The sequence below is a fragment of the Python bivittatus genome, unplaced genomic scaffold (genome assembly GCF_059951505.1).
Source record: "Python bivittatus isolate LINGU-HERP-01145 unplaced genomic scaffold, Pbiv_v1 ctg000020_np1212, whole genome shotgun sequence".
NCBI classification, from domain to species: Eukaryota; Metazoa; Chordata; class Lepidosauria; order Squamata; family Pythonidae; genus Python; species Python bivittatus.
In genome coordinates this window covers 6,793,061-7,076,071 of record NW_028277030.1, presented here as the reverse complement: position 1 = coordinate 7,076,071, position 283,011 = coordinate 6,793,061, and the positions used below count along the sequence as shown (strand labels likewise).

The 283,011-nt window shown below is 38.8% G+C and overlaps 5 protein-coding genes and 1 pseudogene across 5 annotated transcripts; 2 read left to right on the top strand and 4 right to left on the bottom strand.

Moving 5' to 3' along the window:
• Positions 1 to 30,962: 30,962 nt before the first annotated feature.
• On the bottom strand, positions 30,963 to 58,440 carry B3GNT2 (UDP-GlcNAc:betaGal beta-1,3-N-acetylglucosaminyltransferase 2). Its single transcript, XM_007437709.4, has 2 exons — positions 57,375 to 58,440; positions 30,963 to 34,554 (listed from the first exon to the last, which is right to left on the bottom strand). Exon 2 carries the CDS (start codon positions 34,543 to 34,545, stop codon positions 33,352 to 33,354), a length of 1,194 nt encoding a protein of 397 aa, XP_007437771.1. The 5' UTR covers positions 34,546 to 34,554; positions 57,375 to 58,440; the 3' UTR covers positions 30,963 to 33,351.
• A 29,966-nt stretch (positions 58,441 to 88,406) lies between these two features.
• Positions 88,407 to 176,100, bottom strand: COMMD1 (copper metabolism domain containing 1). The gene is made up of 3 exons (XM_088133962.1): positions 175,793 to 176,100; positions 137,565 to 137,846; positions 88,407 to 90,483 (listed from the first exon to the last, which is right to left on the bottom strand). Exons 1-3 carry the CDS (start codon positions 175,982 to 175,984, stop codon positions 90,376 to 90,378), a joined length of 582 nt encoding a protein of 193 aa, XP_087990088.1. The 5' UTR covers positions 175,985 to 176,100; the 3' UTR covers positions 88,407 to 90,375.
• A 3,404-nt stretch (positions 176,101 to 179,504) lies between these two features.
• On the top strand, positions 179,505 to 193,780 carry CCT4 (chaperonin containing TCP1 subunit 4). Its single transcript, XM_007436936.3, has 14 exons — positions 179,505 to 179,785; positions 181,123 to 181,175; positions 182,132 to 182,221; positions 182,471 to 182,579; positions 183,284 to 183,426; positions 186,634 to 186,755; positions 186,833 to 186,965; positions 187,608 to 187,747; positions 188,211 to 188,307; positions 189,461 to 189,571; positions 190,077 to 190,207; positions 190,298 to 190,532; positions 193,227 to 193,340; positions 193,610 to 193,780. The coding sequence occupies exons 1-14, from the start codon at positions 179,647 to 179,649 to the stop codon at positions 193,622 to 193,624; spliced, it is 1,632 nt and encodes a 543-aa protein (XP_007436998.1). The 5' UTR covers positions 179,505 to 179,646; the 3' UTR covers positions 193,625 to 193,780.
• A 2,990-nt stretch (positions 193,781 to 196,770) lies between these two features.
• FAM161A (FAM161 centrosomal protein A) lies at positions 196,771 to 207,680 on the top strand. The gene is made up of 7 exons (XM_088133951.1): positions 196,771 to 196,976; positions 198,770 to 199,005; positions 200,504 to 201,673; positions 203,148 to 203,315; positions 203,479 to 203,578; positions 204,257 to 204,417; positions 205,100 to 207,680. The coding sequence occupies exons 1-7, from the start codon at positions 196,842 to 196,844 to the stop codon at positions 205,308 to 205,310; spliced, it is 2,181 nt and encodes a 726-aa protein (XP_087990077.1). The 5' UTR covers positions 196,771 to 196,841; the 3' UTR covers positions 205,311 to 207,680.
• Positions 207,681 to 225,254: 17,574 nt separating this feature from the next.
• Positions 225,255 to 236,303, bottom strand: LOC103050487 (cysteine-rich venom protein latisemin-like). Its single transcript, XM_025172348.2, has 8 exons — positions 236,261 to 236,303; positions 234,664 to 234,728; positions 232,639 to 232,752; positions 230,818 to 230,905; positions 229,636 to 229,784; positions 228,483 to 228,577; positions 225,955 to 226,043; positions 225,255 to 225,382 (listed from the first exon to the last, which is right to left on the bottom strand). Exons 2-8 carry the CDS (start codon positions 234,721 to 234,723, stop codon positions 225,255 to 225,257), a joined length of 723 nt encoding a protein of 240 aa, XP_025028116.1. The 5' UTR covers positions 234,724 to 234,728; positions 236,261 to 236,303.
• A 14,215-nt stretch (positions 236,304 to 250,518) lies between these two features.
• On the bottom strand, positions 250,519 to 255,492 carry LOC148216975 (uncharacterized; annotated as a pseudogene).
• Between the last annotated feature and the right edge of the window lie 27,519 nt (positions 255,493 to 283,011).

Here is a 283,011-nt window from a genome sequence, read left to right as displayed (position 1 = left end):
GGTTACAGGGAAGCCATAAAGCACATAACTATCTTTAAAAATTGCATAGACATGTCATTTGCACAAAAACAAGCAAGGGATACATCACTCTTTACCAGAATGTCATTGGGAAGTAATATATCACCCTTGACAAGAACACTGAGTACTGTTTCTATCACAGATGCGCACATTCTCATATGCCAGCCCCCCACACATGTCTTCATATGCAGGTTCAACTTCCACATACTCAGGTCCACTATCAAATTCAGTCCCCATATCCATTCCCATCAACTTCTTGCGAGCTAGAATGGGGAAATGACTGCATCTCAGGATTTTCGTAACCGGGAGCTTTTCCTAAAGGAGGGAGGAGGAAAGAGAGACGAGTTTCAGGAAGTTTCAGAAACTCAATGGCAGGGTTCCTCAACCTCAGCAACTTTAAGATGGGTGGACTTCAATTCCCAGAATTCCCCAGCCAGCCATGGGAGTTGGGAGTTGAAGTCCACCCATCTTAAAGTTGCTGAGGTTGAGGAACCCTGCTCTATGGGGTGGATGGATTGTTTCAGGACTGGGGGACAGAAGAATTCTCAAAAAATGGGGGACACAGCTTACTCCAAGCTCTTCAGATCTGACGTGCTGATTTTTGGTAGCTCTGGTTATACTGCAGCTGGCCCAGAAGTAAATTGGCTCCAATTCTGAGTACAGCCAACCATGTGAGATCTCCCGTGAGCCTGAACAAAAATGCTCTGGGTAGCATCATTCTTCTTGGCTTTCAAAAGAAAAGGCTGCTGGGGCAATTTTTAACTGATAAATAGCCTTACCCCCCAGTTCTGGGCTGCCCAAATCTGCAGATCTAGGGGAGAAGGCAGTAGTATTTTCTTTTCAAAGAAAATGATATAGACTTTGTGGAATTTTACTTTAGCAACACAGTTGTTAGGGAAAAATAGAGGATGACAGATGATTTCAAAAGCTGGATTCACACATCTCGCTAAGCCAGAGTGTGATTTGTTGAGTTTTGTGAAATGACCTACTGTGGTTTGTAAGCCATGGATTAGGAATTCACATCATGGGAAAATCACACCATTTGTGGTTTAGACATTAACCCAGCTTGGCTTAGTGAAATGCATGATCCAGCCAATATGACGGACTATGAGAAGGAAATGAAGAAAAATTATTCTCTTTTTTATAAAAAGACTAAGAAAAGGACAATTCAATGAAAGTGACACTGAGGTTCAGGACAAGCCAAAGGAAGAACTACTTAAAAATTTTTTTTAATATGTTATATTAAGCATTGTAATATTTCTTTTGCTCTATAGGTTATATAGAAAATCCGGGATGTGGTTCATACCATTATTACTATTTCTGCAGATGCCAGTACTGTATGTTCTTAACTCTGGGATAGAAGTTAGAGTGAATTTTGTAGAGTTTAGCTCCAGAGTGAATATATCCTCTTTATTTTTAGAGAGCACTTGTAACAGTGAACCTTCAAAGGAGAAATATAAGGCTGCACAGGAATGCCCCCATCATTTCATAACCTGAATTTGAAAGGAAAACTAAAACTCAACCCTTGGCCTTTTTTGGATTGAAACAATATTCCTTACCAAGTCACAAGATTTTTAGCATGTTGTGTGAATGCCCCCAATGTGATTGTTCTACTCTGGCTAGAATTTAGTCCTGACAATGTGATGCAGACTGGGTTACTGATATCTGGTTTATATCATCATCTGCCCAATATGTGGTCAAAACCAGATTCTAAACACTGTTGAACTGGGAGACTAGTCATACTGGTTTGTTCCAGGTGTACAGGACTCTATAGTTACCCAAGAGTAGTTGTAGTTGGAATTAGTAGTTATAATGGCCACGAGGAGGTAGCAGGTGAAGGGCTTTGAGGGAGCCTGATGAGTCCCAATAAGGATGAAACTCATCACATCCTGCATTTTGGTGGTCAGTGTAAGTGAAAATATCACACAGGATACACCGTATAAAAATGAGTTCCACCCCACTCTCTGTTCCAAGAAGGGAAATGGAAGCCATGTAAAACCTTGTACACAGGCTCATGACATAATGTACCCTCTGTATTTCTCTCTCTTTCGGAGCTTAAAGGAAGGTGGACTATATATACCATTCTGATAGCTCCTGCCTAAGCCAGTTGTTGGTGATACATGCCATGGAGGCCATGAAAGCCAGGTTTAGCACCATTTCCAGGTGTGATTCTGATTTTTTGTGAGGAAAAATAAGTCCTTTCTAGAGTAGCTGAATACCATAACCTTTTGAGGTGAACCACTGACTCACAACATCTTTTTCTCAAGTTTATCAGCTCCCATTCAGTGCATTACAAATCAGATGTCCAATATTTCCCACAGATTCATCTCATCTGGAGAAGTTGCTCGTCATTCTAAAATTTTTGATTTGGTATCTCAGGCCTATCACCAAGAAGACAGTGCTGCATAGAGAAATTGAAAAGGAATGCTGGGAGCTGAAAATCTAGAAAACGGTCAGGAATGTTCATGAAGTCATCAGGAGCTCAGCTCAAAGGAGAGTTGCCTTGACAATGTTACAGTTCTGCTCTGCTTTGACCCCAAACCTGCATATATGAAATCTGAAAGAACAAAGGAAGTTAATTTGAAACTCTCTTAATCCTAATATGGGATTGACCAATCAACTGAGAAGGAAAAGAAGTCCCCCCTGAGAAGAGATTCCCCATCACCAATTAGCTCCCTGCTGAAATGGCAGGTTAGAAACTGTTCTTCAGTTTCTAAGATCGTTACTAAAAATGATAATTTCTCAAGAGATGGTTTAATTAATTGCAGACCCTGTGTACTTTGCCCAAGGTTAGAATCAGGAGGTCATCCTGTTTTTTTCTTTGTCCCAGAATGATAGGTAAAATCTATACTTGTAATGCTGCTGGTGAGTAATGCCTTAAGTCTATAACCTGCATCTTGAGACCTAAGGGCAAACAAAAACATTAGTCCTAATCTTCGAAGTCTTCTGCTTCTTCCTCCCCTTTCCCTCCCCTTCATGCGTTCTGGAGAATTCAAAAGCTCACATGTTGAGTCATCTTGGTTGGTCCTATTACAAAACTATTACTCAAGTATGGATTTGGTTTCTTTGCTTTCCTTGTTGATCAAGAGTGGTCTCTCTTTCTTGATACTTCTTGTGCTGCTGATGACATGGTTTTTATTGTTGGAAAAGGTCTTTTGCAACTCAGGGATCATTTTAATCTCATTGTGAGCTATCTCTACTATTGTCAGGCAGGATAAACATTTTCTTAATGCATGCATGCTCCTTCCAGTGACTGCATTGATAATAATGCTGAATAAATGCTCCAATAGTTTTCAATAACATACATGCAGCTAGAATGTACTGCAGAATTCATTCCTTCTTAGATTAAATCTCTGTCCTTGTCTCTGTGTATTCAAACATCTAAGTTCAAAGTGACTGAAATGAAGAAATTCTTTACTGAGTCAAAATGACTGAGGAGCTGAGGAGGAATTTTTCTTCTTCTTAGAACAGTGGCTTTTTCCTAAAAAAGCTCACTCTGTTAAAAAGGAAAAAATGTGACATTAATGCAGGGCTAGTTCAATGAATTTAAGAGGTACATTACAACATGGCAAACTGGCCTTCAAAACAGCATCCCCTTGTTGTGATTCAGTTTCTTAACCTAAGAGGCATGTTTGCAGCCCTGATTCCTTTCAGTATTCTTGGCAAAGTTTGAAATGTGCAGGGAAAAAGACCCAGGATCACTTGGCAGTGTGTATAATGTACATGATCATGTTCTTATTTTACAGAAGAGAATATATATACAGCTCAGGGTTGAACTGTGGAGTTGTTGGTGCTCTCTGAGTTGGTTGCTGGCAGATGTTTCATTAACTAGTATCCTCCTCCTCCTCCTGATGATATTACCTAGTTGGGTAATGAAACATCTGGAAGCAAACAACCAAGCTCAGAGAGCACCAAGGACTTAACTTTACTTATTCCTTAATCACCATGATGACCAATTAATCAAAAATCAGCATTCTAGAATAAGCAACCAATTCTGTTGCTGCTGCATCCTCCTCCTCCTTCTTCCTCGCTAATGAGGAACTGTCTCTTTTGAGTTGGACCACATGGCAAATCAAGGAAATAATTCAGTTCATTTGACTTCCAAATCACAGTTGAAACTAATTTCCCCTAAATCAAATAGCCCTTAAAGTTGCAGTTTAAATACATCTTCCCAGTTTCTGCCAATTGCATAAATTTCCCAAATGGTTTCTGGTTGTTTAAAAAACAGAGAGTTGCTGTTTCTACTTGAACTGGATGATAGAAGTTATGTGTATTTTTTTTTCTTTGTCATGTGTGAAGGCTGCAGCTAGAATGAATAGTTGAGCCTAACTGACTTCAAATTTCTCAGTGAGTTTCAATCTGTTCAGGATACTGCAGTTTCTTGGGGATGTGACTGAAATTTACCTTACTATGATCTGGAATTCAAATTTGATCAGCTCATGTTTTTCTACTACAATATACTGTGTTTGTTTGGTACCCTTAACAGGCCTGGTCAAATAGTTTGCGAACAGCTGAATTTATCAGTTGAATTTCTATAATTGCCTCTCACTGAGATACACAGATCCCTGGGAATCCAGTCCTTTGCAGCAGTGTAACAAGATCATTGCAGCAGGAACACTGGCACTCCGTGATTTGTTCTAATTATATTATCTCCCATCCAATGATTTACCTATGTTGAATCACCTTGGGAAATGTTTGTGCATGCATTTAGGACTGGTAAACAAACCTTCAGTTTCTAGATTTTGACCTCCAGAGAACTGGTTTCCTGATATCTTCAGTTCAAAATGACTTTTGACATTTAGATATGGGCTGGTGGTGCAAAGTGCTTTGGAATTTCCATTAGGACTAAAAGGTTTAATATTTCTTTAAACAATAATCTTATAGTAAATATTTATGAATAGTTGTTAGACTATACTAAATTAGATGTCCAAGAATACAGTGAGGCATGGAATAAGAAAGAAGTATACAGAAAACTGTTCAATAGAAAACTGTTTTGGCATATATGTGTTATATTAGATTTAAAATTAATATTAATTTTTCAATTCATGGTTATTCTTTTTTCCCCCCTCTCATCAAGATAAACATTGCTGCGTATTTTAATGGCGTGTGCGGCAGGTTCTAGGATCTTGGATCTCTTCCTGTTCTAAATATTCAGTCACCAGTTCACCTTTTACTGGGTGATGACATGCATCAGCTTACAAAAGTCTCTGTGAACCATTTCTAATGGCTTCTCTCTTTTTATTTTCTTTCCACATGTATCAGCTTAGTCTCTTTGGCCTTTGACACGCCTGGACCAATTCACCCATGGCTGCAGGTTTAATCCTTTGGCTGTGCTGTCTGATTTACAAACAGCATTTAGATCTCTGTTCCCAATTTTCTGGTGCCATTTATGATTGCAATTCTTTGCTGCCCTTGCTTTATCTTCTGCACAGTTTAATTAAAATAGTCCATTTTCCTGGAAGGTGTCATTCATAAGCAATTCTCCATTCATGACTGTTTTAAAGACGTTGCACCCTTTCTCTGTGGTATATTTTTCTGTGAGCTAACTTGACTCCAGATCTCAGTCCCAGAGTACCTCTCCTTTTGCCTAATGGCACAATGCAATCTTACAAAACCTTTCCCTGCTGAGGTTATCTCTTCTGCATTTGCAAAGTAAATGGTAGATTTATACTCATTTGATTCAATACATTCTTCACTCTTTCTTTAGTGAAATTAGAAGTTGCAGCAGAATCAAGACAAGCACCATTTGGTGTCCCCTTTGCTCTGATGTTATATTACTCTATCTTTTTCTGGCTTTTTCTGACACTGGGGTGAAGTTAGTTATTACCTTTGGAATACAGTCTAACTGGTTTGTCTAGTCTCCTAAGCCTAGTTACAAATGATCCCCAAACTACTGCATGCAAAACATTAATTTTCTTTCTGTCTAAGCTTAAAAGCAGATTTTTGACTGAGACCTGCTTCTTGGTCTTGAGAGTTACACATACAGTATTACAGTCTTGAAAGCCATTTATCACAAAATTATTATCTGCTTCCTCTTTCATTTCTCTTGCTTGTACCAGGCAAAGAATTTAAAATAAAGGCAACAATATTTCTTCCTGTATAGCAGTGTTTCTTAAACTTTTTTCTCTTAGGACTCCTTCTCACTTTTAAAAATTATGGAGGACCCCAAAAGACTTTTGTTTGTATAAGTTATATTTATCAATATTTACTGTATTAAAAATTGATGCATTTGTAGAATATTTATTGAATCATGTAAAAATAACAATATTAAACCATTAGCTATTAACATAAATAAAATATTTTTCATGAAAAGAACCTATTTATTTTAATAAAAAAAATAATGAAAAAAGTGACATTATTTTAGATGTTTGCAAATATCTTCAATATCTGTCTTAATAGAAGACAGTTGGATCTCATATCTGGTTCTGCATTTAATCTATTGCAATGCGTTGTTTTGGTTGAAGTATATGATTTGGCTTCACACAGATATGTACTTGGAGAAAGGGAGAAATAGTTTGACAGCCTTCTCAGATAATTGTTGATATTCTTCTTTGATACTACACCAAAACTTGGTAAGTGGTAGTTTCTCAAACATTAGGTGCAATGTGGAATCTGATATATCGATGAACTTTTTGTATTCGGTTACATTTAAACCTAGTGGATGATCTAGTACTTCAAATGGATCTTTTATCCATGCATAATTTTGTAATGTTAGGGTTTATCTGGAGAACACTGATTCACTGAGTTCTGTAGATCTTCCAAATGTTGACATGTTTCATTTTGTTGGCCCCACTCCAACCAAACAGTCCAAACCCCACAACATCCTCACTGGTTCAGGTCTTCCCTTCAGGCCACCAGCCACCACGATCAAATCAAAACAGTTCATCTAAGTCCTGAGTCCCACAAACAGGGAAGAAGCAGCTCCCAATATGGCTACTGGACCATGTGGTCAATTAGTTGGTAGCCATAGGATCCAGGTTGGTTCTCCTACAGCACCACTGTCTGCTCCTGCACTGCCGCCATCCACTTGGTCAGCCAGAATTCCTACTCCCAGGGCTGTAGCCACAGGCACCCTGACACAGCTGGCCCAGCGAACTGCCATCCTATTCCCAGAGTGGGCTGCAAAATGGAGGATGGAAAACAGGCTATGGAGAACAAAACTTCTGTTTCACCACGCTGCTGCACCTTCAGGGGCCGGCCAAACTCCACAGTCAGCTGCACCAAAAACAGACGATCCACAGCCCTGCCAGGCTCCACCCCGCCATTCCAACACCATTCCCTGTTCCTGATGCTGAGATGCCGCCGTCTGCAGCCAGCTTGCCAATCTGCTGCTGCCACCACTTAGATAGATCCAGGCAGGGCTCTGCTGTTCCTCCACTGCTGTCCCTAATGCTTCTCATGTTTGATGGGATTTTAATATTGTATTATTTTTCAACGTAAGCTGGCAAATAATTTTTATTTTGCACACCCCTGAGAGGGTCTTGGGAGACCCTCGGACCATTTTTTGAGGAACCCTGCTGGGTAGGCATGTGTAGCTTTTTAAGATGACTTGCAATATCTTTTATTTGGTTTATATAGACATGTGGATCCCCTCCCTTCTCCAGCTGCTTATTGCATAGCTTTCTGAAACCTAACCCTAACCTTTGGAAGCCGTGGATCATTTCTCATGAAAGTCTGAAAGGGTTTTTCAAAGTGTCTTTGACTTAATATAAATCCCTTAAATGCACAATAATGGAATCACTCCCTATCAGACACATTGCCCCAACTGCTCTGTGGTTTGCAGCATCTCAGGCTCTTTGCCCCTGCCCAGCTTCTCTGCTCTCTCTTGCTGAGCATAAAGGCAAAATCCCTTGAGACTTCAGGACTATTTTCATCTTGAGTGACCAGAGGGAGAATTCTGACCCTTCCAGCTTTTGCGTCTGCTGAAACTTTCCTAACTCCATTTCTGAGAAGCTTCTGGCTATCTTTGTAACCTTTTCCTTAGCTGTGCAGGGAATGATCTTTCTCTCTCCTCTGTGGAATGAATCTCTTTGCCCCTTTATTTCAAGTAAAGTGGAGCCCACAATCCTGTTGGAAATTGAAACATTCTTTGTGTGTCTGTGAGCATTCTGAGAGCAAACCTGAACAAAGTTAGTGACACGGGTTTTATAACTATAGCAGAAAGGAGATTTATTTACAGGAAATACATTATAGAGATTGAAAGACCTAACACCTAACTCCCTACATCCTACCAGGAGGAGAGTCTAAGCACGTGCTCAGTGTGTGCCCCTGGGAAGGAGGTGACCTTGGATTAGCAATTTCATAGACAAGGAACAGGTAGAGAGAGAGACAACTAAGGGCACTTAACTCTTCATCTACACACTCTTGTGGTCAGTAGGGCATGAAAGGCTGAAGAGACAGTGCCATTAGATTTAGACCTCCAACACATCTCTCTCAAAAACAGATAACATCTTTGGGCCGTGGTAAGCAGGCTGTGAAGATGAGCCCTGTATATTACTATACTTAAACAAGCATTTTACTTGAATTAGAATTTGGCTATTCTAGCAGGGCCTTGTGAATAAAGAAACTAAACGACTTACGTTGTTGATAGTGTGCTATTTGCTATAGTTGGAGACGGAGAAAGCAAGAATGCAGAAATTCTTTGGAGTCTGGGTCATAACACTAAGCTACCCATGTGCTAGAAAATGCCCTCATCATTCCCCCCCCCAACCCCCATGTGGTGCTTACAAGGAAGCCAGCTGCATGTGACTCTGCTGGAATTTGCCTTTCACAAAATGATGCATAAATCTTTTTGATGAACCACACCGGAAACTGACTCACAGATAAAACATGTGTTTAGAAAAAGGCTGGAGCAAATGTTTCCCACCAATTACAGTAAGTGCATTTGTATTTAATGGCACAAGTTATTCCTTTTTAGCAACAATCTTAAGTCCCTTGCTCTTATTCCTTGTGTTAATTAGAGCAGCTAACATCTGCTCCAAATGGTGTAAGGTGCAATATAGGACCCAGACCAGGACATTCATAGTCCATCCATTTTATCATTTTTAAATTTGTTTTCTTCCTAGCTGTTGTGGTTCTGGGTTGAGATCCTTTGTCTCACTGAAATTCACATTAAAGCTTGCAAAACTGATGGGTCACCTGCGCAAACAGTATTTCACTACATATGACAGATCCAGAAATGGGGTCCTTATTGCCTCCCCCTTTGAACGTTTCCTAATTATCCCACAACACGTACCCTACCTGGTTCCAATGGTTATTTGACAATAATAACGTCTACAATTTTCAGAATTTTCTCTATGTCAGGATAGTAAGAATCAAAATACTGGTCCATATGGAGAAGAAAGGATGTGCAGTACTAACCCAGCTGTTTTTCTCGAATGTCTCTGCCCATCCCATGTGCATGTGATCTCTCATCAGTAAAATGCTAGTTTATGCTATTGGGTATTCATTTCTGGCATGGAATTGTTGCACTTGGAGGGACTGTTAACACTGAGCATTTCCAGAACTTAGGATCTTAGTCAAAACTTAGCCAAAGTGAAGGGAAAAGTAAAAAGACTTTTACTTGTTTAATCAAGAATTTCTTTACTGAAAATAATTAAAGAGTTACTAATAACAAAGTTAAAACGAACGCACACAAGCTAATAATTCCAACAAAGAATTCCAATAATTCCAGCTGGTAAGGCTCACATATTTAACAACTGTGCGGTTTAGCTGAAAAGCATGTGAATGCAGGGGGAGAGCGAGCTCCTGGCAGGAGTGAGCAGGAAGAGGGAACTGAGTGGCAAGTCAAAGGCACTGGAAGACCTCTTCTACATTGTAAAGCTCTTAAGTGGAAGAAAAGGAATGCCTCTTGAGGAACAGCAAAGGAAAGGGAGGTAGCAGTTCAACAAAATCTCTTTATGGGAAGAAAATTAGGCTTCTTTGGGTCCTGGAACTCTAGCTATTGGGATGATTTTTTTTTTTTTGGATGCCTTCAAGTCAGTCTCGGCAAGTGCCTGGATTAGTCCCTCCAGTTTTCTTGGCAGCATTTTTTGGAAGTGACTTGGTGTGGCCTTTTTTCTAGGGCTGAGAGTGACTGGTCCAAGGTCACCCAGCTGGCTTTGTGTCTAAAGCGGGACTAGAACTCCCGGTCTTCCAGTTTCTAGCCTGGTGCCTTCATCACTACACCAAACTAGCTCTCTTTTGGGATGATTGGTTTCTGCTTGTTTTCTCCAAAATGTGAGATTAAACATTAAAACACAATGATAAACATTCTTATAACCTGTTAATAAATACTAACAGGCAGTTGATAATTTTTTTCCTAGTGTTTTTTTCTGATTGCCTCTAAAGGAATGATCAAGTTACTGAATCTGGACATAGTAGAGATAGATGATGATGACGACGTGTCACAGAGTTTTGTCCCTGAGAGCTTAGAAATTTATGAATTGTTCTGAGTATTCAGAAATTTGCCATCTAAAATGGGCCAGAAAGAGACTCCTCTTCCCAAGTTGGAATGGCGTATCTTCTTCTAGGCTTAGGTCTTAAAATAGTAGAGTGTAAGGGTGCGTGATAATATTTGAGCTAACTATTCTATATTTAGAAATAAATATGTCTCTATTACAGAAATTCAACCTACAAATTTGTACTGTGAGCACCACATCTTTGAGAAGGCCCCCTTTTTCCTCTGTTTGTTCCTGTGTACCTATAACTTGCATAGATGTGGGGCTGTAAGATGCACAGTCACAGTGTCTGGGACCTATAAGTATCCAGCATTAAGTTGTAAGTGGTCTCTCCAGCTTCTGACTTATGCACTTACAGCTTCTATTCAAAATCTCTTAAAGGTATAAATAAGAAAATTTAGCAAATTAGAATTATTTGACCTGTTCCATCAACATAAAGGAGATAGTAATCCATGAAATATAGATTTTCACTATGTTGGTACCTAATAACTTTGGTGCCTTTTTGATGATTCCTCCATTAAAAAAAACCAGTGTATACTATACACTGGGTGGAGTATGTGAAACTTCACAGAACAATATATCTCCTTATTATAATGAGTAAAAATTATTGACTGTAAAGAAGCACAGTCTAATGAAGAATCTTCTACATATTTTAATAACTTCAGGGTAAGTAATGATTTCACTCTCCAATGCATTTGGTACTATGCTTGTTCTCTCTCTCTGTGTGTGTGTGTGTGTGTGTGTGTGTACATTCTGATACAAATGGGATAGCACCTACAGAAGTTTAGGATGACGGCAGAAGCACCTAGGTCTAAAGTTTATGGTTTTCTTTTCTGTAGCTGTGGAGCTGCCTTGGGGTGTAATATGTAATTTAGTGCTGTTACAATCATATGATATTCCTTTTGGCATATCCTATGGAAAAGTTCAGCATAAGCACATATAACTACAGCCAATCCACAGCTGAGATGGTTGAGTCATGCAATGCTTGATTCACCACACTGCTGTCAAATGAACTTCGATATGGCCTAGCTAAATCGTATTACTGCATTTGCAAAGAGACAAGGCAGCTGAAGAATGATCAGAGAAATTAATTTTTACCTAAAGACTCATTTTGAGAATAGGGTAAGCAATTTGGTACATTCCAGACATTTTGGACTTCAATCCCTGCCAGCTCCTTAATCAATACTGAGGGATTATATGAGCTGTAATTCAAAACAACTGGAAGGCGCTGCCAAGTTGCTTGTCCCTGTTCCCTATCTGTATACAAATCTTTATTATGATCAAAGACCAGCATAAGGAGGGTGGGGTACAGTCAATTAGAAAGCATAGAAAATACATCAGATAATAATAACAACAACAACAACAACAACAATAATAGTAATAATAATAATAATAATATCCCCCAGTGAGGCACTACCTTGACGTAGTTGTGGGGCTTGCATGCTCCAAGGAGTATGAGCGCTATGCCAGAGGTTCAACCATACTGGACAGGTTTCATCAGAGGAGTCAAAGAGTCTCTCTCCCATAAACAATATGGTGAAACATAATTTACAGAAACCTATACTGGATTGGTCATCACCCGGGTCAACAAGGACCACACTAGGTTTTCTAGTTCCTGGACATCTGGTGACAAGTGGGCTACAGGACTTAGGACTGTTGGCTGAGCAACCAGGGCCAGCAGCTACAGGACTACTGGAAGAAAAGTTGTTTACCCATTGCAAATATATGAAGAATGAAAACAAAGAAATAATGATCTGCTATTACAAATTAAGTCCAATGAAAAATCTGAAAAGGATGTACCAGTTCTGGAAAGAACAACATCCAGAATCAGAAACAACAGAACAGAGGGTAGCAGATCAACGTCAATTTATAATACAAAATAAAGTATTCACAGAAGTAGAATTGGAAGAACTACAAAGGTCTACCCAGGCCAAAGAAACCGAAGCCTTGCCAGAAGTAGTTCAGACGGTAGAGGCAAACCAGGGGGAGTCGGCAGTAGAAGAAGCCAGCATAGCTATTGAATCGTTTTCATTCCCAAACCAGGCACCCTCTCCTCTGCCTTCTCCTCAGAAAGAACAAAGCCCTCTAACTAAAAAACAAGAGGAATTGAAACAGAGAATAACTGAGCATCTAGAACAGCACAAAAAGAACAGAATAAGATTGCCTGCATTGAAGCTTGCTACAAAGAAACAGCTAGCACAAGTGTTAAAAGATGCCAATACTGTGATATCAAATATAAGCACCAGCTCACTGCAAGGGACAAACCAACTAATGTACAGCACAGCTGCAGTTAAAACTGAATGCCTTGGATGCAAAATCAACAAGCAAGAAAAAAAAAAGCCAAACAGTGCACCACCAAAATGGAAGATCAGGTTGGAAAATAAGATCAGCATGCTTCGATCAGATGCAAGCAGGCTAGAACAGATGAAAAAAAAGAAGCTGAAGAAATCTCCAAGAAAGACCAAATGAAGAATAGAAAAGAGACATAACAAGGCAAAGTATTACATGGCCAATACACACAAAAAAACTAGCAGGCAAAGCAGATAACAACAAGACCTGGCAATGGCTAAGAGCAGGAAAGTTGAAGAAAGAGACAGAGGGGCTAATTCTGGCTGCACAAGACCAAGCTTTAAGAACAAATGCATACAAAGCCAGAATCAAGAAGACAGCAACAGACAGCAAATGCCGCCTCTGCAGAGAAGCTGATGAAACAGTGGAACACCTAGTTAGCTGCTGCAAGATCACACAGGCTGACTACAAACAATGGCATGATAAAGTAGCAACAATGGTGCATTGAAATACCATTTGCCTGCAAGCAAGAACTGGTGGGATCCCAAAATGGACAAAGTAATAGAAAATGAAGAAGCTAAAGTGCTCTGGGACCTTAGAATAAAACAGACAAGCACCTGCCACATAACACCCCAGACTTAACAACTGTTGATAAGAAAGACAAAAAAGTCTGGATAGTGGACATTGCAATACCTGGAGACAGCAGAAGAGAAGAGAAAGAACTGGACAAAGTTCAAGAGCTGCAAATAGAAATAGAACGACTGTGGCAAAAAAAGGAAAGATAATATCAATAGTAATAGGCTCCTTAGATGCAATCCCAAAACATCTGGAGCACCACTTGAACAATATCAGCATTGACAAAATCACCACCAGTCAATTGCAAAAGGCAGCTTTACTTGGAACAGCTTATATCCTGTGACGATACCTTTAACACCATCAAACAACATCTGCCTATCCCAGGTTCTTGGGAAGGACTGGATAAGTGGATAAAAATGCCAAATCCAGTCTAAACATCTGCCTGTGCAACCAACAACAATAAAAAAAGCTAAGATATAAAGCAGAAAGTATATATCTAAAAGGAATCTAGGAGGAGGGGTGGGAGCATTAAATGTGTGTAAGGGAGCATAAGAGTACGTGGCAAACTATATCAAATTAGAGAGCACTCTAGTATGACGAACTAGATGCTCATTAAGATTAGTTTATGGTACAGGTCATCATCTGATGAATTTTAATTGCTGCTGCGCAGAACCTGGCAACATTATATGTTGTAGCAGGGTTGGTATCTGAAAGCAGCAGAGAGGTGTAGAATGGTCCTGTGCGCCCTGGGTATTTATGCAGTAATGGTGAGATGAGGCTAGTATGAAGGTCTCCATAATACAGGCACTGGAGAAGCACATGCTCTGTTGTTTCGGTGTGTCCAGAGTCACGGGGGCATTGTCTCTCTGGGTATGGGATCTTCCCGTATTGGCCTTCAAGGACAGCTGAGGGGATGGTGTGACATCATGCCAGAGTAAAGGCCCTCCAGTGGTTAGATACTTGGAGTTTAGTTACATATGCCACAGGGGAGGCAGAGTACCTGTTGGATTCACTGGCAATAAAGGTTCGGAACCTGGCTAGACCCAGCTGGCGCTCTGTGCCTGCTACACGCTGTTTAATGAGCGCTTTGGTCTGATCATATCCCATGGTGAGTAGAACCTTGTCTGCATAGTTTTCAGCCTTGGGGGAAGCTATAAAATTTAAGCTTTGCTTTGGTGCTGTGGCTTTCTGCTGATGTCAACAACTGCTTCACTATTACTGAACACAGTGGAATGCTGCAAATGAGAAACAATAGGCAAAAGAACTTAGGCCAACAATTGTTACCTATCCAATATCCCTTCCAGCAACAGAATACCGTAATGCTAATTTAAACATGACACTTTGAAATAGGGGGAGGATCACACCCAAATTTGCAGATATTCAACTCATTATATACTACTGCACATTGAACTCAGGCCCATGTTCTTTTCTTAATGAAGATGGACTTTATATTTAAACTGTGTACAACCAGTTAAAGAGAAACTTAACACTATATTAAAACTCAGCAGAAAAACTAAGTTAATAATAAAAGGAAAATCAAGTTAATCATAAAAGAAAAAGCGGTTAAAGCTAACTGAACAATTGTTTACTACTTTCTTTCTACCTTGGACTATCTTAGCCCACTGCCAATTCTACATTTTTCCAGCTAAGCAGTTAGGTGGAAGGAACTTCAGTGATTTTAATTTTACTTCAATTTATTTTTAACTTTAATTTACCATATTGCTGTATTGTATTATGAACTGCCAAGAGTCACTAGATACAGCAATATATAAAATAAATAAATGACAAATAAAACCTTCTTAATCTTATTTTAGACAAGAATATGAACTCCAAATATTTAGTAAAAATATTATGACTTTTCAAATATAAAGCTAATCAAAAGCATCAGGCTTTTTGGGTGCAGGCAGGCAGAAAGGATTTCAGATCATCCCAAATAAAATATACTCTGTGTTTAGCAAAGATTCTTAACTGGACATCTTCATTAAAATGGTGACAATATTCCTTATGTTTCCAAATGTTTCTAATTAATTACATAGTAGATTCATTGTGGGGGGAAAGGCATGCAGTTAGCATATCTTTCCTTTGAGTAATTTTTGTCATTGCAGAGGTTATTTTCCCCTTCCCCAGTTCTGAAGCTCTCAAACCACACTACCCCATACTTGGGGAAAATGAGCCTCCCTTCGCAGTTACTATGTTCTTTGCTCTCATCATTACGTGGAATGTGGTTGCATAGAATTACAGCTTTCTATTGGATGATATTGTATGATTAATTATGAGAGATAAAATCAGGGCACCTTATTTTGAGAGGAAATCATCTTCCTCTCATCCTTCTGAATGCTTCAGAGACTCTTCTCTTGTGTGTTTACACTGAAGCAGTGCAGAAAAATATCTATTGCCCTAGATAGAGCTGTTCCTATACTGTACTTGCACAAGCCTCAGCTGACTTAGTCCTGGAGAAGAAGTCACTCATGTCCTTGTCACTCCCAGGTCAATTACTGTAGGCAGGACCGCCCTTGAAGACTGCTCAGAAATGGCAAGTAGTGCAAAATGCAGTGGTGCACACGTTAAGCAGATCTCACCACGGCCATGCAACATCTATATTGCGGAAGCTACATTGGTTGCCGGTTTGTTTCTTGGAGCAATTCAAGGTGCTGTCTGGAGGTTGAGTCATGGTAATTGGACTTCTTTTCTTTTCGAAGTTTTTGAAGTTGGTGCGGAAATTTGAAAATTTCAAGGTGCTGGTGATCACCTTTAAAGTCATAAATGACTTGGCTATCCCCAAGACTGCTTCCTCCAAATAGCATGTATCTATCTAAGACGTACCTATTGAGAGAGCATGTTGAAAGTTCCTGCTCTTCACAAGATCAACGACGAGGCACTCAGAAGTGATATTCTCTCCTGTGGATCACACTCACGCCAGATCTAAGAACTTCATCCTCACCTTTAATATTCAGGAAGCTTTTTAAAAAATGTTTCCATATGCCTTTCGGGACTGAGGTGAGAAAGGATTGAGGTACCCGAATATGGGAGGGATCTTTGCTGTTTGTTGACATACAGCATTGTGGTTTTATGAATATAGTTGCTGACTGTATTTATTTTTTTATGATGTTTGCTAATTAGCATATTGTTATATTCAGTGGTACCTCGGGATACAAATGCCTCTACTAACGAACTTTTCGGGTTACGACCAGCTCCGGCCGCAAAAATTTACCTTGATGTGCGAACTCCGCCTCGGGGTATGGTCATTTTTCCGCCCTGACACGTGGTCTGCGGCCATTTTTCCGCCCCTGACACATGGTCCGCGGCCGTTCTCCTGCCGCGCTGCGCCGCGGCCGGCCGTTCTCCCACGGCACCCGGCCGTTCTCCCGCTGCACTGCGCCCGTTCTCCCGCCGCGCCCGGCCGTTCTCCCGCTGCGCCGCGCCTGGCCGTTCTCGCACCGCGCCCGGCCTTTTTCCTGCCACGCCGTGCCTGGCCGTTCTCCCGCCCCAACGCGTGGTCCGCGGATGCCAGAACGGATTAACGGTAATTACATTGAACCTTATGGGAAAATTTGCTTCGGGGTGTGACCAAATTCGGAGGGCGGAACGGATTAACCGGATTTACACTGAACCCTATGGGAAAATTTGCGTCGGGTTACGACCAACTCGGGATACGCCCAGAGTCGCGGAACGCATTAAGTTCGTATCCCGAGGTACCACTGTATCTGTAAGTTACTGCCTGTCAGCTTCTTAGAGTCAGGTGACTGAAGTGACATAAAAGCATTTGTAACAAGCAAATAAATAAAAACACTGACATCCCATCAGCTCCTTGAAAAGGCCTGCAGGGAGATCTGAAAAGGGATTGTAAACATATTTGGGTGAACACATCTATAGCTTTTTCTGGGATGATAGTAGAATTAGAAAGGGTGTTTTGGGGATGTGACTAAACCCTGAAATAAGGGTCACCATTCCATAGAGGTGAAATAGTGCAATGAGCTCTGATGAGCAAAATTATAATTATTTCTCAGTAAAAGATTCTGCTCGAAGTGGATTTAGGACAGACAAGCAACTTTCTGGGGGGCTGAGTGAACATGGGGAGTCATGAATGACTTGCCTATGCACAAAACAGCCACCATAGTGGGTGTGATTAATCAAAAGACACGCAAACATTAGAAGACTAACCAGCCCCGCAACCTGCTATCTACTTTCCCAGTGGAACCTCTTTGGACCCAAAGGCGTTTCTGAAAATAACTATGATATTAGAGGTTAGTGCTTGGCAGCATGCCAACTTCTTCTCAGATGGAACTGAAAGCATGGAAGACATCAAGGAGGTTATCTGTGGGCACCCCTTTGCCTACCTCTGGTTTACTAATACAGTGATTGCTCATCCTTTTTCAGCATATATGTTAGAATATGCATGTAATGGATTATAAGAGAGAAAACAGGGTTAAAAGATGGGCTTTTCATTTCCAGCCTAAGGCATCTATTACCAGGGATGATGTTCAAATGGAATATCAGAATATTGTCACCTTTCCTTTCAACTGACACTTAAAATATTTCATTGCGTGACTCAGTTAACCATAAGAAGAGATTGCTTCACTCTGTGTGTGCATGTAGAAGTATGTTTTTAAAACAATTTGAAGTATTGTTCAACCCCGTCTGTCTCCAACAGTAAAAGCAATTTTTTTCCATAATATGATGAGGTTACAAATAAAAACCCTGAAATTTCCAGAGCAATAGCCTTATTAACTTATTAAACCGGAGCAACAAGAATCTCCTGATCCCTTTGGTGTACTGTGAAAGTCAATCAGTATTGTAGCTATTTCAAGTAGTTTCCATGTAAAACAAATTAGCCAGTGGCTCTTCTTTCCCTCCTCATTTTTTGCAGATATTTATTTTCTTAAATATGTTCCTCTTCCCTTATTGTCATATCTTCTGTCATCTGACTGTAATCATCTAAATTTAGCTCTTTCGTGCTCACATGTTATTAAATATTGCCTAAATCCGCAAACAAAGGCAAGATTTAGCATCCTCAAATTATGCAATATTAAAGTGTGAGTTTGCTTCTAAATTTAGATAGAGGATGTATTAGTTTAAAATGCATTGCAGCAATCTGAAAGTTAATAATCCCTCATAAAATCCACTTGTGGGCATTTAAAATTTTAGATAGCATTCAAATATTTATATTTATGATGAATACATGACAGAATATTTGGGAACAATTGTGTCAGGAGGATTATTTTAAGTGTAGTACAGGTTAATTCCTCCTAAAATGTTGGACTACTACTTTCATTAAACTATTCTACAAGAAGTGGTTTGGGTAGTATAATATATAACAAACAATCATGCTGGGACTTTTAAGCTGCTGTTCAGAACCAACAGCTTTCAGATCAACCAAGAAATGAGTAGGCAACAGCCAAGGCTTTGAAAACGGCAGATATAATGAACAGAAGGAAGGAAAGGTACCAAGCTGCACTGGAAAGACAGAGCAGTGGGTAATGGGGATGGAGTCACAGAAGGTTTCAGACAAACTGCAAACCTGAAAAGGGTTCGATGCCTACACAAAATCGCTATGGGTGACCACACTCAGCTCCAAAGGTAATTCTAATAGGAGGTCGATGCTCAGAAATCTTGAAATGACAAATAAAAGCAAGGAGGTAACCAAAGAGAAATGTGGTAGTAATGAGTGATTTGAGTTATCCATTATCCTCACATGGATTGAATCAATCTTCCAAGCAAAGGTTTAGAGCAAATGTGTGTATATATGTGTTAATAAACCAGCCAGAAGGAAGGTATATCTGAATATAAACCTGACGCTTAAGATCTGGAGCAAGAAGAATGTGTTGTTGAAATGACTGGAGGTAGTTTGATTGCTATCAAAACTCATTTTTCTGTAAGTGAATAAGAAAAGTCTAAAACAGTCATATCTGATTTCAGAGAAATGAGACTTACGAGAAATGAGGAGACCAATAAACAGGAAGTTGAAAGACAAAATCAAGAGTGTTGGATCTCTCCAGAATACTTGAAAGTTACTCAAAATCACAATAGCAGAGCTCAGAATGTATTCTGCAAGCCAAGAAAATCTTACATAATTGGGCCAGAATCTTACGAAATAAGATTCTGGCCCAAATAAGAACATAGGAATATGCATTTGCAAAAAAGAATTACAAGCAAACAACAAGTGCTGTAAAAAAAAAAACAAGGATGTTGAGGAAGCTATAATAAATGTAAAGTAGGATCTATATGTATCTATCTACACACACCTATACATACATGTATGGGTGTATAGAGTCAGGTCTAGAAATATTGGGACATCGACACAATTCTAACATCTTTGGCTCTATACACCACCACAATGGATTTGGAATGAAACAAACACAATGTGCTTTAACTGCAGACTGTCAGCTTTAATTTGAGGGTATGTACATCCAACTCAGGTGAACGGTGTAGGAATTACAACAGTTTGCATATGTGCCTCCTACTTGTTAAGGGACCAAAAGTAATGGGACAGAATAATAATCATAAATCAAACTTTCCCTTTTTAATACTTGGTTGCAAATCTGTTGCAGTCAATCACAGCCTGAAGCCTGGAATGCATAGACATCACCAGACGCTGGGTTTCATCCCTGGTGATGCTCTGCCAGGCCTCTACTGCAACTGTCTTCAGTTCCTGCTTGTTCTTGGGGCATTTTCCCTTCAGTTTTGTCTTCAGCAAGTGAAATGCATGCTCAATGGGATTCAGGTCAGGTGATTGACTTGGCCATTGCATAACATTCCACTTCTGTCCCTTCAAGAACTCTTTGGTTGCTTTTGCAGTATGCTTTGGGTCACTGTCCATCTGTACTGTGAAGCACCGTCCAATGAGTTCTGCAGCATTTGGCTGAATGTGAGCAGATAATATTGCCCGAAACACTGCAGAAGTCATCCTGCTGCTTTTGTCAGCAGTCACCTCATCAATAAATACAAGAGAACCAGTTCCATTGGCAGCCATACTTGCCCACGCCATGACACTACCACCACCATGCTTCACTGAGGAGGTGGTATGCTTAGGATCATGAGCAGTTCCTTTCCTTCTCCATACTCTTCTCTTCCCATCACTCTGGTACAAGTTGATCTTGGTCTCATCTGTCCATAGGATGTTGTTCCAGAACTGTGAAGGCTTTTTTAGATGTCGTTTGGCAAACTCTAATCTGGCCTTCCTGTTTTTGAGGCTCACCAATGGTTTACATCTTGTGGTGAACCCTCTGTATTCACTCTGGTGAAGTCTTGATTGTTGACTTTGACACACATACACCTACCTCCTGGAGAGTGTTCTTGATCTGGCCAACTGTTGTGAAGGGTGTTTTCTTCACCAGGGAAAGGATTCTTCGGTCATCCACCACAGTTGTTTTCTGTTGTCTCCCGGGTCTTTGGGTGTTGCTGAGCTCACCGGTGCATTCCTTCTTTTTGAGAATGTTCCAAACAGTTGTTTTGGCCACGCCTAATGTTCTTGCTATCTCTCTGATGGGTTTGTTTTGTTTCTTCAGCCTAATGATGGCTTGCTTCACTGATAGTGACAGCTCTTTGGCTCTCATCTTGAGAGTTGACAGCAACAGATTCCAAATGCAAATAGCACACTTGAAATGAACTCTGGGCCTTTTATCTGCACATTGTAATTGGGGTACTGAGGGGATATCACACACCTGGCCATGGAACAGCTGAGAAGCCAATTGTCCCATTACTTTTGGTCCCTTAACAAGTGGGAGGCACATATGCAAACTGTTGTAATTCCTACACCGTTCACCTGAGTTGGATGTACATACCCTCAAATTAAAGCTGACAGTCTGCAGTTAAGGCACATTGTGTTTGTTTCATTCTAAATCCATTGTGGTGGTGTATAGAGCCAAAGATGTTAGAACTGTGTTGATGTCCCAATATTTCTGGACCTGACTGTATATGTGTGTATTTGTGCATGCATCAAAAACTGGGATGACAATACAGTTAAAGGAATTTTAATGGAAGAAAAGGAGAAGTTCAATTAATTCTTTGTTCTGTCCTCATTGCTGAAAATATTATGCCCAACCTGATACTTTCAGGGTGAAAGTCTGAGGGAGTGAAGCTAATAATGAAAATAGAAACTGATAACATGCAAATCACTGCAGTGTGACAACATACCAATGTGAAGTTGCTGAAATTTGTATACGTTTGCTAAAAATTAAACATCCTGATCAGCTCTCAGAAATCTCAAAATTATATTTTTTAAGTTCATAGCCCTCATAATTTCCTAATTCAAAAAACATAAAACACAAAGAACAAAGGAAATGTTTGGATTGGGGAACTTTAAGCCAGTTTAGCTGCATTCTGTGGAGTTTTGTCCAAAGGATCACTACAAATACAGGTTTACCCTGCCATATTAGGTCAATAATCCTATCTAATCTAATTTAATATAAACCTCCCCCTCCCCACTGAAGTTTATATAATACAGTTGGGAAAGAAATTTGGGGTGATATAGAATGGAGAGAAGAGGAGCAATTATTTGGATCAGAAACCCAAGGTCTTTTACACAGCTTTGTGGAACAGGATTGCTATTTTGATTATAGAAAAAGTATAGTGTAGTATAACATTTGGAAATAATGTAAGGAGTCCCCAACCTATAAAGTTACCATCTCAACAAAATGCAAAAATATGGCAATCAGATAAAACCCGAAAGCTAGTATTGGCATTTGATCTGATTTGCCTACCCTATATTTAATTAGTTTTAGAAATCTAGTTATTTTTCTCTGACAAATAAATTGGTGACTGACACTAAGTTTGTTTAAGGAAATCATGTTTCAGAAAGGAAGAGTAGATAATAAGCATTGCTTTTATAGAGGTTATACTCTTGAAGAGTGAAAGATTTAGAATTTGTGAAGATGGTTAGTTCACTAGTTTTATTTAAATTGATAAGTCCACAAGAGTTATTTATTAGTAGGTTGTATTTTCTTGGCAACACTTGTCAATATTCTTCATCTATATACTACTAAAACTCTTGTGTCTGTAACCTTCAACTGGGTGGAACAGTGAGTCATAGGGCAACAATTTTTGAACCAAGGTACCTCAAATGGGCTAACATACAGAATGCATCCAAAATCTAGCACCTATTACTCCTGTGGGATTGAAATTTGGAAAATTTGTGGCCACTTCAGCACTGCTGTGCTGCTATGGTCAGCCCAGGTCACATGATCATCATGGGCATATCCCCGACCTCTTTCCTGCCTCCCTCTGGCCCCTGTGCCCAATTGGCTGGTGGCAAGTCCAAACAGGCAAGCGGCAATTGGCTGATTTGGAACTGAGGCTAACATTTTAAATCTCTTAACAGCGGTGGGCACTGAGGGAAGGATGAAGGAGCAACTTGGATGCCTGCTGGTGAGGCAGGGCTGGTTGGAGGGCACTGGTGGTTGATGGGTGAGTCCTCTTCCTCCCTTGAGAAAGGGAGCCCTTGGGGACATGCTGGAATGGGGAGCAGGGATGCAGTTTTCCTTGTGATCTATGGCTCCTGTTGTTCTACCTCCCCCCAGCAAAGTGGCAGGCAGTTCTGCAGGTCAGCCAAAAAGGAGGAGGAAGCTTCACCAGGGAGGGAGGAAGGAAGGAAGATTTCTGATGCTCCCTGCCACCTTCCCACAAGCAAAGTGAAGCCGGTAGCAAGTCGTAAGTCGCTCACACTCAAGCTGCTTTTTTGCCCTTGATCATTCTGTTTCTCTGTTTAGGCAAGGAAATATATCTGAAACAATGACCCAGTGGGTGACAGATTATCTAGTTAGAATTAAACCTAAGTATTTCAAGCCTTAAACATTAATCAAATCAAATCAAATCTTTATTATGGTCAAAGACCAGCATAAGGAAGGTGGGGTACAGTCAATTAAAAAGCATAGAAAATACATCAGAGTGTCAGAATCCTTGCAAGATTTAATAGTAGATTTTAGTGTTGGCTAGTTGGTATTTGCTTTTTACATGCTGCGGTTCTGCCATTGTAAAAGGTGGGGGGGGAATGGCGGGAAAATGGATGAAACACGGTTAGAGGCAGATGGCTCCTTATCACAGGCGCTGGAATGCTCAAGGCTGTACCAGTGGGAGAATCAGGAGACTAAAGAGGCAAGGGGGGCGAAGGAGGGAAAAAGTAGAAAAACAACTTTTGGCCCGCACAGGCTTAGTCTTCGCAATGCTTTGGAACTGTACACTTGTTCTCAATAAATGAACTTTCTTTTGAATCAATATTGGTTGCAAGAGAAGTTACTGGACTTGGGAGTAGCGGGTGGCAGATCATTACACAGAGTCTAAATAATAAAAAGCTAAAAGATAGAAAGTATATATCTAACAGGAATCTAAAAGGAGGGGTAGGAGAATTAGATGGGTGTAGGGGAGCACAAAGGTTAGTATATGGTAGACTATCAAATTACAGAGCACTCTAGTATGACGAACTAGATTCTCATTAAGACTAGTTTATGGCCCAGGTTAGCATCTGATGAATTTTAATCGCTGCTGTGCAGAACCTGGCAACATTATATGTAAACATTAATGATTAAATGAATGCTCACCGTGTGTTGAATATGAATTAAAATGTTTAATGTATACTGGACTTAACATAGTTAAACTTCAAACCAAAGGCTTCTGAAAGCAGGAACAATCAAACAATAGGACCCAAGAAGGGTCAATGTAAAAACAAAAAACAAAACTTGGAGCATACCCTTATACCTTGGAAGAAAAATAATAGCCATTTAATGGGATCCAATGATTTTTAGTGAAACTTAGTGATCCAGAAACCCAAGAAAACCTGAATATAGACTTGAGAGATAGGCAACACTGTTCAGGTTTCTTCTGGGTAGAGTCTACTACTGACATTCCCCTCTGCATCTAATATTGACTGTCAATATTGGGCAACACATTTGACAAAGCCAATATCCTCCCTGCACAGAGCAACAAAACTATCCATGCACTGAGGTGAGAAATATGGAGGATCCTTCGTTTCTGTCAGTCATATGTCAAGCTGTGGAATATGCTTAGAAAAATGGGAATCCCAAAACATGTCATTGGCCTCATGCGAAACCAGTGCACAGATCAGGAAGCCATAGTACAGACACAGTGTGGCAAAACAGACTGGCTTGAGGTTGGCAAGGGAACAAGACAGGGAGGTATACTCTCCCCTTATTTATACAACTTGTATGAGGAAAGCTGGATTGGAGAAAGGTGAGTGTAGTTTTAAAACTGGGAGAAGGAACATCAGTAACTGGAGCTATGCTGATGATACTAGTCTGATAGCTGAAAATGCAAATTATTGTATCTGCAAGCTCTAGTAATTAAAATCAAGGAGCAGAGAGAAATGGGACTAAGATTAAATATAAAGACCAAAATAATGACAATAGGTAACCAGATTTAAAATTAGTAATGAAGATACTGAAGTGGTGTAGTTTCAGTCTTTTGGGATAAACTATCATTAGTAAAGGAACTAGCAGTTGAGAAATACACCACAGACTAGCACTTGGTAGAGTAGCCATGAAGACCTTCGAAAAGATACGTATCTTGTGATGTGTCTATACTACAAAAATAAGAATCATGTAGACAGTAGAAGCAAAATTTGGACTTTGAAAAAGCAGGAGAGGAAGAGTATTGATGCTTTTGAACTTTGGTGTTGGAGAAGACTCCTGAGAATACCCTGGACAGCCAAGGGAAAAACAAACAACAACAAATGGATCGTTGAATGAATCAATCCAGAGATCTCACTTGAGGCACAAAGTACCAGGCTCTCCTCCTGGAGACAGATCATGATGGAGGAAATCTATGTGGTTGCTAAGAGTCAATGCTGACTTGATGATACATAATCAATCAATCAGTCAGTCAGTCAATCAGTCAATCATCTCCCACATGAGGTGAGGACGAGGAAGAAAATGATAAGAATAATAATATTAAAAAATGAGCGGGGAGATTTATGATCTCCATAGTATGATTGAGAATGGCTAGTGATGAGATGGTAAGCTAAAGGGTGAACAAGATTAAATGGCCTCAGAGTTAGAAAAAATAATTGAAGGGCTGCAATATCACTTAAGGTTAGCTAATTAAAATGTTTTTCAAAACAGCAGCTGCCCTGCCTGGAGATGTCTGTTCCATGTAGTGCTTCTGGAACTGTGCATTTTCCTGCTTTGGATTGCGTTCTTTACCCTTGAAAATGTACATCACATTTATACCATAAATATGTTAGAATGCTTCCGGGCAAGGTTTGAACGTCCAGTCACCTTGTTCATTCACAGAATGTTACAAGGGGATCCAGGGATCTTGTCTTCTGTTTGTGACCCCTTCCATCTTCTTTCATATCCCAAGAAACCCATTGCCAGAAAAACAAGAACAGCACAATATTAGTTATTAGCAGCAGTTATGATGAGTTATCTCATTAGCAGCATTAGAAGCCAGGTTTCCGTCAGCTTTTATATCACTATGTGATCTTCAGGGAAGGATTGCACCACCACCAAGCAAACTTAGTTACTTTAACTTAAGTATGACAATTGGAAGGGAGAATATATGTGCTTCTTTTTGCTAATAAGGGAATTGTTCCTACCCAGCCACCCCTTCTAAAGGTGAAATTGATTTTTGGAGACCCCATCTTTCCTTACCTGTGATTCTCTTTGAATAAACCTCTTTCTTAACTGAAGCAGACAGCAACATTATGACTGCTACCAGCAAAGCTTCTCTTTCCTCTGGGTGAAAGGAAGAAAAGTAATTTAGCTGAAAAATAAGACTGTTCCCTTTGGTCTTATGTAAGCAAACAGTGATCATTTGGGACCAATCAAAGCCTGATAAAGAACAATGTTATTCTCAAAATAAGTCATTTTGTTGTTCTGCCTCAACTCCTGATATATGGTTACTAAATCTCTATCCATAGTGATGTTCTGGGCACATCCTAAACAGACAGTGGTTTCATTTGTTCTTTTAATTATGCTTACTAACTTGCAGCTTCCTTAATAATACTCTTCATCTGCCTATTAAAATACTGTGTATTTGGGAGAACCTTTCAATGCAAGTAATTAATCAAGAGCTTTAGGTGGTGCTAACATGTTTAGACCAAATTGTGAAATTAGAAGTTTACTATAATCCATTCTGCAATTTTAAATATTCCAAATTCCTCTTGTAGTAATTCAAAGTATTTAAAAAACAATAAACTGATTTAGATGATTACTACCCCTATTAGCTGATGAACACATTTGAGTAAATAACCCCCAATTTTCAAATTATTACAGTGTGTACATTTATAATGGCAATGCAGATCAAAATTATGTTTTTATTCCAACATATTCTAAATATGCTTTGCAGCCTTTCATGCTGGAAATATAATTCTTTTTTTACTAAAAAAGGGACCAAGGTCCTGCCCAGGTGTCACAGGGATAATATAATAGCTTTCTAATGGTACCCATTGCAGTTTTTTAATTTGATCACACTGAAATACATTTTGGATGGGACCCTGCCATGTCCTGGGCCCAAAATAATTCCTACCACCATTAAAATAGCCCTGTCCTCAAGTCATTTACTGCAGTACACCTGCTATATTGCAAATTGCTCAGAAAGCCCTGTGTCTACAATCACGTTTTTATATAATTAGCAGCCACTGGATAACCTACGCAATCTTGACAAAAAATTGGTTACCCGAAGGCATTAACTACCAGGGGGAGCACCCATTGGTCTAACTGTTGTAACATCCTTGAAATGGAAACAGATGTTTCAGAAGGACAATTTGCTGATCACATCTTTCCTACAGCTCCTATTTCCATTACCAAAAGATACACATGTTAATCACATTAATGCCATTAGTGTGATATTGAGCTTCATCACAAGAACATGTTGAATGCAGTTCTGTCTCTCCTTTTTAGCCCAGGATTGGAACAACAATGTTTGGCAGCCCCATCCCCCCCTACCTGCTTCCTTTAGGTAGGAATCAAGATTTTCAACAATGAAAAATGGGACATATAGCTTAAAACACAGAAGGAGACTGATCGTCCTTTGCTTTCTCAGTTATATCTTTACTATTAAAGGACACAACAGTATTTACTCAAAAGGAAGACTAGGATTTCCCCCAATAGTCTTAGAGTGGCAAAGCAGTCAAAAACATTTTTTTTCCAGACTATCTTTCTGGCAGTAGGGTGGGTAAATATGCTATTTTCCCTTTCCAAACCAACACAGAAGTTTCTGATATTTCTCTTTCTGTATTTGTTCTGAGTCACTTTTAATTATATTTCTCTTTAGAGTCTACAATAAAAATTACTGCATTCAGATAAGTTGATGTGCACTTATCCTGTGAGAATGCCATTATTAACATTATATACCTTTTAAAATATACATCAGAGCTAAACCTTAAATATTTGTTAGTATATCTTATATATAGGCACATGTAAGATCAACACAAGCACATAAGGTAAGTGCTAGATATTATCATTGTCTAATTGATCTCAGGGGAACTTTTCAGATGAGGTATGTTTTTAAATTCTGTCTGAGCAACCAAAACAAAATCCTTCCTCATAACAAGATGAGAGGAGAGAGAAATATTTTCTCCAAGCCTACTATGCCAATTCAGTTCTAAGACACTCTAGTTAAAAAGCTGCTTCCTTTTTTCCCACCCATCAGCTTCTGCTACTCATGTAAGCTACTGCTATCTGGTTCAATAATGGTTTTTCTGAAAGTGAAAAATGTTTGGAGTAATCTGTCCATGAATCACATTGGCAGGTACAAGCAGAGAGAAATGGCACAGTGAATAATAACATGTTTGAGGAAGCTAATTATGGATCTTCAAGACAAGCAGCACTGAAGATGTTCTTACTGTTACACGATTACATAATAGTAATGCTATTTGATCACATTATATACAAAAATAAACACAGCTGCAGAAGTATCTGGAGAATAATTTATATGGATCTCCCCCATCTTCATTGCTTTGGCCTACTTCTAGTGCTACTCTAATTGCGTGCCTGGCTTTGAGGAAGATAGGTTTTTGCCCAACTAGTTTCCCATAAGAAATTATGGCTTTAGCATGGCTAAAATAAACCAGAAGCTAGTATCAATGATCACAGGGACTGCATTCTAACATCACCGTGCCAGGATATTTTAAACTATGGTTGTTGGATAATCCATAGTGGCTTGGTTTGCACATTGTATTAAGCTGTAATGCGCATATCTACTCATCATACTAAATCAAAAACGAAGTGCAGGCAGTCCTTGATCTACCACCATTCGTTCAGCGAAGTTACAGTGGTGCTGAACAAATGGAGTTTATGACCAATCCTTGGAATTCCAGCCATCCCAGCACCCCTTCAGCCATGCGATCGCGATCTAGGCACTTGGCAACTGGTTCAAAATTATGACTGGTTGTAGTGCCCCACAAGCACATGATCAACATCTGCAACCTTCCCTGCTGGCTTCCCCAGAAAATCAATGGGGAATCTGCCAGGGAAGGTTGCAAGTCACTGGGGTAAGTCTCCCCCACCCACATACCCTCCTCCAGTCCCTCTGCGCTTGTGCTCCCTGGCACTTGTGCACCCCTGCACACCCTCCCTGACCTGTGCCACACTCCCATGCAACCTCCCTGCCACCTCATGTACCCCCTTACACCCTTGTGCATCCTGACACTTGCTGTGCCTCTTGTGCACCCCCTCGCATCCTGTTTGACCTGCAGTGTGCCTCTTGTGCACCCCCTCATACCCTCCCTGACCCTCACTGCACCTCTTGTGCCCCCCCGGGCATCCTCCCTGTGCCTCCCCCATGCAGCCCCTTGCTTCTTCCCCCACCTGGCAGCAGCCACTTACCTGCCTGCTGGCCTGGGACTTGCAACTTCTTGTCACCCCACCTTGGTTGTGGGAAGCTGGCAAGAAGTTGCCTCATCTAATGACTGTTGGATTTGGTTAACAGCAACAGGGACTGCAAGTTTGTCATTGTAAGTCAAGGATTACCTGTACTACATTGTGGTTTACACTATACAAAAAACAGGACTCAGAAGCCAAAGCATACCTACTCAATGCCATCTATCCCATTACATACGATAATGCACATATTTTCATTGTGCCAGAATCTTGACTTTACTTCAAGCCCTGCAGAATGCTCTAAGTCTTCAGACGAATCTTATTCACATTTGAGGTTAATCTGTAACCCATATATAATGGAAAACTATGTGATTGTCAGCAATTAAGTGAATGGGATTGTGAAACATTCTTGATGAATTCTTCCCCCCAAGCACTGGGCTAAGATGGGGGTTGATGTTTGGTCTGGCACCTGGGGGGAAGGGTACTTTTGTTTTTAACCATGTTTTTATGGATTATTGTGAGCCACCTAGATTCATTATATGAGATAGGTGGCCACGTAAGTCATGTAAGTGAGTAAGTAAGTAATAATATTTTATCTTTTATAATTAAGTTTAAACAATCAAATTCCCTGCTTAATTTGAAGCATACCAGTTGAAAACAATCTAGAGCAACAACTGTTTAAGGAAAACTAAATTGCATTGTGTAATTCTACTTTTGCAATGCTTATTTTTCAATCCTCCCAAATTAATATTGAGACACAGAAATTTGAGGGTTCCATTCACAAAAGGTAGATACTCATAAGTTGATTTCAGTGATCATGTTTGCTAAACTTCCAACTCTTCAAGACAGCAGAACATATCACAAAATTTAGAGGTTTCACTGGAGATCAGCTATTAAATTGACATGTATTCAGACAGTTCTGCTCACCAACTACTAATGCAACTTCTCATTGCCAGTATTTGGAGCTTTCTGGAAGCAATTTTAAGTCTTACTCTGGCTGCAACAGACTAACACAGCTATCCTTCTAGCTAACTATAGTTGCAAGAACAATTTTATACAAAAATGTACGTCAAGGATCATTGGACAACAAATTCAATTGAGTTCCATGTTTTTCAGCACTGTGCTACTTATGGCCTGCACCAATATTGATATCTGAAATTCCAGGAGACAGGAAAAGGACATATAGGGAATTGCAACACACCCCAGAGCACTTTTGATCAAACTGATCCCCTCTTGTAACTTTCTTTTTTTAGACAGAGACTGCCAATATTTTATTGCAGTTGTGTATAAAATATTCAGCCCAGATGCCATATATTAGATAAAAATATACACTGCTATTAGCAATGCTGGGTCCATTACACTCAGCTTTGGGAAACAGGAACGACTGCTCTGTTTATCAAAAAAGCTACAGCATTAAACAATAAGAATGTCCAGTATAAAGCATGTGTTGTATCTGTGACTGGGGCTAAAGTCCTCTACACACTCAGTTGGGAGAATGCACTGTGGAACAATAGGATCTCGGCATAATAAATATAAATGGACACTATGTTTCAAAATTTGATTATGTAGCATTTTTCATGGATTTACTTTTTAAAAGTATAGCATAGTTCAAAATGTTCCCCGGTATAAAACATCTGCTTTCTATTAGGGATAATTGCCTTAGGCAACAAATTAAAATGCTCCTTAATGTTGTCACTTAGCAGTAAGTTCTTAATAAATCAATGTTTTATTTATACTTCTTAAGGAACTCTCAGCAGCATAGAAGATAATTCCATTGCACTCCATTTAATTACTATATATAACTCCAAATATTTATAACTTAAATTATAACGTACATCAATAACTTCAATTAATATTTTAATTATATTAATCCTTACAGGCAAGGTTATGATATAGGACAATTATTTGCTCATCAATGTAACTTTGGGTCTCAATGGAAAATTCAGACTAGATCTACAAAATCTATAGCGTTTGACATACAATCTCTTACATAAAAGCCAATTCCACAGTACGGTACGTAAAACTCCAAGAATGCCCCCTTTCTAGGAACCCCCCAGATTTGTGACATAGAGAAAGATCATGTGCCAAATACTGTCTAATCAATTCATTGCTCAATTCAATTCTGTGTTCTTAATCAATAGTCTGTACCCATTACTTATGTCATGATAGAATAAGCAATCACATGATAATAAAAAAGTCATAAGCACATTTTAGAAAAGATTTAAAGCATCACATGAGTTTCCAAATTCAAGGGTATTTTATTAGTTACAAAAATATGTTGATTCTATAGGTTTGATCAGCTGACACAAAGAACAAAAGCAAGATACTATAGCTACTTTCATGAATTAAAATATACTTGCAGTGCAATCTTATTTTTGCTTATGCAGAAATAAGTTCACTGAGATGTATATTCATGTTCAATGTTCAAAAATATTCAATGGATAGCAGCCTTTAAATGAGTATAGGGTTGCTACCTGAGGATATCTCATTTTTTGGTTAATTAACACGAAGAACATACTAGGAAGCAATTAATAATAATGAACTTTGTTCTATATATACTTTGGTAAAGATGGACAACATGGAGAAGTTCTAGTTTTCTTTGATGGTTCACCCTAAATCTGTACCTAAATGTGGAATATACTTGCTAGTATTTTAATTCAGTAACATCAGAATAATAGATGTCATTATTTTATGCCTGCAAGACCTTAAACACTACAGCTATAGCCAGTATTTGCAGAACTCTGCTTTCTCCTGAATTAGAACAACAGAAACAATTTTGGCAGCACTGTTGTACCAATAGAAGGACATTTCCAGTGCAAAGTGTCATTCAATGCTACCTTTTAAACATAGTTTGCTTCTGCAAGCTATATTCATTTTATTTCTATTCTGTTTTTCATTCAGGGGTTCAAGGGGCGTACACACTACTCGGTCCTCCCATTTTTCCCCACGACAGCAGTCCTGTGAAGATGGCAAAGACATGAGAATTATTCAGTCAATTTTTGTCATTTTTTTTTCTTCATGTAACAGAGCAAGCCATGGCAGAGCTCTAATAAGTGGAGGTTTCAATTCTTCAACTGCTGTGTTAGTCAATGATTGTCAAGCAGTGAAGTATTTACAACTGTCTGGGCATATTACACAAACACCGCAATGCACACAAATCACTTTTTTTTCAAATTCAAAAACAATTTTATTTAACATTTTGCATTTCAACACATTTAAAATAGCAATGACAGCACTTTACAAATGTTTCTTAAATATTTTTAAGAAAATATTTTGGTCTTCAATTTAAACAATAAATACAGGCACTTCTACATATACAAAGACCGCAGTCGCTGTTTGAGTTGTCAGATATAACACATATGAAGATATGGCAACTAAGAATTTGAGACTTTTAGAACCTATTCCTTTTGAAATAGACTCAATAATGTTAGGGATTTAAAAAAAAATTGGGATCTCAATCACCACCATTTTCATTAGATTGTAAACCAAATCTATAGAAATCTATATGAAATTTCATCAGTCAAGTGGCCTACTACTATTAATATTAAAAATAGCAACTAAGCAAAATCAAATCTAAATCAAATCATACAATGTTGTAGTTTTGATGACAATTAAAAGTTGTCCATTAGCTATGTCTGAAACAAAAAATATTTAGCCTCTCAAATTGCAATTTAAACTAAGTTGTGTAACTTCTCATAGGCATATCATTTGATCTTTTAAATGCACTGTCCCATATTAGAGATGCTTCTACCATCTTTAACTGAAATATTATTTAGTGGAGGGATAAAGAGATTGGAGTTGAAGGTGGGGAACTAAGTTGCAAAAAAACCCCTTTTTAATTATGACATTATTTAACTTATTTATGAAAGTTAAGTTGGGAAATAAGAGTCTGAATTAACAGCACAATCTCTACAATTTCTCATCCTAGGAAAGATGGTGGAATCTATTACCATAATGAAATTACAGTATCAGAACAAGAACAATTTATTAAATATAACTGGACTAATCAGTCTTAATCACAACTTCTGAAAGCTTTAATTTTTCAATATTTTAGGCCAGTAGTATAATAAGGATATTTTCATGCCATATCTTCTGATGTGCGCTCTTATGGTTGTAGTCTCACTTTTAGAAGTACTAGACAATCTGTTAATAGCTAATTTTGGTTTACAAAACAAGCCACCAAATGAAGACATTATACTTACCATATAGCCAAAACATTTAAACTGAAATTTGGGAAGAATTTTTGGACACATACATATTTAACAACTTAACTGTGGATCTTGCAGGTTCGTCCAGATTTTAATCATTTCTTGAGGTTTCCGGCTGTGGACTAACATTAGGTTTGTATAGGAGCAAATATTGTCCCTCTGTTTCTCTTCAATGTCAAATGTTTTGAAGCCTTTGTGCTTTTCTGGAGCAAGCCCAAGTTTCTGAAGGCACATTCCAATATACACATCATCAATAGGATAAAGAAGGACTTGGTCAGATATGTTAGTTAATCTTAATGCCAGATCACCAGAATAAAGAAATCCACCACCTCCTGCATATGGAGGATAAGAGCCTTCATAAATACTTTCTGGGATATAGTATTTCAGATTCTTATCACGGTGAGGTCCAGCATCATGAATGACATCACCTATGAACAAGTCTTTGGCTTTTTCTTTAGTTAAACTCTTCAAGTAATCCAGGATCTGATGGGTATTCACAAAAACATCATCATCTCCCTTGAAAATAAACTGGGCATCTGGGCAGGTATTACTGACCCATTTTAGAAATAGTACCTCTTTCAGAGTCAAATTGAAGAAGGTATCTCTGAAGTTCCACAGAAGTATGTCTTGGTGGGTTTCACTCTCAAATTTCAACATCTCTGAGAGGTTGGGATAGTTATCTTCAGGAGGAGTTTGACCTAACAGGAAAACCCTCACAATAGTTATGTCTCCCAATTTAATTTCTCTTCCCCAAGATTCCCGGATTGCCTGCCTTCTATCAAAATGTGGTATGAGTGATTTAATAGCCAGAAGCAAAAAAGGTTTATGTTTGCACTTGTGTGGCTGATCCACTAATAATGAATAATTTCTACATCTTAAATAATGAAAAAAGTCTTTAAACCTATCTGGTAACTTTTCAAAGTCTTTAAGTTCTGAAGATACAAATGGATCAGGATCACAGGAGTTCAAAAAGCTATTATTAGAAGATAACCTTTCTTCCACAGTCATATTGAAAAGTAATGCAAAAATAGGATTGTATAAGCGTTCCAACTTCTGCTGCTGTTTATTCCAATATGCCTTGTGAGGAGTATACTTTCTCCAAAATCTGCTGCTTGGGAGTACAACTTGTCTTTTTGAATTTTTCTCTTGGCCACTATTTTTTGAGACTTCCACAATGACATATATAAAGAAGTTTACCATCATTAGAATTCCCAGCAACTTTAATCTTCTGCGTCCAACAATCATGTCTCATATCTGGAAAACATTTAAATCAGAAAACATGTATTAATATAGCAAGATTTGCATAAATAGTAATATGGTAGAATGAAAAACTTAGCAAATTGAGATCTTATTTTCAACAGAATATGCAATCCAGATACTCCTCGTTTAGCAACTGCCTCATTTAGTGACAGTGTGCAGTTATGACAGTGATGAAAAAGTAACTTTACAACCAATCCCTCCCTGCATTTATGACCTTCACAGGCCTATAAAGCGCAAAAAAAAAAAAAAAAAAAAAGAAGCTGAAATAATATTATAAGCACAGTGGCGATTTCACTTAGCAACTGCTTCACTTAATGACTGAGTTGCTGGTCCAAATTGTGGTTGCTAAACAAAGACTATCTGTACTACACAAACTGCCTGCAATGACCCAAAAAAAGATGCAAAATAAACAAAAAGTCAGTGGAAGTCTTTGAACAGGAGGAGAATTAACATCACTCAAGACCCTTCACTGCAGAAAACATGCTCACATCTGAAGAAGAGAAAAGCTAGCTACTGAACAATTTTAAGCAGTCTTAAAATATATTTGACCCATCATTTTTCTCTAACTAATAAGGCTTATTATATGCTAAAAACTCTTGGTTATGGAGCAAAAATCAGTTTACATAAAATAATTGCACAGAAATGGTAAACAACACAAATGGACCATCTTTCAGTGCTGAAAGGCTTCACTTGCTTTTTTTCCCCCCTGATTGGAAGCCACAATGAACAGGACAATATCATCAATACTGTGGGTATATATGTAAACCTCAAAAGTATCCAGAAAAACCCTCTCCAAAGAACCCAAATTTTGATCACATGATTGCAGAGGCACTGAAATGGCTGTAACTTCAGGGACTGGTCATAAGTCCCTTTGGCTGGTGTGGTCTTCCGGGCTGTGTGGCCGTGTCCTGGAAGTTTTGTTTCCTAATGTTTCGCCAGCACCTGTGACCGGCGTCTTCAGATGCCGGTCACAGGTGCCGGCGAAACGTTAGGAAACAAAACTTCCAGGACATGGCCACACAGCCCAGAAGACCCACACCAGCCATCGTATGCCAGCTGTGAAAGCCTTCGACAATACATAAGTCCCTTTGTTCAGTCCCGCCATAACTCTGAACGGTCACTGAACGAATGGTCATTAAGCAAGGACTACTTGTAGCAGCATGGCTAAAATACTAGTGTGTGATTATTGGTAGAGCCTTATGTAACATCTGACTAGTTCCCTGAAAATAGAAAAAAACTGAACCAAAGGAAACATGGAAGGGAATTTTGAAAAACAAGCCTGAGGGTTATTTTTGTTTTGTGAGTCCTTATTTATATGCTAGCAGTATCTCTTGAATTATGCTAATTATCTGTTCTATTTTTAAAAAATATTTATAATCTGCCTTCTAGCTAAATAGACTATTAAAGAAACTCAGTCTCAACATACATAGAATGACCAACTGCAAAAGTGTAATCTTTCTCTAATATAAACACAGATATGTAATTATGTAACAGGTTAAAAAAGACCCTCACAAAACCAACTACCAATCTACAGAAAGAAAATGGAGGCTGGAGTGAAGGAACAGATCTCTCTTGCTCTCAAAAGGAATCTTCTGAAGCACAAAACGAACCTTTTAATGTAGTGCATTCACTTTTATACACTTTTCTCCTTACATAAAACTAAAATGTGAATGAGAAAAGCTAGTAGGAATTTGCCAATGCTGTTTGATAATTGGTTGATCCTAAGTACGAGGGAGATGTAAACACAAAGTTAAGGAACATCCTATCTTGTACAAGTAGTTATTGGGGCTAAGCTTTATGGTCGACACTTCAGTGGTTTGAGCCCAAGCTCTGTGCGATGGGGTGAGCTCCCGTCTTGCGCCCTTAGCTCCTACCCACCTAGCAGCTCAAAAGCATAAGTGAGTAGATAAATAGGTACTCTCACCCTGGTGGGAGGAAAAATGCTGGCGGCGCCTTGCACGGGAAAACGGGAATTGGTTGCTGGACGCAATGCAATGGAAGAGACTCAATTTCCTGCAACCGCCAGCTGGGCTCCGCCCTAGGAAGGAGGCAATGGCAAACCACTTCCAAAAAAACCTTGCCAGGAAAACTGCAGGGACTCGTCCAGGCAGTCTCCGTAGAATCGGTCACGATTGAAAGCAGATTAAAAAAAAAAGTTGTTTTATTACTCTCTTCATGTAATACGTCCAATGTTTTTTATCAGAAGACAAATGGTCTAGAATGCTTTATTTCTTTCTCTTTCTTCTGTATATTTAATTAAATATTTATCAGGGAAGGAGGAGACAAGTAAACTAAGTTAATATCTCCTCTTTGAGGAAAGTAGAAACTAAGACACATACAGCAATAACAGAACTGGAATACAGTAGATTACAAATGTGTCTCTGATAAACACAAGACCAAAAAAAAAAGGTAGCTAGAAATAGTATCAATGGATAGAGGTAAAAAAAGGCAAGACGCAGGATGCAGTGTGGCAATGAAAGTCCTGTCCCTTTTGTACACACACCAGTGTCATACAGATGCACAAGAGGGGCAAGACTGATTGTGATGCCATGTCCGCCATCTTGTCTTTTCTAACACCCCCTCCCCTTGTGAATGGCACTGGACAGTACACCAAATACTTGGCCTAAAAACATGTTAAGACCAACATCATGATAAAAGAATTGAAGAGAGACTGAAAGTTACTTTGAGATATATCTGTATTATGTGAGATATTGGATAATATGGCAGTTGCTGAACAAGAATAAAGAAGCATATGGAACATTACAAACACAGGGATTCTGAGCAATATCGCTGACAATGAAATTGTTATTCAAATATTTCAGAGTTGTATCCTGATTTTGCAAGTTGCTATCAATGAAGCTGCTCTGAGGTGGCTTCCCTCATCATAACCCTACATTCCACATCTAAGATCCTTCCTAAGAAATTTGGGACTCCTCTGAGAATGGCTTCTGGGGTTGTACAAAGTATAAAGAATTCCCTTTATGTTTCTATGTCAAACTCTTGAAGAAACCTTACAACAGCCTATGCCAATCACTATGACTTACAGCAACCAAGAAGGTACCTACCTTGTATAAAAATATATTTGCCTGGTCCCAATTCTTATTTACTATAAACAATTACTATTTACAAAACTTTCTTAGTGTGCCTAAGAATCTGTATTTCTGACAATAAAGGGTACTTTGTTTCAAATACTTCATAGTAGCATAAATTGCTCAATAAATATTTATAAAATATTCGAACACACCTAAAATATTCTAACATACCTAAAGATCAAAACCCCTTCTAAATGCCCATTCATATGATTTACATAATAGAATTGTGGAAGAAAAGCACTATAGATATACCATGATCAAGACCTTGTCACAATTTACTTAAGGGTTAGAGGTATAGAATAACTTAAACTAATTGTTCCCTGCCCCTCCTCCCAAAAAAGGCAGGTAAGCCTACTAGAGATAAGTGCGAGGCTCGACATCAACTTTAAACTAGAAATTATGCAGAAGGAATTTTGATCACATTAACAGATTCTTTCCATTTCTATAAAAAAATAGCTTATAGAGCTTATAGGCTTCAATTAAACTGTAATATCTGAGTTGTAAAACTCAGAGTTTCTGAATATTAATTAAAATTATTTAAATCCCACTCACTATCCAGAGGATCTTACTGATAAATTATAAATGGATTTTAAACAGACTGACACTGAAAGAGAGGCACTTAATGAACAAAAGGCATCATCAGGCTGCAGATGCTACACATCCTGGAAGAAGAGTTAAAATAATGCTAAAGGTATGCATAATACAGATATTCTATTCTGAAGGAGATTCAAATTAAATTAGGGTAATGGAAAAATTGGAATTTGCTCAATTTTTTTTTCAGATTTTTAAAACTGTTTTGCTTGCCAACTTTTTTTTTTTTAAAGCTGACAATATTTAAGTTATCCTACAGACATTTTTCAGTGTGCTAGGATGACACATTATTTCCCGATTTTCCTGGGGGAGGAGCTGAAAAGGACAAAAAGGAGGTAGAGGAAAGAAAATAAACCAAGAGCCAGAATAATTGTCCCCAGCTTCTGTGGTGATTATTACCGTGGTTCAAAGAAATATGACAAAACAGTAAAGTATTGCTACAATAAATTATTGTAGATATAAAGTGCTTCACATACCCTTAGTAAACTCAAAGCTACAGTATTACAAGAATCTGATAAGTTTTGAAACATCAAAACAAAAAGGCAGCTTTCCCATGTTTTATAATCTATGCTTTCATTCTCTGCAATTCTGAAAGCTAAGATACCCTAAGAAGTAACAATGTATGAAAACAATTTCCTCCTATTAAAAAAAAAAGTGGGAATTAACTGTCACTAACTTCTATTAACTGTTGCTTCAATGCCAATCAAAAATTATTTCTTTATTAGAAATGAATTAAAGTTTTGCTCTAAAAACAAGAAAACAGATCCACAGCACATTTTTCAAAACTTTTAGAAAATTTTAAACCATGGAAGGATTAATTTGTAAGAAATGTATCTTACACTGAATAGAACACAATTACATAACAAATCAGCTACCTAAAATATTAACAAGGTTATCAACTTTAATTAGTATCCACAAATTTCAGCTCAAATCTCTTATTCAGTCATTTCTGCTGGCTCAGCAAATGCTAAATCCTCTGGCACAGGCAAGGCATTTTTGAAAAGGAAAAGGAATTGCTTTTCCCTAGGCAGTGGAAAAAGACAGCCAAAGGGGATTTGTGCTGCCTTTCCCTTTCTATAAAGCCTCAGGATGATTTTAGCAAGAAACAAACAAACAAACAAAAAATCTGCATTCCAAGAAGAAAGTAGTGGCAGATTTCTCCTGCTGCTTCTCATTCCGCAACATTTTTTTTTGTAACAAATTGAATTTTACAAGAATACTCTGTGCATGCCTACATAAGGGTGTACCCTACCCACAAATCCAACTCAAATGCTTTGTTTGCACTGAACGCTTCGAGGGACAGAGAAGAAAAAATCACTGGGGATCCCTGTTGAGGGTGAGATACACTGGAAACTTATTCATTTGTATTTGTGGGATCTTACATACTTTCCTTGCAGGATACTTTTCACTATCCACTATAAATGTTAAGGTGCAATGATATTCAAATAATTTTCCTCACCACACGATACCGATAATTGTTTTTGTTTCTTGGTGTGAACTCAAAAATTATGTATGATAAGCTTTGCCTTCACTAATACCCAATCATTACCTCATCTCAAACTACTTTTAAGAGCCACTGGCTCATCATGTAAGCATAATCAACCAGTTTATTGTTGATTATGCATGTTGGAATTCCATAATGCAGAAATAAATTAAATGTGACACACTGACTATTGGGATAACATTCGTATTTATAAGGCGAGTTCAGTGGGACTTATGGTTGGAAATCTTTATTTGAAAGTAAATGCAGGGCCCATAAACCTCAGAACTCAACAGAGTTGCTGAACAAAGTTTCCAGGAGTCAGAAAATGAAGTTTCATTGTCTTTATCCATTTTGCATGATGTGATTAAATGATGTCAGGTTAGTAATAAAATTCTGCCCTCTTGAATAGAATTTCACTATAGATTTAATGAATATTAAATACAATACTATATATTGTAATGAAAAGTGTGAAATTTCTGCACTGCAGTGCTGATTTTAAAAGCTTCTGGACCTGTTACATATTTGTAAAATACATCTTTAACAGGAAATAAAAATATCAAATCCAATATTTGAATTGCCAAATCAAACTAGTTTCTTAAAGTTAGGAACTTCCAGGTTGAAGGTGTCTAAGTAAGCTAATTCTGATTCTGTGCCCACATAATAATAGAACTGCGACTTATTTTTCTCTCTAAATCAGTGTTTCTCAATCTTGGCAACTTTAAAACATGTGGACTTCAACTCCCAGAATTCTCCATCCAGCATAGTAGCTGGGGAATTCTGGGAGTTGAAGTCCACATGTCTTGAAGTTGCCAAAGTTGAGAAACACTGCTCTAAATATTATTTTTGGTATTAAAAGTATTCAAGAGATAAGGCATCCTTATTTCAACTGGATAACTAATTATTTGGCTGTCTTTTCTGAATTTTCTTTAATCTTCTGCCCAACTAAAAAAAACAGCATGTTAAATGATCTTGGGTTCTACTGTGCTGGTGCACCCTGCTAAATTAACCAACTTGGCTCTGGCTGCTTGCAGGAACAGTTGAAGAAGAAATCTCAGAAGCTACTTTTGAGATTTGGGATTCTGATTTTTTCCCTCCTTCTAATATGCCATGATTTGTTCTTTTGCAGTTTGTTTGGCTTTTCTCTCTGGTAGGAGGAGCCATAAATTGTTTAAGAGAAGCTTTATTCTGGGAGTTAAGTCATACGCTGTCTAGCCTGGAATAAAGCCTAGCTCAAGATGCTTTCATGAATAAATTATTGGCTGAGGAAGCATTCATCAAGTGCAGTAACATTTTATTCATGTCTGCCTAAAATTTACATTATAACTGACTACTGATGAAATCATTTCATCAAATTTCATTCCTCTTTCAAAAAAAAAAAAAAAAAAATCCAACCAGCCCAACTACCACATTGGGATTCTCAGTTGAACACTAATTGCTTCTCAAGAGGTTTCCATTCTACTTTTTCCTTACCTGAATATACTATAAAGCTATGTTTCATTATTCAACCATCTTACTGCATTCAAACACTTTAAAGGATAATCTATTATTAACAACAGCAGCACTACAAGTTTAGCAGCAGTGTGTTTTTTATTACTGTATACGCAATTCGTAAGTAATAAAAGAGCCTCATTTTAAGGTCAAGGTAAATGGGTTCATTCAACGTGTTAAACAAGAATGTAATTTGTTTCTGTTTGGTTTAGGGCTTGTGTTAATCCAGTCACTGTGGTCTGTAAATCATGATTTTGGGCTGAGGTGTTCAATCAGGTGACTCAAAAACTTGGGTGTGGTCCCGAGCTCTTTGAAAACTTGCTACTAAATTATTTATTCAGTAAGTCATGCTTAATAAAAGTGAAGACTGATTACTTTGACAATATAAGGCCCAGAACTACTTTCAAGGCACTGGCACACAAGAGGGAGGGTTGGTATTTTTTTACTTGACTCCTTTTTTTCATTTGTTAAGCTTATTTTCCACTTTACACTATTTTTGTTTACCACTGAGAATAGGCATGAAAACACATCTTCATTTATTCATAACTTGATGCTGAACTTCAGTGATGTAATTTCTGGTTCAGAACTTGCATACCATATTTAGACTCACTAATTACTTATAGTCCATTACTCACAAAGTTAGCCTTACTACATTTTAAAGTTCCATTTATGTGGGTTCTTCTTGTTCTGTAATCACTAAATGATTTATAAAAAAAGGGGGGGGATGTACTAACCAGTTTGTGAAACACATAATATTTCCTGAATAGCCAGTTGCTAAACTGTCCCCCGACTGTATTTTATCTAGAAAGGAAACTTAAAAAGAATGCAATTTTTGGAAGCTAATGATTATGGACTAAGGGGGTCAGAATATGTCAGGGTAATTGTGGCTCTCAAGTTCATTGGTGCCCCTACCATAATCCCTGTCTTGCATACAGTGGGGCAAAAAAGTATTTAGTCAGCCACCAATTGTGCAAGTTCTCCCACTTAAAAAGATGAGAGAGGCCTGTAATTTTCATCATAGGTATACCTCAACTATGAGAGACAAAATGGGGGGAAAAATCCAGAAAATCACATTGTCTGATTTTTAAAGAATTTATTTGCAAATCATGGTGGAAAATAAGTATTTGGTCACCTACAAACAAGCAAGATGTCTGGCTCTCACAGACCTGTAACTACTTCTTTAAGAGGCTCCTCTGTCCTCCACTCCTTACCTGTAGTAATGGCACCTGTTTGACCTTGTTATCAGTATAAAAGACCCCTGTCCATAACCTCAAACAGTCACACTCCAAACTCCACTATGGCCAAGACCAAAGAGCTGTTGAAGGACACCAGAAACAAAATTGTAGACCTGCACCAGGCTGGGAAGACTGAATCTGCAATAGGCAAGCAGCTTGGTGTGAAGAAATCAATTGTGGGAGCAATAATTAGAAAATGGAAGACATACAAGACCACTGATAATCTCCCTTGATCTGGGGCTCCATGCAAGATATCACCCTGTGGGGTCAAAATGATGACAAGAACAGTGAGCAAAAATCCCAGAACCACATGGGGGGACCTAGTGAATGACCTGCAGAGAGCTGGGACCAAAGTAACAAAGGCTACCGTTAGTAACACACTACGCTGCCAGGGACTCAAATCCTGCAGTGCCAGACGTGTCCCCCTGCTTAAGCCAGTACATGTCTGGGCCCATCTGAAGTTTGCTAGAGAGCATTTGGATGATCCAGAAGAGGATTGTGAGAATGTCATATGGTCAGATGAAACCAAAGTAGAACGTTTTGGTCTAAACTCAACTTGTCGTGTTTGGAGGAGAGAATGCTGAGTTGCATCCAAAGAACACCATACCTCCTGTGAAGCATGGGGGTGGAAACATCATGCTTTGGGGCTGTTTTTCTGCAAAGGGACCAGGACGACTGATCCGTGTAAAGGAAAGAATGAATGGGGCCATGTATCGTGAGATTTTGAGTGAACACCTCCTTCCATCAGCAAGGGCATTGAAGATGAAACGTGGCTGGGTCTTTCAGCATGACAATGATCCCAAACACACTGCCTGGGCAACAAAGGAGTGGCTTCGTAAGAAGCATTTCAAGGTCCTGGAGTGGCCTAGCCAGTCTCCAGATCTCAACCCCATGGAAAACCTTTGGAGGGAGTTGAAAGTCCGTGTTGCCCAGCAACAGCCCCAAAACATCACTGCTCTAGAGGAGATCTGCATGGAGGAATGGGCCAAAATACCAGCGACAGTGTGTGAAAACCTTGTGAAGACTTACAGAAAACGTTTGACCTCTGTCATTGCCAAGAAAGGATATATAACAAAGTATTGAGATGAACTTTTGATATTGACCAAATACTTATTTTCCACCATGATTTGCAAATAAATTCTTTAAAAATCAGACAATGTGATTTTCTGGATCCCCCCCCCCCCATTTTGTCTCTCATAGTTGAGGTATACCTATGATGAAAATTACAGGCCTCTCTCATCTTTTTAAGTGGGAGAACTTGCACAATTGGTGGCTGACTAAATACTTTTTTGCCCCGCTGTATATGCACAAGGAAGGGGGAAATTTTCTTACAGAGATATGCATTATTTAGAAAGATTGCTGATGAACCCTCAACTGATTTTTGTCACTTCTGTACCCTGATCATTCATATGTGGTAGAAAAAAAAGTAATATTTCTCAACAGTTAAAAGAGAAATTCTATTGGTTAAATGCAGAAGGTAACTGAGTGGACTTTTCAATATCCATCAGCATGAGAAAAAATAAAATAACATATCCAAGCTTAATTTCACCTTGTGCATTAGGATGAACAACTTTTTAAAAAGTCTGTTTATAATTCCTAACCATTTCTTATTTGTTCTACTGTTTTATGTTTCACAGAGGCACAGATTATAGAGAATATGGAATATTTTCCAGTCCTTCACTGTAACAACCTTCAAATTGGTGTCTGCCAATTGGAAAGAATGATTTATTATAAGAGGGGGGCAAGAAATACAAGTACTAAAGTATCAGTATTGTGAACAAATTATATGAGAATTCAACAGCCTCTTAGATGTAATCATTACAGGGATGCTCTAATTTGAATTCCTGCATTCACAGAATATTGAAAATTATAATTTTTCACTTTATGATTTGTCAGGGGAAAAACCACGTTAAACACGGGAGGCAGACACACCATAAAACAAGTCACTTCAAAGTTCTAAAAGCTTTATTAAATGTTAGTTCAACAAGCAAGTAAAATTCAACCAATAGCATACAAGGTACCTACTTAGATTCACATTGCAATGTCGTGACCATTTTAATCGAGCCGTCAGGTAAACAGCTTGACCAAAATGGTACCGACCCCCTCAGATGCAATCCTTTTTATCCTTTAAAACCACAAACCTCAGACATGACTCCTAGGTTTAGCAACTGATTCGTAATGTCCTTGGTGCTAATTTTACCATACCTTCCTGTTCTATTCCCACCAACAAGTTGCTTAGTCTTGCATTTGACATTTCCTGTCATTGCCCTACAGGTCACAAGAAGCTAACCTGGCTTTATCAAATGCAATCAAAACTAATATTAAAACATATAGAAGGCTACTAAAATTTTCCTCTCACAGATTCCACATATTGCAATATGATGAACATATTGCAATATGATGAACTGACCTATGAAAATAGTCTGCAGATTATTTCATCTCAGTACCACCCATAGTAGAATTTTATTTTTGTTCTTATATCCCAGGGCATTTTTATTTTTGCATGCATGCATGCATGGTGGAAGGACCTTGACAGCTCCTTTTCTGATCTTAAGATTTCCCTCCTGCCTTTTCCTGGATGAGCTGTCAGGATACTTTCTCATAATTCCTACTTTATGATACTGGAAGCTAGGTGATTTTTTTTTTTAACCACAGGTTGGTGAAATCATACGTGAGGCTCAAGCTTATGATGAGATATGCTTGAGACTTCAAACTCCATGCAGTTCTCTCCTCCTGTACTAAATTCAAACTGGTTATAAGGAATTCATCATATATCATTTCCCTGAACTACTATAACTATCTTGGGAGAGGAATTTATCATTTCAATCTCCTTTTCCTACAATTCTCTTCCCCATCATGCATGCACCTGCATATGTTTCAAAAGTTTTTGGAAAGACAGAGAAGCAGGGAAACAGCTGCAAAGAGGAAATTGCTGAAAGTAGTGTGTGAGTGGCCAGATGTAGAAACTGAAATACTGTAAATAAATAACCTGATAACCCAGGGGGAGAGAACTCTGCTTCCACTGCCTGCTCCCTTCATTTTTTGCCTAGTTTTCCTTAGCACATAGAGCTGACCATTGAACTAGTGAGGAGGAAGAGAATTCCCCATATAATATAGCTAACTCCACCTCCTTCACAACCCGAGGATGGAGGTAAGATGAAGAGAAAATGGAAGGAAAATGAACTCCTGTAGAAGTTTCCTAGAAGAGTCAGTCCTCAGGCTGAAAAGTGTTCCTTGCTGCTGTTTTAGTTCCAAAGAAAATCCAGATTCTGCCTTAAATGTAAAAGCATGTACATTCCCTGAAATTCAACAATATTTTTTTTTTCAAGAATATAAAGTCAGCTTGTATTGTAGGACTGAGATTTTCTCTTAACATACTGGTTATATTTAAAGCTGGAAATTTCAAGTCATGCTGTTTTTCTGCATCAGAAAAAAATTGACTAGAATATGACCAGGTAGAATTTGTATTATTTGATCCAACTCAGAGCCAAAACACTTTTTGTCAGCTGGGGTAACTCCACTCTATAGATACTACCAGTTACATAGGATGGTCTGATGTGGTCCTGAGGCATGAGGATGAGAAAGACCTATCACATCCAAAGTCTTAAGACATTCTTGCTTGTTGTTCTAAGAAACCATGGAGTTTATTAGAAAATCTTTAGGGAAAAATTAGGGTTCTACTTTGTAAAGTAAGCTGTGCTCTAGGAGTAATGGGGACCTAGCAAAACTTAAGTAGGCTCTTCAATTGTTGTTTGTTAATTTGATTCATATCCAGCTTCTTTCAGAAGCTGAGGCAGTGTACAACAGTGTTCCTTCTCCTGTTTTTTTTCCACCCAACAACATTGGGTGGAAAGGTAGGTTGGGCTGAGAGAGTGGGACTCACCAAATATCACCCAGTGAGTTTCTGATGCTGAAGGGGAAGCTAGAACCTGGTCTCCCTGCTTCTAGTCCAACAAATTCTCCACTATTCCACACAATTTTTAACATAGCTGCAGCATTCATACTACATCCCCCTAAGGCAGCATTCCTGGGGGTTGTTTAAAATGTTCAAATTTTATCTCACAACTGCAGGTTATTCACCACTGATTCTCAAAGAAGCCCAGCTCAATTTGAATACCATCCATTTTAACAGCCTGCATAGAATACATGTAGCAATCCTCTTGTAACAATTAACCAACTTACCAGCATCATTATCAGGAGAGAGAAATCCAAAGGAAAAACGATCAAGAAAAAAAAAAAAACTTTAACCATGAAGGGGAATAAACTGCAGGTGAAAAGAAGAGCCAGCTATACACGCCTCATTCCAGCTTTGGGTGGGTGGGTGGGTGGGTGGACTCTGGTGGAAGGAAGCCGATCTTCTATTACAGGGATTCAGGAACCCCTGGATCTTACGCAGGGCTTCCAGCTTGCTCTTTTTCCCTTTTAAGGGGAACAGGGGAAACCGTAACGAGCAGGTTTATCAAACGAAAAGCTAAGAGGTAGGATAAGGATCTGGGAAAAGGGGAAACGAAGGAAGAGAAGCAGCCCAGGAGTACACCATATAAAGTGGGACTGGATGGAGCTCAGTATGGAGTTAGATAAAGGCGACCATTCTGTGCCTCACAGACCTGTTTGTGATTTCTCAGTCCTGAGGCACTGGATGGGCTTCAGCCTCTGGCAGTGGTGAAAAAACGCTGCTGCCTAAGGGCAGAAGCCAGAAACTTCTCTATTTCCCCTGGCTGGCCCCTCTGGCCCCCCTCCTCTTTAAAGTGGCCCACCCATTTTCTTCTGTGTCATCACAGAGTCCCACCAAACCCTACTCAGGCCAGGACTTTGACTTTCCCTACGGCAAGTCCCAAGGGCCATAAAGCCTTCCCTTCCACACAGCCTACAGGGGGCGAAGCTGCACAGGCAGGCAGAAGGTTTGAGTTCCTCTGTAGGATGCTTGCAGGCATCTCCTTGGTACCTGCCCACTCTACTTGTAATTTAAAAGAACAAATTAAGCGAACAAAAGAGGAATATAGCAGTCTCCACAATCATCTTTATTTCCAAGAATACTATGAACTCCAAATAAGTGTTCTGACTGGGGGACAAATGTGAGGCTGAAGCACAAAGCTTTGCCCACTTGCCCCCTTACCCCCAATCAAGACAAATAACCTAAGGACTGATAACAAGTCACCTGGGATGCAAGGAAAGATGACAGGGAGCGGTTTGCTTTTTGGTCAATTGGTCTTTTGAGACTGCACACACTTATTTGACAGCCATTTTGTGAGCGGGCAACCCCCTTTCCTCCAAGAGAGGTGGAGCATCGATTGCTTGCTGTCAAAATGAACTCACTACCCCCCAAATGTTTGGAAACCAGCATTAAATATAAGCCCTGCAGTTCTGTCATAGGGCTGCTGGATCATTCTATGGCAAATCAACAAATGAAGCTTGCATTTTAGTTATGAATTTCCTGAAAATATTGGGCAGAAAGTGTACCTGCATAAATATATCTTCAGTTAATTTATTTTAAATTTTAGCATTCTTTTCAACACTATGGCATTACATGAACAACGACGTCCAGCAATTGACTATCATTTCAGAGAAAAAACATCTTTTTAAGGAATTCCATCATCTTATTATTTCTGAAGTATGAGTAGATCTGAATTCATATACCTGTGACCATTTCAACAAATGAATTCCAGATTTCTGACGCATGGATGGTATTTTGCCTTCAATTCAGAAAAATGCAAAAAAGGTATCATTAAAACACTGAAATAAGAGTTTATTTTTCCAAAAAGAACAAGCATATGGTCCATGAAAAATTACCTTGTACATATGGGAGTGCACTGCTCATCTGCACAGAGTTATGAAAAGTGAGCTACAGATTTATTTCAACATATATAATGTGGCAAAAAAATATTGTCAAGAAAATCTGTAACTGTAACACCCCATAGTTGATTGAACCTAAGAAGTTTAGTGTGGCTGGATTGGGCCACAGACCCATTTCATCCACCATTCCATAGCATACAGTGGCATCTGGATACATGTAAGAAGTGAGTAAGCTTGATCTGGAGACAGATCATCACTATCATCACCACCAGCGTTTCCAAAGTTGCTTCCCAGCAAGCATTCCTGAAGAATCTTGCCTATGATTCAGAAGGCAGTGTACAGTTGCCAATATCAGTAGTCATTGATAGCTTGATCTTCCATGAACCTGTCCAATCCCCCTTTTGTTGTTGTTCAGTCATTAAGTCGTGTCCGACTCTTCGTGACCCCATGAACCATATTGCGCCAGGCCTTCCTGTCCTTCACTGGCTCCCTGAGTTTGCTCAGTTTCATGCTCATTGCTTCAGTGATGCTATCTAACCATCTCATCCTCTGCCGTCCCCTTTTCCTTTTGCCTTCAATCTTTCCCAGCATCAGGGTCTTTTCCAAAGAGTCCTCTCTTCGCATTAGGTGACCAAAGTATCTGAGCTTGAGCTTCATTATCAATCCTTCCAATGAGCAGTCAGGGTTGATTTCCTTTAGGATTGACTGGTTTGACCTCCTAGCAGTCCAGGGGACTCTTAAGAGTCTTCTCCAGCACCACAGTTCAAAGGCATCAATTCTTTGGCGCTCAGCCTTCTTTATGGTCCAGCTCTCACAGCCATACATTACTACTGGGAAAACCATAGCTTTGATTATGCGGATCTTTGTTGGCAAGGTGATGTCTCTGCTTTTTAATACGCTGTCTAGGTTTGCCATAGCTTTCCTCCCAAGGAGCAAGCGTCTTTTAATTTCATGGCTGCAGTCTCTGTCTGCGGTGATCTTGGAGCCCAAATAAATGAAGTCTGTTACTGCTTCCATTTCTACCCCCTCTATTTGCCAGGAACTGATGGGTCCGGATGCCATGATCTTAGTTTTTTTAATGTTGAGTTTCAAGCCAGCTTTTGCACTCTCCTCTTTCACCCTCATCAAGAGGCTCTTGAGTTCTTCTTCACTTTCTGCCATTAGGGTGGTATCGTCTGCATATCTGAGGTTGTTGATGTTTCTCCCTGCAATCTTAATTCCAGCTTGTGATTCTTCCAGCCTGGCATTTCTCATGATGTACTCTGCATATAAGTTAAATAAGCAGGGTGACAGTATACAGCCTTGTCGTACTCCTTTCCCTATTTTGAACCAAGCGGTTGTTCCATGACTGGTTCTAACTGTTGCTTCTTGGCCCGCATACAGATTTCTCAGGAGACAGGTAAGGTGGTCTACCCCCATCTCTTTAAGAATTTGCCACAGTTTGTTGTGATCCACACAGTCAAAGGCTTTTGCATAGTCAATGAAGCAGAAGTAGATGTTTTTCTGGAACTCTCATGCTTTCTCCATGATCCAGCGAATGTTGGCCCCCTTTAAAACAATCCAAATTGTCAGCCTGCTGACTATAATTTCTAACTATGCATTGTGTGAAAAAGTATTTTCTTCCATTGGTCCAGAATCTCCCCATATTCAAGTTTCAGTGGAATAAAATGGATTCTAACATTGTGACAGAGGGAGAAAATGTCACCATTCTCCTTGCCATCCCTTGTTACCTATGCCATATATGATTTAATACCCCTCTACCATATATGTCCTTTTCCTCTTTTGTTACAAATTAAAGAGGCCCAATTGCTGTAGTCTTTCTTGATAGTAAAGTTGCTTGAGACTCCTAATCATTCTGATCACTTCTTTTCAATTATTTTCTAGCTGAAACCTATTTAAGTAGTTATGAGAAGTGTATCTTGTTTTAGCTTGTTTTGTATAACAGCATTATTTTATCAGCAGTTCTATTTTAAACTGCCTACCTAATGATAGTAAGCATGACATTTGCCTTTCTCTTTTTTTTACAGCAACTACACGCTGGGTTGACATTGTTCCTGAGCTGGCCATGATAACTCTAAGATTTCTTTTCAGGAATTTCCTGTGTAATTTTGCTTAGTGCCCTTGCTTGCATAGTAAGAAAGCTAGGTAGGGAAAGAAATTCTATTTGGCTTTCTGTCCCCCCAAAAGATACAGGCTACAAATTCGAATGTTTTGACCTACAGGTAGTCCTCACTCACTGACCACTCATTCAACGATCGCTTGAAGTTACAATGACACTGAATAATGAGTGATCAATCCTCGAAGTTGCAGTTGCACAGCATCCCCGCCGTCATGTGACTGCGATTTAGGCACTAGGCAACTGGCGCACATTTAGGATGACTGCAACATCCCACAGTCCCATGATTGCCATTTGTGACCTTCACAGCTGGCTTCTGACAAGCAAAGTCAGTGGGGAAGCTGGCAGGAAGGTGCAGGTTGTGGTCATGTAACATTGCGCTTATTGACCCAGTGATTCACTTAATGATGGCAGCCAGAACTGACAAACTGCTGTCTTAAGTCAGGCACGGTCATGTGATTTTTCACTTTACAACCATGTCACTTAGCGATGGAGTTGCTGGTCCTAATTGTAGTTGGTAAGTTAGAACTACTTGTATTGTCCTGAGTAAGAGTCCCCAGAGCTGCAAATGTGGTCAATTGTGTATTAGATCTATGTCCTTCCTGGTTGGTTAAGGCCTCCTGGAAGACATGTGGTTGAGTCCAAGCAGTGGTGAATTCATCCTTGAGTGAGGGGGTAGACCCACTACACCTAAGGAGGCAGTAGTCCATCCCCTACTTAAGAAACCACCACAGGACCCATTAGTCCTTGACCATTTTCATCCTGTCTCCAATCTTCTCTTTTTTTGGAGAAGGCTGTTGAGAAGATGGTCTGACTGCAGTTTCAGAGGGCCCTGGTGGAAGCAGCTTATCTGGATCCCTTTTAGTCAAGACCTTTGCACAGTTCCATCTTGTGTGCCAACTGTACCTGTGTCTAGACCAGAAGACCTACAGTGGAGCAAAAAAGTATTTAGTCAGCCACCAATTGTGCAAGTTCTCCCACTTAAAAAGATGAGAGAGGCCTGTAATTTTCATCATAGGTATACCTCAACTATGAGAGACAAAATGAGAAAAAAAAATCCAGAAAATCACATTGTCTGATTTTTAAAGAATGTATTTGCAAATCATGGTGGAAAATAAGTATTTGGTCACCTACAAACAAGCAAGATGTCTGGCTCTCACAGACCTGTAACTACTTCTTTAAGAGGCTCCTCTGCCCTCCACTCGTTACCTGTAGTAATGGCACCTGTTTGACCTTGTTATTAGTATAAAAGACCCCTGTCCACAACCTCAAACAGTCACACTCCAAACTCCACTATGGCCAAGACCAAAGAGCTGTTGAAGGACACCAGAAACAAAATTGTAGACCTGCACCAGGCTGGGAAGACTGAATCTGCAATAGGCAAGCAGCTTGGTGTGAAGAAATCAACTGTGGGAGCAATAATTAGAAAATGGAAGACATACAAGACCACTGATAATCTCCCTCGATCTGGGGCTCCACGCAAGATCTCACCCCGTGGGGTCAAAATGATCACAAGAACGGTGAGCAAAAATCCCAGAACCACACAGGGGGACCTAGTGAATGACCTGCAGAGAGCTGGGACCAAAGTAACAAAGGCTACCATCAGTAACACACTACGCCGCCAGGGACTCAAATCCTGCAGTGCCAGACGTGTCCCCCTGCTTAAGCCAGTACATGTCCGGGCCCGTCTGAAGTTTGCTAGAGAGCATTTGGATGATCCAGAAGAGGATTGGGAGAATGTCATATGGTCAGATGAAACCAAAGTAGAACATTTTGGTCTAAACTCAACTCCTCGCGTTTGGAGGAGAGAGAATGCTGAGTTGCATCCAAAGAACACCATACCTACTGTGAAGCATGGGGGTAGAAACATCATGCTTTGGGGCTGTTTTTCTGCAAAGGGACCAGGACGACTGATCCGTGTAGAGGAAAGAATGAATGGGGCCATGTATCGTGAGATTTTGAGTGAACACCTCCTTCCATCAGCAAGGGCATTGAAGATGAAACGTGGCTGGGTCTTTCAGCATGACAATGATCCCAAACACACCGCCCGGGCAATGAAGGACTGGCTTCGTAAGAAGCATTTCAAGATCCTGGAGTGGCCTAGCCAGTCTCCAGATCTCAACCCCATGGAAAACCTTTGGAGGGAGTTGAAAGTCCGTGTTGCCCAGCGACAGCCCCAAAACATCACTGCTCTAGAGGAGATCTGCATGGAGGAATGGGCCAAAATACCAGCAACGGTGTGTGAAAACCTTGTGAAGACTTACAGAAAACGTTTGACCTCTGTCATTGCCAACAAAGGATATATAACAAAGTATTGAGATGAACTTTTGATATTGACCAAATACTTATTTTCCACCATGATTTGCAAATAAATTCTTTAAAAATCAGACAATGTGATTTTCTGGATTTTTTCCCCCATTTTGTCTCTCATAGTTGAGGTATACCTAGGATGAAAATTACAGGCCTCTCTCATCTTTTTAAGTGGGAGAACTTGCACAATTGGTGGCTGACTAAATACTTTTTTGCCCCACTGTAGGTCACTCATGTTTTGGTGTGATGGAGTGCTTAACAGACCTTGTGAATGCAGGAGGCGGCAAGACCATTAAGGGAAGAAACAGGTCCATTACCCAAGAGATTCTTGAGTGCAAGGGAGGGGAGAAATGTGTTAAACAGATGAGTAAGTCTCTTGCATACCAGATATAAGTTGTGTGGGAGAATTACTTCGGTAGTCTTTTGAGATTGTTACATTACCCTCCTAGCAATAAAGTTCTTTCCAGAAATCCAAGAGAATCTTGTTTCCAGGGCTTGACAATTACTGTGAAAGCCTACCCAAGTAATGTGCCCACACAATGTATACCTAGTGTAATTAAAGTGGTCTTAGTCTGAGTCTCTTTCTCACACTTCCCCCCTCCCTGGATTCAATAATGTACAGATAGTCCTCCGTTAATGAAGGCAATTGGGACTGGAATTTCCACTGCTAAGTGACATGGTCATAAAGTGCGATGTCATGTGACTGCACTGCTTAACAATGGCGGTTCTAGCACTTCCAGCTGATGTTAAGCAAATTCCATGATGTCATTAAGCCCAATGTCACATAGTTGTCATTTGTGACCTCCTGCTGGCTTCCCCACTGACTTTGCTTGTCAGAAGCCAGCAGTGATGGTCACAAATGGCAATCGTGTGACCACGAGGTGCTACGACAGCTTGAACTTTCAGTACCAGTTGTAAGTATCAGTCATTCAGCACCATCATAAGTTTGAATGGTTGTTGAAATAGTGGTAGTTAAGTGAGGACCACCTGTTATCTGTAATAGCCCTGTTTCTACTCTTAATTGTCTTGCTACCTTCTCTATATTCCCAAGATCTGTTAAGGATTCCATCAGATTTGGTCACCTTCTGTCTAAATCATTACAATGTGCTCTACATGGGGTTCCCCCTGAAGCTACAGCTGGTCCAGAATGCAGCAGTGCAGGTAGTTATGGGTAGTTATAGGCATACCTCAGTATACCCATGTAACACTTCTGCTATGTTGACTTCCAATTGGCTTCCAGGTGCAAGATGTGGTTTATCACCTATGAAGCCCTTCATGGCACAGGGCTGGCTTATCTGCAGGACCTCCTGTCTCCAATTATTCTGCCTATCCTACAAGATCTGACAGGGTGGGCATGCTTTAGGTCTCTTCTATTGAACAGTGTTATCTGATGGGACCCAGGAAGTGTGGCTTCTCTGTTGCAGCACTTGCTCTATAGAACACCACCCCAATATTCAGATGGCCCTGACTCTGTTGGCCTTTTGTAAGGTGCTGAAGACCTGGTTCTTCTCTTGGGCCAAGATACTGGGTGAGTCTGTGTTCAGGGATGAGATTGTGCAGCTTATGAGTCACTCCAAGCATGATGTGTTGTGATTGTTGTTATTCAGTTAGTTTGTGGTTCTTTCTAACTGGTTTTTAGCTGCTCAGGATCTCATGTGAGTGGGCATCATTTAAACTGAGTAATAAATCAAGGTCATCCTTCCATCCCCATTGTATTGAAAGTCATGTCTCAGTGGCCCTATTTATGCATTTGATAGCACACCTGAGTGTTCAGAACATCTAGAAAGATAGAGCTGCATGTGCTGATCTGTCCCCTAAATTCCCTATGTATTCCAGTCTGTATATTTTCAATCTCAGACCACCCTGCATTGACCAGAGGAACCTGAACAATCCCCAGCTGTGGAAGTAATTAGAAATGTCATATATTAAGATACTCTCATATTTTATTACAATTTATTCTTTATAGTTTTGAGTTTAACTTATGTGCTCACTATGCAAGTTTAAAATATTCAGATTCCTGATTAAATGCAAAAATGTGAGGGTTCCCCCCCCCAAGAAATAGTTTAAAAAGTGGAGTGGAATCAATGTTAAGTTTATTATGTTAAATATAGTCACACACATCTATCTTCAATTTCATTTTTAGTCCATGCCATAACTGTTAACAATGTATCACTTCAACTGTTAAATTGGTACCAATGTGTACCAATTTTGTCAGGATTCATTTAAAAAAATGATGGGTTTTCTAAACATTTCAAAAATGATAATCTACCTTTAACTCCTATTGTGTACAAAAAGTCTTCTTTCCTGCAATCTAATATGTAAATATTTCAAGCTACCTGTATGTACATTTGGATTATCATTCAGATTATTTGGAACATTCTAGAATCTACAATTCATTGTCATTTTACCATACCAAACTTTTTACAATTTTACAGTTACCAAGCTTAAATGCATTATGGAAATATTTACCTTTATTCTAAACCTCACTAGTCTGTATCAGCTCCAAACAACCTGTAACACTTTCTGATATCAATATCTACTTCAGTCTTCACCTCTTCTTTGTTCCCCAAGATCATAAACAACCAGCTGATTCCTTCCTACATGCAGTGTGACATCTAATGTGATTACGTGACCATTTTCCCAGCATGTGACAAAGAGTGGGATAAGAAAAGAGGTAGGCCTATTATTGTCATAGTGTATTGGCACACCTAGCAGTTTTAGAAAACACCTTTCTATCTTTCTACTTGCACTCTCATGTCACTTTTTCCACCCTTCAATTTATGTAAAATATAATTTACTCAAAGCAAAGGCTTAATTACAACCAAAAATCTTTATGCTCAGGTAATGTCATGTATTTCCTAAATATGGGATACATTCCCAAAGCTAGCATTACTTTGTCAACATACAAATTTTAGGTTAGAGTCTGCCTCTCCAAATTATGATCAGCTGTGCCATCAAGGTACCCCAAGCAGCTTTTACTCCAATTCGCGATGAAAAGAATTTTTAATTAAGCTCTGGTGCCAGAGCTAACATGTTCCCTCCTTTCTATTTGCCATTTCTTTTTCCTTGGATTATGGTTGTTTCAGATTGTGTTAGCTACTTTGGGGGCTTTTTGGAGGGAGGGATTCAGAGAAAAGTAACTATGCATCATCATGATCACTTCAGCACATATTTTTTTACAATCTTTGTCAAGGATTTTTCTTATCTGGTAAATTGTTCTTAACAATGTATTCTTGCTGAGTGGATTCTGTTTTACACTGCTGAATCCTTGAGTTAATAATCTGTATTATGTAGTCTAATGATTATATGGAGGTCAAAGAGAATATTAAGTAGGTTTCACTATTTGGAATAAGAGTGATTTGGGGGGTGTAGACTAGACATAGTTATCAGTGTGTAAAGTTTTATATGCACAAAATTATCCTTAAAGGAGAACACTATCTGAAGTTTTACAGAACTGGCATGATCTTGTGAGTACTCACTGTAGCTTAATCTTATCTTTGTGAAAATCACAGAATAAAACTAATACATAAACTTGGAGGAAGGTTCATTGGTCTTTAGAACTCCAAAATAAACAGAAGATCTCATGTTCTATGATTAATTAGCTAAACACACACATACACGCACATATAGTAAAGAAAATACCATCATTTTCCAGCCTATCTTGAGAGCATCCAAATAGTCTGTAAATCTTGCTCTGACACCATTAAAAGGAAACATTTAAATCTTAGCAAAAACTAAAACTGAAGATGGCCTGTTATTCCCTCCAATTTGCTCGATTTCTTCACACAAATAATCAAATAATTTATTTCCCCATATTCAGAGTAAGATATCAAATGTCAGTTGACTGGACTGATGTCAGTGTTAAGGATATAGTATTTCTAGCACTTCTATCTTCTGAAACAGACTTTCCATGCTACGTCATTTCTCTGTCATTTACAAGCCGGGCACAATCCTCAAAGAAACTCAGAAAAATCAGAATAATCTCTATAGTTCCTGCACTAATGCAAGGTAGAAAATAAACTGAAAGCCAACAGCTTTTTCACTTCTACAACAGTATCTTAACAGTTCTATGTCAACTTGTTCTTTGATGAAATCATCCAGATTTGACCGAAACTCTGTCAAATTCTCTCTCTAGCTGTTTAGTTCCCATATAAATTCTACATTCCAGAATACATTTAGAATATAATCCGATCAATCAAATTCAACCAGATATGAACTTACAATGGAAAAAGAACGTGAGAATAAAAGGTCTGAAATGGAAGAAGAGAGGCCAGTAGAACAAGGCAGGGTCATGTCACCGACCCCTCTTAAAAGTAAAAAACACTGTTGGTCTTTTACACTCGGCCGTCGAGAAACCCCAGAGGCAGCAAGTCCCCCTTGATTCTTTCAGATTTCGACGCCGCACGGACGAGCCATATTCTGGGGCAGAATTTTCCACGTCCAATCCAGTCTGCTTTTCGCACTCAGGGAGTGGCGGGGGAAAGCATTAAACCGCCCGAACAGGATTGTTGGGGCGTGCGGGCCAGCGCCTCTGCGCGAAGGCAGGGAGCCCCAATCCTGGATACCCTACCGCGGTCCACTTGAATGCAACCCCCTTCAAAACCGCCGCCGCCTTCTCTTCCTCCCTCCAACTGCTCCTCCGCCCGCCAAGCAAACGCGCAGACACGCAGACAACCGAAACGGCGGCGGCGGAGGTTTGCCGTTACCTTGGCAGACAATGGCCGGGGCCCGCTCCTCCTGCTACGCTGCCGGGTCCCTGTGACCGGAGTTGGTGCTCTTGCTGTCGTCCTTGATGAAGCCGCCACCATCGCTCTTAGGTGGTGATGGCCCCGCCAGCAGCGCCGGGATGTGCCGGGTCTCTCCCCATTACACGTTGTTTCAGCGGCGCTCAAACCTCGCTCCTCCCACAGTTCGGAGTGGATCCCCCGAGGTACAAACGCGGGTGGTTTTTCCTCCCGAGGACGTCTGCTCCAGACCTGCGGGCGGCGTGGGCAATCGAAAGAAGGGCTGCTCACGGGGCTTTCACCGACGGCGAGGAAGGGAGCATTTCGGTTCCGGGAAGGGAGAAAAAGAAAAAACGCCACGGCCGCTTCCGTCTCCCTTCTCCTCCTCCTCCACACTTCCGTGACTCATCCCGCTGCGGCCACCTCTCTCGTTCCCATTTCAGCGCACCTCCTCGAGGGCTCCCTGATTTTTCCTTCGGTAGCAGACGAGGGCACCTGAGCCAGCGCCTTCAGCTCCACCGCAGGCGTCCACCTCCGAAGGACCGGGCCACGTGCTTACAGGCAGCCCAGGGATCTGTGGAACCGAACCCCTAACTTCCCATGCGGCCCAGCCGGAAAGGCAAAGGACCGAAGAGACTTGTTGCTCGCCGTCGTTTGGACGGCGCACTCGCCAGAGTCCTCCGCTCGCCTTGTAGTCCGAGTTTCGTCCTCAGCAGCTTGCGTCTTGTCAGGCCGAGGGGGCACAAAATCCAGCAAAACCAGTCCCCCCGCTCAGTTTCGGCTGCCGAAAAGCGACAGCCGGAGACAGGCTCCAAGCCACACCTCCTGGGCGGTCTCCCGACGGCTAAAGAAGAAGGCCTCGGCGCGGTAGGAGACCGGGAGTAAAAAAGAGTGAGCAGACAGGGCTGAAGTTCGGCCCGTTTGTCCCTGCTCGAAGGATTGGTTTGTGGAGAAACGCTCGCTTTTCTGACGAGACGTGAACCGTTTGCTTCCACACGGTGGTAAACTTCGCAGCGCCTCTCCGTGTGCTTGCGCATCCTCACCAGGTGCCAGAGGCGGGGAGGGGAGGAGTTGGCGTAACTGGAGCCGCCTTGGTGGGAATGTTTAACTACCTTAACAAAGTGACCCGGCGACAGAGTGATTAGCTGCAGAGATCCCGCTATGGACCTAGCAGATGACATTGAGCGTGTCCGCTGCTGTGCTGACCGATTTTTTTTTCTCAAGTGCCATGACAGCGAATTAATGCCTCAATTTCTTTTCCCACCTACATCCGCTGTAATTACACACACAAGCAATTAGTGCGTCAAAACAGCATCTCCTCCTGGGGTTTGCTGGAGTAGATTCTCGTTAGAATTAAGCATCTGCTGACATTCGTTTCTCCTTCCAACAAGTCCGGGTTCTAGAAGGCATCTGCTAAGTAACCTTGTTGAGGCCAAATCAGGCAAGCTTCTAGCCTGTAGATTGCACTCAGCAACTTGGTTCATCGAATTAGCCCACTAGCCTGAGTTTGTACACTACCTCGAACTACAAACTAGCCAATTACAGGTTAATCTGGTGTGTTATGCAGAGACAACCTGTAAGTAGTGGGTGATGGGTGAGCATTATCAAGGTCAGAGGGCCAGTTCAGCTCTCCTATAGGTTTCAGGTTAAATGACTAAAACTTCATCATCTGAAAGCACTATGCAGTAATTTTAATATATAAATTATCACATATTTCATATAAACTTAAATATTTGCATAATACCAATTGCATGGCTGTCCCCCAAATACTTGCCATTAACTTTTTAATGAATGTGATGGACCAAGCCAAAGTGTATTGTTTTGTATTTGTTAGATGTATTATATCCTGCCTTTCCTTCAGAAGCTCAAAGTGGTATAGATAGCACTCCCTCTTCCAGATTTGCAACAATAACCCTAGGAAGGAAGGAAGGAAGGGAGGGAGGGAGGGAGGGTTGAGAGAGAGAGAGAGACTGGTTCAATCTCACATGGTACTTTTTCCATGACTGAGAAAAGTTTCAGAATCTGAGTCTCCCCAGTTCAACACTTTGACACAACATCAAGTACGTAGGAGCTAAAGTTGCACTAATTCATTGATAATAGAAAGTAAAATAAAGAGTAAATTCACATATAATTCTAATCCATGGTAGTTAAATAATTCAAAATTGACTAGGTTCACACAATACATTAAAATGTAATCCAAGTTTTATATATCACAATGTCTAAGCTTGCATAAGGTGCTGTGCCCAAGCCAAACTATATTATAATTAAATGCAATGTAGGCTGCATTGTTGCCTAACATGTTGGGTACACCTAGCCAGTGTTATCAGTTTATGATTCAGTTTATCACACAAATCCAGAAAACTAGCTTAATTGAGTAAATTATGATATATTACTGAAAGACTTGGTTAATTGACACTATAAAAGTTCTAATAAAAATCACTCAATGATACTGTATTGACAAACACAACCAATATTTTTTGAGGAATATTGATAAGGAAAAAGTGTAAGTCTTTTTTTCAGAAAACAGTTATTGTGTTCACACAACTGAAAACAACTCCACTGAAAATGGCTTGAAGATGCAGCCCCACAATTTTAAACAAAGTGGCTAAATTATAGTGGCATGATTTGAGGCTGCTTTTATGGGGGTTCTTAAAGATAGAAATGGGACTGTACTATATAGTCAAGGAAGCTAAAACAAAACAAAGATAATATGAACATCAATTAAGAGTTTGTTTGATTGTTTGTTTCATCCTTTGGGGAAGTTCTGAGGATAAATAATTCTGAAATACTACTGTTCCAGGCTGTATTTGCACAATATGCTAGGCCACAGTGAACTGAAATATGGTTTACTAAATTAACTCAATTGCATGGCTTTATACAATACACCAAGCCATAAAAATACTACCCTGGTTGGGTTTGCCCAGCTATATTTTTGCCTACTGTGTTGTATAAACTTAGTAAGGCAGGTATGAGGCAAGAGTTTGGGTTCCATCTTTCAGCCATGCAGTGCTATGTAGTCTTTTGGGACTGCATGGGAATGATGGATAACCTAAAGATACAGATGTTTGTCCAGCAGTACTCTTTTAAGTACTAGGTACTTAAAATTCAGAAATGGAACAGAACAGAAATAATAGATTCAAGTAGAATTCTTCTCCACAGCTCTCCTCTGCCATTTAATTTTCCATGGGACTTCTGCTTGCATAGCTCAGCTGTACCCAGAGGTTGGAAGTGAGAAGAGAAAGTAGATGGAGGAAAAATAAATAATACTATCTATTTGTTGGAACAGCAGAAGTGTTTTACTCTCTATTCCTCCCATATTATTGTCATCCCAAAGCCAGTGCTGCTGTCTACTTGAGAGCCTGGAAAAGAAAGGAAAGAAGGGAGATCGCATAAGTACTAGTCCTGAGTAATTCAAATGATGGCATGAAATAGGCTAATGGAATTATGAAGGCCAAGCTCAGGGAGATAAACATTTTTTAGCTCGCCAGAACCGCATGAGAGGAACAAGAGGATGAGACTGGCACCTCCCTGAGGAATTCACACTGTTGTGACTGGAGGACTTTGGGAACTGGGGTTTGAGTCTGGGAAGATTGATGTCAGGCCTAGCCCAAGGAACTCCAAGAGACCATGCAAATTCAGTCCAGCTATGTTTATTAGCTACGACCTCTAGCAAGAATCTTCTTGAGTTCATTGGGACTGAGTTGTTCAGAAGTCATATTTATTTCTTCTTAGTACTTCTAAGAACATTAAACATGCCTCTGTAAGACACCAGATATATCTGTCAATTCTCTGCAGATGTTGCTTCAGAAATTGTTATCAGTACAAGTAAGAGGGGAAAAAGAGGGGGGTTCAGAAAAAAGAAAACAAAATGGGTCAGGGAACGGATGAATGAACCCCCCTGCCCCACTTCAACAATGCCCATCAAGCCCATTATCAAGTCCATCAAGGTATGCAGTCATACAATATATGCCAGTTTATATGCCTTGCATTCCTTCTGTGGATATAAATAAAAAGAGTTATATTAGGATATAAAGAATTCATTAAGAGGTGATATGGTCAAAATTTGTGTTGCCAAGAAGGCAATATAGGAGACTTTGCAAAAATCACCTTCTATTGATGTCAGACATGGCAATGTTTTAGTGCATTAAAAAAATATGACTTAGCATACTTAATGTATTTTTTTAAGGAAGCCTTCTTATCCTTGAACAGTTTGTTCTGCACATAAAGACTTATATTTTGTGCAACACTTTCATGCTTGGTTGAATACAGTCCCCAAATCTGAAGAAATGCAGTGAATGTACAGTGCATCATTGCAGGAAAAAAAAAACCAGTGAATTGTTGGTACTGGTATTTTCTGTGCTGTGTATCTAATAACAGTGTCATTTGTTTGGAGCAAGGAGACAACATGCTTAAAAATTACGTTCCTCAAAAAATCTTGTTCTGTTATTATTTTACAAATCCACACATACATTTTATAGACACTGTAATTGTACTGCAAATCTTAGAATGCTAATAGATTGCCAGAATATCAGTACTGGGTAACCTAATGTCATAGGATACAGTAATCATCCTGCTAAAACTTTTAGCTCAGAACAAAGGTGCTCAAAATGTAGCTGTTAAAAACAGTTGAGCTTCCAGAAAAAACTTTGACCTATAATATGAAGCCATCTCTTTCAGATGAAAAGATGCTATATGTAGTGTGTGTGTGTGTGTGTGAAAAAATAAAACGCTGTCCATTTGGTATCTCTGCCTTTGGGACATTCAGAGTTCTTTTTTTTTAAAGGCTTTTGAAAGACATCTTTCGTGAACTTACTCTTGCCATCAAGTTTAAAAAATATGGCATGGTATGGCATGACATACTATTGTTCAAGAGGAAGGAAAGAAGGAAGGAAATCCTTTGGAACCAGGAAAAGAATGTCAGATTCTGATAAGATGTAGCAAAAAAAAGGCAGCTCATTTTTATGGAACAGAGTTCTGGGAAGTTTATTTAATTCTGCAACAAATATATTATGTATTAAAGAATAGGAAGTCTATTTCAAAATCTCTTGACAGCTGAAGGTCTGTGTTACATTTACCCACACAGTACATGTGATTGATTTCCTCCAGACATATCAGTTAACTTTTCAAAGACAATTATATTAAACTATCTTTCCCTTCTTTATAGCATTTTAACTCAGTTTTGATCTGAATAAGTTGGAAGTTTTACTTCTGTAAAGCCCCCAGTATACATGCACTGACACCCAGCAACATATGAGTTTCAAAATGCTTACACGCCCTAAAGAAATCTGTTTCAAGATTTCTTGAAATAATAGGTATTTTAGCTGGAAATATTGCATAACATTTACGCTTTGTTTTTGTTTAAAGTCTAACATTTTGTCTCTAGAATCTAGGTTTTCTGTACAACCTCAGGAATGGTATGTGTTTTCAACTCAGAAACACTTTATAACAGAGTTGCCTCTACATTGGGAGCAGACCAGCATCATCTTGTGCTGTATTGTTCTTTATATTTTTTATGGAACAGCCTTTTCAGTTGTGATCTGTGATCTGAACTCTATATTTTATCCCCTTTGCCAGGGAAAGTTTTGTTTGCATTTACTTAAAGCCAATAAGGAGGTTTTTTTTTTTTTTAATACCCTCTTTTCCTTTTTTAAAAATAGAGTTTTAATTTATTTATCTCCTGTGAGATTGATCTGTCTCTCCAAAGGGTGAGAGGCAAGAACACCTAACTCAACACTATAGGGCCAGGAAGTGATATTACAGAATGTATTTATTTATTGTAATTTTTAATTTTAATCTGCCAGAAAAGCTACACAGGTTGTGGGAGCTCTATCTCTCTCACACACCGGGGTTAGCGGGACGATGTAAGATGAACCCATCACCAGAAGATTAGTGGTGGCAGTAGTAATTACCAGACTACTACATCAAGGCAAGAGGCAAAGTTATGATCGTAGACCCAGAGGATTTCTAGGAGAGGACATTCATTCTTCACCAGCACAACAATGGTTAATTCTGAAGCTGGCAGTTTTAAGACAGGCTGAGATTTGATTGATTGTGCCATTACATTTGCACATATTTAAATTAACTAACTAGTATGGCAACCCTATATATGCAGCTTCCAAAACCGAGACAGTTGTTGCTTTGACTCTGTTTGACAAAATGTAAGAAAATAGATTTAGCAGGTGGCAGTGCCTGGCTGAATGTGGCTGAAGAAGGTGCTTCTGATTAGTCCTTGAATGGGGAACTGCCTGAAAATCTGAGGGCTATTGGCTAGACTGGGAAGCATAAATCCTGGAAGAATGCAGTGGCAAAGCACTTTTATAATGCTGTTAAGAATCCTGCATGGATGTGGTCACCGTGAGTTGAACTTAACCTGAAGGCATCTGTACCTTTAGGAACAATAGGGGATGGATGTATAATTCTGTATGGCCCAGAAATGTGGCTGGCAGCACATTTTGGAGGCTAGTGTCTTCATTATATGTAATGGGGAAAATGTGAGTAATCTTTTGGCAGGGATTGTTAGGTACCTTTTGCCAAACACTTTTTTCTTGGGATGTGTGTGGGTGGTGGTGGGGGTTGACAGAAGAGAACAAAAGAGTGGGAATACTGGAATGGGAGCTTATTACAAAGAAAGGCTAAGATTGAGCTGACGGATCAATTTTTTATAGTGGTTGCAACTTTCTTTTTAAAAGGATTTATAAGTAGTGTAATTCTCAACCTTGAAAGAACTAAAAGAGCATTTTTAAAGGCCACAAAAAGACATTGATGCAGTATAGGAGGATTGTATCAGTTATCAGTGATGTAATTATTCTCATTCAAAAAGTGTCTTGACAGTTTTATAATCACATTCTACTTATTCAGTAGCACTACATTTGAAAATACCACATTCAGGTGATTGTAAGAATATGGTTGTATACCTTTAGGGAAGTAGGGTTAAAGTTTAATTCTTCTGTCATTCTGCTCTGTGGAATGAAACCTGTTCCTGTTATAAACTGGAAATGTAAATACATGTGCCACCGTGTTGTTTTTTTTAAACAGGAATTTATATTTCCTGTTCCGTCTCCTAATATTTACTATACCTTTCACACACTGTCATTTCCTCAACTGTCCCCTCCAGATGTGTCTACTAAATGGCAGTTGTTCCAACACACTTTGAGGTGATTTGGAACTGTTTTAAGTACTGTATCATTGTTAATATATGGTGTAATTTAAATTATCCACTTGATCTTCTTGGCAACTTTATGAGTTCTTTTGTTGTCGTTGTTGTTCATGCTTTGCTTTGAAGAGATTACTGCAGGGAGAGCATACCAAAAAGCTTACCCTTGATCACAAGCTATCATATGATCTGTTTGATTTTGGCTTGGTGTGTAATGTCAACCCAATCAATTGTGGCTTATTTAATAAGTCTTGTTTAAACAAACCATGGCTTAGCAAATGTGATCCCAGCCAATATGTTCTATGGGTACCTAAGGCAATAGTTCCTTAGCATTGAAAAGGCTGTAAGGATCTTATGTCACGAGGCCCAACCAGTTACAACAGTTGATACAAAGAAGCTGAGAGAGAGCAACGCTGCATCAAATGTGTTGTAATTTCCCAGGTGTAGATTGCTTAGAATTTGAATGCTGTTTCACACATCATAGAATACATGCTTGATAATGAAGCTCAAGCTCAGATACTTTGGCCACCTAATGCGAAGAGAGGACTCTTTGGAAAAGACCCTGATGCTGGGAAAGATTGAAGGCAAAAGGAGAAGAGGACGGCAGAGGATGAGACGGTTAGATAGCATCACTGAAGCAATGAGCATGAAACTGAGCAAACTCAGGGAGGCAGTGAAGGACAGGAAAGCCTGGCACGATATGGTTCATGGGGTCACGAAGAGTCGGACACGACTTAACGACTGAACAACACAACAACAACAGAATACATGCAGCAAATTAAAGTGCTTGTCTTGAGTTCAAAATTGTTACTTTTAGCTTCATTCTTTGCATTGCAAAGTTCTTGCACATATCAAACCTAGACTGAGACAGAGATGCCATGGAAAGCTTGAACCAGTGTCTGGAGGATATCAGAGTAATGATGTGGAAAAATAAACTCAGATTAAATTTCTCCAATACTGAGTTCTTATATATCAATAAATGTCATCCAGGAACATTGGTCCCATAGTTACTCTGGGCACTACTGTGCTCCCCTTAAAAGAGTTCATGTGACATGAGGATCCTCCTGAACTCATGGCTACTGCTTAAACAGCCAGTGGAGTTTGTGGCCAGGGAAGCCTCTGCCTGGCTTCAGTGGTGTGTCAGTTACAAACCCTAGCAATGATCATGTCTTGATCACCACCCAGTTGGATTACTGCAAGTCTATGTGAGGCAGCCTTGGAGAAGACCCAGACATTACAACTGGTCCAGAAAGTAGTGGCAAGACTGGTAGATCAGTTCCACAATTGTAGGATAACATCTCTCCTGAAGTTGCTGTGCTGGCTACCAATAGGCTTCAGAGCCCCATTCCAAGTGCTGGTAATGACCTACAGTTAGGCTTTATATGATTACATCAGGCATCATCTTGCCAGAATTGAATTTGCCTATCAGATGAGAACTCAGGCAGGCCTGTGAAGAGTTCCCCTTCTGTTCAAAGTTAAGGGGATGAATGAGGCAGCAGGCCTTTGCACAGCCTCATCTGCTCTGCCAGTTGTGCCCTAGTTACTGCACAGCTTGACTTTTGCAATGTGTTCTACATGGGACTACCCTTGAAGAGTATGGAAGCTTCAACTGGTCCAGGATGCTGTGGAGCAGGCAATGATGGTCATGCCTTGATATGCCATATGACACCTCTGCTCTGCGAGCTGCATAGGTTATCAATCTGCTTCTGGGATCAATTCAAGGTGCTGATCATGCCCTAAATGGCATAGATCCAAGTAATGACTGTCTTACATGGTGTCTGCCTGGCCAATATGAACTGACAGGGTTGGCACGCTTCAGTTCCCTCAATTAAACAGTGTCATCTTTCGGGACCCAGGAGACATGCCTTCTCTGTCCTGGCACCTGCCTCTGGAATGCAGTTCCTTTGCTGTCTGGGTGGCTCCCACCATAACAGCATTCTGAAGAGCCTTAAAGACCTGGTTCTTCTCCCAGGCCTTGGCCTAGGGTGATTGCAGCCCCTTGCTGGCCTCTTTTGTTGTTGATCAGATTCACCTTCTTGTCCTTATCTGCTTTTTACTTGTTTTGTTGATTTTGTTTTGAATTGTTATTGTATTTTATCTTTTTTGTTACATTGTGAGCCAGTCAGAGTCATTTGGAGTTGGGTGGCACCTAAATTGATAAAATTAATTTAATTCAATTAATTAAGAAGGTGAATCTGATCAACGACAAAAGAGGCTAGCAAGGGGCTGCAGTCAGCCTAGGCCAAGGTCTGTATGTGGGAGAATGAGCTGAAAGTAAATACAGACCAGATGGAGTTTTTAATGGAGTTGTTACTGATTCTGGGACTGCATTTGGGGGAGATACACTGGTTCCAAAAGGGACTACGCTCCCTCTTAGGAATCAGGTTTGCAGCTCGGGGAATAGCTAATTAATGGACACGGTGATAAACCAGATGTGTCCTTGGAAGAGAGAGAGAGAGAGCAAGCTTCAGTGACTCACATGCTGGTATGCTTACTGTAATCAGTACAGTACAGTACACTTACTGTAATCCAGCTCCCTGTGCTCTTCATGGGGCAGCCCTTAAAATGGTCCAGTAATTGCAGCTGGCCCAGAACGGTGCCTCTGAAAGGACCCAGATATAAACTGTACTTTGAAACAATATCACTGCTTGCCAGTTGCTTTCCTAGCCCTGTTGACGATGTTCACAGCAGTGCAAAAAGTAGGGCTCACAGTTCTGGGCTGCCAAATGCAGATGATTACCAGATAACCCTGGAGTTTTCTGTATCTCTTTGCTGCCATCTAGTGATCATCCAGTTTTCTGTAGCCCAGATCTAGTAGCTCTGTAAGTTTTTGGCGTGAGCTACTTTCAGGATTGCCTACTTCTGCATAGTCCATCGCACAGTCTTAACTCATCAGGGCAGCCACTGTTGCAGGTTCCAGCATAGATGCAATTGATACCAAGTTATGTTTTGTTTGCTTGTTTTCTCCTGTGGCAGTGCCCATGTTGTGGATCAATGGCCTTTGGAACTGAAATAAGACCTCTCCGTAGAATAGCTTAAGAAGGGGCAAAACCAGAGTTATTCACTCTGGCCTTTTCACATTTTAGAATTTTAATGTTAAGGGCTTCCTATTTCTATTTTTACTGTTTTGCATTTCTTACTTTTAACTACACCTTGTCACGATGTTTATTCTAATTTTGTAAGCTGCCCAGAGTTATTAAAGGAATGAGCGACATGCACCTGTTTAAAGTAAACAGTATAAATAGATTGGCTTTGGTGACAAAAACCTGTGGAAGACACTCAAATTCAGCCCAGCTTGCATACCTCTTTAGCATTTCTGCTGGCTTCTGACATTTCACTGAGAATATGCTTTCCAACAAATCTTCATTAGCAACAGAGAAAGAAAGGTTTTTCAGGAAGACCTTGCTGCTGAAAAGCTTGGAGGTCTTTGAAGATTAACTTTGTTTGGGAGAGTCTGCTTGAATGCTAAGTGGAACCCTTTTCATAAATGCCTGAACAGAGCTGCTCCTCAGTAGTTTTGTTCTTTTCTTCCCTGTCCAATCACCTCTTTCCCTTTTTTTGCCTCATCTCTACCCAGTATTGTTCTCATTTCTCTTTCTTTTCCTTCCCAATGAATCTACCTTTAACCCTCACCTCATCTCCCTTGTCACCCCCGTATCCCCCCCCCCCGGTTTTCTTTCTTTTCTGCTATTTTGAATAAATAAAGCAGGAGAATGTGGTGTATGTACTTGCATGTTTCTGCATGTGAGAATGGTTACTATAACTCTATCACCATTTTAATTAGTAGTTGATCAAATAATACATTTTTGGGGAGTCCTGGATCTGTCATTTATTATGGTATGGCTTCTGCAAATGCATGTATGCGTACACTCATGCACACAGGCCAAATGTGCTACATGCAAACTATTACCAGGTGAAAGGGGAATCCCCAGGACTGGATTCAGCTAGAGTTGGCAAGCCTAGCCGATAAGAGAGGGAAACTGGACATGGCACCAGATTTTAGTCTTTTTATTTTTTAAATCTGTGTATTTTTCTTTTGTATGGGAATCATCTTAAATTCAGTCTTGTCTTTCTCCTGTGTAAATAGAGAATGTCTGCTTTTCTTAAAACAGACCCAACTCTGTCTTGAACAAGCAAATGTGAAGTGATTTTGGGAATTCAATCCCATCCCATCTGTCTGATGTAACTGAGGTGGGAGAAGAAATGCAGCTAAGTACTTTTAGAACCCAGACTTCAGGGGTTTCTGGAGGCTCCCTCTAGACTGCCATATGCCGTGAGAATAACCACCATTTGGTTGCAGAAACAAATATGTACACTAAAATTAAAAAAGATATTAAAATAAATGCCCAGCAGGCTGACCAATGGGCATGAAAGGTTTTTATAAAGGAGGACTGCAGAAGAAACATGGCAAGCAGCATCAGTTCTGGTGCATCACAGCTTGCCCATGCAAGCCCAGCTGGTGTTGGAACCTACCTTGTTTGTTTGTGTCCCAGTTATTATCCACTCCCTGGCTGGTTATTTGCCCTACCCTCTTTACATAAACCTGATCTTAGTCATAATAAAGGAGGACTCCACAGAAAGGTCAAAGCAAGAATTAGCAGCTGAAAAAGCAGACTAGAAGGATTGTGAGCAGTTTTTCTCTCTGTTCTTGTAAATTAACAAATGACTATGTTAAAGTTTTAGTCCATTTTATAAAGAACAGATACTTGGTGGGAGTTCTTAATAGTCATGAATGCTCTTGCTCTGGAATCTTACTACTTTCAGTGGATAGACACATTAGGTATTTAATTAATCTGTGAACATCATCTTTTGCTTTTAGACTGAGAAAAACAGAAGTCATATTCTTTCTTCCAGTTGTGTGGCAGTGTTTACAGTGAACAGCCTGCAGTGTTTGTCCTTGCAACATGTGTTTAGCTTTGCTGAAGATGGATGAAAAACACTAGTCTGTGATGAGCTAATTTTCATTTCCTGATGTGCCCAAGTAATAATTTATCTGACAGCTTTGTATCCCTTATTTCTGCTGCCTTGGAAAGAACAGTCTGAAGTACAAATGTACTAAAGGGAATGTGAATATCTTTTAAGAGGGGATGAATGCCTTAGCCTAAAAAGGAATTTGTTGTACAGTATCAGAAAAAATGCCATGGTCTCTCTTATGCTAGATACAGTCTTAATCTCCCAGTCTCAGCAATCCTGGGGGAAAATGACATTTAACAGCAGAATTGATTTAGTGATAACTTCTTTGAGATACCCAATGGTCCTTTGTTGGTATACTCCTATCATAGCATATTTAGAACAGACACAATGGAAGATGACCCATTTTTTAAGATAACCACCAGCCAGGACCTACCTAAAATGGACAGGTTTGTGAAACCCCAACCATCCATATCCTTCATTTACATTAGGGATGCTACATGTTTTGAATCAGTTATAACAGCAAAAATGTGGCTAGAGGCTGGTACTGTGGAACTGATCACAAATTGCTCATTTGCAAGTTTTAAGTTAAGCTAAAGTGGAAAAAGAAAGCCAACCCATTTCTGCCATATAATCTTGAGCACATGCCCACCATTTTCAAGGAGACATGAGGAATGCTTTAAAGTCCTGAATCTCAATAATTGGGAAGGATGAATATGAAAAGAGACTGTCAAAGATCAGCAAACAGAAGAAATCAAGCTGGATGTTAGAACAAACCATGGAAACTGCCAAGAAGAGAAGAGGAGCCAAAGCCAAGAAAGACAAAAATTTCAGGAAGAAACTTAACAGAGAATTTCAAAGAGCTCTTAGAAGAAACAAGAAGCAATATTACAACAACATCTGTAAAGACATTGAAGATGGAAACAGATAAGGGAAAACAAAGAGAAAAGATCTCTGAACTCAGAAGGAGATTCCAACCTCAAACTGGTATGCTAAAGGACACCAATGGAAGATAGTAACTGATAGTAAAAGAACATCAAACAAAGGAGGGAGGAGTATACTGAAATCTGCACAGTAGAGTTGTCAATATTCAAGTTACTTTAAAATATATTCCCTATTTACAATAAGATCTAGTAATAGAAGATGAAGTTAGATCATTCCAGTTATTACCAAATTGGAAGTCTGCAGGAATTGATGGAATATCTACAGAAATATGGTGAGAAACAGAAGAATCAGTAAAGGCTCTAACTAAGCTATGCCAGCAAATATGGAAATGACACAGTGGCCAGAGGTTGAAAGAAGTCATTCTATACAGTGATACCTCGGGATACGAACGCCTCTGCTTGTGAATTTTTCGGGTTACGACCAGCTCTGGCCCCAAAATTTTACCTCGGTTTGCGAACTCCGCCTCGGGGTACGAGCCATTTTCCGCCCGTGCCACGTGGTCCGCGGCCATTTTCTGCCCATGCCACGTGGTCCGCGGCCATTTTTCCGCCCGTGCCACGTGGTCCGCGGCTGTTTTTCCGGCCCTGCCGCGTGGTCCGCGGCCGTTTTCGCGCCGCGGCGGGCTGTTTTTGCGCCGCGCCGGGCCGGGCCGTTTTCGCGCCGGGCCGCGCCGCGCCGGGCCGTGCCGCGCCGGGCCGGGCCGTTTTCACGCTGCGCCGCGCTGCACCCGGCCATTTTCGCGCCGCACCACGCCGCGCCCGGCCGCTTTCCGTGTGGTCCGTGGACGCCAGAACGGATTAACGGTAATTACATTGAACCTTATGGGAAATTGCCTCGGGTTGCGACCAAATTCGGGCGGAGGGCGGAACGGATTAACCGGATTTACACTGAACCCTATGGAAATTTGCCTCGGGGTGCGACCAAATTCAGAGGGCGGAACGGATTAACCTGATTTACATTGAACCCTATGGGGAAATTTCCTTCGGGTTACGACCAACTCGGGATACGCCCAGAGTCACGGAACGGATTAAGTTCGTATCCCGAGGTACCACTGTATATCAGTACCAAAGAAAGAAGAATAAACACACTGTGTGAACTATCATTCAATATCCTTAATTTCATACGCTAACAAAATAATATTTAGGATTATCCAACACAGCTCAGAAGCCTACATGGAGAGGAAGATGCCAGATATTCAAAATAGCTTTAGAAAAGGCTGAGGAGCATGATATATCATTGTTGATGCATGCTGGATAATGGAGAAAGCCAAAGAATACCCAAAAGAAGTCAATATGTGCTTCTTTGATTATAGAAGGGACTCAATTGCGTCAATCATGTCAAGCTGTGGAATGTGCTTGGAAAAATGGGAATCCCAGTACATCTCATTGTCCTCATGTGAAATGTATACACAAGTCAGGAAGCCATATTTTTTTATAATAACTTTATTACTTTTTTGAAAAAAGAACAATAAAAACTAACAAGAACTAATATTAAGAAAAAGAATAAGAAGGAAAAAAGAAATTAGAAAAAAAGGATAATAAAGATTAGACGTTCAGAAAAAAAGAAAAGAGACAAAAGAAAAAAAAATTGACTTCTGACCCTCCTTGCAACAGATATAACAATATACATCAAACTTGTGCTCTAAATTTACATCAATAATTGAAGTAACAATATGCATCAAACTCTTGCTCTAAATTTACAATATAACTTCATAAATTAATAAATCATAAATTATTTCTATTAACCCATATTATTTCTAATCATCAAATCCATTCATTTTTTTCTGTTTCCCTCAAAAAGTCCAAAAAAGGTTTCCAGTTAGCATTAAAATTACACAATGTCTCATGTTGAATCAAAGTCGTCAATTTCGCCATCCCAGCCAACTCCATCAGCTTCACCATCCGTTCTTCCATTGTAGGTAGTATCTTATCTTTCCACTTCTTGCTGCTGTTATCATGTATAAGAACAAAGTTCCATAAGTTTCTTCCAATTGTTTATCCATCAAGCCCAAAAGGATTTGGTTTTGATTGAATATTAATCTTTAAAATCTTCCTATATGAGGAATATATATTGAGGGAGGCAGATTGGAAGATGAGCATGGTTTTAAAACTGGAGGAAGAAACATGAATAACTTGTGCTATGCTGATGATGCTACTCTGATAGCTGAAATGCAAATGATCTGCAAGCCCTGGTAATGAAAGTCAAGGAGCCCAGTGAAAAAATGGGATTATGCTTAAATATAAAGGTGGCCAAACTAAGAACAACAGGTAGAAAACCAGCTTTAGAACTGACAATGAAGATATTGAAGTGGTGGATAGTTTCTGCCTTTTAAGATCAACAGTAAAGAAACCAGAAGGCAGGAAATACACTGTAGAGTAGCACTTGGTAGAGTAGCCATGAAGGCCTTGGAAAAGATATTCAGATGCTGTGATGTGTCTATAATTACAAAGATTAGAATCATACAGGCAATGGTTTTCCCCGTGACACTCTATGGGAGTAAAAGTTGGACTTTGAAGAATAGCAGAATAGAAAGAGTATTACTGCTTTTGAAATTTGGTGTTTAGAGAAGACTCCTGAGAATATTATGGATAGCCAAGAAAATAAACAAATGGGTAATTGAACACATCAGCCCAGAGTTCTCACTCAAAGCACAAATGACAAAGCTCAGATTATCATACACATAGCATGCATGTTATGCAAAGACCTAGCTCTCAGGAGAAGTCTATAATGCTGGAAAAGGTGGAAGGAAAGAGAAGACCAGCAGCCAGGTGGATGGATTCAATTATAGTGGTGGTGGCTGCACCACTGGAAGACCTGAAGGACCAGGTTGGGAACAGATCCTTTTATCTATCTGTGTGGTTGCTGAGAGTCAACAGTGCCTTAATGGCACCTAATCAGTCAACCAACTTACTTTGAAATCTGTCTTTCCTTCACATTTGTAGCATACTCTTGCTCATTGTTTTAATCATTGTGCTTTATTCCTTATTGAATTCCATGTTATGTGGCTTAAATATGATTTATTTAATTAACTGTAACTGGCGGTTTTAATCATAGTGTATTGAATTAACCATAACTGAATCTTCGATCATAGTTTAGAGACCACATAATTGGGTTTGCATTGGATGCTAAGAAAAAAAATCCACATTTTGATTTATTGTAATATGTGAACTATTCCATTGACTTTTAAAGGATACTTCATAGCTAACCCAGTACATATTAAGTCCCCTTCTTAATATGGTAATATACATGGAAGCACTATTTTTTGTATGTTCTTACTGCCCTGAAATTTTATAATTATACAGTAACTTAATAACTGGAAAAAATATCTGAAAATAGCACAATTGGACCATGTGCCAAAAATGTTCACAATGTCAAAAATAAGTCAAGACATGCTTATTAACACGTTAATTTGGACATGTGATCTAACTAGCAGCATTGGGCCTGAAGTCTATCTTGTAACTTGGGTACTATTTGAGTCCATGTAAATTAATGTTGCCTGTAGAAATGGTGGCATTATATTGTTCAGCTATGTATAACATTGCAGAAGCAAATTTACATAATATGTTTGTCTTATATACAAAAGTATAACAATATAATATTAGGAGTTACAGTTCAGTATGTTTGTATTTTAACTAATTCTGAACTTTTGAAATAATGTACAAACTTTGAACTATTTATTTCTCCAATTGTAATGTCAGAATGTGCAAAAATATGTCAAATATATCATAGTAAGGAAAATTGCTTTCAATAATTCATATAATTATATATCGTATATCACATGTACTTGTACAGTATACATTAGAAGATATGTGGAGAAAATCATACACTTTTGTGTATTGTTTTAGAAATGAGAAATTGAAATAAACTGGGATGGACAGAAGTGTCTATTCTTACTTGTGATATTGCATTCTAGAGTTTTGTATGTACTAATGGATTAATTATTTGCTTACATGCCCAGGGTTCAAATCTTCTGAATTCATTAACCTGATTCTGAGTTCAGAGAATAGAACTTTATGTTTACTATATAACTGGCTTTGATCTTCAAGTTTAATTCCCTATAGTTACCTTTCATCATAAGGCATATTTGGAAAAGTGCAGCATAAACTGAGTTCCAGTTCACATACAGGTTCAAGAAGTACAAATTAAGGTATAAAGTTTGCATTTTAAAAGTGAACCCTACAAGTTTCTTTTCATCTCTAATTCAAATAGCTTCATCTTTTAGACTGTGGTCTTCAACTTGAAGGTTAATGAATTCTGGAGTTGTAAGTGGTTAAGCTGTTTTTCAAAATGCTATAAAGGCCAGGTCATACTTTTTAGGTTGATATCTCTGCCTGTAGAAATGTATCTTCCATTAAAGCTTAGGTAGATATAAAACAAAGAAAATGGGGCAAGTTCTGGACAATTACCCATATTTCATCAGTGAGTGATATTTATTTTCCTTCATTCCTTCTTTTTGATATGGCTTACTACAATATTAATATTTCTTCCCTTTACAAAGTAAAGACAGAATATTTACTTTTTCCCTGTTCCCACATGACAATTATATCATATGTAGGCATGTATATGTATAAGCTATTTCTAGAAGGACAGACTTCAGAATGCCAAGAACATCTTATTTTCAAATGTTCTCAGGCTTCATCAATAGAGAAAAGATGCTTGTCTCTGTGCTTTATCATGTGACACAAATTAGGGTCAGTTCAAGATATTTTTATTCAGATCTTGTGACTACAGTAAAGTGTTTCAGATATGAACTGTCCTCATCATTTTGGGATTCAAGCAAAATATTTTTTAAGCAGAAGCTTGTGGTTTCCTGAGACACTCCTTCCTGCTTTTTAACAAAGAGTTCATTCACTGAATTTGAAGAAGCAATTGCTTTTTTAGAGGATTTGAAAAAATATCTCTCTCCATCCCTCTGGGAATTGATCACCTTTTGCTATGTATGGTTGCTAATTTTTGCTGAGGTCCTATGGCATTTTCCTCCCAGGGTGAGAAAAACTCTTTAGCAGATTTCTGCTGAAGAGATATAGTTGTGAATGGGAAAGGGAATTTGCACACTTCCTCTTCTTATCCTTGTGCCCCTTACAAATCTGTCCCAGAAGATTGGGGTCCGGGAGGGAAGTGTAATATTTGAAAAGGGTTTTAGTCAGTATGAAAACAAAAGAGCCTTTAGTGATCCAAGCTGTTGCATTTTTTCCATTTATTATTAATTTATTAAAGACTACATACTGAAGTAGTTTACCAATCCAGTTACTATTAGAATAATATGAATGAAAACAATATATTAAAAGGCAAATATTGGAGGTAGGGGATTACTGTCTAGGAAAAGCCAACATACCATGGGCTGTTGGAATGCGCTCTACATGGGGCTGCCCTTGAAGAGCAGCTGGAAGCTGCAATTGGTACAAAATCCAGCAGCACAGGCAGTTATGGGTGCTGCTCAATCTGTGCATGTTACACCTCTGCTTCATGAGCTGCATTGGTTTAGGCAAAGGCCCTCCTGTCCCATGGCTGCCATCTGTGCCTTGAGCAAGAGCTGAGAGTCCAGGAAGACCCACAAATTATGCACCAACTCTGTCTGGGCGTGTATAACCCTAACCAGAGTTAATGATGGAAGATCTCCAGATCTGGGGGCCCTTAAAACATATATCCCCTCAGTTTTGTTAGAGTTGAGCCAAACTTGTTCCTCCCCATCCACACCTTCATAGTCTCCAGGCGCTGGGAAGAACCTTGATGATATCACTCAGATGGCCTGGGCAGAGATGTATACAATCAGTATAATAATACTGATGAACTGACAGGGTCACAGTGTTCTACAGCAAAGCAGCTGTTTCAGCTGCAGGAAGGGTTGCTGGCTCACTTTTAGAACCCACTGTGTTGCATTTTCTATTCCCCGTTCTACTCAAGCTTGAAACTGAAAGCTACCAATGCCTTGTTACATAAGTGCAAGCCAAAGAAATTAAAGTTGAGACATACAGTAAATGATACACAATTATATAAAACGAACAGTCGTTCCATTGGACATAGGGTTTTTTTTGTGGCATTTAGTTATGTTTTTATCCCAACTTATGGAAGAGGAATTGCATGCCACGAGTTGGTTCTGACTGGAGTGGGCTATACAGTAAGCCCTGGAAGTAAGTAAAACTCTCAAAAAAGAGCCCTGCTTGACCTACAATGAACACACCCTTGGATGTTAAACTAATTATATGTAGCATTAGTGACAACATACCATCCTGAAAGCATATTAAAGCCATTACCTCCCTGTCTCCCCACAATTTGCAGTCATGTAGTTATCTCCCTTTTACAGGTGAAGAAATTAAATATAGAAGGAGAGTAAGTGGAATCCTTAAGGATGGGTGGATGAGGAATCTAAATGAGAGTGTTCTTCTGTCTTTATCCTGGAATATTGTTTCTCCAGGCAATGCCCATCTCACCCTGGGGAAAATTTCTTAGAGACAGAAGCTATGTGAAACTTGTTGAATAACAAGGCTGAAATAGTTGCTATTTTGGTAGCATTTTTAGAACATGGAAAATCACCTTGGGACCAGAAAAGGTGAAAATTGGAACTGAAGACACAGTCTGTTCATTCAGGAAAAGGAGAACCAATGTCTGAGTTATGTTTTAGCCTTTGTAGATTACTTCTACAAATCCCAATTTCAAGACATAATCCAGTATGTGCATAAAAAAGATGACAGTGGAGAAAATGGATCACTTCTTTTTGTTTTTGTTTTTAATAAATATACAAGCAAATAAATAAAATACATAATATAACATAGTCAAAGTAGCTATATGCTTTCAATTTGAGGGAGAGGAAAGATGGCTTCTGTGGGATTGAAATAAGTAAACTGAAAATACCAATAGTGGTGGCAGGAAGATAACATTGCTACAGCCTGTTAGCAAGCATTCCAGATAGCCATAAACATTGCTACAGCAGGGGAATGTAACGAGCCTTTTAAAAATTATGCACATTTTCTAACAACCACATGTGTGAGCGTATATGTGAATTTTAGATCCTAGCCAAGCATGTTCTAAGCCTGGGAGGCAAACGGTTTCATTACAAAGTAGATTATTATTCCTTGCTGTTTGCGGGTTTGCCTGACTTTGAAAGGCCTGAGAGATTTTTCTTAAAATTGGCTTTGAATAATGTTAGGCAATAACATTAATGTTGAACAACAATAATGTTGAATAACGTTAGGCAACGTTAATACCATTCTTCAGGCTCCTGGCTTCTGCTCTGTGATTCACCTGTGGCACAGTTCTGTCAGTTAGTTTGCTTTTCCCCCTTTACCAATGGTTACAGCATATTGGCATTAAGAAGGTTTCTGCACCTCATTTAAAACAAAAGGAAAAGCACCTGTCATTAACATATGTTATTAACATTCATAGGTTATTCCCACTCACTGAAGGGCTTTGTTGTTCTCTATGAGGACAGTGCTGTCGAAAGTCATATGGGACTCTTGGCAGGCAGGATCAAGTGTTTTGCATTAATCACAAACACTATCTCAAACTTTATTCTCATAGGAATCTGCTACAAGAAGCAACTATTTTTGTCTCAACAAAACAGCCTGCTGTCATAGTATACATTGTGGATTTAGAGGCTTGTGGGCTGATTGGTAACTCCCTGTATTTTATGTAAAATGTGTAAAAGCCTGCATTGCTGCAATAACAGCAGTATACCTTGAGAATTCCTCTTACCAAAAGAGCTTTAATTTTCTAAAATGGAGGTGTTTATATGAAAGATAAATGCAAAAATCTGCAGCCCATTTTGCCTGAACAGTGTTGCACCTTTCTGGCAGTGTTTTCTCTCCTTTAAGAAGAGATGTGCTGTGCTTTCCTTAGTACCATAGCAGAAAGAGAGGGAAGAATATTCCAAGGGCCAGTATTTCTTTCTAATGTGCAAAAGCCCAAAGTTTTGGACGGTGGCTTTACAATTGTTTTTTTTAAGTCACTACCACTTGGGATTTTCCTCTCTCTTTTTCTGATTTTGTCTGTTCTTCTTTTCTTTCAGTTAATATTATAAAATCATCATCATTCTTAGTTTTGGGATTGTATCTCTGGGACTGGAGATGGGTGAAGCCACTGCATTTCAGCAAGAGATATGGATGCGTTTTTTAAACTAAAAATGTGGATTTCGGATGGAAGTGGTATGGAGTTGCTGTTGTTAGCTGCCCAGGATTACATTATGTAAGACGGGCAGCCATATAACTATTTTAAATAAATAAATGGCAAAATCCAAATAGCCAGTCCATTAGCTTGACAGTTTTGAAGAAATAGAGAAAATTACCCAATAGTTTTTTGCAACAAATCTTACTCTTGGTTTCTTATCCACAATCACTAAGCTTTAGAAGGATGCAACAATTGATTTAATTTCTGTTACTGGCTGCCAGGGTTTGTTATCAGAAGTCTAAAAATGTATTTCTTTAGATCAGTGGTGATTAAAAGTGTGGGGAATTTTTCTGGCTGCAAAATTAACACAATAAAAAGCTTCGAAAACCCATGCAGTAAAAGTCTCAAGTTACACAGGTTGTGTTCCTCGTGTCCAAAGGAATGGAAATAAATTATCTTCCCATCTTTTTTTGTTCAATGGCAAGAGTTAGAGGAGAGCAGGGGGCATGGTAGTGCACCCAGACCCATCCTCTACCCAATTTCAAGCTTTCCACATTCAAGCAGGAACAAGGCTGTCCTGCTGGCTCTGGGCTCAACTTTTTTTGGCAGTTTCTCATTAAGCAACACTGTCTGTAAAGGAATTGCAACATTCAGGATTCTAAATGATGACACATCCCCCAAAACCTTTGCAAACAAATATCCTCAATTCCACAAATGATTGAAAAATATGCAGTTTGAGGAGCAGGGCTGAAAAGAAACACCGCTGAATGTGATTAATGAATGACTACTGCTAAAGATTCTGGTGGCTCTAACAAAGCACCTCTCCAGATTGTGCCTTGAGCTATGTGGAGTTTCTGATTGCAAGGATCAGTGTCCTTTCTTTGTAGGAAGAGTGCTAGTTTTAGGATCACAACATGGGAAAAACATTTGAAGAGAGACAGGTATGACTTGTCAAAAATGGGCATGTAGAAAGAGTAATTCTCATGCAATCTTATTCTAGGCAGTTCTCCAAATCATATGATCTCACCTGCTGAAGAAAAACAAAAACATAGGCGGAACAAGCATCTACTTGAAATGGAAGTTCTTCCTTAAGGAAAAATAACATTTGCAAGAAGACGAGCTAATGAATACTTAATCCTATTCAAATATAATTTGGAAGGGTTGTTAGGGCCAGCAAGAAAAATCAGAAAATTATGACTTTTAATAAATTGCCATATGAGAAGGTGATTTTACAAATGGAAGAAAAAGAGAGTCTCTCCCAGTTATTAATAATGTTGATGATAAAAATTATACTGTATATCTTAAGCCACTCACCACACAATATTTTGTCCAACAGGGACAGTTTTGTCTTAAAAGACAAACTGTTACTATAAAGAGAAATTATAAATAGATGATTTTAAGTTTTATTTATTTCACCCTCACAATCTCAAATTACTGCTGAAAATAGCACCCAGTTTTTCCACCTTGGAAAGAAGAATGGTGAAAAGGGAGGGACAATTCAGTTCAACAATGAACAAAAGTTTGTGTTCAACTTTGTGTTGAACATAAATATTTATTTATTCCTTTTTCATTCTGTTCTTTAAACAATGATTTCCTCCATAAGTGGCTCATATCTGAAAGGGAAAAAGACAGGGTTATAGTTTGAAATGACAAGTAAAGCAAGAAGTGAGTGGTGAGAAAAGGGAGAAGTTGCCATTTTAGTTTCATAGATTCACTTCACTTTTTTTGATCGATTAAAAAGCAAAGAAAAAAAGCCACAGAGAACAGAGAAAAGCCTATGTTTGATATCAGAAGTGATTAAAAACCAGTTCCATCAAACCACCTTCACTGTTACAGAGAAGCATTTATGTATTTTATAACATTTATGCACCATACCAATCAATACAGAATCTGGGCAGTTCACAAAAAGAAAACTCAACATTCTAGTAACCTATAGCAAAACATTAATAACAACAGCAACAACAACCATCAGTGGTCATCCATAGCTTTTTGTTATAGGCCAAAGGTTCACTGAAACAAAACGGCTGTCAGGGTCTTCCATAAGGGGCCAGGTATAGCTCCAGGGCCAGCATGTTCCAAAGAACTGAGATTAATACAGAGGAGGCTGACCATCCCAACCCTCCTGATTTCTGGTGGATGCAAGATTCTTGGCAGACAATGTTTAGATGATCAGATTGGATGGGCAGAATCATACCAGGAAAGATGGCTCCTCATATAGCCTGGTGCCATGTAGTAAAGGTTTTATAAGTTACAATCAGCACTTTGTACTGAATGCAGAAGCCTACTTACAGGCAATGCAGTGATCTCAAGATGGCTGTATCTCTGCTGTAATAGATTTCCCCAGCTAGCAGTTAGGCTGCCAAATTTTGCACCAGTTGCAGCTTTTAACTTTTCTTCAGACTCAGTCCAATATAGAATGCATTGCAGTAATCAGGGTGTAAATAACTATCACCAGGGCTTGAAGGTACATATAAGGCTAGTACTGGTGTACCAACCAAAGTTGAGGAAAGGCTCCCTTGAACATAGCTTCCACCTGCTGCTCAAGTAGAAACTGTGAACAAAGAGGAACCTAAAATCATGGGCCAGTTTCTTTGGGTGAGCACAAATCTGCCAAAAACAAGCTCAGGGGACAATGCTGTTGGAAATCAAAATCTGTACAGTACCTCTCTCTTACTAGGTTTAGCTTGAACCAGTTTCTCCCCATCCAGTTTCTCCAGACACCAGTAGAGAGTATTCACAGCATTTCTACCCCAGTTGGTATAGCAACGTACAATTTGAGCCTTTCCACCATATTAATGACACCTCACCTTCAACCAACAGATGACTTCTCTCAGTAGATGAAACTATAGATGTTAAATAATACAGAGGAAAGAACTGAGTCCTATGGTACTCCACACTGAACCAGCATTTGATTTTCTTTCCCCATAACTATCAATTAGAACTGCCCACCCAGGTAGGAATGGAGCAATGGCAAAATGGCACAGGCACTCCAGAAGAATATTACATTTGATGGGTTTGAAAACTAGAGGACCCCTTTGATTCCTCATCATTTGGGCAAAAGTTGCCAAGTATAGCAGGGTTGAAATATGGTATTTTTATGCCATCCCTTTCATCTTATTTGGCTGTGCTCAATTAGCATCCAAATCACAAGAAATATGAGAAACTACCTGCAAAGAAACCTCAAAGTAATTTGAATGGCCTATAGGCATCTTGTCCCACCCATCTTTCTCTAAAAAGGCCTAGGTCACCCTGAAGAGAGCCACCAGGTGAAAATTCATGAATGCGGTAAGCATGGAGAATGGATGTTTTGCTGCTCTTATCACCACTATGTAGGCTCGGACATGAGTAAATATGTAAACACATATTTACTTTTGGCTCTTTGCCATCATCGCTCCAATAATCTTTTCAGTCATTTAATCTCCCACAGTTCATCTGAGGACCAGATGGCTTCCCAGGATCAGCAAATGAAAAAAGCCTTGCAGGAGCAATTTCATCCAATGTGTTAGTCATCTCTGTATTCCAAAGATCAACCAGGCACAGACCTGCCTGCCAAATTATCAGGAAAATTTCAAGAACCCTCTGGAAACCTTACAGATTCATCAGATATCCTGGGTGGAGAATTGTAATGGACCCCTTATAGAGATCCATGGTGTCTGCAGCCTACAGTTTAACCAGAAAGTGATTCAATCATGGCAAGGAACAGATGTCAATGTCTTCCATATTCAAATAACATCCACTCTAAATTAAAAACAAGATCCAGTATCCTTTCACCTACATATATTGGAGCTATTAATACTTGAAACAAGCCCATAGTGATTATGGAGGCCATGAAATAATAGCCCAACCTAGATCCCTCCATCCAGGGCATGAAGAATGAAGCCTCCCGAGATGGCAGACTCCAGGGATTCCAGCACCAGTCCCAAGATAAACTTATTATGCTAATTGCTAAGCGGAATAAAAATAACTTGCCTTTTTGTATATTTATTTATTTATTTTTCAAATTTATATATGCCGCCCATCTCACTACACAAGTATATGATATACTTGTCCGTATATCATAACTGCAGCAAGATTATTGTATATACAAAGATGGAAAAATTTGGCACTACCCACAATGGAGGAATGGTTGGTGAAGATGTTGGAACTTGCAAAGATGGCTAAATTGACTTCTTTGATCAGAGAAAAGGCAAGATCTACATTTATTGCTGACTGGAAATTTCTTAAGGACTTTTTGCGGAAAACAGAAAAAAAATGAACTTCTGATTCATGGTTTTGATTATTAGACAGGATAGTTTATAGAAAGAAGAGAGTTATGTTGTAAACATAGAGTGAGAGGTAAATTTATAAATTTATAAAAAGGTAAATTTATAATTGTACTTATAACTGCTGTAAAGAAGATTGAAAGCTACTTCTTTGTACCCTTTTTCTTTCTTTTCTATTTTCCTTTTCCTTCCCCCCATCTTGCACTTTTAGCTTTCTCTTTGATTTTTCTTTTTTCTTACTTTGTATTATTAGTTAACTTAATATTTGTATATTAGTTAACTTCCTTTTGAAAAAAAAAGTTAATAACTTTCTCTCTCTCTCTCTTTCTCTCTGTCGTCGTCGTCATCATCATCATCATCATCTCAATAAAAATAATTGTTGCCACTGGTAGCTGATGTGCTGAAGCAGCAAAGCCAGAAAAGGGTGGGGGGAGAATTATGGTTTTAAGAATTAGCATGGTCACAAATTAGGACAAAGCCATTTCACAGTGACTTGGGACAGATGCAGCAGAGCAGAACATGGCCTGGTGATAGGAATAGCATATTTTATGCTGCATTGTTTCATGCCACCTAAGGAAGTAGTGGATAACACTTTAACAGTGTGGAAGGACCTTAGGGTTTTTAAAACAAATCTCACTCAAGACACTGATGAAATATGCTATCATATGCTACAAGTTTATACTTCCCTTAGTATTTGTAACTTATGTATGAAAATGTAAGGGAAAATAAAGAATAAAAATAAAATACGTTTATAGAAATATTTCTTTTTTCCTTTTTAAATGAAAAATCAATCATTAGTACTGAACATTAAAACAGCAATTTTGGTTTTTGTGTGGTCTTGAGATATTTAAGAAACACTTTTCTATAGGACTACAACCAATCTAATTTTTCACTAACGGTGACTACAGCTTGTTATATAAGGCACTGTAGTAGTAGTAATTGTTAAATTGTTAGAATTTTATTAATATTAATATATTAAAGGATAGTGGCATACTTATCAGGAATACACATTGAAATCTTGGCCATAGAAAGGTGTGAAGTAGCAACTTCCTCTCTTACATGGTGCAACAGAAACAGAAACAAATAGATTAGTCAATATACTTATGAATGCAATATTTGCCACCAGCTCTTAATATATAAGAAAGACAATCTATAATGGAAAATTAAAAGCAAAAGTATTTCCAAAACAATACCATGCTCACACAAGTGACAGAAAATCAAAAGTGAGCTTCAAGGTATACAAAACTTTTAAATCCCTCCTAAAATGAGAGGGTACGAACTTGGGAAGTTTTGAGAAACAAAGACATTCTCAATGGTAATTTATATTATTTATTTATTGAATTTTAATACTGCAGGACTCCAAAATGCCTCTCAGTGGTTTACATCTGAAAAAACATAAAATATGATAAAAATATAAAATCAGTACGAAATACAAATCTGCTATAATATAGTAGGCGCAATGGTCATCATACGTCTCAAAAGATCCTCCAGAACAGCTTCATCTTTCATAATTTTTTGAAGGCCGACAGTGGGGTGCTAGTTTAATTTCCAGAGAAAGAGAGATTGTTCCATATGGGAACCACAACTGAAAAACACTGACTCTGAACTGCCACCCCTTCACTATTGCTTCTGTGTAAAGAAGGAGGTCCTGTAGGTAAGTCATAGAATACATAGAATACTAAGGAAGGAGTGTGGGAAAAAAACGGGGGGAAAAAATGAAAATCCCGCACTACATTTTATTCATTATCCTACTTGATTATGTTTCATTTTTTAAAATTCAATTAGAAGTTCCCAAATTGAGATATATCTTTGTGCTAACATTTCTTGTTATTTTGATGAACATTTCAAAGAAAGATATGAAATTGAAACATGGATGAATAAGTTGCATGTCACTCACTGGAACACAGGCTGGAAAAATATTCCATTTTTAACATGGATAATCATCAGACTATGCAGGGATAATAAACAATATGGGTCATTTTAGCTATGTGAGCAACTAGAAATCTCCCTGATTTTTCTATCTGGCTTGCCAGTCTGTATCCAGATACCACTCCCTATTCCATCATGGCCAGTTCACTGACTTTCTGTGCATATGTATGTCACACAGCCAAACATGTTGCCTTAAAGGTGTATCTCTTACCATCCAATATCTCATATACTTACCTCATCTAGTAACATTTTAACTAAGCATCTTCCACAAGATTTCCTCACTTCCGACAGGAAGAAGGGACAAACACTAAATTGGCAGAAATGATGAAAAGGAGATATGTATCTCCTATGTTCAAGTCTTTAAGGTGACATGAAAAAAATATGTCTCAACAAAAACCATAGGTTCTAGAAAGCTGAGGTTCAAACATTGAAGCTGGAAACAGTCTCTCTTCAAACTAGCAAGGCAACAGCTCTACAGACGTTTACATTAGAAATAACACAGAACAGGTACATTGGTGTCCCGCAAATAGTGGCAATAATCCTTCCCATCATTGGAAGATTCTACCAATGGAATGTCAGAAAGCACCCTTTTCCAAGTGAAAGTATCAAATGCAATTTAAAAATTAGCTGAATCCAACCAAACCAAGACAAAGCATAGTGTCTTCATGGTCTTCTTGTATTTTGTGCATCAACTCTGTCTCAATTACCTTTCAATCCAATGCAGTTTAGGGATGATACAGCTGATAGCCAGCACTTCTCAAACCAACTGGAGCTCCTCTTAAAACTTACTAGAAATCATACAATGTTGAATTGAAAACTGGGGCAGAAGGAGCTTCAGTACCTATCTGGGCCACATTATTCTTATGTCACCTCCTGCAGTACTTTCCTTCTATTCTCTATGCTCTTGCTCTTTGTTCTCTTTACTACTTAATCATAGCATGCCCTTTATCATTCCTTTCAATGTTGTTTTTAAACTATAAGTTTTGACTTTTGCTTAGATGTCTGTTCCCCTTTCCCTTTTGCTATCTTGTGCATTTGAATTTCTTACCAGTTACTGGAAGCAATTAAATTGTAAAAGGAATCTTATTGCATTGCATGTTATTTTAGTTTCCAAGGATAAATATTTGATGTATCTTTTACTATATTTTTGCTTGAAAATGAATACAGAGAGTATACCAGAAGGACTTATATCAGAAAATCTTATTTATGTTTCTTAATCTAAAAAGGATCAGATGGTATGAATTTGAGGTTATCTTGAGGTTTTTTGGGGAGATGGAGCCAGAAGCAGACAAAATGTTGAACAAGTACATTCAAAAAGGATATTATAAAAATATACTTCAGAATAAAGCTAACTAAATTGAATGCTAATTAAACTGCAACTCATGCAAATCAGCCTACATTTCTTCTGAGACATCTCCCCTTGATTCTGTGTTATTCTGGCCTTCCATTTTTACAGTCAACTTCCAAACAGCAGAGCAATGAAAGTGCTCTGTGAAAGGAGGTGAGGAACAAAGGTACTGGGAGAGCTTTGCATGGAGCCATGGCTATAGCACAGCCTCTATCTATCCAGACTCTTGCAGGCAGGGGACGTTCGTGGCAGCAGATCAGGACCTGTTCATCTGCCTCTCCATGGGCATGCATTTCTGGAGGTCCCCTCCCGAAAGTTTTTACAGAGCTCTTTTAAGCCACTCTCTGGGTCCAATGGGGATTTGGACTTGCCAAAGCCAAAGAATTGGGATTTGTGCACCTTAGCCCATCTATACCAGCAGAGATGTGAAGTCCTCCTTCAGTCTGCTCCAGGATTCTGCCTCACTCTCTCTCCCCCTGGAGAGGCAGCCAATAAAGGCTGACTAGAAAGCAAGATGTGTATGGGTGTAGGAGATGGAAACTCCTAGAAGACTTGAAGAATGGATGTGGACAGCACTGGCAATAGCAGGAGAGACTTGTGAGTGATAGCAGGAGCAGCTTGACCTAACAGTGCTGCCAGAAGAACAGAGCTAAGCAGCAGATGCCCAGTGGGCCAAGGTCAGCAACAATGCTTGCAGCAAAGGGCAGGACCACATGCCCAATGGCAGAAGCCAGTCCCAGGTCCCAACTGAGCTGTGTATGGGCTAATTAACAGGGACCCAGGCAGATGGTGATGATCATTATAGGTTCACAAAAACCTTAACCCATGCCCTGGCAAATGTACTTACTCCTAGAGGACTGGGAAGAACCTGAGGAAAGGCCAGGAGTAATAGCCAAGTGGCACCACCAACTTCCAAAAACTAGAATCCAATTCTCCCTTTAAAGGACTGGACTGCATGAAGACAAGGGGGGATGGGGCCAGGGAAGAAATATCTATGGCATACCAGTAAAGTTCCCCAGTCATGGGGTTAGACTCACACTTCTTGTGTGCATGTCTGTTTTCAGTCATTCAGTCAAGAATCTACAACATATCCCAAGCTTCCTTATTCAGTACAGGAACAAATAATTACTTTCTTGGAAGGAGATCTGCAGATAATCCAGAAATTGGAGTGGCTATCTAAAAACCATATGATTACAATATGCCATTTATATGAAGCAAATAGAATGATTGAGGGGAAGCTCAATTGCTTTGAATAGCATCCAGAAACTTTAAATAGGGATCATGGCATGCGGAATGCCCTACTAAATCATAGGAAGGTACTTCCCTTCTAGCAAATATTTAAAATAATTGTTAGCCAGATGCATCCAGAAGTTTACAAGTAGGACATGGAGCTGAAATATAGTTCCTAATTTGTCTTTGTTGTTTTTTATTTAGAGGCTTGTTCTCACATCCTACATATATATTTGTGCTCTCTGTTTAAACAACTGCCTATATTTATTTTCCTGGTCTCTTCCATCCATCTAATCCACAGCGATTTTTCAAAATTAGAAACATTCATGCTACCTTTCTTCATTATAATCTGATGGAGGAAATTCAGCTCCAGATAGGCTGCTAGAAAAGAACACTGGCCTACCCTATTGCCATGTCAAATTATCTCCCTAAAAGGTTTTCTATGTGAATAGCCATAACTGTCCTTGGCTAAACTAAGCCGCTCTTTCTAAATATTTGGAATACACACCCATATAAAATTCCTGGAAGTAGCGGAAAAAAGCAAGCAAACGTTCAGGAAAAATACAGGAACTTCAGGAACTGTATCATAACAAAGCAAAAAAAGATATATATTTTTTATGTAGAACACTGATAAATACATTTTGAAGCTTTTAAATATATTATTTGTATGATTATCCAGAGCACAAGATTCACAAGATTCTGCCAATAGAAGCAGAGAAAACGGCAAAATTATACTTCACAGAATAATAATAATAATAATAATAATAATAATAATAATAATAATAATAATAATTCAATAAAAACTTAAGCAAATAGAAGAGAAAATGATCTTGCAGATAAGATTTCAATAAATAAGTAGTATTTCAGTACATAATAACGAGTATTATTATAGGCTAAGAAATGAACTCGTGGTGGGATAAAACTCCCCCCCTCCCTCCGCCTGCCTGCCTGCTTTTTGTCTGAAAATATTCAGAAAATTAAAGAAGTTAAACAGTTACAGAACAGCGCAAGACAAAAGTTGTTTTAGAGGCACTATTATGGCTAACAGGAGCAGGAAGCACTAAGGTGGCAGTGAACTGGAAGTAGTGTAGGAAAACAAGGTTCAATGACTTGATGAATTAACCACACAGTGATATCAGTAATGGAAAAAGCAATATATTTAGAAAATAACAGAGATTAAGAATGCAGTAACATTTTAACTGCAATTTCTAATCTTCAGATAAACAAATGAAAAAAAGTTAATCTCTTACCTCATAAACTATATAGACAAGAGAAAACGTTCATTTTATATCCCTGTTTACCCATAACCACAAGAATCAGAAGTAAATCATCTTAATTAATACAACTCTATATGAAACCAAATTAAAATAAAATCTATGTAAACAATCTAACTGTATTTTGAACAGAAGCTTAAAGATTATGCTTTAAACCAACTTTCCCCAACCATATGCCCTTGGGAAGTTTTGGGATCATAATTTATAACTAACTGGAAATTCTGGGACTTGTAATTGGAAAGTCTTTGGAGGGCATCAAGCTGAAGGGCAGTTTAAATTGTAAAGGCATTTTATGCTTGCACTTCTGCAAATAGTCAATGAGGCATTTAATGTCATAAGAACATCATACATCTGTGTATGTTAAATAAATGCAATACACGGTTCCTTAAGAACTGTACTTTTTTCTAATGCTAATTGTAACATTTATGAACTTTATTACAGCTTTTGTAGGATTTGAGAACACCAACAGATTGTAATAGGCCAACTACTGCAGATTAGCTGGGTGTGACAGACATTTGTTATTTTTTTGTACTGCCATAGTTATTGATTTTCTAGAAAGAGCTGTTGCAGCTTTTATTCAGATATGAACAAAGATAACTGACGAACTCCCTTGAGAAGGCACTACTTAAAAGTTTATAGTGCATAATTAATACCAGGGCAGATACTGTGGTATGAAATCACCACATAGGAATATGCCTGCTTGGCATAAAAGGAGATGCTGTGTATTGTACAGATAGCCTGGTGGACATTAAAAAAAGTCAACAGCTGTATCATAAAGTAGAAAGCATACATTCTGGAATAAACATTTCAAAGACTAGTTTCTAAGGCAACATTTAAAAATATGAATTATTTCACAGAGGGCCAAGTTGAGTAGCAGAGGAAAACTGGGTGGATGAGAAGGTGATTTGGGATAAAAGTTTAGATTGTAAGCACTGAGACATTCTAGAATTTATATCCATGTCCCTTTAATGTTTTGTCCATACACTCTACATTTTCAATGAGTTCTGTAGTACACAATACCACACTGCTTTAGATGATGAAATAATTAATGCCGAAAACTCTTGTGAATATACATTTACTCTCCATTGGTAATGAACACTATGTAGCTCTTATAAATGATTAAATATTTCTAGCATGGGAGTCTAAAATTTCCCACTCTGTTCTAGAAAAAGAAGATGGAACTAAAGTACGCTACTGTTTCATTTTCCTCAAGTAACAATCCTTTTTGAACTGGTGAAAAATATGAAGAAAAATTAAAAAACCAGAAATTTCTTAAGGGATTCCCTCTCCTGGATCTACAAAAATACAGCAGCCATTGCTGCAAATTCACTTGATGAAGCAGTTGGGGGTTCCACTTTGGTCTGCTGTAAATTCATCAAGCACACACTCAACGCTTTTCACATTCTTGTGTCAGATCTTATGGCAGAATAATGGAAGATGCATTTGTTCTTTTGCTATACAAACGGCAATACCAGCCCAAGAAAATGCTTGAGCAAGACTTTGAACTATTTTCTGTTTTTACATGTTTCCTAATTAGAGTCAGAGGAACTCTTTCTCTGGATGTCAACAGCTCTAGAAAAAAAACAAACATGTAATAGCAACATTCTCCATTTTTCTGCAGGAATATTTTCTTTAAATTAATCCAACTATGTTCTTTTGTTTTAATGCGCAACTTTGCATTGCCTCAGTTATAATTTTTTCCTGTTTGATCCCATATTTATGTATAAGTTCTGAAACACTGTTGCAACAAACAGCATGATGTCCAAAATAATCTACATATGTAACTAAAGTCAACCTTAGTATGTCAAATACTGTTTTAACTGAAAAGTCAGGATGCTTGGGTCAGAGAAATAATGCTGTCTTCAATCTCTGAAAGCTTCTTCAACATTTCATTCAATTCAATCTCATCAAATTCCACAGTCAAAAGTTCAGATTCCTACAATAAAAAGGAAGGAGGATGTTAGATGTAGATAACTTCTTAACAAAAAATACAGCACAAACAATTCATATGAGAATTCTGGCTATTTACACAGAAATTATTTGGAATAATGAGTGTGAAACATTATAAGTACCGTATTTTTCTGACAATAAGACGCCCCCATGTACAAGATGACCCCCACTTTTCCAACCCAAAATTAAGAAATCAATATTTTAAAGATAGTGCAGAACACATTTTTATTTAGTAATTAGTTAACATTGACCTGATACACTCGGTGGGAGGAGGTCCAAACCGTCTCTCTGCAGCTCTATTTCCAGGCTCTTTTGCATAACAGATTACATTCAAACTGCCGATAGCTTGTCTCTGCAAACAGATTTCCTCTAATTGGTTTGTTCAGCATCAGCTGACGTCAGTTACATCAGGCTCGTGACTGGAGGAAGTCTGTTTGGGAGACAAGCTATTTCACTCGTGATTGGAGGCTAGCAATAGGAGGAAGCCTCTCTGCAGAAACAAAGTATGGGCAGTTTTGCAACCGCGCGATTCTTGGCTGACTTCCTTGAATAAGACGCCCTTCAATTTTTAGGGTAAGGATTTTAGAAAAAAGTATCGTCTTATAGTCGGAAAAATATGGTAACATTTTCGTGGGAAAAGAAAATACACTCATTGCTTTCTGTTCAAAAAGTGGAATATTTGTCTACTATGACCCTCTTCCCCTGGCTAAAACCTTATTTTGCACACTACTATGGACTTATTACAGGAAGTTGTCTACATTATAGGAATACACGCACACAGACACAACACATGGTTATAGAATTCCTGAAGTTACAGCACATGGTTTCTCAACTAAACGATATACTTGATGCATCGTATGTTGTGCCAGGAAGCATCCTGTGTATCTTGCAACTCTATGAAGAGAATGTCCTGATTTTTGTAATTTCCATGTACAGGGAATGCTGCTCACATGAATTTTACTGCTGACAAATGCCTGCACATTTGCCACAAACTCCTTGTATGTTGCCAACAGTACCTGGCCAGGCCTCCTTCGCCTCATTTTTGTCTCTGAAATTGTTATCAAAGCCTCTCAAAACATCTCAACACTCTCCTCTGGATATACATTGTATGGGTTGGCAACTGTCAAGATTTCTTTTAGGGAACTTGGTTCTCTATTATTATTACTTTACACTAGTAATCCTAGATAAACTTCTTAGGAATTCATTCATTCACCAGAGTCATTGGGAGTCAAGTGGCATACAAATTAAATACACAGATACATACATACATACAGATGCATTCATGCTGATCACTGTGCTGAAAATTTAGTCTGCAGTCTATATGACACTGTGGGAATGGGAAACACTCTTCCCATTGCACCTATTAGCTGCCTAGGTGGACAGCATAAAAGAGGGAAGCAGGAAGTAGTACAGAATTGTAAGTAACTGCCACAAGGACTTCTCTGTCAGGGTTATTAAGTATATGGATGGTAGTGGTGGTAGTGGTTAGCAGTTAGGTGATTTTCCTGCACATCTGAGTCTCATCCTCCTTGTAAAGACTGAAGTTGGTGAGGTGGAAACCATTGCTGCTTAGGCCAGATAGAACCATTGTGTAAACACTGTATACGTGCCTTCCAATCTCAAGGCTGGGAAAAGGGTGGCATAAAGTCCGTTGACTGGACAGAGCAGAAGTAAAAGGCTTAGGATTTAAACCTGGGGATTGACATATATGTAGGGCTATTTCTGTGTTTGGCAGTAGAGGTGGTCCTCCCTTAATGACAATTGGGACTGGCAACTCAGTTGCTAAGCGAAACATCACGTGACCGTGCCGGGCTTATGTCATTTCTGCTGCAGTCATTAAGCTAACCACCCACGGTTGTAAGCGAGACATCACATAACTGCAACTTGCGATTTAACTGCTGGTTTCTCCATTGACTCCATTGACTGCTTGTCGGAAGCTGGCTGTGAAGTGTACAAATGGTGATCATGTGACCACGAGACGCTGTAACAGTCATAAATGCATGCCAGTTGTGAAGCGCCTGAATGGCTATCATATGACCACAGGGACGCTGTGATGGTCATAAATGCGAGGACCCATTGTAAAGTTACTTTTTCTGTGCCGTCATAAATTCGAACAGTTGCTAAACAGGGCAGTCGTTAACCTGTAAGCAGATCTTCTCCTTCTCTCTCTCTCTCTCTCTCTCTCTCTGTATACATATGGTATCCTTCTTATCTGTAATAAAAATATCTTACAGTATCAAGTTTGTGATGCTTTGGCTGTTAACTAGTCACTGATGCGAGGTTGAGTTTCAGCAGAGTAAAGATTTATCACTGCCCCTTTAGCTATAATTGGCTTTGTGGATGAAACCAATGAGATGGTGTTCCTTACTTCTCCCCTTAGTTAAAAAATGTATGCTGCCAACAGAATTCTTCATTCACAGTCTAGCCTTTAGAGTAAAAAAGAAAATTTGAATGGTTCTTTTAGTCAGACATGTCAGTTCAGCTTCCCCATAGTGATAAGTGCTGTCTGCTTCAGTACAGTCAAGTATGTTTCTTATCAAAACCTTCCAAATGGAATTCTCTTCCTCTTGCCAAGTTTCTTACTCTCCCATATTTTTCCAATGACATTTAACATTTCTCAGAAAGAACAAAGACATCCTCTGGTGAATCCTATTTTAAGGACTAATTCTCTGTGCCTTAATGCTACAGTCCTGACAGACTACAGTAGGTCCTCCACTGTGGACTGGTCCCAGCTTTATATTTAACATACTGTTTAACAGAAATAATGTGAAACCCTTTCATTGTATCCTTTTTTTGTAGAAGCTTTCCCTTTCCCAAAATGTTCTTACTAATGTTGAAGAAATAGCAACCAGGGCAGGGCACGTTGCTTTCATCACATGGTACCAATGCTAGATGATATTTATTTTGCTTAGTCTTATGATTTATGATTTTATTTCATTACCAGAAATGCAAAAGGCTGCAATGTAGCCAAGATTATTTTTAGTATTTTGATATGCCAGTGACAAAGTCCATCTGCATTCCATTCCAAGCCTCTATTTTCTTTGGTCTCCTAACCCCTTGGGATTAGACCTAAGGCTTGCCTGGAGCTTTCCTCCAAATGGTGGGAAATGCAAAGTCATCTTGTGGTCTGTGGGTGTCAGAGATCTGGCAACAGTACAGCTGATATTTGAAAGATAGTGCACCAGGAATTAGTAGCCTGGGGGGAGTGAGCTCCTGTGTGGATGTGTATGATATTTTTCTTTTAACCCTAAAGAAAGGAATGCTCCAATTCCATTGTTTGAAATCTATATACTCTCTAGCTCTAGAATTTAATAGCACAAAATAGAGGCTGCATTACAAGAAGACTGAAAGGAAACACTCCTAATTTGCCTCTTTTAATGAGGCAATTAAGTGGTAGTGTTTAGGATTGCATTGTATCATCTTGTAATGTGAGTATATCTAAGCCTGCGGTGAACAATTGTTTAGGTCAGTGGGCAATGAGGCACTCGAAAGGGGATCTGCAGACATGATATTGATATACGTGGACGTGCAGAAAGAAGGCCTGTGATATAAATGCTTTTGTTGATAGCTGAAGAAATATATCCTGTATAGGTACAAAAACCTAAGATAGTTAGGCTGACTTTTCTCTGTCCTCTCTACAAAAATGCTATGTACTTCACCTTTAATTGCAGGGCTCTTTCTGATTATGCACCATGACTAATCTGATAAAGAAGGTGCTCTGCATTTTGGAAAACAGGTTGCCTTGGGTGTGAAAAATTGCCCAGCTCTTTAAATAGTGCTTTAGGAAACTTGTTAGCTGTTGTTTAGCTAAGATTTTTTTTTCCTACAGGCTTGCCTAGAATTGTTACAAAGCTATGGCTCTTAATCCACATGAATGTCAAAAACAAATACATAACCATGTTAAAACAAAATTGACACTGTTCCCCCACCCATAAGTGTGGCTTGCTATATGTAATAAATACAAGGACTAAAGCATAAGACGCTTTCTGACAATTCTTTATTCTTGCTTTATCTTAAGTGATAGATTAATGAAGACAGACTAGAATGAAGACAATCGTTACAAATAATTAAAATTGATTCTTTCATATGAATTCTCAAGTAAGAGAGTTTACTATGCATTGATTTCTTTGACAATCATATTGTATCCACAACAACCCATTGTCTATGCAAGACACAAAGACTATCTGAAAGTGTATTACTATCTTATAAGTACAAGCAATGTGTAATCACAAAGTCCAAGTAAGATCTCCTCAAACAAAATCCGGGAAAGCACTACAGTAATTCTCCTTGCCCAGCTGCCTGCATTTCTGGCAGCAAATGTTTCGTTTCGTCTGTCTGTCAGTTTATCTATCTATGACACTTTGTACCTTTATTTTGGCACAAATATTATTATGCCATTTAGCACAAATACTTAATATGCCAAAGATCTTTGGTTTTCATGTGTTTGTTTTATAGTACACAATTTGAAAGGTAGCATCATTTTCTGTGCCATATTACAGAAGTGAGAAAAAAGTATTTTTTTCCCTTTAATTCTTTTAATGAAGTTGATGCCATTGGAAATTAAGCAGAAAGGATTGGAGCAAACCCAAGGAATGCTTTCCATCTGGTATACCGCAGTAAATTGAATTTCATTGCTTTTATAATATTAAGTTCTATTTTTTTTTCAATCCATTATTTTATCACACAAATCAAAGGAGGATTATTTAGCAGCCCTCAAAGCAAGTTAACCTTCTTTGACTTAGCTCCATATAGTATATGCAAAGCATTAGATACAAATATAAGGCTCACTGAAATTAATAGCAAAAGGAATAACAGCCCAGCTGTGACTCTGAATAACTCTCACAGAAATAGCAGCTACATGTATACCTTGATTTGCATAAACCTATATAAGGGGGTTGTATCCCTGCCCTTTTTTAGACTTGTTATTGCAATCTCTAGTACCAAAATAAACACAATTTGTACTTCTATTGATGGGGGTTCTAGTTGCTGTTATTAAACAAACTCATAAAGGATATTTTTTTCTTACACTGTAAGAGCTAATCATGCACTTATTTAGCTTGCTACCTTACATTTATATATTATTTCTACTTTATGCATGCATTATTTTGTAAAGGCTTGGGCATGAAAAATAACTAGTGCATATTTAGAATCAATAATAGTTTTACATTTTTGATTTTTCATCTCATGTTCCTCTACATTATTAAAAAAAGTGTTTTGTCATAATCACTGGGAATAGTTCTTAGAGTTGCTAGGACACTGCTCATCCATAACTGATTTGGATTACTTAGTTTTAAAGCTAAATATTTTAATACAAATAAAAACCGCTAAAATACTCTATTTAAAAGCTCACAGATTTACCAATAATGACAAGGAAAGCTCATGAAACTGAAGGTCACTTCTAAATATGGCATTTATTTTCCTGGTAAACAGAAACTTATCACAAAAGATGCAATTTGGGAAAACATAAATGCACAGATATTTGAGGCTCCTCTTTCTTGAACACTTGCTAATAAACCTTGCTCCGCTGGATCATGTTCTTTCAGTTTAAGAGTGCCAAAGTTATGAGGTATATTTATGCTTATTTTAAATAAAGTATGAAATACTCATAGATGTAAGTCTAGAAACCCTTGTTTACATCTATAGTACCTGGACTGTATTGAAGATTAAAACATATGGTAGCAACTCAACCAGACATTTCAGACAAAAGATACATGTAAACTGTAACACATGTTCATTCTTGAGGGCTTTGTGATGACAGTAATGTCATTTTCAAGCTAACTTCTCAAAATGACTGTGAGAAATTACAATATTTTACTGATCTCATGTTTACCTTGGCTAGGGGGACCTGATTCTTAGAACAAAACTTTAGCAGCTGTTCAAATGATCTATTGTCCCCTTTCTCATCTCCTTGAAGGGCCCACCAAATTTATTTGGCATAAAAAGAAGAGAAACATGTCAATGAAATGTGATCCAATTCCTTTCTGAAATGTCCTTCCCACTGAGCAAGGGACTGGGACTACAAGGCCTAATGGGAACAAGACGCTATTCTTGCTGATATAAATCCCAAATGAAAACAACTGAGATGTCAGATTTCCTTCTTTTCAAATAATTTCAAACACTCAGCAGATATCTGCTCTTTTAAAATGATTTTAAAATATTTACTATTTACCACATGATGTCTGCTTTTATAGATGTTTACAGCTTTATGAGGTAGTGATTATAATCTATAGCAGGGTTCCCCAAAGTGGTCAATATAGACCGCCAACGATAAATGTCTGGGGGTCAATAAATGGTTGATAAATGCTGGAAGCTCAATTGGGGTCAATTAATCTTTTGGGGTCTCTGCAGAGCTCCACGCCAGTCCCTAGCCCTGAAGATGATGTGGCTGGCGGTCAGACAGTATTTACCCAGGGTTGGATGGGTCAATTAATCTTTTGGGGTCTCTGCAGAGCTCCACGCCAGTCCCTAGCCCTGAAGATGATGTGGCTAGCGGTCAGACAGTATTTACCCAGGGTTGGATGGTCAGCCACCAGCAAGAGTGGACTTGAATTGTCTCTTTTTAAAAATTATTATTATTATTATTATTATTATTATTATTATTATTATTATTCATAGTACTATTAGTTAAAGTAGTATTTATTAAATTATTTTCATATAATAAATGTTTGGGGATCAATGAACAATCTGAAACTTCATGAAGGGTTGATAAGCTGAAGAGTTTGGGTCACTTGATCTATAACATCAAATGCAATTTTCTTCAATTTGATGTCCTCTAGTCAGCATGTGAATTGGGAGTTGTAAATGGAGGGATACTAAATTTGGGAAGGTTAATGTAACAGGTAGTAATACAAATTTAACCACAAACAATGGGACACAAGCTGTGCTAAATTAACCTACGAAGCCAGATACTGTAGATCTTCTTAAAACCCATGGATCTTCCCCAAAATGAGTTTATAAACAAGATATGGCTTCTGGAATTCTTTCTAACTCCTTAATAATAATAATGTCTGAGTATCATGGCCAGGAGGAAAAAGGGCTTAGACAGGAAGAGTTGGCAAAATACTGATTAATTGCCCAACTGACTCTCCCAGAGAGATGCACTTTTTTTCCTCTCTGCAGCCCCTAGTTAAGGGCTATTTTAACCTGATCTTTCTTTTGCTGGATTCTCTTGCCATACCAAATTTGGTCCTGTTCTCTTCAGTTCTCAGAGAATTATTCTGCTGATGGACAGAGTCCCAAGCCCCTTTATATAGTCACTTACCAACATTCCACTGGGCTGAATAACAGTGACTGTATATAATTAAAGGCTATATTCATGCATGTTTTAACACTTTTCTAGTGTTTTCTAATATGTAAGCTACTAATGAACTATTCATTATTTGAAATATAACTAATAAGATGGATGATGTAGAAGGCATAATAGTTGCTCTATTAGAATTGAATGGATATTTTGCACAGAGCAAATTATGAATCATAAGGCAATTACCTCCCTTCATGACATCCTCTGGCATAGAAAAAACTATTACATTTTACATGGAATTATCCACTGCTTCCTAGTGCCATGTAAAACCACATTGCTAATCAATATAATTGACGTTATTCTTCCTGTTATTTTTCCCAAACTCTGCAACAAGCAATGTGTAGTATTATATATTTCATCATTTCACACCAATTTCACAGCAGTGAGAAGAACCTTGTTGGATATTTTCAATATCTGTACAAAAAAGAGAGGCCTTACAAAAGCTATGATTCTTGAATGCCCTTCATCCCTTTAATCCATTTTTCTTTACTTGCTCTCCAAGGTTGAAACATTTTTTTCCTCTTGCCTCGAAAAGGTTCTCAAATTCTTCATTCTGTAATTGGTTATTTTTAATTTCTTTAACTAAATACTGAATAGGATTCTTCCTCATTATTAGGATTTTTGCTGCTCTTAAAAAGTGTTGAATAACTTGAAAGCATTTTGTAAATTGTATACTGAAAAATGGTTTGAGGCCTAACACCTCTTTTCTGATTACATGGCAACAGCCAAAATCATAACATAATGAACATGTTAATATCTTCCAGAAAAAAAAAGTTGTTTGCATGAAATTTCAACACATGAATATTTACTGAGGGTTGGTTGCAGAAGATACATAAAACCAAGTCACACTTCTTTCAACTGAGCAAGAACAGCTTTCATATTCTGCTTGGCCTCTGCAATGGCAGTCTACTCCTCTGTTGTCACATTTTCCATCAGGTTGCCATAAACAGGCAAGTGATTTAATGCAGATTTTTCCTCGTTTCAGAAGTGTCATAGCTTTTAATGTTTTTATAGCCAAACAGCACAATTGAATGTTTTATGTAAGAAAGAAGACATCTAAATATACATATATATCTGAATACAAAAGGTGACGTCAATTGGAGCATCTACAAAGACAGCAAGCCTGTTGGCAGCACACAAAGGTAGAATATTCAAAGCTAAAATAAGTATTTGACATGTTACTCCCCTTTAAATAAATAAACATATACTACAGTTAAACTATTCATTGTTTCTTCTGTCTCTCTACTGTATTTCTCGAATTTGCCAGGCTTCCTTTTCATTTGCTATATTTGACTAAAAGTGCAAGCTTATATACTGAAAATAAGAGAGATTCTATGTTGGCCCTCAAATGTTGCTTGATTACAATTTCCATCAGCCCAGCTAGCATAACTAATGATGAGGAAAGGTGGATGTTGTACTTCAGTATCACCTCATCCCTGAATTAAGGTATGTAAAAGTGACAGATTTAGACATATGGAGCCTCTTTTTTGTAGAATAATTTTGTAATGAAGCAATGGAAGCAGCTTTCTCTTGATCACTATAGCAGCAGAAACCTTGATCTAGCACTACTAACTTGGTAATGATGCCAGTGCTCTAAGGAGAGAGCTTATTTATGCCATTTTACTAACTGCAATTTCACAGCTGACCACAGCATAGCTTTTGGTCTAGAAAGGATCAGCCTATTTTTGGTCATTTCCCATTTAACATTTCTTAAGCCTGTTCTAGTCTGTTCCTGAATTTAAAAAAAAATGCATGTACACATTTTTCTCCACAAGGTACACAAAGCTGTACACCCTTTGTTATATCATATGTATTCATAAATGCATTTTATAATACTTTTAGAGCTGGGAACTACTTTAAAAATTCACAAAAATCAAAAGAGAATGATGTGCCTATTGGTTCAAGAAGTCAGATCAGGATCAGGGATTTTTTAAAAGTGATTGGATAAGGGAAAAAAGAATAAAATTCAGTAGGATTATTCACTGAATAAATATTTATAGAACAGCAAGATATTTTATTTTGAATTTTACAACTAGTTGTATGTGATGCTTTACAGAAGCTTGAGGTAGGGGACAAACTAACTTTTTATTTTAAAATTGTTAAAATATTAAAACAGCATAAATATCTATACAACAGCAGGATGTTTATTTATTTATTTGTCACATTTATGCCTATCTCACACAAAGCAACTCTGGACTTTGTGATAAAAAGTATTTATAAAATAAAAATCTTATCAAAATTTTTAAAATATACAAACCCCACTGAGAGAGCAGAATATCAATCATAGTGGAGCCATCTAAGGATGTTTCTGGTTCCCAAAGGCCCCAGGCCTGATGACATAACCAGGTCTTGAGGGACTTCCTAAATGATAGCTGGGAAGGAACAAGCCTCACTAAGGAGGGAGCTGTGGCAGAGAAGGCCCGCCTCCTGGGACCCACCAAATGCAAGACCCTGGCCGATGGAAACTGTAGCATACCTTCTCCGCCAGATCTAATGGGACGGGCTGATGTAATTGGGGAGATATTATCAAGGATAATTTTATTTTCTGGTATTTAAATATGAACTTATAGAATTTTCACTTCCAGAACTGATATTTGAATTTAATTTCTTTTTAAGAATTTTTCAACAATTAATGCATATATTTGAGAACATGAACCTACAATTGCATATTTAAATAACAATTCATATCTATATCTATGCACAAAAATGCATAATTTTGGGGCAGACCTTTAAAAATATGCATGAGGATATGTGTGATCTGATGAATAAATATGCATAAACTTATGAGGAAAAGACACTTTTGGAAAAGTGAGAAAGTGACATTTTTTTCCTGTTTTGTTCCTTCTTTCTTTTGTATTATATCTCCCAAACTAAATATCACTTTGACACAGAATTATTCAATTTTTTGCATAGTACTCAAAATTTTAAGAGCTCAATGAACAAACTATCATAATAACCATCATGGAGAATAGTGACAGCACTCTTGTATTAAAAATGAGATCTTTAGAAAGGCATGTGATTAAAAGCATCAAGAACCTGAGCTGAGTACAAATGAAGAAATAACAAATAAATCTAGGTACCCTGTAGAGAAGCCAAAGAAAATCTTACTCTTATTCTCGGGATATATTCTTAACACTGGGCTAAATATAACTGAAGCATACATTTTTAGTACTGCTCATCAAAATGCTACCAAGCAAAGTTGCAGTTTAATATACAGTATAGGGAAATACCTGCAGATAGAAGGAACCAAGGCATATTTTCTGACCATTTGTGTGTCACAACTGAGGTATGGACACAGATGGGAATCAGGAGTTAGAAAGGAGTTAGGCAGGAGATGAGGTTAGGAGTCAGTATTATAAATCATACTAATATCTACAGTGTTACAGCCAGGGAGACAGTAGCAGACATATGGAAAACATATTTGAAAGTATCATGCTGTTACTGTAATTATCTTTCATACTGTATTCAGCTGTCTGCAAGTGCTATTACTGCTTTGATATATTTATAAATAAATGGATGCCTCATTTCAATATATTCATCTGTTTCCTGCACAATCTTTTAGAGTTGTCAACTGCTTATTCTCTAGCAAGAGCACATTTTTAATAAGTCAAGGATGCTGGAAAATTCCAGTGACTGAACTTCTCCTAATCAACAGAAGTTGCCTTTACTTGTCCAAATTTGCAATTATATTATAGGTTCCCTAAAGGCATTAATTAAGTCCATGACTATAGCCGGTGAGCAGTTTCTTAATAGTAACATGATTATGCTTCCAAATAATGAAGGGATTATATTAGAACAGGCCCTTATGCATCCCAAGCATGCCACTTTATACTCTGAAAGCCTTATGGACTGAAGCTTTAAAGCCTAACAACTGAACTGTAATAGACTTTGAAAAAACATAATGACACAAAATATATGTAAAAAAGAGTTCTTTGTTCTTCTAATAAAAATTAAGAGAGTACTTCTGATAAAAAGGCATGAATATCATACACACTCTGATTGCATTGTACATTTCTAAACCATATTTGCACATTTTTGCTGAGTTTAATTAATGGATGAAATATACTATTTCAAATATATTGAATGATATCCATCAAGTGGTAGATGTGTGTATAATGATGCAGCCATTAAAAAATGTGGCTATAAAACAAGCAAGTATCAGCCCAACTTCTGTAAGTGGAGCATTCCAGAGCGAGAGGGCTAAAAAGAAAAAGTGAGAAAGAAAAAAAGTCATATTGTCCCCACCCCATATATTTCTTTGGGGAGGAACAGTCTCAATAGGCCTTCTCTTGATGGCTCACCTGGATGATGTAGAAGGAAAAAAATTCAAGATTGCCCTGCCTTGATACTTTTTGCACAAGAAGGGAGAGAATCTTGGTCAAGCTTTCAAGATTCTGTTCATTATATCCTATAACAACAGAATTCCATGGTTCATGTGATTGTTTCTTGACTGGTCTACCTCAAATGGCTGGCAGATGGGTAGAACCATGTTTGCTGCATCCCAATATATACCAGTGCCACGCTGTACAGGCCTTTTTAGGTGATGACCAGGACTTTGAATTGAGCCCAGTAGCCTAGTGACTACCAATACAGTGACCTAATAGATGTAATCCTCTAATTGCAGGCCTCCTAAGCTAGCAGCCTTGTGCTGCATTCTGAACCAGCTGCAGCTTCTGAATCATCTTCAAAGGCAGCCCCATGTAGAGTGAATTGCAATAGGCCAGTTATATGGCAATCAGGGCATGGGTCACTGTCATCAGAGCATCCTGGTCCAGGCTATGCTATAATTAATGCAGAAGCCAAAGACCCATGGCCATGGCTTTCCCCTGCTGTTCTAGCAGGACCCATGAGTCCAGAAGAACCCACAAGTCATAGACCAGAGGTAGAACTCATACTATAGCGAATCCTATGCATTTCTGAGGTTCCACAAACTCAAAAGAATCCTATGTCGTAACTCAAGCTACTGCCCCTTTGCCTCACTTGGAGCAGCCCAACTGGAATCCAAACCAAAGTGAATACAAGTGACTTGATCAACAAGAAAAATTATAAAACCATCCAGATGGCCTGCAGGTGCCTTGTCTTGCCTGTACTTCCTTGAAAGGATCTGAGTTACAGTGAACCAGGAGTCAATGGATGCAATAAGTGTGGAGAAGGACTGATATGTCCCTGTTCTTATTAGCCCTGGGTAGGCTCCAACATGAGCTTGTACCTGTGCTTGGTTATGTTCACTTTTACTTTTATGCATTGTCAGTCTCATCATCTTTTCAGTCACTGAATCTCCCACTTAATAAAAAACAAACAAACAAACAAACAAACAAACAAACAAAACATTGAGCTGCTTGGGATCAGAGATTAGAAAGAAGGCTGCCTCTAATTTTCCAGAGACTGATCCAGTGTAAGTCAGAGCTGCCTACCAAATTGTTGGGAAAATTCCCAAGCACCGTCTGGATCCATCAGACCCTAACCCTAATCTTTGCAGAGATCCAGAAGGCTACAACCCACAGTTTGACCAGCAAATGATCTGACTACGGCAAAGGACAGTTGTAGATTCTGTCTCTCGTATCTAGATCTCATCTCATCTGCTCTGAAATAAAGAACATAACAAGCAGGTGCTTGCCTATGTGCACTGAAGCTGCAATTGCTTCTGCTATGCCCATGATTGTCATGGAGACCATAAACTCATGAGCCACTCTAGAATTCCCTCCTCGGGCATGAAGGTTGAAATCATCCAAGATCACATGCCTCAGGGGATGACACACCGCTGTCAAGTTAAAATATAGGAGTTTGTGAAGGGCCATTTCCCAGCAGCTAGCCAGCTGTTACACCACTAGTAGCTGTAGCTTATCTCTGGAATACAGGCACTTGCAGCTAATCATCTCTGGGTCACTGTTATTGGTCACTGCAAAGTTTTCACAAACAGAAGCTCCTATTTCTTAAGCTTGGTGTTGTGACTGCTGCAGAACCTGGAACCCAATGGCCAGGTTTCTAACAGGGCTACATCACTGAGCATGAATAATACATGTCTTAATAGTACATGCCAGGACTGTATCCTCATCCACATGATGGATGGATGGAGTTTTATTGCATACAGAGCTGAAACTCACCACAGCAGTTGGAGACCAAGGAATCTGACATATGGCTAATAGGCCCAGGTTAGAGGCAATTAGCTTAGAAGAAGGGACCTGCAGTAACATGAGAGTTCCTTCTCCTGTAATGGCCTATCCAGTGCCCCTTCCCCTCCTTACAGTCCAATATATGATTTTTAAATTTAAATCTGTGTTGAATTTGCTAAACAACACAGCTGACAAAAGGCCTAAGAATCCATCATCACAGACAGAATTTGTATTTTCATTAAACACATAATTAATAATCTGCTGTAGGAATTAATCTGGAATTATAAAGTATAACATTTATAATGCAATACCACTCCTCTCAGCTGTTCCAAAAACCTGAGGTCACATCAGAATACTATTTTGCATCCTGTCTGCAAAGCAGTCTTCCCAGAACAAATTTTTAATTAATTCACAATTTTTTATTTTGGGTAACAGCAGCAAAGATCCTTAGCCTGTTCCTCAAAATCAAGGAAGATTTTATTCATCAGAGGAAAGTATTGGAAGTAATCTAACTCTCATTCCTATACTAGGTTAATTCAAACCATGATTGGATATGACACTGACTTGAGTGAGCTATATAATGAAATTCTATTGGATAGGAATCTGGAAATAAGTCCTGAAAGGGAAAAGGAAATTTTGAGAATGAGCGGAAGACATTTTGCTGAGTCATCCTTGGACATTTGGGATTATAGGGGTGCAGGACAGGAGAATTCTGAACTCTCAGCAATGATGCACACAGCCAGTTTTAGATGTCATGAATGGAGAGCAATTGTTATTTATTTAATTCATTACCATAATTTTACTACAAAGAAAGGGCTATCTTGAATGTTCAGTAGGATGCCAAAACAATCTGACTGGCTGGAGTACAGTAGTTTGGGAAGGTCAGAGTGGTATTTTACCTGTAACTTAATTGGGAGGTTAGGGATAGGAAGGCATGTCCTGGGTAACTATCCATACATAGAGTACTTTTAAAAGGGATACACCATAAAAATGCAACTGGGAGCCAGTGCAGCTCATGCAGCAGCAATGTAACTCGGGTAAACCACAGGGTACCCATTCTGGACCAGCTGCAGCTTCTGGATGGTCTTCAAGGGCAGCCCCATGTAGAGCATGTTGTAATAATGCAAACAGGAGGTGATTAAGGCATGAGTGACCTTCAGCAAGGCCTCCTGGTCCAGGAATGGGTGCAATGATGAATGTCTGCAAAGGCTCCCCTTGCCATAGATACCAACTGCTCTTCCAGCAGGAGCCAGGAATCGAGGAGGATCCCCAAATTAAGCTTAGATCAGTCCAGGGGAGTGTTATCCATTCCAGAGTCAGAGATGTCAATTTTCTTGACCCTGGAGGTGAAAGCCCCACAACCACTCCATCTTGCTAGGGTTGAGTCACAGCTGTTTTCTCCCCATCCAGGTTCTTGCAGTCCCGAGGCACTGAGCAAGCACCTGAACAGCATCACTTGCCCGACATAGGGTAGATATGTATGATCGTATATCATCAGCATACTAGTGATACCGATGCTGCCAAATGACCTCTTCCAGCAGCTTCATATAAATGTTAGATAAGAGGGGAGAGAAACCCGAGCCCTGAGGCACCCCACATAACAGGGAACTAGGGCTGGGTCTCTCCTCCCCTACTAACAGAGACTGGTACTAGCTTCAGAGAAAAGAGAACCACTGCCAAACAATGCCTCCCACTCCTAATCCCCAGAGCTGGTCCAGCAACATTCCACGATCAGTGGTATTGAAAGCCGTTGAGAGACCCAGGAGGGCCAGGATGGATACACTACCCCCATTCCAAGCCTTCCATATGTCTTCCACCAGTGCAACCAATGCTGTCTCAGTATGATAGCTTGGCCTGAATCCTGACTGAAAAAGATCCAGATAATCTGCTTTATCCAGGGTCCTCCACAGCTGGGAGCCCATCATCCTCTCAACAATCTGCCTAGAAAGGAAAGGTTGGATGGAAGTTATCCAAAACTGTTGGATCCACGGATGGTCTCTTGAGGAGTGGGTGAACTACTGCCTCTTTCAAGGCCAGCAGAACCACTCCCTCCCACAAATAGGCAGTTACCACTGCTTTGATCCAACCACATGCCATCTCTCAAGAGGCCTTAACCAGCCAGGAGGGACACAGATTAAACTACAGGTGGCAGAGCTCACCTCGTCAGTACTGACAGGCTTGAACTCCTTCCAGATAGCCAAGCTAGGACATGCCTCAGTCATTTCCACTGGATCTGCCCAGCCAGAGTCCAACTCTGAACGAAATCAAGCAACTTTGTTCAACAGATGCCAAGAATAGCTCTCACAGCGGCCCTGTAAGGGTTCACCTGCCCCATCCCCATTTGCCCCTATAGAAAGTTATATCTTTTTGTTCCTAATGATTTTGGCTTATGTCTGTTTTCTTTGTTCCTTTTCGACTATTCTGATTTGGATATAAGGACATATAACAGGTATTTTTTTACCCTTTTGATTGGCCGCCCACAGGCCTAACAGTTTATTTATTTATTTACAATTTTTAATAGCCTGCCCTATTCAGAAGACTCTGGATGGATTACAACATGGCTTCCTTTTTCTTGGATGCCAGCAATTGTTTGTAGTATCTCTTCTGCTGGAGGAGGCCCTGGGCAGCTGTCGGTGTAGTATTGGATACAAAAGCCTGATAAGTGATAGCAAGAGCTTTTTTGGCATTAACACAGTCCTTGTCAAACCATGGCTTGGAGTGGTGCTGTTGTTGTTTCAAGGTGCACTGTTACTATGAGTTAGATGTTGGTGGAGCTCTTAGATAAGGGAGTTATAGTTGTCCAAGAATGCATCAGAAGACTCAGCTTAAGTCAGGGCAGACTGAAGGCTCTGTAGGTGGTCTGAGGCCAGTAGCTCAGTTATCCTTTCATTTAGGTGAGGTGTCCACTTGGCTTGGCAGTAAGTTCTTCCTGCCTCCATTAGAAAGGGTTGGTAACAGTCCTCAGTATGTGTTTCTTGAGTAAAGACATTTAACTGGAGCAGGATTGGGAAATGATTGCTGCAGACATAACTTCTAGGGCCTTGGCATAAGGGAGAAGGTCCCTAGAGACAATTCTGTAGTCAATAGCACTCATTCTGGAGCCAGATAGGTAGGTGAATTGAACTGGATGGTCACTTTCAAGGGCACCATTTAGAATGTGGAGATTTAACCTGAGGGCTGTTTGAGCCAGGCAGGCACCTGCAAAGTCTGATTTCTCATCTTTTGAGCAGTGGGTGAGGAGGAATCCGTTGTCTTCAGGGCTGGAAGGGAAACATTTGTGCTGTGCGTAGAGGGTGTGGTCATTGGGGCCCAATCTAGCATTGAGGTCCTCTCCCAGGACTACAAATGCATTGGAATTCAGCAGTATAAGGTCAGCAACATAAGTTTCCAGTTCAGCCCACAAGGCTCTGATCTGGGGTTTCTGCTTCATGGGGGGCATGTAGGCATTTATTATCAACAGGGCATGGTGACTGAATTGGATTAACACTGCCATGGCATATAACTTGAATGAGGGTAGGGGCCTTGATGTGGTACATAGCGTAGTGGAGACTAGGACCCTCTGGCCCTTTTTCGCTCTTCCGTGCTTTACCCCTGGTTCTGCCCCAGTTGAGAATGAATTTGTTGTTGTTCAGTCGTTAAGTCGTGTCCGACTCTTCGTGACCCCATGAACCCTATCGCACCAAGCCTTCCTGTCCTTCACTGCCTCCCTGAGTTTGCTCAGTTTCATGCTCATTGCTTCAGTGATGCTATCTAACCATCTCATCCTCTGCCGTCCCCTTTTCCTTTTGCCTTCAATCTTTCCCAGCATCAGGGTCTTTTCCAAAGAGTCCTCTCTTCGCATTAGGTGACCAAGTATCTGAGCTTGAGCTTCATTATCAACCCTTCCAATGAGCAGTCAGGGTTGATTTCCTTTAGGATTGACTGGTTTGACCTCCTAGCAGTCCAGAGGACTCTTAAGAGTCTTCTCCAGCACCACAGTTCAAAGGCATCAATTCTTTGGCGCTCAGCCTTCTTTATGGTCCAGCTCTCACAGCCATACATTACTACTGGGAAAACCATAGCTTTGATTATGCGGATCTTTGTTGGCAAGGTGATGTCTCTGCTTTTTAATACGCTGTCTAGGTTTGCCATAGCTTTCCTCCCAAGGAGCAAGCGTCTTTTAATTTCATGGCTGCAGTCTCCGTCTGTGGTGATCTTGGAGCCCAAATAAATGAAGTCTGTTACTGCTTCCATTTCTACCCCTTCTATTTGCCAGGAACTGATGGGTCCGGATGCCATGATCTTAGTTTTTTTAATGTTGAGTTTCAAGCCAGCTTTTGCACTCTCCTCTTTCACCCTCATCAAGAGGCTCTTGAGTTCTTCTTCACTTTCTGCCATTAGGGTGGTATCGTCTGCATATCTGAGGTTGTTGATGTTTCTCCCTGCAATCTTAATTCCAGCTTGTGATTCTTCCAGCCTGGCATTTCTCATGATGTACTCTGCATATAAGTTAAATAAGCAGGGTGACAGTATACAGTCTTGTTGTACTCCTTTCCCTATTTTGAACCAAGCGGTTGTTCCGTGACCAGTTTGAACTGTTGCTTCTTGGCCCGCATACAGATTTCTCAGGAGACAGGTAAGGTGGTCTACCCCCATCTCTTTAAGAATTTGCCAGAGTTTGTTGTGATCCACACAATCAAAGGCTTTTGCATAGTCAATGAAGCAGAAGTAGATGTTTTTCTGGAACTCTCGTACTTTCTCCATGATCCAGTGAATGTTGGCAATTTGATCTCTAGTTCCTCTGCCTCTTCGAAACCCAGCTTGTACATCCGGTAGTTCTTGGTTCACGTACTGCTGAAGCCTAGCTTGTAGGATTTTGAGCATAACCTTGCTAGCATGTGAAATGAGTGCAATTGTGCGATAGTTTGACCATTCTTTGGCATTGCCCTTCTTTGGAATTGGAACGTAAACTGACCTTTTCCAATCCCATGGCCACTGTTGTGTTTTTCAAACTTGCTGGCATATTGAGTGCAGCACTTAACAGCATCTGAGAATGAATGGAATCCATTTAATAGCAGTTCATCAGCAATCCATATTTCCTGAATCAATATGTTGTGGCGGGAGAAGAAGTCAGTAAAACAAGGATCTCTGGTGGATGCAAACCATCCATCTACATTCCAGGTTAGAAGGGTTACCTTATGCTGGTGACTTGGATGTCAAGCCGACACACTGAGAACCAGGCTGGGTGGGTAATTTTAGCAGGGGCAGTAGCTTCATATTAATTGTTGGTTCAGATGGTTGTAATTGTGTCTCCCTCTGTAGGAGGAAGGAAGGAAAGTACTATCAAGTTCTTGGTCTCCCTTCTCTGCCATCTGTTTGTCCATCAAGCCTCTGTTCTCATGAGGGGGCAGGGGAGCTTGTAGTTCTCGCAAAGGGATTGGAAGAATCAGTGTAGCTTGGGCAGCAAAATGTGGATCACTGGCAAGCAGGGGGAGCATCCTTTGACTTGTCCAGTGGAAGGAGAGGTGAGGGGAGCTGTTTCTCCTGTGAATCAGGTTTCTGCAGGGCCAGGGGAGGCCCCTCTAATTTGGAAGCAGATGAGGTATATCTCCAGATTGGGTTTCTGTAGTGCTTGGCTGAGGTTTGTTTTGTTCTTTTGGGTGTCAGCTGCTTGGGGTTGCAATCTTTGAGTATTGCTGGTGTGGAGCTCTCAGATGAGTCACTCTCAATGTCGCTTTCTCTTTCACTATTGTTAGTGAGGAAGTCAGAGTAGTGCGCTGACAGCTTCCTACGTGTCTGAATTAGAGGAGAGGCAGCGGTGTGAGATGGTTTAGATGAGCATCTAAATGGGGCAGATGTATTAAATTGGTGCTAGACTTCCATATCACTACCAGCACTAGGAGGATATGTCAGAATTGTTTTGATATCTGCTAGTTATTTTCTCAGATTAATGAGTTTTGTAGTTATAGATTTAGCTTCCTCCCTTGAAGTGTGCTTAGGATCTTCGCTCTTGGTGTAGCTGGCAGATTTACGGCATTTGGAGCATAAGTTTTTATGGCTGTTATCTGCAGGGTCATGGCCATTTATCACTTTCCCAGTGATGAGGTCATGGACCAACTCGCCCTTAAAGATGCTGACAGTTTGGATGCAATGAATCTGCCATAGGAATTTGCTCATTTGCGTGAGTCTGGTGGGGAGAGATGGCTGTTTGAAACTCAGGAATATGTGTTTAACATTTCTTGGACTGAGTAGGTAGTGAAAATCTTTCAAATTAATTATTCTGTTTTGGCAGTTTAGGAGCTGAGATAGGGAGTTCACAATAGTCTTGTGGCTATTCCATCTATGGGCGTTCTGATGGATTTCTAGGAGGAGTTGCTTTTTTTATAGCACATGGTGATAGTTGGCTGTGCCACCTGCTTCTGGATGCCCTGCTGACATAAGGCAGGCTGCCGGAATGCCGATGTGGCCAATCTCTGCTGGCATTTTGACCCTGATTGCCATGGAGGGTTTGCAGATCAAGGGCTTGACTGCAATGTCATTTAGCTATTGCAATATAAAGATCAGTGTTTCTGTAGATAAAAGCAGACCTCATGGAAAGGTTGAGTAATATAGTTGTGGGGGGGGGGGGCAGGAGACTTGTTCCAGAACATTATCTCCACTACTTCCCTGTTCCGATTGGTAACTTGGGCTGAAATGGAGGGTTGTGGAGGAGGCCTGTCTTGTTACTGGCTTCCGTGTTGTGGTATTCTTGGGGGGTGAGTGGAATCTTGAAGCTGTAGGTCTGTTACTCATGTTTTTGGTTGTCTCTATGGTAGGGAGGTAGGAATCAATCCTCATCTGTTTCTCTGCTTTATTGGATTTGTGGGTCCAAGTATCACTGGGGCTGGTCCGGGTTGTTTTCTTGCCTCTGGATGGCATTTTGGGTTGTAGGACTAAGCCAGAAGGGATGAGGCCAGTCACAAGCTGGGAGTTTATTTCAGGAGCTGCTAGTGTGTTGCCATCTTGGCTCCTCCTCCTGAACCTGCTTAGTTTTTTGAGATTGGCCATAGAGCAACTAGGTGTTGCCACTTGTTGTAGTTTACCTTTATCCTAAGAGGAAACTTAATAGCATTTTTAAATAGTAATGTTATTAAAAATTACAATTAAAAAGATAAAAACTAATACAAAGTAAAACAATAAAAAGAATAAAAAGAAAAAATAGCAAGTGATGAAAAAATACAAAGAGAAATAGAAAAGAAAGAAGAAATAATATAGTAAAGGAAAATATATATATATATATAATGACTTCCCCCTTAATCACAAGTATAAACAATTTTAGTAACTTATCACCATCTCTTAAAATACAACAAATAATCTCTTCTTCCCATATCCCATCTCTTATCTATAAACAAATCCTTAAAGCCTCATCGTTCAGTCCTGATCAGGAAAAGTCCATTAAGGGTTACTAGAGATAACAACATAACTATTTTAACCTTGATCAAATAAACCAACTTTATATTTGTTCCTTTTACTTTTAACAAATCTTGAACTTGAGGACTTCTGGGGAAGAAATGGTGAACTGGAGACAGCTCTGCTGACAGCAGAGCCAAAGACCATGGCAGAATGAAGAGCCAGCAAGTAGACCAGCTGTTTGTAATTCCTCTTCAGATAAGGAGAGCACTTGAGACCACCCACAAGTGCTCCATCAGTTGCTCCTCATGAGGAGACTGCAAGAGAGTGGTCTCTAGCAGGTTTAGAGCTCTGGGAGACAAGGGAAAGCCATCTTTTTGCTCAAACCACGGTCAGCGCCATTAAAGACACTAGGTTCTCATACTTCCTTTTCTAATCACATTTGGAAATAGTTTGTTAACTGTTTTTCAGCTATCAGGAATCTTTAGATCAACAAGTTTTACAGCGCTGGGTGAGTTTCCTTCAATCCTTAGTGAAAGAAGTTTAAAATATAAGTTTAAGGACTTATTTTTTTTTCTTTTGGAATAAACAGCCAAAGGGTAATTAGAACCTAGATTTTGGAAAGTCACAAGCAGACTAAGGGTCCAGATGAATTTGAAATTTTGGAATTAATTATAAGAATCCTTCCTGTGGGAAAATGTTTTTGTTTTGAATTCTCTTAAAAAAAAAGATAAGATGAAACTTTGAAGGTTGGACACTAGGGGGAACCAGAAGGAACTAAAGATTACAATTAAAGGAGAAGAACACTTAAATTTGACTTACTAACACAGAATGGAACAAAATATTTTATTGAAGGATATTTTTGAACAATGGACCCAGAAGTTAATTTTAACAATGTCTACTATTATAGATAGACTGTGTTTAAAAGATGTTATGGAAAAGGAACAAGTTTTACCAGACAAGACTGAGACTGATCTGAAAGTGGATTTAAAAATGACAGGCTACAAGAATGATATGGAAAAAGATGCTACGCTGGACATACACATGAAACTGGCTGATGTCTTAATAATTAAAAGGGATATACCAATAACAAGCCAAAAGAGTGACCTGGATAATTTTCCTATATTGGATTTACAAGAGTCTTGTTAAAGCTTTGAAGAATTTTGTGAGAAGGGACAAAGAAAAAATGAAAACAAATCAAGTTCTAGGACATTATTTGAAGGGACTAAGGAAGTTAACAGCATTTTGACCTAACTGGTATTTTTTTTTTTTTTTTGCTTCCTTTGTCCCCACTTCAATTCCTTCTCAATTCAGTTAGCTCCCTCAACTGCACTGATGGAGCCTGGCAAAGGCAATAGAGTAGGATGTACCAACAAGAAAAGGATGCCTCTCCCTTATATAGTCTTAATCTCTTCTTTTCTACATACTAATTAGAGCTCTCACTTTCCATTGCAATGCATTTTTTTTTTTTGGTAAAATGAGAAAAAGCAGGAACTCAACATTCAGATAAATTAATAGCTATGGTGCCCTAGTTTTGCATACTAAATAATATTTCATATTAGGAAAAGCTCCTAAATTTTGACCTATGAAGCAGATGTTAAAGAGAACCTCTACTATATGCTTGTATAATTAATTGGGTCTTTATGAAAGAAGCTTTTTAGAAAAACAAATACTATTAAATTGTGGGTTAACCTTTTAATAATGATTAGTAGCCATGTGTTCATACCAGCTGGTAAAAATCTTCTTATATTTTGCTTTGGATCATATTCTAATCTCTCCCACTCTGTAGCACTGCAGTGCATCCTTGATTTAAAAAAAGCACACTCAGTTTAAAACCTTTCAATTACAAACTGTTCTAATGAACAGTAGAGCCTGTTTTGCTCCATTACACTGGCATTACACAACTTTTCAATAATTGCCTGATCAAGTTTTCTGCAAAGTCTACTTGACAAAGCAGAACACATGCCTAAGTTGCTATACAGAAGAAATATTTCCCTGTCCTTATGTTATCCTCTAAATGAAGTGACATTAAAAGCTTCGTGCCAAGTTTATGTGTGACTTTGTGAGAAAAAAGTGTAGAACTCTAGCAACTGATGAGGAATTTGAATGCACACAACACAAATGTACTCTTTTATTTTTATGCTTTCTTAGGGCTTGCTCACATATTTATTATCCTTGTTACCTGTCACAATCAAACAATTCTTGGCAGCTTACAAAATAATCCAATACACTAAACCACTCATAGTATAATAATAATATAAAAACCAAATAAAATACACATATAACAAAATACATAAAAACTACAAAAATAGTCAAAACCTTAAAAGCCAATAAATAGATAACAGAAATCACAATGCAAATACTCTTCTAAATAACTCAGTTTTAAGCAACATATGGACAAGTTAGGAAGCCACAGTACAGACGGAACAGACTGGCTCCAGGTTGCCAAAGGTGTGAGACAAAAATGTATATTCTCTTCTTATTTATTCAACTTATATATGGAATTCATACTGAAGGAAACTAGATTGGAAGAAGAGGAGTGTGGTTTAAAACTGGAGGAAGCAATATCAATGACCTGGGCTGTGTCAATACTACTCTGATAGCTGAAAATACAAATGAACTGCAAGCTGTAGTAACGAAAATCAAGGAGCACAGTGAAAAAAATGGGACTAAAATTAAATACAAAGATCCAACTAGTGACAACTGGTACAGCAACCAGCCTTAGAATTTACAAGAACTTAAAGCTTCTGCCTTTTAGGATTAATTTTCAATAGTAAAGGAGCCAGCAGTCAAAAAAAAAAAAAAAGCCACACACTAGCACTTGGTAGATAGCAATGAAGACCTTGGAAAAGATATTCAGATGCCAGGATATGTCTGTACTTACAAAGATCAGAATCATGCAGGCATTGGTTTTCCCTGTGATATTATAGGGAAGCAAAAGTTGGACTTTGAGGAAACAGGACAGAAAGATTAATACCTTTGAACTTTGGTGTTGGAGAAGACTCTTCAGTATACTGTGGATAGCCAAGAAAACACACCAGTGAATCGTCAAACAAATAAATCCAGTGTTTTCACTAGAGGCATTAATGATCAGGCTCAAATTATCATACTTTGGACACATTATGCAAAGGAATTCCTATTTATATGAGATAGATTTGCTCAGATGTCCTGTTTCCTTGGCAGCACTTTATTAAATAGGATGATAGCTGATGTTGGCACATAGAGTAATTTGATTACTCAAATACCTTACCTGATCTTGACAAAGAAAGGTGCTTCAGTTCATATAAGTGCATTTCAGACTAAGCCTTAGTAAACCTGTTGCCTGTGCAGCTAGCCTTCTAATCCAAGCCTCACTTCCCATGCCTATGATTCTTATTCTAGTTTTTTTTTAAACACAGGGTTCCCCTTCCATGTTTCAGGAGACTTGTGAGAATAAAATAAAGGAACAAAGACTAGATCCCACTGAAAGAGAATCCTCTTGTTATCTGACAAACAAACAGGCTACAGCTGTTACCACGAAAACTGTACTGTATATAAAATACATCCCAGGATCTACAACCAAGACACAATGAATTAAAGTACTCAGAATGTTTCAGTACCCAAATGACAGTAGGAGAAAAGGGACTGATGAGAAGCAAGGGGTATCTGCCAAAAGGAAAAACCGGCTACCTTCCCAGGGAAATATGATTCTATTCTGTATGTACAAAGTGGGGTCTCTAGGTTCCAGTCACTATCTTTTCCAAGAGCAAATTTCTGCTTTCCATTTCACATTGCCAAGCATTCTGAAGTTCAGCCTTCATGGGATTAAACAAAAGGAGTGTAAAACAAAAACTGAAGCAAAATAACGATTCTTCTCTAGGAATTTTTTTTATACTCAGGAGAATTTATTTCACAAATTCTGGAAGAAGGCAGCTGCAAAGTTTTTTTTTAGTGAGAAACACTATCTGGACATGTCATCATCGAGCTGAGTTTGGCTCCAGGGAGTTTTTTTCTCAAATATTCTTCTTATCATTCTAAACTGCAAAGTAAATTTATTATTTATAGTTGTTATTTATTTTGAAGGGAGAAACTACAAACACAAAAAGAAAATATGGCCAAATAGAAAAACAAAAATGTATGTTAATAGTAAGATTGGACTTCATTGACTATAATGCATCTACCTTAAAATAAATGCATCCAAAGCACCACTGTGTATGAGGTGAACGTGTTGTGAAAAACTGCCTATCTATCTCTATTTAACTTTTCAGTAACTTTTGCTTCGAATAGCAGATAGTGTTTCCAAATGCCAACTATTCAACATTTTCCCATTGTGCAAAACAAATGGGATAATCAACCAAAGCACTACTATATTTTTAACACAACCGAGCCATCTGTTGTTCCTCCTGCCTGCTTCTGAGGAGTAAAGAAACAGTAAATTCCACTCCTCTTGGCTAATTATTCCCTCCCTCAAATATCCCTGAATGGTTACCTCAATGGGTAATGAAACATGTAAGAGATCATAAAGAATTAATACATGAATTTGACTGTTTTTCTGTTCTTAATTTATGCTTTTTGTGTCATATTACATTGGAAACTTATGGGAATGGAGAGTTATTTTTCATAATCTTTGTACATGGAAAGAATAAAATTACATTATTTTGGTATAATAAAATAATTCATACCAGTGCAAATCTTCATCCACATTATTATATTGAAAATGATATACAGAATAGGAGAGTGTATCTGCTCCATTTAAATTACATAGCCTGTCTCTTTTGTATAGTGCCACAGAACAGAGTATAATCTTCTGATATTTCTAGCGATAACAAGTGGCTAGTTCTGTACCATTCAAGAGTTATTTGAAGTGCATCCTGAGGCACATCCTCTGTTTGATGAGTTTCTAAGGCTTTGTCCAGCTATTCATCAAAATTTTAGTCTCCAGAAGATTATGTTCTTTTATATATGCTATCTATAGGAAGACAAGTTTATCCTCCTTATTTAAATTACCTAGGAATTGAGGGTGTACACATCTTACATATGCTGAGAATGGAAGCGGCTGCTGAAAACAAATGAACTGGAGCAGCCAATGACTGCAGTTATTGCTATTGCAAAGTGTGCGCCTCTTTGCATGGAAAGGACTGTCTTCTCGATTCTTTATAAAAGCGAGAAATGCTTGCTTTGGTTCCTCCTTTTCTTGTTCAGGTCCATCCAGTTTTCTTTCTCCCTTCCCTGCCAGAAAATTTCTCTTTCCTTTTTTAGTGTAGCTATTCCTTCGCCTCACCCTGTCTCCATCCTATTTTTTCTTAATTCACACTAACATAAACAAACGCTAGCAACTCTTAATGTAATCATGTAGCTATAAATAAAAGTCCTATATGCACTTTCACTTGCTATGGAATTCTACAGAATATTTTCTTTCAAATCTCTTTTAAGATACTTGAAAATCTATACCAAAATTCACTGATTATTTCTGGATATTGCTTACTTTATTCCAAGTATTTCTGTCATATGATTGGAGTTTGTGTAAGTGGTGGTGATGGCATCTTATGTACCAGAAAATTGCTCCCTAATCAAGAAAAATGGCTGCCTTTCAGCCATTAAACATAAATTCTGCCATGCCTAACACATTTAGTTTATTAAAAATGTATGGTCATAGACCAAACACACAAAAAACAAAAAATGTAACAGAGATGTTCATTAAAAGCCCATTCACATCTGAGCTAAACACACTTGGAAGAACAATCAAGTCCATGAACTACTAATTGTCTAATCCTTATACTTACCTCCGCTAAACTTTGTGCAACTGTATCATCTCCCATTTCCTTTGCTACATTAGCATTGGCTATTGAATTAAATACTGTAGTGCATCACTAAATTTGTCTGAAACACTTTGGAAGAATTTTTGTACTTTTTATTCTATTTGTGTTACTCTTTGGACACAGCACAAGAAAAGAAAAAAAAATAACAAGCAGAAAACCCTGTGTTAGAAATATAATGCCAGTAGTTTCAGGCATCTTAAAATATCTAACTGCTTGAGATAATAAAACAAACAGCTGCTGATGGTGCTTGTGATAAGGTTAAAGTGGTTGGTGTGGCTGGAATTTGAGGAAATTAATCACTGAATTTCAGAGAAAATGATGAAGCTGCACTGCTTCATAAAGCCTTGAACTCACAGCACATCACAGTACTAGCTCTTGCTGTGGAAATGAAACAGAGAAAGAGAAAGGTGATGCCAAATAAAAAGTACTAAAAAGAAAATGACCCTGAATTTAAGAGGACTTGCCCCTTCCAAAGGAAAAATAGCCAGAAACAACAACAACAACATAACACCCCACAAACAAATAATGTTACTCTGGGCAGCGTGCAACAGAAACAAACAATAGACAAAGAAAAATAACCATGCAGCATTAAAAGGAACAACCCAATATATAAAATATAAAATGGTGACCAAACAGGATAATTGGACAACCAAAAGGGGACTCTAGTCAACTAGACCTAAAGGCCTGGGAAAAAGCAGGTCTCAACCTTTTTAAAGGTAAGCAGGGTTGGACTTGTCATTTTCTTGGGGAGGAGATTGTTCCAGAGAACAGGGCCAGCCACTGAAAAGGCACACTTTCTACTGTAGGTCCCATAAGGTGACAATGTTAAAGTGAGGGGAACTGGAGCGTGCCTTTCCTATGGGAATGCATGGGGCAGGCAGAGGTTCTTGGGAGCAGGCAGTCCTGCAAGTAGCCTGGCCCTATGCTATGTAGGGCTTTAAAGGCAATAACCAGCAAACTTGAATTGTACCCAGAAGTCTACTGGGAGCCAGTGCAGCTCGTGGAATACTGGTGTCACACGGGCACAATGAGCTGCAGCCATAACTATCTGCACTGTTGCATTCTGGACCAATGGAAGCTTCTGGATAGTCCAAGGGCAACCCATGTACAGTGCACTGCAATAATCCAATTGGGAGGTGACTAAGATGTGGGTGACCGTAAGCAAAGTTTCCTGGTGCAGGAAGGAGCGTAATTAGTGCACAAGAGAAAGTTCTGCAAAGACCCCCCTGGCCACAGTTACTACCTGCTTTTCAAGTAGGAGCTGTGAGTCCAGGAGGATCCCCAGATTGTGCACTGAATTTGAACAAGGCAGCAGAATCCCATGCAGAGTCAAAGATGGAAACATTCTGATTCCCAGATCTAAAACCCACAGCCACTCAGTCTTGGCCGAGTTGAACTACCCGTTCTTCCCCATCCAGACCCTCACAGCCTCCAAACGCTGGGACAGAACCTTAACAGCTTCATTTGGGCGGTCAAGTGGCTTCACATATGACCCATGTGTATGGTCTGTCTAGATCTACAGACAAAAAGAGCAAGACCGGAGCAACAACAACATTAATTGAATAAATACATGCTGATTAAAAACATTTGCTTGTAAAATAATGTATCCTATATGTAAAATTAATTGACCTTTCATTTACAAATACTGTAGCAACCATTTTTATCTTACACAGAGAAACATGCTCTTCTCTCATAAAAACTCCCCTCCCTCCTTTTATCTGCAGAAACAAAATCCAAGGAAACAGGAGAGATGTGGTAAGAAGGTGAAGGTGAAAGTAACTCATAAAATAAGAAAACTAGGAATGGGAAATCCTAACACCTCACACACTTTTCTTTCAGTACACTTTTTAAACACCCTTAGAGCAAACATGGATGTTTTTAAAATTAAAAAATACACATGCATTAAAAAAAAAACACATTTAGTTCATCTAATCTTATTAATAACCGAGCAATTCACATTTACTGACATTATTTGACAAGTACATACTAGCTTTGCCAAAATGGTATTTCATTGGAATGCAGATGGTTGATGGGAAATTTCAGCAACGTGGAGGAATTTTAAGTACAACTTGAACTACTTGAGGAGATTGAAAGAACAAAAAAATGAATCATGCAAGCTACTTTGGGAAAAAACAGGCTCAATATCGAGTTACTTTTGTGACAAGCTGGCCTGAAGGCCAAACTGCACATTATATTAAAAATGTTTTTCAATTTAACATGACTACTTTAAAAACTAAAATAGCAGGCGTGCACTGCAATGGGAGTAAAACCAGCATCATTCCCACATGGCAGTTTCTTCTCTCTCCTCAAACTGCTAGCTTGATAGAGCTACCTCCATCTTTGGAACAGGACACCTCCTTTGCCTCTAGCCAAGTCAGCCATGGCATCTGCAGTCAATTTAGACTAATGGACCAGCTTACAAAAGCAGCTTTGGAATGGTTCTGCACAGGTTGCTGCTGGCTTCTGGACTTTAAGTTGAAGACCTTTGTTAATTTCTTTCTTTTTTTTTTTTTATCTGTGCTCAATCATTGCTGACCCTGCAGTGACTGCTTGGACGAGTCCTTGCAGTTTTCAAGGCAACTGTTTTTCGGAAATGGTTTGCCAGAGCCTCCTTCCTAGGGCAGAGCCCAGCTGGCGAGCGTAGGAGGCGGGGTTTCCGTTGCTTTGCGCCCTTTTCGGGCGCGCGCGGTTTTTCGCGCTTACCAGCAACTGCTCCCAACTCCTTTTTTGCAAGGCGCCACCAGCATTTTTCCTCCCACTGGAGTGAGAGTCCCCATTTATCTACTCACGTAAGTTTTCGAACTGTTGGGTTGACAGGAACTGGGGAGGAAACAGGAGCTCACCCTGTTTAACGCGAAGGCTGGACTCGAACCACTGAAGCGTCGACCATTTCTGGCCAGCAAATTTCAGCATCATTAAGCCGCTGCTTACTATATTACTATAATATATATTACAATATATTATATATGCAATATATATATGCAATATATTACTATATATTACTATAAGATATTGTCGAAGATCTGGGGTGTGTGCACTTTCTGTCCTCTGTTGCAATTATCCTCCAATATTCTGAGGATGATTGCTTGCACCAGGAAAGCTGATCCCATTTTACAGAAGAATCTTCCCAACCTGGCCTCTCAGATATTTTGCGACTCCAGTTTCATAATTCTATGAATGTCCATGAATTCCAGTTGCCCTTTAATGTCATGAAAGGCAACTAGAAGTCCAATGCCTGTATGTAGCTTTTAGTTGCAAAAGTGACGTATCTGGTGAAGCTCTGTCCACTTTTATAACAGAACATGGAGAACCAGTTTGATGTAGTGGTTAAGATGCTGGACTGGAAAGTGGAAGACTCTAAGTTAAAAACGCCAAGGAGGTGACCTGTGGTTGGTTCCATTGATGGTGTTGGCTTCCTTGAGAAAGGGGGCAGTCCCCTCAGTCTTGAAGGAGGCTGTGGTGTACCCTCCCCTCAAGAAGCCATTGCTAGATTCATCAGTCCTGGACAATTTCCATCTAGTCTCCAACCTTCCTTACTTAGGGAAGATTGTGGAGAAGGTGGTTGGACTTCAGGTCTAGAGGACCCTGGAGGAAATGAATTATTTGGACCCATTTTAGTCAGGTTTCAGTATAGAGACAGCATTGGTTGTGCTTGCTGATGACCTGTGGTGGAGCTGATGGTAGTTCATCCATCCTGATGCTTCTTCATCTCCCAGCGGCCTTCAGTACCATTGAGCATGCTATCCTTTTGATCAGCTTTGGAGCTTGGGAGTGGAAGGCACCTCTAAACTGCGGCTGGTTTCAATTGGTATTGACAGGTGGGGAGGGATGATGACTGTGGCCAATCATTGGTGGGGTGCTGCAGGGCTCAACAGTCTCTTCCCTTCTGTTTAATATCTTCACCCACTTCATGGGTGAAGTCATCCATCAGTTTGGGATCAGGTATCATCAATATGCTGATGATACCCAGTTGTACATCTTGACCCTGGGCTGACCAAGCGATGGTGTCAAACTCCTGGCCCAGTGTCTAGACTCTAGAGGTTGTGTGGATCTGGATGGAGAGGAACAGACTCAGGGTCAATCCTGACAAGCCAGAGTGGCTGTGTTTATTCCCCCCCCCCGGGATAGTCCATCACTAGTCTTCAATGGGATTGCATTTCCCCACTTTGGATTTGTGCACAATCTGGGGATCCTCTTGGACTCAGCTATTGCTCAAAGGTGGCAGCTATGGCCAAGAGATCCTTTGCACAGGTACATCTAGTGAGCCAGTGTACCTCTTCCTGGACCAGGAGGCCCTCCAGACAATCACTCAAGCCCTAGTCACCTCACAATTGGATTTCTGTAATGTGGTCTACATGGGGCTGCCTTTGACAACCATCCAGAAGCTACAGCTGGTTCAGAATGCACTTTACATTCATGTGCTTTGCAAACTGCACTGGTTACCAATTGGCTTCTGGGTGCAACTCAAGGCACTGGTTATCACTTTTAAAAACCTTCATGGCCATCATGAAGGGACCACATATCTTTGACTGTTTCTGACTGTCCGGTAAGATGAAGCAAAGTAGGTGGGCTCTGGGTCCCGTCAATTAAACAGTATCATCTTATGGAACCCAGGAAACATGCCTTCTCTGTTGCAGCACCTGCCCTCTGAAATGGCATTCCTCTGTGATTTGCAAAGCTCCCACTCTAATGATGTTCAGGAAATCACTAAAAACTTGGTTGTTCTCCTAGGCCTTGGGATAGAGTGGGTGTGGAATCCCCATTAGTTAAGTCTGTTTTTATAGTCGGTTATATTGCTCTTCTGGTTAGTTATGATCTTTTTTAAATGTACAGTTTTTCATTTTTATTTGTAAGCTGCTCAGAGCTGCAAAAGAATCAGGTGGCTTTGAAATTGGATAAATAAATAAATAAATAAATAAAAATAAATAATAAAAATTAATATTAACAACAATAATGTGAGTACATAAAATATGGGAAGCATTCTCATCTTATTTATGATGCAATTTAAACATAAAATGTACACTGTAATACAATTAACATTCTCAGTTCACCTGCATTATCTGCAGGCAGGTTCTCGTCTGCCGCCAGTAAAGAGTTACCAGCTACCATCTCTTGGTTGTCTGGATTTTGGCAGCCGAGATGTGATAACCCTATTGTAAAAGGAATTTGGTTGAAGAGTTCAGGATACTTTTATTCATGCATTATGGAAAGATCCTGGTTAACTTGTGCCCCATTGTTTCAATAAGGGAGGATATTTTATTGTTAGAGACAAAGGCAGGGAAAAGTTTATATTATACTGTAATTCCTGAAAACCAACTAGGAACTAGGCTAATAGGAGAAATAGGTGGCAGGAGTTGCCTATTTTAGAATGCTAACAGTCTGAATTTCTCATCCCCATGCACCCACTTCTGGATTTCCTGAAACTGGTCTGTGGGATTAAGGAAGTTGAAAGCGGAGGGGGGAATAATACTCTGTTTAACCTGAACATAAGCCAGAGAGTTAAAGAGGCTGCTCTTTAGAGCAATGAGAAAACTCAGAGGAAGTTGTTCAGTACTATAAAAAATGAAATTCTAATCTCTGTGGAAAATATTTGTGGTTGCCTTCACTTGGGTTCTTATTATGGTTGTTCTGTCTCAGATTTTCTTAAAGTAAATAAACTCTGAGCATTAAGGCTGATATACCCAGAATGATAAACATCAGGGCTGCCCAAAGCGTTTGAACAAGATGCTTCTCAAAGCATGCTATGGTGAGTAAAGCACTTCTTCTCTAAGCATTAAAGCAATCATGGCCTTTGTTTGTAGACACAGACTTTGTATGGATAAGTATAATGAAATATGGGACTCATTTATACAAAATACAGTAGGTTAAAAAAATGATAGTCACATAAATGTATTGGGAATATATATGCATCTGAATAATATTTGCATTACATGTATGTATGTATGTATGTATGTATGTATGTATGTAACTATTTACTGTTATAATGGTATACTATGTTAAGTTTTTAATCCTTTTTGTTGTATTTTTGTCACTTTTCTGTAATAGCACTTTTAAAAAAAAATTCTTGATAGTGTATTATTATTTTTGTGTTTTGTTTTTCTTTTCATTTTTGTTACTGATTAGAACGCAATTAAAATTTATGGAAAAAAAAAGCAATCATGGCATTTGGCTGCTTTAGAGGCAGTGTTTGTGCATGCACGGACAGCCAGCACTTCTGCTAAATCCTTCCAGAGGATGTGGCTTTGAGAAGGGGTGCTTTGCTTGCAAAGAACCTCTTTTAAATGCTTTGCACAGCCCTACTAAATCTGTAATGCTACCTCAACTGGTTTTCTCCAAAGAACGTGACTTGTCCAAAATACATGTCATTGGCCACATAACATATGGCAGGGTTGTTCACTGGTTAGCAATTTTGAAACATTAAGGCTTAATTTTAAGTTTGCACACAAAAACACACACTGTAATTAAAACAACAACGATAGGTGAAATAGGTATATTAGTGAACACCAAAGGAGGTGCATATAAGCATTAATGGATATAGGTGCCAGATGTTGTCCCTAAGCATCATGTTTAAGATGTCAGGCATATGATACTATTCCATTATCTTTTGTACTTAACATTAGAAGGTGGTTGATGGATCCCTATGAACTGCTTATTGCAGATCTTTGGCAAATATGGTGGAATTCTACTACTGCTTATACATACATTGAATTGCTTTATTTCTTCTAGCTGTTCACAGAATTAGTGGCATGGCAATTTTTTTTCATCATAATCAAAAACACTGATCACAGAAAACCTGGGAGCTATTCATACTCAGTTCTGATAATTTGCAGAACGTATTTTCATAGAAAATGGGATCCAGGAAAACAGAAAAGAGGGTCCGGAAAATTTCAAATAAAGCACATATTTGTGCACAGCATTTTAATTGACCAAGCTGCTGTGATGGTATAGCTTCAAATTAAGAGTCAAGGCCACAAATAATTGACAGTACTGATCTGCTGGTTTAAGGAAACAGTATTTTGTTTTTTTATTTTTCCAACAATCTAATTATATATGAACCCTAGCTGTGGAAAGAGAGTGGGCAGCCTAATCAAAATTATGCACAGTAATAAAAATGTGCATGTGAGAACAAAACTTAGAAATTAGTTAGTTAATAGTTAACATTTATTTGGGGTCAAAGACTAAAATGTCAACCATATTACAGTATAATACAGTCCAAAATTGCCATCTTAAAAACATAGTGGAAAACAGGAAAATAATTATTAAATTTAAAATTATTTTTATTACATTTATGGTCAGAGGGCAAAGCATACAAAGCAAAACTGAGATATCACATATATTAAAAGCCAGAGGAATAAGTAAAAAGCATTTTAGAAAGTAGTATGATTCAACTTAAGAAAAAAAAGATCAGGACTGCTAGACAATTAATCATCTTGCAGCAATAGTGACAGCAAGAAATTTGGCAATCCATCTACAAATGTTTCCTGAGGTGTCAGCTAAAAGGAAGCAAGTGATCTCCTCATCTAATCTTGCATGACTTTGAATCAGACAAAGGTTATTAATTCAATGGGCCATCTCATGTAACAATGGCATTGCAAGAGAACATGTTTATATTTTCTCTATGGGGCATGGGCAAAGTCATGCTGCAACATTTTTAAATCTTCCTTCTAAAAGGGAGGAAGACATAACATTATATTGGGCCAGGGTAATGGATCTCATCTGAGATAGAAAAATTGTAATTTCTAAGCATTTTGGATAAGACAATGTTCTCCCAAACAGACCCCTGGCATACCAACTGTTGTCGGTTAAGATCCTGCATAGCTACATTCAAGTATTATAAATCTATCAAGAACCATTGACTTCCTGTGCAAAGGGAAGCAAAATGGGCACATTTGATCATCTTTGGTGACAATGTCCAAGCCACTGATTCTATTTCCCCTTTTCCACATTGGTAGAGTCTTTCTAGGTATGGAATCTTCTTACATCTAAGGCTCAGATATTGGTGCAACATAAGAAATGGATTTAATTAATTTTGTTAGTTGAAAAATATTGGAAAATTTAAATACATCTATCACTGATAATTTAAACACAATTTCAGCGATATTTAAAGGGGTGCAAACATGGCTGAAAAAAAATGACATACCACCAAAGAACTTTAAAAAGCCTGACAAGGAAGAACAGATTTATTTTAATCTGTTCATTATATATTAACTATATTAATGATGTTTTTCCTAACAGGTTGCATAAATTATCAACATGTCATTCTGGAGAGAAATACAAGTTATACATGTTGAAAAGATTTAAATGTGAATACTTAAAATATCTTTTAAGGTGATATCTGTATTTCTCTCACACACATATACACATACAAGCATTTCATCTCCCCCCCCCATATATGTATGTGTGTGTGTGTAAAAAACCTTAAGCATGGAAGTAGAATATGTAACCTACTAGACTTATGATTTCCAACCAGTACTGTCACATTGAGTGATTTGTTTTCAGATGAAATCTATATCTTATTTAGGAACCATTTTAAGCACTATTTTGCAATTAAAGGGTAATGATTTTACCTTTTCGTAGTATTGTCCCCAACTCCTTAAAGTAAACTTTTCTAGGGATTGAGTGGCAGCTGGAGGGCAACTTCATGATCCCAGGAAAAGACAGAATTGTTTTAAAGAGTTGCAGATTACAGTATGCTATGTTTGCAACCCCATTTCTGAAGCACAGCTTTGAAAATGAATTTGGAGATCAGCACAGCCCTACCCAATTTTGATATGGCAGTTAACCCCCAACTAATATTTCTGGGGATGATCTATCTATAAATAGGGAAAATTAGCTTACAATGTTATTACTAATAGCATTTGCAACTCCCATGATCTCATGCTATTGACCCTATCAGCTGGGCTTAATGGCAAGTGGAATTCAACATCACACAGAGAATGATTTTTCATATATCCCTTGAAATAAAGGAATGTAGTTCATGTGCAAATTCAGAAATTAGGATCAAAACATTTTCCACTTGTGGACTACGAAGACATATGTTCTTATTTACCATCCACAAACGACAACCTTGGATTTCCTTTTCATGCATCATACTTTATTTTTTTTCCAGCTATAAAGAACACTGAGAGTATTCTCTGTTTGTTTGCATGGGACATCTAAATAAACTTACCAATCCATAAATAAAGTTGACATTTGCAAGTCTGAGGCAGATATTTTTTCACTATCCTAATAATAAGAACTGTTTTTCAGTCACTTTTAAATTTTATAACAAGGGTAGGCAGATCTGGTTTGTGAAAGCTAATTGATCTCCACTGACTGACATCTAATGGAATTTGTTACAAATTCTCTACCCACCAAATACTCATGTTATCACAGAGCAGATAAATAAAAATCAGTTTGATAAAATACAGACTAACTATAACAAGCCCAAGGAATAACTAAAAGAGTAATTATTTGTGACAAGTCAAGTTATAAATGATATGCATTTGTAGGATATTAATAATGAATGAAGCATTGAGTAGACTAAGGAAATATCCACCCATATAAGAGATGAGATGCACTAATGCAGTGTCAGTGACTCATCAGTGAATCCAGGGAAAACAATACATACCAACAGCAATTCAATAAGGAAGACAAAGCCACAGATTAGGTATCACAGATATTCGGCATTTAGTATTACAGGTTCGTTTGTTTTTTTTATCCGCACTCTGCAGCAACTGCCTGGATGAGTCTCTGAAGTTTTCATGGCAAGGTATTTTGGAAGTGGTTTGCCATTGCCTCCTTCCTAGAGTGGAGTCCAGCTGGTGAGCGCAGGAGGCGGGGTTTCCGTTGCTTCGTGCCTTTTTTGGGTGTACGCGGCTTCCGCGTTACTGGCAACTGGTCCCGTCTCCCGTGCAAGGCGCTACCAGCGTTTTTCCTCCCACTGGGGTGAGAGTACCCATTTATCTACTTGCGGATGCTTTCGAGCTGCTGGGTTGACAGAAGCTGGGAAGGAGACAGGAGCTCACTCTGCTGTGCGGAGCTGGGCTTGAACCGCTGAAGTGTCGACCATTTCTGGCTGGCAACTTTCAGCATCATTAAGCCGCTGTGCCACTGCGTCCCCGAGTATTATAGGTAGTCCTTGTTTAGTAACCACAATTGGGACCAGCAATCCAGTTGCTAAGTGAAGTGGTCGCTAAGTGAAACATCACAGTTTTATGATCTTGTTTCAGCTTTCCTTTTTTTTTTCAGATTTTTTTATCCTACCTTTATTATTTTTTTAATAAATAACTCAAGGCAGCGAACATACCTAATACTCCTTCCTCCTTCTATTTTTCCCACAACACCAACCCTGTGAGGTGAGTTGGGCTTAGAGAGAGTGACTAGCCCAAAATCATCCAGCCGGTTTTCATTACTAAGGCAGGACTAGAATTCACAGTTTCCTGCTTTCTAGCCTGGTGCCTTAACCATTAGACCAAACTGGCTCCTTTGCTTTACAGACCTGTAAAGGTTGTAAATGCAAGGACTGGTCACAAAGTTACTTTTTCATGATTGTTGTAACTGTGAATGGTCACTAAATGAGGCGGTCACTAAACAAGGACTACCTATACTGATATATTTCTTTCAATTCTATTCTTCAGATCAGCTGAATCAGTAATCTATTTTTCTCAGTAAAAATAGAACTTACCTGCTAATTTATATAAAAGATATAATATAAAAGGAAACTAGATGAAAAGTATACGTAATCTGTCTCAAAAGATTTAAGTAACAGTGGTTACCAGTTGGAATGGAAACAGGTTCACAACTTTTTTTGGACTGATGGCACAGTATGTTTCTCATGAAATATTTATCCCTGGGGGAAGGAGGTTGCACATGTAACCTTAATCAATGATATGGCAGCATGTTCCCTGCCAATGTTCAGCCTTCTGATTGGATGTTTTCTATCTATTCTACTTACCTTTGTCATTTTTTCTGGGTGGATAAGAATACTTCAAGCAAAAGCACTGGACTGCAATCACCAACTATTTTTTTTTAAGTTTATGGGACCTTTTTGGAGCCAAGGATTATTCTTGGATGTGAAAATGTTGTTGACATTCCAACCTTATATTTTTAAACTTTTACAAAAAAATGATAATCATGTAGGCCAGGAAGTCCAAGGGAGTGTCTATGGCCACTTCCATGGTCCTCATGCAAAGAAACTTAGGCAAAGAGAGAGGCAGAACTACTGTAAATAGAATTAATCTGACAGCAGAGCACACAGAGTAGTTCAATCTCTTCCTCAGTTGCAGATTAATGAAATGACTAGTAGGCAAAAAGTTGGGAGAGAAAGGGTTAATTAATAGCAATATACTTACAGTTTTATATATTGAAAAACATGCATGCATTCTACTCATTGAGAATACAGAGACAGCTTGCCTAACCAAGCCAGTGAATCAGTGATTCAACAACTACAGCCAATCCAAAATCTCAGTGTCACAAGACAGAAAAAGCAAAAACAGACAAGCAAGAGCACTCTAGTTATTTCCCCCATCCTTAGAAAAAAAAAAGTTTGCAAGATATTGAAGCTGCATGGGATTTATTCACTGAAATGTTACTAGAAGAAAATAGGATTAAGTTTCAGGAGAAAACCAACAGACCCTGTTTTCATGGTATTATTATCCTTTCCTAATAGAAGGAGAGCCAATTTGGTTGCAAAGTTCAAAAGTAATTTCAGTTTATTTAAGAACTAGGAAATATTTAGCAACTAGTTGCATTCATATGGAGTACAAAGTAGGTCAATATGAACGTTGTGCTGATCTTCTGTTGTAAGTGAAAAGAACTTGTCAACAAAAGCTTGGTATAAACTATCAAAGTTATGAAAACTGGTGCCATTATATAATAAGAAAATGTTTCATTATTTCACCCAAGCTCAGATGGGTTAGGTCACTTTGGCCTGCTATAAAATGTAATACCGGCACTCTCCTTGAATCAAACTTTTTGAGATACTATCCTGTTCAGTATTCTTGTTCTGTTCAAATATTATATTCTACTTGCAAGTGGAGCAGAACTTTATTTTTTATTTTGTCAAAGTGATCACTTTTGAGACTGACACCAACATGAAACTTCAGAGATTTCATTGAGTTGTGAGCTCTAATTCTCTAGAACTGCTGATTGTGTATGACACAATCAGCAATTTGTTTTAAATTATATATTCATTTCCCCTTTTGAGAAACAAAAAAGGAAAACAAAACATTTTATCAGTTGACCCTGTTGAAAAGTACGTAACTGACTGGGAAAACTTATTGCAGTGCAGAGACAGGAAGGATAGAAAGGATAAGCTATAAATGGAACATAAAAGAAAATAGAAATGAAGAGAAATAGGTGAGAAAGTGATGTGGTGATGTGATGAGAAGAGGGAAAGATCACATATACTCACATTTTTATAAAATGTCATAGCTCTTAACTGCTTTGAGGGTGCAATTTTGTATCTATTTATGTGGATGTAAATTCCACCTAACAATGGCACTTCTCTTAACATGTCTAGACTGTGAGACTCAAACAAAACAAAACAAAACAAAACAAAACAAAACCCCATCAACCCTACTGCAGCCCTTGTGGGTCATTTGGAAACTTCAAATGGTTATACAAACTGCTGCAGCCATGTTGGTCAACCAATCATCAGGACCATATTACACCAATTTTGAAAACTTTACTCTAGTTGTAAATTTGTTTCCGGGGACAATACAAGGGGTATGCTGATTTTGGATTTGGGAGAACCCTACAGCAGACAGACCAGAGACAAGAACAGCTTTAGTTCCCAGATAGCTTGCATGATACAACATTGACACTGCAGCCTTGAGTGAGACTTGTCCTGCCAACAAAGGTCAGCTGACTGAAATAGGAGGTGGATACAAGGTGTTATTTTTTTAAAGCCCTATGAAATGGTTGTGCAGAGATCTGGATTGGAAGGGAAAAGCTTGATCCAGAATGCACGCAAGCGCACAACTTGCACCTTTTGAAATCAAATACGTATTTTTCTGGGATCATAAAGCTGCTGTTGTGTGAGCCCAGGAAAAGACAAAATTTCCTTAAGGAGTTGTTGAGAGGAGCAATAGGTGTGCCTACATGCATTCTGAATTACCTTTTCTCCTTTGAATCTGGATCTCTGTACAGCCCTATAAAATGGATTGGGCATAAAACACTTGAGAGAACACCTCCTCCTGCAAGATACTTGCTGTCCACCAGGATTACAGTGGTACCTCGGTTCACGAACTTAATTCGTTCCATGACTCTGGTCGCGAACCGAATTGGTCGCGAACCAAATCAAATTTTCCCATAAGGTTCAATATAAATTCGGTTAATCCGTTCTGAACCATATGTATTTTTTTTTAAACCACAAAAATATGACACAAAGTACAGTACAGTACAGTATGAAGAGAGAGAACACTAACCTTGCTTGAGGCGACTTCTGGCGTGGAGGACAGGAAGGCGGGTGGGGAGGCGGTTATTGTTTGGAGGGAGCGTCCCCCTCGCCTACAGGAAGCCACGACCACGTGTCAGAGCAGGGAAAATGGCCACGGGTTGTGTTCGTCACCCGATGCGGAGTTCACAAACGGAAGCGAAATTTTGCGAACGGTGCTGTTCGTGAACCGAATTGTTCGTGAACAGAAGCGTTTGTGAACCGAGGTATTACTGTATCTGGAGAGGTCCACTGCATGATCCTGACACAGCTGTTTTAAGGAGTTTACAGGTGGAACATGAGCATTTTTGTGTGTTCTAAAGCACCTTTTCCGCTTTGAAACTGAAGTGTTGTACAGCCTTCTTACATGACTTCTCAAGTTTATAAAGAATAAAAACCAAACTTGGAGTTGAACTAGATATGCTGCAGACTTAGTCATGTTAGGGAATGTGTAAGTCATGCACAAGAACCCAAATCTACAATAAAAAAAACTAAGATCATGGGTGAGTAGCATTAATATTTGCCTTAGCTGTTGTTTAATTAAGAAACTATTTGCAGATGTCCATCTATCCCTCTCAGCTGGGTTCAGATACTGCATGAGAAACCCAGTCTGAACGAGTGGATATGTGCATGCATGGGAGCAATACAAGGAAGCAACCGCTTAGAAACAAATGGGAATATAAAATCTTAAACATGTTCTTGCTCCCACATATTTATTGTGAATGTATTTTTTTCATACTGTTTTAAGACTATATGGAAGAAGCATCAATAAAAAATAATCAGACATAGCACACTGTGTTTTAAAAATGTTTGAAATACTAAATCAATTCTTTTCCTCGTTTCTTCCTGAGCTATATAAACCTTGCCCTTTCAGTTTGTTTTCTTTTTGTTCACATGTCACTTTATCCAGTTACATAACTGTTCCATTCACTACATATATCTCCAAGGTGAGCAATGCTCACGTGACTGCATTTCTCCTAGTCACTAGGTGACCAATGCTAATATTTTTTGGGGGGGGGGGGAGACTGTCTACTTTAATAAATTGCTGTGGATACACCTATCCCCTAACTAGACTGCAAATTATTTTTACAGGAATCTCACTTTTGTTAAGTAAGAGAAACAAGGATTAAGCTAGATTAAAGTAGCAGATAATGAGAAACTATTTTTAAGCTGTAATAGATCAGTTGCACTTACTTTTAATTAAGCAATGCCTAAAGTATGTATGAATGAAAATTTAATAAATGAAATACATGAACAATGCTCTTATATTGGTGGATATAGTTTTCCATAGGTTCTACAAGGAACATGAAAACATGAAAATGTTATGTTTTATTATGGATTTATTATGGATTATTTACTTTGTTTTATTTTTCACTGCCCAGGATTGATTGATTGGGACAGCATAAAAGTCATTAAAAAGAAATCTTACGTGCCATTTCCTATCATTTAGCTCCTCATTTGTTCCCAAGTTGTTGCTGGCTTTTTTCTTACAACGTTCTTTCTACACAGATAAAGACAATCATGTACTCTCATGTATCCCATCTTCTGTATACATAGAAAGTATATTTTACAGTATATTGCTTTTTTTGAAACATTTGTGATTACTAGACAATAAGCATTTGTCTTTCAGTGTATACTTTTTCAACTTATGTAAGAAAAATGTATTTGTTAAAGTAGGGTTATACTGAGAGTATTTAAGATATATTGATTAGTGTATTGGATTCTCACATGGAATAATTATTTCTGCATTCACTTCTCAAGCTCAGTGGGCAAATTGTTCCTCAAATCCCTAGGCAGGTTAATTTTTTTCATAGTTATCTGAGGTTAAAAATATTCTTTTCAATTTCGTGGGTGAAAAAGGTGGATACCAATATGAATTCAGACAGCTTTTTTAAAAAGTCCTGTTTGTAATTTTCAGGTTCTTCATGCCTATTAATGTTCTGTTATAGATAGGGTAAACAATCTACTGGTGTATTATAGCATGGATCCTTAACTTTCTACTTGAGTTGAGGCATTAACTATTTTATTTATGAAATCTTTTAAATATTAGGGTTGTGCAGATACTTTGACTTATTAAAGAACTGCTCAAGCCTACTTATACAATACCTTTTAAAAATAACCTTCTCATTTTATTTTTATATTCATTCTAATTACAGATTCCTTTTATATTCTCTGATATTGTCCATAGTTACATCATCATAATTAATTTCTTTCAAATTTCTTTTAGATCAGGATAGGCAATTCTTTGACCCCTAAGTTGCCAGGCTGAGAATAAGAAGTTGCCCACGTGCACATTTTTTCCCTATCTCCTAAGCATACAAGCATAGGCACATTCATTCCCTCATCCCCATCCCAAACAACAGTCCTACTCAGTACAATTGATTTATTCAGTTTTAAGTGACATGGGTTTTCTATGAAACCTTTGCTGCAGCATTTTCAATACAGAAATGCAGGCAAATTTACTGAGTTGAAGTTCAAAGTTTATTTCAGTCAAAAACCAGTATAGGGATAATTTACCGACTGAATTGCTGCCTGCTATGTAATTGTTGTATCCTCACTGAATTGCATCTCACTGAATCACATTAGTTGTAATTCAAATGTTCAACTGTGTGACTCAGTCAAAACTATTCAGAGTAGTGGGCAAAGGAAGTTCTATGGGAACTCTTTAACACAGTACTCAGCTTACTACTCATTCAGATATATGATCATGCTATAATGCAACTTATTTTTGACTTACTGTTATACATAAACCTAAACCATGTATTCTTTCTTGGAATACATCCACATATCATACCAAGCCAAAAACACATTACGGTAGTTGTATGTGAGCATAGAGAGAAAAGGAGGCAATTTTAGACATAATAGGAAAAAAGACATTTAAATATATGGGTGGCTTGTGGTAAAGTTTTCATTGTGATACAAACTTTGTTCTTTTTCTGTTTGTGTCACAAAATTGCACTCAGGTGGTAGAGACTGCATTGTGATGTTGCAGTGTGCATTTTGTCATTTTGACAAAATCTTGAATTGCTGTGGATGCCTCTGGTTAAACATGTATTGAAATTAAGAAAAGGAATACCTGCTTATCTTCAAAATTATGTACAGCAGTTAATTCTAACATGGACCAATCTGTTTCACTGGCAAATTACACTCTTAGCTCAATTATTCTGTATTCAGATTTTCAGAGACCTTAAACTGGCATTCATAAATTCCAAATTATACGATGCTAAAAAGTTGGTTGTTGAAGTGAATTCAGACGGAGAGAATCCGAACTGTTGTTTTACTGAGGGAGACAGCTCAGCAGCACAGCTTCTACTTTTTCTAGAAAGGTCTGGGGTTCAAACCCAAAATAGCTCCTCTTCCCATCCCATCCTTTCCATTTTCCCCATAACATCTTATTACACACAACAATCTCTTAGAAGAGCAATGCCAATTTGGAGATAAAAAACAAAACGGAATATTTTTCTATAAGACTGATCAAACAGAAAGAAGGATTCACTCTTGAATTTGTGTTGCTTCAAACAGAAAAGTATTTGTATTTTGATAATTCACGGACTCCCGGTTACTACCCTGGTGCCTTAAACCATTATGTCAAACTGGTTCTCATTGTTTTTTTAGACATTCTTCTGTAAAGCAACAATCGCTAATCTTTTGTTATAGGGTTAGGAAGCAGGTGATGGGAAAGATTTGTGCTTGTAATCTGCTACAATCTGAATAGACAACACTAGACTGTATATAAATCACTAATTCACACATACAGAGGAAGATATAAATTCCATATTACACACGCACTAACCTTCCAATACACAAATCTTAATGGATATGATACTCCAGCTGGGTTCACACAATCTTCTAAATCATAATCTGTTTAGTTATTGTTGTGCACGGCTGGATTTACACATAAAGCTAAACTTTAACCCACAAACCACAATTTTACTAATATAACACCAGGCAAACAATATAATAAATATTACAGCCATGCAATAAAACTTAACGGAATGGAGAATATTCTTATAAATGTCAGGTACCACTGAAGATTCATTGTTTTATTGGTCTACAGAGAATTTGTAGATCAGAGCTTTGGAAACATAGCGAATCTGTGTTGAGAAAAGTGGTCAGGCTGGAACAGTTTTATTGCAATCACATGTTATTTTCCATGACCATTTGATTTAGTTTGAACATCTCTTTTTTGAAGAAATAATTGTAATTTGCAATCCAGTGTGTTGATCCAAGGGGCAGCCCTACTGTTATGTAGCACAGAAAGACATAAATGCCTAAGAGTCCTGGTCATCTGGTTGTTTGCAAGAGCACTGTACTACATAAATCCACTCACAAAGAGAGTATGGACAACAATGAGTTGAGACTATAGTGGAGACCCACCCACCCTTTTCCACTGCCCCTATATCACAATTTATCCAAAAGTTATAATTGAGGTAACTGATTGAAAGGATCACTGAGATTCTAAAGGATCACATAGTATAGGCAGAGCTCACAGATGATTTTGAATCAGGGAAGAGATGAAATAGACATCTCTGCCCTGCCCCAAGTGAGTGTAAAGCACCTTCTCGATTGTTTCATTCTGTGCTGGGATTATGCTTTGCACTAAAGTGGAGCATAAAACTAAGTAACAAATGCTCACTCTTCAAGCACTGGGATATCAAGATTATGACATTAAGACAACTGTGCTTGGGGCATGCATGGTTGTGAAGTCCCCAGGATTGTTGGACTGGCCAGACGCCTTGGCTGCTGGCACCTGGTTGGCGAAGACCTTGACTGACAAGGACCCTGGGGACTGGTTGTTGAGGAGAGGTCTGAGTATTGCTGGGCCTTCCTGTAGCCCTTATGTGAGAGACAAGGGTGGGGGGAGGGGTTCTGCCTGCAAAGCCCAGTTGGTGTGAGGTTTCCCCTAAAAATGAGCTTTGGATGGCTCAGACCAGGAGTGGTGCAACTGTCCTGGATCTCTCAGCAGCTTTCGATACCATCAGCTATAGTATGCTTCTGAGCCAGCTTCAGGGACTGGGAGCAGGAGGCACTGTTTTGCAGTGGTTCTCCTCCTTTCTCTGCAGCCGGTTTCAGTCAGTGTTGGTGGGGCAGAGAGGTCGAGCCCTAGGCCCCTGCAGTGTGCCCTGCCTCAGGGCTCGGGTCTCTCTCCTCTCCTCTTTAACATCTACATGAAACCACTGAGTCAGGTCATTTGCTGGCATGGTGGGCTGGGCAGGTGATGCTGTCATGGTGGTGACTGAGTGCCTGGAGATTGTGAGGGCATGGATGGGAGGAAACAGCCATGGCTAGGGTTTTTTCCCACAGATTCCTCATGTGCATCAGTTGCGCCCTTCCCTGGACCAGGCCTTGCTCATGGCCAGTCACATCTTGTTCACTTCCCATATGGATTATGCAATGCGTTCTAAATGGGGCTGCCCTTGAAGATCACCCAGAAATTACAGCTGGTCCAGAATGCAGGGGCATACAGTGTTGGGTGTCCCTACGTTTGCCCATATTACCCCCTGTTGCGCAAGCTGCACTGGTTCCCAGTTTTCTTCCGGGTGCAAATTAAGGTGCTGGGTATTACCTTTAAAGCCCTATATAGCATGGGACCAGGTAATCTGTGGGACCACCTCTCCCTGAGGACATCTGTCCATTTCACAGAGCAGACAGAGTGGGCACACTCCAGCTCCCTTCCTTTAAACACTGCCATCTTGTGGGTCCTCGGAAGCATGCCTTTTTTGTTGTAGCCCCTTCCCTATGGAACATCTGCCCCCTTGAGATCCAACAGGCCCCTACCCTTCCAGACCGCCTAAAACCTGGAGGTTCCCCCAGGCATTGGGATAGGATGAAATCAGGGTGGGACAAGTATGTGAGTGCATCAAAGAAGCGTTGCTGTGGCACCAGGATTTTCTGTTTTTAGTTTTATGGCTGTTGATCTTATACTGTTTTATACTATTTTGGTATACTATTTTATTGGTTGTAAGGTGCCCAGAGTTGTTTTAAAATGGGGGGCTATACAAATGTTTTAAATAAATAAAATAAAAACAAACAAATTTGGCAAGTATATAACTTCCAATGCTAGGTGCCCAGAGTTGTTTTAAAATGGGGGGCTATACAAATGTTTTAAATAAATAAAATAAAAACAAACAAATTTGGCAAGTATATAACTTCCAATGCTAAGTGAATGACTGGGAATACTTTATTAAACTGTATCAACTGAATCAGTATCAACTTCTTTTGTTCTTGGAAAGGATTTTTTTTAAATTTTAACACAGACAAATATAATACCTTATTGCAATACAGTACATGGAGTATACAAACACATGCTTGCAACAATGGTAACTGCAGATATAAAGAGGTACACAAGAAACAATACCTTAGTAACTCTCAGTGCTGAAATGTTCTCTACTAACTTAACTGCAGCTACTGCTCAATTACTGCATATGCAGATAACACATCCTCCTTATGCAAACTAAAAATAAAAGTTCATATAATCTGAAATCATGCCTATCTGGTGAGAGTTCAGTAAAGCTTTAAATGTGTATTTTCTGCAAGTTAATAGGAAGTATTTCTTTTTTTGGGGTCTGCATTCTGTAGGAATGGCAGTAAAACATATTTTAATAAATTATGGAAAATAATATTGTGCTATTTGGGATTCTGTAGGAATGAGAATGACAAGTTTGATAAGAGTTACCATATCAACAGTAAATTTAAACCAAATAATAAATAAAAGCCTACAATTTTTCTCTTTGTTCTTGCAATTTTAAGACATGTTTTTAGATCATGCAGGAACTTCCATCTGGACAACCTAAGTTACTCTGATTTGGGGACAAGATATAACTTGACTGTAATATACTTGGCTTCCTGAAGTTTACATCCCCAAATGTTGGAAAACATCACTCCCAACAAGCATGGCCAATGATCCAAACTTGGGATATTTAAACTTAAAGAAGTCTGCATTATAGTGACTTGTAACAGTATTAACTGACATCTGCAGAATTTCTTTTGTTTTCTTTTGTCTTCAATAAGCAAACACTGTTACTAATATATAACATTCACATTGGTAAAAATAAGATAAAATGTTCTTACCTGTCCATTTTTCTCAAGTTCCATTTCAACTATTGCCACAGGGCTGTTCATCTGATCAATGTGTCTTGACTGTGTTTTTAAATCTACTCTCCAGCTTATGTTTTTCAAGCTGTTTTCCCACTTGCTTTGATTTATCAGACTCTCATGAATTTTTGCTCGCTGGTTCTTCCAAAATTTTGCAATAACTGTAGCATGATCAGTTGTGATTCCTCCTGGTTTCCTTGTTTGTGCAGTTAAAAAAGCCTCTAGTTGATTTGAATCCATGTCAGCTGAAGCTATTGACTGAAACAAAATGACAGTTTTACAGTCTGCAATTCCACATTCTTTGATAAAGTAAGTACAATTCTCAAATAACACATTATCCACAATTCCTTATTCTTCCATCAAAACCAAGCCTAGATTGAATTACCTAATCCTCAAAATGAAAAGCAAGTGTTTGTCCTGGGTGCAAAGGGGATGGGAGGGAAACAGAGAAGGCCCAAATTTCACTGAAGTGCACACAGCTCTGTATTTATATTGGAGGTGGGGCCGATACAACATTTTATAATAAAAACATTGAGTTCTGACCCTTTAACTGTCTCCTACAGTTGCAGGTCGGAATGGTTTTTTCTGGGTGATACTTAGTTCTTAAACTTTAGGATAGTAGGAAGTTGAAAAACATCCCCAAAGAAAGCAATGGTGAACTACTTTTGTGCTACATGGTTGTGTTTGTGTAGTCACCAGGAGCTGAACTTGAGGGTGCTTTTACTTCAACTAATCCATATATGTTTTCAATGGATTAGCTCAGCAAAATGACAATAGAATAGCTTTTAAAATGACCTTTGTGTGCTAAGCCATCAAGAGATGGGAAACATCTTGTTTGGAATAAATCATCCCTAGAGGATGAAGTATAAACATTTCAGATAAACCAAATGGGTATAAAGTAAAACACATAATAAGTGTATAGTAGGATATGACATCTGGTGGAAAAGCTGAAGGACTCATAGGAGGAAATGATTACGTTAATTATTTGTAACAAATGCAATTGATACATATTTATAGTGCTGGAAGCTATACACACGTACATGCACACAAAGATATGATGGGGAGTGTGAAGTGCTTGACTGTACATGACACAATAAAAACATACTTTAAGGTGGATATGGAATCTCCGTAGGAAAAAAAAAATGGAGAGGGCATACTGAGGTTGATGTAACACTGAATGTTAGAGGGACAGTAAAAACCAATAAATTAGAAAGTTAAGACTTTTCCACAGAATTGCCATAGTTAATAATATCAGGCCACACTTTGGAATCTCCCCAACAAAATTTTAAGGATGATATTGAGATGACTAAAGTAACTGAAGAGGCATTTAAAGAGAAGCTTACATAAGTACCTCACACAAAGTAGATAAATACATGTTTGGAGCTTAATGACTACAAAAAATTCAGTTACCTTAATGACTGAATCTTAAAACAGATTATCAGAAGTGCCAGAGAGAAGACAGAATCATAGGATCAGAAGGGACCTGGAAGGTATTCTAGTCCAACCCCATGCCCAGAACAGGAATTCTCAGACTAACCCTGATAAAAGGCGATTATCCAACCTTTGCTTGAAAACCTCCAGTGATGGAGCACCCATGACTCCAGGATTCAGGCTGTTTCACTGCATAATAGCTCTCACAATCAGGACATTCCTCTATTTCAAGTTTGAATCTTTCTTCATAAAGCTTCCATCCAATGAATCTTGTCCTACCCTCAGGTACTATGGAGAATAAATCCACACTCTTTCTTGTGATAGCACTTCAAGTATTGAAAGACTGCTACTCTTTCTTTTTTTTTTTGGCCTTCTCTTATTTAGGCTAAATATACTTAGTTCCTTTAGCTGTTCTTCACAGGATTTAGCTTCCAGGCTCTTCACCCTTTTGACCATTTGTGCACTCCTTCCAATTCCACCATACTTCTTGCATTGTGATGACCAAAACTGGACACAGTATTTCAGGAGTGGTTTGACCTGTGCAGCATAGAGCAGAACTATTACTTCTCGTGATCTTGACATAATACCTCTGTTGCTGTAGCCCAAGATTGCATTGGTTCTTTGTTTTTTGTTTTTTATCTAAGTGCAGTACCTTATATTTCTCACCACTGAACAGCATTTTGTTGGCTAGGGCCCAATGTTCAAGTCTAATAATGTCAGCCCTTCAAGGTAGGTCAGACCAGGAAACCGACTCCTCAAGTTTGACTGGAACTATGTTTTACTGATATAGGCTATAGTAACAGAATCTTGAAAGCCTGACTGCATGTTCCTTTCCCTCCCTCTTAGAACCCACAGTTAGGATAGAACCTTTCTAAGTTTCTTCCTATTGTTTTCTTTGTTTCTCAGGCTCAAAGCAGGTTTTTGTACATGTTTTTGTAACTGTCTCTGCGCAGTCTCTCCAAAGTCATCTTGGTGGCTGTCTATAATCAAGATCCTTTTGAACCTTGAGACTGTCTTCTGAGGGGTTAGTAATTCCACCCTCCCACCTGCTCTGGGTCATCTGCAAATTTGAATAACATTCTTCCTATCCTCTTGTCTAAGTCATTTATATAAATTTTGAAGATCATCAAGCCCAGGACAAAATCCTGAGGTACCCCACTGGGTACCTCTCCATGAAGATCCATGAAAGACCACACATTGGGTACAATTGTTCAATCAACTGTGAATCCATTTGGTAATAGGACCATTCCTCCCATTTTGTTCCATTTTATCAAGGAGGAGGCTATGGTCCACTTTACGAAATGCCTTATTGAAGTTTAGGTACACTACATCCACAGTTTTCTCTTGGCCTACTAATGTAGTTACTTATCAAAAAAATACTGAGATTTGCCTGGCACAATCTATTTTTAACAAACCTTTGCTGTCTTCTAGTAATCACTTTGTTTCTAAGTGCTTGCAAACTTACTGCTTGATGATCTTTTCTAGGATTTTCCTAGATATTTACGGCAAGCTGGTTGGTCTGCAGTTTCCTGGGTGCATAGTACCTGTATGGTAATTATAGTTTGAAGGAGACAGAAGTACTGCTGAACTGACTGGGAATAATTATGACATTTAGCATAAAGGTTACTGAAAAATTGCCAAGAATGATTAACATAAGTGAAATCATACAACGATTAATTTGACCTCCCCACCACAAAAAACCCCCTTTTTAAAATATGAGGCTAATGAAAAATGAGGGGATGTATCTTATCTATGGATAGATATTATTTAAAAGTACCATTAATAAAATGTCAAGTAGAATATATTGTACAGATTTGTCAAGTCCAAGAAGATCCTAATATGATTAATGTTCAAAGTCAAACAAATCAGAACAGAAAAGAACTATCACCCAAAATGAGAGGAAAAAAAAAGTAATACAAACACTGGCAAAATTAATACAAGATGAAGCCAAATATAAGATGAAGCAAAATATTTTTTAAAGTATATTATCAATAAGTGGCTATGTAAAAAGCTTGGCTTATTAGACCAAGGAGTGAAAGGTATGTAAACATATTAGAAAGACTATAAAGAAGCTGAACTAGTCATATATCATTAGGAGCAAAAACAAAGGCAAAACTAGCCTGCTTTGAGAAGGAATTAAAAAAAAGGGAATCAATGGAGATAAAACAAAATAAAGTACTATGCTTATCAACAAATTAACAAATTACTGGGTATAGATGTCATGCAAAAAGAGTTCCTGAAGAACTCAAAATATGAAAATATTGATCTTCAAAAAATATGCTACTTATCCTTAAATTCAAATTCAAAACAAAATGTAACATTTTTTTTTCCAGAGAGAACCAGGAAATGAAATTCAATGTAGCATCTATGGTGTTGATTAATCAGAGAAACCTGCAAAAAGCTCTAAAAGGATATTCCCAAAGTGGGTCAGCAAGCAATAAAATGATAAACATATACTATGTAAATAAGCAATAATTCATATCATCACAAAAACTTCTTACTTCTTCTCGCCAGTAGGGGTTGGCAACTTAATAAAAATGCCAATCCATTGTGCAGCAATTTCAGAAAAGCCCATGTGCAGCATTGGGATGTTTGATAAAGAACATTACTTCAGAATATTCTCCTTTTTGCTCAATACCCAACTTTATCTGGGAGTTCGTGTGCTATTGGTTTTGGATGTGGAAAACCAATACCAAAATCCCCAATCAGCTATGAAGTTTACTGAGACAAATTAAATTCTTCCCACCTAACTTATTTCCCAGGACTGCCACAGTTATCTTAGATCCCCAGAAGCAGCATGAGATGTAAATGAACATTTATTTTCTTGTCTAAATTTGAGTTAATCTCCAACAGACTATCGCAAATCTGCCCATCTTTAATACTGAAGAGATCCTGCTTCCAATATATCTGAAATACAGGAGCCTTTAGTGGAACTTTCTGGGCAACAGCTTTGGCCTATTATTCCTCTAATTCTGGAGCACGCTGCAAGAACTTGGGAATGGGGAAGTAAAATGATATTTGCCTTGGCTTGGATACTAATATAAATAATATGTTGAGGCTGATAGTTAAGGCTACCAGAACTGGACTGCAAAAATCTAACTGACCTCCATATAGCAGCAAGGTTGGAGTTTTGTATCTCTCTTTTCTGCTATTTAGTGGTCATCCAGATTTTTCCAGCCCAAATCTGATAGTCCTAATAGAGTGCCCTCCTCTTCCCATCTTCTGCAAAGCCATGTTAAAAAGGAAGTAATTAATACTTCTTTCCATTTTCCACAAGCACATCATAAGGAAAAGTTGTTTCTTTTCCAGGACAGCTCTTCTTCTTTTGGCAGAAAAGAGAGTACATTATGGCAGTCGGGCAAGTTAATAACCAGAATTCTAATTATTTCATATTTTAGGAGAAGAATCATAAGAAGCTGTTAAAACTGAGAAAAGGATTGTTTACTGCCATAAGAATAATTTCATTGTATTACACTTGATTTTGTCCAAACAAAAGCTTTCTCATAAATTAGCCAATAAAATAATGGAAATTCCAAATGCCACTTTCATAATGAAAAAAATATTCTTGATTAATAAGATGGTTTTCTATGGCCTAATCATTTTATTACATCCAAAAGGAAAGTGGCCCTAGTATCTGAGAACAGGAAATATTTATACAAATTCATTATGTTCCCTGAAAAAGACATGTAATACATGTGTCTTTTTTAAAGACATGTAATACATGTCTGACAAGCATGTAATACAAGTGAAAAAGGACAACTGACTATTTCAAGTGGAAAACTCCCATTGTTTTCAGTACAGAATTTTAGTTGTCAATAACAATGGTGGTGTTCCAAGAATTTGTTATGGCAAACCATCTAAGCTTTTTTCTTAGGAAATCCTCAAAGCTGTAGATCCACGCTGATCACAAATACACTGAAGTCAAAGGCTCAGAGAAACAATGCAATTCATCTGCATGTATTGTGGCAACTGCTAACTTTCTGATTCTCTAATAGGCAAGGAAAAACTTAGGAGAGAAAACAGTCATTCTATCAAAATATTTTAAGTAGAAGTCTACCAGTGCAGTCATTCCAGCCTGCTGCGCAGACAGTCTTAGGGGCTTTGTGATATGCCCATATGACACTTCTGCTCTGCGAGCCGTGCTGGCTCCCGGTGGGCTTTTTCAAGGTGCTGGTTGGTACCCATAAAGCCCTACCTAGCATGGTGTCAGTTTACTTGGAAGACCATCTGTCTCCAGTCATTTCTGCTTGCCCCAGCAGAACCAGCACAGTTAGTATGCTCCAAGTCCCTTCCATTAGGAAATGACATCTTGTGTGACTTAGCAGCTGTTCCTTCTCTGTCGTGGTGCTGCCCTATGAAAGTGCATCCTCCAAAGATCAGGATGCCCCCAATCCTTCTGGCCCTTCACAAAGCACTGAAGACCTGCATGTTCCCTCAGGCAGTAGGGCCAGGAGGTTGGATCAGTTTGTTTTGGTCTGTATGGACTATAAATGGAATGTTTTGGACCTGGGTTTATGCTATGTTTGCTTATTTATTATTTCCATCTATATGGCCACCCATCTCAAATTCATGACTCTGGGCAGCTAACAATATTAAAAAAAAACAGACACCCCCCCCCAAAAAAACCCAAACACGCACACAGAAACAGGCAAAACCAGACTCATCAATCACAAGTCAACATAACCAATTTACAGGTTCAGCCATACTTCCTGACCCCCAGGCATGGTGACAAAACCAGTCTTTAAGGGAGGGCGGAGCTGGCGTCGCGGCGATACGGCGGGCGATCCTGGGCTCCCAGGATGGCAGCCGATATCTCCTCGCCCGGACGGTCCCGATGGACCTAAGCCGTCCCGTAGAGATGGCGAACGCAAAGGGCGCGTCCCGCGGATCTCAGGGACGCCGCAAGTCCCAGATCGATCCGGGGAGAAGCTCTTGAAGCCGGTGGAGGAGAGGCAGCCAAAAATGGCTGCGAAAGCCGGGACAGCTCCAAAGGAAGATGGAAGAGAAGGGTGTCAACTGGGTGAGATGGACTTTTACTATTCAACTATTCTTAGAGAACACCTTAAGTAACTTAAAGAGATTTTTAAAAGTGAAGAAAAGTGGATTAAGCGGCGAGATTGAACCCTATTAAAAAAAAGAAGGGGGAGAAAATTTTTCTTTTCAACTTTCCCTTTTTAGTGGAATTGACAAGATGTTTTTCTTTTAAAAAAAAATATATTTTTAACTGGATTGGCTTTCTCTTTTTAATACTCAATAACTTTTTATTTTAAGCCTTTTTTTTTTACTAAGATTTTTTTATTGTTATAAGAAATTTATATCTTTTTGACTTTGAAATGGGGAAAGTGGAGTTAAGAGAAAGTAAATGAAAGAAAGTTGCACTGCCATTTAGAGGCGCGAATTAGTGCTTTTTTCATTGTGACGCACGCTCAAAGACCCTGTGCTTTCTAAAAAGATAGTGGGATGTGCATGTTTATACAGGTGCCATCCGTAACTATAAACAAGAAAGTGGAGTTGAAAGCGACTTTGAAAACATTAAGATGGAAAGTTTGAGCCAGTCACAAGAGCCTTGATTAGTGGCAGTAGCTCTTTTTCTGCTAGAAGCTCTGCTTTGTTTTCTATTCCCCCAGATGGATTTTTTTTTTTAAAGAGGCTTAGCCTTTTACTTCTTTTCCTTTTCTTTTTATTTTTACTTATTTTTTTTTCTCTCCTTTTGCTTCTTTTTTTCTTATTTTTGGCAAGAACAAAGATAAAGAATCCTTTGACTCAATGAAGGTTTATCAAGATAATAGACTATATGAGAAACACAATGCAGAAAAAGATCTTTAAACTATTGAGGATGACTATAAAAAATTGGAAGAAGAGCTGCAGAAATTCTCAAAAAAAAAAAAAAAAAAAAAGATATTAAAGCTAAAATGGACTTAATTAAACATAAAACGGGATCATTGGAAAAGGAAGAAATAGTACAAGAAATCAGAAACATTAAACGGAATTATTGTGAGGCCTATAAACTGAGAATTAAAAGGGTTAATCAACTGATAAATGAAGAGAGACAGATTTGTTCTTGGCACTGAGGGTGAGAAAAAGATTATACAAGATTATAATGGAAAATCGTACTAAGAGAATGTACAAAAAGAAGAAGTAAAACAATATTGAAAGAAACTATTGCAGATGTTTAAAGAGAAAATCAGGGGAATACAACAATGATGGAACTGACAGAAGCTTCCAAAAGCAGAATGTTCAAAAGGACACTTATTATTGCTTTCTCTTATCCAATAATATAGAAAAAAGGAATGAACAGCCAGATATTTTGGGACATTGAATGAAAAGGGTGAACTCAAAATTATGCAAGCGCTGGAATAAAGTATAAATCTGAGATATATAGTTAAAAATTGTATAACATGTAGTGAAATCTGGTTAGAACTGTAACTTGGTTAGAATTGTAATTGATACTGTAACTGATATTGGTTAGAATTGTAACTCTTAAGAATTGGAAAAATTAAAAAGTACTTATGCAGGAGGAAGTTATTCAAAATTATGGAATGTGCAGAGATGAGTTAAATTGAGATTTGAAATTAGAGTAAGAAGATAAGCAATTTTATATGACACGGGATTTGTTTTTATTAATGATTAGATGAGAAAATATAGTAATGTAATAGATTAGGAAATTTTATAATAGAAATTTGATATTAATTATTATATATATACACATATAATAGATAGATGGAGATGTATTACTAATCCTATTGAAAGTTAAAATTTTTTGTAATATATGATTTTATAGATTAGCTATGAATGATTAATAATTGTTAATTGATAAGTATACAAGTATATTTTTGAATAGATGATATGAGAATTTAAGATTATGAAAGGGGCACCAACGAGTTTAACTGGTTGACACACGGTATAAAATGGAAGATGCTTTTTTATGCCTTTTTATGTTTTTGTTTGTTCATGTTTGTTTTGTGTTTGTTGTAAAAATAAAAAAAACATTATAAAAAAAAAAAAAAACCAGTCTTTAAGGCCAACAGGATTGGGGCCAATCTAATCTCTGGGGGAATGGTATTCCAGATTATTATTATTGGTAGTAGTATTAATTTCGGTTCCATTTTGTATTATGTTTCATTGTTTTTAATCCTCTGTGCACTGCCGAGAGTTACTGTTGTGAGATGGGCAGCTGTATAAAATTGTTTAAATAAACAAACAATAAATAAATGTATTTGTTCACATCTTCCACAACCTTCAGATAGAAATAAGATGGAAGATATATTCCAACATTTGTGAAGTGTACTCGTAGAATAGTTTTGGACAATGAATCAAAGTGTATGTGTAGCAGAGAAAAGAAAGAGAGACAAAAGAAGACAGGTTTCATTTGTAAAAGATTTTAAGCATACTGATTTTTAGCTTTTGCCTCAGTTAATAGCTAAAGGTTTGGTAATGGAGAGAGGCACAGGTACAATATTTCAGTTCTGTGACTAACTCTTTAGTATGACCCACAGAATAGGTTCAACATCACATTAGGCCAAGTTTTACTTGACTATGGTTTAATTGGGGTCGTTTATACAATTCATTACACCATGTGTTCTAAAAATTTGCAGCACTGCAATCCCTTCAAATGACAAGTGAACCTGTGTGATTTCCTCCCTGCCCAAACAACCTAATCATTTCACTAGGGCAAAGAATAAATACCTCACCAACCCACAAAAACCACATTTTAATCTATTTACCAAGCAAAATACTGATAGAACCCTGCAAGCTGGCAAAAACAAAGCCTTTCCATTGGATGCAACCAACAAAGCAATCAAATTTAAAACTATATTATTCACTGAGAAGGATAAGCCTGCTCAAACCCTGAAGTCTGGGCACCAGCTTAGAGACAGCCAGTCTCACCCTGTCCCACATTCACCCTAGATTATCATTTGCTTTTTGCAGCACCAATCACAGAGAAACTTGAGTATGTCACATGCCTGTCCAGGCAGGCAGGGAGTGAACACTGATACCAATCTAGCCCTGGGTTTAGGGTTAGATGCCCACATCCTTGCAAGACTGTAGGCTCATCCCCACAGCCTGCTTATTGTGGCATGGCGTTGCCCCACTTACTATTTGCTAAGGACACATCATGCCAACAAAGCCTCCATCTCATAGGCAGTCTGCTGCTGAAACCAGTTCAAGAGGTTCCAGCATGAAATATGAAAGTCTGGAAAAGGACACTTGAAATGATGTCTGAAGGTGGCAACCTGCTTGGCTACAATTGGCTTGGCAGATCTGCTGCCTTTTTTTTTAATCCTATAATGCCCTAACAATAAAGGGTGAAAAAATTGTGCTGGAGAAGAAGCCTGAAAAATATGCATGTACAAGACTAGATCAAAGGACAGGATGTTCCAAGCCAAGTTATAAAGGGCAGAGAATTCTTGAAAACATTTTTCTCATAAAAGCCTTGTATTGCCCATAGTCATGGAACAGTCATGGAAAGGAACATCTTGATTAGAGAGATATCAGGCTTTGATAAATGATTATGATATGATTTGTGATGCTGAAGTAACCCAACAATCAAGGAGAGGTAAGCTGGCATTGCTTATACTAGAGAGCTGGATGGAAGAGAAGTCCACAGTCCCATTTTCTACTCCATCAAGGTTCATCTCAAAGAGAGTTTCAAGGGACTTCCCATGGCCTTTTGTTACCTGGCTGGCAGAAAAAGGATCTTAGATATGTAAGATCTGAATGACAGACAGTGAATATGAGATGTTTATACAGGTGGTCCTTGCTTAACGACCACAATTGGGACTGTAACTACATCGTTAAGTGACATGGTAATTAAGTGAGACATCACCTGACTGTGACTTGCAATTTTACTGCTGACTTCTCCATTGACTCTGCTTGTTGGAAGACAGTTGTGAAATGCACAAATGGTGATCATGTGGCCATGGGATGCTGTGATGATCATAAATGCCCATTGGTTGCAAAGTGCCCGAATTTTGATCACATGACCGTGGGGACACTGCAATGGTCATAAGTGTGAGGACCAGTGGTAAAGTTATATTTTCAACTCCATCATAATTTCGAACAGTTGCTAAACAGGGCACCCATTAAACAAGGTCTACCCGCACTGTTAAAATAAAGCTTTCAGAACATACTAGTAGTCTTTTGGAATCGTTCAATGATGTTTACTGAGTCTACTCTAGTGCTGTATAAAAGATTCCTAATTCTATAGAAAAGGACAAGTCTTTTTTGTAACCCTTTCATCTGGTCCCTGGGCTCTGTGACTGTTTTGTAGCACTATCTGGGCTGCAAGAGAGACCTGAATTATGACTTCTGCAGTCATTTCCTTTTTTAATTTGTTTAAACAAGTTGGACAACTAGATGACTTAGAGAGTCCCAAGCCCTGAAACTGACTAGCCCTTTCTTGGTATAATGCATATAATTGACAGGGTTTGGCTCCTCGGCTTCTGTAGCCTGCATGGCAGGGAATTCCCTTCCCAGTGGCTGCTGCTCTTTGGGGAAGACATGGCTCTTCGCTATACAGAAGGTTCTTTTAAGAAGTTTATCATAGAATGCAGTCTGGTATAGATATAGCTTCTGTCAGATTCAGCCAGCACGGCACGGCACGTTACAGCTGCATTAACATAAAGCCATTTTCCTCCCTCTGCTATCCTGTATGTAGGTAGTGATTTGTCACAAGAATCAGTAAACTGATTTCTCAAACTCCAATTCTTCAACAACATTTATCTAGCAGCAAACAGGTTAAACTTATCTGGACTACCAATAGGTAGCAGCTAAGAGAGACAAAACGCTTTTCTGCCACCTGACGATCAATAGGTCAACTGATCAATAATCAGAAAAAATATACAGATGCATCCACAGCCAAACATACCTCTCACTCACATCAAAACCTTTCTTGAGCTCCAGCTCTAAGCACACTTCCACAACAGCTGCATCTGGGCTACACAAATCTAGGTAAACATCACACTGCACTTAAGAAAGATGAACTCTTTGCTGGCATCTAATGATCATACATTTGTCAGAAAACGACAGACACGGGTTCGGTTGTCCAGTAGACAGAAGTTTTTATTGGGCACGTTTGCAAAGGTGGGTCCCTCCCGCAGCAATGGAGGAACCCCGAAACAAGGTCTGACAGGTTTTTATACCCCCTATCTGTCCTCCCCCTCCTACGAGGGCTTGGCTCACAATCTCACCTTTTTTACCGCCCCGGAGCGCCGCTAATTAACCACAAAACCGCAGACATTCCACTTTCCGAATCCAATCAGCGCAATACACATTCCAATACCCACTTGACCCAACAGCCACCCCCTGCCGTTTCTCTTCACTCTGGTGCGAACGTGCCTTTTGCCTGCAGTATTTCCTCCCTCCTGCTGTCCCTCTTCACTCTGGTGCGAGTGTGCCTTCTGCCCATCCTCCCTCCTGCCGTCCCCCCCAAGGCTGCCCCATGGTGCACAGCGCTCTCCCCTAGCAAACATGGTTCGTTTGAGGCCCTCACTTCTCCCTGCCTTCTCACACATTGATAGGTCAACAGTCCTTTGGAGAACAAAGAAAGAAACACTGATTGCATGAGGCACCTAGACCTTACAAACATCACTGCAGCACACATTCTGTACGGTGATGGGTGGCAGCTTTTCCTGAAGTTGGCAGTGTCTGAATTCTAGCTGGGGAAACCACCAATCACTGCCTTTGCAATGCCAGGGAGAAAAGCTATTAGGACAGCAACATAGCACAGCTGGTTCTGGATGCATATTAAGGCCCAGCTGGGGTGCAATTTATGCTGACATTATTCTTTCCTGGCTCTGGGATGAAAGGAAAGCATGACAAAGCAACTGCAAGATCGTGCTCCAGGCCCTCCACGATTGGAAGCAATCCGGCCTCAGATACACGTAGCATAGATGTCTGATGATGAATACCTGCAAGACCATGCCAGATCCTGCAACGACTGTGACCCTGGTCCTCCAACTATCCCATTGAGAATGTGATCCAGCCTTGGGCATGATGGCAGGGACCCTAGACTTAGCATGCATAAACCCAGTCTGCTTGGCACACACACACATCTCTAGGAGAATGCTGATTTTTATGGATATTAAGCATTAATATAATTAAATATTTAGAAATATTAGATGCATCAATATAATACAGGTGTGTGATATTGTTCTGTGTATATTTATTAATGAAACTAAGAATGGAGCCCAAGGATAAGTTGAGTGCTATCAGGAGACAGATCAACTCAACTTCAACTTTCTTTTCTTCTAAACTGATCCAGGAGTTGTGAATACCCAGCCCTGATATTTAGGATCAATAATGTAGTGTGCAAAAGATTCAGTCTGAAGAGGAAAAAAGTACTCCTAGCTAAGGTTTTGTCGAAACAAAAAGTGGTATCCAATCTGTGAGAAAGGATTCTCATACTGGTAATGAGGCTAGCAACTGTTATATAAGCAAAACCAAAGGGCAGATTGGTCTCCTGCCTTCTCGGAGATTGGCATTTCCCTGTGCATACCCAAAATGTGAGAGGAAGTTTGAGAGAAATCTTTACATTTGAAAGCAAAGTTATTTAATGGATTTCCTGTATTATCATTCCAACTTTATTCCTAATATATCTTATTAATTCAAGCTCACACAGAATTGTTTCTTGCTGTTCTTCTTTGGTCCAGATTGTATGAGATCACTCTAGCAACAATCTGTTCTGAATATTATACTTCTTATGGACTGTGTTTATAGAAGGTGGCAGTTTTTATATTTACTTGTCTCAGCTGATAAGCAGTTCTGTCCTTGTCTTTGGTTAGTGCTCCAGCTATCCCTTCTTGGAGAAAGCTAGTATAATAGGAGCCAGGTTAAATGATTACCATAGTGGGTTTCATATGGGGATATCTTTGAAAAGCATCTCCAATTTTCAAATGAGGCAGTCAGTAGTATTGTAGGATCAACTCATATATATCACTCCAAGAAACTTTTATTGGCTGTTAGTACTGGTTTTTATCCTTTAAAGTGTTTACAAGGTCTCTTAAAGATTGCTTCCTCCTATATGACTTTACAGGAGAAAATTTTAATTTTCTTATTAATTTTCAGAGACCTTTTTATGGCTGTCCTTGCCTTCTGAAATCATGTGTGTTGTCAATGGGTTCAAAGCCTTTTCTATGGTAGTTCCAAATTATTAGAACATTTCTCCTGGACGTGATGGATTCCCATCAGCTCTTTCTATGAGCGAGGACTCTTAGTTAATAAAGCACATACTTTGTCAGCACCTGCATCAACCAACAATTGTTAATTTACAAAGCATAGCAGTCAATGGGAGTTTGATTGATATGCTTCTGCCAATTGTGACTAGGGAGGGGGGCTAGTAGTTAATGGTTGTAATAGGAGTAGTAATGGGAGATGGTGAGGAGCTTAACCTTATATGGGCAATGAGGCCGGACCTGACTGCAGGCAAGGCCAGTGGGGGCCTGATGGCCAGGAAGGAGCTATGTATCCGTGGGAGGAAGGAAAGAGGTCACCACCAGGTGAAGAGGAATTGAGGCACCATGGCAACAAGGGGAGGGGGGATAAATAGAGGGGAGTTTACCCAGGCTTTAGTTTTAGCAACGTTTTGTTTCAAGCTGCATGTACCACACAATAAAGGAGCATTTATTTTGTGAGAGGAAAAATGCGAGTAGCCCAAAACTTATTTTGATATAGATATATGTTGCTTAATCACATTTAATAATAAAAGCAAGGGCTAGCTTAGAGATGACCTGTGGGGCACTGACAGGAAATAATACTTTCAAAACCAGAGCAAACTGTTAAATAAGCAGACTTGTTGATGGGAACAGATGTGACAAGGACAAAAGGAACGGGAAAATGTGGTGAAATTAGCTCAGGGGACATTATGACAATCCTAAGAATCATGATTGTGGTTTGCGGTTTTAAAGGATAAAAAGGATTGCAATTTGGGGGTCTGCACCCACACAGGTTAGGCTGTCCCAGTGACGGTCTGCTCCTGTCGGTCCGCATTGCAATGTGTATCTAAGTAAGTACCTTGTATGTTATTGACTGCACTTTACTTTCTTGCTGAACTAACTTTTAATAAAGCTCTTAAGAAGAACTTAGAACTTTGAGGTGACTTGTTTTAGGGTGTGTATGTCTCCCATGTTTAATGACGTTTTTTCCCTGACAATCTGAACCAGGCCTGGTTTCATGAGAATTCTTCTGAATTGGGGTTTGGACTTTGTGGACTTAACTTTGTATACAAAAGGTCCCAAGTTCAACTCTTAAGATCTCTGGGCTGGGGAAGTTTCCTTACTTGAATCCTACGGTAGTCAACATAGAAAACACTGGGTGAAGTAGCTTACTGTCCTAATTTATTTATTTGCTTGCTTGCTAATATTTATATCCACCCAGCTCCAGATATTCCACGTGGCTTCAGTTTGTTCAGGCTGGCTCAATTTGAGCACCAGGAAAAGAACATCCTCTTCACTTGAACTTTTAATAGAAAGCCTTAGCTCTCTTTTTCTTCTTTCATTTACTAAGCCCTCTACTCTTCTGTTTGCTGCTTGTACTACTATAAATTGTATAAATTTATTAGTAATGGTCAAGGCTTTTTGACAGATATATTGGTCCAAATAAAAATAAAAAGAAGTGTAGTATTCTTATTAATACCAGTTATAATAACCATGAGCAAACTTCTTGGTATTCTTCCAAAGAAATATTCAGAAAACCAGAAAAAGGTATCAGAAGGGGGGGGGGAAACCATCCTGGTTATGAAGTCCATCTCTCAAACTCTTAAAATATTACAGTTTTAAGACTGTATAGGAGGTGCTAGGCAAACTGAATAAGATTATATTCTGCAAAATGAAAAACAGATATCAGTTCGCAAAGATAGCTATTGGACTGAACTACTGAAAATGATTGATGATTTTTTTAAAAGAATTAAATTGAATTTGACAGTTCTTTAGATCTATCTTCAGCAATGAATCGAAGGCACAGGTCCCTGGAAAAGGAGATACAAGAAACAAAGAACAATGACATCTTTCCAAGATTTCTTGGAAATTATTTTAAGTAGTGCACTAGGATAAGAATAGCAAATGCCAGATCAGATAATACTATCCACAGGTAGGAAGGCTTGTAGCCAGGTAAAAAATTAAGACTGATCTTCTGATGGTAGATTTTCCCCCCCATAATTTTAAAATTCTCCTGCACAGCTTAATTTAGTATTCTTCAACAGTCGCACAACAAATGCGCAAAAAGGGAATTTCTGTGGGGTAGCATTCAAGCAAACCACACGTAACTAATAATTCAAAATGGTTGTGTAAGGAAAAGTGATTCAGCGTGATTTTGAAGCACACATGGATCAGCTGAATACATAAAATATGTAATATATAAAAATACTTAGTACATAAAAAATTTCGTTCACTTTTATCAAAATTAATCCGAAAGAGAATTAACTGCAGTGTGAAACAACTGCAAGTACACACTTCCTAAATTTAGGGTAACTCCTGTCAGATTTTTATTATTTTAATCAAATGATTATTTGCTAATTTTAAGAAGTTATGAGCAATGGGCAAGGCTTTCCCCCACTCACTTTATTCTAACAATGACTTGATGGGGGAAGTTAGGTTGGGAGATGAGAACTTCATGGTGAAGTGGCAATGGGAATCTAAGTTTCATTCATCCAAGTTCACTATTGTATTACCTTGGCTAATTAGTGAACTATGTTACTTGTTAATGTAAGTAAAGGTTGTTCTTATACTTCAAAGATAAAAATACAGACAAATGGCATTGGTGAAACTGTGTCATAGCTCTGACCCAATTAAACTAGTGTCTATGGGAAGTAATGCTTACTAAAATCTCCCACAGGGAACACTGAGTCAAGACTCAATAGTGACAGGAAGGACAGTTCTTGTTAAAAAAAAAAAAAAGAGTGAGATTAAAATAGGTAAAATGAGATGAAAATATTATTTGAGGTACTTCCTTTTAACATACAGAAACTTGTTAAAGCTCAAAGCTTAATCAAACTGCAATCAAAATCAACAGATCACCAAGTTACAACAGAGGTTTCTGTTTAAATGATGAATTGCTTGTTTCTTCTTGTATCATTTATGCTAAAAATATCTTAAGTACTTTTTTTGTAATTTAAATATACAGAAGATTAAAAACAACACTCTCCTTCCTACAATTGTTAACATGTTAATTAAACATGTCAACTTGGTTACTAATGATGATAACTGAATGTTCAGATTCCAATTGATGATACCATTGCTAGCATTTAATTATCAGGGTGGAGGAATGAGGATGAGGAGGTTGAAGTGCAAGGTAGTCTTTAGGGAAGGATCAGAGTAGTGGCAGTGTCATGAGCCATGATTCAGAATCTGATTCTGATGAAGTTGCTTCAGCTGAGCCTATGGATTGTTAGCCTCAGGAATGGCACCCTCAGGAATCATCAAGCCATGATTCATCTGAGGCTGATCAACCACAGGCATCTCCCAATCAGCTGGACGATGAGGCATGACCTCCAAGCCCCAGTTCTCGACGCATGCAGCGGTGAGCAGAGCAACGCCACTCAATGAGGCTCCACGCTAGACAAAAGGCAAGGCCTGAGTAATTGCAGCCAGCTGTCTGCAGATAGATTTATGTTGCTGCTTTGCCTTCAGCCTTTGCTGGAATCAACCATTTGGAATTCCAACTCATGACTCTTGCTCTTGAATCCCTGATTCTTGGACCATCTGACTACCCAACTTGGTTATCTGTGACTCCTGGAACGTATTTAGACCACTCTCTTGCTACTTGGACTTTAAATGGAATTATTGAGGCAAAATCCTTGATTTATGATTTTGTCTGCTGTTATTTGCTTAGCTATAGTAAAAGCCTCAACTCCTTAGCAGCTGTGTCTGCCTGTGTGTGTGCCTGCAACTGAAACAGAACAGGCAGGAAGAGGGAGATATAGCAGGAGATGTGGGATAAGCTATTATACAGAAAGGGGACCTTAGGCTCAGGCTGATGCTTTTAAATGTCAGGTTCATCTATAGTAAAACCACCTTAATCCACAAATTAAATTATGAGTGAAAAGGCAGACTTGGATACAAAGATACAAAATACTTTAATGACCAAGTATAAAATATATACAAGGAATTTGTCTTCAGTGACGAACAGCAAGATCAATGGTGCATTTGGATAGCAACAGAAAAATAATAAACAGTAACAATAACACTGCCCAGTAAAATAACTTTTTCAAAGGGAGAAGCCACTGTCCAGTACATATCAAGTCATATAGTATTTAACAGAGCAATGGCACAGGGGAAAAAACTATTCCGATGTCTAGATGTTTTAACATATGGTGCTCTGTAGCGCCGTCCTGAAGGAAGAAGTTGGAACAGATTATATCCAGGATGGGAAGAGTCTGCAGATATCCTCTCTGCCCTCCTTAGCATATATTATTGAAGCCTGGATGAGCAAGGAAGATGCCCCTGACTAAATTATGCCCACTTGGAGTATTGGTTCAGCCTCAATCCAAGATGGTGGTGCTTATCTATGGGGAGACCATGACCATGACAAGAAAACTGTTCCACAAGCAGCCAGATGTTAAGCCTTATATGTGTACTTGGGCCAGAGAGACAAACTAGGAATACTACTGCTGTACCATCCTCCCAGCTGCACAGCAGCATCCCTGCCCAACCAGTTTGATCTTGTTGGATACACCCAGGATGATAGTGTTGGGTGATTTCAACTTGCCAGCTCTTGGGATAGGTGGAATTTCATGGTCTCCATGATAACCATGGGCTTGTTCCAGGTCATTATGAGTCTGATGCATGGAAGACAACACATTAAATCTGGTTAATAGCTCAAAGCATTTAAAACATGATCTGGAGGTAAAAAAGATTGTTGTGGACAGATCACTTTCTGGTTACTGTGGAGCTGACCAGCATTATTAATGACTCTCCGCATGAAAGCTGGACCCATTTGAACAGTCCACCTCAGGTGCCTGATGGATCCCATAGGTTTTCAGATGGTGCTTGGGAAATTTCCCAGCAACCTTGACAGCATTTTGTTTGGGAATCTGGTCAATCTCTGGAACAAGGTGGTGAGAGTTCTTGACAAAGGCCAGAGTAGCCTCATCCTGTGTAGCAGTCCTGAGGGTCTCCTTGGTTTACAGAGGAACTCTGGGAGATGAAGTACCAAAAGAGACTCCTGAAGAAACCCTGACAGAACACGAGTGGATCCACCTAAACAGAAATACCTGGCCAAGTTTGGGCCTAAGTAACAGTGGTAAGAGCAGTGAAGATACAGGTAGTCCTCGACTTATGATGGCAATTGGGACTGGAATTTTTGTTGCTAAGTGATGCAGTCATAAAGCAAGGCTGCATTGCTTAACAATGGTAATCCCTGCAGTCCCCAAAGTCAGTGGGGAAGCTGGCAGGAAGTTGCAAGTCCCAGGCCCGCAGGCAGGTAAGTGGCTGCTGCAGGGTGGGGGAGGGAGCAAGGGGGTGTGGAGGAGGGTTGGGGGGGTGCGTGAGAGGCGTGGCATGGGGAGGGTACATGAAGATGTGAGGAAGGGTTGGGGAATGTGCAAGAGGTGCCGTGTGGGTCAGGAAGAGTGCATGAGGGGGTGCACAAGATGGCATGGGGGTTGGAGAGGGCGCATGAGGGGTGACGCACAGGAGGGTGCACAGGGGTGCATGAGAGGTACCACGTGGGTTGGAGAGGGTGTGCAAGGGTGCTGGTCAGGGAAGATTTGCAAGGGTGCAAGGGGGTGCATGAGAGGCAGCACAGGTTGGGGAAGGTGCGCAGGGGTGTGTGAGTAGCTGGTGTGGTATGAGTGCAGAGGGGCTGGGAGAGGGTGTGCGGGTGGGAGAGACTTATTCCAGCACCTTGTCACCCTCGCTGCCAGCTTCCTCACTGACTTTCTGGGGAAGCTGGCAGGGAAGTTGCAAATGGCAAACATGATCATAGGGCACTTGGCAACCAGTTATAAGTGCAAACAGGTCTGTGCGTGATGTTGGTAAGAGCCTTTAAATAGCCTCCTTCCTCTGCCTAAACAAACTACTCTCATCTACCTTTACCAGGTGGCATTCAGTTCTACCTCATTCTCCTCCTGTGCCATCTCCACAGGCAGCATTCATTGTGGAGGTGTGGTGTCAATCAGTACCAGCACTTGTAGTAGCCATACACCTTTTTTAAAGAAAGAACTCCTACAAATATAATTGGCAGTCAGTTGAAACAATCAGAAGGTGGTTATGCAGTTGAAGGCATTGAAGGGGAAAACAGCTGAGCCTACCTCCATTTTATTACTTTTACTGGTCATGAGCCTACAATAACATTTGATTGCATAGCTCACTGTCTGCCACTTAAGTTTCAAGGAATATTTCGTTTTAAGTGACATACTGCTATTGCACCTTGACTGGTAGCCATTATCACTATCAATCTCACTTTGTCAATCTCATTATGGGGGACTTTTCCATATAAGCAGTCCTATGTGCACCATTTAGATGTAGCAGACCTATATAGTTTCAACAGATTTCTTTTCTGTAAACTGAATGTGTCTTATCTTTTTGTCTCTGCTTCAAAAACTGCGTAATTCACTAGTTTACTATGCTTTTTGGTGCAACTGGCAGTTCAATGGCCTGCTCTCCCATGGTGAAAATATCTTTTGGAATATAGGATCTTAATTTATTCCTTGTCTAATAATTAGGGTGACTGTAAAGAGTGGTGGAGGCCACACACTTTCTCAGTTAAGGGATGATACTGGGTCTCTAACTAAATGGAAGTATAAGTAATGTTAATGCATTTCTGAGTAGGAGGAGGAAGGGGGGGGGGAATAAATAAAGTCTCCTTTTAGTGTTTTTTACTGTGTGGCTCTCCAGGTTAGCTGTCCTGTCCTCCTTTCATCCAGCACCACTACACTGCTTTATATAAAACCATTACCATAAATTAACTTTGGTTTGTATGGTTTACGTGGTAGTTACTGTGCTATTGTTTTTACATCAGTAATTTAGCTAAGGAGAGTGAAATATACTGTTCAACTTGCATAGTTTGCTGGATCCTCATGCATGCATATATGATTAATGGTATTACCACATGGAGAATTACATTAGATGAGGCTTAAAAAATTTGTGAACTAGAGTGAAAATTAGGAATTTGAAAACTTGAACTAGAGTGAAAATTAGCAATGTCAAGAAAGCAAAAGGGTCAAAGAAAAAAAAGAATGAAGAGGATTCAGTGACCTTCGCTGTATTGGGCAGTTTTCTTTGCTGAAAAAACAGCTGCATTCCAGCAAGCTTTTTGGGAAAACTGCTTGCTGTTTGACACTGTTTCTTAATGTCTCGTCTTGTTTCACTTAAAATGCTAAAAATAGAAGACAGGTCAGCTCATGTTTTGAAGATACAAGGGACCAAAAATGCAGTTCTGTGTGGCTAAATTTAGCATATAGTCACTCAAGGTTAATATAAGTAATTACTGCATATTTTACAAGTGCTTTTTATTGCATAGTAACAGACAACAAATATGCATTCTGTTTCATAATACAATGGAAAAATCATACTATTCCAAAAAAGGTAAGAAAAGAAGGTAACTATCTTTATATAACTTTTAGTTATTAAAAGGCAACTATTTTTCACTTACGAAAAGGAACCTCTTATTACTTTCAGGCCATACCTGATCCTCAACCTCAGGGTCGTGCTGGCTGGGAGAGCACAGCTGGCTTGCCTGAGGTTGAGGATCGGGTAGACCGTACCCTCTGAGGCTTCTAAAAACCCAGTCACCTTGTTTACATACAGAAGGAGAATAGTAATTGGTGCACGTCTAAATTAAATATACTAAGCATTAACAAACCCTTTAAAGTAGAAATTGGTGTTATATAGTAGATCTGCATAATTTGCTACTCCAAGGATGCTTAAATAATCATCTTCTAGGAAAAACTCCAGGAACAGCTATTAAGAGAACTTCAGTTTATATCACTTAGTTGTAGAATTTGACTATCAGCTATACAGACAGGATGCCTATCATTAAAACAAACAAGAAAGCCAACGATCATTTTTTTCTACTTCTTTACTTTCCTCAAACCAATAAACAGCTTTTGACCTCCCTTGGTTTCTAAATAAAACACAGCACGACAGAAGGTTTGGTAAAAACATCAACCAAAGATCAAAGTTTAAAGCCCTGTCCACAAAACCTCGAGGAGCTAATTTCCAGATCGGGTAGATCTTAATATTCAATTTAACTACAAAATAATTCAACTTCATCTAAAGAAACAACCTAGTTCAAGTGATCATTACAGAAAAAAGTCTCATGTGCAGTAAGAAAACATTTTACTCATTTAGCTTCCTACTTGGGAAGTGGTTCTATATTTTCTCACATTGTGAATTATATCAATGTTTGCTTAAAAGAATTTTAGGGATGATGGCTTTTTAAACTAATGTGACTTGAACCTCTTCATTGGTTAAGAAGCTTAAAAGAAAAAATAACAAAATGTTATTGTTTCTAAAAGGAAAGTACATTGCAAAAATAAAGTATCAAATGAATCCTTTCAAGTTATAAATAGTCCTTACCTTAAAAAAAAAAAAAAAAGCTACACTTTCCTTTGCACTGGAGATCAAAAGAGAAATAATCCTAAATGGGAGTGGGGGAAAACAAGATTGGAAGAAATGCAACAGGATACAAATTTAGTTAGAATTAATTTCAACTATGCCTAAGAAAATATTATCTAATGATTAGATGACTTTTTCTACAAGTCATTAATTCAAACAAACTACTAGAAAACCTCAAGATGTGACCTTTTTAGAACTATATATTTCCTAAAATAAATGTTCTTAAAATATGTTTCATGTCAGCACTTGATTACTCTATACAAATATTTGGTTGGTTGTTTTGAAATAAGTTAAAGTCTCAAGAGAGAATAGGTGCTAGTATTTAAATAAACTCAGTGCAGGGTTTTAAAGATGATAGCTAGGCAACAAATGTTACAAAGTGCTTTCACAATACAGTGGTACCTCTACATACGAACACCCCTACTTACGAAATTTTCGAGATATGACCAGCTCCGGCCTCCAAAATTTACCTCTACTTACGAACTTGCCTCTACTTACGAACCGGATCCACGGCCATTTTCCCTGCTGCCACGCGGTCGCGGCTTCCTGTGGGCGAGATCGCGGTAGCAAGGAGACGTTCGGTGAGGCTTGTGGTGTGTTTTGTGGCGTTTGGAAGGTTTTTGTGGCGTTTGGAAGGTTTTTGAGGTTTAAAAATAAAATGCATGTGTTTCAGAACTGTTTAGCCGTATTTACATTGAACCTTATGGGGGAAATTTACCTCGGGGTGCGACCAAATTCGGAGGGCGGATTAGCCGTATTTACATTGAACCTTATGGGGAAATTTGCCTCGTGGTGTGGCCAAATTCGGAGGGTGGAACGGATTAACCGTATTTACACTGAACCTTATGGGAAAATTTACCTCGACTTGAGACCAACTCGAGTTGCAACCAGAGTCACAGAATGGATTAAGTTCGTAACTAGAGGTACCACTGTACTTTCTTTGCTTTCAATTCCAGAGTCTTGTCAATAGGCATACTTTATCATTTATTTATTTTGTGTCAAATTATAGGATACTTGTAATTAATGTTTTAAAATCCATTTGCACATTAATCTCTGTCTTAAAAAATGGAATAGTACTAAATATATACATCCGTTGAGACTATGCTATAAACTCAAATTCTCTAGCACATTGGTTCTCAACGGGGGCGGTACCGCCCCCCGGGGGGCGGTGGGAGGATGCTGAGGGGTGGTGAACTTGTTTTGGGCGGTAGGGGGGCGGTGGGTATGTTTTGGGCGGTAGAGGGGCGATGAGCATGTTTTGGCATTCGAACTTAATTTTAAAACTCCCCCCAAAATTTATTAAATCAATTATCCGGTTTACACCATTTATACCAGCAATAAAATGAACTTGCGCGACGGCTGCCCTCACGCACTTCTAAGAATGGTGAGACGAATTTGTATTCTAGGTAGGATGACCTTGAAGAACTCGACACTATGATTCTTCTCCGATCCCAACCAGCACAGCGCATGCGTCAGCTGTTTTCCTGCGCGATTAATTGCAGCGTGTGCGGCAGCTGTCTTCCCGCGTGATTAATCGCAGCGCGTGCGTTGAGCGTCCTTTCAATATGAATGTTTGATTTGAGCCGTGTTTCTTTAGTTGCTTTTCATTCGCTTCATTTCTGTTTTTTCCCCTCAGTTTCGATTTACTTTCATTGTTTATTTGGCCAGTTGGCTAGGTAAGTGCGCTTATTAGTTCCTTATCGTGGTCGTGAATTATTAATTTTGAGAAACTAATGAAACTTTGAAAGCCAGCTTCCAGAATGGTGATCGTCTCACAGAATTTTGGCTTCAAAGTAACATCAATCGCCTCTACCCAGGACTGTGGACTATCATCAAAAAAAATTTTAGCGTATTTTTTTGCTGTTTTTTAAATTATCTAATTAAGAATAAAGAATTTTTAAACATTAAAAAAGCATTTGCAAAAAAAATAAAAAAAATAAAATAAAAAATAAAAAAATTTAAAAAACGAGCATCAAAAAAATAAATAAACGTATTTACAGCATTTTGAAATAAACATATTTACATAAAAGAGCATTTAAGCATTTTTTTTGCATTAGTCATTTTAATTTTAATAAAAGGAATGCAATTACCTTCCAGGGCAAAAGTATCGAGTTAAATTGAACAAATTTGGTGTGTAAGTCTACTGAAAAAAATTACTTAAAATTTTTGCCTTTTATAATTCAGTAACTTCCCCCCCCCCCCCCAATACCCTAAATTACAGGATTTTCACAAAGGGTGGCGTTGAAAAATTTTCCGCTCCTAAGGGGGCGGCAGCTTCAAAAAGGTTGAGAATCACTGCTCTAGCACAAAGAGATGAAACAGTTGCTATTTGATTGTGATATCATGCACATGCCCTATAACAAGCAACTAACTTATATGTTGTATATGAGCTTTCTTCCACTTCTGTCTGTCTACTCAGTCATTGAATCAAGACACAATCTCCATGAAAGAAAGGAGTTGTGAAACAAGCAAAAAGAACACCACAACCCATTCATTAACTGTGTCTACTTCAGAAGCTGGGGAAATTACTCATGCTTAGCCAAATGTTGGTGAAACAAACAGAAAGCTGCCTATTAAAGCATACTACAAGACTCAAAAAAGTTCTTAAAGGAAAAAGTGTGATACCAACTTGCCCATTCTAAGCTTGGGAAAAGGAACCGTTTAAAATAGAAGAAGTTGGCTGCCAAATTTAATAAAATATTCTACCTCAAAAGAACTTCTTGAGTTTCAGTATGTAGAATACCTTTGGGACAATCATTCTTTTCATGCCTGAGTAATTTGGCACTGCAACTGTTTTTTGGCCTCTCAGTCTAGCCTACTGCCCAGGACTGCTCCCTGGAGGTGTCCCACCCAAGTTCTAACTAGGTCTGACTGCTTTCCTTCTGAACCCAGGGGAGGTCAGCAAGGTGCTACCATCTGCTGAGGAAAGATACAGGTACTTCTAAACATAAAACCACAAATATATTCTGTGTCCATAAATGCAACTTCATATAGATACTACCCACTATAGTATGTTTCTGTTTCTGAAGGATCACTATATGTGAACAGCCCCCAAGCATACTTGTATATTTCAGCTTTATCTTTTTGGCTGTAATGTGCTTTGTTTGTGAGATTTCAGCAAAGATAGAACATTAATATGATTCAACAAGGGAAGTGTTACTTTTCTATGTACTCTTTCTTACCTTGGTAGGGTACAGCAAATAACATTTTGTGCTATTTCATTTCTCTTCTTGGTCAACCAACATCAATAAACTAAGACAGTTAATTGGCACGGCATGTATTGTACAAGACCACAAATTAAATGAGATATTGTAACAGTAGAAACAAAACATTTTCAATTAAATTAAGTAGCACAGCAACTCAAAAACCAGATTCTCTCCATGGTACCTTCATCAGGTGTTTGCAAGAGATTGCTGAATATGAAAGCCTGTTCTGTGAAGACTTAACTAATAGCTAGTGGAACACAGAAGACATCAAACATTCTTTCATACCAAATTACTCAGGCATGAAAAGAATGATTGTCCCAAAGGTATTCTACATACTGAAACTCAATAAGTTCTTTTGAGGTAGAATATTTTATTAAATTTGGTAGCCAACTTCTTCTATTTTAAATGGTTCCTTTTCCCAAGCTTAGACTGGGCAAGTTGGTATCACACTTTTTCCTTTAAGAACTTTTTTTGTTCTTTCATCCAAGAACAAGGGTGATCTGCTGTTTGTCCATTAATTAGCACCCATTGTTATGTATTCAAGCCATGCCAAAGTTAGTGAGGAGCTTTGAATTATATGACAGTATGATTTATAATAATAATGAGGTTTTATAACTCAGATTAGAATGGAGCATTTTGATTGTTCCTACAAGCAAATATATCAGATAAATGCTAGTGCTATTATTCTGCTTTGTATCTTTTTTGCAAGACTGTTTTGCAAAGCTGCAAATTATTTATTCCTTGTGGTATAATCTTTTATTACAAGATTTGGTACATTTTATTTGAATGTTTTAAACTTTTATTCCATCATGGAACTTAAAGAGCTATTATTATGGATCATTTGTGTTGTCCATCAAGCCAATGGACTGATTTTTAGATCAGCAGCAATACTGCTGGATCATTTACCATCATACCCTGTCTCAGTCCTTCTGTTGTCTTAACTTCCATATTTAAATACCTACATCAGATGAGAGTCTAAATGTTCATTCTCAGTAGTATCTCAGTCATTTGGTATTCCACAGGCTTTCCACCCCTGTGATTATCCCATCCATATTGAGTACTTGCCCCTTCATGGATCACTGCCTTGTCGTGGCGAAGGGGCTTGCGTAACTCAGTGAAGCCATGAGCTATACCGTGCAGGGCCACCCAAGACGGACAGGTCATGACAGAGAGTTCTGACAAAATGTGGTCCACTGGAGAAGGAAATGGCAACCCACTCCAGTATCCTTGCCAAGAAAACCCCATGGACAATGTGAAAAGGCTAAAAGATATGACGCCGGAAGATGAGCCCCTCAGGTCAGAAGGTGTCCAATATGCTACTGGGGAAGAGCGGAGGGCATTTCCAAGTAGCTCCAGAAAGAGTGAAGCGGCTGGGCCAAAGCCGAAAGGACGTTCAGCTGTGGATGTATCTGGAAGCGAAAAGAAGGTCCGATGCTGTAAAGAACAATATTGTATAGGTACCTGGAATGTAAGATCTATGAACCAAGGCAAGCTGGATGTGGTCAAACATGAGATGACAAGATTGAACGTCGACATCTTGGGAATCAGCGAACTGAAATGGACGGGAATGGGTGAATTTAATTCGGGTGACCATTATATCTACTACTGTGGGCAAGAAACCCTTAGAAGAAATGGAGTTGCACTCATAGTGAATAAGAGAGTGGGAAAGGCAGTAATGGGGTACAACCTCAAAAACAACAGAATGATCTCAGTGCGTATCCAAGGCAAACCATTCAATATCACAGTCATCCAAGTCTATGCCCCAACCACTGATGCTGAAGAAGCTGAAGTTGACCGCTTCTATGAAGACCTACAACACCTTCTAGAACTAGCACCAAAAAGATGTCCTTTTCATCATAGGGGATTGGAATGCTAAAGTAGGAAGTCAAGGAGTAATCGGAATAACAGGCAAGTTTGGCCTTGGAGTACAAAATGAAGCAGGGCAAAGGCTAATAGAGTTCTGTCAAGAGAACAAGCTAGTCATAGCAAACACTCTTTTCCAACAACACAAGAGACGACTCTACACATGGACATCACCAGATGGTCAATACCGAAACCAGATTGATTATAAACTTTGCAGCCAAAGATGGAGAAGCTCTATACAGACAGCAAAAACAAGACCAGGAGCTGACTGTGGCTCAGATCATGAGCTTCTTACTGCAAAATTTAGGCTTAAATTGAAGAATGTAGGGAAAACCACTAGACCACTCAGGTATGACTTAGATCATATTCCTTGTGAGTACACAGTGAAGGTGATGAATAGATTTAGAGGATTAGATTTGGTAGACAGAGTGCCTGAAGAACTATGGACGGAGGTCCGTAACATTGTACAGGAGGCAGCAACTAAAACCATCCCAAAGAAAAAGAAATGCAAGAAAGCAAAATGGCTGTCTGATGAGGCTTTACAAATAGCTGTGGAAAGAAGGAATGCGAAAAGCAAGGGTGAAAGGGAAAGATATAAGCAACTGAATGCAGATTTCCAGAGAATAGCCAGGAGAGATAAGAAGGCCTTCTTAAATGAACAATGCAAAGAAATCGAGGAAAACAATAGAATGGGGAAGACTAGAGATCTCTACAAGAAAATTGGAGATATGAAAGGAACGTTTAGTGCAAAGATGGGCATGATAAAGGACAAAAAAGGCAGGGACCTAACAGAAGCAGAAGAGATTAAGAAGAGGTGGCAAGAATACACAGAAGAACTATACAAGAAAGATCTTAATGTCCCTGATGTCCACGCTGGTGTGATCACTGACCTTGAGCCAGACATCCTAGAGAGTGAAGTCAAGTGGGCCTTAGGAAGCATTGCTAACAACAAGGCTAGTGGAGATGACAGTATTCCAGCTGAGTTATTTAAAATACTAAAAGATGATGGTGTTAAAGTGCTGCACTCAATATGCCAGCAAGTTTGGAAAACGCAACAGTGGCCACGGGATTGGAAAAGGTCAGTTTACGTTCCAATTCCAAAGAAGGGCAACGCCAAAGAATGCTCAAACTATCGCACAATTGCACTCATTTCACATGCTAGCAAGGTTATGCTCAAAATCCTACAAGCTAGGCTTCAGCAATACATGAACCGAGAACTACCGGATGTACAAGCTGGGTTTCGAAGAGGCAGAGGAACTAGAGATCAAATCGCCAACATTCGCTGGATCATGGAGAAAGCACGGGAGTTCCAGAAAAACATCTACTTCTGCTTCATTGACTATGCAAAAGCCTTTGATTGTGTGGATCACAACAAACTGTGGCAAATTCTTAAAGAGATGGGAATACCAGACCACCTTACCTGTCTCCTGAGAAATCTGTATGCGGGCCAAGAAGCAACAGTTAGAACCGGTCATGGAACAACCGATTGGTTCAAAATAGGGAAAGGTGTACGACAAGGCTGTATACTGTCACCCTGCTTATTTAACCTATATGCAGAGTACATCATGAGAAATGCCAGGCTGGAAGAATCACAAGCCGGAATTAAGATTGCAGGGAGAATCATCAACAACCTCAGATATGCGGACGATACCACCCTAATGGCAGAAAGTGAAGAAGAACTAAAGAGCCTCTTGATGAGGGTGAAAGAGGAGAGTGCAAAAGCTGGCTTGAAACTCAACATTAAAAAAACTAAGATCATGGCATCTGGACCCATCAATTCCTGGCAAATAGAAGGGGTAGAAATGGAAGCAGTAACAGACTTCATTTATTTGGGCTCCAAGATCACCGCAGACGGAGACTGCAGCCATGAAATTAAAAGACGCTTGCTCCTTGGGAGGAAAGCTATGGCAAGCCTAGATAGCATATTAAAAAGCAGAGACGTCACCTTGCCGACAAAGATCCGCATAGTCAAAGCTATGGTTTTTCCAGTAGTAATGTATGGCTGTGAGAGCTGGACCATAAAAAAGGCCGAGCGCCGAAGAATTGATGCCTTTGAACTGTGGTGCTGGAGAAGACTCTTGAGAGTCCCCTGGACTGCTAGGAGGTCAAACCAGTCAATCTTAAAGGAAATCAACCCTGATTGCTCATTGGAAGGATCGATAATGAAGCTCAAGCTCAGATATTTTGGTCACCTAATGCGAAGAGAGATCTCTTTGGAGAAGACCCTGATGCTGGGAAAGATTGAAGGCAAAAGGAGAAGAGGACGGCAGAGGATGAGATGGTTAGATAGCATCACTGAAGCAATGAGCATGAAACTGAGCAAACTCAGGGAGGCAGTGAAGGACAGGAAGGCCTGGCGCAATATGGTTCATGGGGTCACGAAGAGTCGGACACGACTTAACGACTAAAGAACAGAATTGAGTACTTGTAAAACAGAAATGCAGTGTAAATAAACTCAATAGGTAAAATTTAGCAATGAGTTATCCTTACATTTAGTAACTTCTCTATTTGCTCAGATATCAAGTTATTTGTGAGAATGAAGGGATACCTGTTGAGTTCTTTGCTACTTGGATATAAACATATAAAGTAGCCTTAGAGTGAGGAGTGAGGTCACACGTTCTAAAGCATGTGTTCTTAAGGCAAAGGAACTTGAAAAACAAGTTTAACCAGAGTGACTATAATCAGGTTCCTGAAGCATAAAACTTGGCATCAATTTCTGAACCATGTGTATAAGAGTAAAGGTATGTTTAACACTACATTACTATGAAAGTAATGCATTTTCCCTAAATTATCTTCAAACTCATACTTTTTCCCTTTGCCAAACTGCTGCAGCACCGTGTTGCTATTTATTATCATTTTATTATCACTGTCATTTTTCTTCATTCAGTATGAAAAGTATGCTGTTGAATAAGACAATTAGAATATAAGTTTTAATGAAATCTGAGCAAGCTGCTATATTTATATATTTGAGCACTTTCTGAAAATGTGATTGAAATTGGAAAGAAAATCCATTGTGCCATTATCTGTTTTCACTTCAGCCTGATATCATCTAACTTAAAGAATGATACAGGAGACACTACAGGATACATGGAATTGTCTTGATGATTTTATCCTAGCATGGAGAGAGGTGCTCAGAGTAGGGGATGTTATTAATCCTCCTCTCCAACATGCTTGAGGATAAAACATTAAACTTTGCTAAAGTAAATGTCCTCTTGTGTGAGAAGAAGCGAATGATAAAAAGACAATTATTAGATACAGCAGCAGGTTTGCTACAGAGGCCCTTGTAATAATGGGCTGCATTTTTGGTTCAAGGATTCTGTGTTTGACCTTTACCATGGCTGACTCTGTGTCAGAACCTGCAGCAATCAAAATATTAATCAACTAGAGGCCTGTTTTATTAGCGTGGCAAATGCCTGTTTTGCTTGCTTTGTTTCTGTCATTCTCAACAGGGAGGGGGGGAGTGAAAGAAGACAGAGCCGGTGCAATATTGAAGGCCAGGAAGATGAAGTGTTATCAGGGTTAAGAATGTACAAGGTCGCACTGCTGTGAGAACCAAAGTTGGCGCCTAGAATGGTGGGGGGGGGGGTACAAGGGGTAAAAGTAAAGGGAAAAATATGCGGGCTTTAGTTTTAGCAATGCTTTGCTTAGAGCTGCATGTACAATCCAATAAATGAAATCTTTTTTGAACCTACTTTGGGTTTCACAAGATTTTTCTGCATTGGGGTTTGAACACTGTAGACCTGACACTTTGGTACAAGCATTAGCAAGGACTGAGCTGAAAGGCTGCAGTGAGTCAAATCTGAGCCTACGTTTTTCTTCCAGAAGGTAAATGTATTGGCAAGGTTTGACTAAACCAAGGATCCACCCCCCAAAATTAGGTTTAAGCAATATATCAAGCAACAGATTCTCATGCTGGCCTCTATAGCAACACAGCCTAGTTCCTGCTGAATAAGCGTGTTTGGCACAAACTGAGGCACATAAATATAATTCTTATACATTTTAATTGAGTTGCTTCTAAAAGCCCTTTTATCTCTACTGTATAAGTGCAAAGTTGTGCTACATACAGCAGGAGACTCAGCAGCGTAGCTCTAAATAATTTGACTCCTGCAGAAAGAAAGTTGTTACCATTACAACCAGCAAATCTGAGCATTGGAAGCCTGCCTGGCAGGAGCTACAGTTATTCATGTTTATTGTTTCCAAGAAAGAATAAACTGAAAATAAATTTCTAGATATATAAAAATCTTAATCTGTTCAATTTGAATGCCACTGATTTTCCAACTGTGGAAATAGTTATGTTGCTTAGTAAACAAAACCACTTTTGTTTTCAAATAATTAATTTCTAAATGTTCATTATGACAATATGTTGCTAGAACTCACAGGCTCCATCAAAGACTGATCTGCCTTGTGAGAGAATGATGGCATGAAGAGGATAAATATAAGAATATTGTCTAACAACAAAGATGGAATTCTGATTTTGAGAGTGCCCGCACTTTGGAGTCAATATAAATATCAAATAGCAGGGGGTGGGGAGGGCAAGGATGCAATCCTGTTGGACTTCCTTTACAATGGGAACAAGTGCAGAAAGACCTCCTATGGCAATACATTTGACCTGTACGTATAGATTTCTTAAGCAGCATTCTCATCAGCCACAGTAATCAGCAATCTATGAGAAAATAATCCTTTCCAAGTTCAGTTAGCAACTAGTGGGATGCTTGAGGCTCCAGTACCCCAAGCGCGTGGTGCCCAAATCATCAAATTTAGTGACACAATTTCAGCTTCTCTGGGGAGTCTGAGATGATTTTATGAATAGGAAAGGGAACAGGCTGCTTCCAGAAGACCCATCTATAAAGTCCTCCCAAAAGGCTCCCCCCAGATCAGTTCCATTCCTTTCAGTGATGTCACATTACTGGATGACTTCCTCCAACCTTCAGGAAGCTGAGCTCCACAATCCCTTGAACTATGCACTTTTTGGGGACAGAATTAGACTTTGCTGTTGCAGCTGTTCCTTCTGTAGAGATCGAGTATGTCCAATTTCAAACTGGTGGCACAGAGTGCAAGAAGAGCTTTTACAGAATTTAGGAAATTATATTGTTGGAGTTTTAATTTTCATATAGTTTTCTGAACAACATGTATACAAAATATTGATGAAATTAATGTATTTGCACTGCTTGCAAAAATGTATATATCAGACAAATATATATGTGAATTTGAAAAGGGACAAAATAAACTAAGACTGAAAAAATGAGAAACAGAGAAACAAGAACTGATTCTTTCATTCAGCAATTTAGAATTCAGGATGTAGTCACATGTTGTTCTGCTTCTCCTACTGCAAATATTACTGCAAATTTAGCTGACAGACAACTAAAGTGCTAGAAAACTCTAAATGAATTGCAGAAATGTCATTGAAAACTTCAAAAGGATTACGTTGATTGTCATTTTTATTTAGGGGGAAAAAACCTAATGGAGAGTTAGTTTTTAAAATAAGAGATCTGTGGAAGGATTCTGGTGGGTAAAATGCTTTTGTTCAGCATTTCTGAATTTCACAGATTTCTCCTTAATGCGTACAATCTTGGATATTTTAAAATAACTTTTCAAACTAAACCAGGAAGTGATCTAGCTGGGTAAGGACTGAGTAGGCTTCTTTCTTGCTTTTATTTATTTATTTATTTATTTATTTTTTAATCTGCGCTCAGTCGTTACCGACTCTGCAGTGACTGCTTGGATGAGTCCTTTGCAGTTTTCAAGGCAAGGTGTTTCGGAAGTGGTTTGCCAGTGCCTCCTTCCTAGAGCAGAGCCCAGCTGGCGAGCGCAGGAGGCGGGGTTTCTGGTGCTTGGCGCCCTTTTGGGGCGCGCGCGGTTTTTCGCGCTTACCAGCAACTGCTCCCGACTCCTTTTTGCAAGGCGCCGCCAGCATTTTCCCTCCCACTGGAGTGAGAGTACCCATTTATCTACTCACATGAGTTTTCAAACTGTTGGGTTTACAGGAACTGGGGAGGAAACAGGCGCTCACTCTGCTAACGCGAAGGCTGGATTCGAACCGCTGAAGCGTCGACCATTTCTGGCCAGCAACTTTCAGCGTCATTAAGCCGCTGCACCACCGCGTCCCCTTACTTGCTTTTATAAATATCTATAATTCTCTTTATTTCTGACTATTCTATTCCATTTTCTCTCCCACATGCTACTCAGATTTTTTTTCCTTTCACCTTTATTGATTTCTTTTGTTGCCCACTGAGTCTAATTTTATACAATAGTAGAAAGCTTGTACTATATGAATAATTAATTTCTTTAAGGAACGGGGTTTGCAGAAAAATCACCTTAAAAAGAAATGTCAAAGAAGAGGGCATCAAGAATGAGACAATGTCTGGGGCAAATATTTCACGATATTTGCTCTAACAAACTGCAGAATTAGGTACTATTGCAATTTTACTCATTAGTATTAAGAACTATGTACCAATTTTACTTACACACATACAATTTGGCCACAGCAATAGGACAATGCTACTAATGTGTGAAGTAATCCAGGTCTATACTGTCAATTGCATAATACAACCAGCGATATACAGTGTTACAATTGCCATTATCTGTACCAGCCTTTGTAAAAGATCAACTTCCCTCTTAACAATACCTAATTTCCTGCACATATATTGATAAACCTAAAGAACATTTGTACAGATTCCTTTATACTACAACCATATGACTGCTTCCTCTTATGGATCTTAACAGTACATTCTTATTAAATTTCAGTAAGAAGGACATAGGGGAAAAAAAGAACAAAAATACCCAGGAACAATCATCATCATTATCATTCCCAATTATCTGCAAACTTAAATCCAGCTGCAAGGTCAGGCTTAAAAATCTCCGGAAAGTTTTCATTATATATAACACAAAAGAATATGTCTGCAAAATTGCCCCATTTCATCTTTTCTTTCTTGCCCACATAATTATTATTCACTTCATACTCTATATGCCTCACAAACACCACATAACTGCAATTATTTGGATCCTTCATTAATGGCATTTGGATATACTGCAGAAACAAACTGCTTTCTTAACCCCAGCTTTTGGTGCTGGTTAAGTAGCATGGCTTTATTTTAACAACTGCCTTTTCTTTGGTGAAACCTGCCTTGTGATTGTAAGGATCAAAGGACAAGATAAAAATGCTGGTACCACACATTTTACAAGATATTTCTTGCAGCTTAAAGAAGGCTGCTATATTACTTAATGTGTTACATCCATTACCAGAGAGGTCATATGCTAAATCACACTATCAGCAATGTCAGTAAATTTCAAATACCAGATTTGAAAAGGAAAACTGGAAAGGTGACATTAAACACCCAACCAATTTTAGCACCAAAGCTGATATTATATTGCCATCTAGAGGAAGAAAGTGAAACAATCCCAAATATTAATTATTTAAGTTAAAAAAAAAAAAGGTTACAGTACTTACATTGAATCACATTGTGCAAACTTTCAAACTCAGAGTATAAATTTATAAATGTTTGTATCTATGAAATGTTATTCTGAAATTTAGAATAAGTTAATCCTTGGAACCTAAACATGATTTTGTCAATAAACTGTGTGGAAAAGTGGAAAAGGAAAACAATTGTTTCCACAGATATCCTTATTTCTGTTTACCCCAAAGGAGGATAGAGGGCAATCAAATATAGGAAGGCACAGCTTCCACCTACTGTGGGAAGGTACAAGTACCATTAGCTGGTTTGCTCCAAGTTCAAGGTGACAAGCATTATCTATTATTTACATGCTGCATGCAAGTACATAAGGGGTAGAATTTATGTTGCAACATCACAATGCGAATATGAAACAGTGAAGCTTGCATCATGACATCACAATGCACATTTCATCATTTTGGCATCACAATGGTTAGAAAGAGACCAATATTTCTATTTATATAGATACATTTATCTATATTTATTTATATGGTTAGAAACAGATCTATATTTCTTATTTATAAGACTGGTCTGCAACATTCAGAAACAGAGTATGTAAGTCTTTTAAATGTTACTACTGTTCAAATAAAAAGATCTGAATGGAGATTTTAGCATAAATCGCTAACCAAGAATGAATCAAAACATTCTTTATGACCTCAAACTATGATTTTTTATTTCATTAAAATTGTGACTTTTTCTTTGCTTTGTATGCTGATTGTATTATTGTTAATTTGCAACTGGATTACTAGATTTATCTTTAGATATATAAGTTCTGTTTCATTTTATGTCTATCTGGAATTTTACAGTTCCTCTCAGTCTACAATCATGCATGTCTAGCTTGCGAATATCATTATTTCAAGCTTATAAAATTTTATTTTAAACTTCAAAAACCATTCCAATTAATACTTTTTTTAAAAAAGATAAGTATGATATTATATGGAAACTACATAACTACATTACTATGTTATAATAAAACTGTATAGTCCAGAATTGATACTTAATCTATTATATACAGTATGTAAAAAATAATGTGAAGAAAAAATAAATAAAACACTATATTAAACTACCTGAAGAACCAAGAACAGCCCTTAGGGTGAAAGAAAAATCTTATACTAAACTAAAACATCAACAATAACAAACCAAGACTGTAAATATTTAGTATCTTTTTCTAAATGTGTATGTAGGTACATAAAAGTCAATTTAAAGTTAAGCAGATACAGATATACAGATATTGAAGTCCTGAGATTATGACTTTCTTAAATTTTTCCAAGTTTATAATTCAATTTTTAAATAATGAACTGAATCTAAATCACACAGAAGCATATTGCTCAGTTTTGCCTCTCCATAAATACAAAGCTAATTGAAATGCTGAGAGTTGACCAATTTTATTAAGCCAATAGCCCAGACTCACTCAGTCACTTCCACTTTCTCCCCCTGAGGCTACAAATAAGACAGAGAGAAAAAAAGACATTAATGAAAAGAAATTCTGTATAGTTGATAAACCTGTGACCCTCCAAACCAATAGATCATTTCTGATTGGACTGGTTTGGAACATCTACATCTAGATAGGTAGCCTTCAGTTGTAATTTGCATTATATTTAATGTATATAATAAAACACATGGTTCATGAAAACATTGAAATAAAATCATTTTTTAAAGTGACACAGAGCTTTATTTTGTGTTCAGTATAAAATACATGAAATAAATTTTCTTAACCAAGAACTCAACCCAATAAATCAGTGAAAGAATTTTGATGTTTAGGCTTATCAGAAACAGATTTCAGGATAAAAAATAACCTGACATAGGTCTAAGAATAAAACCAGAACTAGATTTATGTAGGGTTTTATGGTACACAACCTTTTCAGACAGATAGGTCAACCGACTGTTGTTTTTTGACATCTTGCAATTAAAAGCAATTATTTAAGAAATCAAAAACATAACTTCCTTAAAGATAGTCCTCTATTTGAATTTCTGCTGATATTTCCAAATATCATAAAATTATCCATGCTTTCCTTTGCAATTCAGCAAAGGATAATAAAATCTCTCAGAGGTGTTTGTTTTCAAATAAGGCTTAGGGAACATACAGGCTGGATCATACATTAGACCGAATCATTATTTGTTTAACCATGGTTTCTTAAAAAGTTTGCTGAATTCACACAATGTATTCAACAATATGCCTTAGTTTAAAAGTTGCATTGGCTGGGTTCACACAATATATTTAACCAAAATAAACAAAATAATATTTATACCTTAGACATGTAATACCAGTCACTGTAATTTGTAAACCAACGTTTATGGCTTAGAATAAGTGAGCCCATCCAATTGTGATTTATTCCACAAATCAAGACTGAGTTCATATACCTATTGTGAGTCCCTTTCCCAAAGCCTGAGTACAGTCCCTCTATTGATGGCAGAAAGGAGATACAAACTTTTTATATAAAATCTGCTTGGGAAAACCCTGAAACTCTCTCCAAATGTGTATTCTTAAGAGAAGAAAACCTTTTTAAAAAACAGCCTGTTTTTAAGACCATTTTAAACAGATGAAAACAGTTTGCTAAACTTGGAACAAAACTTTATACAGGAGGGGAAAGAACCTTCATTCAAAACATAATTCCTACCAGAAGTTCCCTTTGTGTATATTCAAAGTATTGCTTCACATTCTTGAAGAGAAAATGTTGAAACTCAACATAAAAATTATATTTCAAATTCTAAGAAAAACTGTATGCATTCCAAATTCTAGCTTTGAGTTGGAAGAAGATGTTGAAAGTTCTAAAACCCAAGTTTGTACCAACGTAGGAAATTCTGGCAATTGAGATTAGTCAGTGCCAACACTGGGGATCAATACATGGAAGCAGCTGCCACTTCTTCCTTTTCCTAAGAATAATGCGGCAGGGAGAAATGACTTCAACCCAGGCTGCCCTTGGGGAGAAGAGAGTTGGGTTAAATGGAGCAAATGGCACTTCCCCCAGTCAGGTTGTGCTTTGGGCAGGATTGTAGAGTGTCCTGGTCACAGGTGAGCCACCCCCAGTAAGGAAAAGCCCTGCAGGGCCTCTCTGAATATGGCAATAGAAAGCCTGACATTGACAAATCCCCAAATTGCCCAGCTTTGGAGAATGCAGGTAAGTGAGAAGAGGAAATGGTTGCTCTGAGGAGGAAAAGCTAACTCCACTCCTCTAGCTGCATTTGGAAGGTAACGGGTGAAGCTCCTTGCTGCCTTTTCCAGAAGGAGGGGGAATAAGCTGTGAGAAGACACTCTTCTTTTTAGGGTAGCCACCCCCAAGCTTGCGCTCTGTAGGTGTTGCTGCAGCTACCAGGATTTCCAACCAGTACGGCCTTATAGGAGTTGCTTGAGTGGCACTGGATTGGGGAAAGCAGATCTAGCCGGTGTCAGGAAGCCCGATCCTGCCCCTCATTTGAACCAGAGAATCTATAAGCACTGGATACCGCTCTTAGCCATTCGTGGAAAGGATGGTCTGCTTCCTCCAAGATATGTTGCAATGCTGGCCCTACCTCTCGCCCCTACTTGGAAATGCCGTGAAAATGTGCCTAATTAGCGTGGTTTTGAAAAGCGCAGGCTCGGGGCTTCCGAAATAGCGAAGGTTTTATCGTGTGGTTTCGTACCCAGCTGCCAGGCGAGATTCACTAGCCCCCCAGAGTAACTTTGGACCACTCTGCTCCACTCCGGCCAGCCCCGCCTCCGTTACCTTGACGATTCCCTTCATTTTAGCCAGCAAAACTCCAAATTCTTGCGACGCCATTTCCGGGTAAAGCTGCTCCCGCAGCAGCTCTTCCGTGATCTCCGTGTTGCCATAGTAGATGGCCTGAGCTATGCCATTTAGGAGCCCGAGTAAGGGCTTGGCGGCTTCAGGCGACGGATGCTCCGCGGCAGCCGCCATCTTGGTGGAAGAGTCTCAACCATAGACTAGAAAAGACTTCGAGGATGGGAGCCGGGCGTGGACAAAAGAAGAGCCTTGGAAGGTGATCGCTCTTTCCTGGGAACAGTAGCGCCCCCTTATGGTGACGGGAGTGAAAAGCAGGATTCCTCGCTCTCAGTTGTATGTATCGGGCGTACGACGTGCGTCTTGCTAACCTGGAAGCGTGGGGGTGTTTTTACACGCTTGTACGATGTAATGAATGATACTCATTTATGCCTCGCACGTATAAATGTTGTAGAGTCCGGTTTGTCTAGCATTTTGCGACGAGAATATAGATATATCAAACATTAAATAGTGGGATTTTTTGTAAAGAGCAATTTACTTTCTATTAGCAAATCTATTTTTTTTCTTCAAAAATGCCACTGAACAGCATTCTCTTTCACTTTATCCTTGCTTGGAGACGAAACAAGCCTTTAAAAAAATCGCTTCTGACACATGAAGCTGGAGCGAAAAGAACGGCCAGAAGCATCCATGCTCCTCCTGGTGTTATAATTGTGTACTATTAAAGTGCATTGGTACGTTAAGTTGCCAACAATTCAGAAACAAATCATTTTTCAGCCCGTGACTACAAAACAAAGTTTTACAGTTAAAGACTTGTTGCATTCAGAAATCTTCCAGTACTGATTTGCTTGCTGTATTTAAGGAACATATGCTGCTTTTAAAAGTACAGTGGTACCTCTACTTATGAACTTAATCCGTTCCGTGACTCTGATCGCAAGTCGAGTTGGTCGCAAGTCAAGGTAAATTTTCCCATAAGGTTCAATGTAAATGCATACGGTTAAACAGTTCTGAAACATATGCATTTTATTTTTAAACCATAAAAACATGAAAAAAAGCACAGTATGAAGAGGGAGAATGGGGTGGGGAGGCAGTTATTGTTTGGAGGGAGAGTCCCCCTCCAAAAGGACATCGGGGAGATCTCCTTCAGGGGTTTCCTCTCTTCTTTGCCTCTTAGCTGCAGGCTCAGTTCTGGGGAAAAACCTGTCTAAAGTCAGTTGTTTTTTCCTGCGCTGCATAACCCTCCGGAAATGAGAGAACACGTCGTTCATCATGTTCAACGCTCTGGTTGTCACAGTTCTGTTGGGGTGGTGCTTCTCAATGAAATCCTGGCACTCATTCCATTTCTGCATGATGGATTTTATCACATCACTGCTCACCTCCTCCCCCTCCTCCTCCTCCTCAGTGGAATGCTCCTCGCCAAGCGCTTTCTGTTGCTCACTCTGGAGCTCAGCAAGTTCTTCTGTGGTCAGCTCCTCCTTATGGTCCTCAACAAGCTCCTCTATGTCCGCATCATCCACAACCAGACCCATGCTCTTGTCCATGGACACAATCTCCTCCACTACCTCTGCATCACACCCTTCAAACTCATGTTCAGCGACACATTCTGGCCACAGTTTCCTCCAGGCTGAGTTTAAGGTCTGGCAGGTGACATCTCCCCAGGCTTTGTCAATGAGGCTGATGCAGTGGAGGACATTGAAATGTTTCTTCCAAAACTTTTTCAGAGTCAAGGATGTTTCCTCAGTGACATTGAAACACCTGGTGAAGAGCGCCTTTGTGTAGAGCTTCTTAAAGTTGCAGATCACTTCCTGGTCCATGGGCTGCAGAAGAGGTGTCGTGTTGGGGGGGAGGACCTTGACCTTTATGAAGTCGTACTTGGCGTCCATGTCATCCACCAGGGCTGGAGGGTGTGCCGGGGTATTGTCCATCAGGAGAAGGCACCTTTCAGGCAGCTGGTTGTCAGACAGGTATTTTTTAACGCAGGGTGCGAACACCTCGTGCAGCCATTCCATGAACAACTGCCTTGTGACCCACGCTCTTGCATTGGCCCTCCACATGACAGGCAGTCTGGCCTTGTTCACATTGTGGTCCCTGAACACATGAGGGGTCTGGGAATGGTACACGAGCAGCGGCTTAATCTTCAGGTCGCTGCTTGCGTTCGCACACAGCAAAAGGGTCAATCTGTCCTTCATGGGCTTGTGCCCTGGCAGTGCCTTTTCCTCCCGCGTGATGTAGGTTCTGTTCGGCATCTTCTTCCAGAAGAGCCCTGTTTCATCGCAGTTGAACACTTGCTGAGCGACGTATCCTTCCGCCTTCATGAATTCCTCAAATTCTGTTTTGTAGGCTTCTGCAGCAGCCTTGTCAGAACTGGAAGCCTCACCATGTCTTGCCACACTGTGGATGCCACTTCTCTTGCGGAATTTCTCAAATCAGCCTCTGCTGGCTTTAAATTCCTCACTTGCTGCGCTGGTAGAGGGGTTTTTCCGCAGTAAATCACTGTGCAGTTTCCTGGCTTTTTCACAGGTGATAGCTTCACTCACGCTATCACCTGCCAGCTGTTTCTCCTTCAGCCACACCAACAACAGCTTTTCCACCTCTTCCACCACTTGTGTCCTCTTCCTCATTAAGATTGTCACTCCTTTTGCCACATCAGCTCCTCTGATGGCATCTTTATTCTTCAAAATAGATGAGATGGTCGACTTCGCCATCTTGTACTCCGAGGCCAGATCAGTCACACGAATACCACGATCGTGCTTTTCTATAATGTCCTTCTTCAGTTCGATCGTCACTGTTTTCTTCAAAGCCTTATTCTTGCCAAGCCTGCTCTGCATTTTCTTTGGAGCCATGCTGACAAGCACACCAAACACCTTCCAAAACCTTCCAAAATGCCACAAAACACACCACAAGCCTCACCGAACGTCTCCTTGCTACCGCGATCTCGCCCACAGGAAGTCGCGACCGCGTGGCAGCAGGGAAAATGGCTGTGGATCTGGTTCGTAAGTTGAGGCGAGTTCGTAAGCAGAGGTCAATTTTTGGGGCCGGAGCTGGTCGTATCTCAAAATTTTCGTAAGTAGGGGCATTTGTAAGTAGAGGTACCACTGTATTCTCTCCATTTGAAAAGTTAGACTGATTTCTTAAAAACTTGTTCTTAAATCCAATTTAGTTCTACCAGCCTGTATTTTTATACAGATGTACCTTAAAATCCCACTCACTTTATATCCGTCTTATTTTCAAGAGAAAGAATACAGAACTGCAGAATAAATGTGTTTTTTCCTCCCCTTTTGTGCTTTGCAATCTGCAATATTTGAATTAGCCTATTTAATTTTATGACTTTTATTTCATAATCATAAATTCAATAATTTAGCTTCCATTACTCCCTATGAATATTCTCCTTCCTTTTAGCACGACTCTTCCATTATGCGGTACGGTTAAATTAATGCTACCACTTGTATTCCGCACTGCAACCTGTGGCTTTAGGTGCCTATCTTATTCGCCGTTTGGCATTAATCTCCGGCCTTAGCTAAAATAGCTAGGCTTCAGCCTCTGCAAGACATTTATTCATACATGCGAAATTTATTCTTTCCGTTCTCGGAGGTCACTACCGTAAAAAAGGCTCATGCTTTCCCGTGTTTCTTGGAAGACAGGCACTTACGAAGACAGCCCTCTAGGGAACGTCATTCTCGGCGCCAGCCTGAGGTACTGTCGAAAGGTCCTTTCTTCTCCAACTGCTGTCGGCGCGTTCTGGAAGCTTCGTGTCGGCGGGGAAGCGTTGGTGTGGCAGGAGCCGGGACGTGGGAAAGGAATCCATCTCCATCGGAAGACTGAGCGGGCAGCTGGGTGCAGACATGCCGGAAAACGCAAGCACAAAAGGGGCCTTTTCGAATGCGGCCACAGGGAACCGCAACTCTGGCTGCAATCGCAGTTCTTATCAGGATAGGGATAAGCCCGCCCAGATCCGCTTCAGCAACATTTCTGCGGGGAAAGGTACGGTGATGGGACATCCTATTGTCTCTAGGTGCGTGGGGGGGGGGAGAGGGGGGGGAGAGGAGGGAGGGGGAATTAGTGGACCGCTCCGTTGACTTCTGCCGGGCTCCGGTACTGGCGCCCGGTTCCTAAACCACACCCCACCCTTGGCCACCCGTTTCTTTTGTTGGAATGAACCAAAGGGAAATTCTTTCAGGCTCCTGTTGAAGATACTGAGGATCAAGCAGCATAAAGGATTGCTTTTTATGGCCCCGTTATTTTTGTTTTTTTGTTTTTGTTTTTCTGAGCGGGAGGGAAGATGCATCACGGATTTGTTTGCAGAGGAATAATTTTTGTTATCCTTCCTATTCCTTTTCCATTTTTTGAAAGTGTAATAAATGTTATTGTACTGAATATTTCCATTGTGACTTGAAATAAGGGATAACCTTTTATAGGAGAAAATCTATCTTGGCCTGATTGCACAGTACAGTAAACCATAATGTGGTTGGTTAAGATTGAGGGAGGTCTGTATCCCTAGGTGGAAAAGGTTTGGGGAAAAAACCTGAGGGCTTTTCCTGAAATGTGATGACCTTTGGCTTGTCAGATTTTTGAATCCTCCTCAGGGTGTTAGCTGAACCACAGGTGATGTCAGAGAGATGCAAAAAATCAAACTGAAGATCAAAAGCAAATTCATATGAGGAGAGTGATCCTTTATATATTCAGATTTCAGATATTTAAGTGTTCATATTAAATGTGGATTATATGTTATTTTAAAATAACATTTATTCTTAAGTAATATTATTTATAATATAATTGATATTATAATATTATAAAATATTAATATTGTAAAATGACATTATTTTGGCATTACTGTTGCTATTTTTCCTGCAGTATTGGTTTGCTTTCTCTCTGTACACAGTTATTGAATTCATGCATTATACAAAAGCAGAATTTATTCAACTCTGGTTGCTGAATAAGCTATGACAGCTGGTCCATGCAATCATATAGAAGCCAAATTAAAACTATTTTACGGGTTAGTCTACTTTGTGAATTCAATGTGCATATTGTAATCCTTCATTTTTGGCTTATGTGGTATGAACCAAGACGTTGGGATCTATTTAGCAAACCATAGTTAAGCAAGCAATGGCTTAGCACAGTGTATGAATCAGTTCATTGTATTTTTGTGGAAGCTGGTATTTTAAATATCCTAAAGGTGTTACTGTCAAATGTAATTTATTAGATTTGTTAGACTGCCCAGAGTCTTTTGGAGTGGGTAGCCATAATGAATCCAATACATTAAATTATACCTGAAGTAAATTTCTTTTGGTATATAAAGTATTTTTTCATCTCTATTTTAGCGGTTGCAGATGCTGTTAGGACAAGTCTTGGGCCAAAGGGAATGGACAAAATGGTGAGATTTGAGCTCTATATTTATAAATATATATGATTATAAAAAGAATACAGTATTGTGGTTATAATAAGGCTGTGCAAAGGATGTGAACTTAATGGTAGAATATTGTAGTGGAATAGATTCTGTGTGGCTATTATAACTAATGTAGTAACCACATCTGCCTTATTCTGAAGAAGTTGAGTGGAGGGTCCTGAGAAACAAAGGGATAGAAGTAAGTCTTATTTGGCACCTATGTATAGAAAGAACTGCCAGTGAATCTTTGGCAGACAATTTTTACATGAGGTAGAATTTAGCCTTATCTGTGTGTGTATGTGTTTAAACATGTGAGAACCTGTTTTTATCAGGATCCCAGTTGTGCTTTCATTCAAACACATCTGTCTTGCATACTTTGCCATTCAAAAAGTGAATGGTCAGGTAAGCAAAAGGAGATGCAGGGGAGACATGTGTAGAGGGCAGTGCCAAGCTGCCCAGCTAATTTGAGAAGGCAGACATTCAGGAAATTGCAGGAGGAGAATCTATGAGATAGGGAAAACTTAATAAAAAACAAGACAGCTGAAAACAGCAAAGGCTAAATTAGGCAGGATGGTGCCATTCAATGGTATCTTGAATCTCACATTAAAAAATATTAAAATTAAAATTAATTATTAAAAATAATTAAACTAAAATATTCTAAGATGGCTACATCTCATGAAGTTTGATGTTCTCCCTTGACATTTCCTGGGATCTCAGCAATACTGAAAACTTATAAGATTTTGATAATTTTAACTAAAAGTAAAATAGTGCCAATGAACGTTCTGAAAAGATGTCTAATCCTGAGCTAACTAGTAGCTTGGTATATTGAACCAATGGTTTGTACATTTTAGTGCACAATATCAATTGATGCTTCAGCTTATATTCTGTTTGTAGATTTTCTCTTTTTTGAGTTGGTGTCCAAAAACTTGATTGTGCTTTTTCAGATTCAAGATGGTAAAGGAGATGTGACAATCACAAATGATGGTGCAACAATTCTGAAGCAGATGCAGGTTCTTCATCCTGCAGCCAAAATGGTAAGTAATACATAGTTTTCAAATTTATGTCAATGCAAAAATTGAAGCCAAATTACACTAGCTACTACGATGGTTATATTACTTATAGAAAATAATTACTGTGGTACATTGACATGGAGCCTAGAAATGTGTGCAATTGGATATTGTATGTTTCTCTTTTTTGTATACAAAAAAACCCTGGATAGTTCTAGCAGTGTTATACAGCAATTTACAATTTATTTATTTTTTTTAACATTTGACAAAATATAGCTGGTGGAGTTATCAAAAGCACAAGATATTGAAGCTGGAGATGGTACTACATCTGTTGTGGTCATTGCAGGTGCCCTCCTGGATGCTTGTTCCAGACTTCTTCAGAAAGGTATGTTTATATGCAGTTTTTGCATATGCAAGTGAAATGTGAAATAATAAAATATAAATAACCTGGATGATCTTTTGTCATAAATAACCTGAATGATCTTTTGTCATATCAGAAAACTCTGTTTCCAAATTTTTGTCCTTGGCGATTGACTCATAAATAAAAGCTCCAATGAAATATAGTCCAAAATACAAAAAAGAGAAATTTTATTGTAACATAATAGCTGCATGGTTTACATGACTAAGGCAACCTGTTGTCCCTTCCAGAAGAACATAAAAGGGAAGATTTTTGCCAATTAAAAAAAAATTCTCTGTGTGTTTCAAATGGCCAATGTAAGCTAATAGTTTTAGTGGTAATTTGGAAGACTGGTTATAGTTTGTGAAGTTTGGATGCACAACTGTTTGTGTTGCATTTGTATTATGTTAGTGTAATATTTTCTGCCATAATAACTTTTTTGCTTCCAAAATGAGGGATTTTTCCAATCCCTAATCAGTCTTACTTTTCAGAACCTTAGCTACTTTTTATCTATCTTTGTTTTGTCTACCTACCTATTCCCTATGCAATTCCTTTACAGACAGCTTGATTTGAGATTAATTTATGAGATCAAATCATTGAGGTTAATCTATGAGATCAAATTGTTCATCTCACAGATCAATATCTGTGTATTGGCTATAGCTTGAATAAATTTGTATCCTAACTCTGCTTAGGAATTCACCCCACCATCATTTCGGAGTCGTTCCAGAAGGCATTGGAAAAAGGCATTGAAGTCTTGACTAACATGGGGCAGCCGGTTGAACTGAGTGACAGAGAAACCCTCCTTAACAGTGCAACTACTGCATTGAATTCTAAGGTGGGTAATGAAAATAAGATACTTGATAAGTATTTTTGTTTGTTTAGGGCATGTGTACTTTGCCTTTTAGGTACAGATTATATGTAAATGGATTAACTAATAACTGGGATTTAAATAATGCCTTCTAAAACAGTTCTGCATATTGCTAATGTTTTTAGCTAGACATCAGTAATGTTTAAGAGTGGGCAGTGTATGTTTATTGTCCAACTTGATTATGATCATCCCAACCCTCTGCAAACATTCAGTATCATTTCCTATTGAATGCTAATGACATAATTCTCATAGTGATTTAATGACTTAATTCACATAATGATTTAATTCTTGCAGTTCATCAAAATATACCAACCAAAATTTTTTACAATTATTCAAAGTACAGAAACTTTGTATTTCCATTTGGTGACTTGATTAGACTTACTGAAGTCTTCGTGTGAAATTTGCATAATACGTAGCAGTTACAGTTAAGATGCAGTTATGGGAGTCTTTGGAAATTATGGCACAAGCAATAAAGAAACAAAAGAGAAAGATACTTCCTCTCTGTGAACTAATATGACCTCATTAGAATGTTGTCTGTTCCCCCCTGCCCTGGACTGTCCATCTGATCTAGAAATGATTGCTATTGCTATCTGAAATTTTTTTTTCTGATAGAAAACAAAATGATCAAATACAGACAGTCCCCTCCTTGTGAACTTTCATGTTGTGAACTTTCACCGATACAAACAAGATGGACCCAGAAGTCAGAACTGGAAGTCGGACTGGAAGTTGGAACTGGAAGTCAGGAGAAGGTGGGATAGTTTGGAGCGTGCCGCAAACTAACCCTTTCCCACCTTCTCCCGCCTTCTGTTTGCATTGGAGGTTTGCATTGGAGTCGGCGTTCCCAGAAGGGGTTAGTTTACGTGGTGCGCTCTGTTGCTGGGTGAGGCAGGAGAAGGGGCAATGGCAGAGGACAGATGAAAGGGGTGGAGGTCTCCTGCCTTGCCTGGCAACAGAGCATGCTACATCCCTCCGGCTCATCCTTCACTCCCCTCTCCTCTGCTACCACCCCCCTCCTGCCTCACCTGGCAACGCATTGGTAGCAGAAGATAGGGCTCCTCTGCCCACACGGCTGCCCTGCCTCTTGTCTCCTCTTCTTTTTACTTTTACTTGGTTGGACTTACGAACAAAACGGACTTATGAACAGCCTCTTGGACTGTAACCTGTTTGTAAGTAGGGGACTATCTTATGGAATAGAAATCCCTTGCCTTGCTCTAGTTCATTTGTCCAGACAAATTATATTCATTTGGAGATGCTTGTAGCCATTTCAGACATGGAAGAAAGAGGAGCCATACATCCATAATGAGAGTTTGTAGGAAAGGAAGCTCTGCAGTTGTCTGCTTGGATTTCAGCTGTTTACTGTCATTGTTGAAAAATAAGCCTCATTGGGGTTGCAATGGATCAGAGAGATTCAAGCGAATGCTGTGGCTCAGGTTCTGTTTAAATCAGTCACATCACTAAGAAAGCAATTGGAGAAACTACAGTGGGGCAAAAAAGCCACCAATTGTGCAAGTTCTCCCACTTAAAAAGATGAGAGAGGCCTGTAATTTTCATCATAGGTATACCTCAACTATGAGAGACAAAATGAGGGAAAAAATCCAGAAAATCACATTGTCTGATTTTTAAAGAATTTATTTGCAAATCATGGTGGAAAATAAGTATTTGGTCACCTACAAACAAGCAAGATGTCTGGCTCTCACAGACCTGTAACTACTTCTTTAAGAGGCTCCTCTGTCCTCCACTGGTTACCTGTAATAATGGCACCTGTTTGACCTTGTTATCAGTATAAAAGACACCTGTCCACAACCTCAAACAGTCACACTCCAAACTCCACTATGGCCAAGAGCAAAGAGCTGTTGAAGGACACCAGAAACAAAATTGTAGACCTGCACCAGGCTGGGAAGACTGAATCTGCAATAGGCAAGCAGCTTGGTGTGAAGAAATCAACTGTGGGAGCAATAATTAGAAAATGGAAGACATACAAGACCACTGATAATCTCCCTCGATCTGGGGCTCCATGCAAGATCTCACCCCATGGGGTCAAAATGATCACAAGAACGGTGAGCAAAAATCCCAGAACCACACGGGGGGACCTAGTGAATGACCTGCAGAGAGCTGGGACCAAAGTAACAAAGGCTACCATCAGTAACACACTACGCCGCCAGGGACTCAAATCCTGCAGTGCCAGACGTGTCCCCCTGCTTAAGCCAGTCCATGTCTGGGCCCGTCTGAAGTTTGCTAGAGAGCATTTGGATGATCCAGAAGAGGATTGGGAGAATGTCATACGGTCAGATGAAACCAAAGTAGAACGTTTTGGTCTAAACTCAACTCGTCGTGTTTGGAGGAGAGAGAATGCTGAGTTGCATCCAAAGAACACCATACCTACTGTGAAGCATGGGGGTGGAAACATCATGCTTTGGGGCTGTTTTTCTGCAAAGGGACCAGGACGACTGATCCGTGTAAAGGAAAGAATGAATGGGGCCATGTATCGTGAGATTTTGAGTGAACACCTCCTTCCATCAGCAAGGGCATTGAAGATGAAACGTGGCTGGGTCTTTCAGCATGACAGTGATCCCAAACACTGCCCGGGCAACGAAGGAGTGGCTTCGTAAGAAGCATTTCAAGGTCCTGGAGTGGCCTAGCCAGTCTCCAGATCTCAACCCCATGGAAAACCTTTGGAGGGAGTTGAAAGTCCGTGTTGCCCAGCGACAGCCCCAAAACATCACTGCTCTAGAGGAGATCTGCATGGAGGAATGGGCCAAAATACCAGCAACAGTGTGTGAAAACCTTGTGAAGACTTACAGAAAACGTTTGACCTCTGTCATTGCCAACAAAGGATATATAACAAAGTATTGAGATGAACTTTTGATATTGACCAAATACTTATTTTCCACCATGATTTGCAAATAAATTCTTTAAAAATCAGACAATGTGATTTTCTGGATTTTTTTCCCCATTTTGTCTCTCATAGTTGAGGTATACCTAGGATGAAAATTACAGGCCTCTCTCATCTTTTTAAGTGGGAGAACTTGCACAATTGGTGGCTGACTAAATACTTTCTTGCCCCACTGTAATTCCTCTTACAGTTTTGAATAATTAAAAAAAATAAAGTTGTGTGAAATTCTTATACAATGGACAAACAAAAAACATGCTGATAAATCTTTATTGATCCTTCAGGTTGTGTCACAGTATTCTAGTCTCCTTTCTCCAATGAGTGTGGAAGCTGTGATGAAGGTGATAGATCCAACTACAGCTAGCAGTGTGGATCTTAGAGACATTAAAATTGTTAAAAAGCTTGGGTAAGAGTTAGTCCAATTCTGAATTTTTATTTGTATCTGTATGTAGTATTGCTTGCTCATGGAGTATTTATTTTTAGGGGCACAATTGATGACTGTGAACTTGTTGAAGGGCTGGTCCTCACACAAAAAGTCGCCAGTACTGGTGTGACTAGAGTGGAAAAAGCTAAAATAGGACTCATTCAGTTTTGCTTATCTGCTCCAAAAACCGATGTAAGTTGCTTAATTTGTTTTTTAGAATAAACTAACCTTTTAAAAAAAGAAGTTAGTTTCTAAAACAGCAATCTTGTATTTGATTAATAATGAACTAGAAGGCCTTTCTGCAAATCGACTTTCTGCACTTGTTAAGGAATACATTAGGTTCACAAAGCAAGATATGCCCAATCTGTTTTGAGGAATCCTCTTAAAGAACATAAGACTAAATGCAATATTATGCAAGTGGGCATTGTCTCATACAACTAAAGCATTTTTTTCTGCAACTATCCATAACTATCTACAGCAGATTTGTGGGGAGGGGCAGTTGACAGAAGCTGTAAGTTAGAATGAGAATTCAGTTGGGTAACTGTATTTACTTTATTGGTGGAGGCCACTATTCATCCATCCAGTAAGAGAATTTTCTTTTAGAAGCCACTCAAGGCAACTAATCTAGTGTTCTGTGGAAGAAGTGATGAAAACTAATGACTAATGCTGATATGTGGACATTTTTTGTGCCTAAAAAAATAATAAAAATGCCAATTGTTGTATTTTGCTACTTTGCAAAACCTATATTTTGACTGTTCAGGTGATTGTTTTGTGGCATAGATATTAAACTGTCTATTATGTACAAGTATACTTACTTTTTAGTTTTTCTGCTAGATGGATAACCAGATTGTTGTCTCTGACTACACTCAAATGGATAGAGTCTTGCGGGAAGAGAGAGCCTACATTCTGAATTTAGTTAAGCAAATTAAGAAGACAGGTTGCAATGTACTACTCATTCAGAAATCCATTTTACGGTATGTTCATATTGCATTCATTTTTTAACAAGGGCTGTTAAATATAAAGTTGTTCTTGACATAGTTAACATATAGAGTCTTATGCACCCCTTTCTGGAGTTTGCATACTGCTAAAGCTATAAGCTAAAAGCTCTGGGAAATGGGACTTTTTATCACTATAGTAATGAAAGAACTACATTTCCCAATCTTTGGTAATGTGCTAGGACTTGAGAATGTGGGAGCCCTCCCTCTTGTTTCCCCTAAAAACAAACAGTATGCCCAATAACACAGTAAGTTACTTGTGAGGTTTCCCAGAAGGCTTGGGAAATGTCTGAAATCCATCATATATTTGATAGCATCTAATTAGAGTAGGAAGAAAAGAAAACTCTGTTCTAAAGTTTGGAAATAATTCTGTGCCTGATCAGAGTAATGCTATGCTGTGATGATATATATTAATGAACCCCATCAAATTTATTGATTTTAGGGATGCTCTAAGTGATCTAGCTCTACATTTCCTGAACAAAATGAAGATTATGGTGATCAAAGATATTGAAAGAGAAGACATTGAATTTATATGTAAGGTGAGATAAAAGGATTCCTCAAATGAATTCTTAAGTCATGAAATATAGTAGTCCTGACAGTATATCATGACTCTAACCATGAACTGAAATTGATTGTAACAGTGAATGAATCTGCCTTGAAATTTGTGATGCTGTGATAGAAAGCAGCCTGTAAAACAACTGCTGCTACCTCACTAAAAATGTAGCTTCTCTGAAGGTTGCTGAGACCTCTATTACAGAACAATCTTACATCAGCCCAGTCTCATTAATTTAATGGGTCTTATTTCCAAACACATAGACTGAGTGGGGGTCATTGGTATAGCACCTGCAGTGCACGTTCATTTATCAAATTGCTTATATGTGCTTGGTAGGACTGTTTATACTCTGCCACCTCAGTTGTGGTCTCTTTCTGTTGTCTTTCTTAGTCAGCTAGCTAGTTGAGGTTACAATTACGCATGCCATTTTTCTTACTTCCTTAGTTGTAAGCAAACTGAATGAGCCAGAAGCTACCTTGGGAGGAATATGATCAGCCCAACACTGGAACTCTAAGGTCCCTGTTACTATACTGCTTCTTTGCACTACTTAAATGTGCACCTCTAGGAAGCATCTGATAGATTTGACTCATTGCTATGTAGGGATATAGGGAAAATACAGAGGACTTTAAAATAGCACGTATGTGGCCACATACTTGTATAACTGGCCAGCATGTGTGTTTTCATAGCTGGCTGAGGACAAGGTGACAGTGGTAGGGTAGGTAAACAAATAGGCACTATTCTGACTCCCTCAGTCTTGTAGCCTGCCCCTTCTTTTAAAGGGATGAAATAGCTACAGTTTTCCATTTCTCTTGGAGAAGACTTCCCCTCTTCTCTGAGCAAAAAATCATGTCTCTGTGGAGGTGAGGAAAGGCTGCTTATGCATGTGAGGGTACATCTACCTCTCTGCCTGTGTGTGTGTGCGTGTATGGTTGTTTGGGGATGGGGAAGCTGTATCTTCATGTGAGATGTGTGTATATTTGTCTGTGCCTTTACTGGAAGCCAGATCTGGGAGTAGGTGTGTCATCTTGAGAAGTTTACAGACTCTTTGATTTCCGATTGCTGGCATAATATAGAGCATTCTGAAATCCATTACATACCTTGTCTAACTTAAGATTTGTTTGTGTGTTATTTTTTAAAAGACTATTGGAACTAAGCCAGTTGCTCATATTGATCAGTTCACTGGTGACATGCTGGGATCTGCTGAACTTGCGGAAGAGGTTCATTTAAATGGATCTGGAAAGTTAGTAAAGGTAAGGATAAGTCTTGTTTAGCTTTCTAGTCTACTTTGTTGTGAAGTTAAAGCAAGTTCTGTAAAATGTGGTTTTTCAAACTGGATTTGAATGGGTCCTGCAAGACTAACAGGAAAAAACCCTCTTTGCAAAGGATTAAGGGAAAACTCTCTAAAAGGAGACTAAGCCTTTCCCCCCTTAGTTTGTTGTGGAGTGGTGTTTTTTTTTTAATTTGACTTTTTAGAGGGTCAGTGTAGAAGGATCAAGACTTAGTTCCTTGTGGAGAATTTAAAACACACACACACACACAGAATGTATGTAATACTTAAAATTCTTAATCCTTGTTGTATGTTTAAAGTTCTTTTTATTCTGGTTCATAGAAAGCGCCAAAATGATTTTGTATCATTTTGTTGTCATCAAAATGCTCTCGTTGTTCTAAAAACTGACCCCAAAACCAAATCTTCCAAAAATGTAGTGAGCTTTCTGAATCTGAGTATTGTAGTGTAGTGCCTGTTTTGTATTTCAGATTACAGGCTGCGCTAGCCCTGGAAAAACTGTAACAATTGTGGTACGAGGGTCTAATAAACTGGTGATTGAAGAAGCTGAGCGTTCTATTCATGATGCTTTGTGCGTTGTCCGCTGTTTGGTCAAGAAAAGGTAGTGCATCATCTTTTTGGACCAATAAAAGCATCATTTCAGCTTGCAAACTGCCCTACATTTCAAGCTGCATTTTAATTTTAATTTCAGAGCCCTAATTGCAGGTGGTGGAGCACCAGAAATAGAGTTGGCATTACGCTTGAATGAATATTCTCGTGTTCTAAGTGGCATGGAATCTTACTGTGTTCGTGCTTATGGAGAGGCCCTGGAAATTATTCCGTCCACTCTGGCTGAAAATGCAGGCCTTAATCCTATATCCACTGTTACAGAGCTGAGAAACAGACATGCGCAAGGAGAGAAAACTGCTGGCATTAATGTCAGAAAGGTAATGTGCAAACTGTATAACAAAGCAAATGATGCACCACATTATTACACATTGACATTTGTAGAATTCTGCCTTTCGTTATTGGAGTTCACTGGTACTGTTTTTTTTATACTGCTTATTGCATTATGCATAACTCAAAGGATTGCTCATCTTGTCTTGAAATTACAGTAGTAAATTGCAGCAAGTGCAGAGAAATGCATTAGGTTTGTTTATATGCTGTAGTTACATTCTGTTTATTATTCAAATTTAGAGAAGTCTGTGAAACAAAATCCTTTTTTTGCTCTTACCTCAGAATGTTGGACATTTTAGCAGGTGGCAATTTAACTGAGGTATTTTTAAAATTCCCGTAATGGGAATTGTGACCAAGCGTGCTTTTTGTCGTGTGTTTACATAGACAGGCAGCAAAGAAGCAGTTCACTTCATCAGATCCCACGAGCAGCATGACAGCAATTATTATTATTAAATACATGTCTCTGCTTATTGCCCTGGGGCTTCTTTCTAATACACAGTTTTTGCAGTTGGCATTTCAACCAAGGCGGCTGTTTTTGCCCTTGACACTGTGGAAGTCAGAAGCATTCCAGCTTGATCTATAAAGCATTTGCACATTTCACTTATGAAAATACAGTGCGCAAAGACACAAGGATGGCAACATTTCAATATAACTCATGAATTTTGTCTGCTGTTTTACAACAGTTGCTATTCAGGCGGGTAATCATTTTGTTATGTCTGTCCTATTGGCCATCCAAAGTTGCTTCTGATGCTGCACCATGTGGCTTCAAGCCTATCTGACCAATGGCTGGGGACCACTGGCATTGCCATCAACCTTGGTGGGGGAGAGGTTACAGCTGTGCTTGCTTATAATTTGGAAGGTAGGGAAAGAGGCTAGGTCTTAGTCAGTCTCCAGTGGCTAGTCAAGTGTGTCCAGCAGTATTTTACACCATATATTAGTACATCTACGTAATCTGATTAAATTCCTCCTAAATAGGCCTTATTTTGAGAAAGGATATTTCATTAGAAAAGAAATATGGAACTATACATAATTTAAGGGAAATGAAAAGCAGAGGGAGGGGATTTTTTTAAAAATCCCCCCTTAATCAGTTCCTTTACTAATGATCTAATTAAAATATGCAGTATTGCTAAGTGTAGGGAAGGGAAGGGGCCTTGACTTGGCAAGCAGTAGTTGGCTTCCCAGTGAATCTTCATCTTCAAGTCTGCCTGTGATTTCCAACTTGTGTGAAGTAGTAGTCCAAAATGGTTTTTAAACTCAGGGCAGTAGAGGTTAACTGACTCCCTCATCCCCATCCAGTCACTGGTAGCAAAGGTGAAGCCAAACTGGAGTGAAACACCTGATTGTTACAAGCCGAGGACCAAGCTCCAAAAGATAAGATTTTGTTGTGGTTGTTGTTTTGAGTCTGTAACACTGCAAACAGCTCTTACAAGCTGACCATTCTTTGAACACTCTGCATTCTGAAGCTTATCTAAAATCTCCTTTGAGTCACTCTGATTCTTGCTGACATCCATGTAGTTTATTTGGCAATGATTTGCCACTGGTTCTTCCAGGGTCCCCCCCCCCCCAATTTCCTAATCTAATTTGCAGCCCTGGAATTTCTTATTGTCTCCCATCCAAGTACTAACCAGGCCCAATTATGTGTAGCTTCTGAACCTAGCAAAGGTGGCTGGGGGCTGCCTCTTGCTGAAATTTATCTAGGTAGTATTACATATGCTAATAGATATTCATTATTTGGGTTTTAGATGTGTCAGTGAAAATGGCAGTCATGTAGCTGGAGAGAATAATTGGTATTATATCAATAAAAAATAGCTATTCTGAACATTATTTTTAAATTATTTTAATAAAGAAAAAGCGAGCAAGTATTGACCCATATGTAGCCCTGTTGACCTTTTTTATATAGCTCTTGGAGCCCCCAAGTTTGCATAATTTAATAAAGGCGGTGTGTTTTTTCACTATTTTGTTGGCAATAAAATAGGCTTAATAAAATTTTATCTCCTGCAAAAAGACACAGGGGAAGCTAGTCTGATCCTATTTATGCTATACTTCTCTTTCCATTTGTTTATGTAAACAGAATCCCTAACCATTTCTGTAATTAAGGTCAATAGTTTGATTTTGTTAGTTCCAAAACTATATTCTAGATTTGGGAAATACTTGTCAGAACATTTATTTCTTTAATTTGAAAAATGCCATTAGTTTGAAACACCTCACAATGACCTCTAAGCTCAGTGATCTTGTATTCTTATTGGTCCTTCTCTTTAAAAAGAAGTCACTCCCCAGGAATTAAATACTTGGTTTTGGTTTGCAATTCTAAGCAGAATTGAAATGAATTCTGATTTACAGAAATTAATTACTTAACAATATAAAAGAAAGGCTTTTTTCATAGTGTTATCTGTCACTTACGAATTTAATATAGTTAATTTCTAATGGTGTTAGCATCATTAAAAAGGAAACAGTTGCTTGGTGTTTAATGCAGCAGAGCCTCATGTATATAGGAACAAAATGCCTAATTGTGCTGATAGGTACAGCATGTTGAGAACATGTCACAAACTGGATGAGTATGATTCAGTGTAGACATTTGAAAAGATGTCTTAAATTCATAATGAAAACTCTTAGAAATATATGATTTCATATTTAAGATGTTTGCCAATAATTGTTAGTACAATGACGTGGTTTTTAAATTGTAGGGTGGAATTTCAAATATCTTGGAAGAGCTGGTGGTCCAGCCTTTATTGGTGTCAATCAGTGCTCTCACCCTAGCTACAGAAACAGTCCGCAGCATTCTTAAGATTGATGATGTGGTAAGCTGTTTAACGTTCTTTCAATTGCTCCAATACCCTATTTGTCCAATTTTTGTTTCCTTTTTAAAACCAAAATGGTAGTCCGTATCATAATATAAATATATGTAAGTGAAAATGTATTTTGTAATTATAATTGAGGTAATTTGATGCTGAGAGTTAGGCATCTGCAATTGTTTTTGAAAATTTAGAGTACTACATTATGGAGAATGAAGGCTGACAGATAATACAGTAGTTATCATTCCACATAATATCCTCTGTCTTTTTTACAGGTGAATACTCGATGAAATGGCTAAAGGAAGAGGCAGTACAGCATTGTACGCTATCCTAAGTTTGGAACTTGGCTCTTTATAGAAGCACTGTGTTAGACACCTACTAAACTTGCAGTTGTGTTCATGTTCTTCTGTCAATCTAAGTTAATAAAACCTCAACTTCAAAAGGCAGACTTTGTTTAAATTCTTCAATAATTAAACCTACAGAGCTAAAAACTACTTAAATTGGCAGGATTGTGGTCCTTTTAAAAAAATTACGCTGATTTCAGTACATGCTCTTCAATTTAAATTAGTCGGGACAGTGTCCTTTAGGTACTAATTTTATCACCCGTTCTTTAACATGCATTTCAGACAATGTTTTATTCTCTTAATTGTTAGTGGATTTTTTTTTTAATGCGAGAGGAATTTGCCAGAGAAATGTGAACAGCAATCATGGACATTGGCATCTGTGCAGGGAGAGTGGGTGCAAATCACAACACATGTGAAAATATCAGGCACATGCCATGACTTACATTCTGACATCAGGACACAAGCACATAATGCCATTTGTGTGATGTCGCTGCATGTGCATCATTTTGGCATCATCAGAATTTGCTGTCCACATTGCTCCTTGTGGAAACATGAGCTTCTCTGACCTCTTTAGTGGTTTTGCCAATTAAGTTCTCCTTGAACAAAGCTATTTAGGAAGTTGTGTGCCGTTATTTTGATTACTGAAAGGTTGGGCTGAAAACCTTTGTCAAATACTAGCCATCAGTAGGAACACTTCTTAAGCTCATATAATTTAGTATGAACATATGGTATTCTGCTTTTGGTTTATCCTTTGGATTAAGTTAGGATAAATACTATTGTAAAGATCTTTATTACCTTTTGTAGAACTTTTTGAAACAAAATGAGTTAATAAATTAAAAGGAACTTTCTAAAATTATTAAAACCTTTATTGTCTGATTTTTAACAGTAATCCAGTTATCTCAATGCACATTTTTAAGGGTCTAGCAGTAAAGAAAAGATTTTCAATTGTGATCTTAATGTTTTTCACTTGTATTTATATAGCTGTACAACTCTGTTGCTAAGCAATGTGGTTGTAAAGTGCAAAATCAGGTGACCATGCTGACTTACGACAGTTCCAATTGCGGTTGTTAAGTGAATCACTTCAGTAAGCGCAAGTCATGTGACTGTGACTTGTGACTTCCTGCTGGCTTCCCCACTGACTGCTTGCCAGAAGCTGGCAGTGAAGGTTGCAAATGGTGATCACATGACCGTGGGATGCTGTGACCATCATAATTGCACACTGGTTGCCAAGTGCCTGAATCGTAATCACGTGACCGTGGAGACGCTGCAACAGCTGCAACTTTGAGGACCAGTCATAAGTCTCCTCATTCAATGCCATTGTAACTTCAAATGGTTGCTGAACGAGTGTTCACTAAACAAGGACTACCTGTAATTAAAAATATACCTAAAAGCCTCAGAATAAAAATACATTAACTACCTATTTATATTTTAAAATCATCATTACACTTGTAGTTTTCAAATTGTGCTAAAAGCACAGGGATTCCTCAGTTTTGTTAATGCTTCCAGGTGACTTCAGCGATGGCAGATGAGATTTGTACTATCTGAGTACTCATCAGATTTTAGATTTGTGCTGAAACATGTTCTGTATAGGCTAAGCTACACATTCTAACTCATGACCCATAATCCTTGGGTAATGTACAGAGGTTTGATAGCTCTGCTCATCACACTGCTGAAGAGTAAATGGTAGACTAGAGTTAACAGTAATTCACGAAAGATGAGCTGAAAACTAGATTGAGGGCTTGACACTAGACAAAGCTCAGTGCTTTGTGACTAAGTCACAGTGCTCCAAGTTTATAAGTAATTGTAGAGGGTTGACAAATTTTTAACCACTGTGTTTGACTACATACTGTTTTATATAAGTTGGTTTGAAACTAAGGTTTAATAGTTCCCTCATCTTCCACCTCTTGGAAAATAACTTACCAGAGAATACATCTAAGCATTTTTAAAAAATTGGCTTCTGGAAGAGAGCATGGATAATATAAAATGATGAAAATAGAAGCAGCTTCTAGAAAGTGTGGTCTTTTAAGATGGCACAAGCCTAGTATATTTGTGTACAAATATGTACTAGGGATTTTTAAGGCAATGGAGAAACAAACTATTGTAGTTTGAAGTTTGCAGTTTTCTTTAAAAGATGCTTAATGTGGTAACAAGCTCACTATGATCAGTGCTAGTGAAATTAACAGCCAAATTCAATCATTAGCAGTAAGTATTTTGCCAGGAATGATCAACTTGGTGGTAACTTGAAAAATAGTATTAGTGATTGTAAACCACTTTTATTTACTACGGTTCCTTTTTATAATGTGGGAATTATAATACAGGGTGGTTTTAATATTTACATTGTAAAAGAATGGTCCAGAATAATATTTTTGTCCTTGATGAGCAGCAGAAGCAGTATTATTCAAGGTCTGCAAAACACTTGCAGACTTCTTAGTTTTCCAATAATGTTTCATCCCTTGTTGCAATCTAACTCTACCTTTGTACCTAGTCAAACCAAATCTGCGTGCCTGGAGATTCCCTCCAACTTAAAGAATATTGCTCAGACTGGTTCCAACATCAGTCCCATTTCCCTCCACTCCACCCCCTTTTTCCTGGCCTGTGTCCATTGGGTTTGATGAAGATTTATTCGAAATTCTGAATTTTGCAACTATTTAATTTTCATGGTTTTAGATCTATAAAATAATTTAATTTTAGATTTTTTTCCTCATGATTACTGTTGTATTTCTTGGCCTCTCTTCTCTAGTCTATAATGTGAAATTAATGCTTGATACTTTTCTCCATTTTTTAAAAATCCACCTCTTTTCCAGTAATAATTCCTACACAGTAAGATCCATTTTTTTAAAAAATCATAATCTTTTGATGTGAGCTGATGACCTGCTGCCATTAAAACACTGCATAGTTGCAGTCCTAGATTTCCCCGTTGTCTCCCGAGATTCCTCTAACACGGGAAAAAACGGGAGAGGTTTCAGAACAGACGGGAAATTCCAAGAAACCGATTCCACGGACGAGACACGTCTTTGTTCATGAGAGGCCTCCTGTCCTCTTCGAGACGCCGTAGCGTCTCAAGAATCTAAGCCGAGTAACCTTAGCAACCAAAGACGCAGGGAAGGGGTTTGATAACCAGGCCCAGCAGGAGGCTGGCCTCCTTCTGTCCTTTGAGAAACCCATGGACGCATCCCATCGAGCTGCTATGCTCACCGCCTCCTGCCTGCGTACGCCGGTGAACCCGCGCACCAGAGCGCCGGCCGCGCATTTTGAACGGGAGCCAGGAAGGGCCTCATTCGGAGATGGCGTGGGGCAGGTAGGTAGGTAGGTTGGGTGGGTGGGTGGGTGGAAAGCTGGCTGGCTGGCTGTCGCCGCCGCCTAAAAACGGTAGTTGCTGCTGCCCCTAGTGGCTGGAGCATGAAATTGAGAGACGGGGATTCTGCGGAAATGGCTTCGCGAGGGGTTTCAAGGCCTCGGCTCGGGCGGGTCTTTATTCGCCAGCCGGATAGGAAGCGGGAGCAGGGCCACGTGACTAAAGCTTGATTATGACGATTAGGTGCCATCACGTCGGTGTCGATTCTTCTCCATGACGATCTGTCCCCAACCTGGTCCTTCGGCTCTTCCAGCGGTGCACTCATCGCTACTGTAACTGAGTGCACCCACATTGCTGCTTGTCGTCCTCTTCTTCTCTTTGACTATAGCTTGCCTTTCCCTTAAATAATCTCGCCCAATCCTAAATTTACCCCAAAGTCAGTTTAATTGAATCCCATATAGGTTATCCATTCGGATAAGAATGTTATGTGATTCCAGCCTTATCTAGCCAGAACTTCCTAGGCTGAAAATGTGCTAGTGAAGGCACGTCTTTGCTCTCTTTCTTATCTCCAAGAAACCCAGGATCCCTGAGAATTTTTCTTTGCCATCCGGATTTTCTTAATGAAAATGGCTTTGTACCATCCGGACCGGTCATTTAGTTAACAGCACTGAACACAACTTCACAAGCTGACAAATTTGGGAGACTATGTAGCTGTTACTGTATATTACACTTCCTTTAATTAAGAAACTCTGTTCCTTGATGCATTAGAAGCCTGCTCTCAAATTCACCTGCATTTGTATTCTGTCTTCTACACCTCGTATATCTAGCTATACACCAATTACAGCAGGACATAAATCCAATAAATAAATGCTCTTAAATGCTCTCCCTTTTCAGAGAATGATGAAAGCGGTATCAGCCACACAAAACAAAAACAAGATTTCCAAATTATTAAACTCCCTCCCTCTTTTGTTCTTTCTTTCATGAGGAATCTTATGTCAGCACAATGACCAAACTGGCTCTGGATTTATGTCTAGCTACACAGAAACAGCACAGTGTTTCATTATATGTGATGCTGAAATATAGTTAATGGAGAAAAAAGTGTTTTTGCACAGCAGTGCTAATTACTCAATTTATAAAACAGTATGTAAAGAAGCAATTGAGTAGTCTGTATTTTGACCATTTTTGTATGAGCTAGGGTTTAGTCTGCTGTTCTGTCCTGCTAGGCCTGAGGGCTGCAAAAATCTAATGACCACTAAATGGCAGCAAAGAGTTAGAATTTTCTGTATCTGCTGCCATTTAGTGGTCATCTAGATTCTGAGGCTCAGATAGGCTGGCCTAGCTCCAGTTACTTGGTTTGACTCACATCTAGAAATTTTCTTTCATCTTGGTGTTTGCTAGGATTTGTGCACCATTAAGGGTGCCCTGGATTATTCCATGGGCCCATTTTATATTTCACAGTATTTTCAAGGAGTTGACGCTTGGAAACTGTATATGTATTTAGCAAAGAGAAGAGCTTCAGGTTTCAGACCGGTATACATGATGTAAGAGATGTTCTGTACTAAGTTTTGAACCATTTGCTGTCCAGAATCACCTATTGATCTTAGGCTTTGTCAAGTTATTAATTTGTATTATGTATCTGGGACCTTCTACTCTGCAAATCTAAGCAAATAGAGAAGTCTTACATGTTTCTTAACTGCCTTTGGGACACCAACACTATTAAATTGCAAGCATTTGAATAAAAATAATTTTCTCAAAAGGAAATAAAACAAATACTGTATGGCCATCTCTTGTTTTAGGAATCCTTAAGTCCAGGGAGAGAATACAATTCCATCATGTATGCTCATTGTGAAGATTGGCTAGATCTCTCAAACATGTACCTCTCAAATCAGGAATATTATTTAAAGCTGGAAGAACTTAAGAATGCTCATCTGGAAACCATGGCAAAACTGGAAAACATGTATCAGAATAAGCTATTTCTAAAAGATGTTCATCCTTTAACCAACTCAGACGTGACTTGTAGTAAGACTTACAGGTAATTTTTACAATGATCTGTACTTGTGAATTCTCTTTTGTCTCAAAGTAGTTAAATATTGCAGATAGAAATCAGCATATTGATCATTGCACCAAAATATTGTTGTTATTAAATCTACTAGGTGCCAAAAAGGAATATAAATAAGGTTGATTGAAAACAAAACTAAAAAGAATCCTCAGTTCTTGTAGACAGTGGCCCTACTCTGAGCTATATCCAGGTACAGAAAAAAACAGAGGAAAGATTGAAAATATTTGTTTCTTGTTTTTTTTTTCTTTTTAATTATTAGTAGATCATTACTTTTTCTAAATTTAGGTTCTGTTCTGCTTTGGTTGTAAGAACTAGTGTTTGCTTTTAAATGTTATTAAATGTGAAATATACAGTTATGAAAACTGTATTGCCAGCCAGAATTACAGTCTTGTGATTTACATTGAGATGGATCCTTGATTTAGGGAATGGACCAAGAACCAGCAGAGTTCTTTCTCATGCTGTTCTATAAGGTCTTTAACTCTCCAGAGAGCTTTTCTAGCAGGGATAGAGGAGGAAATAGGTATGCAAGAATAAAATGAATCAGTGAGAGATCATTATTTATCCTTCCCAGGCTTTACAGGTTGGTAAGGATGTAACAATACTAATGGCTTAACCAGCGTTAAGGAAAAATAGAAGAAGGCATCATACTGCTTATATTTTTCTCTCCTATGTTTCTTTTGAAGTGTGATTAAACATAATGCTGGCTGTGACAGGAACTGGTATTAATAATTAATATGGAATATGAAACCATAGTTAAAAACTGGCTTTTCATCATAGGTATAAATGGAAATATTAAGTGTAACCTTAGTGAAAGTATTGTCTTAGTGTTGTTTTTGTGTTATTATACTATTATATTTATTATTAGCAACAATAAAGTGTAAATATTTAGAGAATAAGAGGTGTCCAGTAAAACCAGATCAAAGGCTCATCTAGTTCAGAATCCCGTTTCTCACAGGGGTCAATCAAAATTTATGGGAAAATATCTAGGAATATTTTTCTCCATGTCAGCCTGATTGTATGAATGTTTATTTTGTTTTCATTTTGCCAGTATCTGCCCTTGGTTTAAAAGTCCAAAACAGTGCAAACTTTCCTTAAAAGGGTTTTGTTCCTGTAACTTCTTTTTATTTTGGTTGTAATTTTCACATTTTCTAGCTTTACATTTTGTCAGTCTGATTAATGAATTTTAATGGAACTGTAATTGTTAACCATAGTTATAGCCTGACGGTGGGAATATTTATACTCCAAGAAAGATATGGAGAAAGAAGCACATGATTCAGAAACCAATTCAATATTGTTTTAGAATTGGCATTTTTTTAAAAATCTAAAGCTTAATATATTCATAAACAACAATACTTGTTTCATACATACTCCTTTATTATTCAGTTTGGCAGGAGGTTCTACAACTGTTATTAAATCAGGCTAATATGTGTCACTTCCAGAGAACTAAGCATTACATTTTTGTTATGTTTAGATCAGCATGGGAAACAAACTCATTTCAACTTCAGGACATGCATAAATCATTTTCTGAGTCTGATCTAAACAATTCTTTTCATTCAAATTTCTCTGATATAACTGATGAAGAACTAGAGTTAGAAGCAAGTGACAGTGATGCTGGTTCAGTAACACTGGGCAAGACTGAAAATGCATGGGATGCCTGTTCTTTGGAGGATTATTCACTGTGTGCTAAAAATATTTTACCTAAATTAAATGTTTTGAAGATAAACAAGAAAAAGAAAAAATGGTTCCCAAAGATCACAGTACCGGAACCTTTCCAGATGACTATTAGAGAAGCGAAGAGGAAACAACAGAATATCAAATCCAAGTCACTGATGCAACTGGAAAATAACTTGCTGAAGAAACAATTAGAGGAGGAAGCAGAGTGTCAAAAGAAATTCCGAGCCAATCCAGTACCTGCATATGTCTTTGTTCCTCTCTATCATGAAATAACACAGGAAAATGAAGAACGTAGAAAGTCATTTAGAGAAAGGAGGAGAGAGTTTCTTCTAGCAACACAAAAGCCATTTCAGTTTATTGAAAGAGAAGCACAAAAGAAAGAACTGAGGAAAATGCAATTTTCCTCACCAGAAAAAAAAGCAAAAATGTTCAAAGCTAAACCAGTTCCTAAATTTGTTTACAGTTCAGAAATGAGAGAAAAACTAAAGGAAGAAGAACTCTATAGAGACATTAGAATTCAAGTTAGATCTGAAGAGCTTCTACGTAATTCATCACTTCCCAACAGCAGATTAGGAAATAGAGGCGTCATTAGGCCCAGGCAACAAAACTGCTTTGAACAAAGTGAAGAATCAGAATGCAAGCCAAAGACCAAAGTTAAAGTCCCTGATTTTGAAACATTACATAAAAAATTCCAGCGGCAGCTTCAAAGACATAAGAATGTGAAAAGTGTCACAATCAGTGAGCCTTTCAATCTCTGTACACCAAATATCTCATCCAACAAAGAGAAAATTCTTGATGACATCAAAATGGATGAAGCAACATTAAAGGAAATACGGCGGCCTTATGTCTCTGCAAGATGTCATCCTCGAATGAAGTCTTTGAATGCAAGTTCATGTCCTTCAGGCTGTGAACAGTCTCCATCTCCAAGAATTACAGAATCTACAAGAAGACGATTAGAAGCCATAAGGTAAGCCATTAATTTGCTGTGCAATTAATCCCAAGTTCTTTATGGTAAGTAAAACATGCAGATGTTGAAAATATAAATACTTGTTTTATAGCATTATGGAAAATGTTTCCACTTCATGGGTGTTCCAACCTCAGAATTGCCATTGTGAGTGTTCTGAGTGTGAAACAAACCCCATGTGTTTTGAGAGATTTTAAAGAAAGAATGCACTGTTTTTTCCCCTAGTGTTTGAGTGATCCACTTGTTTTATTCTGCTGTTGTTCCTTGATTTGAAAAAGGCATGTGGCTTTTGTTGTCAAACCAGCTTGGTCTGCATTTTCTGATGCTCCAGACTCCCAGCCTCTCATCCCACTCTATCAGCTATATGTCAGGCAGACTGCAAACATTCTCAATATATATACTGTACATCTTTTATCTCAAGCAGCAGTGTTAATACTCAAGCAGCATTTAGGCCATAGAAATCCCCTTAGCTCTCCCTCTTTCTAGAGAGGAAAACAGTTTTTGTTTAAATCCAAGCTTTGGAAAGCTGGGGACTGAGATAAGGAAAAGGAGCCTAAAAAACCATTGCAAATCTACAAGAAACTGGGGAGATCCAAGGGAGCAAAGTGGATCACAGTGCTTCAAAAAGTTTGTTTATCTCTAATGAATAGATAGACGTTTTTGGCTAGAAATTTGTGTTAAGATTTTATGCTTTAACTTGGCTGTGCATACTTATGGCTGCTTTATTGACTCTGATACTTCAACTGTATTCTGATCTCTCTCTTTTTTAATCTATGCAAATACATAGTTTGGGTGAATTTTGTATCATTTGGAATGTCAGGGCCACAAAGCTTTTCTTGTGTTGTGCTTTATTTTCACTAATGGGAAAGCCAAGCAAAGAACAAAGAAGTATGCTACCTCTATTCCAAATACTTCCAATAATAAAGAAGTCAATGCTTTTTGCGCCACAAAATATGAAGAAAGTGGGTGAAGATGAAGTAATTACTTCCATCCTTCTATTATTCATTTGGGGTCCATGCAACAAAATTGTTGCATGGAACCCAAGTTAATCTTCCTATTTCCACATCAGACTTTATAGGCACTGAAATATCTTCCTCCAACATCTAGGATTTGGTGTATGTTATCCAAAGGTGTCTTACCAAAAGACTAAGATCAGATAGACGTCCTAGATCAGATTTGACGGGGCTGGAAGATTTGCCAGTCAGAGCAGAATTAATTCAGTAATAGATTCAGGTTCATATATTAAATGCTACAATGTGACCTGTGGGGTTAGGAATGTCTTGACTGTAACAATGGTGACAGTGGCTGTTCTGCTGGAAAATAAATATAAAGTTGCTTATATTCTCTAGTATGGTGACGTAACCATCATTATATATATCTAATAGTACATTATTTCTTGATCCATATAGGTATATCGAGAGAGGGTGCCACAAAAGCTATTATGCATTAGCTAGACTTAGTTTATTTTCTTATTCAGGAAATCGGCTGAGGAAAAAAAGAAGGTTGAAGAAGAGCATAAAAGAAGACAAGCAAAACAAAGGGAGAGAGCAAAAAAGCTACAAAGGCTTATAGCTACCCGGGCTGAGGCAAATGATCCACATCAGAGCCTAGCCAAGATGCATAACTCAAAGTTAAAGTTGTTTAGGTATTCTGCAATATATCCCCTGATTCCTGAAACCCTAGATATAAGATCCTTAGTATAGTAGTAGGCAGATCCATATAGTCTTGCTCCTTCCCTTTTTATTTTGCTAAAAAACTCATATTTAAATTCCATACCATTTCCATGTCATGGTATATTAAAAAAACAGGAAACATGAAAAACAGAGAATGAAAGAGTATCTGCAGGAACTGGAAGAAATGGAAGAAAGGGTGGAAAAGAGACCTCTGTTGTTGGAACAAGCCACACAGGTTATTGACATCTCTAATATTTCTAAATATATCTCCATTCATTAAGTTGTTGCTTTTTCTTTTTATGTTGTGTTTAATAATTATTGCTAAGATAATGCCAGTAATGCCACCTTCCATGCCATTAGGCCTAATTTGATTTACCAGTGCTATTACTTCCAGTGATGGTTGCGACCTGTTTATAATAATGAATGATTGTATCAAACTGGTTTCCACGTTTCTGACCCATTATATGTTGTGATACAGAGAACGGAGAACATTTAATGCTGATATTTTTGCATAATTACAAAACAATAACATTGGGACTAATGTTTCCAGGATATGGTGTTACTCTGGAATAATATATATTCCATTTCCTTTAGGACTGCAGGTTTCCCCCCCTGCCTATTGATGGAGGAAGAAGCCATTTGCAATAGCTGATAGCATGTAATCTTGATATGTAATATGTTTGCCAAGCTTAAGCCTGTAATTGAGAAGTCAAAAATGTCACGATCTAACGCTATGTACTGTATGAACAATTGATTTATATTTCAATCAAGTGAGGGTGACCTGCAGATTTGGAATCTTTTATCTTGTAAAATAAGGGACAATTAGGAACACATGTAGAGTGATTTCTTTAAACTTGGAGATACTGTATCTTTCTGATGTGTTAATTTTGTTATTTTCTCCTTCTAAATATAGAAAAATGCACGGCTAGCAGCAGAGAAGCATTATTCTGATGTGCTCCGAGAGCTGGGGCTGTGTGAAGACTTTATTTCAAAGAAAGGCCAAACTGCTAGTGAAGAATTTTTGCAGGATCGCTCCAGTAATAGCTCTGAAAGCTTGGTAGCAAATGTAGAAAGGTAGACATTTTAAATTGAAAGTTTATAGTACTATTTTTGAGCTTCCTAATATACTTCATTCTAAATATGAAATGTCTGGCTTTCTGTTAAGAAAAGCTGACTTCTCAGACAAAGAATGCAGAATCTGTCAAAAACTATAAACAGCTCTTGTTTCTGTCTCCGTGTTTTAGCGGACAGTATTTGTTGCTTCTTTTCTTGCTAGCAGTTGTCAGTAGCTGATTGTTTAGGACATAAAAACCCAAGTTTAACTGTGCATTTCTTTGGGCATTCTATTTATTTATTTATTTATTTGAGCATACTTTTTAAATTAGGAAAACAGTTAATTATTTCCTGCCTGTGTCCTCTGAATTGAATAGAATAACATTTTGGAGAAAGACTCATTTCCCATACATAACTTATTCCAGTTTATAAGCTTGAAGTAAAGCCTATCTTATACTGCATTTTTAAATTGAGAAGCAGGATAAAAACGTAATAAATTGTTCACTCACAAAAAATATTTTGTCTTTGTCTACCAAACTTATAACACCATTTTAAAATTAAATAGATTATTTGTTCACCCATGAAATAACAAAATTAGAGTTTGAAAAGGGTTCCTTATTGCTTATACTTTCTGAACTTGTAATGTGTTTCTAAAAGAATATATTATTATTCAGTGGACCTGTTGTTTCCCCTTTTGGTGTAGTGATAATGAACATGAAGAAAAAAGAGAATCTGAAGGAGAAGATGACTCCCAACTCCAGTCAGCCCAGCATAGTGGGGAGGAGGAGGAGAAAGAAGAAGAAGATGAAGATGCAGTGGCTCAATCAGATCATGTTGTCCAAGAAGCTACTGAGCATGAAAGTGAAAACGATTACAAAGATTCAATAGAAAAATCCAGTGATTATGAGGGCTGATAAAAATATATTGCTACTACCCTGAGTCTTGGTGTTCACAGTTTATTTATTGGATCTAATAAGATATAAAATGAAAAAAAAATCCTGATTTCTAGTGCTAGTTGTGCTTTAACATGCTTTTAATGTGCAGACAATCATTTGGTTCATTATTTTGTGGTGTATCATAATAAGCATCAGCTAGAATTTCTCAGATTTTTATTTTTATTCTGTACCTGTCTACTCACGAAACTGGTGTTTATAATCTCACATCACAGTTGGATTCTTTTCTGACTGTTCTTAGTGTCATTATGTCTCGATCTTGGCCTTTTTTAAACAATGCACATTTTGACTGAAATCAGTATTGCTCTGTAATACTTTTTAAAACAAATTGGAAGTTCCTGGATCTTGTACAACACAGAGTGGAGTATAGTATATATTCTTGGGTATAATTCTTGATTGAATTGCACTGAGCAATAATTATTCAAAATAGTAGCATTACAAACATGACCTAGTCTGAAGCTCAAAGCTCAAATTAGCCATGAACTTGCAGGTATCTATTTCACCCTCCCTTTTCTGTATGTGGATAATAATGTTATTTTCCAACATGTATTTTCCAACATTCCTTTGCTCAAAATGTCATTTCAGCGGCCAGAGGCCTGGGAGGGTCAAAAATTTATTGATTGATTTTGGAAAATGTGCTCTGTCTTATGTTGGATTTTGCAACTGTTTGTTTGCATAAACAAGAGATTGGCTGGTTTGTCCTTTGAAGAACACAGAAGGATGAATATTGCTGACAATAATGTTATTGTGTATGAGATTGGCAGATGAGCAGGTACTCTCCTTTACGTTCATGAGCAATACTTTCTAGTGTTGTACACCTGCCTATGACTACACAAAGCAACTGTGCCTATTTGTAGCCCTCTGCGGTTGCTGCAGTGAGGTCCCTGCTACTGCAGGATCTTGGAGAGAGAAATAGCTGCTTTAGTCAATTGCAGAGAGGCTGCATTTGTGCTCCCATGAGTTCTGAAGCACCTCTTATGAATCTAATCCAAATCACTGCACAGTCCTATACAGGTAGTCCTTGCTTAACAACCATTTGTTTAGTGATGGTCTGGAGTTACAACAGCCTTGGGAAAAGTGCTTTATGACCCCCCATAGTCCCGTGATCGCAATTTGTGACCTTTTTTGCAATGGTCATTAAGCAAATCACCACAGTCATTAAGCGAGTCGTGGTTGTTAAGCAAATTCTGGCAAAAGACATCCATTGGGGAAGCTGAATTTGCTTAACGACCACATGATTTGCTTAACGACTACAGTGATTTTCTTAACGCCCATCGTAAAAGTCATAAAATCAACTCTGATTCGCTTAATGACCAAATTGCTTAGTGAAATAAATTCCAGTTCCTGTTGTGGTCAGATAGCAAGGATTACCTGTACTTCGTAGGCCTAACAGTACTTTGATTAGAGCAGGGGTCCCTAAACTCTTCAGCTCATTGACCCCTTCAAGTTTCAGATTGTTCATCAACCCCCAAACATTTATTATATGAAAATAATTTAATAAATACTACTTAAACTAATAGTACTATGAACAATAATAACCATCATCATCATCCCCCCATTGGATAGTCCCATCAACCCTTGGGGGTCAATATTGACCACTTTGGGGAACACTGGACTAGAGGCAAGACAGAGATGCAAGGCAGCATGAGATGTGAAGCAGGTTGAGGACCTGAAAGAGGAAGTTTAAAGTAGATCCAGAGAGGAAGAGGAAGGCAGCAAAAACCAGGGGAGAGTAATGTAAGAAATGCAGCCAATGGATAAGAGGAGTGAGGAAGCATTGCAGTCCACAGCTAGCCCCCACACCTAGCCCCCTTGTGTGTGGTTTTCATTTCTATACTGTATTCTACATTCTATTCTGCTTCCTGAAGCTTCTGGTGCACAGTTGTAATGAACTTTGACTGCTAACTAGCCTGTACCATTCTTGTATCATTTGATTGCATTATAATTTCTTTTTCTATTATAGTGTAGTATATTGCAATCTATGATCATGGACTGTAACAAGTGTAATAGGTAGCCATAGGTTGTTGGTGATAGCAAATGCTTAGATTGATAAATAAAATGGCTTGCATTATGTAGGATTTCACTGACCATTGTAAAATCTTTCAAATATGCTTTTTGGCACTTGGTTTGTAATTATTTCCATTTTAAAAAGATCAAATGTCCATTTTAAGGTAAACTGAACAATTTATGTGCCACCTTTAAAATCAGTGGGAGCTTTGCCAATGACTTCAGCACTGGATAATCCCTAGTATTAAAATTTATTTATTTACAATACATATATAATATAATGCACATTCTATTGAGATGGTTCAGTTTCTAGACAGTTTGAACTACAAAACACAATAAATAGACAAACTAAAACACTCTTCCTAACAACTGTGTCATTTCATTTCTTTCCATAACTCTATCTGTAATCTCAATTGAACACCAAGATCTTCAGAAGTATTTTTTTTCAAACTTTAGAAAACAGTTGGAGAGGTATACCTTCCGTAACAACCCCAGTGAAGATAGAGTGTGCTCAGTAACCATGGCATAGTAATAATTGCCTTGTGAAGGGGGAGCAAAAACTGGATGTGAGAGAAGCAGAATCATTGGAATTTTGAATAAGGGACATTCTGGGTAGCAACATTTTACAGGTAGCCCTCGCTTAACAACCACAGCTGGGACTGGCAACTCTGTCACTAAGCAATATGGTTGCTAAGTGAAACATCCCGTGACTATGACAGACTTATGGCATCACTTCCCATTCAGTTGTTAAGCGAGTCACCATGGGTCGTTAAGCAAGATATCACATGACAGTGACTTGCTGGCTTCTCCATTGACTCTGCTTGTCGGAAGCCAGCTGCAAAGCACCCAGATGTTGATCATGTGACTTTGGGGATGCTGGGACAGTTGTAAATGTGAAGACTGAACTGTGAACATGTCAGGAAATCCTTGTAAAGTTATTTTTTCAGTGCCATTGTAACTTTGAACAGTCGCTAAACAGGGCAGTTGTTAAGCAAGGTCTATCTGTATTGCAGGTTCTACTCATCCTTTTACTAAATGATCAGTACTTTGGAACAGTGGTTTGTTATTTGAGGGCTAAGGATCACTAGCGCCTTGCAGGAATACTGCACTGGTGCTTGTTGCAGGCACCACATTTTTCTTATATATCTCAGATCTCACAAGATAGCCAAATCTTTTAAGTTTTTTACATTCTGAAAAAACATAATGTAAAATACTTGATTTTGGGTTGCTGTAAATGCTATTGGAGGTTCATGTACTGAATGCCATGGCGCTTAAAGGTGCAAACTGGTTTATGGGTTGATTCTCAAAAGCTTTTAGGGACAAAGTTACAATCTGCAAGCAGGAAAAGGTTGGGAACTGCTGCTTTGGGCCTTCCTTCCTTTCCATAATGATAAGGCTGCAGTCATAAGCAAGGTTTGCTTGAAATAAATCCCATTTAGCTTAGCAGGGCCTTACTGCTAAATTAGCACTGCAAATAGGTGTTCAGGTGTAGTAAACATAAGTATACAAATCACTTTCAATACAATATATATATTTTGCATAGGAATGGAGAAGAACAGAATGTTGTTATCTTAATATCTTATCCAAGGTTTCAGGCAGGCAGGAAGGCAAGAAACTGAAAAGATTGTTTGCTTTTGCTGTGAGCTTCACTCCACTTGGAGAGGGTCTAGCAAGATGACCAGAATGATCTGGGATTCTTTTGAGCTTGTGGAGGTTGAGTTGGATAGGCCTTCTGTGGCATGAGCCGCTGTCACCTGCAAGCTTCAGCTGTACTGCGTGTGCCTGCATGGCTTCCTAATGTAGCTTCCTACATAATCAACATCTTTGGACTCCTGACTTGAGTTTTATTCCCCACCCTAAAGAATTTGTCAATCCTTTCTCCATCCCCACTAAATGACAGGAAGAATACATACAGCGTCTCCCTTTCCTCTTTAATAAGCAGTACTTTCTTACACCGATTTAGATACGTCTGTATTTCTTTTAACATCGTGTTCCATTAAGATTTTTTCCAGATACAGATTTTCCATTTCCTTTATTGTGACCCTGAGTAGCAGCAACATCCCTATCAGCACAGCTACTGGAGGTATGAATGATTTCTGAAAACAGTTATTTTTCTGTCATGTTTATCTCAGTGTAAAATACATTGCCTAAAGCTAATTTGATACTTTTAACAGCTGATCTTTGCGATTCATGTACTATACCAAGAAAGGACAATGGAAAACCCTACCTTTACCACCACTGCTGTCCTGCCTATATCCTCCACTTTCCCCTTTTCTACTATAAGTGATGAAAAATGGACAGAGTGCAGTCCTAGATTCGCTCCCTTTCAATGAGTGCTATAAAGTACAGTAGTACACCAATTAAAGGTACTTTCGAGGTTGTGAAATAATGATTGGGGAGAAAATGAATTTACTTATTTTCAAGCTGTGCCATACAAGTGTTTTCCTCTCTGCCAGTGTTTGTAGTTATTCAGCTCTCCTTCTCAAAATGTAATGTAAGTGATTATTAACACTGAACATGTCAGGAAATCCTCCTTTACTGTTTATAAACGGTATGCTCCCTACAATCATAAAGAAATCAAATATTCCTATTTTTAGACATATACATTAGGACATCAGAAAATTGCCAAGAAAACTACCTAGATATGTTCATGATATCACTAGCAGACAAAGAAGACTTAAAGTTGACGACAGCCTTTTTCTTTTAATGGCCAATGCCCATCTAGCCTGCTAAAATTGCTATTCCTCTAATTAAAGCTTGAGCGCTGAGCAACAGATATTTTCCTATGAATACAGCAACTGTGTACGGGCACCAGGCTTCCTTTGTTCTTATTGCACAGAAACAACTGGCACATTCAGGCCTTTTTTTTCCCTGAACAGGAAAACTAGATATTTTAGAAAGCCTTTAATTTTCAAGAAAACACAGACTAGAGAATGGTGCAATTACTGGCAGATTATTGCACTTATGCCAATAATGTTTTATTGGCATAAGTACAATATGGTTGAAAGCTGAGTAGAGCATTATAATTCCTTGAAATGGGTGAAAAATTAAATCTTCATTTCAGGTTCAGGGTGGCTGTTAAGACTATTTGAAAGACTGAAAAATCTATGCTGACAGTGGATCTGAGGGAAATTGTTACTGTACTATATATATCAGCTGTAGATTTGACTGCCAGAAAGGAAACGGATCATTCTGAGATTTCTGAAGCATTCTCATTTTCTCCAAAAGTGAATTGTTCTGAATTTCCATCTATGAAAATAAACAGTCGTGGTTTTGCATGTAAGATTAAATAATGTTTGTACAATCACAGTATTTTCTGTCTCTAAGAGGCAGCTTCAGGGATTCTATGCTGGTTCTTAACAGAAAATGATGTTGAATGAGAATTATTCAACACATGGGTGATATGCGATGGGTAACATTTTTACCCAAAAGAGATAAATGTACTGTCAAGTCACACATATGTCTATTTACCCTTTCAGCCCAGCATCAGCAGAACAGAGGAAACGCTTTATGCTGATCACCCTCCCAACTAATTCATTCCAAGTTTGCCCCATTTACTGCTAATAACAACAGCAAACAGGCAGGCTCAATTTGAAGATGGGCCATCTTGTTTCTTCTTTGCAAAGGAGCGGTTGCCTTCCAACTGGAAACTGAGGAGCAGAGAAAAGAAGGCGGAGCTTCCTTGGTGCTCTCTTGTGTTATTAGGCGTAGCGTATCCGGGGTGCAAAAATGAAGCTGATCACTAGTTGATAACAGAGAAACAAACAAACAAAAAATGTAGCTCGTTGCTGCCATGTAGTAATCATTTGGATCTTAAAGCCTAGATAGGTATGCCTACCTGAGCCCTGGAGGTACACATTCTAGGAATCTAAATATTGTAAAAAACTAGTTAGCAGCTACTTATGAAAGGCAGTTCACACAGCACGCTATAGCCACAAATACCCCACCACATTTTAGGCTAGTGGGTTTTATGAACATGGTTAGTTTATGGTTCAGCATGCTATGCAATCTCAGGCAACTGACAGCCAACGTAAATCAGTAGTTAAGATGCTGGCCTTTGACACTTAGCCATTGAACTTAGTGAGTGATTTGGAGCCAGTTGCTTTCTTTCAGCTCAATTTACTTCACAGGGTGGTGGTTGTGGGGATGAAATGAAATGAAATGAAATGAAATGAAATGAAATGAGGGGAGCTCTCTTAGGGGATATAAATTCAGTAACAAAATAAGAGTGGGATAAACATGGTTCAGTTCATCACTGATAAGAGTTTTGTAGTAACAATTCCATAGTTCACCTTAACTTTTAATCGGACTTTTCAACATAATCAAGGGACATTTGTCATTGAACTCTAAACTTACTATTTTATCATCTAACTCTAAACTTACTAACTGAATGCTGCTTAAAACCTGAAACCCTGCTGATTTCAGCTGAATTGTCTACTTAGGTCTGTTAAGAATGGCAGTCTTTCAATCTGTGGTAAATAGCTGACTTGAACAGAACTTCTTTCGGGGGACCATCAGAATTATAGCTGAATCGCCTTTCTTCAGAAGTCTAGAAATAGTCAGCTAAATTCAGTGGAGCTAACTCTCCATAAAGCTGCAACTATTGATGTACCTGTACTTAAAGCTCATTTCACCTAAACAAAGATTCAGAGGTTGTTTTTACAATTATGGGAAAGATCTCCAGACAATTATGGGGAAAGGCATTAAGCAGCTGTCTGTTACTAAGATGGAGAAATGGCTTCACATGTATTTTTTGGGACTTTCTTGTGGGCTGTTGGTGTCTATCACTTGCAAATTTCAGAAAATCAAGCTTAAGCAGAGGGTTTCTACCTGTTTGTTTAATAAACAGTCAGTTTAGTGTAGCAGTTAAGGCACCAGGCTAGAAACTGGGAAACCATGAGTTCTAGTCCTGCTTTAGGCAAGAAGCCATCTGGGTGGCCTTGGGCCAGTCATTCTCTCTCAGCCCTAGGAAGCAGGCAGTGGCAAATCACTTCCGAAATCTTGTCAAGAAAACTGCAGGGACTTGTCCAGACAGTCACTAGGAGTCAACGCTGACTTGAAGGCACATACACAAATACTCACTTAGTGAATAACTTCATAAAAGCTTCAAATAAATCTTGGTCCAGTTTTAAATCATTTTAGTAAGTTTGTCAAACAAAACAGTAGATAGAAGCTTCTTTTTCTGAATTAACTTAAGTACTGCTCAGAATTGGTGACTGAGGGTTCTAATCCAAGCAGCAGCATCTGTCATGATGAACCACCTATTTTCACTCAAGCATCTTCTCATATCCCAAATGTGTCCTGTTTTGCATCACCTGCTCCTTTGTGTTTTCAAATAATGATCTTCCAGGATTCTTCAAAAATGAGCAAGCTATGTTGGGCTTGTATTTCTTTGCTATAAGTTCCTTCCAACTGGGCCTCTACTTCTACTAGAAAGTTCTCCTGGGAAAACACAAAGTACGTTCTATCAAGAATTTCTTTATTCCTAAGAATTTCTTGACATGGACAAGCCTCAATCCAGAAAGTTAGGTGCATTTAAATCCCTTTGGAATCAATTTATTCCAATGAATGACTGATACATAAAACAAAAGCTGTTAGAGCAGTTACTAGCACAAATCAGGATTGAGTATTGTAAGATTTGACAAGAAGAATGTACAATATGTCACCTTTTCCTCATCTACTGCTTTAAATTCAGACTTACCTCCCAACTGCTCCTCACTCATAAAACTAATTAAACAGATCTACAGGTCTTCCATTCTAAATTTCCATTTCTTGAATTCTCCCCTTTTTTTTGTTACATGCTTATGTGTATAAGGCTGATGGGTTTGCAGCTAACATGTGTCCAGGAGATGGCAGCCTCATTTTAGCATTTCAAAATTAAGCCATAAGCAGAATCCATTAGTTCTAAAAAGGTCCCAGTGACCAAAGTGATAAGTCAAATCATATTTTAGCTCTTTCTGAGTGGAATTCAAGACTATCTGAAAGAACAATAAAGCTGTGTTGCTAAATAGAGAGCTGAATTGCCAAAAGGTGTGTGAAAAGTCAAAGTTACAGACATTCTCCACTTCTCTATAGCGGGCTATTTCATCTCAAACAGATTTCTTGTCACACATTTTTAAATTTCAGTTTCTAGATCAGCAATCTTCCTCTGCAAGGTCCTTGCCTATAAAATGAATTTGTCATATTCACTCCAAATCTTTCCTTCCTTTTTTCTGTCTGATGTTTAGAGATGTCAGCTCACGGTCTGTCCAATTCTGCATTCATAGAAACCATATCTATCAAATTGATGCCTAGTTTAATATCTCTGCAGCTGGAAAAGATTCACAGCATCCAAGCAAGGCTCAAGGTAAATGCCATGGTCCCTGGTACTCTGACCTTTTCCACAGCTGTTAAAATCTATGATAGACTTTTCTCTTGAGGGAGGCTTGTCTTCTGCCCTGGAATAAATCTGTACTCATTTTAATCCATGATATTATCTTTGCTGTTCTCCCTCATTGATCTGAAAGGGGTATCTAGACTAGAAGTGAATAGGACAAAAGGAGCTCATTTTCCCAAGGTTCCTCTCTCAGAGAAAGGCAGCTACAGTAGAATCAATTGTTTAGATTTTTATCAGCCCAACATAAGGTTGTGGAGAGTTTGATGGGTCATTTGTTTTAGTGAAGTTTCAAGTGGAGTTCCTTGAACAAAAAGAATGCACTGAAGCTGCCCTCTGCAGCTATGCAGGAAAGCAGAGCAAATCCACTACCTGATTTAAGCCAACCAAAGTAGCTTCTGCAGATGTGCAATTCATGCCCAGAGATCACATTCTTTAAGATACGGTTGTGGGTTGAGGAAGATTAGCTGCTCCTTAGCCCCTTGTGAGGTGGAGTATTTTATTTCCATTGCAGAAAGCTTTGCTGTATATCCCTCCAGTCTTCTTTCAGAATTGTAAATACAGGTGAAACTCGAAAAATTAGAATATCGTGCAAATGTTCATTTATGTCAGTAAGGCAACTCAAAAGGTGAAACCAATATATGAGATAGACGCATTACATGCAAAGTGAGATATGTCAAGCCTTACTTTGGTATAATTGTGATGAGTATGGCGTACAGCTTATGAAAACCCCAAATTCACAATCTCAGAAAATTAGAATAGTGTGAAAAGGTTCAATATTCTAGGCTCAAAGTGTCCCCTCTAATCAGCTAATGAATCCATAACAAAGGGTTCCTGAGCCTTTAAATGGTCTCTCAGGCTGGTTCAGTAGGAATCACAAGCATGGGAAAGACTGCTGACCTGACAGTTGTGCAGAAAACCATCACTGACACCCTCCATAAGGAGGGAAAGCCCCAAAAGGTAATTGCAAAAGAAGTTGGATGTTCCCAAAGTGCTGTATCAAAGCACATCAATAGAAGGTTATGTGGAAGGGAAAAGTGTGGTAGAAAAAGGTGCACAAGCAGCAGGGATGACCGCAGCCTGGAGAGGATTGTCAGGAAAAGCCATTCAAAAGTGTTGGGGACTTTCACTAGGAGTGGACTGAGGCTGGAGTTAGTGCATCAAGAGCCACCACACACACACGGATCCTGGACATGGGCTTCAAATGTCGTATTCCTCTTGTCAAGCCGCTCCTGAACAACAAACAACGTCAGAAGTGTCTTACCTGGGCTACAGAAAAAAAGAACTGGTCTGTTGCCCAGTGGTCCAAAGTCCTCTTTTCTGATGAGAGCAACTTTTGCATCTCATTAGGGAATCAAGGACCCAGAGTCTGGAGGAAGAATGGAGAGGCACACAATGCACGATGCTTGAAGTCCAGTGTGAAGTTTCCACAGTCTGTGTTGATTTGGGGAGCCATGTCATCTGCTGGTGTTGCTCCACTGTGCTTCATTAAGTCCAGGGTCAGCGCAGCCGTCTACCAGGAGGTTTTGGAGCACTTCATGCTTCCTTCCGCAGACGAGCTTTATGGGGATGCTGACTTCATTTTCCAGCAGGACTTGGCACCTGCCCACACTGCCAAAAGTACCAAAACCTGATTCAATGACCATGGGATTACTGTGCTTGATTGGCCAGCAAACTCGCCTGACCTGAACCCCATAGAGAATCTATGGGGCATTGCCAAGAGAAAGATGAGGGACATGAGACCGAACAATGCAGTGGAGCTGAAGGCCGCTATTGAAGCATCCTGGTCTTCCATAACACCTCAGCAGTGCCACAGGCTGATAGCATCCATGCCACGCTGCATTGCGGCAGTCATTGCTGCAAAAGGGGCCCAAACCAAGTACTGAGTACATATGCATGCTTATACTTTGCAGAGGTCCGATATTGTTCTATTTCCAATCCTTGTGTTATTGATGTCATGTAATATTCTAATTTTCTGAGATTGTGAATTGGCAACCTTTTGAGTTGCCGTACTGACATAAATGAACATTTGCACGATATTCTAATTTTTCGAGTTTCACCTGTATTTTCCACCTCTGATTTAAAGTATCTTCTTCAAAGGTATTTTTGAGGTACGAGCAATATAAGTTTTTGGTTTAAAGCTCTATTTCAAAAGGTTGCATATTCCTGGTCTTCAACATGTGTTAGCTGTGGGAGGAATACAAGATCTAGTAGCAAGACATAAAACAAGCCTTTTCATTCAGATCATGCTCTGTATTGAAAATAGTTCTGTGAAGGAATATTGGACCTACCCATACACAGAACCAATGCTTACAAGAGAACCTAATCAATCTTGTTCATATTTGCAGGTGGATGCAGACATCTTTGCACAATCTGTTGTGCAAAACAGGCAGGCTTCAGAGGGGAGAAGGAATATAGTGAAAGTTGTGTGTGGGTACAGGGGTAGGTTGACGGAAAGAGGGCCACATGGGTAAACCATGGCTGCTTCCTTTCCTGATGCAGAAGAGAGTTTAATGAGCAGTGGACCTTTGTTGATTGCAATCTGTTAGGTCATAAAGGAGCAACCTGGAAGTCAAACTATCTAACTTCTGGATGTAGTGTATCAGTTACCCAAAGGCCAAGGGATTGGGATTGCCTTGGTGCCAGATCACAATTGTCCTAGGATTCTTCTGAGCAGACACATATGTTCTTTTCAGTGAAAAAAAAAGCAAATTATCAATGAATCATTTTAATTATTTAAAAAAGATAATTCATGATTAACATGAAATTAAGTCTGTCTGTCTGTCTGTCTGTCTGTCTGTCTGTCTATCTATCTATCTATCTATCTATCTATCTATCTATCTATCTATCTATCTATCTATCTATGGTAAAACTGCCTGTGAAACTGATACTTCAAGACCTAAATACTTCTATATTCTTTTCATGATGGATACTGAACTGAAGAAGAACCTTGACTACTGCCTAGCCAGTCAACACAAGGAATGCCAATCTGCTGTGGTAGGAGAAGCATGGATGGAACAGTTTTCCCACTTTGGCCCTCTGGCCCCAGAGTTATCACAATTAAATTATGTTTGTCACTGGACGCCAGATGAATGACACGCTGCTAACACCATTTATTTTAAGTAGCAATAACTTTTCAGGATTTGAAGAAGGAATTTTTCTTTGTTTATATTGTACCAGCAACCAAAGACACTAAGAAAATAGTTAAACTGGGATCCTGATTATATGTAACATATGTGCTACCCTGGGGCATCTGTGAGTGGGAGGTAGTACCAAAAAAAAAAAAATCTCCTTAAAAAGTGTGTCACATGTGTGGAGGCCACCTTGACTTTTTGTGCTAGGCCTAAACACATTTATTTCAATAACAGAATCAGGCTGCAAGTGATATAGTACAGTATTGATGGGACTTTCAACTACTGACAAGAATTCATTCAGGTATTAGATTTATATCTGCTTTCATTCAGGAACTCAAAGCAGCATACACAGCAACTGTTTTTCCCCACAGCAATCACCCTGAGAGGTACCTTGGTTCTGAGAGGGAGTGACTGGTCCAGAGCTACTCAGTGAGCTTCCATGGCTCCAGATGGAGTAGAACCTAGATCACCCCATTTTTGGCCCAACACACCACACAGATTCTCAACTGAGAGAGAATTGTGGGTTGAAATGCATTCTTCCTTCCTCCACAAATAGCTACAATATGAGGAAGTTGACTTTTCCTTCCATATTCTTCTCTAGTGGCAGTAGCTTCCAAGTAAGCCTATTCTCTTTTTCTCTCTCAGTGTCCTTTCCCAAAGTAGCTTCTTTTCTTCCATTCTATTCTATCATTCTGTAGTTGCCTGACATTTAGGGCTGTGGCTAGTTAAATTGTAACCTGGCCTCAGCATGTTTCACAGGAAGATCTTCCTTCCTTCCCTAAATCTGTACCTACCCAACTTAGAAGGTCCAATTTCCTGCCTCCTGCAATTTAGTAAGGCACGTTCTTCACTCTTTCTTGTCTTGGACCCAACTTCCTTGCATATTACTGGGTTGCATATATTTGCTTGAATTCCTTCAAAGCGTTTTATTAAAAAAATTGTTCTTTAGTGGGAATTGGGAAGAAGTACTCTATGTAGAAAAATGCCCCAGTGCAGCTTTTTCTCCAACAAATGTTTTATCTATCTCTTTTAAAACAAGTTACAAGTAGGGCTGTCAACTTTTAAATTAGCCTCTTATCCTTTTATTAGTAGCTTTGTCTACAATCCTTAAACAGCGATGATAAAAAGCTGAAAGCAATAAAAGGTTTAACTGCTAATTTTTGCATATAAAATCTATGAAAATTAGTGAGATAAGACAAGTAAGACAAGCCAGTTGGCAATGCACACAGAACTCTGTACTGTATGTTCTGACATCTCTGTAAAAATGGTCACTGTGTCTACTCACAAATATTGCACTTCTTTCATACACAAAAGACAAAGAACCCTGAAAGATATATCATTAGCAGAGATGTCATTCCAGGATCCAACTAGGCTGAACAGGTTGATTCTAAGCTTATTAAAAAAAAAAAAAAAAGCCTTCTATTAAGGATTCCATAGCACACATAATTAGAGCTGAATTCTGAAATATGTGCAAATGTAAATGCTAATAATCACAAACGCACATATACATTTTGGAGAGATGACCTGAACATCCTGAACATGGAAACATACAACCAGTCATTACAAACCTATTTCAATATTTTGTAATCATGTTGGCAAGCCAAATTCCAAATATACAGTAGTTTGTACATGGATTTGTAGATGTATGTGTATTGTCTAGTTATGCACCTTGCACATCTTGATATAATAATTCTATAGATATCGTGTTGTGTGCATCTGAATAGACATGTATCATTCCCTCATTCTTCATACCATCAATGCATTTGAAGCTAACGAACATCTGCAGCCTCAGCAAAGCCTGTGGACTTCCAATGTGGTGTAGTAAGTTATTGGAATTCAACTTTGTATGCACTGGTTTTCTGCACCCACAAACCTATTGACTCCTGGGCACAATAGATGTAGAGAAAGTTAGCGGTGGGACTCTATACTTAATATTTTCTTTCCTTGCCTTAAAGACTTACCTTGTCTCTAGGTAACTTGCTTCTTATTGGTTAAACCAATGTTCTTAGAGCTTTCATCACTTCCTTCTTTTCACAATTCAGTCCACTTTCTCATCTGACTTGGATCTGAGAAGTTCCGGTACTGACCTGATTTGCTTTCTCTCTATGATGGAGGATAGCACGCTATAGGCTCTTAGCTGCAGATAGACTTAAGTAACTTAGGCTTTCCTAACCCATATTATTTCCCCCATAAAGCTTATCTTTATTTTTTCATATGAGCATCAGCCTCAAGAACATTTTCTTAGAAAGAATTTATTCCTAACTTTAGTGATTCTCTCTCTCAGTGCTTTCTTTCTGCTATATAAAACTATCTGCTCTTCAACATAATTAAGGTGCTGGACTAGGGTGGGGTTTATTTATTTATTTATTATTTATTAGTCTAAGAGAGATCCAAAAATTGGTTGGGAAAACATTGTCCACCTGCACATTCCTCTGTTATCTGGAAAATGAACCTACCTGGTTGTTAATAAAGGCAGAATGGTCATTCCTAAAAGAAAAAAGTCTTCCACCTTAGCAACCCGAGGGGTAAATTGGGTTCTAAAATGAAAATAATCCAGATGTTGAGATTTCTGTAACCTTAACAGAGCATGCTAAAGAAAACTGGAAAATCTTGTTTCGGTTGAAGTCAGCTGCCAAGAGCTTGACATTCATGCTCAAGACCACCCTGGGTAACTTTAGGTCAGACATTTTTTCTTAGCCCAATGTCTTTCACAGGGATGTTGTTGTAAGGATAAAATAAGAGGGGCTCCCATGTAAGCCACCTTGAGCTCCTGAAGAAACAGCAGGGGTCTTAATAACAACAACAGCAACAACAACTTTCCCTTACCTTAAGTCTTGTAGGTTGCAAAAAGGAGTGAAAAGAAACAGACTCACTTGTGAGAGAAGGATGGACATCTGTGGAGAATCTGTAAAAGGAACCATATGTGGCTAGTGGATGAGAGAGTGATGAAAGGAACCAATACAATGAGTTCTTACTAAGTTGAGTTCATCAACACAACAAAGCTTCCCATTCCATTCTTTTTCTTTCTTTTCCTAGTAGGTTCCACACATTTAATTGCTAGGGATTTGGCTGAGCTAAGAAAGATTCCTAAGTCACAGATAGAAACATTCTCTGTACAGCATTAAAAGCTGACTCTACGATCATCACAAGATTGCCAGTGCAAACTGCCAGAAATCTCTGTGCAGATATGGATGCTTCGACTCTGTACTGTTTCTCACTGTTCATTGAACTGCAAAGGGAATGTTTACGGTGTTCTTTGGAGCCATTCTAGAACTGTCTTCCCAGGCTATATGTGGTTAATGCAACCAGTCTCCATCAGTGTTCCATAATATAAGCGGTGGGCGTTCAGGACTTATCAGGAGGGTATATCCTTTTTGGGCAGGTCAATTTCCCTCTCCCTCTTGGCTGTGTGGAAAAGCTAAAGTGGGCTGACCCTACTCTGAGAGGCAACCTCACAACAGTGAGTAAATCAGAGAGACTCTCACAACTTTGTGCACATTTGTAATACCTATTCTCTCAAGGATTGCTGATGCTATGGAGATATTTATTTACTTAGAAAATGTATATGGGCGTCCAACTGAAACATGTAACTCTGGGTGGCTAACCAACCAATATACAAGAAAAGAAAACAACACAACCTCCAACCCAAAAACAGTATAAAAAGAACTCTATAACTAAAGTTAAAATAATCCTAATATGAAGAAAAACCAAGCCACTGTATAACAACTTCCCCAAACAGATAACTTTTATTTTTCTACTAGGTTGTATTCATTTGGATAAATTATTACTTTCTTTTCAAATTTCTTTAGAAAGAAAAGAGTTGGTGAAATGGATAGGCTTTGACCAAAGAATTAGAGTACAATCCAAACTGCTCTCATTTTTAAAGCCCTTTATGGGTTGGCATCTGGGCACTTATGGGGCTACCTCCTTCAGGTAAATCTGACTCATCCAGTGGATTCATCACTAACTGGGATTTGAAAATCCTTGTCATTGATTGAGATGGGAGGAGGAAAGCACAGTGTGTTTCTGTATATATTCCATGCTTATGAAGGAGTGTCATCCATGTCTATGAAGATATGGTTAGTACCCCCTCCCCTCCGGTATTTAGAAAGGTGGCCAAAACACAGCTGTTCTGAAGAACTTTTAATGAATAATTTTTATCGATAAAATTATTGTTTTTTTTTAAAATATGAGATCATTGCTTCTGAGATATTTCTATGTTAATGATGTTGTGACTAAGGACTTTTAAAATGTTTTATGTGTACTTTTTAATTATACATATATATTTTAATTGCTGGATGTCCATATGGAGTCAGCAGTGTACGAAGACTGCAATAAATAAATTCCCCAAAATGGACTTGGGTGTTCTCCCACCTTTTAAAGTTATGAATTGGCAAGGGCATCTGTGTTTCTGAGTCTATGCAGTCTTTCACTGTATGATCAACTTTTAGAAGACAGAGAAGGGTGTAATTTTGCTTTTTTCCTTTGTTCTTTACTTTCCATCACTTTTGTATTCTTTCTTTCTTTCTAACTCTCTTGTTCTCTACTTCTCTCTTTGATTATTAGTTCTTGTTTGCTTTTATCTTTATGCTTTATTAAGTTATAAAAAGTTCTTATAAAAAAAAAATAAGAGAGAAGGGAGTGGTACTCTTGAACTTTTCCAAACTGGGAAGCACCAGCAAACAGAGGGGTTTCAGAATGATGGAAATATGTAACAGAAAGCATAAATGGTAACAGCTGTTCCTTTTACCACTTCTAGTATTACAATAAGCTCAAAAATGACCAAGAGAAATTTGAAAGAAGTTCTCAAGCATACTGAGAGTAAGGCAGAAAACAGAAGCTTCTTTTACAGGGGAGGAAAACTTTTGAAAAATTGCCAGGCCCAGTTCAGCACACACCCTTTGTTCTCTGCTTTATTGAACACATTTCTGACGCACAAGTGTTTGTCAGTTGAGCATAACAGATTCCATGCACTGTAGCTTGCTAAGAGATGGCTCATCTGACAAGGTTTCTTGCGTCATTAGTAAATAATAGTTGCAGTGCTGCATACAGACCAGCAGCTGCTATTAGGAGCAGGAGAGGGAAAGGGAACCAGGCCCATCTATTCTCAAGGTACATTTGCCCCATGTACTCTTAACTCTGAAGAGGAGACAGTGACAGCTAGGGGTGCAAAGCTCAACCTGTGGGACTCTAACATGCACCTAAGGACACTAACAAAATTGAAACAACCTATTTCCTGAAGAGGTAAAGCAGAGACAGTGATTTACCAGGCAGAGATATCAGAAAACAAGAAGTAATGCTGAAGTTGAATGTTGACTTTTAGATTCCAATGTTCCACCTTGTAAAAGCTGATCCTTAAATTCTGAAGAGCCTTTTAACACTCCATCCCATTTTTCCAATGTGGAGCTCACTACCGAAGCTGCTGCAGCTACTCAGTTGAAGGCTACCCCCCCCAAATTCAGGGAATGACACATCTGGCAGCTTTGGTGGGAACCCTAGCTTTGGTTTCACAGCCCTAGACCATTTCCCCTTTTTCTCTGCAAGCATAATAATTGTAATAAGGTAGAACTAAGATATCATCAGAGCGAATATCTGAACACTGTAAGGAAGAATAAATGACCCCTTCCCTTCCCTTCCCTTCCCTTCCCTTCCCTTCCCTTCCCTTCCCTTCCCTTCCCTTCCCTTCCCTTCCCTTCCCTCTACCCCTAGTCAGCTGATTCCATGCCTTCTGCATGTTGTCAAGTAGGAAGTGAAGTCTGTGGAACATAAAGAGGTCTCTGCTTGATCAGGACATAGACCCACCTAGTGGAGCACTGCATATCACACAGTACCATCTGGACACATTTGGGAGGCTAATAAACCTGGAATAGAGAGCAATATCCCCCCCCCCGCCACAGTTCCTTCCCACAAACCATTACTGAAGATACGCTGCCATCAATATTAGTAGTCATTGATAGCCTGATCTTCCATGAATCTTCCAGTCCCTTTTAAAACCATCCAGATTGGCAGACATCACAACTGTTGGCTGCAGATTCTACCAATTAATTATGTACTGTATGAAAAAGTATTTTCTTCTCTTGGCCTGAATCTCCCTGGATTTAGTTTAAGTGGAATACATTGGGTTCTAACATTATGATAGAGGTGTAACATGTACCATTCTAGGAGCACACATAATTGCCTGCACCATTGTAGTTTGTACCAGCTGAAGCTTCCAGATACTCTTCAAAGGCAGTCCCATGTAGAGTATATTACAATAGTCTATCTGGGAGGTGACCAGGGCACAAGTAACTGTGAACAGAGCCTCATGATCTAGGAATGGGTGCAACTGGCACACAACACAAAGCTGTGCAAAGGCCCTCCTATCGATGACTACCACCTGCTCTTCAAGCAGGATTTGTGAGTCCAGAAGGACCCCCAGATTGTGCACTGGGTCTGTTTGGGGCAGTCCCATCCCATCCACTACCAAAGATGATAAAGTCCCAAATCCAGAAGGCCCTAAAACCCAAAGCCACTCAGTCTTGCCAGGGTTCAGCTGAAGCCTGTTGTTCCCCATCCAGACACCCACAGCCTCCAGGCACTGAGATAGGATATCAACAGCATCACTTAGTTCACTGGGGTGGAGATATATAATTATCATCAGTATACTGATGATACCTCACCCCATGGTGACAGAGGAACTCCCCCAGTGGCTTCATGTAGATGTTAAATAGGAGCGAAGAAAGTACCGAACCCTGGTACTTTCCCAATCAACCTCTCCCAATCAACACCAACTGGTATCTGCCCCATAGGAAAGAAGAGAACCAGCACAATACAGTGCCACCCACTCCCAGTCCACAGAGCCAATCCAGAAGGATACCGTGGTTGATGGTGTTGAAGGCTGCCAAGAGGTCAAGTAGATCCAGGATGGATGCACTACCTCCATCCCACTCCCACCAGAGGTCATCCAAAAGCACGACCAATGCCATTTCTGTCCCATACCCATCATTCTCCCTGAGGTGAGATTAGTCCCAACCCTACTGGTGTTTAGGAAATCCCTGAAAACTTGTTTTTTTCAGCAAGCTTGGGGATCCCAAAGAAATGGGGAGCCCACAAGATAGTATGTATGTAAGATGCTGGTCCAGTCTCCCACGGTGTTGTTTTATTTGTATTTGTGTTTAACTGTTTTTAACTGTTGCTTTAATTGTTTTAACTGGTTGTTTATTGTATGTCACCCAGGGTTATATTGGTGAAATGGGCTGCTATATAACTTTGATAATAAACAAACCAACCAACCAACCAATTTCTCTAATCTTTCCTCACAGGAGAACTCCTCCATCCCTTAGGAATTTTGGTTGCCACTTTTTGTATCTTGTAAGCTCTGTAATATCCTTTTTAATGTAAGAATTATACTCAGTACTTCAAGAATGTCCTCACTGTAGATTTGTATAACAACAATTTTATATTGGCAGTTCTATTTTCAATGAGGTAAGAGTACAATCATAAATGTGATCATTCCAGTGCTGGCTAAGCAGGGTCAGACTTGGTTAGTGCTTAGATGGGAGGCGCTCAAAAACTTCCAGAACTTCAGGCTAGACTGGGAAGTTAAAAACATATAGGTGGCAATCCCAAACCATTTCCATATGTTGCTAAGAAAATGATATAGACATATGCTTATAGTTATTAGGTGTTGAGTCTGACAACAAGGTGATTTTTTTTTTCATGTTTTACTGAATGATATTGAATTTGTGATGTTTAAGTTCTCCCTGTTGCAATGTGAATTTGTAATATAGCCATTCTTGTTTTAAGGATGAAAGTGCTAAGAAAATTATGCAGAAGAAAAAATATACTGTACTGAGGAAGGCCTTTGGTTAAAATGTCTGGTTTAAGAGTGTCATGGATGATGTTAGACAGCTTTATAAAGGTTGTGTTTTTATAATATTTTGATATATTGTTATGCCAAATTACAAACACAAACACATTTAGCTACATATACACAGTACATTGCCCAATCAATTGGGCATTTTGCCCTTCCATAGAATTAAATTTAGTGTAGGCACTTATAGAAACCATTGTGGCATAGTTGGATTCCAAAGAATTTAGCTCATCTTATTTTCAGGCTCATGGTATTTTCTTTTAATCAACCACACACTGTAGCATTCTTTTGTGTGCAGATGTGCATGTTGGTACATATGCCTGTGATTTTTCCTATGATCCTTTAAACGTATAGATTTCATCCCTTCCCCAACTCCTGCTTCTTTTTCCCCTAGGCAAAAGGTCATCCATGCAAGTGCTGTATATGAAATGAAATGTCAGATAAGAATTTATTCTTTCACTGATACTGAAGGATGGCATGATTTTAATGAGAATACAAAGTTTTCTGACAAAGGGCCCAAATACTGAGTGGAATGCCTACTACTTTATTTCAGTGGTGCAGAAGCAAGAAGCAGGACATGATTTCCTGATCCAGGGAATCTGGCATTTATGTTCTTTCACTAAGGCATTGCAGTTTGAGTACGTATCTTCATGTGTGCAAGGATTCGCTAAAAAATAAAAAAGAGATTATGTTAATAAAAGTAAGGCATCATCAAAGGTACAGCTGCTAGGGATCCTTTTACAATTGCATGTAATATTTGGGAGCTTAAAATCAAACATTTCTCTCTTTTAAGAGGGGTGGATTCAAAGCTGAAGATTTGTTTTAAAGGGAAAGTAGTATGTAGAGTAAGATGTAGCTGCTGAGTTATTAGTTTCAGCCATAGTCCTGGGCAACATCCAGAGAAAGCTGAGTCTGAATTTTAAGTTCTTCATAAGCTGTAATGGATTGGTACCAGCCTGATGACCATGTATTTTCTGATTCAGTTGCCTGGACTGGAAGCACCACTGGGGCAACTCCGGATGTCTGGTTACCCCACTACAGCATGCTTCTCAGTTCATGCATGTGCTGATCCAGATGCCTTGCTAGACTTGTCTTGCTGGATTGCTGGCCACCTTCTGCTACTGCCTGATATTCTACCCAGAGACTGTTAGCTCTTCGAGTTAAATCTATTCTTTGGTGACAAGACTTTTAAAAATGTTGTTGCTTTAATCATTGACCTTTTTTCCCCTTTTTACTTACTGCATAGTCCATTAGCACAGGATGAAGGACAGTCCCCACAAGGTGGCCCTGATTTATATGGAGTAGCAATTGAATTTATGAAGTTCCCTCTGGAATGAAAAAGGTAAACAAGGAGGTGCTATATGTTATTATAGTTACGTCTGTACTTGCTGAACCCCCCATGCCATATCAATAGATAATTGACTTTGGTTGCATTGCCTTGGTCTCTGGTTTGGGTTTCCAGTTTTGAGAAAGCAGACAGCTCCACCATTGGAGGGGAAGACCTGATCTCTGAAGTCTTCTCCAAAATGCAGAAAACCTTGATAAGTCTTGGCTCACCAGTATTAAAGTTTTGTGAGAGAGCAAAACACGATATTTTGGTTTGTTAGGAAGAGAAAGGATTGAGGGAAGCTTTGACTCTGCAGGATTCACAGCTTTGAATCCTCTTCCTCCCTAATGTCCTTCTTCTTCTGTTTCTTTTCTCTCTTTCTTGTAACATTCTCCTTCTCCAGTCTCTCTACCTTTTTCTATCCTCTCCAAGTAGCACAGAAAGGATCTCTCCCTTTCCTGCCAAACATATGCTATGATTGCTTGAGGCTGCAAGTCTGCCTTCTGTGCATATCATATTATCATCCATGCGATCTCTACGTGTTATCTTATGCATGTTTCTTCAGGTATTTCCCATACTTGGGCAGGGACCATGTGACTAAATATGTGGCTGCAGGTTGAACACTGCCGGTTCCATTCCTGGAACTGCCACTCAAGTTAAAAAAAAAGAATGAGATCAGGTGAATTGAAAAGTATGCAGAATTAATACAAAAGAGTGAACAGGGCTAGGACAAAAACTGAATTTGATTACAGTTAAGGAAATTAAAATAAATACAATCTAACAGTGAAGTCCATGTAGTAGATAATTTTTCCCTTTGCTCATATCATAAATAGTAATTTGATGGCAACAATGGTTCTGGAGGCTGCACTCAACACTTGGGTTACATCTAGGTCTAGATGGAGAAAGAATTGGACCTAGTATAAAGCTGTGGATGGATGGGCGGATGAATTGAATGAATTTCTAGGCTACTCAATTCCAGCCTGTGCAGCTTCACAAGTTAAAATATTATATTAAAAACAAATATCCAAGGAACAACACAACAACCTGTCGCATCACTCCCAATGCAAAAGGGCATTTCAGAGAAATTGTGTGCAGAATTATACAGGTAGTTCTCATTTAGCAACTGCCTTGGATAGCAACCGCAGTTATGATGGTGACAAAAAAGTAACTTAGTGACCAATCCTTGCATTTATGACCTTTGCAGGTTTGGAAAGCTGAAGTAAGATCGTAAGCAGTCATGGTTCCACTTAGCAACCACTTTGCTTAAGGCCCAAATTGCCAGTCCCAATTGTGATCACTAAACGAGAACTACCTGTAGTTTTTTGTTCAAAAATCCCAAAGTCAATTTTGATTTAAATCTCTTCATAACCCAGTGCAGGAAGAATAAAGATAAATGATTGGAACATCTCCTGAAATAAAATATGACTAAGAGTGTAAGTCAGCCAATCTTGTGAAAATTTAAGTATTCTTGATTTATTGCTATATAAACACATCTGCAGGAAAGAACAACGATGTTACAGCACAACCTCTGTGGCTTAACATATTTGTGCCTAATATCAGGGGACGATTACAAAAGGGTGGGATTCGCATTGTGCTGTCATAATGCATGTTTCATCATTTTTTCTACCATCACAACTAGCAGCTGAAGCTTTTCTTACCAGATAACATTTCAGCCCATATCAACTAGAGCAGAATATTGAAGAAAACTTGTACCATTGTGGATTCTACCCTGGAGCATTACTAGCCCTGGGACAGGACCAGGCTATGTTAATTCTTACAAAAAAGGATTCTTCTTGTAGAAGCACAAGTGGAACATAGTAAATTATTTTGAGGACAGCATTAGGAAATTATACACATTCTTTCAAACTGGCAAGGTCAGTAAATGATCTGTAAATGCTGAGGAGCTTTTTCATTGCCGCAATTTAATATTCTACCATCAGCCATCTTCAAAGGCAGATTTAGGAAGATCACCTACATAGAAAGGGTTTGTCCATATGGCTCAGGGGCCATTGACTGTGGCCCAACTCTACTATATTGCAACTTTTATAGAGTTCTTAGAAATTCTCTGTTGGAACCCCTATTTCAGACATTCCTCGGTGTCCTGATACATTTCATTTTCAATATCTCTTTTTGAACAGAGACCCCAAAATCACATACGCTGTGGCTAAACCTGAATTATTAGCATGCAAAACTCACAAGCAGTTACTTAAGTTGTAAGTCTAGTTAAGGATAGCCACATTTTACTGCTACACTAGAATTTGTTTCATTTTTTTTTTTTTTGGTACTGCTGTTTTATATTTTGTTTGAGTCTAAGATTGTAATTAACATTTGATTAAAATTTTATTTAAGCCCATTGTTTTCTCTTCCAGTGCAGTCAGGATCATTCTAATTAGACTATGCCCTAAATGTGACAAATATTGAAACCATAGTTAATACGTACGCAGGACAGTAATGACAAACATAGTAGTATTTGAATTTGGATGCAGGACATTTAGCAGCAGCACAACCAAGAAGGCGACTTTTATACCAAACCACCTGTAGATACAAAAATATGCACACAAGTTTATATGCTGGAAGCCTACTGTTTTAATACTGAATAATAAACATAGGCATTTCCTAGGGGCATGTAAGAAAATAAGCCCAAACGTGAGCATGTTGTACTATATATAGTTGTGCGCTCCTACACAGTGGAGTTGATACCACAATAACCAATTTACAAAGAACGTTTCCAATCATGTTCTCTCTCTGAGTTAAAAAATATGCCCATTTCTATAGTTTGCAGAAGCAAAGAAATATTAGAAGGAATGAGGCTCCATCCCCTGGGCTTTAAAGGTATATGCTTATAAATGTAAAATATGAAAATGCCCTAATTTGAACTCTATAGATCAGTGTTCCTCAACCTTGGGAACTTTAAGCGGTGTGGACTTAAAGAATTAATTCAACTCCCAGAATTCATAGCTGGCTGGGGAATTCTGGGTGTTGAACTCCACACATCTTAAAGTTCTCAAGGTCGAGAAACTCTGCTACAGACCATATCTTCCTAAAGTGCCCATCATATCCAAAGCAGTCCATGTGTCATGCCCTATGACCTGCAGGCTAGTTCTTCCTTCCCAGCTGCATGAAAGCCAAGATATGCATGGGCAACTGTATATGAATAACAAACATGTTTAGTATGTTGTAATTTGCAAGCCCTCGTTTATACCATAGCAGAACTTAAAACCCTGCAACCCTTTAACCTAGTCCAGTTTTTCCTTTCCTTAAGATTCATGGGGACTACAGCTCTTAGCCAGGACATTCCCGTGCTGAAGTTATGGAATTCCTTAGTGATTGCAAGGACACAGTTGCTTGGTTTTCTTGGCAACAATACAAAAATATTTTGCTATTGCCTTCTTCCGGGAGGTTTTCTCAATTTTCCTGTCTAGCTTCAAGCCATGATTTTCTTATGTGACAACCAGGCCTGGCCTAGCTTAGTGATTCAAGATCAGCCAAGGAGTTGCTTGATTCAAGGGAGTCTATCTTTTTTACCTTATTCATTTTTGTGGATTTACACTTGCTGAACACAGAAATGACAAAAGATACGAAAAAAGTATTACCTGCGTATAATGGCCAGTAACGGCATTTGGTTGGATTGGTCCAACGCCATACTTGAAATCTTTCCTTTCATCATACCAAGACTGAGTTACTGCAGTCCATGAATAAGGATGAGTTGACATGAATAGATTTTCACCACACTGTAATTCTCCTAAAGCGGGGAGGGTAAAAAAAAAAAAAAAAAGCAACAGCAAGAAAACGGTGAATACATGCTTTGGAAGAAGTAAAGGGCCAGTAGAAAGGAGATAGATGAGTATTTCCTATCTCTCCAGAAATACTAATGCAGCCATCTTGCTAAAACATTAGAAAGGAAATGAACATTTTGCACCCAGATTTCTTACTATAGTGTTGTTCCAGAACCTTTAATTGGGCAGAGTGATAATCATTTGCTTTCTGATGAGCACCAAATAATATTTATTTATTTATCAAATTTATACACCACCCATCTCACCTTACAAGTGACTCTAGGCAGCTTATACGTAAAAAATGATTAAAAAAAAAAATCTTCCCTCCTCCCTCCTTCCCTGTCCCTGTCCCTCTCTCCCTGTCCCTCTCTCTCTATATATAAGGGCTAAAGGGCCAAAAGACAGGGACAGTGTCCTCAAACCACCAACCACCCCCAGTGCTGCAAGCCCCCATGCTCGGTGGCAGAGCTAGGTCTTCATGCTCTTCCAGAAAACCAGGGGGGTGGGGACCAGCCTCACCTCAGGGGACAAGATTTTCCACAGGGCTGGGGTGATGCTAAATAAATATAGTTTATTTAGAAGTAGAAGCTGTAGCATAGTGATGAACTGAGATTAGGGAGATTTAAGTTTAATTCTCCACTTGACCGTGAAACTCTCTGAACATCTTGGGTTGAACATCTTCTATGACACAGAGCTGTGGTGAGGATAACATCTTTAGCATCTTGGGGGAAGGTGAGGTATAAATGTAATAATAAATATAAAAAAGAAATGGAAAACTTCATTGTTCAAATACCATTTCTCCTGCAAACTCACTAGGGGAGCCTAAGAAAATTATTATCTTCTCAATCCTTCTACCACCCAATCAGCTATATGGGGGTGATAACTATAGAGTGATTCATAGTTGAAGAGCAAGACTGATTGTAAATTCTATTTAAATGTGAAATATATGATTAATCTGCTAACCAGCTAAAACTATTCCAAGCTTTCGGATTGACTTACCAACAGTTCTTTGATTTACTGGACTGTGAGCAAAAGAACATTTATCTGCCCAACGTTTGGCATTTTTAGCAGCATCAGGATGCCATTCCTGAATAGAAGACAACAGCAACAATCAGCCATTGAGAAAAGCATAATTTAAAATTGCAGAACATAATAGGGGTCTGATCATTTTTATTAGCTTTTGACTTCCTTCAGATCTTGTTGTAGTTAAGGATTCAGAAGTTACAGCAATATTCTCTAAAACATGCTTTGAGTAGTTGGAGCTGGATCACAAGGACATGTTCCCTCCCTACCCTTTCTGACTATAGTCCAAACAACACATGCATATCCTAATGAACACCATTAAGTGGGCTTCCTTCTGACCAGGTATGCTAAAATCCTGATTAAGATGAAGTTCTCTGGTGAGGGTATGTTGACTGCTTCTACATGCAAAAGCCAAATTGAGAAATGGTCTTTTTCAGTCTAAGAAAATATAAGGTTAAGAGATCATCATTATGTTTGGAACTTTTTGACCATTATTATTGTCTCTTATCAAGGTTCCTTAGGATCATGAACTGCATGATCAGTTTATATGTGACTTTCTCTGATAAGTTATGCAGAAGCATCCACAGGATCTTGCGGTGCACGTAGAAAGGGGTGAGGCTTACATCATGACACTGTCATTTATGTCACTCTGACTATACCCGACATCTAAATAATATAGAGTTATTTATTTATTTACATAGATCATTCCATTTGAGCTTTCTACTCTATTTCCTGGTGATACTGCCATGTGATACCAAGATCTATCTGGGCCATTTGCTTTGTTAATATTCATTGCTATTTTAATGGGTAAAATACTTTGCAAAGCTGGTTTCACTTGACTTTCAAGGAAAGCTCGTGAAGTTTTTCATAAAGTGAAAAAATCAAATTGTGCAAAGCAGTACAGAAAGCTGTATTAACATAGATGGCAATTGAAACTACAGTGCTTGGATGTGACTAGCATTCTTTTCAAAGGCATTAACTGATTTTCATGAAAAAGAAAGAAATTGTACTATGCTGTGTATTTATGTACAATTACTAGAGCACAACTGCTATTGATTTCCATGGGATTTATGTCAAACTAAAGACAGCTTAAGATTGCAATTTGTATGAAACACACAACTCTGCAAGTCTAGCCTTTGCTGTGATTATGGCAATTAAAGGTATAAGGGCCAATACTGGAAAGCATGTAAAAAATACAGCTTCGAGGAGATACTAGATATTGCTCAAGGATGCATTTCTTCAGCCACATTAAACTAGCCTTGAATCACTTTCACTCACTTCTAGTTGTATTTTGTGCACAATTCAAAGGGATGGGTTTAATGTTGAGGCCCCAAATAGTTTCTGGCCAGTATATCTGAAGGATCACCCTGATCCCTATTAGCCTGAATGTAGCACAGTTGTTGATCCTGTTTTATGTTTCATTCCCTAGAGTGACAAAGTTACTACCTACTCCTGAGGACTTATTAGTTCATTGTGGTTCATCACTGTGTAATGCTTGCCACAGATATATATTTTATTTTAAAGCCCCTCCTAAATTTTATTACTCCACAATTTCCTGCTTTTATTATATGTTTTCATGATCTTTTTTTATTGACTATTTCCCTGAGTGGCGTTGTGACTGATAGATTCACACATAAATACAGATACACCTAAATCCGTATTGGCAAAGAAGCAGAGTTAATTACTCAATAAATAAATAATAAATATATTCTCTTGTCCTAGTTAGTAAATCGCATAACATTTATACTAGTAAGAAAGTTAAACTTGCAAACACAGATACAATTACATTTAGCTTACCATTCGTAGCATGTTACTAGCAGTTGGGCTCACTGTTCTCCGTAAATTATTGTGGTGGTCAACAATCTCCTTTTGTTTTTCTCTTCTGCTGGTTGACTCAGCAGCAAAACCATCCTTAAGGTAGAAAGCAAAAAAAAAAAAAAAAAAAAAAAGACTCTAAATAGGGATGGGCAACTAGTGACCTCAGGACTGAAGGCAGCCCCAAACTTTTTTCCAGGTCCAGGAGCACCCCTCTTACAGCCATTGCTGAAAACTGGTGGCATGGTTCCTCACCATTCTGAGACAGAAAATATACAACTGTCACATAATCCCTAAAATAGCCTTAATGTAACTTTAAAAGCAGAAAATTCTTGTGAACGACCTGGCCTCATCCCCTTTCTATCACCATTCTGAGGGCCTGATGTTGGAATTCTCTATTGGAAGTAGCCTATCTGCAGATGTTCTGGCTTTTACTTAGTTCATAGATGTAGTACTTTAAGAAGCTGTTAGCCAATGGCTATTATCAGACATAGGTATCTGTCTTTGTCTTCTTCAGCAGGAAACAGAGGACACTGTGCTTAAGCTCTTTCTATTTAGCACAAGAGTTAAGTGGAAGATAGTTTCCCACCTGGCCCATCCTGTGGTTTTGCTTGCCTATGTACAGTAGGCCAAGGACCCATATGTAGGTCACAAAGAGCGTCAAAGTTCATCATTAGCATAGTAAAAAACATACCCTGAGGTGGGATACATAGCTAATTAAGTGCACTCCCCAAGATGGAGAATAAGGAAGTTAGGGAGTTCCACAAAGCAACTGCAAGAGAGTCCACCTGGTAGGTGTGACATAATTATGCTTGCCTATGAGATTGTATCTAATGTTGTAGAGGATGCTATAAAATGTAGCCCACTGAACTGGTGGAGCACGTGCTTTTTGCTAGGCATAGCCCCCTGTGCGCCTCTCTTTGCCTCTGTACAGAAATAAAGAGATTCTCTTTCCCTTGACTCTGTGTGGACATTGGCTCTCTCACACTGGGTGAACAAACTTAGCCAGCCTTCTGGCCAACAATCCTACTCCCTGCAGCCTTCTTCTCTTCCCCAAAATGGAAAGTGTGACCTCCAGTCTCCAGAAGAGACCAGTCACAATCTAGGAAACAGGTGATCACAGAGTAAAGTTAAAATGAATTAGTCTTTATTTCCTCATCTATACTTCAATGGGATACTGCAGTGGTATTTATTTATCTATATAAAGAACTTACATGGCTGCCTATCTCATATAATGATTCTAGGGGGTTCAAAACAACTGAATAAAAACAGAAACACCCTACCTACCAGATGCCAGACCAATCAGCCTCCTCTTTCAGCCTCCTCATTCAACTCCCATCCTAGCCCAATGCTTGGGGGTAAAGCCAGGTCTTCATGGCCTTCTAGAAGGCTAAAGGGGTAGGGATCCCTCAGACCTCAGACAGGAGGCTATTCCAAAGGGCTGAGGCTTTAGTTCTGTTATGGGCCACAGCCATTAAAATTAGTAAGATTCTTTTCACTAAATATCAATTTTAATTACTTTTATTTGGATGCCCCATTCAGCATGATTTTGTTTTGCTTTGTGTGTTCAGGCCTGGAATACATTTATGAATTAAAATGAACATTAGACTGATCAAGCTTCACTGTTGCCTTTCAAATCATATTGTCAGCCTTTCAAGGTAGACCAGACTAGGAAACCAGAATTATATATTATAAAGTTACAGCAACAGAATCTTGCAAATCTGGATGCACTTCCCCCCTCCCTCCCTTTATCTTACTGAGAACTAGGGATGGTCTTGTCTGAGACGCTTTCTCAAATTACATTTCTGCACTGGATTCAGATTTCTTTTATCTGATTGTTGCCTTGGCTGCAGCTCTTGCTCCTCAAGGTTATTCCTACTTCCCATTACACATATGGAACAATCCAACACGTATTAGTTGTGATTAGGATGATTCATTTTAACAGGAAAAAGTTAGGTACTGTATATGTTAAATCTGCTATACTTGACACAAAGTTATGAAACTTACATCTCCAGAAGATTGTTGCAGCACTGCAGCAAGACTCAGCAAGACAATGAGGGCAATCATTTCTAAAAACAAAAAAACATTGAGACATATCTGTGTTTAATCTGCTTATTGGAATTTGTGCCAACTTTATGTAAGTAGTTCAGAATGTATGCATGTGGCCTGAATCTATCTGAAGATATATCTCCTAGTTCACAAACCTTGCTCTAACTCTTATGCGTATTCTCTTCTTTAGTCCCTGGTACTCCAAAATGCAGCCTACATATCCATGGTTCATTCCTGGTAACTTAACCACAAATCATCCATAAATCCTTACTAGTTCATAAAATCTTCCCCTATTTTTTAATTTGTTGCAGTAAAAGTTATCTTTCACCCCAGCCATTTTCATAAAAGCCAATCCAAAGATCGTGCTGATGAGGGATTATTGTATCTAAAGTCCAATGTGTCTGAAGGCCACCAGTTTGGAGACAGCTGTTTCAGAATGTATTGTTTCTCAGTCTTTTAGCTTCAATCAAGTATAGTCAACTATATCAGCATATACAGAGGTTAGTCACAACTGCTCATATGAGAACTGTACCACAGGTTCCTTTTCCAGCAATACTGGATTAGTGGCTAACATAATTAGAATTACAAAGAGGTCACTGGCTATGGAGACTGCCTTGATCTTGTTTCTATGCCACATGTCAATTTCCACCAACACATTTGGCAATGGTGATTGCTCCAGCCTTTATCTGGAGAGCATGGAAACAGATTTGCACTACATGATACTTAGTTGGCTTCCCAGCTTCTCATGTGTGGCAGGAAGTGGTGTGGCACCACTGTATGTGGGGTTTGCTTTTCTGTGGCATGTTTCCTTAGCTGTAGCATATAATGAGAAAGCTCAGGAAGCAGAAGCTGAGATGAATTTTAAAAATTGTGGGGTTAGGACCAGGCACACAATTATGGTGGGCACTAAACCAGACTGCCAAAATCCATAGTAATGAGGAGGAGAAAATAGATAAGGTAGTATATTTTATGAGCATAGTTTCTCTTAGGGAAAAATATTAATTATTAAGCCATCCTGAGGCAAAAAGCAAAAGGGGTAGGATTAAGTTTAAACATTTGAGGTCTTATCTATATTGCACTATACATTTACAGACCAGTAGTATAAATGTTTATTTGGAAGTCAGTCCCACTGAGTTCAATTTGCATTTCATTCATATAAATGCACAAAAAGGACTGTAGCCTTAAAATGGCTTTAATTCTAATTTCCTTCTTCCAGGGAACCTTAGAAATTTTAGTTTACTAAGAGAAGAGCCAGGGATCTCTAACAGAATTACAGGCAAACTCAGAAAACAGCAATGCCGGATTTTTAGAAGAAAGCCATGATATTTAAGCTAGTATAAACCTAATATATTATGGTAATAGATGTAACATATTCTCAGAAATAGAGCAAAACTAGACAACATCATAGAACTTGCATACATATTAATTGCTAGAAATGTGACTGATGTGCTCCTAAATTACCTTTTTTCCCTAAAATTATCCCAATTTGCTTAATTACAAATAATAGTTTTAAAGAAGCTGCAGTTTAAAGGCTCAAACAGTAAATCTTACCTTTTTGTTCTGAATAAGCCCTAGGGTAACTTCTTTATTGCTTTCAGGAGATTATGAAAGTCAGAGACTGACATTACCATGTTTATATACCTCCACTGCTTCCTACTTCAGAGTGACTCAGTGCTCAACAGTAAATCATATTCCTTAAGTGTTGATAAGACAGAAATTTGGATTTGTCACAGGTTCTTTCTTTCTTCCTCAAGTTCATGACTTCTCATACAAAGATCTGCTTCTGAATCTATTCAAAGCTACCCAGCAACTTATATAAAGCAATGAATTGATATTTATGTGGTATATCTGAACACACCTGGAAGTAAGTTCCAATTGTGTCAGTAGAATCTACCTAAAATGTGTTTACAACTGCAGACAAGGTTCTGTTCTCATAATTGATGGTCCTTAGAAGTTGAGATAAAATGTTCCATTATACTGTTACTCTTTTTTAGTGTTATACTGATTGCACAATGTGTTTACAAAAATTAACATATGAGTCCAAGATAGCAAAATGTATTCCTGTTTCTCAAAGTCTTTGTAAAAAATAAGGAAATGGTATTATTTGTTTTTTTTTCTTCCTAGTGTTTTCCTGCATGTGCAGGATCCACTTTTTTTTTTTTTTTTTGGATCAACCAAATATTAGTCTATTGGTTGTGACAGGAATTGACTGACTGGCTTGTTGCCTGAGCCTGACATCCGGGAGCGGGGTGGTGGTGGTGGTGTGACAGAGAGTGGCGGGACTAGAAATTAAGGCACCAGGCTAGAATCTAGGAGACTGTGAGTTCTAGTCCTGCCTTGAATGAAGCTGGCTGGGTGACCTTTTGGCCCAGTCCCTCTCTCTCAGCCCAAGTCCCAAAAAGATATAAGGAAGTGGCTTCTGATCCTCTTTACAGCAGTTATAAATACAATTATAGATTTACCTCCTTCTCTAAAGTTACATTGTGACTCTCTTCTTTCTGTAACCTATCCTATCTAATTGTCAAAATCATAGATCATCAGTTCATTTTTTTTTCTGTTTTATTCAAAAACCCATAAGGGGTTTCCAGTCAGCAATAAATGTAGATATTGTCTTTTCTCTAATCAAACAGGTCAAATTGACCATCTCAGCAAGTTCTATTACCTTCACCAACCATTCCTTTATCGTAGGTATTACCAAACTTTCCATCTTTATGCATACAATAATCTCACTATGGTTATCATATATAAAAACAAAGTTCCATTACTGTTTATCCATCAGTCCCAAGAGAAAAATTTCTGGTTTCAGTTATATATTAATCTTTAAAATTCTATGAATCAGTGTATGTATCTGAACCCAAAACCTTCTAGGTGTTTTGCACGTCCACCAACCATGATAAAATGACTCTTCTTGTCATTCACATTTCCATCATAGATTTGAAGTATACATTCTAGATAATTTTTCTGGTGTCATATACCAATGGTACATTACAATTTGTTCTGTACCACATTTGGGAAATCTAAAATGCATGGGATTTATTTTATGAGTAATAACATTTCCAAAAAATGAAGATAGTATTCCTTATAATTTTAATACTGGAATCTTCCTAGGATCCCATAGTTAGCATGAGGATAGAAATGTAATTTCTGCTTGTGTTGAATTATTTCTACCACCTGCTTTGATAGATTAGAGATTCAATAGATGGTGGGAATTTACTATGAAAAAATACTTATGTTACAAGAATACTTATGTTACAAGAATAGAAATAATCTTTGAAATGTTATGAATCTAAAATCAATTGATCAGAAATATTGGTTGAAGAAGAGATCAAGACTGTCCCAGTCATATGTTCTAATAACTTTCCCCATAATTAGGGTTTATAATTATTTTGTTAATAACCTAACTAGTGTTGTAATGGAAAATTATATTGGGATCAAGTCCAATTCCTATGCTAACCCTCTTAAAAAAAAAACCTTCTTACTTAAAGGAGCAGGAAGTGAAGATATTGGGAAAAGTTATACCAGTAAGTCATGACTTTATGCACATATTAAAATAACAAGGGTGAAGATTATGCAAATGAAACAATAGAAGTACATCATGGTTTTATATACAAATTAAATACTCTGCTGCCTGTGTGCTATCTTTAATTATGACAGATATTAACTCTAGACTTATCAAGGTAAATTAGGTTGTCTTCATAGAAGTGTTTCTAAATAAGGCTCATCCATATGTTTTTGTATTGGAAAATCCAACTAATTGCTTAAGGTGGATTTACAAAGATAACCATTTCCTTCAACATGGAGTTCGGTTCAAAGTTACAGAAGCTAGCCATATGCATCTGAGTCTTATGCATAGACAACAATATGCTCAGACTATAGAACTAGCTATGGCTGCTGGTTCGTTGTTGTTTGTTTTAAGAGTGTATTAATTGTAGCATGGGACATGGAGCACAACATCCACTAAAATCCAGAGATTTTTGTGCATGGTAAATATGCTTGCAGTAGAAAACAAGAGTATAAGACACTTTAAAAGTCTCTAGTTTACAAATACTCCCAGTTTGTAATTTCAAAATGTGAACTCTGCACTGTAATCAGAAAAGAAAAATGCACTATGTAATTCTGGAGAGAGTCAGCTTGCTGCCATTATTCAAAATACAACTGCACATTGTTTTAGTAGCTAGAAGAACTAAAATGTCCTCATTCAGTTTTTAAGACCTTTTCACACAACAATTATTCAAATATTCTATCGAAAGCTGATTTTGAGTTCATATGACATCAAAATGGAAGAAACTGATATGTATAAACATTAATCATTGTTTAATCATTGATTATCAACTGATAATCATTGTTCTGTCAACAGGTACCTCTTTTTTCAGCAGATTGCCAGAAATGTTGGATGATATGTATATTTGGTGTCTGTATGCATTACTTTTTATTCACCTCAGATGTGATCACCAAACCAACCTGAAGAAAGAAACTCCAGAAGGTATGAATGGTTCATTTATGTCTAAAGAAGAATGTTGTGATTAGAGGGATCCAAGAAGTTTTGTTAACCCTTTTCAGTCTTTTCTGCAAAGAGTGTATGTAGCTGAATTGTAAAATTCTGTATTAGCTTGATATAATTAATATATTTTATTGAAGTTTTTAATAAACATAATAAAAACTACAGGAAGTCCTCAAGTTACAACTGCAATTAGGACCAGGATTGCTGTCGCTAAGCGATGCAGTCATAAAGCGTGATGTGGAAAAAGGGCATGGGGTACATGCATGCATGTGTGTGATTGCAGGGAGGTCATGGAAAGAGGGCATGAGGGTACATACAGTACATGCGCGCATGTGTGTGATTGCAGGGAGGCTGTGGAAAAAGAGTGTGTGGTACGCGCATGCAAGTGTGAGATCTCAGAGAGGCCAAGGGAAGAGGGTGCAGGGTACGTGTGTGTGTGTATGTGATTGCAGGGAGACTGAGGAAAGAGGGCACAGGGTGTGTGGATGTGTATGAGCACAGAGACCGGAAAAAGGGTGCAGGGTATGTGCATGCATGTGTGTGATCACAGGGGGGCCACAGAAAGAGGGTGCAGGGTGTGTGCGAGTGAAGGGGGGAAGGAGGGCACAGTGCGTGTAAGTGAAGAAAGGCCGGGGTAGAGGAGTCTTACCCTGGCGACTTATGACTTTGACTTTGATTGACTTTGCTTGGGGGAATCCAGCAGGGAAGGCTACAAATGGCGATTGTGTGACCGTGGGATGCTGCACCTGGTCATAAGTGCGAGCTGGTTGCCAGGCACCCGAATTTTGTCCTCATGACCATGGGAGCACTGCAATGGCTGGAACTTTGAGGACCGGTCATAAGTCCCTTTGTTTAGCACCATTGTAACGTCAAACAGTTGCTGAACTTGAGGACTATCTGTAATACAAACTAAACTAGAAGAAGAAAGAAAAATAAAAGTTCAGGCGGTGCAGAAAAAAGAAAAAAGGAAAAGAAAAATAGTACAAGAGAAAAGAAAAAGAAAAAGGCAACGAAAACAGTAATAAAGTAGTGGCTTCCAACCTTCATCACATTGAGCATAAGCTAATATAAGCCTGATGTAATATCTGAGAAGTTACAGCACCAATCTTTGTTGCTTATCACTGCTATCTCATCACTGCTGAATTCTGTTAAGATGAAACTATTTTTGATGAATACTTTCTAAATCCTGGAATTAGGGGAACTGTGTCTTCTAGATGGGGCCATATTCTCCCTGATGGGAAGAGTTTGCAGTCTGGGAAGACCTTTGGATATGTCATTACCACTGAGGACTCCGATATGATTAAAGAACCTGTTCTTAGCTTAGACTGCAGCATCAGTTGCACCCATTCTGGAATAGGACAGCTTGGCCATGAAAATTCATGCTTGGAATGCTCAGGACTGGTTGACTCTATTACATTCTATATGGGGCTTTCCACTGGGTCTGGTTCAGACACTGGAACTAGTGCAGAACCCAGCAGCTGGATTCCTTTGCCATCCACATATAGCATCTGTGCTAAAAGATTTGCACTGCCTATCAGTCTGTTTCCAAGCCTGGTCAAGATGTCGGTCTTATTATACAGAGCCCTGAGCGATTCAGGAGCAGGTTCCATTAAAGATGCCTCCATTTATAGTAGTAACCCAGCCATCTATGGTTTGTTATTTGGTTATAACAGGGAGGCTGGTCTTCTCTTTTCCTTTGGAATGATCCAGGATGGGGAACACCTTCAGAGAATTATGTGAATCCTACCTTTATTTGTCTATGACACTTTGGAATAACCTATTCCTCTGTAAACAGTTTTCTTCCTTTGTGGAAAGAAAGATTATATAAACACACACCTCAACTCAGGTATTGCTTGTTTTTTAAGGTGGGTTAAACAGGTGAAGAAGATATGAGATTTGTGTCCATCCTCTGTGAATTTATTTATTTATGCATTTTTGGGGCATGCCCAGGGGGATAAATTCAATTTTTGAATCTCTCCTAGTCAAAAAAGGATGTACAGGATGAGAAATATTTTGTTCTTCTGCAAGAGTTTAGTTAGGAAAATAAACATTACAATGTTCACCAAATAAATCTAAAAGGTGTCTTTAATCATCTTTTTTTTTTTAATTTACAAGAATGGAAGAACTATTTCATTTCAAAAATTTGAAATATTAATACTGATGACTACTTTTCAAATACATCAGAATGGAGGCACCAATACTCATCCTTTACAGCAAGATGGAGAACTTGCTAAAATATAATATATATTTTATATTATATTTATATTGTATAAATATAATTTATATAATTATATAATTAAATATAATTATATTATATATTACATTATATATATATAACTCCCAATACCCTTCATCATTGACCTGGGATGGTAATTCAGCAACATCCAGAAGCTGAATTCACTTCTTTAAAAGAATGTTCTACATTTGGGTTACGCTCATTCTACTGTCATCGAACAGTTTTATGGGAGGATCATTTATGAAAGCATGTTTTTACTTTTAACTTAGCACATGATTGGCAACCAATGCTATAATATACACAATTATTTTGTCTCCCCTAATACGGTATGCTGTGTTTGAGGAAAAGCCAAACTCATTTTTTAATCTTTTAGTGGAATTTTACTTGTATTTTATTCTATTAGTGTTACTGTAAATCATAGGAAGTTGTTCTGGGTTGTGGCAGTATACAAATATTGTAAAACAAACAAAGGTTTGATGCTACTATGGGAGTTCTCTACCTAAGTGTCCAGTGCACTGTTTCATGCTATTTTTTTGAATAGCTGTGTTACCTATGTTTTGAGGAATGGATAAAACTCTTGGAGCTGTTCATTCCACTACTTCCCTGTTGCATACCTCCCTGAACTGGGTTTTGAGGGTCCCTCAAGTCTCATTCCCACCAATAATTTCTGAGATGAGTAACATTTCTTTTTGGCATGGAGCATATCCTTTCACAATAAAGCAAGCAGTGGTGTGACTTTTGCTTAAGAAGCCATTTCAGGACTTGAGCTGTTTTCACAACTGTAGTGCAGTGTTCCAACATTTGTATTTACCCAAAGGGGCGCAGGGGGTAAGACAGAGCAGCTCCAGAAACTCTTAAAGGAAATGGTTGATCTAAAAGCTTTCAAATGTGGATTAAAATCCAGATTTGGTTCAGAGATTACTTGAGTTCTTCTACTAGATGATCTCTATTAAGGGCAAGATGCAGATCTCTCAGTATCTTTTCCTATTGCTGACCACGGCATCCCCTTGAAGTACTTTGGATGGGTCTGCTCTCATTTCTCTAATGCTACTGGAAGCACTGCTGGACCCACTGGGAATTACCCTGACAAGTCAAGGTATTTCTTGACCACCTTTTGATAGCAGCAAAGGTGAGCAGCCAATTTTTATCTTGCTCCCCATATTTTGTATTTATAAGTTGAACAGCCATAAGCCAAAAAAAGATTTAAAAAATCAGGGGAAAGTATAAAATAATTTAAAAGAGAGAAAGGCAAGCAAGTGGCTGAGCTTCATAGCCAGTATATGTAACAGAGGTCAGGTATACTTTATACAAAACAAACCCAACAACGTTTAATAAGGGTTGTCTACATACATAGCTATCTTTATTTCAGTCATATACCAGTATAAAATAACATCAACAAGAATTATAATCATGTCAATAATAGCAATGAAACTTATGAGATAAGCAAAGATCTTAATCACTCTGCTATTTCCTCAGTATTGGTAAGGAGTGGTATAGAACCTATTAGAGTGCATGCTGGAAAGAATTTTTTTTTTTTTTTACAGTTGGTTGCTGTGCTTGGACATTTTGATGCTTCAACCTAGTAAATACACATTTATCTTTGTGTATTTGTGTTTGTTAGATGTATGCACGCACCCACACATACAGATATACAAATATTATGGTCAGAAAGATCCGTCTGCAGGAAGGAAAGTGATTGGTCACTGCTTTCCTAGAAGAGAATGGTGGGAGGGCCCAGCGGGAGCAGAACTGTCCAATGAGGAGAGATGGTAGCCTGCAGTCCAGACTGAATAACTTGCAAGCTGCTGCCAGAGGGTCCCAGTCTGGACACCTTTTTCTTAAACCGATTTAAGAAAATCAGTTTAAGCTGGCATGAGCACAGGATAGGGGCAGCTTAAATGGCAAGTGAGGCTGTGCCCTGAGACACAAATTTCTTACAGGATAATGCATTCATGTATCATCTATCCCATGCTCAGGTGTTCAGCAAGATGTTTCTTGCTGGTCCCACCATGGACACGTCTAACATTAACAGTTAATGCTGCCTTGTTTATGGCAGGCCCTATATTATGAAACAAACTGCAGCTGGAATTAAGATTGATCCCCTTCTTATTCTTGGTTAGGAGGGGGTTCAAGGATATCTTTATCCAAATGTTTCAGAATTTTTAATGTATGGTTTTTATGTTTATGTTTATGTGAGCTGCCAAGAACTGTTTGGGAGTGTGCAGCATATCAGTCTATGAGGGGAAAAAATGTAACACATATTTAACATTAATAGGACAAAAAGATTCCTGGAAATTTATACCATGTGCAAAACAACTCTGGAAAATTTGACCAAATTAGTTGAAAGTCCTTTTCCTTGCTCCTCTGTTGAAAAAAAAAATCCTAATTCCAATGTAGACAAATGCCACATAATAGCAATCCAACTGCTGCATATGAAGTATAATTTTATCCTCCCAATGTTGCGTGATTCTGCCTTTGGTTGCCCATGAAGCATGAAAAGACCACAGTTTGGGTGAATGGATGCTGCTCTAAAGGCGTGCTGACAATCCTGTGAATTCCAGGCAAAAAACACAGTAGTACGTCATATGGATGTTATACCTTAAGCTTCTTGAATTACTTCTCCAGCAGCAAGCAATTGTAGCCAACTCTTGTTAAAAATAAAAATGTCTCTTGTATTCACCACAGTAAATTTCCCTGAATTCTGTGATATCTCACACCTCTGTTGTAGATGGATAGTAATGAGGATGTTCTAAAAGAGTGGCTCCTCTCTGTCAAGTGTTCATCAGTGGCAGGAACTAATTATTATACTTCATCGGGCACCAAAGATTCCCTATTGGTCTCTTCTTTGTAAAAGCTGGAAAAGTTTTTTTGTTGGGGGAAATTTTATTTTCAGTACATTAACTGTATTTTATTGTTTCATTCTTGAGTACGCCATTATTTTGCTTTTTTTAAAAAATGTATTTTTTATTAAGGTGTTGAAATTTGAAAAGTATGAAAAAAGCAAATATTACAATGTAAAGGAAAAAAAAGAAAGAACAGCAAGATGGTACAGAGAGAGAGAGAGAGAGAGAGAGAGAAATACATTTAAGTTTTAAAAAGAAAACCATAGCGAAAAGAGAAAAAGTGGATTATACCTTCCCCTTCCCTTCCCTTCCCCCCCCCATTGTTTAGATATTTGAACTTTACATCGAACATTAGAAATTGTTGTTTTCTGTTTAAGTCCTAAAAACATATTCCAGATATCTATATCTGCCTTCTTGGTGATATATTGTATGTAAGGGAACCAATCTTGCCTGAACTTAGTGAAATTTCTGTTATGGATATATACTGTCAATGTTGCCATTGACAGTATATATCCATAACAGTTTTAGTCATCTAGTCTGATATCATAGGCAAGATATCTGTTTTCTAATATTCTTGCTGTAGTCAACTCTTCTTTTATTTCTTTGTACCATGGATACCTATGAAGTCCATTAGCTGGACCTGCTCTTTCTATTATTGATATTCTACTGTTTGGAGATCTTATCCATTCTGTTATCTACAATGGGCAGTTTACTCTGTAGTACAATCTTAAATTGGGGAGTGCTAATCCACCTCTTTCCTTTGAACCTTGTAGAATTTTAAATCTTAATCTTGGCTTTTTCCTGTTGTATATAAATCTGTTGATTGTTTTTTGGCAATCCTGCAAGATTTTGTGTGACATTGGAATCAGTGTCATTTGTAATAGAAAGTTCATTTTAAGTATATCTTCTATTTTTTTTTCACAGTAAGTCCTAGCTAGGACAGTTTCAAATTTCTCAGTCTTTCAAGATCTTGTTTTATTTCCTTCCATTGTTATAATTGTTTTGAAATATATCTTTGTTACTTTCAGTCAGATGGATTCTCCTAGGTAATTCACTAAATCTTTTGTTATATCATAACTGGTCTGTCTATTCATGACATTTTCTTCATCAGAAGTTAAGTGCTTTCTTAGTTTTCTTTTCATTTATTTTGTATCCAGAAAAGCAGCCATTCTAAAAGCACCACTTGTTTAAGAACAAATAAACAACTATTTTGAAATGTTGTAATGTTTTTTGCCTTTGATAATATTAAACATCCTGACTTTTAGTCTGCTTTTCCTTATGCTGAGAAGTACTTGGGCTTGGCATAAAAGACTTACTGATGAAATGTTTCCAGGAAGGTACTGTATTTCCCTTTAGCAAACTGGAAGAGCCTACGCAATGATCAAATATGTGACCTGTAGTGAAAAGCTGTTGTTGCAATCCAGGACCATGTAATACTCAGTTATGGTATGCCATGAGTTAAACCTCAAAAAATGTTTCTTAAGGGTTTCTATTCTAGACATTTCTTTAGAAATAGAGGGTGAAATCTGCAATTCACTTTGAGCAGTTTTAAGATGTCACAAGCATGTTCTGTGTGGGGGATCAATAGCATCTTCAAAGAGGGATTGAGAACAGGCACTTAACCTGAGGAGACGCTAATATTCTCTGTTTCTGAGCAGGAGAAGGGAGCTCTGCTATGCTGAAAAGAACAGAAAACCTCCTCCTTTCTCAACTGGCTGGTGTGAGAGAGGTGGCTAAGTTTAGGAAAGATTGGGTGATCTTTGCATTCGATTCTCAACAAATGAAACCTGGGATAGCTAGCTTGACTGACCCTGTGTTCTGAATAGCGCTTTGCCAAACTGTGGAAAGATAAATCTATTACAAGATGTTTAAATAATGAGGCTATTTTTCCAGGTAATAATATTGGAAATCTTTTAGGAATATTGGAAGCTGCCTTATCATAGAATCATAGAGTTGGAAGGGATCTAAGCGATCTAAGTCCAACTCCCTATACACTGCAGGAGCCACTACACCATCCCCAATAGATGACTATCAAGCCTCTACTTGAAATACGTGGTCAGTATACTGAGTCAGATCATTAGACCATCCTGTGGGGCTTCCTACCAAATCTTGTCATTAAACCACAGCCTTCCAGATGCTTAAGGAGTCCTTATTCAGTATTTAGCCTGTCTTGGCATAAGACTCTCAGACATGACTCTGCTAGATTAGAATCTTTATTGAGACAAGAAGGAAGGCTTAAATGCATCAGCCAAGAATTCAGAGCCTTATTAGATCTATCACAGTGGAGTTTAAATTCCAGGCTTTTTCTTCTCAACTTTCTGCATGAATGGATACTTGGCCATTCTCTTGATGGCTTTGGGGAGCTGAGATACATTTATGTGGTGGTCCTCTCTAGGCTGGGAAGGAGGAGGCATTATATAATTCTTTTTAGCATAGCTGATCTCCTTTCTCCTCGTAGAAAGCAAATGGAGAATATAAGTTCCCCACTCGCCAGCTTCAGCTCAGTTTTACCAGCTCAACAAAGGATGCTGCAGCAGTGATGTCAAAGAGAAAACTAAAAAAAAAAAAAAATCCTTTAGACTCTTGCATAACATACCATGTCTGGATGTTACAGGAATAGGATTGGCTTCAATGATCTGTAAGTTTGTCCTCAACGCAGAGGGATCCTTGTAGTCAGGCTACCAATGGCCATACCAATTGCATATCTTTCATGGGTCCAAGCCAAGCCTTTAGTGACATGGATTGGGCAATGCAGGATGGGCTGGAAGCTCCTGAGAGGTGGGTCTAAGTTAAACTGTAGTTATTTAACACTTACTAGAACATTGGGATTACATGGAAATGATTTCTAAGATCAGGAAATGAAAGCAAAAATTTAAAAAATTACAGCATGAGATGCCTATGAGGAATCATGCGAGACTCAGAGGTCCTTCTGACACACCTTGTAATTTATTAACCATTGTGCCATGTGTATTAACTATGAATCAGAAATCAGTTTGGATTTTTTTCTGATTTTTTTAAGTTGCAGGAAATGTAATTTTCTTTGTCTATTTTCAAAAGTTTCAAGACAGAGACTGTTGGAGAAGTTTGTGGCAACTCCTGCTAATATCACAAACCAAATACTGTATTTTGATACTAAATGCTATTTAAGTATTTCATGTCTCATTCCCCCCTTTTCTAGTTTTCTATTACTGATCTAAAGCTATATTATTTGGTAGATCTTTATCAGAAATACATGTTGCCACCAGAACTGTTAGCTTTCAAACAGTGAAAATGTTGGGTTTGTATTTGTGTTTGGGTTGTTCCATAGCCACTTTTCACACACAATATTTTTTTTAACATGATTTTGAACAATCTCCCAAATTTTCAGGCAACATTGTCATTACAGATCCTGTGAATGGGAAGGGACAGAATGGAAAGCAAACACATGATGACATGGAAATGACTGACAGTGCACATCAACAGGAAAAAATCTACTTCAGTAAATAAACCTATGTACAGTAAAACATTGTTTTCTTATTATATCACTTTCATGCCAGTTGATTCATAGAGTGATTGCTTTGCTATTTGTTAATTTTATTACTATCTTAATATACATTTGTAGAACAGGACATGTAGGGTGATAGTAATGTGGATAGAGAAGAATGACTAAGGTTTGTGCAGCAATGCAAGAACAGGAAAAAAAAATGAACAATAGTTTCAAGCAAGAAAGCAGATGGAACTTGTCATCTACATTCATAATTTTATTGGTCACTGTTCGGAGAAGCTGGCCAGATTCATACATTTTTAAATTTAAAAAAAACATAAATAGTTCAGGAATTCAATTCAAACCCTAATTATATTAGCTGTTAGACCTGCATCATGACTTTCTTCAGACAGAATACCATGCCATGTAGTTCAACTCTGAAATGCATCTCCGGATACTATTTCTTTATGCATTTTTTTGAACGTAAATATCTTGAGTAAAAAATAACCAACATAACTTTCTTTAAGAAGTCATACAGTTCTATAGTCTTTATTCAGAGTGTACTATGTTTTAGAGAACAAGATGAAACATTACATTTCATCCTGTTCTCCATCACTGAGATTTGCTGCAGGCGAAACTGCTCTGCCAAAGTCAGAACAGGTATCTCATTAAACAATTATTTACTTCCTGGAACATGGAACAGGGCTGGCTTTTCACAAAACCATTTTAAAAATGTAGAGTTGAAAAACAAATACATCCATAACCAACCATGGAGGTACTATTTTTAATGACACCTATGAGTAATCAGACAGTGATCTAAGTTGTTAATTAATCCCCAACAAAGGCGGAATTCACCAGAAGAACCCCAGCCACCCACAAACATTTTTATAAATTACTACACCATAGAGAACCAGACTCTATGCCCTTATATAGGTGAATATGTGTAGCTCAGAGTTGAACTGTGGAGTCCTTGGGGTTCTCTGAGCTTGGTTCTTTTCTAACGTTTCATTACCCGGCTAAGTGACATCTTCAGTGCTAAAATGGGATGGGGTTTGCTCTCTATTTATATGCTGTGACCTGCCTTGCCAGTGCTGGTGGGGGTGGGGGTTCTGTTTTGCTCCTCTGATAGTTCCTTGATTAGCCTATGTTTGCTGCTGGATTGTGTGCCTGGTGGCAACCTTTGCTTATCTGGGTGATGATTGCTGGTGAGGCGATCTTCTGGTCTTTTGTCTCTTTTGAATAGTATGTGGATGCTGTTTATCTCTATGTATCTGTTAATTGCTGCCTTGTCTGAATACCAGGCTTCCAAGAATTCTCTTGCATATTTGGATTTAGCTTGGTCTAAAATGCTGACAGTTTCCCAGTTAAAACGATGGTTGAGTCTGTCCATGTGTTGTGAGATTAAGGAGTTTTCATCATGTCTTCTGACTGTTAGTTGGTGCTCATGGATGCGCTCTGCCAGCCTTCTGCCTGTCTGTCTTACCAGCAATCAATCACCAGCAATCATCACCCAGACAAGCAAAGGTTACCACCAGGCACGCAATCAAGCAGTAAACATATACTAATCAAGGAACTACCAGAGGAGCAAAACAAAACCCCCACCCCCACCAGCACTGGCAAGGCAGGCCACAGCACATAAATAGAGAGCAAACCCCATCCCATTTCAGCACTGAAGATGTCACTTAGTCGGGTAATGAAACATTTGCAAGAAAAGAACCAAGCTCAGAGAACCCCAAGGACTCCACTATGCCCTTATATACCCAGACATGCTAATTATAGCAAGGTAAATAAGTTACTGTTTGCAGGAAAACCCTGTTTGATGGTAGCTCAAAGCAACACCGCATCTAGCCTGTGGCACATCCAGCCTTCTCAAAGGTAGGAAACAGGCAACAGGTAGAAGTGAGGAAAAGGAAAAGGAGTCGTTCATTAACAGTGCTTACTGTTAAGGAGCAAGAAATGCTTGCAATGCAGGGTGCATCATCAACATGTCAGGATTCGCTTTACTGGCATACAGAGAAGAGACTTGTTTTGCAGAGTTGCCTTTTGGCTTTCAGTATGCTTATTACGAAGCCTTTTTTTTGGTTCAGGGAACAGTCCTATCAGTATTTCAAAGGCTTCTCTTCAATTACAGATTGGAGGCTGCATCTCTGTAACCTGTGTTATCAATAAAACCAAACTCAGGTCTTCAGAAGCAGCAAAGTATTTATTAACGAATTTGCAAAAACGGGTGCACACACATTAGCAATGAGGTGAACCCAGATCTTAGCAATTGGTCTTCCTTATATTCCCTATCACAGATGCGAAAAGCCCTCCTCCAGTTCCCCAATGGTTAGGTACTAGGGAGTTTACAACCTATCCGATACGCCTAATACAATTTCTGGAAGTCCCGCCTTAGTTTACATCTCCCATTACTCTACTCCAAAGCCCCCTTACCCCTATTTACAATTGTCCATATTTGGTACTTCTACTTATGTGTCATCTTAAAGGCTACTGTGTTCCTGTAGTTTCATAAATAGCTACAGTCTGCAGTTAATCTAGCTGCATCCTGTTGCAGCTATTTACATTCTTCCCCTTTTTGTTTTTCCCAATTCTGCTCTAATGTAAGGTTAGGTTTTCTTGTTTCTGCTTGCCCAAAGCCATAACTATGATGCCATCAACAATTCTCCATATTCATTTATCTCAAGCTACTGTAAAAACAACAAACCTACCCATGTCCTATTTCTTACAATTCCCCTTTTCATTTATATCCTCATGTTGCTTTTTACACTGTTCATTTGGAAGTTTCTAGCTGGCGCAGCATGGCCTCGCATTCCCTGTCATTACTGTCTTCCATTAACGTCAAGGTTTCATTATAAGAAGGGGGTTTTAGTGGCATTTGTTTAGAGACCGCAGTCTTGATCAGTCTTTGCATTAATCCTCTTACACATGGGATGATACAACATTCCAATCCTACTAGCACCCCTGCTACTACTCCTAGGGATGCGAGGAGAGATACAATTATTCCTTTCCATTTGCCGAACCAGGAATCTAACCATCCTGTGAGGGAGGTATCGACCCCTGAATTCTCAGCCAACTCCTCAGACAAGTCCGTTAATCCTTTTAAGGCTTGGGTAACCGTTCCATCTGGTGCAGTGTTATTAGGGATAAATGTACAACAGCTCCCTCCCATCATTACACAAACTCCCCCTTTTTCAGCCAACATCATGTCCAATACCATTCTATTTTCCCAGGCCATTCTACTTGTAGCATCTAATTGTTCCGAAATTCCTTTAATAGCATCCCTCGTGTAGTTTATAAAGCTTTGTTGATTATAGTATATGTAGTTTATCCAATCCACATTCTTATTTATTGTTACCCACCAAAATAAAAAGGATTCGAATCCTGCTAGAATCTGATTTCTAGCTTTAAATTCATCAGGCACTCCCCTTGGTACCCCTATTGCATCTATGTATACTTTAGTATCAAATGATCCTTTCGGATTATCTGCCTCCCTCCGTTTCCTTCGTGGGATTGTCTTTCCCTTTTCATTTTTCTCGATCGCCAGGGTTAAATGGGATAGCCAATTGGAGTATAGTGTAACTGCCAGCCCTCAAGGGAGGAAGTGTAGGTCTAATTATCTTTCCTCCACAGTACCACCATAAGTCCGCTCTGGCTATCTTGATATTAGAATCATTTCCTGAACAATCTCTACCTGTGACGTTATAGATGCTGACACAAGCCTTAACCTTCCCTACATTTTTAGTGAATTTTTTCCCATGCCTCTCTATATAAACTGAATAGTTCCCATAGACTGCAGAGAACGTTGGGGGCCTCATGGGGTCATGCTTTGTAAGGCGTGGGAACAAAATTGACAAGATGTACAGTTCTCATTTCCCCAATCAGTTTCATCTTGAAATAAAGCTATCACACACTTCATGGGGACTGTGAAGGCCACCACTTGCCATCTTGATCCATGCCCCTCCTGGCTGGTGAAAGCAGCTCAGGAGGTGACATGTGGTTGGATCCAGGCGATGGTTAGTACATCCTTGCAGGAGGGAGTGCTTCCAGCTGCTTTTAAGGAGGCATTGGTGCACCCCCTCCTCAAGAAACCATCCCTGGATCCTACTGTGCTGGACAATTTTCGTCCAGTCTCCCACCTCCCCTTTTTGGGGAAGGTGGTTGAGAAAGTGGTGGCATCACAGCTCCAAAGTGTTCTGGAGGAAACGGATTATCTGGATCCCTTCGAGTCAGGTTTCAGGCCCGGTTATGGAATGGAAATGGCATTGGTCGCACTTATGGATGGCCTCTGGCGGGAGTGGGATGGTGGAAATGTGACCAACCTTGCTCTCCTTGATCTCTCAGCAGCTTTCGATGCCATTGACCATGGTATCCTGTTGGGACAGCTCAGGGAATTGGGGGTGGGCCGCACAGTCTTGTGCTGGTTCACCTCCTTTTTCCAGGGCTGATTCTAATCGGTGGTGATAGGGAGCGAGAGGTCCCATCCTCAGCCCCTCCTCTGTGGGGTGCCGCAGGGTTCAGTTCTCTCTCTGCTCCTTTTCAACATCTACATGGAACCGCTGGATGAGATCATCCATCACCATGGGATGAGGTATCATCAGTATGCTGATGATACGCAGTTATACATCTCCATCCCAGGTGAAGTAAGTGATGCCATGGCCACCCTTTCGTGGTGCCTGGAGGCTATAAGGGTCTGGATGGGGAACAACAGGCTGTGGCTGAACCCTGGTAAAATGGAGTGGCTGTGGATTAATGGCTCCTCTGTATCAGGGACTTTGTCATCTTTGGTACTGGATGGGGTGGCACTGCCCCAGACAGACCCAGTGTGTAATCTGGGGGTCCTCCTAGACTCACGGCTCCTGCTTGAAGAGCAGGTGGCAGCTGTGGCAAGAAGGGCCTTTGCACAACTTCGGGTTGTGCATCAGTTACGCCCTTTCCTGGATCAGGATGCCCTTCGAACAGTCACTCATGGCTTTGTTATCTCCAAGATAGACTACTTCAATGCGCTCTACATGGGGCTACCCTTGAAGAGTATCCAGAAGCTACAGCTGGTCTAGAAGGCAGCCACGTGGGCTATTTTTGGAGCCCCAAGGAGGGCCCATGTAATGCCACTGCTCCGCAAGCTGCATTGCGTACCAGTTTGCTTCCAGGTCCAATTCAAGGTGTTGGTTATCACCTTTAAAGCCCTACATGGTATGGGACCAGGTTACCTAAGGGACCGCCTCTCCCCTATGACTTCAACCCGTCCCACCCAGTCACACAGAGAGGGCATGCTTCGGACCCCCTCAGTAAAAGAACTTTGATTAGCAGGGTCCAGAAGGTGGGCCTTCTCTGCAGTAGGCCCCGGTCTTTGGAACATTCTGCCTCCGGAGGTGCGATTGGCCCCCTCATTCCTGGCCTTCCGTAGGGCTTTGAAGACCTGGTTCTGCCACTTGGGGTGGGGAGGGAATACCCCAAGCATGGGGATGGCTAGCCCCATAGAGGCCTCCTGTCTTCAGCTCCAGATTTTTCATTTTCTTGGTCTCTCCTTCCCCTTTTTTAGAAATGTTTTTTAAATTGATGTTTTATGTATTTATATATATTTATGTTTTTAATGTTTGGTGTGAGTCGCCCAGAGTTCCCCCATTGAGGGGAGATGGGCGGGTGAGAAATTTAATAAATAAATAAATACATACATACATACATACCCTCTGGATTAGTATCCCATCCTAAGGGGAATGGAACCACTTGCGCTATTGGTCTGCTAGAGGCACATGCATAGCAATTACTTTTGTTTAGTCTTTTTGCAGTATATCATACCCATTTTAACCAGGTATTTGTGTCCCCATACCCAATCTCTATTTCAATAGTCTGTCACAGATCAGTCACTTGGATGATCTTCACTCCTTTAGAGCCACTATTCAACCTTGTTGGCGGTTGCCTGGCTGGCTGGGCCTGGCCTATGATTATTTGGAAACAGCAACCTTCTGCAATCTGTTGTACCCCTACTTTTGAATATTTAAGTATTTCCATTCCAAAACTGGAGCCGTCAAAGTCAGTAGACTTGCCAGAGGCTAGCGTGATAGTTATTATCACCAGATTGCATTCTTGGTTCTTACATTGGGGACTGGAGCCCTTTCTATAAAATTTTAGAAATGGAAGAGCCTTCTGCCCTGTGGAATTTGTCTCCTACCCCAGTTTGCCTGTATAGAGGCAGCTCCCTCTTTGGGGATCTGCGTGACACAAAATTTTATCCAAATTTCTAATTTCTCTCTGAAATTCCAAATTTTCACATTCCAATATTTTGCATGCATCAAACTGGATTACCTGGGGATTTGCAGTTTGTACGATGGAAATAGTGAACTTAATATTAGCATTTTTAACTTGTCTTATCTCTCCTCTTCCTAGTTCATATCTGATTATTACTGGAACATATAACACTTTCTAAATTAGGTTCATATCCATGTTTAAGTCTACTTATGGCATTTCTTCAGTCTTCCTAATGGATACTCCACAAAATCTTTTCCTTTCTGACCAGCAAAAATATATGATGGCAGCTACTGCGATAATAACTAATCCTATACAACCTCCTATACTTAACGTGGAAATCATTTACTTTTCTGGGGACTTTTTATAGTATAACTCATAACCTCCCCACAGATATTCTGGTTCAGATCATACTCCACAATAATTTTCACACATTGGTTGTCTTTTTCAAATCCACCTCATCACACCTTCTCTTACATTCTGTATGTACCACACAACAGTCTACACAATGAGCACAACAGTAACAATTAGTTATACAATGGCTGGTGTGGGTCTTCCGGGCTGTGTGGCCGTGTTCTGGAAGTTTTGTTTCCTAACATTTCGCCAGCATCTGTGACCGGCATCTTCAGAGTGCAGGAGCACAGACAGGAGCAGTCTTCTTTCTGTGCCCAGGATGAGGTGACCCTTTTGTGGGCATTTATAGAGATCTGAGGGGGGGGGATGGGGGGGTGTATTCCCACTTAATACCCAATTTCTCCATTAATCCCCTCAAAGCTCGGGATGTGAAATGACTCCCTTGACCACTGTCAGTTATATTGATTATTCCATCTCTTGAGATGGTTTGTTCCAGAATAATTTTTATCACCATGTTTGCTGTGGCTCTGGTGGTAGGATAAGCTTCTACCCATCCTGTTAAATGGTCGACCAATACTAACAGATATTTAAGTTTTCCTATGGCTGGTAATTCAGTGTAGTCCATTTGTATATGGTGAAAAGGCCTTAATGCCGGGGGTCTTCCCCCTTTTTCGTTTTATGTAATTTGATGTCTATTCAATTTCTTGCAAATTATGCACCTTTCACAAATTTGTTGTGTTACTGTATATAGTCCAATACAACCATACTTTCTTAAAAACATGTCACACAGTCCCTGGGTTCTCCAATGGCTACTTTGGTGTAAGACTCCTAGAATCTCCCTAGTGACTTGTTTGTTTAACATTTGTCTTCCATCAGGGAGCTTCCACTTCCCATCACTAGTTTGGGTGGCCCCGATTTTTACTAGTTGTTCTTTTTCTTTTTCCATAAACTGAGGTATCTCTTTGGCAGAATCTAATGTGGGTATTAAAGGACTCATTGTTACCCATTCTTCACTCAAAGCTGCTTCCTTAGCTTCTAAGTCTGCTAGTCCATTTCCTTTTCCCTCATACGTATAAGGTTTTTGATGTCCTTCCACATGGACTACTGCAACAGTCGATGGTAACATGACATTTTCTTGAGTCTCCATAATCAAAGTTCCATGCACTCAATCCTTTCCCTTTGTATTAATTAAACCTCTTTCTGCCCAAATTTTTCCAAAAGTGTGTCCTACTCCAAATGCATACTTGGAATCAGTATATATGGTTCCTTCTTTATTCTTTGTCAACTTGAGGGCCTGGCTCAATGCATACAACTCACAAGTCTGAGCTGACCAAGACAGAGGCAGTCTTCCTGCTTCTAGCAAAGTCAGTTCATCTCCATCAACTATGGCATATCCATTGTGTCGCTTTCCTTCTATTACCCGAGATGATCCATCTATAAACAGGTTGCACCCCTGTCCTAGAGGGAAATCTTTCAGATCATCTCTGACTTTGGTTTGGAGGTCTATAACTTCTATACATGAGTGTGTTTCTTCCTCCGTCGCCTCCCCAATTCCTCTCAAAAACTCGGCTGGATTTAGAGCCGTATCAGTGGTTAATATTAGGTCTTTTTTCTTTCATTAAGATAACTTTGTATTGTAAAATCCTAGCATCACTTAACCACCGTCCAGCTCTTTGATTTAAAATGCTTCTACCCTGGTGTGGTGTGCTTACCACCAAAGCACCTCCAAAAGTAAGTTTCCTACTTTCCTTTACCAATAAAGCAGTAGCAGCAATAGATTGGATACAGTTGGGCCATCTCCTACTTACCGGATCTAATATTTTGGAGAGGTATGCCACAGGTTGTCTTTTTCCTCCCCATTTTTGAGTCAAAACTCCTAAGGTGGTTCCCTGGTCTACATTCACAAATAAATAAAAGGGCTTTTCCAAAGAGGGTAAAGCTGACACTGGTGCAGAGACTAATTTCTGCTTAATCACTTCTATTATCCCTCTTTCTTCTTTTGTCCATTCTATCTCATCAGGCTCTTCTTCTTTCAGTTTACTGTATAGTGGTTTAGTCAGAGTTGCATAAGAGTCAATCCACAATCTACAATATCCCACTAATCCCAAGAATTTTCTTAATTCTTTTTTTGTTTTTGGTAGTGGTTGTTTAATCACTCCCTGGATTCTTTCTGAACTTATTTTTCGCTTTCCTTCACTTACTAAATGACCTAGATATTTAACTTCCCGTTCTACATACTGCAATTTAGATTTGGAAACTCTCAAGCCTTGGCTTCCCAGAAAGTTAAGAAGCCTATCTGTAGTTTCCTTTACTTCGTTCCTTTTTCTTCCCAACATCAAAGGGACACCCACATATGGCAATAATTTAGTTCCTTTTACAACTTGAAACTTTTCCAAAACCCCCTCAAGGACTTGTCCAAATAAATTAGGTGACTCGGTGAATCCTTGTGGTAGTACCGTTCACCTAAATTGTTGTTATCTATTGGGGAAGGGATTCTCCCATTCAAATGCAAACATGTCCCTGGATCCTTCATCCAGAGGGCAACTCCAAAAGGCATCCTTAAGGTCTATAACACTAAACCAAGCACAATCATGTGGAATACTGCTTAATAGCGTATAAGGATTAGGTACCACAAGATGCCTCACTTCCACTATTTCATTTAGTTTTCTGAAGTCTAACACCAATCTATAACTGCCATCAGGTTTACAAACCGGTAAGACTGGGTTGTTAAGAGGATACATACAGTACATGGTTCTAAGAGTCCATCCTTCAACAGACCATCTATAACTGGCTGCAGACCCTTTCTTCCTTCTAATGAGATATTATATTGTCTTTACCTAATGGTTTCTCCTGGATTTTTCATTTTTATTTTCAATGGGGTTATTTCTAAGCCTCCCCTATTTCCCTCTTTTACCAGACTATAGGATCAATTTGTTTCTCATCTTCAGGAGTCAGTTTGGCTATTACTACAGAATTTAAGTTTTCCTGATAGGAATTCGAGTGATCTGTTGTTATTTCTAATTCTAATGCAATTATGGCATCTCTTCCCAATAAACATGTACCAGCCTCGGGGACATATAGGAGGTTTAAACCCAATATTATTCTGTCGCCTAATTGCAAATTTGCTTTCTCAAATTCCAATAAAGGAAAACTCTCTCCTTTTACACCTGATACCTTGATGAGATTTTTGGATAATTCCAGCCCGTGGGGAATATAGCTTAAAGGTGTTCAAGCTACCTCTGTGTCTACTAGGAAAGTTACTTCTTCATGTTCAGGTCCCACATAAATATTTATCAAGGGCTCTTGGTGGGACCTTAACTTCAATAGCCCCTGACTTCCCTATTGTTCTTCAAATTGTATCAATGAATATACTTTCTCTTCCTTTTTGGTGAGGGGACAATCTCATTTAAAGTGTCCTTCTTTCCCACAACTGAAACACTTCGGTGGAGGGCGACTGGGTCGCTGTCGTCCTCCATCAAGTGGCAACAGGGATTTCTCAATTTTATGGTCAACTGCACGACCTCTGTTCAGGAAGTTTCATTTCTTTTGGTTCTAATCATTTTGACGGCCCCCTTTTATTTTACGGTCAACCACTGGATTAATTGTAGTGACCATCATTTTAGTTTTCTGTTTCTGTTTTTCTTCCTCCCTTTTACCATACGCTTTCTGAGCTTCTCTTAATAACTCATCTAATGGTTTCTCACTCCAACCCTCTAATTTCTGGAGCTTCTTTTGTATGTCCGGCCATGACTTTGTCACAAGATTGACTTTCAACAAGCCTTGTGCCACCGGATCATCAGGGTTCATCCCTGAGAATTTACACATTTGATCTTTTAATCTCTGCAAAAACGCACTAGGGGTTTCATCTTGTTCAAAAGCCTTTTTAAAATTTTGTGATTTAGGTACAGATAAGAATTTTGGAGGCAGTTCCAGGAATCCAACAAAAAGCATATTCTGATTCTTCCTTATCCACTTTTTCTTTTCCATTTACAAAAATATTTAATGCCTGGCATACCCAATCTTCAAAGGATCCATATTTGGGCCACCAGACCGAATCTCCCTTTATGGGTGTCTGGGGCCAGATAAAACAACAGTTCTGTATCATTTTCTTTTTATCCTTCCCTCATGTTTTGTGGAAATATTGCCAATTTCTCAACATCCCCCCCAAAGGACTGTCTGGGGGAATGTTCCCAGGGACCTTGTCCTCCAGCTTCTTTTACTAGTTCTGTTTCCCATGATAGAGACCACAATCAAACTTTTAATGTTTAACCAAACCACTTGCTTTTTCCGTTTCTGTCTGTTTCCCTCGCGGAAGACAGAACTGCAGATCAGGACACCACACTCGCTTCGTAGTCCAACTATGTCTAACACGTCCCGTCTTTCTTGGTCTCACACACACAGAACCTACCCAACTGCCAGTCCTCAAATTTCTTACTTTGGACTGTCAACAGAGTTGCCCGGTTGAACAGAGAGTCTAAATTCTTATGGATGTCCACCTTTTATTTTATATATCTTTGCATCTTTGCTACTTACAAGACTCAAGATTTTCTGGATATGATGGGCAAAAAGAAGAAGATCTCGTCCCGGGCCGGGGACCGTTGAAATCAACGGGACATGTCTTCCCCTCCAGATCTAATGCCTTCTCTCCTGCCATCTGGATCCCGGACGAGCCCCCAAGTTGTTATCAATAAAACCAAACTCAGGTTTTCAGAAGCAGCAAAGTATTTATTAACGAATTTGCAAAAACGGGTGCACACACATTAGCAATGAGGTGGACCCAGATCTTAGCAATTGGTCTTCCTTATATTCCCTATCACAGACGTGAAAAGCCCTCCTCCGGTTCCCCAATGGTTAGGTACTAGGGAGTTTACAATCTATCCGATACGCCTAATACAATTTCTGGAAGTCCCGCCTTAGTTTACATCTCCCATTACTCTACTCCAAAGCCCCCTTACCCCTATTTACAATTGTCCATATTTGGTACTTCTACTTATGTGTCATCTTAAAGGCTACTGTGTTCCTGTAGTTTCATAAATAGTTACAGTCTGCGGTTAATCTAGCTGCATCCTGTTGCAGCTATTTACATTCTTCCCCTTTTTGTTTTTCCCAATTCTGCTCTAATGTACGGTTAGGTTTTCTTGTTTCTGCTTGCCCAAAGCCATAACTATGATGCCATCAACAATTCTCCATATTCATTTATCTCTTAAGCTACCTATGTCTTATTTCTTATACCTGCCCATGATATCCTCTTCTATAGCTATTGATGTGATGCTAAAAGCTAGATCTGGATAGATGTCTTTTTCTTTTTTCTTTTAATAGCTTTTCACCTCTGCTTTGCAATATATTTATGGTATGTTACATGGAAGAAATGGAGAAGATAGAATCTTTAGGAATGTGCTTACCATCTGCTTTTGTGCAAATTATAAGTGAAGCCACTACTCCAAAGTTACAATTCCTCTTTTGGGGGATGTCACTGTGCTGGTGTTTGATGAAATGGTACAGTTGAAGGACAAATTGTGAACAATGTAATATGTCAACAACAATTACCTTTAAATAGAGCTTGAAAGAGATAGCATTTTAAAAAATGGTATTCTTGCTACACACACTCAGTGGTGCTTCATATTCACAACACAAAAAATAGCATCTTGTACAATATACTTCTTTGTCCTCTCTTCAGAAGCCACACTTCCTTTTTCTTCCATTCTTTTTGCTCCATTTCTTCATCTCTTGACTCTTGCTATTCTTTAGTTGACATTATCTATTTCTTTGGGCAGTTACCAAACTACAGTGAGTACTGACTTGAAATGTCCATGGACTGCCGAGAGCTTTGCAGTTCTCTGACTAAATCGTAGAGTGAAGAAAAGTGGTAATGCACACGTCCTTCACAATCACACGTCTGACTCCAAAATTCCTTTAGGAAACTTCCTTAAAAATATCAGAGCAGTTTCCCAAATACTTGGGGAAAGGGCTTAACTGTATCCCTAGGGGATCAGGAGGCAGGATGAACTTGCATTCACTTTCATAGCTTACCAGAATTGTAAGTTTTAACAATTATACTTTTCAGCTATTTATCCAATCCTTGCTAAAGGAGCTCTGGTTTCTTTCTCACTGTCACTGTGATAGAAGGATATCTGAAATGCGACACCATGTAAGAAGCACTCTGTTACTGTCTAGAGGAACTGGGAGAGAATTGTGAGAAGATCAAAGTTTGATGGAGAAAAGATAAAGTCTGGGCTAAGGAAATCCAACAAGTTTGAAGATGGAGAGCAGATTTGAACTGACATTTTCTGAATTTTAATCACCATATTTTATTGTTTGTACTTGTATGTGTAACCTTCTCATGCTAATGGATATTGTTGAGATGTTTCAACATATCCCTTCATCTCCATAGCAACATATTCTTTTTGTCACTTGCCTTGTCTTGACAAATTAAACTGCTCTTCAGTAATTATTTCAGCAAAAGATTTGCAACAAGTGCTTCTTATTTAGAAATGAATGCAAGGCTGGCTGGGCTAATACAATGCCAAAACAGACAAGCACTTTAATGAAGTAATGGTTAATTTTAATTAGTAATGGTCAGATGTGAAAGCTAAGAATCTGTGCCTGGCTGAGGTATTGCATAAATCTGGTGGCAGGATGAGAGATCTTAAGCTTGTATCAAATGTGACATACATGGAAAATTAGTTTTTGCTGAGCTATATTGATCAGACATGGAATGGTTGCAAGGAATGGACAAATACCTCATATCCACCGGCAGGATTAGATAAAATCTGTCCCTTCCACTTAACAGTCAGACCTGCCTCTGGAAAACTTCTTACGGTCAGACTTCCAACTGAGGTTTCCAGCCTTTTACAGAGATGTAAAAGGGGCTCATGATACATAAGAATTTGTGGTTGTATATGAATGTTTCCAAGAAGTAAAACCAGCAAATGTTATGCAAAGTGTGATATCATTCCTTGAACGCCTATGCAAATTTATCAGCACCATCTTGCAATTATGCAATGGAATGTATGTCAGTGTTTTGAAGGTCCCTGCTTCTCTTGCTGGTTTGATGACCACTAATACAGGCCAGCATAAAAGAGATTGTTGACAAGCAAAATTGCTTATGGAGGTTAGTGGTCAGCCAGTAACATCCTCAAAATTGCAAGATGCATTCTGAAGAACTAATAGGAATATAAATAACATTATTAGCCAAGCAATACTATGGATAAAAAAACTGACGCATAAGAGCAGATGATAGGTACAGAAAATGAGAGAAAGTGAGTGTACAGCAAACCACAGAGATGCCCAAATGATGGCAAATGAGCAATGACTTCATCATGCAAATGGTACCAAAAGAACATATGTCTTGACACCTGACACAAGTACTCAAGATGTGGCATTTGGGTGATGCCAAGTTATGTCATCATTACCCCCCCCCCCCATTCCCTCCCCCATCATCCATGTCAGGCTTCTGCAGAAGGGGGCAAGTGATGAAATGTGTTTTGCCACAATGCAATGCAAACTCTATTCCGTTTGCATTTGTGTTGTCATGGTAACTGCAAGTACACAAGGAGAGAAGATTGTGCTGTGAGATCATGACACGTGTCATTCTTTCAGAGTCATTGTGACTCGCTGAAGACACCTCTGTCAGAGATGCCCGCAGAATCCAAATAATGAAAAAGTGGTGTCATGCTGTAAACTCCACCCATTTATATGTGTGTGCAATATCATGACACACATATGAAAGGGGTGGAACTTGCATTTCAGTGCAATGATGCTTTTGTCATCCCCCCCTCGCGATGGATGGCTGTGTATTGTGCTTTTTAGTGAATACGCATGCACACGTATGGAGGCTGGGTTGATCTTTGCCAAAGAACTCAAAAAACATTTTAAGAGCTTAAAGCTTGATTAATTCTTTCTCTTAAAACTGAGCCTTATGCTCCATTGCTAGTGGAAAACACATTCAATACCTTAATGTATAAATCAAGATGCTGGCAATTATTTTGTCTTGACCATTGTTGCAACATTCCTTTGGCAATTCATTTAGATTTGATGGGCTGAAACAGGATTGGTGCTGGTTTACAATTAACATTATTCCCTTTCTAGTCATGTGCTAGTAAAATCGCTCCCAGGATGCCTGATAGCTCTTAAGCTCCAATTTTCAGCTGATGCTCTTTATGCTGAAAGAGATTGATTCTAATAATATAATCACAAACACTGTTAATATCTACATAGGCACAGTAATTTTGTGTATTCGATAGAGCTTTTACTACACCCATTTCAGAAGAATCTGAGCCCTAACGTAACACACACAAATACTTAAAATGTACTGTGTTCTTTTTAAACTATCGGGAAGGCATGTGTGTGTGTGTGTGTGTGTGTGTGTGTGTGTGTGTATCATAGAATCATAGGGTTGGAAGTGACCTTGGAGGTCTTCTAGTACAACCCCCTGCCTAAAGCAGGAGTCCTCATACCATCTCGGACAAATGGTTGTCCAATCTTTTCTTGAAAACCTGTATATATCTATATCTATATCTATATCTATATCTATATCTATATCTGTGTACACACGCACGCATGCATGCATATACATTTATGCAGATTGACTTTTCTTAAGGGAATGTTCACATACCATGATGTAGCTGCACTGATTACCATTTGGCTTCTGGGTGCAATTCAAGGTGCTGGTTATCATCTATAAAACTCTTCATGGTTACTTAAGGGATCAACACTCTTCCATAGTTCCTGCCTTCCCTATGTGATCTGGGAGAGTTGGTATGCAATGCCACCTGACTAGACCCAGGGTGTGGGCTTCTGTATCATAGTGCTTGCCTTCTGAGTGAGAGATTTGTATGCCCCCACCCCGACCTTATTTAGACAGGTTCCCAAGACCTGGTTCCTTTCCTAGGCCTGGAGTGAGTGGCATGCCCCTTGTGGGTTGTCTGATCTGTGCGATGGTGGTTGCTTTCTCTGGAATTCTTTTTCTGTTATTGTACTGTGTGGATTGTTTTATTTTAAATGTTGTGTAGTTTATGCTGCTCAGAGTTATCATGGAGATTGGATGGCTTAGAAATGTAAATAGATTAAAATTAAATGGTCTGCTGGAGGATGTGCTGTGCAGATTTGGAATGCTACAACAAGGTAAATGGTTCATGAAGTAAATTCATGCATCCATAAATAAATTAAAATTAAATGGTCTGCTGGAGGATGTACCATACCAATTTGGAGCATTACTACAAGGTAACTATCCATGTAGTGGCTCCTTCTCAGTTCTTTTCAAAAGATTTTTTTTATCTTGGGGCCGTGTATTCTATGTGACCACATAGCAGTTAGAATTATGCTTTCACAACCATCAGGATCCTTATGAAGTGGCCTGTATAAAGGGTTTTATACATACATACCGTATTTTTCCGACAATAAGATGCCCCCATGTACAAGACGGCTCCCACTTTTCCAACCCAAAATTAAGAAATCAATATTTTAAAGATTGTGCAGAACACATTTTTATTTAGGAATTAGTTAACATTGACCTGATACACTCGGTGGGAGGAGGTCCAAACCGTCTCTCTGCAGCTCTATTTCCAGGCTCTTTTGCATAACTGGTTACATTCAAGCACTAGTGAAACTGCCGATAGCTTGTCTCTGCAAACAGCCGTCCTCTAATTGGTTTGTTCAGCATCAGCTGACGTCAATTACATCAGGCTTGTGATTGGAGGAAGTCTGTTTGGGAGACAAGCTATTTCACTCGTGATTGGAGGCTAGCAATAGGAGGAAGCCTCTCTGCAGAAACAAAGTATGGGCAGTTTTGCAACCGCGCGATTCTTGGCTGACTTCCTTGAATAAGACGCCCTTCAATTTTTAGGGTAAGGATTTTAGAAAAAAGTATCGTCTTATAGTCGGAAAAATACGGTACCTACATTTGAAGCTTTCTGGATAGCTATATTTTCTTTAGCTTTTCTGTAGTGCAACACTGATATTTAAAGAAGGTCTGCCTAAAGCTCACTAAGGTTGCATCCCGTGGTCTGTCTCATTTATCTGGCTATCCTCTTTTATGTCCATATTGACAAGGGGGATCCAGAACCTTGCCTGCTGAAAAGCCAAGCCCTAAATCATAAACCCAAATGTACTTGGGGTTATTTGAAGAATCCATATAATACTTATTAATTTTGTGTGGCAGGTATGGAGAAACCCATCCTTGAAGCACAAACAAGAACCATAGAGACATAAGTCTTGCCTGTATGTAAATTCACCTTGCAGATTTTTTTTTTTTAAAGGTCTGCTTTTAATGACATAATATGAATTAGCTGAAGGGGACGCGGTGGCACAGCGGCTTAATGACGCTGAAAGTTGCCGGCCAGAAATGGTCGACACTTCAGCGGTTCGAGTCCAGCCTTCGCGTTAAACAGGGTGAGCTCCTGTTTCCTCCCCAGTTCCTGTCAACCCAACAGTTCGGAAACTTACGTGAGTAGATAAATAGGGACTCTCACTCCGGTGGGAGGAAAAATGCTGGCGGCGCCTTGCAAAAAAAGGAGTTGGGAGCAGTTGCCGGTAAGCGTGAAAAACCGTGTGTGCCCGAAAAGGGCGCGAAGCAACAGAAACCCCGCCTCCTGTGCTTGCCAGCTGGGCTCTGCTCTAGGAAGGAGGCTCTGGCAAACCACTTCCGAAAAACAGTTGCCTTGAAAACTGCAAGGACTCGTCCAAGCAGTCACTGCAGGGTCAGCAATGACTGAGCGCAGACAAAAAAAAAAAAAAAAAAAGAATTAGCTGATTGCTGGAACATAGGAGTTTGATATCTCACTTTATATAGTGAATATAAATATAAATAGAATCAGTTCCTGCATTGGTCAGCTAGATGCTTAACATCAGTAGTAGAATTGCACTCTGGCAAAGGGCCAACATGATCATAACTGACTTCAAGAGATAGTTCTTGCTAGTATAAAGTTACCATCTCTAGTGGTGGCAAGATCTATACAATACAGAAGTATGTGAAGAAGGCAGCTGATGGGAACATAGTTATGTCCAGGGGATCTAAAGTCACAAGGCAGGTAAAGCTAATATTTGAGCACTAGCTCTTTAAAGTGAATCAACAAGCTGAGTCTCATCGTTGTTGCTTAGCAGCGGTGAGCATACCTAATCCTCTGATTTCTATTTCAGGGGATCATCCAAACTGATGTTACAGTTCAAGAAAGCTTATCCAGCAGGACTGCCAATATCATGAGGAATTTAGGCAAGTTTTTAAAAACTCCTGGATCTTCTCAGCTTAATCATTATTATTCCTAGTTTTATGAAATTATAAATTATAAATAACAATGTAACAACAATAATTTGTATGCCACCCAAATGCCACCCATTGGTTTCCATTTTTTTAAGTTTAAGGATTGTTTCATTTAATTGTATTTTTGGTGTATTTAGGTATTTTGTCAATACTTCATATTTTGTAATAAAATAATTTTAAAAAGATCAGCAGAATCTGAATCTAAAGCAAATGCAGTGTCATTTAAAGTGCAAAGCTCTGTGAGTTCACTTCCTGCTAGAATATTTGAACCCCACAGAATAACATTTGGCTACCCTCAGTGATAGTGCCTTCATTAGGGGATATCCCTTCTCAGAAAATGAAATAAATTGTCAATTTGATAATATTTCAGAAGACAGGTTGAAGCTATCTGGTTCTCTGAGCGATTCCATGAATGCTTACTCACAAGTAAGACAGTCTGAGTTCAATGGGTCTTACTCCTAAGGAACTGTCTATAGAATTACTGGCACTGAAATGTCGTACATGTCAGGTTCAGCCTGCACCGCATGCCTAGGAACTTGCCCAGCCGCGCTTTAGTCAATTTCACCGCTCGAGCGCTAGCGCAGAAAGAGGAAAGGTGAAACCGCAAGCTAATGAATGGGCCACCTGGCGCCACTTCACTAATCTGGAGCAGATGCGTTGTGTTAACGCCAGAGGGCGCTATAGACAAAGGAGAGAGCCACGGAATTGAGGAAGAGATCAGCGCGGGAGGGGATGCTCCCGGCTGTGCGCGAGAGAAGCCCCAATGAAGGCAACGACCACGCCATGGGCAACAACAATCAAAGAAACAAGAGAACTGGGCTGAACCTGCCATTCCAGTAGAAGGGGGGGATTACGGGGGGCAATCTGCAATCTAATTTGTAATATGTAACCTAGCAACGGGGCCCGCGGGGGGGGGGATTGAGACAACTATAAAGGAGTAATGTAAATGTACCAAGCCAGTCCTGGCTTTGCTTGTGACTGCTACCTTACGCATGAGTAAACCTCTTTTGTGAACCACACGTGTCACGGGAGTTTCTCTGTCGAACGGGGCAAACCTTACAGTACAGTCCTGTATCAAAATAAGTTTTTGTCATATTATGTGATGCATTGTTTGAAAGTCCAATGCAGAAACTCAGATAAGTCTAATAGGAATAATTTATGTCTTAATGCACTAGATATGAATATTTATTGATTATTTTTCACTTACATAATGTTTACTGAGATGCATTTTTAAGTGCTGAGTAAAAACATTAGTAATGAGATGTTATAATCCCTTTCATCCTACTTTAATGAGTTATGTTTTCATAACTCATGTATTTGATTTCATCAGGGTTGACAATTTAATAATTTAAGATTATCTTCAGAAATCTCAGCTTGTTTTCAAATAGATTAATAGAGCCAATGGAAGAAGTAGTTACGGTACTGGATTAGGACTGTGGACTAGCTCACCTTCCTGTTAAACCAGAATAGTTCCTGGATTACCTTTCTCAATCTAACATGAGCGTGAGAAAAGACATGCTGGGATTGTCCCAGCCTAATTTCATTTGAAAATCTTACAGATGAACAACAACAACAGAATATTAGTATGTTAAATAAAACAAATGATGTGGTAATTGTCTGTCTAGCTTATGTGATGCATTGGGTCAGTGAATGTTTTAATATGAATCCCTCATTTGGAATATTTCTGTGAATCCCTCATTTGGGATATTTTTGATCCTGCTGGTTTTCCTTCCACTCTCAGTTTGACGTTGATGTTTCAAGCAGAACAATGAAACCAGGGGAAGAGGAAATATTTAGGGTTTTATGTTTTTGATATTTCAGCCTTAGACTTACCTACTCAGAAGTATGGAGTTGATTACACTTTCTCCCAGAAGTGCATATGTATATAAGCTATGTACGCCTTGAATATATTATGTGTTGCTTTTGACAGATTGATTCTGTTCTGCTTTTGTCACCATGCTTATTGATGCCCTCTACTATAAGTATTAAAGATCTTTCCTGTTTATTGTTTCTAACTGCAACAACTCGTTTTATTATTTTTTGTTTTGTTGCAAGCTGCGAGTATATTACTGCAATCCACATGACAGAAATAAGATGTGCTTTTTTTAATCAAAGAAATCACCTGCTATATCCTTCGTCTTTGATACGTGGCATATTAAAATGTTAGGCAGGGAAATGATGTAGCAAAGATGATGGACCTTAATATTTCAGTTACGGAAATTCCTCCCAAAGGCACCACAGCGGTTCTGTCTCACAATCATCAGAATCTATCAGTCATTCTTTCGAACTGCAGCAGCAGAGAAAAGAAATAAGGCCATCTTCATCATTTGTTGGCTTATGCTTTACATTCACATTTGTTCTGATAAAAGTTCTACAATGACGGGTTGCCCTGCAGCCATTACAATATTATAGGCTCATAACAACTAGTCATGATAGAAACTTCATGATGCTAGGACGGTTGTGATGTTAGCTATTATGTTTACTGTATATCCTGCCTTTCTTCCACCATATACTCTAAAGTGGCACCATTTAAATAAAATATAAGCCAGATGTTTACGCCATTCTTCAACTCTATGATTTTCTTCTTAATGGAAACTTTTAAAAGTCAAGTTTTTTAAAGAGATGTGTAAATTTTACCTTTACATTTCAGAGAAGATGAGAATTCTTGGTATCTTTAGGCAAGTATCCTCTAAATAAAGAGTCTGTATACTATTTCTATAAGTTGCTTCCTAGTATGGAAAATGAAGCACACATGGAATTTTTACTTTATGGTGGACAGATTGCTGTGGCATTTGAATTGCAGTATCTTGTCAAGTTTTAGTCATTCATAAAATTTACAGTTCCTTCATATACTACATTTTATTTCCAAATATTGACTGTTGTAAGAATAACAATGTATTATTACTGGGGAGAGACAAAACAGTTCGTTCTTCATCAGGAGGCAATTAGAAATAATGAAATTTCCATTATCAGCAGTTTAATTGTCATAAAAGTCTTGTCAAGTCTATTTTTGTTCTTGGGGTTTGTTTTCATATTTTTTTTCAGTCAAGTAACTTAATTTTTTAAAGATAATTTTTACTGAAAGTTTTAACAGCAATAATAAGAACTAATACAAACTAAAATAGAACAGAAAAACCTAAAAGGAAAGAGAGAAATAAAAGAAAAAGCTAAAAGTGCAATAAGAAAAGAAATAGAAGAAAAGAGAAAAAAGAGAAAGACATAAAGAAAGATATAAAGAAATGGCATCCAATATTCTTCACAGCAGTTATAAGTACAATTATATTTTAATCTCTCTCTCTAAAGTTACATCATCTCTCTTCTTTCTATAATCTATCCTGTCTAATCAACAAAACCATAAATTACAAGTTCATTTTTTTTCATTTTTATGCAAAAAGTCCATAAGCCCAGTCACCAATAAATGTAGATATTGTCCTTTCCCCAATCAAAGAAATCAGTTTGTTCATCTCAGCAAGTTCTCTCAATTTCACCAACCTTTCCTCCATGGTGGGTAATAAAGAATCTTTTACTTTTTGTGCATATAGTAATCTAGCCACAGTAATCATATATTGAAATAATCTTCTATGCCTTTTTTCTGTTTATCAATTAATCCTAAAAGGAAAAGTTCTGGCTTCAATTGAATATTAATCTTTCAAATCCTCTGTCAATGTATATATTTGAATCCAAAATTTTTAAACTGTTTTTCATGTCCACCAAGCATGATAAAATGTCCCTTCTTGTTATTCACGTTTCCAACATTTGAGATGCCTTTACACATTCTAGATAATTTCTCTGGCATCATGTACCAACAATATATCATTTTATAAAAATTCTCTTTGAGATCATAACATAATATAAATGTCAACTCTTTTAGCCATATATTTTCCCATTGATCCATCTGTATATTATAACCAAAATTCTTTCCCACTTTGTCATACATTCTTTATCCTGTTCTTCCTCTGTTTCAAATTTCAACAAAAGTTTATACATTTTAGCAATTACATGTTCATCATCGGTACATAATTGTACTTCAAATTCTTACTTTGCTCCATACCATAAGACTTTTTATCCATTTTGAATCTTTCTGATAACTATAAATGAGCAAACCATTGACAACTATATCCTTTCACTATTAGTTGCTCTCTTGATTTAATTTTATATTCCCCTGGATGAGCACCCATTCTTTCATTCAGATCAAACAACAAGCTGCAAAATACAATTTCAAATCTGGTAAACCCAATCCTCTTTCCTTTGCATCCAGAGTCGCTCTTGAGGGAGATGGGTGGTGAGTAAATTTGAAATATAAATATAAATAAATAAATCATGTAACACTTTATATTTAACGTGGTTTTTAACCTTGCTATAAAAATTTAAATATATCTTTTTGCCATTGCTTGAATGGCACAACAGTTATCAAAACAGGTATTGCCTGAAACAAAAACATCATTCTAGGCAAAACATTAATTTTTATCACAGAAATTCTCCCTAACAGTGATAATTTTAATCTCTCCCATCTTAACATATCCTTCTTAATTTTATTTCATGTCTTAACATAATTATTTTGAAATAACATAAAATTCATATTTGCCATAATAATACCCAAGTATTTTACTTTTTTCTCAATCTTAAAACCAGTTCTATTTGATCTTCTAATTTTTATTTCGTATTTTTTGTTAACATCTTTGTCTTCTGATTGTTAATCTTAAAACCTGCTAGCATACCAAAGTCCTTTAATTTTCCCATTAATGTTTCTACTCCCTTTAGTGGATCTTCCAGAGCCAACACCAGGTCATCTACAAATGCCCTTAACTTATAAGTTTCTTTTTTAATCATAACTTCTGGATTCTCTCATCTTGTCTTTATTCAGTACCTCAAGAACTAAAATGAAGTAGATTGGAGACAGTGGGCATCCTTGTCTTGTCTCTTTTGAATCTAACAAGGTTTTGTTAGTTCTCCATTAACAATTATTTGTGCTTTCCGTGAAGTATAAATCAATCTTACCCATTTAATAAAATTATCTCCAAGATTCATATTTTCCAGAACTCTAAACATGAAAGTCCAATTCAAATGATCAAAGAGTTTCTCTGCATCTAAGAAGGTCAATGCAACTTGTTTTTCACTGTATTGCTCCAAATACTCCAGAATATCCAAAACATTTCTAATACTATCTCGTAATTGTCATTTAGGTAGAAACCCACATTGATTGTCATGAATAAAGTCCTCTAAAGTTATTTTCAACCTTTCAGCCAAAATTGTGATAAAGTCAGTCAGGTGACTTAAAATGAACAAAAGGATGCCAGAATGTCAAGATCTGCTATTTTGCTAATTAATATAGGCTGCTTAATTAATATTTGCTTTTGGGAAGCCTAACAATTGCTTTTCAGCTAAATGAGAATGGAACTACAGAATACCTTCTGTGCTGTAGTACCAAGAATGATTTTTGCATACTGTAATAGAAACGGCAGGGTTTTACAAACTGATACAAACTTTTCCCATACTCCAAAGGTGCAGTAATTTGAGGCCCCATAGGCTCCCTCAAACCTTGCCAATCACTTAATATTTTTAATGTGACAGAAAAAGTTATTAAATACCAGGGAAATTGTTATATTAATTGTTTTAAATTAGTTAAGATGTAATTATAAATATGTCCTAGCTTCTTCTGTTTCTTTGTCCTGTTCTCTCCCATTTTTGGGGGGGGGAGGAGTGTGCCTTTGGCATGCTATTACATTGCCTTGGCTTGACATAAGTTGCATGGCATTGCCTTCTATGAAAAAGGCTGAACTCAAAGTCAAACACACACAAACCCCTTAATCTTTAAAATGCAGTGGCCTAACAAAATAAGCATTGTAATTTGGTCCTTTGCAATATTATATAATTATTGAGTTACAAATGCTGATGCCACTTGTTGAGCACTGTAAAGGAAACAATTCTTTCACAGAGCTTAGACTCAATGGGGTCATTGTATTCCATGGAGACTTATCTGAAACGTATTTTTCAGTTTGTCTCAGTCTACTTATTTCCACAGATGCCAGGACTATTGACTCTTCAGAGGTGACTTTGCTTGCTCCTCCATGCCATTTACTTCAGTTTTTAACTGCTCAAGTTCCTCTGAGATGTCAGTTGGTAACCCCTCAGCTGGAATACCTATAATATATAAGGCATCCTTTTGAATTTTCAGATAGGTTGATTTCTTACTGTTTGTGCCATTGTTTTGCTCTTTTCTAAAGTTTTGCCAAGTCTTCTAGTTAGTATCTTAGCATAGCTGAGCTCCCACCCTGAACCCTCTCAACCTCCCAGATATTGCCACTCCATTTTCCTGCTTACTCAGCTTTCTGTCAGATTCAGCCAACGCGGCACGGCTAGAGAATTGCTCTGCACGGCACTAAAGCATTGCTCAGCCTAGTCAATTTCACCGCTCAGGCGCTAGCCTGGAAAAAGGGGAAGTGAGAAACCACGAACTGATTACAACCAGGTGTCGCTGCTTGACTCAAACTGCAAGCGGACACTTTGTATCAGCGCCAGCTTGCCTCGAAGGCTACAAACATTCGAAGGCTACAAACAAAGGGGAGTGCAGCAGATCGGAAGGGAAGCAATCACCACGTGATTAAGAACACCCGGCCATGCGCGCAACAGGAAAACCTAACAAAGACAACAACCACACCACCGATAGAAAGCAATCAAGAACACAAAAGAACCGGACAGAATCTGCCATTTGAGTGAGGGGGGGATTACTGCAGGTAATCTGTAACCAAGCAATGGGGTTAAGCACGGGAATGGGGGAGCTATAAATTATGATGTAAAGTGTGCCAAGCCAACCCTGGCTTTGTCTGTACTTACCTACGTTATGCTTGAGTAAACTTCTTCGCTGAACACACGTGTCATGAGAGTTTGTCTGAGTCGAACGGGGTAAACCTTATACTTTCAAGATGGGATTGGAAGCTAAGAAATGGCAAAATCACTTGGGACCAATAGCTCTACATGCTATCCTTCTCTAGTGCAAATTGCAATTTTAGTATCTTATGATGCCTACATGAGAGCCAGTTTGGTATAGTGGTTAAGGCAGCAGGCTAGAACCTGGGAGTTGGTGGATGACCTTGGCCCAGTCCCTCTCTCTCAACCCTAGGAAGGAGGCAAGGGCAAACCACTTCTGAAATTTTGCCAAGAAAACTGCAGGGACTTGTCCAGGCAGTCGCCAGGAATCAACACTGACTTGAAGGCATAATTAAAATGAAATGAAATGAAATAAAATGATGCCTACATAACTTGAACTGTGTCTTCCTAACAACTTTTGATAATCTATGTTATTGCTTTGATTTTAAGAGATCTATGTATATATAACTGTGCAGTGAAAGAAACAATTCAAATGTATTAACAGGTTGTGGGAATGCATACTTCACTTGCATTAAAAATCCCTTTTCTGCAAGAGGCCATGGATGGAAGATTTTTCTTGCCATGCTGGATGATATAACACACTGAAAAAAATAGATGGTCTGTATTAAAAGCTACAGAAGAAATACAATAACCAAAACCAATATGGTATTTTCATATCAGAAATGATATGAAACTGATGTTTCATCAGTTAACATCTGTATCCCAGATTACATCATTTCTTTGGAAATGGATTACTATATTTGTTCTTTACCTTGAACAAACTTTTTTCTTTATAGTTTGCTCTGGAGCCAAGGAAAGATAAATACCTTAGAAGACAAACAAAACTAAACAAACAGTCATATCTGATTTCATTCAAAAAAATAGAAATAATAAAGAAAATAATGGTCACTGAAAGAGAAAGTCAAGAGGGACATATTTCTTGTGTAGGTCGGGAAAGATACTACTGAGCCCGAGGGATTGCCGACATGATTAATTAGCAATGGCAAAGAATTTATCAGAGAAAAAAAGAGAGTTCCTTGTGAAAATGGATCTCTTGCCCAAACAAGAAGAAAAGTAACATAAACCTTTACCAAAAGAGTGGAGGTAGACAATGAAGAAAGCAAAAAGAAACAAATATACTTTAACTACCAAGACTACTAGATAAAAATAAAGTATATATGCCTGTTTCCCATAGTATCTGACCAGCTGCTTTGATCTAGCAGGGTCGGCACACTCCAGGTTCCACCGATTAAACAATGCTGTCTTTTGGGACCCTGGAAGCAGGACTTGCCCTCTGGAATGAGGTCCCTCCCAAACTTCAGATGGCTCCCCACCTATTGGTATTTCAAAGAGCCCTCAAGACCTGGCTCTTTGACCAAGCCTGGGGCGAGGATGACTGATGCCCTGTCTTCCTCTTTGTTACCCTCCGGGTTTGTTTTAGGTGCCATCATTGTTCTTCTGTCTTGTGCTGTTTTTGTGCATCGTTTTTTGTTCTTAAATCTTTTTAACAATCGTAAACTGTCCAGAGTCATTGGGAGTCAGGTGGCATATACATTTAATAAATTATTACCATTATTATTATTGTTGTTGTTATTTTATCATTATCATTATTATTTCTGTCTGATGGTGAAAAGTGACAATAAATTAGGAGTATGGCTTTCTGATTAGGAGTAGGGCTTTCATGGTGGTGGCATACACAGACTTTAGGGAATCTCCTCCATCTAGAAATTTGGACTGCTTCTTTTCTGGCTTGTTTTAAAAGGTGGTTAGTACTTACTTGTATGCAAAACCCTTCCCCCCACTCTCCCAAGACTGGGCTATTTGAAATTATACTGGAATATTTTAGGATGGAAACTGTGAATTTCTATTGTCTCTGCATCATGCCTATTATATAGAGCTTAGAATGATTATAACAGATCTGAAGTTTTAGGATGTATTTGTGATTTCTGAATTTGATCATTGCTTTGGATTTATATTGTGAACCACCATGGGCTAACTTGGTGGGAGTGAGTGGATTAGAAATATGTAAAATAATAAATGCAGAGGGGATCGGACCAGTAGATAACAAAGCCAAATAAGGAAATTGTAAATAAGTTGGATGAGCTCATTGTACCGGTTTTTACCAGAAGTATCAATGTATTAGAGTAGTGAGGGAAAATTCTCTTTGATGAAAGTGTATAATTGTTTTAATTGCTTTAATTTATTTATAGGAGTTTGCCCTTGCTGTTTTAAGTTGTGAGCCTTGCAGAGTGAGATGGGTGGCTATATAAATTGAAATAAACAAACAAACAAACAAACAAATAAATATAATTTTGATGCTTTTTAATTTAAAATAAGTGAATAAAGAGAAAACATACATGATGTGGAGAAAGTCAGGAAGGAGAAAGGGTTTTTCCCCTCCCCAAATTCTGTAAATAGAATCATTCAATGAAGCCAAATAATGAAAAATCCATGAGAGACAAAATGAAATACTTCATGCAGTGCCTAATTAAACTGTGGCATTCATCATTGCTAGATATAGCGATGGACACTGGATGTCTGTAAAGGAAGATTAAACAAATGTATGAAAGATTGAGCTATACATTTGAATAAAAGGAAAGAAACTGAGAACTGAAAAGAACTGTCCCACAAATTCTGCATTGGTCAAAGATACCTCTAATCCTCTTTGGGGCACTATATTTTCAGAAAGATTTAAAGAAACAAACAGGTGCAGAGAACAGCAACAAGAATAATCAGGGATGGGGAACAAAGGAGACCTTGAGGAAACTAGATATATGTAGCCTTGAGAAAAGGTGACTGAGGGGGAATATAGCATTTTGAAGTATCTGGAAGAATGTCAGAGAGAAGAAGGTCAATCCTGGTTTCTATTATCCCAGAATCCAGAACATGGGATAATGGTCTTAATTTACAAGAAGGCAATTTCTGGTGAATCTTAGGAAAAATCTCCAAACGGTAAAAGCAGTTTGACAGGGGAAACAATTTTTGAGAGAGATGAAGGGCTCCCCTTCATTGTATATGTTGAAGCAAAGGCTGGACAACCATTTGGCAGGAAGGCTTTGATTTGTAATCCCACTTAACTGTACATTCCTGCTTTTACAAATAACTGTTCTTAGGCATTTTCCAGATGTTTTCCATAAGTATTCTAGGTATCTTACATGAAGCTACAGTCCCTATCAGAATCTTGCTGAAAAGAGAATCAATCCTATATTTTCTTAGACTGGGTGGTCTGTCAAATTCCTCAAAGTCCAGGCTAATCATTGAGATGAAGAACTGCTTCTGCCTAGTTCTTCAAAGTTGGACATCAAATGAGAAACTCTTGCAATTATCAATCAGTTCATTGAAACAACAAAATCTCCTGATCATGCTCCGTGTCACTATCCAGTGATAGATGGTCTGTGACTCCAAAGGGAACTTGCTGAATTCTTCAGACCCAGGAGATACATGGATGGTGGCAGAGAATATATCTTACAACTAGTTTGTCTTTAGGAATCAACAGGAGGCTATGTCTCATGTGCATGACACACATTGAAGGGCTGTTGTGATGCCACCTGGCAATCATAAGATTGACGGCTTTTTCCCAGACAGAAATCCACATTCATTCATTTTAGTTTGTGTCTACATCATGCAGAGTGGCAGAGGATGCAAGCTCTGCTACACATATACAAGAGTTTCCCAATCTCCTTTCTTTTCTGATATGATAGGAAAAAATTCAGTTGTTTTAAATTCAAACCAAAAAGAAAAGAAAAGAATAGATAAGAAAAGAGCAGATCTGGGAAAACAGTCTGGTTTTGGGGCTAAGAAAAAAAGCTAAAGTAAAAAATGGTTCCAGCACCTTTGAACAAATGCAGCAAATTATAGGAATTTGGGGGACTCCAGGGAAACAAATAGGATTCAGCAGGCTTTTTTCTTTGGGGTGTGATTGCCATGATACTTTTCATAGCAAGTTGAAGGTCTGGAGAAAGTAATCAAGACTGTAGCTTCATGGGCAACTTGTATCTGAATGAAGCAGGTTCAGACCAGTCTGCTGGGCTTTAAAATACAAAACTGCACTTGACTTGTATCTAAAAAGCAGCAGAGCATTGTGGACACCAGTGACATATGTTCTAGGTGCCAAGCAAGTCTTGGTTAGGCTTTTAGTTTCTGTGTTCTGATAAAAGACTTCTCATTGTGGATCTGGGGACGGTTACTGATTGCTTACTGAAAGCTGATTGCTTCTTTCAGGCAATGATCAGCAGGACAGAAACTCATATAGTCTGGGCAGGTGATGCTTGATATGACATGATACTATAATTTACAGAGCTGAGGAGAGTAGAAGAAAGTAAAGACAAAGGATTAGGTGAAGGAATGGATAGTAAAGGACAGTTTGTGGAAGACTGATAGGCAAGACTGGAGAGAGGTTGAGATGGCATATGGTTGTCTATGCAGTCACCAGAAATTAAGTCAGATTTGATGACATCTAATGATTAACTAGTAGCAGGTTACACAAGAATAACTGACCAAAATAACCAAGGAACTATCATAAAGCAGGTATAATACTGAATTCATTCTTGTTAAACCTAAAGATTTAGAGTTACAGTAAGCTACCAAGCTGAAGCAGAAGAGACAGTCTCATGTGAAGAACTTTGATCCAATATAAATAAACTTTGATCCAATATAATTAAAAAGAATTAAAAATAGAGGAAAATGTTTTTAAATAAAACTATGAAGCTTTATCATCCCAAGAAGATAGAATACTGTTTTAAAACATATTCAGAATAAGAATGTAATTTTTTTTTTTGAGATAAGCTTCTAGCTTAAAAAGGCTAGCTCAGATAAAAAGATCAAGAACAGTTTCAAAAGTTTAATCCCTTTTCTCCTGGGATTATAAGGGAGATATCACAGAACATGCAAACAAAACTGAAGGCAAAGGTAAATAGCAAAGGAAAGAAGGCGGTGTTGCATTGAATGACAACATTGCCAACGACAAACTAGCCTACTATGTGATGAAAATTCAGCCAATGTGGTTAATGTATGGTTCAGTGTGTTGTGCAAAGGGTTGGGTTAATTGGCTAAAGCATGAAGAAGTGTGTCATATGAGCACAACCACTGTGAGCTTTGGTAGTCAGATGTGGTTTCTGTTTGAGCCACTCAAACCAGGATCTTTTTTCTGCCTTCTAATTCACTGTTTTCTCTCTCAACATCTGCTCACTAAAAAACAACAACAACAACAGACTTCTCTTTGAATTCCCTTTCTTAACAGAGCAAAAGAAGAAAAGAAAAAAAAAAGAATAGCCATTTCTAGGTTTCCACAACTTTATGCCCAGCATTACAGAATAGTGTAAGATGCTTAGTCAATATAGACAGAGTTTTAATAGTACCCCAGCTAGAGCTTCAGGTTTATTTTATTTATTGATGTACTAAATTTATATAGCTGCCCATCTCATACTTGTGACTCTGGGTGGTGCACACAATTAAAAACAGAAAGCCAAACAATCAACATAATTAAAACAAAACCATTAAAATACAGTTAAAACAGTTAAAAAACTATAATAACAAAAAGACAGAGGAGAGTGCATTCTAAACTTACATGCAATGCAACCATTTAAAGGGCTGCATGCTTCCATGGGATCTTCAGGCCTAATGGCAGAACCAGGTTTTAAGGGCCTTTTGGAAGGCCAATAAGGTTGAGTCCAATCTCACCTGAGGGGGAATGATGTTCCAGAGGGCGGATGCCACAGCAGAAAGGATGTCCTCCTGGGTCCCACCAAATGAAGCTTCTTGGCCAATGGGACCCACAACATGTCCCAATATGGGATTTTCCAAGGATTCAAGCATAGCATTAGCACTGTTGTTTAACCATTTATTTACCAAGACAGATGCTCTATGTCTTTGTATTATATTGCAGTTTTTTACACTATAACCTGGAAAGGAGATATGTTTCATTTAACATAGTAGTTTAGAACTATGCCATAAATGTTTTCAGTCCCCAACCATTTCCTTCACTTTCAGAAATAAATGAAATTATTTCAGGCAATATTTCTGTAAACATGAGCAGAGTTGGCTAGCATTTCTTCTCTACGATCAGTGAGGAGTGCCCAACATTGGTTGCCAGCCAGCACTACAGTTCCTGTCCTTGTCCTACTGCACTGCCATTTATAGAAAAGGAAAATTGATAGCCCCTTGCTTAACTACCCCAAACATATAGGGATGCTGTGGTGGCTTATCTGGCTTATTAGTGGAGGGGAGGATGGAAAGGCTGTGAACTGGGAGTAAACTAGTAGGAGTTTCTGCTGTGACAAAGTGGCCCAAGCTCCACAGAGTCCAAGCATCTCAGATTACAGAATGGAAGTTTGCAATTTGGGCATCTTTATGTCCATAAACCCAGAACTAGTGAAAGAATCCATATCAGCAGTACTGCATAACACACCCGACTTAACCAAATACACCCAGATTGAAATACCCAGAATCATGGACCTCATCAACCTCTGCCTCACCACCTATTTTCAGTTTGATGGACAAATATACCAACAAATCAGAGGCACACCCATGGAATCTCTATTGTCAGGGCTCATACCAGAGATTGTAATGCAATGCTTAGAAGCTATACCACTTCCTCACATACAACCTAAAGTATGAATCCTGTATGTAGATGACACCTTTGTTATAATAAAAAAGGAACAACTAGAGAAGACACATGAAACCATCAACAACGTCTTCAAAGGAATAAAATTCACCAGAGAGGAAGAAAACAACAACACGCTACCCTTCCTGGATATCCTCATCAGCAGAGGAAACAACAGTAAATTAGAAACTCAAATTTATCAGAAGACAACCCACATTAATCAAGTACTCCATTACTAAAGTAACAATCCAACCTCCCACAAGAGGAGTTGTGTAAGAACATTATTCAAGCGAGCACAAACACATTGCAGCAACCCAGAACAGCAGAAAAAGGAAAAAGACCACCTATACAACACCTTCCAACAACATGGATATCCAATCAACTTCATCAAAAAGTGCCTGACCACTCAACCTACTACAACACAACCAACACAAGCTATGAAAAGGATCACACTGCCATATATTAAAAATGTCCTAGAAACCACCAACAGACTATTACAACCACATGGCATCTCTGTAGCATACAAACCAACAAAATCACTCCAAAATATCTTAAGTAAACCAAAAGACCCAGTAGCACAAGAAGAAAAAACAAGAGTCATCTACAACATACAGTGTAAGGACTGTAACAAACACTATGTAGGACAGACAGGCAGAAGACTAGCAGAGCGCATCCATGAGCACCAACTAGCAATCAAAAGACACGATGAAAACTTCTTAATCTCACAACACATGGACAGATTTAACCATAGTTTTAACTGGGAAACTGCCAGCATTTTAGACCAAGCTAAATCCAAAAATGCAAGAGAATTCTTGGAAGCCTGGTATTCAGACAAGGCAGCAATTAACAGACACATAGAGATAAACAGCATCTACATACTATTCAAAAGAGACAAAAGACCAGAAGATCGCCTCACCAGCAGTCATCACCCAGATAAGCAAAGGTTGCCACCAGGCACACAATCCAGCAGCAAACATAGGCTAATCAAGGAACTATCAGAGGAGCAAAACAAAACCCCCACCCCAACCAGCACTGGCAAGGCATGCCACAGCATATAAATAGAGAGCAAACCCCATCCCATTTTAGCACTGAAGATATTACCTAGCTGGGTAATGAAACGTTTGCAAGAAAACAACCAAGCTCAGAGAACCCCAAGGACTCCACTATTCAACCCTGAGCTACACATATTTGCCTCTATTGGGCAGCTCAGTTGGAAGAAAATTGGCTTGCTTGGCCAAGGGTGATGCTAGGGTGGGAACACAGAGATGTAGCACCACTCCAGCAGTAGTGCCATAGCTCTGTATGGAAGCTTGACTTATAAACAGCCAAGATTTTAACCCAATTCATGTTTTCTGGGGAATAATTCTTACTAATTTATGGAGGACAGCTGATTTTCAGTGCATGACTGGGTCAAGGCATTTTGTTTCCTCCCCACATTAGGTTCATGGGCAGTGAAGCAATTTTAACCCCTGAAGGCAGAGAAGCCCACAAGCAGATCTACCCTTGAGCATCAATACTCTTATTTGCCTGTGAAAATAAAACAATAATGTAAATAACTAGCAATATGTTCTTCCCTCCATGCAAATGCCACTGCTTCTGCCTCTGTGTTAGTGAAAATGACATAAGTATATGAACAGCATATCCACTTTTAAGTAACTCAGAGGGCTTATATAGGGGGTGGGGTGAGCAATTCTTTGAAGCTGTCCCAACAGAAACTTTGCTACCTATCAATATAGTACAAGAAAAGTCCACAAAATAAGAAGATCAATACACACATAAAACTGACTTTCTCAGACCTATTCAGGAAGATTGACTCAACCCAACTCCTACGTTCATAGAAAGGTATAGGCTGAGGCAATTGCTGTTGGCTGAAATATCTGTCAGAAGCAATTGTGGTTAGAGCGGATTTGGAATGATGCTATTTAACACATCTCTGTCCTGCCCAGAGAAAATACCAAAAAGCTGGGGAGTGTCAGTTAATTGTTATTCTTGTGGATAAGGTGTAAGACCAGCTGGTTCCATTCCTGACTCTTTAGGTTTAATGGGTGACATGTCACCCACCTATTAAAAAGTATGTGCAATTTAGTGAAATTATGACAAAGGTCATTACTACCCCACAGTAAGGTTTGTTTTATTAGCGTTCTCATTAATTTGATATGGAGCTCAAACTAGTGGCATTCTAATAGGAAAAATGAGGATGCCTGTCTATCAATGGTGCTCTGTCTCTATGTGGAAACCCTGAACAATTACTTTCAATATCACACCATAAAAAGGCCTGACTCATTATTTCTAAGATTTGAAATTGTCCTGTGACACTGCTAACACCAGACCAGTACAAAAATTTTGCCAGATGCCTCACTGACATGGAACAGATCTCCAGTGTCAGAATCACCCCAAAGCCTCAGTATGAATCTGTAAAGTAGAGGTCCCCAAACTCTTCAGCTCCTTGATTCCTTCACGAAGTTTCAGGTTGTTCATTGACCCCCAAATGGTTATTATATGAAAATAATTTAATGAATACTACTTTAGCTAATAGTATTACAAATAACAACAATGGATAGTCCCATCAACCTTTGGGGGTTGATATTGACCACTTTGGAGAACTTTGCTGTAAAGTATCTGTGGATTTATTAGAGGACACACTGAAATGTTAGCAAAATTCAGTACAAAAAGCTTGACAACCTTTTGGCCTTCAGAAAGTGTATAGGGTCTTTTGCAACTTTTTTTTAAACAATGAAGGGATTTCTGCTTTTCTTTCATGACCTTATAAAAATAAAAATGTGTCTTGAAAGACATGTGCACCCCATCCCACCTTTTATTTTTTTAGTTTTATTCTCTTGTATATTATAGTTACCCAGACTTCTTGTGCCAAATTCTCCCCTTCTGCCTTTCTTTTAAAAGCACAGATCTGTCATTTAGAAAAAAGTTAATATAGTTTAGGAATAAATGAGCAATCTTCAAGTCTGATAACACTTATAGAGAATTGATTGGTGTTTCTTTGATTATGTTTGATTTGATTATATTTGTAGTAATCAGATGAATAATAGCATAATTCACCTTATAATTCAAGGGCCTTTTGCTTAATCTTCTTCCAGGATCCTATAATATATTGCTAGTGAGTGAGCAACCAGGTTTTAGGAGCTGAACAATATGGACATTTAGGACTTTGCAAAGCCAAGAGAGAAGCATTATTAAATGATAGTTTAAGAGACTCATCTAATACATCTGCTTGTCCCACTACAGGAATTCCTCCTCCCTAATTTATCATATTATTAACAATAGAAATCAAAAGAATTGTTAATTAATTACCACATTTTGGAAAAGGTGAGATGGGCAACCATACAAATTGAATGAATGAGTGAATGAATGAATAAATGAGTGAATGAATGAATAAATAAATAAATAAATAAATAAATAATTCTCTTGTTTATAGTGAGACAGAATCTAAGCATGGCCTAAATAAGCACCACCCAGGTACTGATAAGAGTTGAAGTCATCTTTTGGCCTGAAAAGGTACCATGTTAAAATGTAAACATTGCTAAATGCATTTGGTGGCTTCTTCCTCTTCTGTGATGATCAGCTTCATTTTGATGGATCATTCCATCTGAATATATCTTTTGCTCCTTTCTCCTTTCTTTTGGCTATCTAAAAGTCTCTGTCCCACTGGGAAGCTGGAAGATGTATTTCCTGCTTTCCACACTGAAGATAAAGGATACCAGAATTTAAAATATTTCTTTAATGTTAGTTATTTGTCTAATTTCTAGACTGCCCAAATCCAAAACCAACTCTGGGCAGCTTTACAAAATTAAAAACAGAAAAAACCCAACATAATATAAAAAAGCACAATTGCTCCAAGGGAACAATGAAAAAAGAAATAATTTTTCATATCACCTCTCATTTCATAATTTTCAGTTATGAATTAAATTTGATCAGGTAAAAAT

Coding starts and splice junctions, on each gene's coding strand:
- B3GNT2 (XM_007437709.4), bottom strand. CDS start 34,545: ATGATTGTTGGACGCAGAAGATTAAAGTTGCTGGGAATTCTAATGATG.
- COMMD1 (XM_088133962.1), bottom strand. CDS start 175,984: ATGGCGGCTGCCGCGGAGCATCCGTCGCCTGAAGCCGCCAAGCCCTTA. Junction 137,847..175,792: donor AAATGAAGGGAATCGTCAAG/GTAACGGAGGCG, acceptor ATTTTGTTTCAG/TCAATAGCTTCAGCTGACAT. Junction 90,484..137,564: donor AACTTGAGAAAAATGGACAG/GTAAGAACATTT, acceptor TTTTTATTGTAG/GAATCTGAACTTTTGACTGT.
- CCT4 (XM_007436936.3), top strand. CDS start 179,647: ATGCCGGAAAACGCAAGCACAAAAGGGGCCTTTTCGAATGCGGCCACA. Junction 182,580..183,283: donor TTCCAGACTTCTTCAGAAAG/GTATGTTTATAT, acceptor AACTCTGCTTAG/GAATTCACCCCACCATCATT. Junction 186,966..187,607: donor TATCTGCTCCAAAAACCGAT/GTAAGTTGCTTA, acceptor TTTTTCTGCTAG/ATGGATAACCAGATTGTTGT.
- FAM161A (XM_088133951.1), top strand. CDS start 196,842: ATGGACGCATCCCATCGAGCTGCTATGCTCACCGCCTCCTGCCTGCGT. Junction 201,674..203,147: donor AGACGATTAGAAGCCATAAG/GTAAGCCATTAA, acceptor TTTCTTATTCAG/GAAATCGGCTGAGGAAAAAA. Junction 203,316..203,478: donor TCAAAGTTAAAGTTGTTTAG/GTATTCTGCAAT, acceptor TTAAAAAAACAG/GAAACATGAAAAACAGAGAA.
- LOC103050487 (XM_025172348.2), bottom strand. CDS start 234,723: ATGATTGCCCTCATTGTCTTGCTGAGTCTTGCTGCAGTGCTGCAACAA. Junction 232,753..234,663: donor TGCAACAATCTTCTGGAGAT/GTAAGTTTCATA, acceptor TTCTACCTTAAG/GATGGTTTTGCTGCTGAGTC. Junction 228,578..229,635: donor TTACTGGCCATTATACGCAG/GTAATACTTTTT, acceptor TTGTATCTACAG/GTGGTTTGGTATAAAAGTCG.